Raw genomic sequence first — 288358 nt, 5'->3', positions numbered from 1 at the left:
AGGTACACACACACACACACATACATGTATCTACACAGGTATAGTTTGTAGACTCTACAGCATTTTTTCTTGTCCATATTATTTCATCTCTGATAGTCCTGGAGAGAAGATGGCCCCCACCTTGGAGATTAGGAGGTAGCAGTGCAGAGTGTGGTCCACTGGCTTGCCCAGAGTCACATGGCTGTACAGCTGCCCCTGGGGCTGGGCACTGTGACTTCCATCTCCTTCCACACCGTCCAGGTGGTCTCCCCTCCTTTGTTCTGGTCTCCCACGATTGTTCCCTCTCTGTTATGATTTCATGGGGAGACTGGCAGGCACTCTGACAATTTCCTCCTGCCTTGGGAGCGTCTGTCTGGGTTCTTCCTAAACCCCTCTTCTCTTTGCCACCCAGCAGGGTCCTCTCCCCTGGGAATGGGGCGGAGTATCAACGCTCCTTGCATGGTAAATCTGGGTGCCCCCTAACGTGATTTTTGGTCAAGAAGCAGGAAAATGCATCAAAGTTTAGTAATCCCCTTCAAAAATGTTTCAACCTGGGCAAAATTTTCCCTGAGAGTAGTCCGACCGACTTGTGAGTAAAAATGTGTAATGTCCCTTTAGAAGACAAAGTGTGTTTCGTAAAAAGAGGAAACATTTTCTATGGCATTGAAGATAAAGGCTGCTTTTTGAAGCAGTGCTTTATACTCTGTGTAGGTTTAATTAGGAAGTAGCACTTTGTTGTGGGAACATAATCACAGAAGGGCCTTTGTTTTACGCAAACCTTTAGACAAGAGCTGCTTGTGTGCTGGGTTTTATAAAACCTCATTAATTTGGATGTCTGCTGTTGTTTTTTTCCCCCCAAATTTCTGAAAAATTGGCAAGAGCTGGATTGAGGTCTATCATTGTATCATCCAAATGTAAAGTGTTTGCTAAGCACATTGACAGGTAAACAAGAAAAGAATAGGCAAATTTCGCATTCTTAAGGCAGAAAACCTTGAAAGACTTTTAGAACAAGAGTTGCATGTAAATTGGAGCTTCTCATTACAAATGAGTCTTGGGTGTTTGTTAAAACAGGTCAGGCAGAAATTCTTCCTGGAGATCCTGGTCGAAATGACCGATGGCTGTGTATTTGCATCTATTCAAAATGATTTTATTTCAATTTTGTATAATTTGTATACTTCACATGGGTCTCAACTGATTTCAAATACTAAGTTTTTCTTGAGTTTGTTTGGCAAAATGAATAGATTGGAAGAAACCAAGTCCCTCATTATGAGTTGGAAGTAAGCCACAAGAAATTCTTGTCCTTCAGACGTTTTTATCTCTTTGGTCCCGTTCTCCGTGAAGCTGCTAGTCTCAGAGATATGTCTGTCTCTTGTTTTCACATTTTTATTATATCACTTTGTTTTCTCCTTCGCAGTGTCTCTTCCGGTTATCTACTGTTGTGTAAGAGACCACATGAAACGTTATGGCTTGAAGCAACATTCATTTTTTGTCTTTCTGGGATTGTTTCTGGGGGTCAGGGTTTCAGGAAGACTGAGTGGGTGTGCCTCAGGCTGCAGTCCATTGCCAGGGGAGCAGCTGGAGCAGGTGGTCCGGAGGAGGGGCCCCTGGGCAGTTGCGGGTAGGGTCTGGGCAGCTAAGGGAAGGGTGCTAGGGTAGCTGGGGAGGGGTCTGCGCTTCTGGAGTAGAGGCCCTGGGGCAGTTGAGGGGGGGTGTCTGAGAGGCTAGGGAGAGGTCTGGGCAGCTGGGGAGGTGGCATGGGGGCAGCTGGGGGGAGGGCTGGCCAAGACTCTCCCTCCATGTGGTCTCAGGACTCCTCCTTGTGAACTCTCCTTGTGGGCTAGGGGCTTCCTCACAGCATGGCGGCCCTAGGCAGGTTTTAAGCGGGCAGTTCAGGGCTCCAGCACAGGTGTTCCAGAGAAAGCGACAGAAGTTGCGTCCCTTTAGGACCTGGCCTCAGTGCCACTCAGAATTTCCCTCTTTGCTCTGTGGACCTCCCAGTCCCTGAAGTTGGCTGAGATTCAAGTGGAGGAAACACAGGGCAACCCCAGCCTTTCACAGGAAGAGGGGTAACCACTCTGAGATGTCTCTGAACCCCCACTGCCTCACACTTCTGAAAAGAGGCTTCTCTCTGCTGATCTCCCATAGCTTACCTTTTAGGGGCTATGCCTTTATATTTAGGCGACATGAAGAGCTGTAGGACCAAGTGGAGATACAGACGATGCACCTTAAATTGTTCAATGTTAATGATGAGTGAGCTGAATTTGTTGTTGTTCAGTTGCTAAGTCGAGTTTGATTCTTTGTGATCCCATGGACTGCAGTACCTCAGGCTCCTCTGTCCTCCAGTATCTGAGTTTATTCCAACTCATGTCCATTGGGTTGGTGATGCCATCCAACCATCTCGTGCTCTGCTGCCATCTTCTCCTTTTGCCTTCAGTCTTTCCCAGCATCAGGGTGTTTTCCAGTGAGTCAGCTCTTTGCACCAGGTGGCCAAAGAATTGGACCTTCAGTTTCAGCATCAGTCCTTTCCATGAATATTCAGGGTTGATTTCATTTATGATTGGTTTGATCTCCTTGCTGTCCAAGGGATTCTCAAGAATTTTCTCCAGCACTACAGTTCAAAAGCATCAATTCTTCAGTGCTCAGCTTTCTTTATGGTCCAACTCCCACATCTGTACATGACTCCTGGAAAAACCATAGCTTTGACTATCTGGACCGTTGTTGACAAAGTGATGTCTCTGCTTTTTAATATATGAACATAATTGAGGGCATATGTGGATTTTCCTTTCCTGACAAGATTTATTTTTAAGCTTTATCCAATGTGTGTCATCAATGATGGTTTGCCAAATAGTCAAGCGTAACCATTTTTCCAGTTAGCACAACTTAGTTTACCAAAGCTCCCCCCTTTTTCTTTTCCTGATTTAAATGGCAGAATGTTGGCTGTACTGTTAGTCTTGCTTGCTCTACGGGGCTTCTTAGATCAGCCTTGGGAGGATTTTAGAAAGTGAGTGAAGAGAATTTTGCAGGACTCTGTCAAAATATACTTTCCTATCTCCAACTGTTTTGGCTTCAAAATAAAGCTTTTTGTATATTTATGGAAAGAAAGGGAGGTCTGTTCTGGAATTATTTCTTCCTGTGATAGTAAAGCCAAAAAAAAAAAAAGATGTTTTAATTTCTGAAGAAATTTTTCTTTGAAAAATATATTTTGGAATCCATTCTTGTGTTTGCTTTTAGCTTTTCTCCCCCTGCTTTTTACTTAGCAATGTATTCAAATGGTAACATCTAACATCTTCATCTTTAAAAGGAAAGCTGTAGCAAAGTGAAAAAAAAGTAGCTCATGAATACCTCTGCTGTATTTCAAAATATCTCACATGCTTTTAATGCCTTCAATGGACCTCTCTATGCAGAACTTCCTTTATTCTGATATAGAAGCAGAAAATATTTAACATGAGAAAAAACTTTTAAAAAAATCACTTGTGATGCTAACAGCCAGGAATTATCTTCTGATCCATTCCATCATATCTGAGAACACTGTCTATGTTTAATAATTCATGACATCTGCTTCTGAAGGGCTGACATCTCAGGATTCCTTGATGAATCCTGGGATTCAATGGCCACATCCCAGGAAAGTAATCAGCAAACAATTGGTTTATATTGGTTCCATATAAATGTAGATATGGTCACTGTATCTTAAATTGTCGTTTAAGGTTGATCTTGGCCTTCAGGGGCTTCTGGGCTAGCAGGGGAGAGAGGCAAGGAAGCAGATGAGTGGTTTGGGGGATGTGAGGGTTGAGCAGGCTTGGGGTATAGGTAGAATCCACCTGCAATGTGGGAGACCGGGGTTCGATCCCTGGGTCTGGAAGATCCCCTGTAGAAGGAAATGGCAATCTAGTCCAGTATTCTTGCCTGGAGAATTCCATGGACACGCGGTTTATGTACAGTGAGCTGCACATTCACAAATACTGCTCAGTTTATACACTCACTAGCAGTGAATGAAAGGTGTGTCTCATAGCCCCTTAGTAGCACAGATGCTAACAGTTTCTTTTTTTGTTCTTTGTTTATTGAATAGCAGGGAATTTTCATTCATTTGGATATAATGTATATTCATTTATTTGCATTTTGTTACTTTACTGAACACATATTTGGGAGCACTGTGCTGAATTCAGGTGCTTAACAATGTTTGTCTGATATTGTTGATCACCTTCACAGATATAAATTATGCCATGATTATTCATCTCTGTCCAGGCAAATGTTTTGTCAAATGGTGGTGACAGTTTTAATCTTTGACTATGGTTGTAAGAGGCAGGAAAGAATTTTCAAGTCATTACAAAAGAGAACAAAATTGAATGAACTCTAAATACTATCCTTTTGAGAGGTGCCAGTTGTCAGGAGAATAGCTATGGTACTTAAGGAAGGTGATCAAAAGTCCGATAGTGATACCTAACATCCCTACTTTGCATTTTATAAAATGTTTTCCTATTTATTGTTTCACACCTATGATGGGAGAAATCTAAAGAACGTGTAGATTCATAGTTATATTACTTATTGTGAATAATGCATTGTGGTGTAGAGAATACAAGTGGATCGATCATTTTAAGCCTGAATCCTGGAAAACATATTTTTAAAACAAACTTCTATTTTATATTGGAGTATAGCTGCTTAACAATGCTGTAATAATTTCAGGTGCACAGCAGAGCGACTCAGCCATATATGTATGTACGTGCACCCATTCTCCCCAGACTCCCCTCCCGTCCAGGCTGCCACTTAATATTGAGCAGAGTTCTCTGTGCTCTACAGTAAGTCTTTGTTGGTTATTCATTTTAAATACAGCAGTGTGTGCATGTCCATCCCAAACTCCCAAACTCTCCTTTCCCCACATCCTTCCCTCTGGCAACGAAAAGTTCCATCTCTAAGTCTGTGAGTCTCTTTCTCTGGATTGTAAGAAATTGAAATCTATTAATCACCAGTCAGAGTTCCTTGGACACCAAGATCAAAGCAGTCAATCCTAAAGGAAATCAACCCTGAATATTCATTGGAAGTATTGATGCGGAAGCTGAAGCTCCAAGACTTTGGCCACCTGATGCAAAGAGACAACTCATTGGAAAAGACCCTGATGCTGAGAAAGATTGAGGGCAGGAGGAGAAGGGGTCGACAGAGGATGAGATGGTTGGATGGCATCACCAACTCGATGGATATGAGTTTAAGCAAACTCCGGGAGATGGTGGAGGACAGGAAAGTCTGGCATGCTATAGTCCATGGAGTCACAAGGAGTCGGATGTGACTTGGCGACTGAACAGCAATAAATCACAAAGCGTTACCTTTTTTAGTGCACGGGTGGGGATTAATCCTAGAAGTCTGACTCTGCGAGCGTTGGTCTTAGTGAGATGATGACGCTGCGGAAGTCATGACAAAGATGGAAACTCTTAGGGACTGAGGCGGCCGCCTGCTTGTGCCAAGGCAGGCAGACCTGTGCTCCTTTGAAATCTGTACTCAGGTACGTGGAGGCACTGGCTTGCCCTGGCCTGGTGGCCGCCATGCCCCATAAGGTATGGAAATGAAGCCTGGGAAAGCTGGGAGATGAGATTAAAAGCTGCAGGTAATTAGCTGGGATGCCCACACGCCTGAGAAGCTTGGTGAGGCCTGAGGGCCACTCATCAGTTTCTGTGAACCAACTGCAGTGGCTTATGCTTTCTTAAGAGCAGATGGTAACCGCTGCGATGTGGGCAGATAGCTCTGTCTTTGTTGTGTGTGTGTGTGTGTTTAATTAGTAGACTTTCTTTTGTAGCAAAGTTTTAGATTTGCAGAAAAATTGAGTGGAAAGTATGAGTTCCCATATACCCCCACATAAGAGTTTTTTTTTTTTTTTTAAATCAAATTTGGGTTATTCTTCATCATTGTTTTTAAAGTGAAATCATAAAGTGACTGAGCTAATGTAGTTTTTTTTTTTTAATTTATTTTATTTTATTTTATTTTTAAACTTGAAACACTGTATTAGTTTTGCCAAACATCAAAACGATGTAGTTTTAATAGTTTCCAAGACCTTTCCTCCAACAAGTAGGTGACTGTTGGGAATTTCCAGTCTTATAACTTAAAAATTTCTCTTTTCTCTACTATTTTATGACATGTAATCAGAAGATATTTATCTTTGTGCTTCATGTGCTAGAAGCATGAGAAAGCCCATGAAATAACCGTTTCTTAGGTTTCCACTGAGGTGGCGACCATTTACAACCTCGAACCAGACTCTAGGACCAGGCAAGGAGCCCAAAGGTCAGCCCAGCATGTAGGAAACATCACCAGGAGGAGAGCCCACCTCTGAGCTGTGGGTCTCCAGTCACGTCATGCAGAAGCCTCCTTTCACACTCAAACCCTAACGTTTGTCCTCCGATTCTGTATTTTGTGAAGCCATCAGGCCTTGCCAGAGCTTAGTAAGAGCCTGACAGAACTAGGGCTGGGAGAAAGACAGGACTTCATCATCCCCTCTGAGCTGCTGGCCTGCCCTCCAGACTGCTCGGTGGGCTGCTCCAGACTTGGTTCCTGTTACTTTGGTTCAGTCGCTCGGTCATATCCGATTCTTTGCCACCCCATGGACTACAACACTCCAGGCTTCCCTGTCCTCCACTATCTCCCAGAGTTTGCTCAAACTCATGTCTATTGAATCAGTGATGCCATCCAACCATCTCATCCTCTGTCTTCCCCTTATTCTCCTGCCTTCAGTCTTTCCCAGCATCAGGGTCTTTCCCAATTTCTAAACAAGAGTTGATTCCTAATCACTCTCTATTTAGAAATCTCCATTTTCCCCCAAACAATTGAGTCTGTGTATCATTCACTTTTCTCTCCCTAGTTTCACATCTTTTTTTCTCTTGTGGTAAAACATACATAACCTAAAATTAGCGTTTTACCCATTTCTGGCTCACTGGCATTCACACTGTTGTGTAACCATTACCACCATCTACCTCTGGAGCTTTCCATCTTGTAACTGAAACGCTGTCCTCATTAAACACTAATCCCCATCCTTCGTCCCCTCCCCAGCCCCAGTTTTCCACAGTTCTAACTTTCATCTCCATGAGTTTGATTGTTCTCCACAACTCGTATGAGTGGAATCATATAGTATTTGTCCTTTTGTGTCCAGCTGACTTCATTTAACATAATGTCCTCCAGTTTTATCCATGTTGTAGTGGGTATCAGAATTTCATTCCCTTTTCAGGCTCAATAATATTCCACTGTATCCCAGAGCTTGTTTAGCCATTTATTTTATTGCTTTGACAATTTCATTTATTATTTATTTATTTATGGCTGTGCAGGGTCTTCACTGCTGTGTGGGCAGCTCTCCAGTTGTGGTCTGCAGGCCCTTCCCATGCTGGCCTTCCTTGTTCTGGAGCACAGGCTCTAGGCTGTGCAGGCTTCATAGTCGTGGCACCTGGACTCCAGGGCACAGGCTCAGCAGTTGTGGCACACCGGCTTAGTTGCTCTGTGTGGCATGTGGAATCTTCCCAGAGCAGGGATCGAACCCGTGTCCCCTGCATTGGCAGGCAGACTCTCCACCACTGAGCCACCAGGGAAGCCCCTGTTGAGCCATTTAGCCATGATTTTTGGAGGAATCGCCGTATTGTTTTCCATAATGGTTACATCAATTTACATTCCCACCACATTTTTTAAATAAACAAAAGCCTTCCTGCATAAGACATTTATTTAGCAGTTTTTAAGTGTAACGGTTTGTCAAGTTGACGCCTGAGAAATTCTAGATGTTCCGTGAAGTTAGAGGTTCCTAAAGAAAGATGGGAATCTTCAAATAGGATGTGGATCAAGGTTCCACGTACTGAGTGAAATCTTGCAGAAACAAAAAAATGCTTTCTAATCTCTCTCGGGCTGATACTATAAGCGATTCAGCTAGATTTAGTGACCAACAGAAAGAAGCACATAATCACTGTGTCCAGGGGCTGTCAATGTGTAACTCAAAGGTTAATGTTTAATGGACCCGGTCAGGTGCAGATTCGCACGGTTTCTCTAGACGATGTTGCCAGTTGGATTTGTGAGGCTTAATGATTAGGGGCCCCTTTTACTTTTAGGGAGCGATGGGACTGTTTTCTCACGATGAGGGCTGAGCAGAGGGCTGTGGGGCCATCTGCTTCTAACTTGTTGAATCTCCTGGGCACCATAGGTCAGCCTGAGGACCAGGAGAGGAAGTGAAAGGAAGTTTTCAAGTGCTTTCAGCCAGAAATTCTCCGGGACTGAGGACAGAAGAGGGGAGTGGTGGCTTTGAGGCCACACGAGGGAGACTTGTCCTGTCTTCCTGAGGTGTCTGGCCAAAGCTGGAAAACCTTGCTGGGCCTCCACGTTTTTCTTTCTCACTCACATTAGACCTTTAGGAAAACTCTCTAAGACTCACTGGCTTTTTCACCGCTTTAGTCTTGGTCTTTGCTTTGTCACCACCACCATCGCTCACGACTTCCTGGCACCAGCATCCAATTCCGTCTTCTTCTCATCCCTGGTGACCTGGGAACTCTCCTTGGTTCAGGGTCCTCAAATGGTCAAGAACTTTGAACGTTCTGCAAAGAGCCCTGTCCTGTCTGTTCCCCTCCCATCTCAATGCTCAAGCCAGCTGGGCCTCCCATTGTGTCCCACCTCCGTGCTCTGGCCCTGTAGGGTCCCAGCTTCCTGTCCCCCAGCAGCTTTCTCTCCTCCCCTAGATGTCTCCCTCTCTTTCCCGAGATGCTTCAGAGAAACCTTCCCTGACCCTACCGCTTCTCCAGACGAGGATGCCCCCCAGACATCGTGATCACCTTCTGTCCTTCTTCCGGGGCCCTGGCCCACCTGTCTGCCCATCAGGGCATCCAGGCCACACTGATGACCGTGTCCCCCACTTCAGCGCTGTCTTCACGGCCCCTGACACAGTCCTGTTACTAATACGGAGCAGACGTTCAATCAGTGGCTACAGAATGAGTCTCAGTGAAAGGGTGTTAGAAGCATCCTTTGCTCTCAGCCTCCTGTGTCCTGGGGAGGGTGTTGGTGGCGAGGGGTGGGGACATGTCTGGCAGCAGCAGCTCTGCCTTCCCACCCCTTCCCAGGAGAGGGGCTGTTGTTTTTCTAACAGGGAGCCGAGCTGACCCATCCCTCTGGGCTCCACCTGGCTCTGCACTTCTCCACCCGGGCAGGCTGTTCTCAGTAGGCACAGGTCCTGACGCCAGGACAAGGCCACCAAGCGGGCGGGCGTGTGTCTCTTAGCCTGTGACGCCAGAGGCTGAGCGTTGGGCTGGCCTCTGCAGCCACCTTCTAGGCCACCACCTCCAGCTCTGCTTTTTCCTGGATCATCCCTGACTTCCTCCAGTCTCCATGATAGATTCCCGAGCCTGCTTCCATGGTCGGGAGGGAAGGATGGACTCTTCCACTCTTTTCCACTCGCCACTCTGTTCCAACATGAACAAGTGGCACTGCGTCTGGGGGAGAAAGTCCAGTGTAATTTCAAAGGCTGAGATGTTCCTGGGTGAAAACCTGTGTCCCTGGGTTATGGGTAGTCAGGAGTCTGGGGACAGGAAAGGTGCTTTATAGGTTTCTCAGGTCCTTGAAGGGTTGGTACCTGCATTTCCCATGTGGGTTTATCTCATTCTTGGGCTCAGCTGTCACCTGGCACCTCCAGGTGGGGAAAAGTAGTGAAGATCTCCACAAAGAGCATTCGGGGACCTTCCTGGCTGTGCTTTTGAGGTTGTTTCAGTTCATCGCCCACAAAACTTAGCCAGATCTTTCCAGAATGCTTGGAGAAATTAAGTGCTACGAGCATTTCTACAGAGAGATCCATGAGACAAGGGATGGAGACCAGCCTAGTACTTCCAGTTTTGATTCTTCATGGGGCTCAACACGTATCCTTAGAAATAATCCCCTGAGTCATCCTGAGATGGAACCAAGGGGTCATGAACCCTGGAACTCCTTACCTGTGGGCTCTTTTAGAAAGAGCTTTCCTATTTGATGAAAAACAGAACTTCTCCTGCAGGGGTTTAATTACCCCTTTCCCATCCCCAGGTAACTGGTCCCGGTTCCCTTTTAATTCTGCAATGGGCCCCTCTCTCTGCCCTTCCTTCCTTGCTCCTCAACTTTCTCACCCTGGATCTGAACTTGGTTCCAGAATGAGCCAACCTTGATTTTCTGAGACAGGAAGCTTAAGAATTTTCAGAAAAGAAACCTATTTGATCTACATTTGCCACTATAAGTAGCTAGTCCCTCCTCACCTCCATAAAAAGAAAAAACAAGAAGACAAGAAAGATGGGAAAAGACAGTGGATTCTGACCTGTTTACCCTGCACTTCTAATGACAGCAGCAGATTTAAAGAGCAACACACTTCTCTTCTCATTCATGAAGTCAAGTCCTTTTGTCTGTTCATTTTGAGTACTGGTCCTAAAATGAGGCAATAATCGTATAATAGTCATTATCATCAAATAGAAATGATATTTTAAGATCACTGTCCATTAGAGATTTACCTAAAATGTGAATCCCGTGGATCCTACATACCAAGTAAAGGTCCAAGACCCAAACTCCTCTCGTTCTGCCGAGTGTTTGATGCTGTTTCACGTCATTATCAACTGACAAGCTACTTCGGGATACATACGCTGTAAAACCAGAAGGGAATCATAGCTGTATTAGTAATTAGCCTTCTGGTAAGTAATTGCTTCTTTATTCTTAAGTAATAAATATTAGCTCAAATGATCACTCTGAATTTTATTTTCTAATAATATCCAAAGAAATACACTTTTACAAAGCACAGATTCACCAGTTTTATAAGAATAGTTGAGAAATTGTCATACTCAGTCACTCAGTTGCTCAGTCGTGGCCGACTCTTGCAACTCCATGGACTATAGCCTGCCAGGCTCATCTGTCCTTGGGATTCTCCAGGGCAAGAATACTGGAGTGGGTTGCCATTTCCTTCTCTGGGGAATCTTCCCAACCCAAAGATTGAACCCGTGTGTCCTGCATTGGCCACTGGATTCTTTACCACTGTGCCACCAGGGAAGTCCCAAATGAACAGTATGATTTATCAAAGAGACTGAACTATCTCTTTTCTAAAATGTAATTTGACTACAAAATGAAATCTCTTTTGGACTTCACTGGTGGTCCAGTGGTTAAGAATGCACGTGGCAATGAAGACCCAGCGCAGCCAAAAATAAATAAAATGAATGAAAATTTACAAAACAAACAAACAAAAAACTTAAAAAATCTAAATCTCTTTTGCCTATGAAAAGGTCATTCCCACTGGGTAAGAGAAAGCAATCCTCCATCCACTGTTTCACTATGGCCTGGGAGGCAGGTATGTGCTTGTGGGCAGAATTTCCAGCCAGGGTCCCGTGTGGCATCTGGGCCCCTGCAGTTACACAGCTGAGCTTTCCCGGGAGCAGAGACACTTGGCCTCCCCAGCACATGTGAAGCTGAACCCTGATGCTGGAGAATTAGGCTCCGTGTATTGTTCTTATCTCTGCGCCTGAGGTGGATTTAATACATTAAAGATTGAGGCCCACATGAAAGTTCCTGTCTGGATTCCTGTGTCGAAAGCGGTGTTGGGTGTGCGTGCACTTTATTTATGCGGCACAGTTTATGTGCATTCCAGCGATCATTAACAAAGGCCCCTCGGTGGAAAACCCTGATGAAAGTGGATTTGAAAGTGGCTGTATCAGCTACAGGTTTTGGCAAGACCTCAGTGACGCTGAATGTAGTGAAAGCCCTGTGTCATCAATTTGTGTTCAGCCAACCTTATATGGAGAGACAAGGCAGTTCAGTCAACCATGCTAAAGAGCGGCAACAGAAATGTCATGGATTTCATTTGGGCAAAGGTTCTATATATAACAAAGAAGCCCTCACTTTTTTTTATATTAGGTGCTAAGACCTGTTTGTCAGCTTACAACGGGTGAATTTGACAAGCTTGTGTTCATTTGCTTAGGGCTGCTATAGCCCATACGGAAGACCTGGGGGTTTAAACAGCAGAAATGTGTTAGCAGAGTTCTGGGAACTGGAAGTTCAAGATCAAGGTGCTGGCAGGGTCAGTTCCGTCTGAGACCTCTGCTCTAGGCTTGCAGATGGCCGTCTTTTCACTGTGTTCTCACAGGGTTGACCCTCCATGTGTGTGTATGGGTCCTAATCTTCTCTTCCTAAAAGCACACCAGTCAGACAGGCTTATGACCTCCCTTGACCTTGATTAACTCTTTAACCTCTTTAACCTCTATCCGGATACAGTCCCATTCTGAGGTACTAGGGGTTAGGACTTCAGCATTTGGATTTTAGGGAGACGTTTCTGCCAGTAATGTGATTTAACATATTGCATCTAGATGCTTCATAGCCCCCTCTTCCGCTTTTGCAGATTTACATCTCATAATCCCTTCTTTGGTTTGTTTCCCAGTCTCCAGTTGGGGAAATACTCAGAGATTGTGAGAACAATGCCCAGCGTCATATCTGAAGGCCTTGATCAAGATACTTAAACCATTTGTCCTAAAGTTTTCCCAGTATGTTTGCTCTTCCACTGGATATCATTCTGTGACACGTGACTGACCTCTGTCTAAAAGCCAACAAGGGTTTGATGAAAGTACAAGAACATGGTATTGAAACAATTGCTGCTGGTTGAGGTCAGAGATTTGGAAAACTGGGTTGGTGCTCACTTGTTGCTCAGCTCAGGGTTTCATGCTTTTCCCTTGCAACCTGCAGAAGCGTGGTTTACATTTTAGTACCTGTGAGATCCTGGGACGATTACTTAATCTTTCTATGCCTCGGTTTCTTCATCTGTAAAGTAGCGGGAGTAACAGTACATATTTCATGAGAAGAATGCAGTTAGAAAGGCTTGAAGTGCTAGTATTTCTAATAAAGCACTTAACTTGTTCTCAGGCACAGCAAGTGCTGTGACTCAGCACGTAAAGAATCTGCCTGCAATGCAGGAGACACAGGAGGCTCGGGTTTGATTCCTAGGTCAGGAAAATCCCCTGAAGAAGAAATGGCAACCCACTGCAGTATTCTTCCCTGGAGAATTTCATGGACAGAGGAGCCTGACAGGCTATATAGTCCATGGTTCTCAAAGAGTCAGGCACAACTAAGCAACCGAGCAAACAAAATATAGTAAATCAAAAAGCATATAAATGATAGAATATATGATTTACAAAATTGGGGAAATGTTTAAAAAAAAACTCCCCCAAAGAAAAAGCCATGTAATTATGTTCATAGGAGAATTTTCTTGAGATGTTTATGCTCCAGCAGAATAGTGTTTGCCTTATTTTAATTACTGTAAGTGATTTAAATTGACGAAGATGGTTCTAGATTTTTAAACACGGACATTCAGTTCTGGATACAAGCAGTTCCTGATTTTCCTCATTACTGAAATCCAATAACATTATTTTGCTTTTAATATGCTTTAGAAACAGGGGGTATGCTTTATTGGGGGGCGTTTCTTGTAGGTGAACAAAGTTATTATAATGAGATAGAACTGTCCTTCCCAGGGAATAGTTCAGTAGATGAAAGTAAAATATTTTGGTTTATGGTGGGTTAATTTTGAGGAATTGTGTTCCTGGAATTGGTGAGGGCTAAGATGGAGAGAGGCTTAAGACAAAAAACAGAAAACCAACAAGCCCAGAGGTCATATATGGTTGGACTCATCCAGCACATAGCCTTTTCAGACTGGCTTCTTGTACTTAGCAATATTCATTTAAGGTTCCTCTATGTCTTTTTGTGGCATTAGAGGTCAATTTTTAAAATTATTATTACTGAATAATATTCTGTTGTATGGACATCACACTTCCTTTATCCATTCACCTGTGTAAGTTTTCAAGTCCTTTGGGTAAATACCAAGGAGCATGATTGTTAGATTGTATGGTTCAGTTCAGTTCAGTTCAGTTGCTCAGTCATGTCCGACTCTTTGCGACTCCATGAATCGCAGCACGCCAGGACTCCCTGTCCATCACCAACTCCCGGAGTTCACTCAGACTCACGTCCATCGAGTCAGTGATGCCATCCAGCCATCTCATCTTCTGTCGTCCCCTTCTCCTCCTGCCCCCAATCCCTCCCAGCATCAGGGTCTTTTCCAATGAGTCAACTCTTCCCATGAGGTTGCCAAAGTATTGGAGTTTCAGCCTCAACATCAGTCCTTCCAAAGAACACCCAGGACTGGTCTCCTTTAGGATGGACTGGTTGGATCTCTTTGCAGTCCAAGGGACTCTCAAGAGTCTTCTCCAACACCACAATTCAAAAGCATCAATTCTTTGGCGCTCAGCTTTCTTCACAGTCCAACTCTCACATCCATACATGACCACAGGAAAAACCATAGCCTTGACTAGATGGACCTTTGTTGGCAAAGTAATGTCTCTGCTTTTGAATATGCTATCTAGGTTGGTCATAACTTTCCTTCCAAGGAGTAAGTGTCTTTTAATTTCATGGCTGCAATCACCATCTTCAGTGATTTTGGAGCCCCCCAAAATAAAGTGTGACACTGTTTCCACTGTTTCCCCATCTATTTCTCATGAAGTGATGGGACCAGATGCCATGATCTTTGTTTTCTGAATGTTGAGCTTTAAGCCAACTTTTTCACTCTCCACTTTCACTTTCATCAAGAGGCTTTTTAGTTCCTCTTCACTTTCTGCCATAAGGGTGGTGTCATCTGCATATCTGAGGTGATTGATATTTCTCCCAGCAATCTTGATTCCAGCTTGTGTTTCTTCCAGCCCAGCGTTTCTCATGATGTGCTCTGCATATAAGTTAAATAAGCAGGGTGACAATATACAGCCTTGACATACTCCTTTTCCTATTTGGAACCAGTCTGTTGTTCTATGTCCAGTTCTAATTGTTGCTTCCTGACCTGCATATAGGTTTCTCAAGAGGCAGGTCAGGTGGTCTGGAATTCCCATGTCTTTCAGAATTTTCCACAGTTTATTGTGATCCACACAGTCAAAGGCTTTGGCATAATGAATAAGGCAGAAATAGATGTTTTTCTGGAACTCTCTTGCTTTTTTGATGATCCAGCAGATGTTGGCAATTTGATCTCTGGTTCCTCTGCCTTTTCTCAAACCAGCTTGAACACTGGAAGTTCACGGTTCATGTATTGCTGAAGCCTGGCTTGGAGAATTTTGAGCATTACTTTACTAGCATGTGAGATGAATACAATTGTGTGGTAGTTTGAGCATTCTTTGGCATTGCCTTTCTTTGGGATTGGAATGAAAACTGACCTTTTCCAGTCCCATGACCACTGCTGAGTTTTCCAAATTTGCTGGCATATTGAGTGCAGCATTTTCACAGCATCATCTTTCAGGATTTGAAATAGCTCAACTGGAATTCCATCACCTCTACTAGCTTTGTTCGTAGTGATGCTGTCTAAGGCCCACTTGACTTCACATTCCAGGATGTGAATGATCACTCTAGGTTAGTGATCACACCATTGTATGGTTAGATCATATTTAATTTCGTAAGAAATCACCAAACTATCTTCTGAAGTAGCTGCAGCATTTTGCATTTCCACTAGCTCTGAATGAGAGTTCCTGTCACTCCACAACCTCACCAACATTCTGTGTTGTTAGTGGTCTGGATTTTAACCATTATGATAGGTGTGTAGTAAGTTGACTTTTTTTCTCATGTTCAGATGTGTTATCTCCAAATCAATGTATGAGAAATACATTTAACACTACTATTAATGAAATATATTGCAACTACAATCATTAAGAATCCTGCTGGAAAAAGACATTGAAAACAAGAAAACAGGCACTTATTAACATTATTGGGACTTCCCTAGTGGTCCAGTGATTAAGACTTCATACTGCCATGTAGGGGGCACAGGTTCCACGCCTGATGGGGGAACTAGATCCCACATGGTACATAGCACACTCAAAATATATTAAAAAAAAATTACACTTCTAATAACAATAATAATAATACATTCGTTTGTGAACAGTTTGAGTATATTTTGAAAGCAAATGCCACCAGCAAAACATTTACAAGATGCATCTCTGATGAACACTTATGAGCACTTATCTTCAAAAGCAGTAAAAGACACTGGAAGTCATCATATGGCAGTGCTCTCAAGAGGCACTTTGGTTTCCGAGCACTTGTTGCTGATTATTGATTGAGACTTTTCAATGGCTTTGTTCCAGGTCTTCCAGGTCGCTTATGTCATCATCAAGGCAGCTAATGCCCCTCGACCTGGAAACTGGATCTTGGAACGTTCTGTGGATGGTGTCAAGTTCAGCCCCTGGCAGTACTATGCGGTCAGTGACACGGAATGTTTGACGCATTACAACATCACTCCGAGACGGGGGCCGCCCACCTACAGGGCGGATGACGAAGTCATCTGCACCTCCTATTACTCCAGACTGGTGCCGCTTGAGCACGGAGAGGTAACGCGCCCCCTACCGGCTGGGAGGTCTGTTTTTCCCCACCTCCAATGACAACACAGCTGTCGTAGGAGCCAAAGCGGAGGACTCAAAATAAATCTCTCCTGGTGCAGATCACAGAGATCTTTAACTATTGAGATTCTGGAGCTGAGGTATCATTGCCTGCTGTCTACTGAAGCTTCATGTTGCCCCGGGCACATGTTATTTATTGGTTTCTTCCCTTCAAGGTCCCTCAACTTCACTCTGCTGTGATTTAATAATTCATCACGTCCTCCCTGGAGGATCCTTCCCATGACCCCAGGGCAACAACATTTGTTGATAGAGCTCCCAGTTTTCTCCAGGAAGTTCTCACTCTCCCTGGGGGTGTTGTGGGTTGGATATGGTTGATGAAGTGTTCCAGCTCCCTGCTCTACATGCCCAGACTGCACACACATCATTAAATCAGACTGTGATCAAAACTTAGTCGTGCCTTGATAGAATGCCTTAATGAGCTAAAACCACAAAAACCCTCCAAAAAAAGTGCTTTTTCACACAGGAACTCTGCAGCAGGCCCTGCATTGTTTCAAGAGCAGAGATGAGTTGAGAGAGTGGGAGTTACAAAGCTCCCAGGCACCTTTTCCCACTCTCCTCAGTCTATCCTTGACATTTAGACTCTGGTTCACAGATGCCTGCACATCCATGTTAAAATGCTCTCATCACACCAGGAGAAGTGTTTTGTTTAAAGGTTTCCTACAATCCCTGAGACAGTAGAATGAATGACTTTAATAAACTGAACTTGGGTTGTGATCATTGCTGTTCACAAGTGTCAATGAACATTAGATTTCTATAAGAACCTAGTTATTTGTTTTGATTTTAGATAATATCTGTAAAGATTATGTCCTGAATTTGAACCATCAGATTTTTTGGAATGCTTAAAATGGATATTTCTTTATTTTAATGTTTTATCTTTAGATTCATACATCGTTAATCAATGGCAGACCAAGCTCTGACGATCTTTCACCCAAGTTGCTGGATTTCACTTCTGCACGATACATCCGCCTGCGTTTACAGCGCATCCGAACTCTCAACGCAGATCTTATGACCCTCAGCCACCGGGACCCTAAAGACCTGGACCCTATTGTCACCAGACGAGTAAGTCAGGCCGGGCTCCTGACCTATGGAAAAACTTCATGTCATTTAAGGGAAATAGACATTTCTTCCCTGGTTGGCCTTTTTTCTTATTTTTGTTGACAACATTAAATGCCAACTTTAAATGAGGTAGAAGTTCTGATGTCCTCAGGCCCCCTTGTCTCCACTCATCCGATGACATCGTCTTGCAGGGGATGTAGTGGCCATTTCTTCATTCTGATCTGGCTCCACGACTGACCAAGCAAGTGAGAGTTGTTGGGTTTTTTTTTTTTTTTTCACTTTAAAGTTTAAACTTTGAGATATATGTATAGTAAATGTATAGTAAAGGTTCATAGGGACAGACGTTTTCAAACCCCTTGGATAAAGTAGGAATGGGACAACCAAGTTACAGGATAGCTGTATGTTTAGTTTTGGGGAATTTACTGAGACATCAAAAGCAGCTCTGCCATTCTGCAGCAGTGTGTGAGGGCTCCGGGTACACCACACATGTCCACACTGGGGTGTCGGTCACTGTCACCTCAGCAGTGCCGAAGTGCATGGAGGAGCATCTCCTTGGGTATTAATTTGTATCTCCTTGAGAATTATGTTGAGTTTGTGCTTATTTGTATCTGATCACATTTTTATCCATCTTTAAATTGGGTTAGCTGTCTTTTTATTCCTGAGTTATAAATATCTTTATATATCTTGTGTACAAATCCTTTGTCGGATGTGTCTCTACTGAAAATCCATTCTCCGTCCTCTGTCTCTTGCTTATCCACTTTCTTAACTATGACTTTCGATGAGTAGAAGTTTTAATTTTGATAAAATGCAATTTATCATTTTTTCCTCAGAATTAATCTTTCTATTCCTCTCTGAAAAATACTTGTTTACCCCAAGTTTACAAAAATATTTTCTGATGCTTTTTTGTAATAGTTTTATAGTTTTAGTTTTCACCCCTATTATCCATTCTTGTTCATTTTTTATCTGGTGTAAGGTAGAAGTTACATGGATGTTTTCTCCATGTGCACATACAATTGTCCCACATGACTTGTTGAAAATATATACATTCTTTTTTTCTTTAAATTATTTTGTGGCCTGTTGAAAATTACTTGACCTTATTATTGTGGCTGCATTTCTGGACACTGTACTGTTCTGATGATCTGTTTGTCTGTCTTTATGCCAATAAGGGTCTTTCTCCATTACTGTAGAAGTCTTGAAGTCAGGTACTGTAACAGTCCACTTCAGTTCTTTTCCAGGATTGGTTAGGCTGCTCCAAGTTCATTGCGTTTCCTTATGAGTTTTAGAATCAGTTTGTACATTTCTGCTGAAAGAAAGAAAGCCTGCTGAGACCTTCACCGGGAGTCCATTGATTCCATAGATCAAATAGATCAATTTAGGAGGAATTTTGGAAGACATTTTGATAGTATTGGATCATCCAGTTCACAAAGGTGCTATACGTCTCCACTTACGTCTGACTTCTTTCACCCCTCTTGGCATTGATCTATTGTTTATCGTCCATCTTTTGTTCAGTTTATATTTAAGTATTTCATGTTTTTGAATGTTAGTGTTAATGGCTTGCTTTCTAAAATTTGTTTTCCATTTGTTCATTCTAGTATATAGAAGTGTAATTCATTTTTGTTCATCCTGATTTACAAATTCTTGTAGCTTTTGATAGATTTTCTATGTACACAATCATTTTATCTACAAATGAAGACAGTTCAGTCTTACTGTGCCCTCTATTTGCCTTTGACTCCCTTTTTCTTGCATTATTGAACTGTATGGGTGACTAAAATGTTGACTAGAAATGGTGAGAGCTGATTTTAGGAGGAAACTGTTTAACTTTCCACAGTTAGATCCAGGTTTTCCATAGACACACCTTTATTAGACTGAAGAAGCTTGCTTCTGCTTCTGGTTTGCTGAGTTTTTTGAATGATGGTGTTGCCTTCTTTAAAATGCTTTTTCTGCATTTAATGAAAGGATCTTAGTTTTTCTCCTTTATTCTGTTAATATGGTGATTCACATTTATTGATTTTTACATGTTAAATTAACTCTGCACCCCTGGGATAAGGCCTATTTGGTCATGAGTTATCCTTTTTATATAGTGAAAAAGTGAAAGTTGCTCAGTCATGTATGACTCTTTGCAACTCCATGGACTTCTCTAGTCCATGGAATTCTCTAGGCCAGAATACTGGAGTGGGTAGTTTATATAGGGCTGTATTCAAATTAGGAATATTTTTAGAGTTTTCAGTAGCCTAGGTTTCGAATATGACTGCCTCAGTTTATGATGGAGCCAAGTTGGGAAATTCTTTTTCAACTCCTTTGGTTTCTATTGATGAGCTAATTTGAACATTATTTACTTTAATTGAACATAAATATTTTATTTATATTTATTTGTGCATGAAATATGATTTAAAAGGTATATGTGTGTTTTTGATTACCGATAGCAACTGAGGTATTTGTGTGGATGTCATTTTCTTTGCACTGAAATAGAAGAGCTTTTAATTTTTTTTTTAACTTTCTTTTTCCTTAGTATTATTATTCAATAAAAGACATTTCTGTTGGAGGAATGTGTATCTGTTATGGCCATGCTAGTAGCTGCCCATGGGATGAAGGTACAAAGGTGAGTAGTAGTATTTCACATTTTACTAAAACTTCAGAAGTTGTAGCTGTAATGTTGGCATTGTACTTTTTATTTAAGGCAAGTGTTGAAAGTTTTAAAATCATGCCACAAAAAGAGAACTTTTCAGATAATTTAACTGGTTTAATTTTTTAAAGACAGTTTAATTTTGCTTTGGTTGAAGAATACGTTTTAATTAAATCTTTCTAGGAATTATTTTTGTTGCAAAACAAGATATAACATAATATTTGCCATTTTAACCTTTAACTGTAAAAGTGTTCAATCCAGTGGCCTTTTGAATTTTAAAGCTCTTTTCTGTAAGATAGTAAGTGAAAATCATGTGCAGTTAGAAATTATGCTTATGTTTTTAAGAGTCCCTTCCTCTTTCCTTTCTGTGGTGCTAAATCAAGATAAAACAAAGTTTTCCTGTTTTAGCATCATATTAAGTGAAGAAGAGGACATTCTCTTTTCTTCTTCTCTTAAATAACTTACATGGAATTACTTTTTATTTTTTCCAAATCTTTGTTATAATTTAGCTCCTGAATAAGATTATTCTCTTATTAATGCTGAAAAATACAGAGATGAGTATCAAGAAAGTTATTCAGGAACTTCTCTGGTGGTCCAGTGGGTAAGAGTCTATGCTCCCAATGTAGGGGGCCCAGGTTTGATCCCTGGTCAGGGAACTAGATACCGAATTCTACAACTAAGAACTGATGCAGCCAAAATAAATTTTTTTTTTTAAAAGAAAGTTGCTCATAGGAGTTTCCAAACCTTTCAAGTCAATATATCTCTTTTGAAAAGTTTTTGTTAGTTAACCCATGTTAGTTTGTTTTATTTCTTCTCAATTCTGCATGTAACCAGGTTCTATGTTTATTTTTATCTTTAAAAATGAAATACCAATTTGCTTATATGTCACCATATATCCTCAACTGCAAACCCTTGCTATGTATTTGACTGTGATGAATTTTTCTTGAAATAAACTTAAGAAAAGCATGCAGGTCAATTTTCAGATGCAGTTTTATGTTCCTTATTGTCTAGAAATTCCAGTGTCAGTGTGAACATAACACGTGTGGGGACAGATGCAATCGATGCTGCCCTGGGTACCACCAGCAGCCTTGGAGACCTGGCACTGTTTCTTCCGGGAACACGTGTGAAGGTGAGGCCGCTCAGAGGTGCAGGGATGTGAAGTCTTCCGCCTTCATCTGCTTCAGTTCCCAGTGACTTCATATTTATAGTGTGTAATGGTTTGGAAAAGACCTTGCTGCTGGGAAAAATTGAGGGCAGGAGGAGAAGAGGGTGACAGAGGATGAGATAGTTGAATTGTATCACCGACTCAGTGGACATGAACAAACCCAGGGAGATGGTGAAGGACAGGGCAGCCTGACATACTGCAGTCTGGAGGGTTGCAAAGAGTCAGACACGACTTAGCAACTGAACAACAATAAAATGGTTTTCTTAGATATTCAAGTAACTCCCAAAGCTGCAGACTACTGTCATAAGACGTGAAGGATTGAGACCTGATATATCATTATGATTTACTGTTCATTTGATTTCCCTTACCATGTATTCATTTATTCTGTATTAATTTGGATTTAGATTTTAAATAGACAGTATATTCACAAGGTTCCAATATCTACACTATATTAAGGCATATTTATATATTTCTATCTCTACCTTTCTCACTTTGTATTATTTCCTAGTAGGTTCTTCCTGAAATGTTTATGCAAGCAAAGCATGTTAACACCTTACACAATTTGTGCATAGAATCTAATGTAATGTGCCTGTCGATCTGTGCATTGCTTTTATATTTAACAATATATCTTAAAGAAAATCTTTCCATGTTAACGGTATGAAATGCTGCTTTAAAAATAGTTGCACTGGGGAATTTCCCTGCTGGTCCAGTGGCAAAGACTCTGCATTCCCAATTCAGGGGACTCAGGTTCGATCCCTGATCAGGGAAATAGATCCCACATGCTGCAATGAAGACCTGGTGCAGCCAAATTAATTAATTAATTTTAAAAAATAGTTGTATTGAACTCCATTATATAGATGTAACATTATCAAAACATATACCTACCTATAGTATTTTGTTTGTTATCAGAGATGGTTAGATAGCATCACCCACTCAATGGACAATTTGAGCAAACCCCAGGAGATAGCGAAGGACAGAGGAACCTGGCGTGCTGCAGTCCATGGGGGTCACAATGAGTCACACACAACTTAGCAACTGAACAACAACAGCAAGTGTTCTGTTAGGCAGTGGTACAGTGGTTCACCTTCATCACTGACAAGTGAGCAGGTGCTTCTGCAGAGTGTGATCCCAGGAAAGAGGTTGATGGATCCAGTGGGTGTGCAAACTCATAAATCAGAGAGCTATTCCCCAGCGCCTCCAGAAGCTGGTCCATGCCCTACAAAATGACTTACTCTATAGTTTTAATTTATAGCCAGGCTTGCCTGGTAGCTCAGCTGGTAAAAAATCCGCCTGCAATGCAAGAGACCCTGGTTCGATTCCTGGGTTGGGAAGATTCACTGGAGAAGGGACAGGCTACTCACTCCAGTATTCTTGGGCTTCCCTGGTGGCTCAGCTGGTAAAGAATCCACTTGCAATGCAGGAGACCTGGGTTCGATCCCTGGGTTGGGAAGATCCCCTGGAGAAGGGAAAGGCTACCCACTCCGGTATTCTGGCCTGGAGAACTCCATGGGCTGTATAATCCATAGGGTCGCAAAGAGTCAAACACAACTGAGCAACTTTCACTTTTTGCAAAACTTAGGGAGGGAACGCTTGTGTTTATCTAGACCATGACGTCTATATTAACTGAGATATGAAAATATTCTCCTAGAATGCAATTGCCACAATAAAGCCAAAGACTGTTACTATGATGAAGATGTGGCCAATCAGAGGAGAAGCCTGAATATTGCTGGACAGTTCAGAGGAGGAGGGGTTTGCATTGGCTGCCTGCAGAACACCATGGGTGTTAACTGTGAAACCTGTGTGGATGGATATTACAGACCCCACGGGGTAAGAGTGCGGATGGATATTACAGACCCCACGGGATAAGAGTGTGGGTGGATATTACAGACCCCACGGGGTGAGAGTGTGGATGGATATTACAGACCCCACGGGGTGAGAGTGTGGATGGATATTACAGACCCCGTGGGGTAAGAGTTGGCTGTCACCCAACTTTGTGGTAGGAAAGAGCCTCAGACCACCACACAGAACCACAGCACTGGAGACATTTTCTTCTATAACATTTGTCTGTATTCTTTTTTTGACTGAATATTTATTAGGGAGTCTTTTATAATCCAAGCAATTGAAGGCATACAAAGGTGAAAAACCATTTGTTTTCGAGGAACTTAAAACTTGATTGGGGAGACAGATGTGCCCAATGGTTAACTATAAAATCAATCACCAATTAAAGGGCTGAAATAGAGGTACAGGCAGCCAGCTGTGAAGATAAGGAAGGTTTTGAGTCCTGACCATTTCTCACTTGTTTTGTTTTCTGGTTCAGAATCCCTTTATTGGAATGCTAGTAAAGGGTATGTGCATGTAATTATAAGGATTCCGGTTCTTAGGACCTTTCTTAGACTATGACTCATGATTTTTCTTCTGTCCTTCTACTGGCAATTGCCCTGGGAATACCTGCCACTTAATCTTTGTTTTTTAGCTTATAGTGTTCTTCAATATAGATATCCTGCTCTATTGTCCTCTATTCTGGCTCAGACTAGGATGTTTGGTCACTGCTACTTAATTTGAATTCAGAGCCCCCTGGCTGCATCCTTTTGGAGTTTTGTGATACTCAATGTTTACGCGGAGGGTCAGCCAATAACTGAAGCAGCTGTCTCCTGCTCAAAGGAAGTGCTCACTTCTCACTTGACATGTAGCTGACATGGGAATCCCGTGGTGGCTGGGTTATAGGAGATGCTTCTAAATAACTCAGGGTCACAGCAGAGCTAGGGGGCCTGAGAGCTGTGATAATGGGAAAGGAGGACACTTCGCTAATGATGCCAGCGGCTGTCACCATCAAAAGGATGTTTGGTCTTTTCTGGCTTGACCTACATACCCTGGGTACACAAAATCATGGTGATAGTCACATCTGGGATGAAAAATTAACACTTTGTCATTGATGTTATTGTCAGTGTTAATGCTAAGATTGCTGTTATTTCTAGCAAGATAATCTAGGACAACCTCTGCCTTTCAGGTGTCTCCTTATGAGGACCACCCTTGTCGCCCCTGTGACTGTGACCCTCTGGGGTCCCTCAGTTCTGTCTGTATTAAGGATGACCTTCACTCTGACTTACACAGAGGTACTTGATTCATTTCTGTGCTCGTAATCCGTGTGTGTGTGTGTGTGTGTGTGTAAGATTGCACCTAGCAAGACTGTTACCATTGTGTAATAATTTGGTGATGATTCTCTATTGATGTTTTGCTTATCAAATATTTATGAAGCACCTACTACTATGTGCCAGGCAGTTTTTTAGGACCTGGGAACATATATATATACAGTTGAACAGATGACCAAGGTCTCTGCTCACAGGCAGACACTAAATGAACAAGTCCATGAATAATATAAAGCCAAGTCTCGGTGCCCTGGGCATAAAGCAAAATTACTAATTGTGATGAATTTGAGGAAGGGAGGGGTGGAGATGGTGATGTCAAGGTGACGAAATGACATTTGAGAGGTTAATTGAGCTTTTGATGAAAGAAGAAATGAGGCTCTGTTTCAAGTCATATGTGGAACAGTAAATATCAATCACTGCATTTAGCTCTCAGAAGACAGGCAGAGGCTTAAGCATACATCCCCCTACAACACAAGCAAATCCTCCAGGTAACCTTGTAAATGTCAGTGTTCTTTCCGTTTCCCAAATTGGCAAATGGGCGTGCAAATGCCAGAGTCCCCTGAATAGGCTGTATCTGCTCAGAGACCCCTGCGGCCCCCTCCGGTGCTCAGTCGCTGGCAGTGGAAGTGGATATTGATCACCTGAGAAGGGTGTGCTCACTGTGGGGCCCGCTGGTTGAGGGGGGAACTAGTGATTCATATGGAGAAGGCAATGGCACCCCACTCCAGTACTCTTGCCTGGAAAATCCCATGGATGGAGGAGCCTGGTAGGCTGCAGTCCATGGAGTCACTAAGAGTCAGACATGACTGAGTGACTTCACTTTCACTTTCTACTTTCATGCATTGGATAAGGAAATGGCAACCCACTCCAATGTTCTTGCCTGGAGAATCCCATGGACGGAGAAGCCTGGTAGGCTGCAGTCCATGGGGTCGCACAGAGTCGGACACGAATGAAGCGACTTGGCAGCAGCAGCAGCAGTGATTCATATCTGCAACACACGATAAGATGATGCTGATGATGACAGTTACCTTTGATTGGGTTCACTAAAAAATATACATGATTTTAATTTTTAATCATAGCAAGTAAAAGTTATTTTACCCACTCCACAGGCAAGGAAACTGTAGCTCAGAGCACTTGAGAAACTTGGCCAAGAGTCTGCAACTTTCGAAGCTGGCATTAAAGCAAAAGACAGTGCTTATCACCCTCCACCACTGGCTTCTGTGCTTTTTCCCTAAAAAAGAATTTTCTGATATAATTGCATACAGTATACCCATTTAAAGTGTACAGTCCATTGTTTCACCACAATCCAGTACTGGAATATTTCCATCACCCTGTAAAGAAGCCCCCCGACCCATTGGCAGCTTCACTGCCTGCTTCCCTTCACCCCTCCCCTGCCCCGCCCCAGCTCTAGGCAACCACTGAGCTACTTTCTTTCTAGAGATTTGCTTATTCTGGCCATTTCATAGAAATAAAAGCATAGAACATGTGGTCTTTAGTGACTGGCTTCTTTCAGAAATCATACTATTTTCAAATTTCATCCCTGTTGTAGCAGATCGCAGCATTTCGTTCTTTTTTTCTTGCTGTATAATAGTCCATTGTGTGTGTGTTTAGTTTACTCATTCATCAGTAGATGAATATTTGAGTTGTTTTGACTATTGTGAATAATGCTGCTATGAGCCTTTGTGTTAAAGTTTTGGGGAAGACATATGTTTCCATTTTTCTTGGGTAGATACTTCAGAGTGGCATCTCTAGATCTTATGGCTACACTATGCTTAGCCTTTCAGGGAGGAACTGAATGGTTTTCAAAAGCTACTGCATCATTTTACAGTTACATGTGTTTTCCATCTTTTCTTTCTTTAAACCAGGGGTGGTTGTCAACTATGTTCTATGGGCCATATCTGGCACCACTGTCTTTATAAATAAAGTTTTATTGGAACAGAGCTGTTTCCATCTGTTTATGTACCATCTGTGGCTGCCTTCAAGCCATATGGGCTGAGTTGAATAGTTGCAGCAGAGACTGGCCAAAAAGCCTACAGTATGTACTCTCTGGCCTTTTATAGAATAGTTGGCTGGCCCCTGCTTTAAACCCCTTTTACTTTCCTGTTGGATCATTTTGCCACTTTTCCTTGCAGGGAAGTGGCCAGGTCAGTGTCCATGCAAGGAAGGTTATGCGGGAGAGAAATGTGATCGCTGCCAATTCGGCTATAAGGGTTACCCGGAGTGTGTGTCCTGTGACTGCAACCCAGCTGGCAGCGTGAATGAGGAACCCTGCTCTGAGTCTTGTCTCTGTAAGGTATGTATGACAGTAAATAATCTTGAGCATTCATTTACAAGATGAATAAAGTCCTCTTCAGATTTTAAAATGCTTGAAAGTTTGGAAAACATAGAAGATTTAAGACAAAACGATACGAAAAAGCCATTTCAGTATAACAACCAAGCTCTAGATCCTTAGCTTCAGTCTTGAGTACAAAATCAGATGATAATATTTCAGACTATCTGGAAATTGTGACATCATGAGGCTTTGCATTTGTCTTTTTGTTTACCTATGTATGGGTCACCAGACATGTTTCCCGCTAATGTCATGTCGTTCAGTTGTTCAGTTGTGTTCGACTCTTTGTGACCCCACGAGGCACATCAGGCTCCCCTGTCCTCCTCTATCTCCTGGAGTTTGCCCAAATTCATGTCTATCGAGTCAGTGATGCTACCTAACCAGCTCATCCTCTGCCACCGTCTTCTCCTTTTGCCTTCAGTCTTTCCCAGCATCAGGGTCTCTTCCAATGAGATGGGTTTTCGTATTAGGTGGCCAAAGTATTGGAGCTTCAGCTTCAGCATTAGCCCTTCCAATGAATATTCAGACTTGATTTCCTTTAGGATTGACTTGTTTGATCTCCTTACTGTCCAAGAGACTCTCCAGCACTGTGTCATGTTCATGCCATTTTATTCTGTCCATTATTGGTTTCAAAAGCTAATTGCTTGCTTCACTTGCAGGAAAATGTTGAGGGGAGTTACTGTGATCGCTGCAAGCCAGGATTCTATAACTTGGAGGAAAGGAATCCCCAGGGCTGCTCCGAGTGCTTCTGCTTCGGCGTCTCCGACGTTTGTGAAAGCCTCTCCTGGCCCGTCAGCCAGGTGGGGGCACCTTCCGAAAGCTGGGAGGTGGGAGTGTGGCAGGTGGCATGGAGATTACGAGGACAGTCAGGGTGTCCTAGCTGTTTGGGGAACAGAGAGTCTGGGGGGTTGGTTTCTAGAGGGACAGCATGCTGGCTCGAGCTTTGGGCTCTTCCTTGACCTCCCTTCTCCTTCCTTGCTAGTGCCTGGGGAGGGGGGATTCTGGTCAATACTTGAGCAGGGCTAAGTGTTCCTGCGGGTGGTCTCCTGTCATCTCTACATAGGTGACAGATTAGGAGGATAGGATCTGGAGGCTTTATATAGGTTTTGGCATTTGGCTAAGAAGTAGGGTACAGCAATGAAGAAGTCAGCATTAGCCAGAGATGTTTTATTCAGTGCATTTATTGAGTTCTTTGCTATTGCTTTAATCTGAGATATATATCCATGGCCTGTACAGTTTTGCTTATCTATTTGCTTCTAATTGACCTGGGTTTGGGGGAGTGTGACTCATTCTTAGGTTTTCTGGGTTCTTTGATGAGTAGAAGCCATGGTGTGTGAACTCCATCCTGCTTGAGCTCTCTGGCTCTGCCCCTTCACTGTGAAGATGCTAGTGCTGGGCTGAGGGAAACCCAAAGGGATCCACACATCGGAAATTCTTGGATCTTTTTTGAAGGTGAAAGATATGTCCGGGTGGCTGGTCACTGACTTGGTCAGTTCCAACCAGATCCGGTCCCAGCAGGATGCGCTGGGTGGACGTCACCAGATCAGTATCAACAACTCAGCGGTGGAGCAGCGGCTGACCTCCCAGTACTACTGGGCGGCCCCGGAGGCCTACCTAGGAAACAAGGTATCTGTGGTGATGGTGTCTGGGGCAGGGATCTTGAGCACATTTGCAAAGAACTTTGGTTGGCCTTTCACGTAGTCTCGTTGTTCTCTTGGGCATTTGGCAGAATATCACATAGTGTTTACTCCCACCTGACTCCCACGGTCTTTTTATCCCTGCTTGACTTTACTACATCATTAAAATACGAACTTGTGTCCTTCCTGGCACCATGGTAAGCCCCTGGTAGGTAGGGGAAGCCTGTCCCCTTCTCCCATACAGACTTTCTGCCTTGCTCTGGGTTCCTGGGTCACCCGGGCCTTTGTGAAGGTCCCTTGTGTCCCTGTTCTGTGGAGTTAGCCATGTACCAGTTTTGTGCTCAGTCCTGTCTGCTTCTTTGCGACTCCATGGCTTGTAGCCTGCTAGGCTCCTCTGTCCATGGGGTTTCCCAGGCAAGAATACCCGAGTGGGTTGCCATTTCCTTCTCCAGAGGATCTTCCCAACTCAGGGATCGGACCCGTGTCTCCTGCATTTCCTGCTTTGGCAGGCGGGTTCTTTACTTTAGTACTGAGCCATCTGGGAAGCTCATACCTCTCTCACCGGGAGTATAGAACATTCCTAGAAAGGGTGTGCAGGGGCCCCCCTGCTTCTTTCTCATGATTGTTGCTCACGTGAAGTTCATGTTTAAGAACAGATAGGATCCTTTCCATTGTAAGAAAATGCTCAAAGGGGATTCTACAAAGTGGGAAGTTGATTGATATGATTTAACTTCTCCCTTCTATGACATGGTCCCGTCCCTCCTCACCAATCATGCACCTTCTCCAGATTCTGATCTGAAAATATATTCAGTGGAATATCCCTCAATGGCTCTGGCTCCCTGTTTGCCTTAGCCTTGCCTTTGGTTTAAGTCATGGTGTAGGTCTCATACCATAGTCCATTTCTAGTTAATTTGATGGTTACATTTTAAATTTTATAGCTGTTTTGTGTATGTTTAATTGGTATTTACTTTTTTAAAAAGATTGCTTTTCCGCACTAAATTGCAATCTTAGAAGTCATTTTCTGTTTAGAATGAGGTCTTATCACCAAAATTCAGTAGTTTGTGTGTCTGGGGATCACCGCTCCAATTTTTTTATGGTGCAGAAATTGGCTTCTGAACATTGTGTTGTTGTACCATAGCTGGCAGGAAAAAAAAAAGTCTCTCTTTTACATTAAAGGATATGGGGTCAGGGAGAGAACCCTTAGTCCTTCCTCTGGCTGATCACTCATGTGTCTGTCGTCCTCCCACAAGCATGTTGATGAGACCCAATGTTGAGACTATAGTTCTGGGGCAAACTCCCCACCCGCTGCAGTTCTTCCATGAAATAAAGGTCTGTTTTTGGACTAGCATAAGTTCATAGTAATTTATCTCATTAGCTCTAAGAAGGAGTGCATTTTCTGTGCATTTAAAAAATATCCTGCATTTGGTGATGTCAGTTAAACAGAAGATTTGTATAACATGCTTCCTGTCCACTGCCTTAAATGTGAAGTCCTTACGCGCTGGGGCCTCGGGGGCCTTGTAGCCCAGCAGTTTCCAGATGAGTCCTAGCCACCGTGTCCTCTGACTGCGGGCTATGCTCCCTCCTCTCGGTGCTCACTGTCCCTTCATGGTTCCAGCTGACGGCCTTTGGTGGATTCCTGAAGTACACAGTGTCCTACGAGGTCCCAGTGGAAGCAGTGGACGGTGACCCTCTGTCTCACGCCGACGTCATCATTAAGGTAACTGCTTTCTTGTCACTGTGCTAGAGCCGAGGGCTTCGTGGGGGGTCAGTTTTATGACTAAAAGTGTCTAAGAGGGGGTGCGACGTAGCGAGGAGCTCAGGGCCAGGAGGGCTTTCAGCAGTGGTCTGCCTCTCAGGTCCCCTGAGACTAGAATTTCCAGAACTGCCCTGGGGCCGCAATGTAGCTCTTCCCTTTATCCTGTAGTGGAGTTGTCTATTCACACTCGAAAGGGAGAAGGTTTTCCTCCATGTGGGGACTTCCTGATCGGCCTTGGAGCCCCTCCGCCCCTCCGGTCGTGTCCTCCCCACTGAGTGACCAGAGTCTGGCTGGTCACAGAGGCTGGCAGCACAGAGTCTGGCTGTGAGGGGACAGGAGATGTGTCATTGTTTTTATCTCACCTCTGTCCCCTCCATCCCTGTCCTCACTCCCATCACAAAAAGAAACATAACTAATGAGAACCTACTGTATAGCACAGGGAATTCTACTCAGTGCTCTGTGGTGACCTGAAGGAAATCAAAAAAGAGGGGATATATGCATGCATATAGCTGACTCACTTTGCTGGGCAGCAGAAACTAACACCACATTGTAAAGCAACTGTGCGCTTAGTCGTTCAGTCGTGTCCGATTCTTTGGGACTCCATGGACTGTAGCCCCCCAGGCCCCTCTGTCCATGGGGATTCTCCAGGCAAGAAGACCGGAGTGGGTTGCCATGCCCTCCAGGGGGTCTTGCCAACCCTGGTGTCCTGCTTTGGGGGTAGATTCTTTACCATCTGAGTCACCATGGGGTTTCCTAAAAGAAATGCTAATTGTCACGTCGGTCCTTGAAATTAATTTTACAAGAATTAAATTTTCTAATTAAAATAGGTATTCTCCTAATTGTTATTTGACAGACTAGGTTAACAAACACTCCATATAAACAAAACCTAAGGTTGTGAAAAAATGAAAAATGGACATTACCTTTGGGGGTACACACATAGGTCAGAAAGCACATGATGATAAATGGGCTCCTATCTGATTACTTTTATGGCTTTTAAGAAGTGAGCATGACAATGAAATCTTTATTTTCAGTTATTACCCACCAGTAAGAGGAAGTTAGGTTCACAGTTTTAGCTCGTGACATAAAGTGAACTAGGAGACAAATCTACATTCATCAGATACAACTAATGGACTGACTTTTAAAATCCAGGCTATCTTGAAAGCTTGCAACATAGCAGGTATTGGTGTGTATTCTCTAGTGACAGAATGCCAGCAAAGGCTGACAATGAGTAGAACTTGTGGGTTTTTAATAGGTATTTTCTTACATTGCTAGAAATCAGGAGGTTTATTACATGTTTGTGTCCAGAAATGAGTTAAGATACTATATTCCAATAAAAATTGCAACAAAACCAAACAAAAAACTCAGCAAGGCCTTGGCCTTTGCTATACCCCTAAAACATTGTAAATCAACTGTACTTCATTTAAAAAAAGATGAGGGGTATCAGATTGGTTGCTTTGAGGAAAACTTGGTCTAGGGCTTGCCTGTGTTTCTTTTCTGAGATTAGCAGAGGCACAGTCTTTAGACTTATTATCCAAATTCCTCTGAGAGGAACACAGTGAAATATCTCTGATCCTTCTGGACCAAGGGCTACATGGATATCATTACACGTTTGGCCAAGACATGAAAAGCCAGGTGGCTGAATACAAAATTTGCTTTACGTGTTTCATCATGAAAATGAATCATGAATGTATTTCCTCCTTGTTTTAAAAATGTTAGGGAAATGGAATCACTTTAAGCACCCAGGCTGAGGGCCTGCTGTTGCAGCCATACGAAGAGTACTTGAACGTGGTTAGACTGCTGCCAGAGAACTTCCGAGATTTCAAGAGCAAGAAAGAGATAGATCGCGACCGGCTGATGACCGTCCTCGCCAATGTGACCCATCTCTTGATCAGAGCCAACTACAACTCTGCCAAGACAGCTCTTTACAGGTGTGTACTGGAACGGAGGGAAAACTTACGGTGGTCTTGCCTTTTGTAGTGTATAGTTTATGAATTGTCTATTTTATGCATTATGTGTTTTAAGTTGAATACACTTGATTACTTTCAGGACACAGCTAATGGAACTGTCTGTCTTGGAGTTATTTTTTATCACTATAATTTTATCAAAAGTGTAAGAAGAGTTGTCCATGACTGCTGTATCTAGTAGGAAATAGACTTGGTGTCAGGATCAGAAACTTTCAGGGTGGTTTTCTGAGAAATGAGGGGACAGTTGCCAGCAATATCACACCTAGTTTTCACCCTCTTGATGTTAATGGACTTAGATTTTTCACAGCTCATGAATTCAGCCTTAGTCATTTTGTCACTTCAAGAAGGTCTGTTTCTGGCAACTCCAGTCAGAGCGTGCACAAAGAATACGGCTAAAGCAAACCAAAGGGCACACCCTGTGACAGTCTCTCTGCACCAGAGAGAGTTCAGCTGCCTGGGCTTGTTCTTCTGAAGTTCATTCTTCCGAAGGGGCCCCACGGAGCCTTGCCTCAGCTGTGTTGGGCAGTAGCTCATCTTTTTCTAAATTTTGAAGGCATTTCCAGGGACTAATGACAGCTCCCAGAAAATGTTCTGTTGTGAAAATCTCTCGTTACTTACAACACACTCACCTTTTTAATTAAAAAAAAAATCATTTTGTTTGAATTAAACCTTTTTTAGGAATTCGTCTTCTTTGAGGTTCTAGATGCTGCGTGCAAGCGTGTTAAGTTGTGTAACGGGCCCTGTCTGTTTGTCTGTTGGTAGGTTGGATTCTGTCTCTCTGGACGTGGCCAGCCCTAACGTCATAGACCTGTCCCTGGCCACGGAGGTGGAGCACTGCGAGTGTCCTCAGGGCTATGCGGGCATCTCCTGCGAGGTAACCCTCCTCCTCCTTCCTGTCTGCTTCCTCTGCTCCTTCCTATGGGGGAAAAATGCGTTGAAGGTGATGTCAGGATGTATGTTTGAATTTTAGTTTTGGAAACCCAGTGTTTCTAAGTTTCAGACTTTTGAGGGATCTTGGAATATAGGAAGCACATTGCTTAAAGAAATCTAGGGACTTTCTTGGCCGTCCACTGGTTAAGACTTTGTCTGTCAACACAGCAGGTGTAGGTTCGACCCCTGGTCAGGGAGCTAAGATTCTGTGTGCTTCACAGCCAAAAAAAAGAAAAAACCAAACAGAAGCAACATTGTAACAAATTCAATAAAGACTTTAAAAATGGCCCACATCAAAAAATCTTAAAAAAAATAAATCCGATTTCTCTGAAGCCCCTGGGAATACTCTCATAGGTGTCACTGTCTGGCTTAGTCAATAGGAAAGTTGCAGCACCCAAGCCATGTTTTGCATTCCTAAGGAGGATCGAACTTAGATCATATTTGAATATTTACCAGTTACCAACACTTGACCTGGAAAGCTTTGGCCAAGCCAGCCCTGTGTGGAGACCTTTGATGGCACCCAGCTGTGTTACTTACATGGGCTCCACATCATATAGTCAGTGTATGAACCTACTCTTACATTCATTGCTAAAAGTAATCTGTTGCTTAAAAATGTTGAGGTATGTTTTGAATTATTTGGACATCCATATTGATAATAACTCTCTCTTACTGAGAAATTTGTATGTATCTGGCACTGTTCTGAGCCCTTTCCACATATTACCCCCATTTAATCCTTACAACAGCCTTGTCAGGTAGGCCCTTCATATGCTTTCTGTTCCACAGATGAGGAAACAGAGACAGAGAGAGGTTAAGTACCTTGACCGAGGTCACACAGCTAGCAAGCGGTCATATTAAGATTTGAACTTCACCCCTGGCTACTGCTATGAGGTCTTCTCACGTGTCCATGACTGACTGTAATTGTGAACATTTGTCATTGGCTGTGATTTCTTGGCTTGCACTTTTACAAAGTGAGAACATTTAACTTATAATCTGTTTTTACCTTTACTAACTTTATAGTTAATAAGGTTGGCCTGAAGCCTCCTGGTGCAGATATTTAATTAAATATTTTTATCTCTATTTTAAATATTTAGAAAAGTATTTTTGGTATGGGGTGGGGACCAAAGAACTTTTTTTTTTTAAACATCTCATTTATTTTTAGGACCAACAAGAGTTCATAGGTCCTAATCCCTGTGGGTCTTGTGCTTAACGGAAAAATGACCCTCAGACCACCTCATAGTATGTGGATGTGAGCTTGGGGAGCCACAGGTAGCGCAGAGATAACTGTGCAAGTGGGAGCCTTGCCAGCTAGACTGGAAGGAGGAGTTACTGCTGGAGGGCAAGTGGGCGGGGCTTTGGAAGGCAATGGTGTGGGCGGGGCTTTGGAGGGTAAGTGCTCTTGTGGGCGGAGCTTTGGAGGGCAAGTGCGGATGTGGTGGACCTTTGAGGGGAAAGTGCTAGTGTGGGCAGGGCTTTGGAGGGCAAGTGCTGGTGTGGGTGTGGCTTTGGAGCAAAACTGTGGGTGTGTGTGGGATGATGCTCAGGCAGGAACAGGAAGCTCAAGTCTTCTTTGTCAGGGTTTGTGTCAAGTAGAACTCATTCTGTAATCCAGCTCTTGCTCAGAAGCTGACTTAAAGAATCAGGCAGCTGTTCACTGAGAATGGAATTTGGGGGAGCCCTGTAGCTGCCACACAGACCCCCAGGCGGCTGCCTGCTCAATGCCCATCTGTAGAGAGGCCTGCTGTACCCAGGGGAGCATGGCTGTGGGAGGTGATAGGGGACATTCCCAAGATTAGTGTGAATGAAGGCATTATACATAATTACTATAATGAAATGCTCTCTAAGAATCCTTAGAACAATAGAAAACAAGCCCACACCCCCTCGTGCCATGGCCCCAAGGGAGTGTGCCAGCCTCAAATGAATCATTCCCCAGTCTGCACTCTGGAAGCGTTTCTTGCCTGCTGTCGCCCTGGGCGGCCCATGGACAGGGGTCTTGGAGGTGTGCACACCTGGCGTTGAGTCATTGTATGAGCGCCGAGGACCAGAGCTAATGCTTCATGTTTCAGATTGCGTGTCTGTCAAATGGAGAGTCAATTGCTCAGGGTCACCAGGAGGATGACATGAAGTACAGTGTCTAGGGGACTTCTTGTCCCCGAACCTCCACGTTGTCAGACCAGCAGGAAGACCAAGGGAAGCTCACCTGTAACACTTGTTTTATTAAACTGATGCTATTTGACACAGATGTGCGTTTAACACTATGATAGCAACATTTTATAAATTTTAAGCAAAAGAAAAAATAGTAGAGGGAAAAATATCCTCTCCATTTACATTGAAATGTAAATGACTATTACATGATTTCTAAGAATGTTGCAGTGGAAAACTCCTATGATGTACGCTGGCTTATTGAATAGCTATTAAGTTGTTGTGTGCATGTTCTGCCTTTAAAACATATAAGGAACTGGATTCTGGTGGTAGTTGTACCACTCAGTAAATTTACTGAAAAAAAAAAAATCATTGAATCGTATGCATCATATGGGTGCATTTTATGGCATGTTTGGGCAAAAAAATAAGTTTTCTGTTCCCGGAAGACTGAGTGGTTTTTGTTTCTAACATATTTGGAAAAGGATGATTTGCATTTTGCTTAAGAAGTTACTTTCACCTGCATGGTCACCTGTCCTTCTTTTGCAGTCCTGTCTTCCCGGCTATTACCGCGTGGACGGAATACTTTTCGGAGGAATCTGTCAGCCCTGTGAATGCCACGGCCATGCAGCTGAGTGTGATGTTCATGGTGTTTGCTTTGTGAGTCTGAGACCTCATGTGCCCCTCCCCCACCCTGAAGCCCTGGCTCTGCTCAGAAGTGATTTTTTAAAAAATGCTTCCTCCACAGGGAACATCCCTGCCTTTGTGAACCCCAAAGGAAATCTGGAGGTTTAAGTTTAAGACATAGACTATCTCCTGCTTTTTATTTCTTGTTTTTTTGAAGAAAAGTTGCTTTGGTAATAATAGAAAAGGGAGGTATCATTTCACTGCAGGTTTTTTCTTGGGACAATAAGTAATGATTTACTTCACAAGACTAAAAAGTAACATAAAGGTAGAAAACGTCCACTGATTAAGCAAAAAAGATCAGATCTTTTAAAAGCAAATGCTAGATTTTAACATTATATCATATAGTATATCATAAGAGGAATAATAAGATATCTGATAATCTCACTCATTTCTGCAATATATAATGCTTCATCACTGTTAGCAGATGAACTCTGCGAACAAGTCCCTCTTTCATGCAGTAGAAGTTGAAACAGGGCTTAACAAATGTGTGGTTAATCTTGAGAATGAACTTTGGGGCAGATACAGGGCAAGACTTGTATTTTAACTTCAGTCAGGAATTCTTTTAGGCTCTTGTGCCCCCACACTCCTGGGCTCTAATGGATTCACGGCTCAGAGACAGAATGAATGTGTATGGTAATCAGCCGAACCCTATTCACCGGCACAGCACAGAGGGAGGTTCATGCTTTTTCCCTAAGAGATTGATTGAGTAGCAGGGCAGGGAAAATTTAATGATCATGGGGAAGACCTTGGCGTGGTGCCGCCCATTGCTTATTCTCTCTGGAGCCTCATTTTTCTGTTTCTCTGGAAGGACAGCTTTCATTTAGCTCTTTGTCTGTGTCTTTGTTCTCTGTAAGTGAAGTGTCTGTAGGGTGGCGTGGAAGGATGGCTTGCACACAGACTCAGTCTTTCCATGATAAGTTCCTCAAGCTCAGCTTCCCATTGCTTGATGAGGTTGTTGTTCCTTTAAAAGCTCTCTCCCTCTTCCTTTCGGGTTTGGGGGCCTCTGCCCACACTTGGGCTGGGGGGGGTCCACATTCTGCACCCTCTGCCGTCTAGGATCCTAGAGCAGCTCTTTGATCCATTTTGTTACTGCAGAGGAGACCGAATATAGTGGTTGGAAGTGAAAGGTCTCTTGCTTCCTGTTTTCACAAATTAAAAGATTTTATCAGCCAGTGTAGAAACAGGCAGCCGCTCCTCGTATAGGAGTGTTTAGTGACTTTTTAGTCTTTTGCCTTTTTTTTCTGCTTGGACCGCAAGTTGTTTGTGGGTAACTGAGGCTCGCTCAGCAGGCCAGAGCCAAGCCTCTCCACACGTGTTTCCTAGGCATGCCAGCACAACACCACTGGGGACCACTGTGAGCGCTGCCTGCCTGGCTTCTTCGGGCTGCCTTCCCGAGGGACCCCCGGGGACTGCCAGCCCTGCGCTTGCCCACTCTCCACGGCCTCCAACAAGTAAGCCCGGCACCTCCACCAGCCAGCCCTGCCCCGAGGGGCCAGGGTCCCCATCCAGACCCGCACTGATGTCCTCAGAGCAAGACCTGTGTGCAATGAGAGTGTGAATTTGCCCCATGGTAATTAATTGGGACTCGAGATGGAGGAAAAGACTCTGTCTTTTAAAAAAAGCTTGACGTGTTGAAGTATAAAAGGCAAGTTGTGTAGTGGCAAGGACATTTGCCTGCCTTTTTCCCTCTTGGTCTCATGTCGATCATCACTTCCTTCAGTGTTGTGTGCCTACCAGTGGGCTAGGAAGTAGAGGGGGACATGGATATGAGTAAAACTTGTTCCTGGGCTTCAGGAGTATTTGAGCTAATGACCAAAATATGTAAATATGAGGCTCATTGTGAATGAACTGAATTCATTAAGTTGATTCAACAAATCTTTATTGAGTGCCTGGTATGTGCTGGGTATCATGGTAGGTGTCTTGAGTATCACACTGTTCAGCCGTGGCTGCCGGTGCCATGGCATCCACTGTGTGATCATGAGGACAGGGGAAGTATGTCCACTCTGCAGGGGGCATCTACCAGGGGCGATGCCCTGAGGAACCAAATTGTAAGTGAACTTGCTCTTGGCCAGTGTGGGCAGTTCTGAGGCAGGCAGCCCAGCCCCAGGGACTGGAGAGGAACTTGGCTTTGAGCATCAGAGCCGGCCTCCTGGAGGAGACCGCTGAGGAGGACATTGAGGGTGAGCCAGTGAGCCCAGACAGTGGGGAGAATCGCAGCCCAGGCCAAGGGACAAACAGGGAGTGTCTGGTGCCCACTGGGTGAGCTGTGTGATGGGGGGGCCTTCGTTTCTGGGCTAAAGAGTGAGGATCCAGTGAAGGTGTGTAAGGATAGGAGTGGTGGAAGCCAAGCATTTCAATATTTAGGAGTTCTGCACCATCCGCTGGTGAACTGCATGCATCTCTGCTGTTTTGTCAGTTTCAGCCCCACCTGCCACCTGGATGATGGGGACGAAGTGGCGTGTGACCAGTGTGACCCAGGATACACGGGGGTTTGGTGCGAGAGGTACTCCTTCACGCAACCAGTTTCCGAAAACATTGACAGTGAATTTTGTGTTTGTTTTTAAATGTGTAGTTACATGTGGCTTTAGAGTTTTTGATATGTAATTATTTTATAGACTCAGAGAGAGAAGCCAGTCGATCAATTAAAAAATTAATGTTGAAAATCCATGGGCATACTTTGATCTCTCTGAGCTAACTTGAGTTCTCGTCGGTAGCAATGTGAAACAGCCACGAGTTCGTATGTCTGTTCACACATTTGAATGTCCTTTTACTCTGGATAATCCCACAAGTGAGAGCTAGTTTGATATAAGTGTCTCCTGGTGCCAGGAGGCCAGGGGCTGTCTTTCCCGTGTGAGTCTTGGTGCCAAGTCTGGCTGGTCTCCATGGGAGGTGGCCTCCCTGAGTGGTGGGATGCGGGCCGAGTTGCCCGGGTCTGGAGCCTGTCCCAGGAGATTGTTGGCTTATTTGGACGCACTTCCCATGCCTCACAATGAGTGATGGGATCTGTGAATGCCTGAACTGGGAGCCACATTCCTCTCACAGTAAATCTTAGGTGAAGAGTCAGTCTGATTGATTAACCACTCAGAGAGTCCCTGGATGGTGGGGGACCATCTACAGTAATTGCATTTGTGCGCATCTCTGTCTCCATCTTTTATACAGATGTGCAGACGGTTACTATGGAAACCCAACAGTGCCCGGAGACTCCTGCGTCCCATGTAACTGCAGTGGCAACGTTGACCTCTTGGAGCCTGGGAGCTGTGATTCCGTCACTGGAGAATGCCTGCGATGCCTTGGGAACACCGACGGCCCCCACTGTGAGAGGTGTGCTGACGGTTTCTACGGGGACGCAGTGACTGCGAAGAACTGCCGTGGTGAGTGTGTGGGCTGTTGCAGCTGGGTCCACTACTTGCCACCTTGTGAAGACTCCACTCATCTTGTGCTCATGCTGAGTTGCTAAATCATTTTGGACTCTTTTTTGACCCCATGGACTGTAGCCCACCAGGCTCCTCTGTCCATGGGATTTCTCAGGCAAGAATACTGGAGTGGGTTGCCAGTTCCTCCTTCAGGGAATCTTCTTGACCCAGGGATTGAACTTGAGTCTCCTGTGTTGGCAAGTGGAGTCTTTACCCCTGAGCCACTGGGGAAACTCATCCATCCATCTACCTACCATCAAACAGTGCTCGGCCCAGGAGGTCACTTGACCCCATCTGCACTGGGTTAGCTCCATCAGTTACTAAAATGGAGGTCAAGTGGCCTAGAAAACACGCAGCCTCCCATTTCAGGAGGAAGTGGTACTCCAGAGAGTGCTGGCACTGCTCCCAGGGACTGAGGAGGTAAAGGAAGCCTGTCCTGTTTGTCAGGTAGATGCTAAGGGCTTCTTGAGGCAGATGGGATTTCAAGATGTGGAGTGGGAAATGGGGAGACCCTAGCCCTCAAATTGGCACATCTCAGCAGTCTTTGCCTGAACTGCTGACTCCACGTTGCTCTGCAGGGCTCAGCTCAGACCCTTGAAATGATAGACCATGCAGAATCAGTTACTGAGAAAAGCAAATTCCCAGGATGACAAACGTATAGCCTTAGGGCTGATACAGCTCTCGGTTTTATTTTTTGCACGGTTCTTGAAAAAGGAATGAAAAAGTAAAAATTGCAGTGATCCGTTGTTCTGATGCATGCGTCTAAGTTGCTTCAGTCGTGTCTGACTTTGTGACCTGTAGACTGTAGTCCTCCAGGCTCCGTCTGTCCATGGGATTCTCCAGGCAAGAATACTGGAGTGGGTTGCCATGCCCTCCTGCAGGGATCCTCCCCACACAGGGATGGAACCCGTGTCTCTTATGTCACCTGCATTGGCAGGCAGGTTCTTCACCACCATCACTACCTTTTTGATAATGAAGTTGCTCAGTCGTGTCTGACTGTTTGCGACCCCATGGACTGTAGTCTGTCAGGCTTCTCCGTCCATGGGATTTTCCAGGCGAGAATACTGGGAGTGGGTTGCCATTTCCTTCTCCAGGGGATCTTCCCGAACCAGGGATTGAACCCGGGTCTCCCGCAGACAGACTGTTTACCATCTGAGCCACCAGGAAAGCCCCTTTTGATGATTTCACCGTTTTGATGATTTCCTATAAATACTGAAGCCCTACTATGCTATTACAATGTAGAGACACAAGAGGGAGCCAGTGATACAGAAAAGATGCTGCCTAGGAGGACAAGGGATGAACCTGGGCTTAGGAGCCTGACGTTCAGCATCTTGATTGACTATCATAGGAGACGATAATTATCATAATTATGATAACCTGTGATTGTGTAAAGCTTCAAAGTTTACAGAATGCCTTCACCATTCTCATGGCTTTTCTTTTCACGTTTATTGCAAACCTCGATGATAGTTCATTTGTCACTTACTGCATGTCTGTTACTTCCCAGGCACTATGCTAAGTATTGTGATGGGAGTTGGAACTTTATCAGACTTGAAAAATCCCAAGTCTAGTGGGGAGCTATATAGGATGGTGTACCAGGGAAGCACATGTGTGTTCAGGGCGTTAGGGTCTGAATAACACAGGGTAGCATCCAGGGTTACATGGTCACCAAGCAGCCATGTGATATTAGGCAAATTTATTAACCTCGCCTAGCTGCTATTTCCTCATGCGTAAAATGGACATAAGTATATGTGTACACTAGGCCTTTCTGAAAAATAAATGGGATAACAAATTTAAAGTTCTAGACAGTAAAGAAATGGTAGCAAGTATAATTGCTAGCAATAAGAGCAGTAATTTATATTATTTTTCTGTATCAATACTGTCCGATATAAATGCAAGCCATGCATGTAATTGAAAATTTTTAGTAGCCACCTTTTAAAAATTATAAAGAAATGGATGCTGCTGCTGCTAAGTCACTTCACTCATGTCCGACTCTGTGTGACCCCATAGACGGCAGCCCACCAGGCTCCCCCGTCCCTGGGATTCTCCAAGCAAGAACACTGGAGTGGGTTGCCATTTCCTTCTCCAATGCATGGAAGTGAAAAGTGAAAAGTGAAAGTGAAGTCACTCAGTCCTTTCCGACTCTTAGCGACCCCATAGACTGCAGCCTACCAGGCTCCTCTGTCCATGGGATTTTCCAGGCAAGAGTACTGGAGTGGGATGCCATTGCCTTCTCCGAGAAATGGATGAAGTACATGTTAATAACACATTGTATTTAACTCAATATATAGAAAGTGTTATTTTATCATGTAATCAAATTTTCAAAGTGTTAATGAGATGATGGCTTTCTTTTTTTAATAATGAGTCTTCAAAATTCAGTGCATCTTTTATCAGATCAGATCAGTCGCTCAGTCGTGTCCGACTCTTTACGACCCCATGAATCACAGCACGCCAGGACTCCCTGTCCATCACCAACTCCCGGAGTTCACTCAGACTCACGTCCATCCAGTCAGTGATGCCATCCAGCCATCTCATCCTCTGTCGTCCCCTTCTCCTCTTGCCCGCAATCCCTCCCAGCATCAGAGTCTTTTCCAATGAGTCAACTCTTGGCATGAGGTGGCCAAAGTACTGGAGTTTCAGCTTTAGCATCATTCCTTCCAAAGAAATCCCAGGGCTGATCTCCTTCAGAATGGACTGGTTGGATCTCCTTGCAGTCCAAGGGATTCTCAAGAGTCTTCTCCAACACCACAGTTCAAAAGCATCAATTCTTCGGTGCTCAGCCTTCTTCACAGTCCAACTCTCACATCCATACATGACCACAGGAAAAACCATAGCCTTGACTAGACGAACCTTTGTTGGCAATGTAATGTCTCTGCTTTTGAATATGCTATCTAGGTTGGTCATAACTTTCCTTCCAAGGAGTAAGCGTCTTTTAATTTCATGGCTGCAGTCACCATCTGCAGTGATTTTGGAGCCCAGAAAAATAAAGTCTGACACTGTTTCCACTGTTTCCCCATCTATCTCCCATGAAGTGATGGGACCGGATGCCATGATCTTCATTTTCTGAAGGCATCTTTTATAGCCTATCCTAATCAGTATGGGCTTCCTAAGTGACTCAGTGGTAAAGAATCGGCCTGCAATGCAGAAGGCACAAGAGACCCAGGTTCAATCCCTTGGTAGGGAAGATCCCCTGGAGAAGGAAATGACAGCCCACTCCAGTATTCTTGCCTGGGAAATCCCATGGACAGAGGAGCCTGGTGGGCTACAGTCCATGGGGTTGCTGAAGAGTCTGACACAACTTAGTTACTAAACAACAACAATAATAAGGATGCTAAATTTTCATCAGAAATACTTGATCTACATTTAGGTTACATAAAATTTAGTGTTGAAGAAGTGGATTCATACACCCAAGTTTTTCAAACACATTTACAAGTCTTCCTTTATGTACATCCAGCCTGACATAGCTGTGTGATTTATGGTAAATTATATCATCTTTCTAAGTCTTAGATTGCTCAGCAAATAGAAAAATAGATTTTTCACCAAATAGAAGAATGTTAGTGCTGTCCTTCTGTGTTTGTTGTGAAGGTTAATTCATTTATTCCACATTTTGACTGTAATGTGACAGACACAAGCCGACGGGTATGTGCCCTGCAAAGCGTGCCACGCACAGTGTGCTTGGGGCTGAGATATTTCGTGACGTTTTTCTTACATGATTATGCCATCGGACAGAGAGTGTGCATTTTCTAAGCCCAAGCATTCCTAAATAGTACACATCCTGGGATATCTTATCAGTGAACACATTACAAATTTTAAATGAAGTGCATGTTGACAGCTGTGATATGAATATCAATTCAGCCTTTCTTGGACTCATTAAATTGCATCATTTTGAGAAGGTGGGGGACTTTGTAGCTTTAAACATCAATATTATGGCTGGAGATGAAACTGAAACCTCAGGCCTGAAGGCCTGAGTCAAAGGACTCTGGTCTTAGAATAAGAAATATTCCATTAAATCAAGAACCATAATATTAATTATCTACATGGCTATAATTCAACTTAAAATATTTATATATGATTGGAATGAGCAAATGGCTAAATCGATTTTGAAATCTTCTTTGCATGTTTTTTATGAAGATTGGTTGATTTACATTGGCAGCTCATTTTAAAAATTTCAAGGGATTCATGAAATTGGTTAAGCTCATTTGCAGATTATTACCTTAATAGTTTCAGTACATTTTTTTCTCTATGATGGTTCCTTCCACCAACCTTATGTTGACTCACTCAAAAAAGAGTAAATTTTTAAAGTTATTGCAAAGCAATCATTTTGTTTTCATTTTCCGATTTGAAACATGAATGTGTAAGATTTCTCCTTTGGGGATTAAGGGATTATATATGAGCCATATCCATAAATAGGCACAAATATGTCTCCTGTGTGTGTTAGCCTGTGAATGTCATGGCCAAGGCTCCCTTTCTGCCATCTGCCACCCGGAAACTGGACTCTGTGAGTGCAAACCACACGTGACCGGACAGCGGTGTGACCAGTGCTTGGTAAGATGCCTCCACGTCCTTGCATACAATTCATGTGTGCATCAGTGTTGACGTCTGGAACTGGTTCAGATGAAATGGGATCACGACAGCCAGAAAGAGTGGGTGCCAGCAGCCCGGTGGTGGGAGCTGCTGTGCACCCACGTCTGGAGAGTGTGTATCAGTTCTCAGGGTGGTGGGATGATGTCACGAGTCCTTTGTGAGCTTGTGACACATGCAGGTGCTGATTTGGGAAATGTTCTAGTAGATACTTTTGTTTTTGTCATTCAGTCTCTAAGTCATGTCCGACTCTTTGCCACCCCACGGACAGCAGCATGCCAGGCTCCTCTGTCCTCTGCTATCTCCCAGAGTTTGCTCAAACTCATGTCCATCAAGTCGGTGGTTAGTAGGTTGCTGCTACTGCTAAGTTGCTTCAGTCGTGTCTGACTTTGTGCAGCCCCATGGATAGCAGCCCACCAGGCTCCTCTGTCCCTGGGATTCTTCAGGCAAGAATATTGGAGTGGGTTGCCGTTTCCTTCTCCATTAGTACTTACTGCTGCTGCTGCTGCTGCTAAGTCACGTCAGTCGTGTCCGACTCTGTGCGACCCCATAGATGGCAGCCTACCAGGCTCCGCCGTCCCTGGGATTCTCCAGGCAAGAATACTGGAGTTAGTAGTTACTAGTCACTGACTAAAATCTGTTCTGCCCCCATGAAACAGTACGGCTACTATGGGCTAGAGACGGGGCTCGGGTGCCTGCCCTGTAACTGCAGTGCCGGATCCCTGTCGGATGACTGCACACTGGAAGGCCAATGTCTCTGCGTCCCGGGTGTGGCCGGGGAGAAGTGCGACAGGTGTGCCCGTGGCTTCTATTCCTACCAGGACGGCGGCTGTACACGTAAGCGCTGGGATTCAGCGTTTCAGACTTCCCTGTAGTGCCTAAACTTTTCTTGGAACTCTCCTTCAACTTCGGACTAATTCTTTTAAATTCCTTTACGTTTTTTCTTCACGTGTAGGAATTCATTCCTTTTTTTCTGTTTCCTGATCTCTGTTCTGGGAAGTCCATAAGCCTTGGTCAGGCTGTACTAACTGTGTGAGCTTAGGCTAATGACTTGCCTTAGCTTTGGTCTCCTCATCCGTAAAGTGGAGGAGCCGATTAGACTCCATCCAGGAGTTACTGTTAAGGTGGTACTTAGAGTCCTTGGCACAGTGACTGGCACACAGAGGCTCAGTAAGCCTTAGCAGTCTGCTTTCCTCACCTGTGGAGGCCTTGCCTGGCCTTCTCTCTGTTTCTCCGCTGCCTCCTGATCATCTCTCATGCAACAGCCTCTCTTCAACAAGGAGAAGCCTCCGCCTCTCATGAGACACGGTGGGGTCCTGGGGATCATGAGGTCTCTTTAGGAGCTACAGGAGTGGTTGAGATTATTAACACAGGCAGACACTGCAGCAGCAGCATCTCTGACTCCTTTGGTTGACCCGACAGTCCTGATCCCTAACAAGACCCCGTATCTCTCTTTTAGCCTGCGACTGCGCTCACACCCAGAACACCTGTGACCCGGAGACCGGGGAGTGTGTGTGCCCGCCTCACACTCGGGGTGCAGCGTGCGAGGAGTGTGCAGACGGACACTGGGGCCACAACCTAGAGCTCGGATGCCAGGTGTGAGCTGCCACCGCATGTTTTCCCGACTGAGACCTACTTTGCTGTGTCCGGTTTCGTTCTGTTTCTTTTATCTGTGTGCTTAATTTTACCCTGTTGAGTAGCTTCATGGTTTCTAGTCATAAGTCAGCACCCATGGTGGGAATCAAAGTGGAAGAAGTGACATCCTTAAAATACAATATTCTAAACTTTCTTCAGCAGCCTACCTTTGAGAAATTGATAGCTTAGTAGATCAAAATTTTATTTTACTGCCTTTTAAATATATTCTGCAATATACACTATCTTCCAGGAGAAGGACATAAAGTGCTTTCCTGGGGCAGGGTACATATTGTCCCGTCTTCCACGGTTCTATTTTTCTGTGTTACTTTTGTCTGTTAAATATAGAGTTTGCATTTTGAAAACAGAGGGGACGTTACTCATCTTCTAACATGATTTTGCTGGACTGCTTTGACATACTAAGTAGATTGAATTTCAGTCCACAACTGTGGCCCAGCATGAGGGGTTCGACAATGTCCAGCAATGTGGGTCCTGTCTCTTGATGGCTTATGTCATGAGTCCAAAAAGCAGCAGTGAGAGAGGTCCGTTTGCTTGTATGGTTTCTCCAAGTTTCCTGTCGTCCCCGTCTGTACACATTGTGAAAATGTAAAAGCTACCTCTTGATTTATTTCCCTGTTTTCTCTTCCAGGCCTGTAATTGCAGTAGTGTGGGGTCGGCCAGCCAGCAGTGTGATGTAGTCACTGGCCACTGCTGGTGTTGGCCTGCATTCGGTGGACGGACCTGCGACCAGTGCTCCCCAGGGTACAGAGGCTTCCCCGACTGCGTGGCCTGTGACTGTGACCCCAGGGGGACCCTGGCCGACACCTGCGACCAGGAGCAGGGTCTCTGCAGCTGTGCCCGGGAAACCGGAGCCTGCTCTTGCAAGGTACTGGCCTCAACCCCACTTCCTTTCCACCCTCTCACTCGTCATCATGACTTCGGGGCTTTCACTATTTAAATAAGCACCTGGCTTCTAGATGCTTCTCTTAATGAGTTTGCACCGCCTTCTGGGTCTGAGGTTAAATTCTGTGTGTGCTCTTCTAGAGTGATGGATGATGCTTTAGATGGAATTCGTACAGTTTATTACAAGTGTCAGATGATGGAACTGATTTGAAAAACACGCCGAGTTTTCTATCATGTGTCCCGGTTGGCTGAGTAGCCAGTCTGGAATATACAGATAAAATAGATAACAGGGCTTCAGGAGAATGTGTGGTTGTACAGCTGGTAAGTAACTCTTCTCCTGCGCCTGCTGGGCAGACTGGAGGAAATTTGCATCGATTATTTTCCCAGGAGGTTAGATTTCAACATCGTACCTAGCTCTGTGAATTTTCATTCATTTTCCCATTGTGCTTTGTTACCAGAAGGTCCTTGACCACTTTCTCTGGTTCTTTCCTTGGGCCCAGGAGATGAAAGCCTGGTCCTGGGCTGATTGGTGGTGGGGGATGAGGGAGGGGAAACTCTAGTGGGTCGGGGGTGATGGGATTCTCAGTGGATGTGTGCTTGGTTCCCCGCGTCTGTGGTCTCAGTTCTCACCACAGACGGCCAGTGCAGGACAACCGGCCCAAGGCTCTTCGCCTGACTGCTCAACCAGTCCCATGGGGACTCACTCCAGGAGGATCCAGGCCCCCTCCTGGAGACTCACTAGGGTGTCTACATTTTCCTGAAGCTTCTGAGATGATTCAGATGATTAGCTGAGCTTGGCAATCACTGATTCTGAGAGAACCGATGCTTAGAGCGGTTGAGGAGCCAGCCTAAGAAGCAGCTGGTTCATCCATCCATGCCTGTTCATCCAAAACGGTTTCTGTGTTTGGTTCCATTTCCGTTTGTTCAGAAACTGTGTCTTCTTTTCTCAAGTAGAAGTGAGTCTATCGCTTTGTCCCCTTTAGGAAAACGTCGCTGGGCCTCAGTGCGGTGAGTGCCGAGCTGGCACCTTTGCTCTGGACGAGGCGGACCCTCGGGGATGCACGCCCTGCTTCTGCTTCGGGCTGTCACAGCTGTGCTCAGAGGCCGAGGGCTACGTGAGGACGCCGGTGAGTCACACGCGCATTAAGCGTTCTGTTTTTAACCCTCTACCCTTGGGAGCTGGGTCCAGGTGGGAGAGACAGTTAAGTACTTGTGTTGCATTTTCCTCTTCCTGCGTCAGAAATTCTAGGAAGCTAATTTGAGATCATTAAGAATTAGAACTCTAGGATTTCCCTGGTGGTCCAGTGGCTAAAGACTCTGAGCGCCCAATGCAGGGGGACCAGGTTTGATCCCTGGTCAGGGAACTAAACCCCGCATGCCACAGTAAAGATTTCGAGAGCTGCAATTAAGACCTGCGAGGCCTAAAAAATAAAAGCCTCAGAGCCCTGCCTCTGCTGTACAGGAAGTAAACGGAGCAGGAATGAAGACGTTGGTGTCGCTCTGTGTTAACCTGCCCATAGCTTTAGTCGGAAGATGAAGTTGCAGTATCTCAGTGGTCTCCTTCATGTCGCTCAACATTGCCCAGTATAGCACTTTCAGTTCATTTTAGTCCAGCTGTTTAAGTTTAAAAGAAAAGCCTTTCTTATTCTTGTTTGAGTAATGAAGCCATCTCACCTGAAACAGCGAAGCCTCTGACGGTCTGAGGTGCAGAGTTCATTCACGTTCTGTGTCCTCCCCTCCCTGACTAGGTGACGCTGGGCTCAGATCAGCCTCTGCTGCGTGTGGTTTCTCAGAGTAACCTCAAGGGCACAACCGAGGGGGTGTACTACCAGGCCCCCGATGTCCTGCTGGACGCCGTAACCGTCAGGCAGCAGGTCCACGCGGAGCCATTTTACTGGCGGCTGCCCGGGCAGTTTCAGGGAGACCAGGTAAGACAAGCACCCAGCCTAGAGCCCCATCCACCTTTCCTGGGGGCAGAGGTGCTGGTGGAAGTCACAAGGGCCTGGGTTGGCCTATTCCTAACTGGAGTGGGTATTAGTCTCCTCTTCTTTGAGGGGATGGAGTGATTAACACTTAGAAAAAGTCTTCCAGGTGAATGGTTCTTTTAATATTTTCATTAATTTTAAGGGGTTTCCCTGGTGGCTCAGATGGTAAAGAATCTGCCTGTGATTCAGGAGACCCAGGTTCAATCCCTGCATCAGAAAGATCCCCTGGAGAAGGGAATGGCTACCCAGTCTAGTATTCTTGCCTGGAGAATCTCCATGGACAGAGGAGTCTGGCAGGCTATAGTCCATAGGGTCACAAACGACTTAGCACACACACACATCAATTTTTAAAAGTCTTTTCAAGTGAAAGTCATATTCTTTTTCTCCCTTTTAAAGCAATCACTCCACAAACATTTATTTATTTATTTTTTTACTAATAGAGGCTCAATACAAGCCTGGGTGCTATGGCCTAGGAGGGTCTTCTCAAGAATTTGTCACCTATTTGGGGGAAAGAAAAGAAACTTGAAGACATTGTTTGCATTTTTGCTTATATAAATACATGAGTCAATGTGTGAATTCATCCTGATTTTTGAAACTTGGAAATATGTTCTCCAATGGTTATAGATCATGTTTATTTCAAAGGAGCTTGAAAATCATTAGAATGATTATCACATTGCTTTGTTACTTTGGAGCTCATCTTTGTTGGCATCATTAAGAGAAAACACTGGGGGGTGATGGGTTTGACTGTGACTTTGATGGTGGTGGTGGTGGTTTCAAAGGTGTACTTATCCCCAACTTATCAACTTGTATTCAATACATAAATGCAGCTTTTTGCAGCCAAACACACCTTTATAAAGTGGTTATAATATCATATATGAAACGAGTTGCCAGCCCAGGTTCAATGCACAATACTGGATGCTTGGGGCTGGTGCACTGGGACGACCCAGAGGGATGGTACGGGGAGGGAGGAGGGAGGAGGGTTCAGGATGGGGAACACGTGTATACCTGTGGCGGACTCATGTTGATATATGGCAAAACCAATACAATATTGTAAAGTTAAAAAATAAAATTAAAAAAAGGAAAAAAAAAATAAAGTGGTTTGTAAAACTTTTAAAGGATTGAGTACTTAACTACAGCTTGGATCAACTTAAGAATCCGGAACTAAGTAGAATTAGAAGGAAGCACGTGTCAAACAACATATTACACTCACGTGATGTATTTTTAAAGATTTCCTTCAAATGGCAGCAGGCTTATGCTGAAATATCTTTAAACCAAGGCTATGTCAGAGACGTAAACAGCACTTCTCTCCGACAGCTCCTGGCCTACGGCGGCACACTGCGCTACAGCGTGGCCTTCTATGCTTCCGATGGGATCGGCACCTCCAACCTGGAACCTCAGGTGCTCATCAAAGGAGGCCGGATCAGGAAGCAGGTCATCTACGTGGACGCGCCAGCCCCCGAGAACGGAGTGAGACAGGAGCAGGAAGTGGGGATGAAAGAGGTGACTGAGTGCTCTTTCCACATACACTCCTTGGGCTGGGAACTCTGCATGTAATGAAATCATGAAGCTGCTATAAATAAGAGAGAGTGAAGAAGGCTTTGGGTCAGAATTCCATTGGGTTTAGCAAGGTTTCTAAAAGGATTCAAATTTCTATTCTCAAGAAAGGCATATGAGGCTCATGTTCATTTAGTGCGAATGCAGCTTAAATCCTTTACCTGAATACAGGAGTCTCAGCCTACGGAGTCTCAGCCTATGAATGTAATGGTTCTGGGTTTTTGGATGCCCTTGAATTTGGGACGTGTGTGTTCCTTCCTCCAGGAGAGGTTTACTGATTGTTCTCTGTGTGGCTGGCCCCAGCGGAGGTGTTACGAGGTTGTTGATAAATGAGGTGGTGGGACTACTGCGCCCAGCAAGTGACAGGAGAGCTTCCATAGTTAAATTTAAGGTCACGCACAGAGCTGGGCTTACCGCTGGAGAAATCTCTAAAGGAATTAAGTTCATGTGCCTCTGATGATCTGTACCCTAACTTTAGTTGAATGTGCTTCTCATCCGCAGAGTTTTTGGAAATATTTTAACTCTGTTTCTGAAGAACCTGTCACACGTTCAGATTTTATGTCTGTTCTTAGCAACATTGAGTACATTCTTATCAAAGCCTCTTATGGCCAAGGATTACAGCAAAGCAGGTACTTGGAAATTTCTAGAATTTTTAATGTATCTTTCTTATTTGAAAGCAAACCTTAAGGATTTGGTTCACTTCATCTCCCATTACCCCATGTTGTTAATATATATATCTCTGTTCCTCACCAAAATCTTATTAAATATTAATGTTATTATGAAGTATGTGAAAATGACATGGATTATCCATCTCCTATAGTAATGTGGATATAGCTTGTAAGTACATGAGGATGATACCTTCCATATAAACAGCAAAGCAGTTCTACGTTTTCTGCCCTTCAACTGCAAGGCCCATTCTTTGTCACAGTGCATCAGGAATGCCATCCCTTGCTCATTTAGTATCACGATACTATCCCCTAAAGAGAGCCACCCAAGTTATGGCCAGACTAGTCCTTCGAGTTCTTGCAGGTATGCTTTCTCTAACATTGTTCTTAAGTTCTGAAAATCTGGCCGAGGACTTTCCCTGCGGAATGCACTAATGTGCATTTTGTGTGTTTTCACCCATTTCCTTTATAACTGTGAATGGCAACAACCCTCCACCTGGCAGGAAAGTTCTGGTTCTCTAGGTGCGCCAACATGATTGTGTAATGTGCTGTTTCTGAAAACTCTCTTTGTAAATATTAGTGCCTGCTTTCACACTTCTTAACCCAACGGTTTCACAGGATCTCAAATATTTCAATGGAGGTCGGCAGAAAGGTGGAAGAGTTACACGCAGGCAGGGAGGTGGCCCTCCTGTTAGAGAAGTGCGTCTGTCCTCCTGGCACGGCTGGACTCTCGTGTCAGGTAGGAGATGGTGGTTGAAGCCTGGCTCCTGGTTTGGGGTTGAAATATGCTTGTTAGAGCAGCTCTGAGAGATGACTAGCGTGTGCATTTCTGTTATGTCATTTTTTCCCCCTTTTAAAAATTACTTGTGGTAGGATAGGCATTTATCATCTTGACTATTTCTAAAGCATGCAGTTCAGTAGCAGGTGGGTCAGTTCACTCATGCTGCTGTGCAACCAACCTTCAGAATTCTTCATCTTATAAAACTGAAACTGTACCCATTAAACACTTACCCCTATGCCCACCCCCGGACTCACCCTTCTACTTTCTGTCTTATGAAACTGCTACTCTAGGCCCTTCATATAAGTGGAGTCATGCAGTATGTATCTTTTGGTGACCGGTCAGTTTCACAGGGCATGGTGCCCTCAAGATTCATCTATGTTGTAGGCCGTGTCAGAACCTGCTTCCTTCTTAAGGTTGAATCACATTCCACTGGCAGGATGGACCACATTGTGTTTATCCATCCATCCATTAGTGGACATTTGAGTTGCTTTCACCTTTGGCTATTGTCAATAATGCTGCTACAAACACAGGTGTAAAAATATGGCCAAGACCCCGGATTCAGTTCTTTGGGGTTTATACCCAGAAGCAGAATTGCTGGATCATGCGATAACTCTTTAGCTTTTTGATGACCCACCATACTAACCATCATACTGCTTTCCATAGTGACACACTTTTCTTTGTTCCCACCAGCAAAGCAGCAGCGTTCCAGTTTTTCCACCTTCCTGCCAACACTTACTATTTTCTGTTTTTTTTTGTTTGTTTTTTTGATAGTAACCGTGGGAGCTGGCATCTCATGGTGGTTTTGATTTGCACTTCCATGATGATTAGTGATGCTGAGCATCTTTTCATGTGCCAGTTATCTAGGCATCTTCTCTGGAGAAATGTGTATTCAAATCCTCTGCCCATTTCTTAATCGGATTTTTTCTTTGTTCACTTCCTTCCCTTTTGCCTCCCTCCAGGACTGCGCTCCTGGTTACCACAGAGGGAAGCTTCCGGAAGGTGATGGCGGGCGACCACGCCCTCTGCTGGCCCCGTGTGTGCCCTGCAATTGCAGTAACCACAGTGACGCCTGCGACCCGGAAACCGGGAAGTGTCTGGTGCGCTGCTTTGTGTGGGTGCTTGTCTGACATTCAAAATTGCAGCGGACTCTGAGTGTCTACTTTTCTGGTTTGAGATCACACCAGTTCCTTGATTTAGAGTATTTAAATTTAGCTAAATGTAAGGTATGCAAATATTTCCTTCAGAAAGGTCTAGCTAAGTGGCCTGACATGTTTGGTGGAAATTCTTTTATAAATTCTTTGAATTTGTTTATGGGTATCAATTTGGAAATGAGTTAAGTGTCTCTTGTTTTTACCTGCAGTAGAGGTGGTACATGAGAACTTTCTGTCATAGACTTTGAAGGGTCACCTGGACGTTTTTAGATGAGTTAAGGCCAAAGTTGAAAATGTATTTCTCTATGTAAGGTATTGCTTTCTCCTTGCCTTTGTTAAAAAGTACATGTTTTCCTGGAGGTCTTAGTGTGCATTTGCTTCCTGGCTCTCTCCCCCCAAACCATTAGTGACACAAGGAGAGCTCTGACCGCTGAAAAGGACCAAGAGCCTCAGACAGAAGGCTTGTGACCTTGACTGAAGACAAACTCTTGTGTCCAGGGTTTTGCTTTAGCCAACAAGATCTTATTGATAACACAGAATAATCTTATATTTTTTCCTTACTCCTGAAATCTCATTCTTTATGATAACTCATGTGGGAACATTGGTTCCCTGTCTAAATTGTGCTAAGACTGACTTGATGCAGGCAAAATAGCTCATTCAAGGAAAATGAGCTGCCCACCAAGACACACCAAAGCCTCCTAGATCCTGGCTGTAGCCTCATCACAGGAACCAGGGCTCCCACAGCAGATCTGTCTTCTTCTTTTATTCGGAAGCATCTTTCATATGTGGAATTTAAAGGCAGTCTTCCCTGGGAAAACTGTTAAACCATAGCCATGCACAGGTGAATTTAAAAGCTGAAATGCTGCATGGATTTCCTCAGTTAAAAAGATGTGTGTTCACCTTTGCTGACTCCATTAGATATCTGGGATTAAATAATTGTTCCAGTCATTCACGGTAAAAATGAAGATGCAGATAGCTACAACACTATTAAAAAATTTATTCATTCTAATCAGTTCATGCCCCAGGCAAAAGTAAAGTCCTAATACTGAAAACGAGAAAATCTCATTTAAGGATTTAAGGAGAATTGATTTCAGGTAACTTCGGGCAAGATGTAATTAGCTAGGAAGGTCCCTTGGCCCATCACAGAGACAAAGGTCATGTGGATAGTTGGGGAAATTCATGGTTCTTTCGAGATGCATCTTTCCTTGGGGAACTAATCATTTAACAAGATTAGGTACTCCTAGGGGCACTGAATCAGAGAAGGCAATGGCAACCCACTCCAGTACTCTTGCCTGGGAAATCCCATGGACAGAGGAGCCTGGTAGGCTACAGTCTATGGGGTCGCGAAGAGTCGGACACGACTGAGTGGCTTCACTTTCACTTTTCACTTTCATGCACTGGAGGAGGAAATGGCAACCCACTCCAGTGTTCTTGCCTGGAGAATCCCAGGGACGGGAGTCTGGTGGGCTACCGTCTATGGGGTCGCACAGAGTCGGACACGACTGACATGACTTAGCAGTGGCAGCAGTAGGGGGACTGAATGGGCTTCCCAGGTGGTGCTAGTGGTAAAGAACCCGCTGCCAGTGCAAGAGATGTGGGTTCGATCCCTGGGTCAGGAAGATCCCCTGCAGGAGGGCATAGCAACCCACTCCAATATTCTTGCCTGGAGAATCCCATGGATAGAGGAGTCTGGCAGGCTACAGTATATAAGGTCACAAAGAGTCAGACATGATTCAGTGACTCAGCGTGCACACACACATTGGATGAATCCAGTCTTATAATGAATGAAGGCCACAGAGCTGCCAGTGTTGAGGAATTTTAAAATATGACAAAAAATGCTCACGCTCCCTTGAGAATAAAAAACTGTCAACTGATATGAATTGGGGTGTTGCTGGGCTGTCCCCAGCTGAGAAGCTGTTCTAACAGTTTCCTATTGTTTTCTTCTCCTTTTGAAACGTGGGGTCCCAGAACTGTGGCCACAACACCACTGGCGACCACTGTGACACGTGTGCCCCTGGGTACTATGGGAAGGTGACCGGCTCGGCCAGTGACTGCTCTCCGTGCACCTGTCCTCACAGCCTGCCTGCCAGGTGAGCACACAGGTGTGCTGGCATGCCTCTGCCGCCCACCGCCGAAGCCGGATTGCTTCCACTGTCAGCTTCACTTTCCAGGGTTTCCATGGGATCCATCTTAGCGGATACTCTTCGTGTGTCCAGAAAAGCTAATTTTAAGAAAAAAGTGTTCATTCTCCCAGTATTCAAAAAGAATCTTTGCAAAAACAAAGTATCTGTGTGTTAGTACTGAGTGTTAGAATGAAATTAATAAAAGAAAGGAGATTCAGGTTTGATTTCTTTAAGACTAATTTTAGCCTCCAACCTCCATGTACAGTGTGCCCAGAGATGAATTATTATTAATTTTATGAAGAATGTTATGCAGAATTCAGTTCCTATTTAATGTAAGGTGGTTGGGATTAGAATGTATATATGCTGATGACTGATGAAGTTCAGAAAGGTTGCGTGGCGGTGAAATTTGGGCCAGGTTCCATCTTGTACACACGATGCTTGTACAGAATTATCTGAACACGTTAAAAAAACCCAGAGATTTTTAGTGGAAATTGGAATATCTGGGGGTCCTTTTGGTTTTGATGAAAATTGTAATTCATAAATAACATTTCATTCTTGCTTAGAGTATTTGGTAAGGCATTGAACGTGTGTAGATCAGATACCAACTTTTGGTTTACCAAAATGAAGTTTTCCTTTTAATTTGTTTGAATTTTGTCTCTTTTGTTGTCTCCAAGTAAGTGTTGCTTGACGTTGAATGCCTAATGAGAGGCATTGTGTAAACTTCTCTTGCAAACTGTCAGGCATCTTAAAATTTAGTGCTTGCTATTGTTTACTATTATTTAACTTTTTGTATTAAATCTGTATGTAAATGTTGAATCATTAATTCCAACCCTGTCATCTGAGCTATAGGAATACTTGCAAATGTGCATAAAGAGGAGCACTACTTATGTTGTTGTTCTTTAGTTGCTCAGTCATGTTCGACTCTTTGTGACCCCCTGGACTATAGCCTACTAGGCCTCTCTGTCCATGGAATTCTCCAGGCAAGAATACTGCAGTGGGGTGGCATTTCCCTCTCCAGGGTATCTTTCTGACCCAGGAATGGAACCTGTGTTTCCTGCTTCACAGGTGGATTCTTTACTACTGAGCTACCTGGGAAGCCTGGCATTGTTTGCACTCACAAGAAATTGGAGGTGTGGAGCTGAAATATACCTACAGGGGATTGATTAAATGCCTCAAGTATCTTTTGGAAGACACCTAGAGTGAAATATTATACTAACACTGAGAAAAGAATAAGGCATATCTGTGTGTACAGACAGAGAAGGCAATGGCACCCCATTCCAGTACTCTTGCCTGGAAAATCCCATGGATGGAGGAGCCTGGTAGGCTGCAGTCCATGGGGTTGCAAAGAGTTGTACACGACTGAGCAACTTCACTTTCACTTTTCACTTTCATGCATTGGAGAAGGAAATGGCAACCCACTCCAGTGTTCTTGCCTGGAGAATCCCAGGGACGGGGGAGCCTGGTAGGCTGCCATCTATGGGGTCGCACAGAGTCAGACACGACTGAAGCGACTTAGCAGCAGCAGCAGCAGCAGTGTGTACAGAATTGGAGAAATGCCAGTCAAATTATGAAATTGAATATATGATGTGATGCCCTTTGGGGAACCATTCAAATCCATATGTGTCTCCACATCCACAGCTCCATGGCTATACGTGCCTGGAATGTCAGGATGGGTATTTCACCTTTCTACTTTGCACAGTTCTGTACTGTTTGTGTATTTTACTTCTTCAATCACAGAAGGTCCACACCATCCCCACAACCTCCTTCACATTGGTAAACTAATAGGTACACAATTAGGAAGTGGCTGTGAGATTGTGAACATGCTGTGTGTGCTGTGCATCTGAGAGGCCCCCAGAGATGTTTTTTTTCTATTAATACACATTTTGTGTTTCCACTGAAGTCTGTCTATTTAGTGCCGAAGGAGGAAAAAGGTCAGAAGTGAAGTGGGGCTCATAGCAACCAACTGACTCATGCTGGGAACTTCTCTTACCGGCCAGATACCCTGGCATTTTTTAGTGGCTTGCAGGTACCCAGCTGAGCCTCCAGTTGGTGACTTAAAATGTGGAGACTAAAGTGGTTAGAAAAAAGGAATATACCAGAAGCTGAAGTCCCAGAGTGAGGGCTCAGCATCCGAATGGATTGTTCAGTTTTGAGAGGCTCCATCTTATTGCTACTAAAGCTCCTCACCTGACTCCCTACTTAGGTCCAGTGACCTCGAGCCCACCTTCACTCTCTGCTCTTTCCAGACTTCTCCCCCTGGCCTTCCACTGCAGTCGGGTGAATCCCCAGCACTCTTCCGGCTCACTTCTCCCTGCTGGGCCCACGTTTGCTCATAGTCAGCTATGGTTCTCCAGCCACCCTTTCATCTAATCAGTCAGATAATTCACGCAAGTCTCAAACAAGCCCCTTTCCACTTGAGAAGCTTTCTCGTTCGATGACTAATTGGTCGTCCTCTGTAAATGGGTCTCCATCCCCTCAACACTCATGTGGTTGTCACTGGATAGGCATCTGTGAATGTCTTCTGGACCCACTTGTATTGACTACATGGTTGTTTTGTTTCTGCCCAATAGAGTTTAAGCCCTAAAAAGCTTGCCCAGGTGTCCAGTTTGTAATTACTTATTTTTTAGAACAGTATCATGTACTCTTAAGAGTAATGAATACCCTAAGAAAGATCTGAAGTTGTATGTCTGAAAATTCAAAAAAATTCTTCTCTTCCAGCTACAGTCCCACTTGCGTCTTGGAAGGCGATCATGATTTCCGCTGCGATGCCTGTTTTGTGGGTTATGAAGGACAGTATTGTGAAAGGTGTGTTGCCTGCTCCTTTTATATGCACAGGACATATTTACAGAAGTGATGGGGAGTCGTTACCAGTTTGATAATGCAAAACCAGACCCCCTGGGTAATAAGGCAGGTAAAGGCACTTCCTTGTGACCATCTTGTCCTCCTTTGAAGGAATAGAGTGCAGAGGGAGGTGAGCGGACCTGTGTGCTCCGCGATTCATGGGGCAGAAGTGATGACTGTCCCTGGGTGGCTGCTCTGTGTGTTCACTCACTCACTGGTGTGGACCCTGCCTTCTGTCCTCCCGTCTCCTTCTGCAGGTGCTCATCCGGTTACTATGGGAACCCTCGGATGCCAGGCGGCACCTGCCAGAGGTGTGACTGCAGCCCACACGGCTCTGTCCACGGCGACTGTGACCGTGGGTCCGGGCAGTGCATCTGCCGGCCGGGGGCCGCGGGGCTCCGCTGCGGGGACTGTGAACCGAGGCACATTTTGGTGGAAAGCGACTGTGTGTGTGAGTGTCACCCCTCCGAAGGGCTAAGGAGGGTTTCTTTTCTTGGATGGTTTCCTGGTACCAAGTGGTGTCTGCAGGCTAAGCTCAAGGGCTAAGTTGCTCTGCGGCATGTGAGATCTTAGTTTCCTGCCCAGGGATTGAACCTGCATCTCCTGCATTGCAAGGTGGATTCTTAACCACTGGAGCCCCAGAGAAGTCCCTAGATGTTATTACAGGAAGGATGGGCACCCATCCCAACCCGGGCAGACTCTTTGCTGTAACTTGAACATCCTCTTTCTTGTAGCCTGTGATGATGACTGTGTGGGTGTCCTGCTGAATGACTTGGCCCACGTTGGGGATGCCATCCTGTCTGTGAACCTCACCAGCACCATCCCTCTCCCATATGGGGTTTTGTCAGACCTGGAAAATAGAACAAAGTCTCTCTGGGTAGGTACTGCAAATACAGAGATGGATAGAAGTGTGTGTCACAGGAAGTTGAAGAGTTGGTTGGGACCCTAGGGGTCATTCTGTCTGTCCTCCGCCAGTGCAGGAGTCTCAGTCCCAGTGTCTGGGGCTGGGAGCTGCCCAGCCTTCTCCCTCTGAACCTGACCGAGAACTGCATTGTCCACATGATTACTGGTTTCACTGTGCAACAGCCCTGATTGTTCAAGACTTGATCCACAGATGCCTCCTGTGTATAAATTCTTCCTCTGTGCTCCTCCTGCTGCCTGTGGAAGAAGCCAAGGTCCACTCGCCCCTGTTGATAACAGGTCTTTGGACAGAAAGCAGCTGTCTTAATACAAACACAGAAAATGAATTGAGATGGCATTGTCTTTAATGTGCTGAATGAAGAGGAATTGTTTTCTTTCCATCAATGTATTATTCTTAACTAGAGTTGCAGGGCACAAAGGTTCCTCCTCCCTTGAAGACTATATAAAAATCTCTGGGGATAAATCATAGTTTTTATGTTTAGTTAAAATCTGTGTTTTTGATCTGGGTCCAAAAGATGATGGGAAGGTAAGAAATTGACTTGCTAGACAGCATTTTTTATTCTAATTGGGGGGAAAAAATTGAATCTAAATTTGGCTCGAAGCCTATGCTTTAGAATTTGAGGTATTTAATTCACCGTGTCATGCCATAATGCTGATGTGTGTTTGTGTGTGCAATCCAGCTGCTTCAATGATCCGCTGTTGTTAATATTGGTCCTTTCTCTATAGATTTAATGGAGTTAAGAAAGGTTAGGAAACTGTAAGAGATGTTTCTATGTTATTTTTCCTGAAATAGAACAAAATGTTTTCAAACATAAGGGGGAAAAAAAGAAACAAGTGTTGAAATTTCTTTTCCACTCACCAGAGATACAATCAATAAATACTACCTTCCATCAGTTTGGTTTCCAACTGTACAACTATATTTTTTACCACGTGAGATGAATACTTGATTTCAACTTTAATTCTTAAGTGATTTGCTCCCATTTAAAGCACTTTGTCAGCTCCTTTGTATGACCTTTTTATGTTTATATAAAGGACTCAGGAGCTTGAGATTGTGAACCCTCAACTATTTCTTGTTTCCACTGTTGACCTACATAGCAATGTGGGCAGGTTAATAACTGTCCTGACCATAGACAGTAATCTCGCCCCTTCACGGGTTGTTATAAGGTTTGAGTAGCGTCACACAAATAAAGAAATTAGAGGACTGTTGGCATAAATTAAATACTTAATTGTTGTAATTATAAAGGCTTTTCTTTGCTTAATACTTTTGTATTTTAGCTTAGTAAGCGTTTTTTTTTAGGTGTTAGCAATTACAATTAAAATTTATGTGACTCTGCTGTTGAAATTCTGCCAGAGCCACCCAGGAACTGCAGCATTGTCAATTCCACACAGCACACCAGGCTTTACGTTTATATCTACATGGGAAATATAATGCACAAGACCGCAGTCTGGAAATGTGTTCTGTAATCCAAACTTCAGTGAATGTGGTTCATTTTATGTTTTAATGCAATGTCAGGGAAAAGAGAATTTCTTTCCGTGAACAAAAAAGGTAATGACAGGTGATTCTTAGTTAAGAACCAGAAGATTTTTTTTGAAGCATTATAATTTGTTTTCTTCATTCTTTTAGGACTCTTTATTAAAAGAAAATACGCAAAAAGAACTGGTGAAAATTCAACTTGAAGGCGTCTCAGAACAAACGGAGGACCTGCAAAGAGAAGTAAGTTCTTCATATAAAGGGTCCGCTCTGCCTGCACCCCCACCCCCAGCCCTTGTGAGCACTGGCATGGGGACCTCTTGGAAGGTCATGAACAGATCAGGGCAGCCCCCTACTCCCAGGAGCTGTGTTCCAGCTCCTGTAAAGTCAGATTGAGTAGGTTCTGATGGAGCCAGTCTCTGTGCTTTGGTGGGAAGGGGCCCCTGACTTAAGCTGTCCCCTCTGCTGAAGGAGGAGTCGGTCTGTCAGTTAACATCACCGCTTACTTTCTCCTGTGAATCAAGGTTGGGCAGGATGAAAAGATGGGGGTCTTTTCCCCATCCCGTATTCACTGCACATGGTGAGCACTGTTTTCTCCCCCCCGCCTGCCCCCAGCACCAGCACAGGCAGCTCCTCCTGGGGTGTCTGCAACACTTAGACTTCGGCCCCTACTTCTGATGGTCTCACTTTGAATGGCAGGACAGTTCACTTTGATGCCAGCAGGGGGTTATTCATTCTGTTCAGCCCAGGCCAGATGAATGGTTTTTAGTGACCAAAAAAATAATCTGCTTATTTGCAGATGGTGAGGGAGGCCTATTGTCAAATTTATGATTTTCACTTTAAAATTGTGTGCCTATGTGTGTGTGAGTACATAGATGTGTGTCTTTTGAAAGTGAAAGTGTTAGTCACTTTTGACCCCATGGATTATAGCCCTCTGGGCTCCTCTGTCCATGGGATTCTCCAGGCAAGAATACTGGGGTGGGTTGCCATTCCCTTCTCCAGGGGATCTTCCCACCCAGGGATCAAACTCAGGTCTCCCGCTTTGCAGGCAGATTCTTCCCCTTCCGAGCCACCAGGAAAGTCCCATCTCTGTATATATACGTCTTGTCTCTGTCTCTCAACGTTCACACGCGTACACAATCATGCACCGTAAAATGCAGTAGCTTGGCTTCTGTTAATTTAGAATTAGTGACCATTTGGGAAGAGTTGAAGGGTTTCTGTGTGGGCTTTTAAAGTACCCGAGCAAGCAAACGTTTGGTAGGAGTGATAAGCCAATTAAAATAAATTGTTTCTATCCATTAAAGAAGATTCTCTTTGGATTTTGACTAGAAAACACTTTTAGAACCATTCTGAGTTACTTACTTTGGGCTTCCCTTGTGGATCAGCTAGTAAAGAATCCGCCTGCAGTGAAGGAGACCTGGATTCAATCACTGGGTTGGGAAGATCCCCTGGAGAAGTGAAAGGCTACCCACTCCAGTATTCTGGCCTAGAGAATTCCACGGACTGTACAGTCCATGGGTTCGCAAAGAGTTGGACACTATTGAGCGACTTTCAGTTCTGGGAGTTACTTTACGTTCTTAGAAATTACAGACAACCTTCCTTCCCACAAATTGTTGTTGTTTAGTCTCACCAAGTCATGTCTGACTCTTTTGCGATCCCATGAACTGTAAGCTCATCAGGCTCCTCTGTCCATGAGATTTCCCTGGCAAGAATACTGGAGTGGGTTGCCATTTCCTGCTCCAGGAGATCTTCCCGGATCAGGAAATGAACTTGGGTTTCCTGCATTGGCAGGTGGATTCTTTACTGCTGAGCCACCAGGGAAGCCCTTCACAAATTAGAATACCCTTAATAAAAACAACAGCTGAGAGTAACTAACAGGCGTGAAGTCCTGTGATTCAAGTGTTATAATTACTCCAAGTTATGGATGAGGCTGTCCAGCCTGGCAAAAGCAGGTCTATTTGCCTAACTCTGTGTCTTAACTGCTTGACTAAGTTCTCATGGTCAATACAAATTAGTAAGATTTTACTTTCTAGATTCTGCAAATTTGGGTCCTAACATGAACATGAGGTCTCCACAGTGGCAACACCTGGGAGATTCTGTGGTTTGATAGCCGATTAGGCTGCTTTTTAAAATGTACCATCTTTTTTCACCAAGAGTGAGCAGTCCATCATTTCATAAACCACGTAGTTCATTTCCAACCCTGCACTGTTGACCTTGGCATCCATGATGGTGAACCTTTTCTGTGTTCTAGAATATGTTTTGTTGCTTAAAAGAGACAACATCTGGCATACTGAAGCTTGCATTTTATTCAGAGCGAAACTCACCCGAGGCCTTTATTTTCCATCAGCTTGACAGAGTGTTGACACGTAGTGAGCAGGTGACCAGGGCCACTGAAAGAATCCTGGACAAGAGTGTGGACCTTATTAAGTTGACCGAGAAGCTGCAGACAGACATCGAAGGTAGTGTCCTCAGAACTTTGCTTGATGAGTCTGGCTTATTTGGTAGGGAAAGCCTACTCTCTTCACTCAGCACTTGAATAGCCATGACTTGCACTGGACTCTTGGGGCCTTCCACTGTCCACACCCAATGTGCTAAGTCACTTCAGTTGTGTCCAACTCTTTGAGACCCCATGAACTGTAGCCCCTCAGGCTCCTCTGTCCATGGGATTTCCAAGGCAAGAATACTGGAGTGGGTAGCCATTCCCCTCTCCAGGGGATCTTCCCAACACAGGGGTTGAAACCCAGATCTCTTGCCTTGGCAGGTGGATTCTTTACAGCTGAGCCAATACAAATCAGACTTTATAAGGCAGAAAGTAAAGACATTATTAGCACGAAAGACATTTTTTAAAAAGGAGTAGTATCAAGTATTGGTGGTTGTTCAAAGAGTAAACGTTACTGAGAGCTTCTACATGCAGATGTTCCTGGCAGGGGCAGGGAATGCTGCAGTGATCGTGATGCCTCAGCCCTGCCTGGACAGGGTTCATGGGTACCGGGGAAGCAGACAGGAAATAAAACAAGATCCCAGGTTCCTGAATGTTTTTTTAAATACTTTTTAAAAATATTTATTTTTGGCTGTGCTGGGTCTTTACTGCTGTGTGGTTTTTTCTCTATTGCTGCGAGCGGGGGCTACTCTGCAGTTGTGGTGTGAGGGCTTCTCATTGCAGTGACATCTTTTATTGCAGAGCACGGGCTCTAGGGTGCACGGGCTTTGGTAGTCATGATGTGAGCTCAGCAGTTGCAGCTCCTGGGCTCTAGAGCACAGGCTCGGTAGTTGTGCCATACGGGCTTAGTTGCTCCTTGGCTTGTGGGATCTTCCCAGACCAGGGATCGAACCCGAGTCTCCTGTATTGGCAGGCAGGTTTTTTACCACTGAGCCACCAGGGAAGCCCCTCTCAAGTGTGTTGACAGGGCATGTCCAGAGCGCACTGGATACACGGCCTAACCTGGCCTGGTTAGAGGGTCAGCCCAGTGTAGGTGGGCAGAGCAGCCTCACTGGAGAAGGTTCTAAGTTCTCCCATCCTAGGACTGTCTACTTTTGAGAGAGTTATTCAGTGATTGATGAACTTTCTCCATAGAAATGATCAAAAAGGCTATGACTATAAATCAGACGCTGGATGATGATGTCCAGCTGCCCAGCTCTACTCTTCAGGACATGCAGGAGAACATCACGGCTTTGTTGGAAGTCCTACGGAAAAGGCAGTTCCTGCCGCTGCACCAAAATGCCACCCTGGAACTCAAGTAAGTTCCTGAACGGCGCTCATCACACGACCAGTTAGAGGGAAGAATGTGACAGTGGAGGAGGAGGGAGGCAGGTGGAAGGAGGGGAAGGGAAGTAAGTTCTCAGAGGGACAGAGTGCCACAGGAGAAGAGAGGGGTACGACTCCCCCACCGACAGACTACAGTGTGATCAATGGCAGTGCTTCTGCCTGTGCTATTATGTCTAGATTTGGTTTTTCTCCGTGACCCTGAAACACCTTTTCGACTTAGCGTGAACAAACAAACCTCCTGATCCTGTCTTTATTGAAGATTAAGTATAATGCAGGAAACTCTCACGGGAAGCAAACACAGGCAGTGGCCACCGCCAAAGCTGTGAACTCTATGACAGACTGACATCATGCCAGAATAATTTTGCTCAGTTATGCAAACTGTCATCGAAACCTGGGCTTTGAAAAACAGGTCGCAAAGAACTGTTAGACGTGGTCACGAGAAACTTTCAGTTTGCTTTCAGGCTCTTTTTTTCTTCGTGTTTTCACAAAATTATTACTTGATGCAATAGCAAAGCTGTCTTTCTGCCGGGTTGTGATAAATATCTGATTAAGTACTGGCTTCAGTGGTCACACCACACTCCATCAAAACTCCAGTCTCTGTAATGAGATATTTAAGCTATTTTAATACATTATGCTATTTTAAATAACATTTTATAGAATAACTTAGATCAAAATCTTTTTCTGAATTTCACATTATTATCTTATCAGGGTGAATGTTAAGAAGTGAAGTCATTTAACCAGAGTTTGCATTTTGAGGATTCCCGACTTGCATTGCCACATTATTTTCTACATGGGTTTTAATTACTTTGAAAGTTATCTTTTATTCAGTGGGAATTTTTAGGACTTAAGCCTGGGAGGCAGTATCTCGAGTAACCACAAGAGAACTGCTCCAAGGAGGCGAGGTGCGAGCCTAGTTATATAGAAGTTTTGCAACAATGGACAGCCAGCCTGAACACTGAAAGATTATTGTTAATTAAAGAAAACAGATAGCCCAAGTTTAGGAATTTAAAACAACATCCACTTCTACCAGCAGGATCCTGGAGAGCTGAGTTTATATATATTTTCATCATTGAGTGGGATTTTTGACATTGTTGTTGATACGGTAGGTGAAAAACAAAAGGTGGAACATACTGTCACATAGGCTTTGAAGAAAAGGACTAGTAATTTAATTAAGGGATGTTTGTTAGGGCCCAAGAAGGGCCCTGAGAGGACTCTGGACTGGACAAGGGGAGCTCAGAGTTGGGCGAGGACTCAGGAGATGGGAAGGGGGCTGTTGTCTATGGAGCACTCCTCTGTGCTGGGTGATGGGGAGCTGTAGATATCCCCCCTCACTTCTGCATGTGCTCATCCTCACCTCCTTGTGAGGTGGGAAGGATGCAGCTGAAGTAACTGAGGCCCAGAGAATATTTGCAACTCCATCAATGTGGAGCTGCCAGGACAATATGAAACCTGCTGTGTTCTGCATGCTACGTCACTTCAGTTGTGTCCGACTCTTTGCAACGCTATGGACTGTCGCCCACCAGGCTCCTCTGTCCATGGGATTTTCCAGGCAGGAATACTGGTGGGGGTTGCCAGTTCCTTCTCCAGGTAATCTTCTCAACCCAGGGATCAAACCTGTGTCTCCTGTATCTCCTACGTTGGCAGGCGGGTTCTTTACTGCTGAGCCACCAGGGAAGCCCATCTTTCCCTTTACGGCGCCCTGCAAGTGATCCTTTGTAGCTGTGTTTCCTGACTGTTTTCCAGTTTCTTAAGGAGAGGCCGAGTCTTTACCACAAGTCTTCAGGCTGAGTACTTAATCTTGAATCTCCACAGTGAGCCTGGATAAGACAGCTGACTACGTGGCACCACGCAACCCTTTCTCATGGAACTTGCTTACCTGCTCACGGCACTAGTATGGTGGAGAAATGCCACTCGAGAAACTGTGTTTTACCGTATTAACTGAATTTTAAAGGAAGAAGCTGATAAGAAGTGCTGAGGGGTTTTGTGATTTTTCTTTGTAGTCTTTCAAGTCATTGTCAACTATGTCATTTCATTTGATGGTGGTTTAGATGGTAAAGTCATTTTGTAGATGAAAATTTGATCTCTATTTTCAATTTCTTAGAGCAATACTTTCTTTAATGATATGAACTGAAGGATTAATGGCTAGATATTAGAAATATATTGGACTTTTTTGTGTGTCTCCCATGTACTATTTTTAGTTCTCTTTGTAACTATCATAATACAGCATCTTACTATCTTTTTTATAATTCTTAAAATCACAAGAATGTTCAAATAATTCCTGATGATGCTCTAATGATGTCAGAGTTCAAATATATACCTTTGGAAAATTTGTTTGTGGTGTTTTAGCCCAGCAATCTGATAATCTGAAAATTAAGGGGGATTTACAAGGCATTTTCCACAAAAATATTCAAAGTTCTCCTGATAAATTGAAGGAAGAAGTTAATAGGATATATTCAACCACTGCAAAGTTAGGTAATGTGAAAATTGTATTATCCTATATAGCTTTAAGTTCAAATTTGATAGCACATTTATAAAAGAATAGAGGGAAATGTCTTTTGATTTCTTGAAGCTTGCTTTTATCAAAGTGGTAGAAATTATATCTTTCTGGCAATTTAAATTTGCAAGTTTTTATAAAATTTGTTTCTTTACTAGCTGCAGGAAAAATCTTTGTATTGTATGGATACATTGGTGACTTTGGAGCAAATCACTGAAGCGTCTCCTTTTTTCAATATCTGACCGTATTATAATGAAGATTTCAGTTGCCATCATTCACAGGCTATGACCCCAGTTTCCTGAATCCAAATCCACTGAGATGGTTTTTTTAATTCCACTAAATATGTTAGGAAGTTTGTTAAATCAAGAAAGATCGTTAAGGATAAAGTGTAAACCTGCCATACATATAGCGGCCTTAGGAAAATTTTTTCCCTTTTTAAGGGATTGCGATGTACCACTTAGGACTTAAAGATGAGCCTGAGAAGGGATATGTAAAAGTTCCTTTCGCTATACATCAATGCTGTGAGCTTTGTTGTTCACTTCTTACCATCTTTTATGTTCCCAGGGCTGCCGAAGATTTATTGTCACAAATTCAGGAAAATTACGAGAAGCCACAGGAAGAGTTGGCGGTGTTAAAAGAAGCAGTAAGCAGCCTCGTCTCAACACACAACAGTGACGTGTGGGCTGCAGAAGAGCTCCTGAGAGAAGCAGAGACGAAGACCCAGGAGAGCAGTCGCCTGCTGCTCTTCATCGGGGCCAACCTGCGAGAGTTCAACGTGAGTCCTGCCAGCTCTTGCCCCCTTAGAGCTGGTCCCAAATTCTCCCACGTAAATGACGTCATCCTTTGCTTCTTAAAAAAATGAGCCCCCGGGCTGACTTCAGCACACAGTGTCAGGCACCTGAGGTTCAGAGGCCGACTTGCTTTTATGAAGCATCCTTAGAGGTGATGTTTGCTGCAGGAGAAGAAGCTGCGTATTCAGGAAGAACAGAACTTGACGTCAGCGCTGATCACCGAAGGAAGAGGACTGCTGGATGCGGCCGCTGCTCCTGCAAACGCATCGGGGGAGGCTCTCGCGGTAAGTCCCAACTCAGCACAGCCCAGGGTTTCCAGGGAAGCCTCCCCGGCCCCAGACAGGCTGTTAAACAGACGGGCACGTGGTCACAGTATTAATCTCTGTGTAGCAACTAGAGCAACACCAGGACGAGCTGCTACTGTGGACTGCCCAAATCAGGCGCCACGTGGATGACCTGGTCATGCAGATGTCTGAAAAGAGAGCGCTGGCACTTGTGTACAGGGCGGAGGATCACGCCGCTGAGCTGCAGAGACTGGCAGGTGTTCTGGACAGGTGAGGCATATCTGGCAGGAACCCCACAAGTTGTGATCCACCGATCAGAGAGAATAATAAGCCTGCCTGTTTCATTCACAGTGTCGAGTCACATTCTTTTTTGTGTGTAAAAACAAAGACTTCTCTTAGTTGCACGGCAAGGAGGGTTTCCTCCCAAGTCTGGTGGTGTATTTGACCATTGGCAGGAAGGTATGATGGAAAAATGTGAACTGAAGCAGATAGGAATGAAAACAAATATGCTACGATATCAAAGCCTTCAGTATCTACCTGGTACTCAGGACTTTATGAGTTTGCCCATGGACAGAACCAGATATTGATTTCCATATGCATCTTGCCTTCTTGGGACTTGTGATCCAGCCGGCTTTCTGCATGGATGCAGGTTGTGAACTGTGTGTTGAGGATCTATTTGCCAATTCCTGAAAGATACCATCTCCATTATTTTTTACTGCTTCAAAGGCTACCATTGTACTCATTACTTTAACATATATTTTTGGATATTTGTCAAGTATATCCTCAGTTTGTTAGATGTGCCTTTAAATGAGAAGCGAGACTTTAGGCCAGTGGTTCCTGAATTGTTGCGGGAGGAGCCTGGGGAACTTCAGAGTGCTGATGGCTCTGTCCCCTGACCTCTCCCCTGTCCCCCAGACTGTGGGATATGGCCTGTACTTTAAATTTTTTGTTAAGTCCCCAGGTGATCTGATGGCAGCAGATGAGGGAATTGGGGTTTAAGGCCTTACACAATACAGAGTTAGTACATTTATTTCTTTAGAATCTGCTATTAATTATGAGTGGAAAAAGTCTGGACACACTGGGAATACATGTGTTTCTGTGTGTTGGGTGTGTTTTATGGAAGGAGAAAAATGAGTATTCTTTCTAATTTGAGGAGTGCTGCCATAAAAGACGAGCTCACACAACAAAAGCAATTAAAAATGACTATTGTATAAGTCTGGTGCTTCAGTGAGCTCTACTGCCTCCGTCTGCTGTTGGAATCAGTAACAGAAAATGGAGTTAGGTACTCAGTTAGTTTTTCTCCTTTCCTCATCTTTCCTCATTTTCCAAAAAGGAAAAGGATGTTCTGACTACATCTGTAGCTACAACGAAATCTTTATTACTCAGTATGAGTCATAAAAACAGCTTGGTGTGATGCATAAAATTAAATAACTTTGTCTTTTATTTGTAAGTCACTGAATTTTGCCAATCAAGTAGTAGCAAGAAATACCTACTGGTCTCTGCTTTGGAAAGCACCCAACTCAATAACCTAGGGGAGAAAATGAAGTGGCCTACTCAGCAGGCAAAGACGTGTCTATTGTCAGGTTTCATTTTGAAGCGAGAGTGAGGTGGATGAAACTGCACCATTACCAGCTGGCAAGTTCCTGAGTGATCAGTCCCCTTACAGGAGTGAAGTTCAGATGACTGAAGTATTATCTCATCCTCCTCCCAAACCTCTGGTGAACTTCATCAAACTGGTGTATATTGTTTGAGGAATAAGCTTCAGCATCCTCACATATGCTTAGCTAAGAAAGCCTTTTAAAAATGAACACGTGTGTAGCAGGAGAGATTACAACCAGCGCAAACAGGCAGGGGATTTGAACAGAGATGAAAGACTGGGTGGTCTAAAAGGTGAGACACAGTGATCACCTTTTCTTCGGGTGTTAATTAAGCAGCAGTTCTTAGTATTACCGAGACAAGGTGACCACAGCTTCTTAAGACAGCGTTTGGAATTAGAGGGGAATCCACATGTTGACACAGACTCCTGTCTTCCTCGTTGATGGTGTTTCTCTAAGTGGGAGGCTTTTAGGAACAGTGGGCAAATTCAGTTCCGTTGATCATAACATCTCTAAATATGCCGATTGCACAGTGGCCTTGGGAATGTCAGACATGTGTCCCTGAATGCCACCAGCGCAGCCCACGTCCACTCCAACATCTGGAGCCTGATTGAGGAATCGGAGAGGTTGGCGACAGACGCACTCGGAACTGTGAAAGAGGCGAGCGTGGTAAGGAAGGCCCTCGGGTTTCCCTGTGTGCCTGCTTTTCTCGGCGCTGTGGTCAAGTGAGCCTTCCGTGAGATGCTCAAGCAGAGAGGCAGTGGCTTAAGTTTACACTTGTCAAGGTTCTTTTCTGGTGGGATTCTGTCATCACCTGCATTTTCTTTTCCTGCATGCTTAGTCACTCAGTCATGTTAGACTCTTTGCGACCTTGTGGGCTGTAGCCCACCAGGCTCCTCAGTCCATGGGATTTCTTAGTCAAGAATGCTGGAATGGGTTGCCATTTCTTTCTCCGTAATATATTCTAATTAGTCAAGAATGCTGGAGTGGGTTGCCATTTCTTTCTCCGTAATATATTCTAATGCATTAAAAATATTGTCTTTTCCTATGGGAGTAAATAGTGGGCCTTAAACAAGCTCATATACCCCTTAGACTACTTCCGTGTCCAATCCTGCATTCAGGGATTGAACCCACGTCTCCTGCATTGGCGGGCAGATTCTTTACCTGCTGAGCCATCCAAGTCATAAATAATTCTTAGAACAAAAATGATAATATTAATTGAAATCTACCTTGGACCTCTCTTCTTACCCGTGGTGAACATCTTCATTTAAGGGCTGATTTTTGTGTTTATAGATTTAAAAATGACTGTGTTCCTTCTCTTCAGCCACAAATTAGCACATGTTAATAGGCCTTCTTCAGTTGTCCCTGCCTGTTGTCTGCTTGACTTCCTTCTTCGGAAGGACCCTGGGGGATATTCTGACAAGACAGAGTTGTTCTCTCCACCTTCAGCAAGAGCCCACCCTGCCCTGCAGGTCCACGTTTAAACTGTTCCATTTTACAGGCTTCCGAATCTCTTGTTTCTAATGGGAGAGCAGCCCTCCGGCGCAGTTCCGAGTTTCTCAAAGAAGGCAACCGCCTGAGCAGAAAGCATCGAGGTCAGTTCCCAGCTCGGGCTTGTGCTGATGCCAGAGTGATTGTGGACACACCTATGAACATACTTCCAGAACATTCTTCTTTCCTGGAGCAAGTTGAATCTTAACATTTCTTTGTCACAATAATATTCCAATTTCCTATCGTAGATACATCATGTAATTTTTATTGTGCAGTCCCCTCCAATCTTCCATAGACTCAACAAGCCTCCCCTGAGAACGAAACCCTCTGCTCACTGCTCTAGTTCCTGAGCTCAGGCTGGTCCTTATGGCGTTTGTCAGGATACCTGTGACGTCACGTGCTTCTCTGTCCATCTCAGGGTTTCACCATTTCTTGAAGAGTTGTATTATATTTGACTCTTGTCTTCTGCACAGGGCTAATGCAATGTTAGAGCCATGGTAGGTTCTCATAAAGTTATTGAATTAAATCAATATTGATTTATCTATTAAAAATACCTATACAAAAAAATACCAATGTGGTTTCATTTTTCCTAAGACTTTCAGTAAGCAATTTTTGGCATATGTAAGAATTAGTAAGCATAATGCAGAATGGCAGCCGACTCTGTTGTGTAAGAGAAACAAACAAGTTTTATAACATATAATTGTATATATAGATCTGTATATAGTTATTATCTATAGAGAGATAGATATCTATCACCTTAATATACTCTGCCGCCGCTCAGTCACTCAGTCGTGTCCAACTCTTTGCAACCCTATGGACTGCAGCCCGCCAGGCTCTTCCATCCCTGGGATTCTCCAGGCAAGAATACTGGAGTGGGTTGCCTTGCCCTCCTCCAGGGGATCTTTCTGACCCAGGGATTGAAGCCATATCTTTTATGTCCTCTGCACTGGCAGGTGGATTCTTTAACACTAGCACCACCTGGGAAGCCCTTTTTGCCCTAGAGCTCTAATTGAATCAAACATGAATTTAAGAAGTATTAGTGAGAAGGAAAACAAAGTAAAAAAAAAAAATTATCAAGTAAGCCCCCAAGCACACAATTTGAGTGTGGGTTGAGTGGTGCTAAGTCTTGTTAGACAAACTTTCAATATTTGGGCTCTCTGTAGAAAGCTGCTGATTTTATAGATGGGTCAGGAATGATAAAACTGTCATCCAGGCAGCTTTTCAGGGTCAGCTTAAAAGGAAACACTTTTTCCCCTTTGAATAGGTACCACATTGGAACTGAGTAGATTGAAAGATACTGCAAAGAGATTTCAAGAGGATGCTGATAAAATTACCAGGCAGACCAACGAATCACTCTTGATACTTAGAGCAATTCCTGAAGGTAAGTGGAAAGGGGGGTTCTTGATTTAAATTAATATCGTCTCATTGCAAAACACTTGCACACGAGCAGAAGACCTGCCGCAAGTCCGATGGAGACCCCTCACCCGAAACCAAACCAAGATTGACAGAATTTTCCCTTGCAGAGGGATATGGTTTGGAAGGAAGAGCACTGTGTTTTTTATAGCTTCAGAACACCTGCATTGAAGTAGTAGAATTATACTCTGAAAAAACAAAGCTTTAAATTCTTTATGCTATCATATTAATTGCTAACTATTAAAATAGGCCTGAGATGAAAGAAGCTAGCAAGTAAAGAAGCTGAAATATTCCTGCTTTAAGGCAAAATGCTAAATTCATTATAAATGTGATAATTTAGAGAATTCTTGTTTGGAAATTAAGGAAATCTTCTTTTGTGAGACAATAAGCATTCTAAAATAGATCACTTTAATATTGATGGCTTGAAAATGCACTGTTCCTTAAAATTTTAAGTAGGGTAACTTTTTAACACAAGCAAGTTGTGCTGTGGTGCATTATTTATCTTACATTCCTTCAGCCTTTTCTTTTTCCTTAAGTCTTGCAAGATACTGAAAACATCTCCCAAGTTCCTCTGTCTGCTGGTTCACCTTATTGTTGTTCTGTCACCCAGTCGTGTCCGACTCTTTTCGGCTCCATGGACTGCAGCACACCAGACCTCCCTGTCCCTCAACATCTCCCAGAGTTTGCCCAAGTTTCACATTCACTGTATTGGTCACTTTATAAGCATGAAAATTACCCTGGGAAGCTGGACTTTAGAAGAGTGGAGCATTTCTGATCTGAAATTTTCTTTTTCTTTTATTTATCTGTTTTTAAGGATACATGATGTATGTTGATCAAACATTCAAAAATAATTTTTTATTTGGAACCAATTTCACATTTGCAGAAAAGTTACAGAAGATTGAAAAGAAAACCTGTATACCCTGCATCCACCTTCTTCTAGTGTTAATCTTTGTCCCTTTTGTGTTAAACCCTTTAAAAATGAATAAAAGTGCCTTAAAAAAAAACTGTCACCCAGATTTTCTAGAGTAATTGAACTGCAGTTTATCTTTAGTGACCATTTAGTTTTTACTGTGCTATTATTTCCAGCAGCCACTTGTGGGCAAATACACTTCCTCTGGCCTAGGGTACTTCTGTGGCACCTTCAGGTTTAAATTCCTAAACCTTCTTATCCAGACATGGAATGATTTGGAGAAGCTGTTAGTGACTGTAAGAAAGGAATGATCGGAAAGGGAGCAAATGAGTTTAGATTGTTAACATATAAGATGCTGAGCAAATGGCGACTAGTGGTTGCTTTTGTAATCTCTTTGTGTATTGAAATCATACTTCAATATAGAGTGTTGTCATCAAAAACATTTCAGTTCAGTTCAGTTCAGTCACTCAGTCATGTCCGACTCTGCAACCCCATGGACTGCAACACACCAGGCTTCCCTGTCCATCGCCAACTCCTGGACCTTGCTCAAATTCATGTCCATTGATTTGGTGATGCCATCCAACCATCTCATCCTCGTTCATCCCCTTCTCCTCCTGCCTTCAATCTTTCCCAGCATCAGGGTCTTTTCTAATGAGTCAGTCCTTCACATCAGGTGGCCAAAGTATTGGGGCTTCAGCTTCAACATCAGTTCTTCCAATAACTATTCAGGATTGATTTCCTTGAGAATTGACTGGTTTGCTGTCCTTGCAGTCCAAGGGACTCTCAAGAGCCTTCTCCACCGCAGTTCTAAAGCATCAATTCTTTGGCGCTCATGAATGAAAAACATTTCATTCATCCAAAAAAGGAAGTGGTAGCACATATGTGTGTGTGTGCTCTGTCACTTCAGTTGTGTCTGACTCTTTGCGACCCCATGGACTGTAGCCCCTGAGCCTCCTCTGTCCATGGGATTCTCCAGGCAAGAATACTGGAGTGGGTTGCCATTTCCTACTCCAGGGGACCTTCCCAACCCAGGGATCCAACCCAAGTCTCCTGTGTCTCCCGCATTGCAGGTGGATTCTTTACCACCGAGCCACCAGGAAAACCCCAGCACATGTGACAGGCAGCCTTAATACTGTCATTAGAAACAGAAGCCCCCTTTTGTGTTCAAGGACCAGAAAGGAATTCTGTAACATTTTTCTGTGTAAAATTACATTCGTTGTGGCCTTATGGTTTTCTGCATGTTATAACCATCTGTATAACCACCAGAGTATATACTTGAGTATAAATTTATTTCAGGTGTCAGAGACAGGGGAGCCAAAGTCACAGACCTGGCCATGTCTGCAAACCAGAGCGCCACCAGCACACTCAAGAATGTCATGGGGCTGAGCCAGAAGCTGTTGAACACATCCACTGACCTGTCCAGGGTTAACGCCACGTTACAGGAAACAGACGAACTCCTACGAGACTCCTCGATGACCAGTAGGTCGTGGTCTCCTGTCCCGTTAGGAAAGTTTTCATCATGCCACGTGAGCTGGCCCAGGGCACATGGGTGTTCGCAGACAGCAATCCTAAATTATAAAAATGTGGCAACATCTGGATTTGCATTTATAAAGGAAGAGAAGAGCCTCGGGTACTGCCTTGGGCTGGTGCATTTTTTATATATTTACCAAGATATCAGGGATTTGATGATTTGGATATTCTAGTATATCCAGCACATATTCTAGTAATGACCAGCTAATTTCTCTTGTTTCCTCCCTGCCTCCCCCCGCCCCACCCCTGCCAACTTTTTGTCCCCTTCATATATTAGCTTTGTTAGCTGGAAGAAAAGTCAAAGATGTGGAAACACAGGCCAACCTCTTGTTGGATCGGTTGAAGCCTCTGAAGATGTTAGAAGAGAACCTGAGCAGAAACCTGTCAGAAATCAAACTGCTGATCAGCCAGGCCCGGAAACAAGCCGCATCTGTGAGTGTGGGGCCCACGGGTCTCGGGAGCCCTGCACCACCCTGCTAGCTGAAGCTCCTGAAACCACACATCCCAGGGTCTCCTATGCAGAGGGCTTCGGTCACACTTTCTACTGACAAGTTCTCAGAAATGCCCGATTTCTCACAGCCTTGTCTCCAGGTGTATTTAAAGCCTTGTCTTACATATTTTACTTTGTTGTTGTTCAGTCGCTAAGTCATGTCCAACATTTTGTGACCCCATGGACTGCAGCACACCAGGCTTCCCTGTCCTTCACTATCTCCCTGAGCCTGCTCAAACTCATGTCCATTGAGTCAGTGATGCCATCCAACCATCTCATCCTCGGTCACCCCCTTGTCCTCCTGCCCTCAGTCTTTCCCATCATCAGGGTCTTTTCCAGTGAGTCAGCTCTTGGCATCAGGTGGCCAAAGGAAGGGAGCTTCAGCTTCAGCATCCAATGAAGCTTCAGTCCTTCCAATGAATTTTCAGTGTTGATATTTACATTAAGTGTATTTAATGAGTCCCATTTTCCTTGATTCCTGCTTTTGTTCTGTGTGTTTCAGAATGTTGTTAGCAAAGAGATCTCCGTGTCCTTATGGAGATTTATAACCATGGCCTAGATTTCTAGGTCCCCACCGATACGCTGGATAGTACAAACACATTGGTCCACGTGTTAGCGTTGCTGGAAGTCCCACTGGTTGCCTACAGTGTTCTTTCCATCATTTTCCCAACTCGGTGTTATCATAATCCAAGGATTCTGCAGAATGCGTGTGCAGTGTGGGCTGCATCTCTAGACTTCTGACAAAACAGCTAGCATCCCATGAATGTTGCTCAAATCCAGGTCACTACCTGCGTAAAACACACAGCTTGAGAGAGTGTTTCCTGGCCATCCTTTGCCATGGCCCTGGCCGTGTGCTAAAGGAGAGGCGTTTCAGGGAAATAAGATTGAGAGCATATCATTTGCCGTGCTCCTGGGGACCTGTAGACAGTAAAGGTGACTTCTGGTCTAATGTTTACCTTCCTGAAGCTTCTAGCCAAGAAAAAGGAGCTCTAGATTCTTTGATCCCTGAGTGATTTCACTTTGGGAAAAGAGCTGAAGGTTTATAAGAGCTCTGGTTTCCATCTGCCTTAGTTCCAGTTGCCAAATAAAAAACCTGACGGATGGCTCCAAGTGCTCTGGTTAATATAAACTTATAGTCTTGAGGGTTAATGTAAAGATTATGTGCAAGTAATTATTTACCAGAGTGATATATGAGTGAAATAACTGGTCTATAAATATTTGCTGAGTGATAGATCAACCCTCCATTTACTACATATTATGCATGCTCAGTTGCATCCAACTTTCTTGCAACTCTGCAGACTGTAGCCCGCCAGGCTCCTCTGTCCATGGGATTTCCCAGGTAAATGATCATCAAATAGCCTTTCTGTGTCAGGTGTAAGATTCCAAAGTGATTTAGAAAAACTCCTTATCTTTAAGGAATCAAGTCTCATAAAATAGAGTTCCTTGTGTAAAATTCTTCTTTAAAACCTCACGACTGGCTTTTTCCATAGTAAAATATTTTACCAAATGGAGTAAGTTTCAGCCCCATCTGATTTTCACCTTTTGAGACACATAGCACTATTATCTGGAGAGGAATCCTGCCTAGCAGCGAAGAGTCAGACCAGCACAGCACTTCTGAACCCTAGGCCTGCTGCCAGTGTGTGTCCTGGATGACTCTAAGGCACTTGGGGACACGTCTCTTCTTCTCCAGATCAAAGTTGCTGTGTCTGCAGACCGAGACTGCATCCGGGCCTACCAGCCCCAGATTTCTTCTACCAACTACAACAGCCTGACGGTCAACGTGAAGACAAGTGAACCCGACAACCTTCTCTTCTACCTGGGCAGCAGCACTAGCGTGAGTATGACCTGCGGAAGCCGCGCCGAGTCTCTTAGGCCAGAGGATATTTTCTCAATTGGTACATTTTTGGCTAAAAAAAAAAAATAAGGCCTTCATGAAATCACTAGTGCTTCTAATCTTTTGCTAAGCTGGTAATGTTAGATGGAAAACAAACTGTGAAACTGCGTGCCTGTAAAGAGGAGAGTGGCGTTGATGAGCGGTGCCTCCCTCTGCCCCTTTAACTGTGAGCTGTGGGGACAGAGCTTTCCGTAATGTCTCCCGTGACCTCTGAAGCCACGGAGCTTCACTTCGAGTCTGTGAAGTCGACCTTGGCAGTTGTCACCAGGCGTGGAGGCATGCACCCCGAGGGACACGTCAGAATCGTCAAGCTTCCCCCAGACTCTTCCACCCACTGAGATTCTTGCAGTTCTCCCAGAGGGCAAGTCCCCTGGGGAAGACTGTTGCTTCTTTAGGCTGTGTCGGTGGGGACGGGTCAGACCCTTGGGCAGAAGATACTAGCAAGCACAAATGCCATCTGAAATGTATTCTTAAGACCCAAGGTGCAAAGCACAGGTCAGTTGGTGCTGTAGGGCTTCATGGCTTCTGTCTTGTTGCATGATTCACGTTCACACGTTGCCTTTTCAGGCTGGGCAGGCAGACAAGTGCCGCGCCTTCCTTATGACCCCTGTAGAGGCTGCTGACCCCCAGCGAGTTTTCTTGGAGAACTTCATGGGAGGCTCCATGGAGGGCCATGCCGGGGAAGGGTGGTGGGCACTGACGGCCAGTGGTGGCCACTGTCTCCAATACGATCCTTCGGGCCATGCTCCAGCTCCAGGGGAGGAGCTGGACAATAGAAGACAATTTAGACAATATTGTCTACAGACAATAGAAGGTCTTTCTTGGTGTTCATTTTTTTACTTTTTAAGAATAGAGAAATGTAAGAACTCCTTTAAAGTGTGACAGTGGTCATGCCCACAGTCTGGCCTGTGGACTAACCCCAGCTCATGCCTTGCACCCAAGGCTGATTTCCTGGCAGTGGAGATGCGGCGAGGAAAAGTGGCCTTCCTCTGGGATTTGGGCTCTGGATCCACACGCTTGGAATTTCCAGACTTCCCAATTGATGACAACAAGTGGCACAGCATCTATGTGACCAGGTAGCAGACAAAGTTCTGTCTGAGCATCTCTCATTTCTCTAATGCATCTTTTAAGTAACTACGTGTTTACCCTCATGCGGGAAAGATTGAAGGCAGGAGGAGAAGGGGGCAACAGAGGATGAGATGGTTGGATGGCATCACTGACACAATGGACATGAGTTTAAGCAAACTCTGGGAGATGGTGAAGGACAGGGAACCCTGGTGTCTGCAGTCCATGGGGTCACAAAAAGTCGGACACGACTTAGTGACTGAACAACAGCGTGTTTGTAATATCATGTAACAGACCTTGAAATTTCTGGGGAATAGGATTATAGTGAAAGAATACTTGGTTTAGATTTACTGTAGGAATTTTTTTCATTATTACAAGAGAAATGAACTTTGTTGCCAAAATCAACCATCAAATGAAGAAAAAAGTTTAAAGTTTGTATTACCTTCAGAATGTCAGGTCTAAGTCTGGGCAGCCAACCCAGAAGAGGGCAGTAACGTGCCTTATAGTGGAGACGCCACGTGGCTGGCAGGGGGACAAGCAGAGAGCAGGCCAGGAGGGAACCAGTGGGGGGTGTGTTTTCTTAGAATTCAGGAAGGACGTGAAATTCTTTTACAGCCCCTCCCCAGGGACTTCCCTGCAGGGACTTCCCTGCAGGGACTTCCCTGGTGGTCCAGTGGTTAGGACTCTGTGCTTCCAACTCTAGGGGGCAAGGGTTTGATCCCTGGTCAGGGAACTAAGATCCTGCCTGTCATGTGGTTCTGCCAAAAAATAATAAAAAGTTATAAAAAGTAATAAAAGTTATAAAAAATAAAGCCCCTCCCCAGAGACAACTACTGTTAAGCAGCTTTATGTGTATCTTTCTCTTCACTTTTCTGTAATATCACATTTTGTTGTTATGGTGGTGTTGTTGGGAATTTGCGATTTTTACTTTGTTATTTGAGAAAACAGGGATATAATAACGGCAGTGGGCTGTTGAAACATATTTAGTCCATTATCTGTAACTATTGTAAGCAAAGAGATAACAGGATGGAATTGATGCTTTAGAAGAAATACTCCACAAGATTCTAGAGGGCACACTAGGGCTGGGCTGGGCAAACCTAGAAGCAGAGAGGCCAGTGGAGACGTGGGCAGAAGCCGGTGGAGGCTGTGTGTAGAACAGATGTGTGTGTGTGCACGCGCCCGTGCGTGTGTGCACACGTGTGGACCGATTTGTTGTTCTGAAAGTGCTCTTTTTGCAACTGTCTGTGACCCCCAGGTTTGGGAACATTGGTTCGTTGAGCGTAAAGGAAATGAGTGCAGCTCAAAAGCCTCCACCAAGAACAAGTAAATCCCCTGGAACAGCCAAAGTTCTGGATGTAAACAACTCAACCATGATGTTTGTTGGAGGGCTTGGCGGACAGATCAAGGTAACATTGTGAAGGCTCATCTGAACAGGCTGATTTTACCAATAGATGAAATGAATATGCTTACATTTTTTAAAATATTCTAGGCAGAGAACAATTTTCCTGCTTCTATTATTTTGTTTAACGACAGTTCATCTGCAGAGTTGGGTTGGTTTTGTAAAGGATCATGTTTCATAAATGGTATAAAGGGAAAAGCAGCCAACGGTTCGTTTTACTGTTTTTTCCCCCTCAATAATAAAATAAGAAATTCAGTATTCCACATTAATTTTTGTGAACTCCCTTATCTCCATTCTGACTCTAAAGGTGTATTAGTCATTTGGCCATGTCCAACTCTTTGTGACCCCAGGGACTGTATAGCCTGTTAGGCTTCTCTGTCCATGGAATTCTCCAGGCAAGATTACCGGGGTGGGGTGCCATGCCCTTCTCCAGGGGATCTTCCAACCCAGGGATTAAACCTGGGTCCCCTGCACTGCAGGCAGATTCTTTATCGTCTGAGCCTAACTGAGGTAGTAGACTAACCCTAACCCTAGTGTTTAGCAAAAGAGTTCATGGTATATTTTATTACATCAGTTATCCTCCCACCGAATAAAGCTGGGGTTACCTGGACCTGGTTCAGTGTAACCAGGTCTGAAATTCTGAAATGAGAGTGAGGCGTCATCACTGACCGCATCCTCTGGGTCTTTTCTCATCTGATGAAGGGCCTTCTCTCCAGCGACCCTAGTAATTGATGTGCCCTGAGTTCTCATCCTGCTGTCTGTCATTCATTCTAGGATCCCAATTCATGATTGGAAGGAAGTCCAGCGATTACAAACTGGCCATTTTCCTGGATGTTGTTTTCTCAAAATTTGGATCTGTGAAATTTGAAGCTCCCAAGGAAGAGCTTTGGACACTTAAAGAATGCATTTCTTTTCACTCATTGTGTGTTTGTTTACATTAGAAGTCTCCTGCCGTGAAGGTTACTCATTTTAAAGGCTGCATGGGCGAGGCCTTCCTGAATGGACAGTCAATCGGCCTGTGGAACTATATTGAGAGGGAGGGGGAGTGCCACGGCTGCTTCGGAAGGTAACTCGCCCCACAGGTGACACCTCAGATGCTAATATGTACAGTGACCTGGTCCAGGGAAAAGGTTCGAGTTGTGGCATTTCTCAAATGCATTTGACCCTGCTTGCATGCTTAGTTGCTCAGTCATGTCCTTTGAGACCCCATGGACTGTAGCCCACCAGGCTCCTCTGTCCATGGGATTTTCCGGGCAAGAATACTAGGGATTGCCATTTCCTCCTTCAGGGGATCTTCCCAATCTGGGGATCAAACTTGAGTCTCCTGTGTCTCCTGAATTGTCAGGCAGATTCTTTACCACTGAGCCACCCTGAACTCTTGCTAATAATGAGTTTTCTTAATGTTCCATAGAACACACTTTGTAAATGCTGATACAGACACAAACTGGTGCTTTATGTCTGCATTTGTCACTGGATTAAACTGTCTTCATTTTAGATAAGTGTCCCTACCTAGACAAAAACTTTAGCTCCGTGAGTTAATAAACTACTTCTGGTAACTGAATCCATTTGAGCAGGCCAGTGATTAGAATTCATTGTGCTTTTCACCTTTGTGTGTAATTTTCCATTATTAAATCATTAATATGGTCCAGTGATGCCCTTTAGATTTAAAAAAATTTTTTTTCTCAATGTGATCATGTACCTTTAACTTTGGCTTATATTATCAAGGAAGCTAACTGGTTTTTTTTGTTCATTTGTTTGTTTTGAATTCCTCTTTGAATATATTTGTACTCCTTTAGTGTGGTGTCAGCATACATTTATAATTATGAAAAATCTCTTAGATCCTTAACGGATAATATAAAATCATTGATTTTAACAGTTCACATCTAAATATGGGGGGATAAAATCTTTAATCGGCAGGCCTTTATTCCTGTGTAAGTTCTGAGTGGCTGGTGCAGCAGCGCAGTGGTTGCTTAGCTGAACTTTGATAGGGCAGTCTTCTTTTCTTTGCATATATTAAATCATGTATCACCCTTCCAGAGAGGTTCTCTCATGATCCCTGTTTTACAGATAGAGGGAATGAGACACAGAGAGGTTAGGTAACTTTTCTGAGGTCACACAGCTAGTAAGTTGGGGAGTTGAAATTTGAACCCCAGCAATCTGCTGCTAGAATCTGTGTGCTTCCCTACATGAATCCAGTCTTCCGAAGGTAAAGCAATGGGACTGGCTTCTAGGAGGTGATTGAGAATTAGACCATAGTTGATTTATGCACAGTGTATTTCTTATACTTCTTTATGGGAGATCTCAAGACAGAAATTTTCAGAAAGAATAGGACTACAGAAAGCTATCAATTTGAAGCCTTGGGTTTTACAGAGTACCGCTACGTTTGACTTTGTTAACAGAAACGCTGTCATTGTTGCGTCTTCTGTCTCTGCTTGGAGTTGTGACTCAGAGTTTGGTTATTACACCTTTACCAGGAGAAAGTGCAAATTCATACCCCCGGCCCAGACACTCTAATCTAAATTTCACTCTCAAGCCCTATGACATTCCAGAAAAGTACCTTTTGAACATAATAATGACATGTTCCAAGTACTTTGCATTTGAAGAGTAAATCAAGTCAGCTTTTTGAGGCATGGGGAAAACTGCAAAACACTTATCTAAGATATGCTGGAGTCCACAGTGTGTGACTGAGTTGTAAGCTCATCTTGCAGATTTTTGAGACTCTGTTTGGTCAATGATATTTTTGTAAGCTGATCCTTCTGGCACATTGGTACGGATTTGTTTTCCATTATTAGTCCAGTTTAACTGATGCATTTAGTTAAAACCAGCACCAGGTAATAAATGCCAATATAAAATTTATTCCAGAAGCACTGAAGTTAAGACAGGACATTAAAGGAAATGAGATATTAAAGGACATCAAAGTCACATTAAGGAAATTAGAGCAAATGAAAATCTAGTTGCTAAGTAGAACTATTTATAGCCACAGTTCATCCTTTGAGGGAATTTCTTTTTACTACAGTGAATGCTGCCTACGTTAACTCGCTTTTCTTTATAAAGCAACTGGGTGCTTGTCTCACATAATCTCATGGGGGGCATCTTTTAAGTTATTATGACTTAAGACTTGCTATCAAATTACGGAAATACATGCTCTATGACAGTTTTTTGAGGAAGAACTCATGAGTGTCGTGTGTCCTTGTGAACTACCTTCCTGAGAACAGGTTATATTTCACCCTCTCTCTGTACAGCCCCCAGGATGAAGATGCCTCTTTCCATTTTGCTGGGAGTGGGTATTCTGTCGTGGAGAAGACTCTCCGGGCTACTGTGACTCAGATAATTATGCTTTTTAGTACCTATTCACCTAACGGGCTGCTTCTGTACCTGGCTTCAAATGGCACCGTAAGAGTCTTTAAGGGTTCTATGCCCTGCTGTGCATATACAGTTGGATTGCTATGAGGATATTTATTAAATGATTGTTTTATGAACACATACAAGGATAATATATACACATGTATGCCATACTAGTTTGTCATTTTAAATTATTTATCAGTACAAACTCACTGACAAACATTTGAAAAGCATGTCAAATAGAAAATAGCTTCCCATCATTATGTGCATTTAGCCATGTCCAACTCTTTGCAACCCTACGGACTATAGCCCACCAGGCTGTTGTGTCTATGGGATTCTCCAGGCAAGAGTACTGAAGTGGGTTGCCATGCCTTCCTCCAGGGGAATATTCCCAACCCGTGGATCCAACCTGAGTCTCCTGTGTCTCCTGTACTGCAGGTGGACTCTACCCACTGAGCCACCTGGGAAGCCCTCCCCTCATTATAAATGTCACTTAAACATTTATTATTAGATTTTGAGCCTAAATAAGAGGTCTTGTTTTATTCACTGTGACTTCCTAATCTTATTTGAATTCCATCAGAGGAGTTCATGTTCTTATTTTTATCTTGAGTGCGGGTGATCTTTCTGTTTTGTGGTTGTATTTTTAGGACTGGCTCATTTGTCAATCTAAGTGAACAAGATGCAGAGAGTCCACTTCTCTTATTGTGTTGTGGACTTTGACGTTCATGAGTTTATTTCACACGTCTGTATATTAATCTAGAAAGCTTTGTGGACACTTTTAATGTCCAACTATTAGGCCAGATCCTGTTCTCTCAGTTTGACTGTAGGAGATTTCCACCCTCCCTGACTTGGAGGGGAAAGAAATCTTGTGATAATAATGTAACCATGGGTAAGTGTTTTCTCTTGTTTTTTACAGAAAGACTTTTTATCCATTGACCTGGTCGATGGCAGAGTCAGGGTGACAGTTGACCTGGGTTCTGGGCCCCTTGCTCTGATTACCGACCGACGCTATAATAATGGAACGTGGTACAAAATTGTCTTCCAGCGAAATAAAAAGCAAGGTAAGTATGAGGACAGACAGACAAAATGCCCTGGTAGGAATGGAAATCTTTCCAAAGTTAGCAGTCTTTGTTTTTTCTTTAGCTTTCTGAGTCTTCTTGAATGACATTCTATTCAAAAGCCCTTGTTTTCTTTGGAATTCTGAGCACTGGGATTCACAGCTTGGTGAAGGAATATTCTATTTGTCTGTGGTTTCCAAATGCATTGGGCTTCCCTGGTAGCTCAGTTGGTAAAGAATTGCCCTGCAATTCAGGAGATCCCGGTTTGATTCCTGGGTCTGGAAGATCCGCTGGAGAAGGGATACGCTACTCACTCCAATATTCTTGGGCTTCCCTGGTGGCTCAGCTGAAAAAGAATCCCCCTGCAATGTGGGAGACCTGGATTCGATCCCTGGGTTGGGAAGATCCCCTGGAGATGGGAAAGACTATCCACTCCAGTATTCTGGCCTGGAGAATTCCATGGACTGTATAGTCCATGGGGTTGCAAAGAGTCGGACACGAATGAATGACTTTCACTTTTGCAAATGCATTATTTAACATTAAAGGCTAAATTGGAATCAAAGGTCAAATTGATTCCATTTTCTTTCACACATTGTGGTGCCATTTAGCATGTGCATTCTGGATTTATTGACTTGTAAAGAGGGTTTTCATTTGCCCTTTAACAGTCAAGAACATTCCTTGGTCAAATTTGCAGGATGAAAAAGAATATGTCTTTGTTAATGAACTTTGTGAGATGTCTGTGTTTTGTTTTACTGTAGAAAATGATTTTCTTATCCCCTTGATCTCCTCTAGGGCTCCTAGCAGTTATTGATGCTTATAACACCACCTACAAAGAAACCAAGCAAGGGGAGACTCCAGGGGCATCTTCTGACCTCAATCGTCTGGATAAGGATCCAATTTATGTGGGTGGATTACCAAGGTCGAGGGTGGTGAGGTATGATACCACACTGCAGAATTGTCGTGTCCCTAATTACTATTTTCGTTTCCATAACAAAATCCCACAAACCGGCCAGCTTAAACAACAGAAGTGATTAACAAATGTATAAGAAATGTCTCTTACGGTATCTGGAGGCTGCGATTCTGAAATCAGGTGTCCACAGAGCTGCTTCCATCTGAGGATCATGAGAAAGAATCTGTTCCATGCTGTCTCTGGGCTTCTGGTAGCTTCAGGCATTCCTCAGCTTGTAGGTGGCATTCTTCATCTGTGTGAACACATTATCTTCCCTCTGTGTCTCTCTGTGACCAAATTTCCCCTTTTTATAAGCACACCACTCATACTGGATTAGAACCTATCCTAATGACCTCATCCTAACTTGATTACAACCACAAAGACCTATTTCCAAGTATGGTTACATTCAGTACCTTATGAATACTACGTCAAAGTAGAATGTTAGAAAGTCAAAATCTTTTTTGAGAGGAGGTAGAGAACATAATTGAGCCCATAGCACTCTGTTTTGATTAGTATGCCATATTTGTTGTTGTCGTTTAGTCTCCAAGTTGTGTCCAACTCTTTGCAACCCCCTGGACTGTAGCATACCAGGCCTCTCTGTCCTTCACTATCTCCTGGATTTTGCTCAGATTCATATCCATTGAATTGGCGATGCTATTTAACCATCTCATCTTCTGCCGCCCTCTTCTCCTATTGCCCTCAATCTTTCCCAGCATCAGGGTCTTTTCCAGAGAGTCGGCTCTTCACATCAGGTGGCCCACGTATTGGAGCTTTAGCTTCAGCATTAGTCCTTCCAGTGAACATTCAGGATTTATTTCCAAGTATGCCATATACTTGAGAAATAAAGAAAGCCTCTTGTAGTAAAATTTATGGTGTTCTACTTACTGCCTGTAGAACATCTAAAAATGGTAACTGTGTAATATTTGGAGACCTCACTTCCCATCACACGTCATTCTCCTGTCCAGACTTTCTACTAGAAAAATCTCTTTGGAGACAAAAAAAAAAAAAAAAAAGATTGTGCTTTCTGCAGACTTATCTGGATTCCCCGTTTATGTGATTAGAGTGAATAATGTATGTGAAAGCTAAAAGACCAGCATCAGCAAGTTGGATTAAAGATAGCAGAGAAGAGGTGCACTGATTCTGATTCTTGTTTAGCTTTGCGACTTTAATAATTCACATAAACTTTCTGTAGTTTGCTGTTCTCAGTTTTGTAATTTTGAACTGGGGACAAATTAAGTGAGACGTTTCTTTCACACCATTAAAGAAAAAGAATGCATCCACAGCTGGCAGTGAAGGCAGCCGAGCTCCCAGAGACTGAACCGTAAACCATGAGCCGTAACTTCCTTACGACAGTGCGCTGCCTTTCTTATAACCGACCCCTGTTTTGGTGAGTGCGTCCAAATGCTAATGACTGTAATAGTTTCCCTGAAAAATATAAAGCAGGGTTTGTCTAGGTAGCCACCTAGGTGGTTGCTGTTCAGTTGCTCAGTTCTGACCGACTCTTTATGACCCCATGACCTGCAGCCCTCCAGGCTTCCCTGTCCTTCATTATCTCTGGAGTTTGCTCAGACTCATGTCCATGGAGGCAGTGATGCCATCCAACCATCTCATCCTCTATCGCCCCCTTTTCTTGCCCTCAATCTTTCCCAGCATCAGGGTCTTTTCCAATGAGTCAGCTCTTGGCATCAGGTGGCCAAAGACAGGGAGCTTCAACTTCAGCATCAGTCCTTCCAATGAATATTCAGGGTTAATTTCCTTTAGGATTGACTGGTTTGATCTTCTTGTGTCCAGTGGACTCTCAAGAGTCTTCTCCAGCATCACAGTTTGAAAGCATCAACTCTTCGGTGCTCAGCCTTCTTTGTGGCCATCTGGGTAGTTGTGCTCACTAAATTTGATCCTTTTCTTTAGTCCTGAGGTGGGCACATGTTTGACCTGAATTCTCACCATCTCACGGTCAGTAACCTTTTTACAGGGAGACCTAGACATTTTTACAGGGAGACCATGACACCTGAAAGGAGATCTTCCTTGTTTTTATTTCTTCTTTTAAACCTGGAGTTATAAGATCCAAACTTTGTTGCTGCTGCTCTCCTGTCCTTCCCTATAGGAAAGGTGTCTCCAGCAAAAGCTACGTGGGCTGCATCAAAAACCTGGAAATATCCAGATCGACCTTTGATTTACTCAGAAATTCCTATGGCGTGAGGAAAGGCTGTATACTGGAGGTGGGGAGCATTTTATGAATATTGAAACAAGTGTAATAATATTAGGGCGAGTAAATCAAATGCACATTGATGAACTAATGTCCTAAGCAACAGGATCTAAACCAGGGGACTGAATAGAAAAGAGGGGGTGGGGTAAACAGCAGCAGCCCCTGGGTGATGGTTGGGTGGGGGAGGTTCCACACACGGTGGACCTGATGGGCTTTCTTCTCTCCTCTCTGACCAGCCTGTCCGAAGCGTCAGCTTCTTGAGAGGTGGCTATGTTGAATTGCCCCCCAAGTCTCTGTCACCAGACACGGAGTTGTTGGCAACATTTGCCACCAGGAACAACAGTGGCATCATCCTGGCTGCCCTGAGCCAGAGCAGTGAGAAGCCAGGTGATCGGCAGGCCCATAGGGTGAGTGACCCAGAGGCTCTCAAGCCAGGAGCTCAGGGAGGAAATGACTTCAGGAAACATTGGATGGAAGATGACTTAGTCCTAACGTGTATTCTAGCCGTGTGCCTGGTGGTTTATGGGGGCGCATTTTTACTAAGGAAACGTGTTCGTTGCTGAATGTGTTTTCCTTCATGAATCAGTGGTGTCTTTGTGTTGCAAAGTCCATCTTCCTTGTCCAGCCACTGAGAAGAAAGACAGTGTCTACCTTGGATCGTAATAAAATAGATGATATTTACCCTTTCCTCTCCTCAGACTTTATATATTATGTAATTTGAAGAGACTCAGAGAATGCTAAGGTATTGTATTAATGAAAGAGAAGTCACAGAGCTACAATTTAGAGTATGGCTCTCTACTGTGCAAGATATTTTATGGATACTGTGTGTGTGTGTGTGTCTGTGTGTTTATTCAGTGAAATTTTATTCAGCCATAAAATAGGAGGAAATCCTATGATGAACACGTATGAACCTCGAGGACATTATGTTAAGTGAAATAAGTTAAATGGAGAAAGACAAGTACTGTATGATCTCACTTATATGGGGAAACTTAAAAAAAAAAACTCATAGAAACAGAACAGACTGGTGGTCAGCAGAGTTTTGTAAGGGCAGGAGGGAATTGGGTGGAGAGGGCCAAAAGGCGCAAACGCGCAGCTGTAGGAAGATCAGGGGGCGATGTACAGCGCGCTGACTATAGTCACCACACCATATTACATTTGAAAGTTGCTAAGAGAGTGGATCTTAAAAGCTGTCCCCATAAGAAAAAGATGTTGCAACTATATGAGGTGATCGATGTTAACTAAGCTTATTGTCGTGATCATTTTGTGATATGTTCAAATATCCAATGGTTGTGTTGTATACTTAAGGCTAATACAGCGGTATATGCCAATCATGTCTCAGTAAACCTGGGGAAAGAGAGAAATAGATCAGTGACTTACGACGTGACTATTTGTTAGTACATAACGTAGCAATAAGTAAGTGTGAAGACTGTGTAGAAATGGAAATCTTTGGTGTGGTTAGTGATAACAGCCTAATGCAGAAAGTAAATTAAGTGAGCAGAGATTAGAAAGTAGCATACGAAGTAGAAAGCAGGTGTGTCACATGGTGATGTTTTTAAGGAGCTGCTTCCTTGGCACTAATATAGCCACACTGCCTTCATCAGATGATAATTCTTTAAATCCTATAGTAATGTCTTTTCTATGGGAATTCGCTGTGTCTCCTTCCTAGCCCTTCTGGTCCATCATGCTAATCAAAGGCCATGTTGAAGTGCATGTTAACCCTGGGGACGGAACCAGCCTGAGAAGAGCTCTCCTGCAGGCTCCCACGGGCACCTACGGTGACGGTCAAGAGCATTCCATCTCCATGATAAGGAGCGGAAGGTATTTGCCTGACCTTACGAAGGTTCCCCAGTAGGATGCCTGTATGGGGCTCTTTGCAGTGAAATGATTGGGATAATTAGTATGATGTCATTAGCATTCAGTTTTTAGAGTTCCAAAATAATTCTAGAAGCTTGCTGGAAGACCTCCTTGGAAATCAATTTCATTTGCTTTGTAATAAGACATTTGCATATTTTTCATAATTGAACAACCTCAACCCCGCCCTTTCGTGGGGCCCAGCATAAATTGTCTTTAGTTGGAAGAATTCTGTGTCAAATACCATTCATTACAGTGTTAGTAAATTCTCATAGTGAGTGGGAAAATGGTAAATAACTGTAGTGTGTCAGTTGTGTCTGACTGACCCTTTGCGACTGAACCCAGTCTGTAGCCTGTGAGGCTCCTCTGTCCCTGGGACTTTCCAAGCAAGAATATTGGAGTGGGTTGCCATTTCCTCCTTCAGGGGATCTTCCTGTCCCAGGGGTTGAACCTGCCTCTCCTGTATGGCAGGCAGATTTTTTACCGCTGAGCCACCCAGGAAGCAAATTTTAATAGTGAATGGTATAATAGTAAATAGCAACAATGCAAATAGTAAAATGTAAATAGTAGTAAGTAGTGTTAGAGTAACACTTCTGTATTAATCTCCCTCAAAAACTATGGACCAAATGTTTTAAAAACACACTGGACATTTTGTCACAGATAAAGAAGTAGAGGATATGCTCCAAAAAGCACTCGAACTGAATAATGTTTAATCACATTACATTCATTTTGGGAAAATGTTCAGCTGTCTCTTTTCATGTTCAAGAGTTGCCTTTTTTTAATTCACACGTTAAATTTCATGTTAAAAAATTTCTTTCAGGGAAAACTTTTATTAGTAAGAACTTGCTGGAATAAAATGGACAGTGATGTTTCATTGTATTTAAAAACCTTTATATTCTCCTTTGACTCTTTAGAGTTGTTACTGTTCAAGTGGATGAGACAACTCCTGTGGAAATGAAGTTGGGCCCGTCAGCAGAAAGCAGGACTATAAATGTGTCCAGCCTGTACGTTGGGGGCATTCCAGAGGGTGAGGGGACACCCATGCTCAAGATGAGAAGCTCGTTCCACGGCTGTATCCGAAACCTGGTCTTTAACATGGAGTAAGTATGACTGTACTCAGCCTGACTATGCCCATCCTGATCTTTCAATGCCCAGTACCGACACTAATCTACAGTCTAATTTTGCCACTGGAGCTGGCCTCAAATTCTGCAAGTTCCCAAATAATAAGTGGATCCCGTGTTTTATCATGAAAGTCCCCCCAGACGGCCTTTATTGAACTAGAATGGTGGACAGTCTGTCATCATGCATGAGAAAGAAAAGAACCGCTAGGCATTGCTTCCACAGGTGGGGCTAGTGGTAAAGAACCTTCCTGCCAATGCAGGAGACTTAAGAGATGTGGGTTCTATCCTTGGGTCAGGAAGATCCCCTAAAGGAGGGCATAGCCACCCACTCCAATATCCTTGCCTGGAGAATTCTATGGACAGAAAAGCCTGGGTGGGCTACAGTCCATGGGGTCACAGAGTCGGACACGACTGAAGAGACTGAGCATGCATACGGGCTTCTAGTCATTGTGGGAGATGGTCGATTCGGTTACTTTTAAGAGTATTGTATTAGTATTTTTTAATGGATTTTAAGTGTTCAGTAATCGTGTTGGCTTGTATTATCATCATTGATTCTGAAACGCTTTGTTTGTATCTAGACTTCTGGATTTCACGAGTGCCACTGACTATGAACATGCAGACCTGGACTCCTGCTCACTTTCAGAGAGGCCGAAGCTAGCTGTCTACCGAGAGGATGGAGAACTCCCGCCAGAGCCCCAGCCTTTACCAAGTGCAGTAAGAAGGCCCTTCTTTAATTATGCAGTTTAGTATTAGTCGTGTCTGACTCTTTGTGACCCCCATGGACTGTAGCCTGCCAGGCTCCTCTATCCATGGGATTCTCCAGGCAAGAATACTGGAGTGGGTGGGTTGCAATTCCTTTCTCCGAGGGATCTTACCTACCCAGGTATCGAACTTGTGTCTCCTGAATTGTAGGCAGACTCTTTACCATCTGAGCCACCAGGGAAGCCCTTGTTAGCTTTCACTTTTCTTTCTGTTTGATGATTTCTCTGTTTCCTTGGTTGAGAGCTCATGCTGTGATGATGCAGATGGCTCAGTTGTATAGAGCAAGGCCCATCTCTGAGTTCAGGGCGGTGGTATTGGTAGCCTCCATCCACTGACCTGGGAAACTGAGTCTATGGCCTTACTCGGCCTGGACCCAGGGCACCTGCCCTCCAGCCCGGCTCCTCCTGGCTACACCTCGCTCCTGTCGAGGAGGAACCACCTTGGCCTGTCCCCTGTGGGCACGTACCATCCCCTGCTGCCCATGTGCCAGCTGTTCCTGCAGCCGCTGACCCTTCAGGCCTTCCCCAGAGCAGGTTTTTTTTTTTTGAGGGGGAGTGGTTGCCGGCACAAGCAAGGCCTTTGCCTCTTGGACCTGATGAAAATTCATGGGAATATGGTGAACTTGAGTGGGATTGAGGTAAAAAACAGAGGCTCTAATTGCCTTCTCAGAGAGACAGAGGGGTGTGGAACAAATAGGCAGGAAGGTAAAGGCAGTGCTGGTGTGTTTGTGTTGCTGGTGTGTTTGTGTTGCTGGTGTGTTTGTGTTGCTGGTGCTCTGACACCCTCGCTTCTGAGATGTTTCCTTCATGGAAAGACATGTTTGTGTTGCAGGGTGTGGGGAAGGGCGGGGGTGGTGGGCCTGGCCTTGCATGGCTGTGAGCTGTGTGCATCTCTTACAGGAACTGTGCACCACGGAAAGGGCCCCAGAATACATCCCCAATGCCCACCAGTTTGGCCTCTCAGAAGGCAGCCAGTTGGTGCTGCCCTTTAACCAGCTGGCTGTCCGAAAGAGGTAGGTGATGCTCTAATGTCCTCACGAGATGTCTCATTGCTAGAAGAATCCAGGGCATATTCTTCAGCAGTGAGTCTTTTCCGGAAGAAGCTTCTCGAGTTTCATGAGAAGTGAACACTTTGGTGTGTTCAGCTTGCCACCACGTGGCGGCAGTGAGAGGCAAAGAGGAACGCAGCTCCTGTGCAGCTCAGATGCGCCAGCGTGGCTCGGCCGGGTTCCGTGGTTTGTCTGGACCCCGTCTTGATGATGGTGGGTGGCTGCCTCTCTGGCAGTGTGGAGGAGAGCCCTGGCTACCTATACCCCTCTTCCTTCTGGAATCCCAAGTCCCCTGAAGCTGTCTTCTGGACGCTGAACCCAATTCTACAAGAAGCATTCACTAATCTGCAGAAACAGCCCCCCCATCTCTATCATCATGACCCCAAATTCCTGGAGCCACACGCACGCCAGCCTGCACGTTCCCTCTGCCCTTCACACCTGGCTGTCCCAGGCAGCCTTCTCCAGCCGGGGAAGCCGGCTCACATCCCAGAGAGCTTGTGGCCAAGGCTCCTCAGGACCTGCACGCCTCCTTGTCCTGCTGTGGGTCTCAGCCCCGCAGTCCACACCCTCGGCTCTGCAGTGCTCTACGCCTCTGTCGCCGCCATCTGGGGTCACTGCCCCTTGTCTCCTGCCTTCAGTCCCCATGAGCTTGGCAGCTGCCCAGCCCCTGATCTTTGAGGTCCTCTGGCTCCGATCTGTCAGAGGTCTTTTCCCTCGTTCCTCCCTGGCTGCCTTCTCCCCGTGGTCACACCACTGAGCACTTCCTAAGTACCCACCCCACTTGCACAATCTCGCTTTAAGCATCCTGCTAACCACCTCTCTCTCCTCCTTACTTCTCTCTCCAGCAGCTGCTCACCCCCATCAAGACCTCTGAGCCCTCTGGCTTTCTCACCATCATCACCATTTTTTGCCACAGCTCATTAGCCCCCTTCCCCACTGGCCTCCACATGACCCAGTTTTAACTCTGTGGTATATTTCTGGTGTTAGTTTTGGGGAGAAAGGGACCCTCCTCTGTTCACTGCTTGATCCTCTGCTCCTAGGAAGATTCCTGGCAGATGGAGGTAGGCAGTTACCACGAGTGAATGAATGGATAGGTCAATGAAAGGATGGATGACCTGAGATGTTCAAAACAGATGTTGAAACACTTACTGGGGTCTTTGAATTTAAAGAGTGACTTTAATTGAAATTAATTTGATTGAAGAAATTTAATTGAAATTAAAGAGTGAATTCAAAGAATTAAAGAGTGAGAGCGTGTTCCTTCCTGAGAGCCCTCGCCTCCCTCCAGGCTCTCAGTTCAGCTGAGCATCCGCACGTTCGCCTCCAGCGGCCTGGTGTACTACATGGCTCACCAGAACCAGGTGGACTATGCTGCGCTCCAGCTGCACGCGGGCCGCCTCCACTTCACCTTCGACCTTGGGAAGGGCAGGACCAAGGTCTCACACCCTGCGCTGCTCAGTGACGGCCAGTGGCACACGGTAGGCTCTCGGGAAGGTGGGATCACTAGTGCCAAGCTCTGTTCCACAGCCCCTCGTGTGCACTCCGTTTCACAGTAGTGGCATCAACCCCTTTGATTTCCAGCTTGCTCTGTGTCTGATATCTGCCCCATAGAATGTAGGCTCCTGAAATACCCTCAAGGGATCACTCAGTGCGTGACACTTAGTAGGCACTCAGCAAACACTGGTAGAATGAACGAAATGTTCATTCACCAGGTATGTTCTTGGTTTGACGAGAAGTCAACCAAGCCCATGGGTGGCGTGAATGGGCCCAACCTGATGTCCCGGCCTGCGTGTTGCTGTGACGGGGACTCTCCAGCAGGTCCTGTGCTAACCTGCTCCAGGCTCAGCCTCCTCTCAACCCCGGAGGTGCGAACACCTGAGCCGTCCTTGAGGGTTCCATTCGGGTTATTACTCCAGCAGTGAACAGATGCTGCAAACAGCTGTTGTTTTCTCAGATTCCTTAGAAATGACTCATGTCTTTGGATCGCTCTAGGTCAAGACAGAGTACTTTAAAAGGAGGGGCTTCATGACGGTCGACGGCCAGGAATCGCCCATGGTGACCACGGTGGGAGATGCCACCACGCTAGACGTGGAAGGAAAGCTGTACCTCGGAGGCCTCCCCTCCGAGTACAGGGCCAGGAACATTGGAAACGTAAGCAGCGTTTTCTCTGTAGGCCCATTTTTACCTTTATTGTGGTGGTTGTTTGTCTTGTGGAGGAATGTATTGATGTTTAAATTACCGTGTTTGGGCCTGGAGCTTGCCCGCAAAATGGAAACATTTGGAACCACATCCCTCGACTGTGTGTTGGGGCTTCTCCTTGAAGCCCAGCCTGCCTTCCTGTTGGTTAGTGAACAAACAATTCCCTTCCCACAGGCGTTTAGCCCCAGTGCAACTCAGGAAAAGTCCAGCAAATTTGTATTTGCAGGTTAGAACACGCCACAGTCTTTTCTTTTTTCCTGATTTTTCATTTATCATTTTTGACCGTGCTGGGTCTTTGTTGCTGCGCCTGGGCTTTTCTCTAGTTGTAGCAAGAGGGGGCCGCTCTCTGGTTGTGGAGCACGGGCCTCATTGCAGTGCCTTCTCCCGTTGCGGAGCACAGGCTCTAGGGTGCACGGGCTTCAGCAGTTGCAGCCCCCGGTTCTAGGGCACTGGCTCAATAGTTGTGTGACACACGGGCTTAGCTGCTCCATGGCATGTGGGATCTTCCCAACCGGGGATCCAACCTGTGTCTCCTTCACTGGCACGTGGATTCTCTACCCCTGAACCCCCAGGGAAGCCCCACTCCACAGTCTTGATTTCCACAACGTTTACTCAATAGAAAACCCTTTTTACTCTGTTATAGTAGCTTTAAGTTAGACCTTCATGTGAAGTATGGTGGCCACTGGATTTTTAAAACCGAAAGACAGTGTTTTACTGTGTTGTGTTGAAGGGTGGGAACAGCGTGTGCTTGTCCTTCTCATGTCCTCACCGTCGCCTACTCCTGCATCATTTCACTTAGATCACCCACAGCATCCCTGCCTGCCTCGGGCAGGTGACAGTGAACAGCCAGCGGCTGCACGCGGACAGCCCCGTGTCTGCGTTGGCAGTGACCAGGTGCTATGCCGTGGCCCAGGAAGGAACTTTCTTTGAAGGCAGTGGATACGCAGCCCTCGGTATGTACGACCATCCATCTCACAGGCAGTCTCTGGGATGCCCTGCAGTCTAAGATGATGAGGATCCAGGAATCGTCCGATAGGACAGGACCCGCTGCACAAGCTGCAGTGAGAACACGAATTCTGGATTCTCAGCATCTTGTGTAAAAACCTGCTCACCCGTCATGGTACCCAGATGGCCTCCTCTCGTCAGGAGAGGTGACCCTCCAGACGGCAACATGTGGTCCTGGTGTCATCTGTACTGGCCCCAGATTTACATAAGGCAAAAGCTGTCACTGTTCAGGTTAATAAAGACCTTTGAATTCAAAACCAGCACCATAAAATGTCTGGACCAGCCAGCCAAGTGAGACTCAGTTTTGATGAAGAAATTAACTCTGTTTAGACTGTTGAAATATTCATGAGTAGTAAGTAGAGGAATTTAAATCTCTAAAATGCTTTAGGATGGAAATTCCTCAAGGCTTAGAAGTAGCCCTTGTTAAATATCTTACGTGTTTTCCCACTTCAGATGCTTAATTGGCCGGCTAAACCTGGTGATTCAGTGGTAAAGAATTCGCCTGCCAAGCAGGAGATGTGGGTTTGATCTCTGGGTTGGGAAGATCCCCTGGGGGAGGGCATGGCAACCCATTCCAGTATTCTTGCCTGGAGAAGCCCATGGACAGAGGAGCCTGGCAGGCTACAGTCCATGAAATCGAAAAGAATCTGACACGACTTAGGGACTGAACAACAGCAGCTTGCCGGCTAACTTCCTGTTTGCACTCAAACAGTGCTCCCCTGGCTCCTGTTCTATTTCCTATCACAGGGAACTAATTTCTGGGCTCCTTTGCCTGGGGCTTTCGGGGAGGCTCTGGTGGAAGGTGGAGGTTGGGAGGGAGGAGAGGAAAAGCCAGCAGGCTTCTCTCTTGCACTCTGTGCTTCTAGTAACACCACCATCTCCCACTTTTCCTTCAGCCCTGGGCCCCATAGGTAACAACTGCCTGCTATTGCTAATATCCCTAACTTAGTCCAGCTTCTTTATCACCTGAATGGAAAATTCATTCAATTAAAACCCCACTTAAAAAAAAAAAAGCATAGTGTGGAGTCTAACACACTTAACACACTCAGCAAATAATGACACACCGGTTAGTGGATACTGGGAAAGTAAAGTGCTCTATTTTTTGGATGGATGATGAGCCAATTACATGGATCAAATCCCTTCTGACTTTTACCTACGTGGCTCTGGATAAAAGCATGTGCCCATGTCAGCTCTAGTCAGGTTTAGCCCAGCTGGTTGTGTGTTTTCTTTAAAAGCATCACTTCATCCTACGGAGGTGCAAGCTGAGGCTCAGGGGTGGAAGAGACTTGCTGGTGGGGGTGGAGCTGGATCCAGAGAAGGAGCTGGAGCTAGGTCTTGTGACCCTCATCAGGAGCCCGACAGCACAGCCAGCCAGCCAGCCCAGCCCCTAGCCTCTCTGAGCCTGTGCCTTCGTGCACCAGGCAGGCCCCATCACTGAGTGTCTTCCTTGTGTGTTTCAGTCAGAGAAGGCTACAAAGTGCGATCCGACGTGAACATCACGCTGGAGTTCCGTACCTCATCGGAGAACGGTGTCCTCCTGGGGATCAGCAGCGCCAAAGTGGATGCCATTGGACTGGAGATTGTAGATGGAAAGGTGAACGCTTAATCTGGATGGGCACCCCCCACCTCCCCCGCACATCTCATCCCAGTGTCAGAGACAGCAGTTAAGAAACAGTAGAAATATCTAGATCCAAATTTCTAATTATTCACTTTCATGGAATGGAGAAAAGATTCATTTAATATTTAAAAATAGATAATCCTAAAAAAGGGCTTCCCGAGTGACTCAGTGGTCAAGAATCTGCCTGCAATGCAGGAGACACAGGTTCAATCCCTGAGTCAGGAAGATCCTCTGGAGTAGGAAATAGCAACCCACTCCACTGTTCTTGCCTGGGAAATCCCATGGACAGAAGAGCCTGGTGGGCTACAGTCCAGGGGATCACTAAGAGTCAGACACGACTGAAGTGACTAAACAACAATAGCAAAGCTTCACATACAGCATAAGAAATTGACAATAGGATACGTAGTGTTTCCCTCCCATCTTCTGCAGGTCTCAGATTTTTTGTGCTACCACCTGGGGTGGTAGAGCATCCGTGGTTTTTCAGGAGGGAGTTAGTAAATGTTCCTTCACAGGTGCTATTGCAACAGCTGTGAACCAACTTTCTTAGTAGGCCCGTGGGCTTCTGTCATGCTGAAAATATGACACTGATTTGAGGATGCATCAAAGATTGTGGCTCAGGCTTGCTCCCATGGAGGTGGCCGTTTTCCCTTCCGAAGCCTTGGGAATAGGCTAGCATCAGAATCCTTAGGACACTGTTTTACACCACTGTTTGTTTTTCATAGGTTCAGTTCAGTTGCTCAGTCATATCTGACTCTTTGCAACCCCATGGACTGCAGCACACCAGGCCTCCCTGTCCATCACCAACTCCCAGAATTTACTCAAACTCATGTCCATTGAGCTGGTGATGCCATCCAACCATTTCATCCTCTGTCGTCCCCTTCTGCTCCCACCTTCAGTCTTTCCCAGTTTCAGGGTCTTTTCAGATGAGTCAGTTCTTCACATCAGGTGGCCAGAGTATTGGAATTTCAGCTTCAACATCAGTCCTTCCAATGAATATTCAGGACTGATTTCCTTTAGGATGGACTGGTTGGATCTCCTTGCAGTCCAAGGGACTCTCAAGAGTCTTCTCCAACACCACAGTTCAAAAGCAGCAATTCTTCGGCACTCAGCTTTCTTTATAGTCCAACTTTCACATCCATACATGACTACTGGAAAAACCATACCCTTGACTAGATGGACCTTTATTGGCAAAGTAATGTCTTTGCTTTTTAATATGCTGTCTAGGTTGGTCATAACTTTCCTTCCAAGGAGTAAGCATCTTTTAATTTCATGGCTGCAGTCACCATCTGCAGTGATTTTGGAGCCCCAAAAAATAAAGTCTGCCACTGTTTGCCCACCTATTTGCCATGAAGTGATGGGAATAGATGCCATAATCTTTGGTTTCTGAATGTTGAGCTTTAAGTCAACATTTTCATAGGTAGCCCTCCCTTTTAGCAGAATGCTCTGATTTTATGCACTCTAAGAACATCGTGTGAATGGACTGTGTTCCTTGAATAAGGAAGAATTCACCGAGGTATTGGCTTGTGTCTCGTTTGTTTAGCTCTTGTTTCACGTTAACAACGGTGCTGGGAGGATAACAGCCACATACGAGCCCAAAGCTCCCAGTAGGCTCTGCGATGGGAGATGGCACACCCTTCAGGCAAACAAGAGCAAGCATCGCGTGGTTTTGACTGTCGACGGGAACGTGGTTCGAGCGGAAAGTCTGCACGCCCAGTCCACCTCCGCTGATACCAACGATCCCATTTATGTCGGCGGCTATCCTGGTGCGTGTGATGTCTACTCTGCTCACTTTTCGAAGGGCACTGCCTCTGGGGGAAGTCTTATTCAGGGGGATAAAGAATAGGGGTGAAGAAAGATACATGGTTTGGGTAACAAATCCTTTACCATTTTAGCTCTATTCCAAATGCCTAGGAATTCTTGGAAAAATCAGAATAATCTACATATATAAGTTGATCAGGGCTTCCCAGGTGGCACTAGTGGTTAAAAAACAAAACAAACAAAAAAACCTACCTGCTGATGCAGGAGATAAAAGAGACACGGGTTCAATCCCTGGGTTGGGAAGATCCCTTGGAGAAGGAAATGGCAGCCCACTCCAGTATTCTTCCCTGGAGAATCCCATGGACAGAGGAGCCTGGTGGGCTACAGTCCATGGGGTCTCACAGAGTCAGACACGACTGAAGCCACTTCGTATTCGTGCATGCGAAAGTTGATCATTGGGTAAGTCTGAGAACATCGGGTATGGTGTACGGTAAGCTGGGTGACTTTACTGACAGAAATCTTAAATGATGCCCAGAAGTGGGAATCAATTTATGGGTTGGTAATCATTTTAGAGGACAAGCTTGTGTCTTACCCTCTCACATCGCTTTTCAGATTCTCCAAGTAATTAATACAAATGTTAATAAGATAAAAATCCCTTTTATGACAAGTCACAACTATGCCTTAAAATTATTGCTTATTAATAGTTTTCTATAAATTACGCTGTCACTGAAGCCACGTATATGGAAAAATATTCTTCTAATCTTGATGCAGAAACCACAAGCGGTTAGTTTTGTTTCTACTGCTCTTCTCACATCATTTAATACAACAAGATTTATTTTCTCTTCTTTCCTAAACAGCTGATGTGAAGCAGAACTGCCTGAGCAGCCGGACCTCCTTCCGGGGCTGTGTGCGGAGGCTCACTCTGACTAAGGGCCCTCAAGTGCAGTCCTTCGACTTCAGCACAGCTTTCGACCTGCAAGGAGTTTTCCCTCATTCCTGCCCTGGGACTGAGTCCTGAACTTTGGGGAATCCTTCGGTTGGGAACCATCGTTTATATTTTGAGGACTATTTTATATTTTGTGAACTAAAATCTTTACAGTTCAGATTTCATTTCCAACTCAGGTTCAGTATTTCCAGAGAGAACGTTTTTGTTTATGTTTAACTAAAACCATGTGTACAACAAATACCTCTATTAAATAGTTTAAAATGTAAATTGAAATCACTGGCTCTTTTAAGTTTTTTTAATGAAACTTTTGAAATGTTCTGTTGATCGCCTGATAATACTTCATGTTTTGCATTTTAAACTTTTAAAAAATATCATTATAGACTATCATAGATTAGAGTGGTGTATGAATACTTTCATGGGCTTTCCCTGTGGCTCAGTGGTAAAGAACCTACCTGCCAATGCAGGAAAAGAGTTCGATCTCTGGGTCGGGAAGATCCCCTGGAGAAGGGAATGGCAACCTACTCCAGTATTCTTGCCTGGGCAATCCCAGGGACAGAGGAGCCTGGCTGGCTACAGTCGATGGGGTTGAAAAAAGAGTCGGACATGACTTAGCAACTAAACAACAACAACACGAATACTTTCATTTCTTTATCAAGAATTTAAGCTCCAATTTCTACAATGAACAAGTAACACTATTGGTTCTATTCCAGCAGAGGGCACCAACTGTTTGCCACGTAATAAGCACATTAAATAGACTTCAGCAAGTCAAAAAGCAAAGGGAACACAGGAAGACAGAGCCTGGTCTAAACAAAGCTTTGTTCTGAGAGGACCTAACCTAACAGAGCATTTTGCAAGATTAAAAAAAGAAGTGGCATCATAACTAGACAGCTAGTTAGCCCTTTTACTATTGTAACCGTTTTTCAGTGTACAGTTCCCTGCCTGAGGTACATTCACACTGTTGTACAACCATCACCACCAGCCAGTTCCAAGACTCACTCCGTCTTGCAAAACAAGCTCTGTACCTATTAAATACTAATTCCCAGCTGCCCTCTCCCCAGCTCCTGGCATCCACCATTTTTCTTCCTGTGTGCATGGGTCTGGCGACTCGAGTCACCGGAATCATTCAGCATTAGTCGGTCTGTGACTGACTTATGTTTCAGGGCATAAGGTCCTGTAGGATCATCCATGATGGAGTATGTGTTAGTGTCTTTCCTTTCTTAAGGCTGAGTAATATTCCATCGTGTGTATATACCATATTTTTAAATTTATTTTTTATTGAAGGATAATTGCTTTACAGAACTTCATTGTTTTCTGTCAAACCTCAACATGAATCAGCCATAGGTATACATAAATCCCCTCCCTTTTCAATCTCCCTCCCATCTCCCTCCCCACCCCACCCCTCTCGGTTGATACAGAGACCCTGTTTGAGTTTCCTGAGCCATACAGCAAATTCTTGTTGGCTATCTATTTTACATATGGTAATGTAAGTTTCCATGTTACTCTCTCCATGCATTTCACCCTCTCCTCCCCTCTCCCCGTGTCCACAAGTCTGTTCTCTATGTCTGTTTCTCAATTGCTGCCCTGAAAATAAATTCTTCAGAACCATTTTTCTAGATTCCATATATGTGCATTGGAATATGATATTTATCTTTCTCTTTCTGACTCACTTCACTCTGTATAATAGGTTCTAGGTTCATCCACCTCATTAGAACTGACTCAAATGCATTCCTTTTTATGGCTGAGTAATATTCCATTGTGTATACGTACCACAACTTCTTTATCCATTCACCTGTCAATGGGCGTCTAGATTGCTTCCATGTTCTAGCTATTGTAAATAGTGCTGCAATGAACAATGGGATCGATGTGTCTTTCTCAACCCTGTTTTCTTCAGGGTATATGCCTAAGTGAAAGAAAGAAAGTAAAGTCACTCAGTCATGTCTGACTCTTTGCGACCCCATGGACTGTAGCCTACCAGGTTCCTCTATCCATGGGATTTTCCAGGCAATAGTACTGGAGTGGGTTGCCATTTCCTTCTCCAGGGGATCTTCCCAACCCAGGGATCGAACCCAGGTCCCTCGCATTGTAGATAGATGCTTTACCGTCTGAGCCACCAGGGTATATGCCTAGGAGTGGGATTGATTGCTGGGTCATATGGTGGTTTTATTCTTAGTTTTTTAAGGACTCTCCATACCATCTTCCATAGTGGCTATATCAATTTACATTCCTACCAACAATGCAAGAGCATTCCCTTTTCTCCACACTCTCTTCAGCATTTATTGTTTGTTGATTTACATGCCATATTTTTGTTTATTCATTTATCCATCAATGGGCATGGGGTTCCTGCTACCTTTTGGCTATTGTGAATAATGCTGCTGCGAATATGAGCATACAAATAGTTCTTTGAGTCCCTACTTTCACCGTTTTAGGGTAGAGACCCAAAAGTGGAATTACTGGATCATACAGTAAGTCAATTGTTAATTTTTTGAGGAAACTCCATACATTTTCCCCCATAGTATCCAGTGCAATTTTTAAGCTTAGGTTTTCCACCTGTAAAATGTAGTTATGCCAACAACCACAAAAAGGTCTATATTTGGAAATATCATTAAAATTGACTCAGAGAACATCTGGATAAACCAATAACTTCGACCTTAGTGAAATTTAATCTTCAGTCACATTTGCTGGCAGAATGTACAAAAATTAGTTGGTTTAAAGACATGCCTTATTAAACACCAGGAACAAGAAAAAGAAAACTAACCAATGCATTTAACACAGCTGGTATAACCTTTATGAGAGGCCTGATTTATATAACACCTTATTCATTTTCCTGTTTTTCCTGTCTGTGCCACCACCTCTAAAAGGATGCATCGTAATTAGGAATGATACACTCGTGGCTGGATATGGGACAACCACATCCAACACAGGCTTAAGAATTAAGGGCCAATTTAGTGTCCAAATCAGAAATTGTGATGAAAATGATTAAATGCTCTGTTAGAAATGCTGGACCAGAAGGCACATGTATTCTCACCTTAGAACACTATAAATCAAGGGCTAAATTGTGGTACCAAGTGAAAGACAGATCTGGGAAGGTTGACAGAGGCAGCTGGAACTAGGCTTTGCAGAATAAACAGTAGTAGTAGCCAACATACAAAGTGCTTTCCTAGGCATGGGCTTCCCTGGTGGCTCAGACAGTAAAGAAGCTGCCTGCAATGTGAGAGACCCAGGTTCGATCCCTGCATCAGGAAGATCCCTTGGAGAACAGAATGGCTACTCACTCCAGTATTCTTGCCTGGAGAATCCCCATAGACAGAGGAGCCTGGCAGGCTAAAGAATGGGACATGACAGCAATGAACACTTCTATGCAAGGTGGTGTTCAGGGCTAGAGAGGCAGTATGGAAGCATGACACATGGGTACAAGCCGCCCAGCTGAAAGAAAGTGGACTGATGGGACTATTAGGAGGTGGGTGGGGGGATGGGCAGGTGGAGAGAGAACAGAGTGGATTGGGTCTAACCTTGGAGAGCACAACATTTAAGCTGGTAGGCAGGAGACTGGATGCCATGCCTTATGAAGCATCTGGGCTTTCCATTAGGAGAGTGTTGTGATGAAATGGTGCATTTGAAATCATAAACTAGCTGGAAAGGGCAGCCCGAGTCTGCCAGTTGAGCAGCACTGAGTGGCAACTGATACCACGGCAGGGATAAAGACAAGAGAATTGTATAGGAATGTTGGAGGCTCCAGCAACGCGTTAGCTTTAGGCAGTAAAAGATTATGAGACTCAAGCAGGGAGCTTGGACAATGACAATGGCAGTTCCACAGACAGGAGGTAAACAGAAAAATGATGAACTCAAGCTCTGAATGTATTGAATTTGAGAGACTGGTAAGACAATCCGAAGGGAGGTTTTTCAACTGGCTGGCTGGATTATGGACTGGCCTGGGACTCTTCTCACAATGCAAGCTATGTTGTTTATCTATCAAACAGTATTTGTCTTTCTCTGTCTGACTTATAGTGAAATAAGCATAATACCCTCCAATCCCACTCATGCTGTGTGAAGGGCAAGTTTTCATTCTTTTTTAACAGCTGAATAGTTTTCCACTGGGGCTTCCCTGGTGGCTCAGATGGTAAAGAATCCACCTGTAATGTGGGAGACCTGGGTTCGATCCCTGGGTTGGGAAGATCCCCTGGAGAAGGGCATGGCAACCCACTCTAGTATTCTTGCCTGGAGAATCCCATGGACAGAGGAGCCTGGCGGGCTATGGTCCATGGGGTGACAAAGAATTGGGTATGATGATGACTAAGCACACCACAGTATTGCATTGTTTATATATATCAGTTCAGTTCTGTTCAGTCACTCAGTTGTGTCTGACTCTTTGCGATCCCATGGACTGCAGCACTCCAGGCCTCCCTGTCCATCACCAACTCCCGGAGCCTACCCAAACTCATGTCCATTGAGTCGGTGATGCCATCCAACCATCTCATCCTCTATTGTCCCCTTCTCCTCCTGCCCTCAATCTTTCCCAGCATCAGGATCTTTTCCAATGAGTCAGATCTTCTCATCATGTGGCCAAAGTATTGGAGTTTCAGCTTCAACATCAGTCCTTCCAATGAACACCAAGGACTGATCTCCTTTAGGATGGACTGGTTGGATCTCCTTGCAGTCCAGGGGACTCTCAAGAGTTTTCTCCAACACCACAGTTCAAAAGCATCAATTCTCCAGCACTCAGCTTTCTTTATAGTCCAACTTTCACATCCATACATGATTACTGGAAAAACCATAGCCTTGACGAGACGGACCTTTGCTGGCAAAGCAATGTCTCTGCTTTTTAATATGCTGTCTAGGTTGGTCATAACTTTCCTTCCAAGGAGTAAGTGTCTTTTAATTTCATGGCTGCAATCACCATCTGCAGTGATTTTGGAGCCCCCCAAAATAAAGTCAGCCTCTATTTCCACTGTTTCCCCATCTATTTCCCATGAAGTGATTGGACCAGATGACTTGATCTTAGTTTTCTGAATGTTGAGCTTTAAGCCAACTTTTTCAATCTCCTCTTTCACTTTCATCAAGAGGCTCTTTAGTTCTTCTTCATTTTCTGCCATAAGGGTGGTGTCATCTGCATATCTGAGGTTATTGATATTTCTCCTGGCAATCTTGATTCTGGCTTGTGCTTCATCCAGCCCAGCGTTTCTCATGATGTACTCTGCATAGAAGTTAAATAAGCAGAGTCACAATATACAGCCGTGACGTACTCCTTTTCCTATTTGGAACCAGTCTGTTGTTCCATGTCCAGTTAAAACTGTTGCTTCCTGACTTGCATACAGAGTTCTCAAGAAGCAGGTCAGGTGGTCTGGTATTCTCATCTCTTTCAGAATTTCCCACAGTTTATTGTGATCCACACACTCAAAGGCTTTGGCATAGTCAATAAAGCAGAAATAGATGATTTCTGGAACTCTCTTTTTCAATGATCCAGCAGATGTTGGCAATTTGATCTCTGGTTCCTCTGCCTTTTTAAATCCAGCTTGAGCATCAAGAAGTTCATGGTTCACCTATTGCTGAAGCCTGGCTTGGAGAATTTTGAGCATTACTTTACTAGAGCGTGAGATGAGTGCAATTGTGCGGTAGTTTGAGCATTCTTTGGCATTGCCTTTCTTAGGGATTGGAGTGAAAACTGATTTGTTCCAGTCCTGCGACCACTGCTGAGTTTTCCAAATTTGCTGGCATATTGAGTGCAGCACTTTCACAGAATCCTCTTTTAGGATTTGAAATAGCTCAACTGGGATTCCATCACCTCCACTAACTTTGTTTGTAGTGATGCTTTCTAAGGCCCACTTGACTTCACATTCCAGGATGTCTGGCTTTAGGTGAATGATCACACCAACATCATTATCTGGGTTGTGAAGATCTTTTTTGTATAGTTCTTCTGTGTATTCTTGCTGCCTCTTCTTAATATCTTCTGCTTCTGTTAGGTGCATACCATTTCTGTCCTTTATTGAGCCCATCTTTGCATGAAATATTCCCTTGGTATCTCTAATTTTCTTGAAGAGATCTCTAGTCTTTCCCATTCTATTGTTTTCCTCTATTTCTTTGTAGTGATCACTGAGGAAGGCTTTCTTATCTCTCCTTGCTATTCTTTGGAACTCTGCACTCAAGTGGGTATATCTTTTCTTTTCTCCCTTGCTTTTCGCTTGTCTTGTGTTCACAGCTATTTGTAAGGCCTCCTCAGACAGCCATTTTGCTTTTTTGCATTTCTTTTTCTTGGGGATAGTCTCGATCCCTGTCTCCTGTACAATGTCATGAATCTCCGTCCATAGTTCATCAGGCACTCTGTCTATCAGATCTAGTCCCTTAAATCTATTTCTCACTTCCACTGTACAATTGTTAGGGACTTGATTTAGGTCATACTTGAATGGTCTAGTGGTTTTCCCTACTTTCTTCAATTTAAGTCTGAATTTGGCAATAAGGAATTCATGATCTGAGTCACAGTCAGCTCCGGGTCTTGTTTTTGCTGACTGTATAGAGTTTCTCCATCTTTGGCTGCAAAGAATATAATCAATCTGATTTTGGTGTTGACCATCTGGTGATGTCCATGTGTAGAGTCTTTTCTTGTGTTGGTGGAAGAGGGTGTTTGCTATGACCAGTGTGTTCTCTTGGCAAAACTCTATTAGCCTTTGCCCTGCTTCATTCTGTACTCCAAGGCCTAATTTGCCTGTTACTCCAGTGTTTCTTGACTTCCTACTTTTTACTTTTTTTTACTTTCCTACTTTTTACTTTTTCTGTATCTTGGATATTGTAAATGATGCTGCTACATCGCTATATTGCAATGCTGTAGAGGAGTGCATATATATCTTTTCAAATTAGTGTTTTTGGTTTTAGTGGTTCTTATTTATGCTCATTTCCGCCCTCAGATAGCATGTGCATCTCAACAATCTAATTGGTCCACAACTCCTGTAAGGGCTATATTGTGTCAGATATTTCTTGGGCATTTCTCTCAAAGCTAACATAATTAGGACCTATGGGAGATTATTAGTAGATAATTGTTGAGTTGAATATTAGTTTATCATTTTTTCTAAAAATACCTCAGCAGGGTAGCTCTTCATATAAATTTCAAAAGTTCTTTGCAAACGTCATTCCTCTGAGCCATCTAATAAGCATAAAACAAATGGCAGCGTAAGCCTCTTTTGCAAGATATTCCCAAAAGTAGTTCTATAGGCTTAACAGTTTTCATAATATGTAGTGAAATGTTCAGCATAATATACTCTGAAATGCAAAAACTATCAGGATTTTTTTTTCAGTGACAAAGGCATAGCTCATGTTTCTTTCAAACTCTTTCAGTGTCCAGCCAAGGGACCCATTGCGGCTGTCTGAAGCAAGGACTTGGGTAAAAACATAATGGAGAGATTTTTTTTTCTGAGTAACAAAATTTAGAAATTGTACTTTCTTCTCAGATTATATGGAGTGTATAATAATTATAAAGTATTACAATACAAACTCCATCTTCAATATTGAAAAGCTGTGGTTTCTGTTTACATAATTAGAAGAATTTCATAAACATGAAAGAATAAAGTTTATGGTAGTTTGTTTTAGCCAGAACCGTTATAAGCATCCAGCATTTCATCAATAATTTACTTTTTAGCATGTGTTGAAAATCCAAATGTGATTGTCTGTTATGAATAAAAAGACAGTAAAAGCTTTGATAAATATGGAAGAGCATTGCTCTGTGTCCCCATTAGGTGGTCAGAAGAGGACATTTAGGGAAAGAACGTCGGTCAATGGAGCAGATGGGAGCTTGTGAAGTACAGACACAGCAGAGGTTACAACGGGGGCTTTGCAACCAGACTAGAAAGGTAAACAGGATTTAGGTGTGGTGAGGAAGTCAGTGGGGCTTCCCCAGTGGCTCAGTGGGTAAAGAGTCTGCCTGCAATGCAGGTGATGTAGGAGACTTGGGTTCCATCCCTGGGTTGGGAAAATTCCCCTGGAGAAGGAAATGGCAACCCACTCCGGTATTCTTGCCTGGAGAATCCCATGGAGAGAGGAGCCTGTGTGTGATTTAAATGTAATTGTGTATTCTTGAAGTTTGATTAAATGGATCATGGAGTTTAAGAAGAAATATGAGTGAGAAGGGCAAAAAGTAGAAAATCATCTGGCATGTTATGCTCACTGAGTCTGGCTGGGAAGAAATGTTCAAACTTGGATAACTGTGAAAGTCTTTCAAGCCTTCTAGGTGAGATCAGAAGTGAACTGAAGAAAGCACTTCTTAACAGGCTAACCTAAGAGATAATACTTTTTTCCTCCTTTCACTGTTATATTAGAATTAAGTAAGGTTGGGAGTGGGGAGAAAGGAGAGGAATCCTGAACTGATAACGTGACAAGGCAAATCAATGAATTATTGCCGAGTATTATAGCAGTTCCCAAAGTCAACTGAAAGGTATGCATCCATGTGTGTGTTTTAATTGATATAACCAACAGAAAATGGGAGAGAACTTATGGTCTGAACACAACCTAGTCAATTTCTTACCAAAATCCAAAACATCAACAATTCCTCAGTGACTTATAATAGGACCCAGAATTTATATAGCACATAACATTCACAATATCCAGGATACGATTCAAAATCTTTCTACACACATCCAACCAGGAAAACAGGACCAATTCTCAAGGGGAAAAGATGCCAACCTCAAAATGGAATTATGAGACAAAGATCTCAAAGCAGTGATTATATCTATGCTACATAAGGTCAGAGTAAGCACATGGGAAATGAATGTAATGACAAAAAAAATTCTCAGCAGATAAATGGAAAATAGAAAAGGGAACCAACTGAAAATTACTGAACTGAAAAATACAATATCGGAAGTGAAAAAAAAAAATCACTGGATGGACTCAAGATCAGAGCGTAGATGATAAAGGAAAGAGTGAGTAAACTTGAAAATAGAATAATGAAAATTATTCAACAAATTAAATAGAGAGATGAAAGACTGAAAAATAAAAACAAAAACAAAACACCAGTGTCAGGCAGATAACTTCTAAAGATCTAACATAGAGTAATAGGAGCCCCATATGGAGAAGAGAGAGAGACTGGAACAAAAAAAATTTTTTTTGCATTAAGATGTGGTTGCAGATGCCCCTGGCATGCTGGGCCATCTCCCAAGAGGGAGGCCAAGACTATGTCTAGCAGCTCTATCCAAGGTGACATGTAGGAGAACACAAAATGGGGAAACCTCCCTTGCCCGCTCCCCACCACCACGCCCCCACAACCTACTTTTAGACTTTTTTAAAAGTATGAATGCTGATTTTTGTCTGGGAAACATTGTTGAGAAATTAGCCTTCTTGGGGCCTGAAGTTTGTCAGGGTGGCTCAAGTTCTCCAGCAAGCCATCCTGGCGGGTGGGGGCCATTATCTGCAGAGACCATGTTGAACCCTGAGTCACTTTGCAACGAGACTGTGATTTTGCTGTTATTTCCTGAAGGTTGCAAGACACCTGTCCAGCGACCTTACCTAACTGGGTGATTTCTCAAGAATTGTAGCAATAATCAAAAGCCCTCTCTAGGCATCAAATGTAACAGGAATTTCCTCTCCTTTGATGCCTCCATCGCTGCAGGCAGATCAGACTAGGGTTCTTTCTCTCTGGCATTTCATCCCCACTTTATATTACTGAAGCTGCTTTGAAAATTCGTCTTATAGAAACTGGGGCTTGTTACTTCAGATCGTTAGTGCTCCAGAAAGGAACCCTGGCCCAGGGGTTCCATTCTTCTGGGACCCCAGGGAAGACTTAAGTAAAACTTCTTTTTCCCTATCATGTCCCAACAGGCTGTGGGGCCAAGGACTCCAGAAGCCTCTGTGAACCATTTCTGTTACTGCTACTGTCCCATGTTGGCTGTGAGGCGGCCCCTGGAATCCCAGCCATGGCCCACTCAAGAGACGAGGTGGTGTACGCCCCTTCACACCAACCTTGGGGTCATTGACTGGGGAACCGTGGGGGCTCTGGCCTCCTGGGAAGTTTCACGTGAAGACCCAGTCTCTTTCTGGGAATTTTTCCAGTGAAAATCATCATTTTTGCACAGGAGATATTCTTGACTGTCCTTCTGGGCAGCCTCACAATTTAAATGTCGTCCCCAAGTTTGCTGCTGGGTACCACTTTCCAGGCATGGGCAGTGGGGGTGAGGCCTAGTTGTCTCCCAGCGTCCAGTCCCAGGGAATCTGGGGCACACGTGTGGGAACCCGAGCTCAAAGCCCAGGCCTGAGTGTGTGTCGCTGTTTTTTTTTTTTTTTTTTTAACAGGTTCACTGAGGTGTCACTGACATATGATAAACTTGATGCACATATTAATATTTAAAGTGTACAGCCTGATGACTTTGATTGTATGTATCCATCCTCGCAATCATCACCTCATTCAGGAAAAAGAACACACCCACTACCCCCAAAGTTTCCTCCTGTCCCTTTGCAGCCCCTCCCGCCCACCCCTCCCTGAAACACCTCACACACTGTTACAAAGTTGAAGACAAAAACAGGAAACAGGAAAGCGACTCTACCCATTGGACAAGTCGGCTATAACCCCGGCTCCAAAACAAGGTAAGGAAATTATAAGACAATTACGGGCCAATTTTTATTTTGGACCTAGATGTGAAAATCTTCAATAAAATGCTGGTTAGTTGATTTCCTCAATTAGGGAAAAAAATATGACCAATTACAATTGCACCCCAGACTTTTTTTTTTAATTCTCCTGTGTGTTATATATTTTTCACCGAATCTTTGTTCATTTTCCAGTTTTCCTTCCAATTTCCTTGCAGTATTCAATTTGGCTGATACTCTCATTTTATCCTGACATTGCCCGAGCAGCTTGGCTGTTTTCTTATAAGCTCCTGGAGGGGAAATGTGTCCTGGAGGAAGAAAGGATGCTGGTGGGTGGCAATCACCCAGATTTCAAAATGAAAGGAGCAGAGGAGAAGGGAGGTTGTGTTCAATTCCAGTTTTCTTAGATCCTTTTATTGCTTGTCAGTCTTGTGAATGTGTCTCAAGAAATACCACTAAAGGACCTGGTAAAACTTTGCGTCAAAGCTCCGGAATACAAAGGCTGCTTCTTTGATCTGGAGGTTAGGGCCCAACAATTCGGGTTTCTAGGGTAAGGCATTCGTTTTCTATTCCCTCAGTCTGGGCAGCTGTCTTTAACACGACTCATGGTATTGAGGATGTGACACGTGGTGAAATGTCGAACATCCATTTATCAACAAATATTTATCACTTAAGTGTGAACTCAATTAAGTGTGAACAGTTTGTGAAGATGAAGACAATGCTCTATTGTTTGCATCAAGAAGCACACGTGTACCTGGTTTTCTGTGTGTGTGCTCAGTCGTGTCCAAGTCTTTGTGACCCCATGGACCGTAGCCCACCAGGCTCCTCTGTCCATGGGATTTCCCAGGCAGGAATACTGGAGTGGGTTGCCATTTCCTTCTCCAGTTAAAACACTATAAAAGCAAGGGCTACGTTGGGGTTCAGTGGGGTAGAAAGGGATGGGAAGGCTTTAAGATCTTTGCAGGATCTGCCATGGCAGCACTTGAGGAATGACTGCCCAGCTTGCAAAATGCTTTCACTGTGGTAATGGGAAGGTTGGGGATGGGGTGGGTGGGGCATGGAGACAGCTGTCCAATGGAGACAAAGGGCCCCCAGTGTGGAGTACCGAGAAAGGCTGCAAAGTGGGCTGGGCCTTCTCATGGAGAACCCAGAAAGCTACCTCATGCCCGTCTCCAGCCAATCCCACCACAAAGCCCACCACTCTGATGTCTGTGGCCACATAAGGTAGGTGTGTGATTAACCTTGTACTATTCTACCAGTTCCGCAAAGTGGTTCTCCCATTTCACACGTCTACCAGCAATGTGAATGCCAGTTATTAACGGGGATATTCTGTGTTTACATAGTGCTATTACATTGTAGTTTAATTATCATTTTCCTAAGGGCTGATTGGAGAAGGCAATGGCACCCCACTACAGTACTCTTGCTTGGAAAATCCCATGGACGGAGGAGCCTGGTAGGCTGCAGTCCATGGGGTCACTAAGAGTCAGACATGACTGAATGACTTCACTTTCACTTTTCACTTTCATGCATTGGAGAAGGAAATAGCAACCCACTTGTGTTCTTGCCTGGAGAATCCCAGGGACGGGGAGCCTAGTGGGCTGCCGTCTATGGGGTCGCAGAGTCGGACACGACTGAAGCGACTTAGTAGTAGTAGTAAGGGCTGGTAGTGTTGAGTACCCTGCCGTGTATAGCAACCATTTCTATACTTTGGCAGAACGTTAGTTCAAGTCTTTTGGCCATTTAAAAACATAAGTAGTCTTTTATTTTTAATATTTAAGTATTTGCTGCGTCAGGTCTTAGTTGCAGCACATGGGGTCTTCCTTGTGTCATGCAGGGTCTTTCCTTGCAGTGCACACACTCTTCAGTTGTGGCGCTCTAGCTTAGTTGCTCTGTAGCATGTGGGATCTTAGTTCTCCAACCAGGGATCGAACCTGCGTCCCTTGCAATGTGGATTTCTAACCACTGGGGAAGTACCCGCCTCCCCCCCTTTTTTTTTTCTCTTGAGCTTTGGCAGAGTATGTAAAGAGTTCTTTACATAGCCTGGGTGTAACATGTGCATTTGACATACACACACACACAATCTTCTCTCAATATGCCTTTTCGTTAATGATTGTTGTCGTTCAGTCACTCAGTTGTGTCCAACTCTTTGCGACCCCATGGACTGCAGCACGCCAAGCTTCCCTTTTGTTCATTCTCTCCTTAGAGTTTGCTCAAACTCATGTTCATTGAGTTGATGATGCATTCCAACCATCTCATTCTGTCTCCCCCTTCTCCTCCTGCCCTCAATCTTTCCCCGCATCAGGGTCTTTTCTAATGAGTCGGCTCTTCGCATCAGGTGGCCAAAATAATGATATATTTGCTTAAAATCTTGTGGATCCAGATTGTCAATTATTTCCTTTTACAGCTAAGTGTTTGCTATCCCATTGTACTGTGATGTGCTGAGGGTTACGTGGGAGAAAAGCCTGTTCCCAGTTTGTCATCTGAGGACATGGAGCCAAGAACCGCAAAGCCCACTGCTGTGCCGTAATAAACACGTTGTACAAATGCAGAGCAACTGCTGAGAATGAACTGTTACGGCATTAAAGTTCATGAATAAGATGACAATGTGTAGAGTCCACATGTGATTATTAGTTGATAAAACTCAGATGAACCTTTGGAGATGGTCTCCCCTCCCCCAAGATCTGTCTGGCCTGTCAGGAAAGGTGTCATTTCCTGCTGGGAAGATGAGACAAGCAGATCTGGGGGCCCCCCAGCACCCCAGGAACTCCAGATTCTTTTCCATCTGCTCGTGTGCTCTGCTGTCAAAGCCCATTTGGCAGAGATCTTTGGAACTGAGCTAATGTACTTCGTCACTTGTTACAGCCAGCCAGATTCCAAATTGATCTAGTGGAAGAGATGGCAGCTGGGCTCAGGCAGGGTGAGAACCTTCCAGGATGGCCAGCAGAGAAAGCACACACTCCCCAGTCGAGAGCCATGGGAAGGGAGAGTCCTCGGAGCAACTAACCGGGGGCCTGGGATGACAGCTTCATCAACCATGGAGCAGGAAATGTGGATTTAATTTGCATCCCCCTAGTGGCACACGATGCTGAGCATTTTGAACACGTGGTTACTGGCGATTTGTAAATTTTCTTTCGTGAAGGATCTATTCAAGTCTTCCCCCATTTAAAGAAGTTAGGTTGCCTGCCTTTTTTTTTTTTAATGAGTTCTTAATATAGCCTGAATATCAGTCCTTTGTTAAATATATGCTTTACAATTATATTTTTCCCAACCTGATTTTTATATAATAATCTTGTACGCCATGACCTTGCTAAATCATCTTATTAGTTCTAATAGTTGAAGATACCTTAGGCTTTTGTATATAAATGATCATATTATTTGCAGATGGAGACTATTGCAGATGGAGACTATTTTATCTCTTCTAATCTTTATGCCTTTTTATTAGCTATTGTTCTTGCCTTTGGTATATGGTAAAATGTTGAGTGTAAAAAAAATCATGAATGAGTCAAATATTCTGTTCTGTATCTATTGAAACTATATATATTTTTTCAAAAGCACATATTAAAAGGCACTAACTCAAACAAGTTTAGTAAATAGCTTTGCACAAACATCCACCATTACCCCAGTGCCTAGAACATCACCATTTATGACAGATGGCAAAGACTGGGCTCAAAACACAAACCTTCTGACTGTAAGGCTCCTTTTCTTTCACCAGCGCACCATGGTGTCTTCGGACTAGTTGAACATAAGAAATCTCATGATAATGCTTTTGGTTTTTTCCTCTTTATTTTTATGAATAAAATGCAACATACATATTATACTTGGCAATGAAACTGACGGGATGAAAGAACATTAACTCTTGAGATGGGAGACAACATAAAAAATTGGCACCCTAGGGACAACATGACTTTTCAATCAAATCACATCATTTCCAAGAACAGCTGGAAAATACCTGAAAGAAAAGATGTCATTTTTAAATTAAGGGTGTGTGTGTGTGTACAACTGTTGAAAAATGTTTGAAACATTTTAATCCATGTCGTATTATTTTTTATTAAGTGACATGTTTATGAAAAAAAAAAACAAAACAAAACAGCTGAAAGTGCCAGACAGAAAATAGAAAACTACAGAGTCCCAGAATATATATTCCTTTCAGATGTGTAATACATTTATGAAAAACAGTTGAAATATGTTTGACAGAAAGAAGGGGCACTTTAATCTCACGTGACTTTCAGTCAAGGGCAGTGTGGGGAAAACAGCTGAAAATGCGTGAAATTTGATGAAGTGAATTCCTACATTTGAAAACCTGTGACTCCACAGGGTTAAACGCACAAGACGACAAGTAAAGGACAGACTCTCTCGGCCTCTACAACACACCTCACAATTACAGAGTATTTTTGGTTTTAAAGCTTTTGCTAAAAATATTTTATATCATTAAATGCATATTATTAAATGTACATTGAAAGCTAAGTGAAGTGACTTAAATAATAAGATCAGGGACCATTTGTAACAAAAATTGTTAACGTCCGTCATTTATCCCCCCAAGGAAAGACAAGTGAGGTAGTTTATACTGTATATACATTGTAAAGAGATTAATATTCCAGTTTGTTCAAAGATCTCCCCTTGAACTCACTGAACTCATTGTTCAGTGACCTGAAGACTCATATCATCAAGGGAGCTGTTTAGCAAAGGGATCTTCTTTTGTAGACTGGAGGCAAGAAGGAGCGCGTTCTAGTGTTTTTTTCTGAATAAGTCTTCCTAAAACGATAACTTTCTCTAGCGCTCTCCTAGATGTCCTTTTCCTAACTGCACACAAAGAGCGCATGGGACAAGGTGAGGGGGAAGCTACCAAGAACAGAATTTAGAAGCCCAGGGTCTGACTTGTCTTTTGTTTGCAGATACACTATTCATGTTTGCCTTTACACTATTCATTTTTATAGATGACTGTAACTATTGCAAAAACAACTCTTCATAAGGCAAGTATAGTTTTTTCAACACTTAGGTGACTGCCATTTTTGAGTTTTAGTTGTACGGGTTTGTTTATTCATTAAGAATAAACTCAAGTTTTAAAAAAAGTAATAAAATCAGTAAAAAGAACTTTTTTAACCTCACAAAAATTAGTTTATGTGTCTACTGGAAATTCTTCTCTGATCAGCTAACTGTATGACTAAGAATTCAAGTTACATCCAATATATTGGTATTGACATGGGCTTCCATATTATATAGTTATTTTAAAGTTGTCACACATCCTTGAAGGCAGTGATTAATTTAAGATTATTGACTGGGCTGAGCCTTTGACATCTAAACGATGTCACATCTTATCCACATCAAATGTGGATAAGAAATTCAGAAACTTAATTTTTTTTAACTGTCATTTTTTAGCCATTTATTTAAAACTAATGACTAATGGGGTAAATCTTAAAACTTTTAGAAGTCTTCCATCAGTGCTAATGTGTTTTCAGTCAAAAGAAATAAAAATTCCGAAATAAAAAATTGGCTAGGTTGGTGAATTTTCTAAGCACAACAGAATTTACTCTAAATGAGAGGAAATTCAGTTAGAGAAATCAGTCATTGTTTTAATATATACACAGAAGTGTAAGGCACCTAATTTGAAGAACTTCCTTGTATGTGGGCATCAGTTACAGCCATCTTAGGTCTTGGAACTTAGCAACTAATACACGGACTAAAATGCTTACTCCTGTTGTTTGAATTGCAAGAATGATAACTGCATTTTCTCAGACCCTCAAAGTTCATTATGCAAACTCACATGCTGTCAATTAGCCATACATTGAAAACTGATGAAATATAGGAATAAATATAAACCAACAGAATGCATGTTTTTCTTCCACTGGGTTTTCAAGCAAAGGAAATAAAAACTCTCAAATAAACAAAATGAATGGATATTAGCTTTCCACAAAAATGTAACACAGCTCCAATGGGCAGGAACGTTGAATATAAATCAAGGTTTCATAGATATCAAGGCATAATGAGCATGGAAAAGATTTCTTCTATAATACAGGCTTAAATTATCATCACATTATGTTCTGAGACTTGGTAAGTAGATAAAGGGCTTCCCAGGTGGCACTAGTGGTAAAGAACCCACCTACCAATGCAAGTAGATAAAATGTTTTCTGCATTTGTAAGCAACTTTGTCTATTGTTTGAACTGCAAGGGAGAGTCATTTGGATGTTAAATTTCATTAAAACTCACATAAGCTTGTCAAAATCTCAAGCTGTAGATCTAATCCAAAGCACACATGTGGGATAAGTGAGACCTCTATCCCTGTTTCTATATGCTGCAGTCCCCAGAGGAAAGGCAGGGCTCCCTGACCTCTCAGCACATGTCAGATCTGCTCTCAGAATCGTGGAGAACTGTGCTTTCTCACCAACTGCAGGCCTGGAAAAATGGCTCTGTGGGCTTCTGGGAGCGAGGCAGTTTTCAGGTCACCCAACATGCATCATGATTCTAAAGCCTGATGCTAATCCATGGGGCCTGGCCAAGTCTATGATGGATGAACACAAACAAAATCTGTTTTTATAGCATAGGAAGTCTGGATAGAATGGTATTTTTCAGCACTCTTGGATAAAGAGCAGTTGGATAAAGGCAGTTCTGCATTTGAACACTGGGGCTGCAGAAGTGATTATCTACAGTCATGAAACTTAAAAAATGATGTGTTTGGGGAGGAAAGACAATCTGGGCCTGGCACATGGAGAGCTATTCACTGAGCACCATCATCATGATGAGAAACAGAAGCTCCAGGACTGCTGACTGCACCGAAGGTTATGGAAGCACAAGAAAATCCTTTGTAAACCTGACCTTAACTATGTGTTCATAACAGAGTAAGCTTTAAAAGTATCCGTTTTCAATAGTCCATGATAGGGAGATGTTCACTTGCACCAGAAAGCAGTCACAACACGGTACAGCATACAGAACAGTACAGTGGGCTGTACACACAAGTTCCTCCTCCTCCAATTCAGGAGCAAGTCAGAGCGTAAATATTGTTATGTGTGACTTTGGAAGCAGATTCTCTTTGGAAAGGAGATCTAAATTACTGTTCAGAGAAGAAATTTTTGTTTTTTTTCTTGCATCCTAATTCAAAAAGGTCTCTCTCTCTCTATATATATAAAACATAGGTATAAAAAAGTCTCTTCTACCTCTTGTGTTTGGCAGCATTTGCTACGTCGAGAAGTGCCTCTTATCCCCAGGTATAAAGACCAAGCTCATTTCTGTTGTGAGTCAAAGTATCAGAAATGATGAGAGCTCCATATTTTATGCTGGCCTTTCTTCTGGAAGGAGCACACCCTCTTTCCTTCACTCTTACCAAGGAACCACCATGAGACGGCTTCAACTCAGATGGTCAACCAGCTCCTCATCCACGATTCATGCTGACAATTCCGGGAGACACCAGTTGGGCTGAGAAACACTGAGAGGGTCTAGGGAAAGACATGTCAGAAGCTTGTTTTTTCCCTACTGAATGTAGGACTCCTTGGCATGTAATATATGATAGCTGCCATCTTGGGGGGTGATTTCAAACACTCTGTTGGGGTTTAATCACCCATTCTGCCTGGGGATTCACATGATAAACATCCAATATATAAGCATCCGGATCCAAGCAGTGCTGTCCTAAAAGAAATGAAAATCGGAGAATGTTTTCAAAAGGCCACACTTCTATGCATGGGCATATTTTTGTGTATGGGTGTTGCAAGTCTCAAATAAGGCCAATATCATTCTCTCAGCTAAAAGCAGATTCAGTTTAAAGTTTCCAGGACAGCCAACCTACCTTCCTTCCCTCTTTCCTTTATTTCTTTCTGACTGTGAAGTACTCCAAATAAACCCCATGTGGGAAAAAACAGACTAACCCCAGGAAAATTGCTCCCCAGATCACCACACCAATTAGAAAAACATGGCAAGAACCTGTTTCAGGCATCAACTCATTTATATGATGATGATCACTGATGATCATCTATGTGATAATACATGTCCTCTAATTTTTTTTTTTTTTTTACAGATAGTAACTTGACCAGGACTAAAGATGAGCATGAAGTTTTATTTTAGGAGTGGTCGTTTCATTTCTCCTGTGGGCAGAAGATCTGGAATAACAACAGAAAGGGGAAAATGCATTTGAAAATTCTTATGTACAGTGTGTTTGAAATGTGAACTAAAGTCTCAAACAAAATACCAAGATTTCATTGCTTGCTTGACTCATTCCTTCAGTTCTCAAGTATTTCTCGAGCCATTATGGTGTTGAGCATTATTCTTAGGGCTGAGGCCACAGCAATGCATCAGACAGGTAAAAATATCTGCCCTCTTGCTTATGTTCTAAAAGTGGTAAAAGGCAACTAGCAAATAAGAAAGTAGATGGGAAGTAAGCCCGATGATGATTAGAACGTGAGAGAACGAGAAAGCCGGGAAGGAAGAAAGGATCCCGTCCAGGAAGCTCTCACTGAGAAGCTGATACGGCGGCAAACCTGCCAGGTGAGGGAGTGAGGAGAGGGCCATCCGAGGGAGGGCGCTCTGGGCCCGAGTCAGCAGAGGCGAAGGCCCAGGACAAGATGGCTGGTGACCGGATGTGAAGGTGGGTGTCGAGGTGGGTCTGGACGTAAACCTGAGAGAAGGCGGCACCCAGATGCCTCCAGAGCAGGCATCGAGCTCACCACGGAGACAAGTGCAGAGAGAATCGTCCCCCGCGCTCAGAGAGTGAGAGGATGAGGAGTAACAGGCAGAAGACGCTCAGAAGGAGCGGCCTGGGAAGTGGGGATGGAGGGCGGGGGAGCCAGGCGCCCGGGGTCCTGGACACCAGGGGAAGAGGGCGCTGTTTTCAAAGGAGGGAAGGATCAACTCGGGTGATTATGAAGACAGAAGGAAGCCCTGGATCTCACACCTGAGAGTCCTCTGCTGACCTGGACGAAAGAGCAATTCTGGTGAAATGCTGAGGTGTAAAGCCTGACTGGAGTGGCTTCAGGGGAGAAGGGGGAGGAGAGACTGGAGCACAGAGGACCGGAGGAGGAGAGACTGGAGCACAGACGACCGCAGGAGGAGAGACTGGAGCACAGACGACCGGTTCAAGGAGCTGTTGTCACAAGTGGAGCAGAGAAATGGGAGTCGACTGGAAGGGGTCCAGAGAGTTGTGTGGAGATGAGCGGAGTTCCGGAAATGTTTATACAGAGAGAAATGGTGGGGTTGGGAGGGGAGAGCTGACGACAGAGGGGACGATGACCACAGTCCTCATCAGCAGCAGGGACGCGCCAGCCGCAAACAGGAGCACGAGGATTTCATCCCAACCGTGAGGGGCAAGAGGGAGCTAAGGGCACACGCGCGGGGATGGAATTTTCTTTTTATTCCTTCCTGTCCCCTCAGGGGAAGAGGATGAACCTGGACTGAGAGCTGAACAGTGAAGTTCAACCAAAAGGATGTCAAGACTCTGAAAGTGCCACAGTTTCTCCTTTCATTTGCATGACTCTCCAGAGATGCTCTAACTTTGAGAGTCATCCTTAAAAGACTCAGAAATCTACTCCACATCAACTACAGTATTTACATGCAAAATTTGAGAATATTTTAGGAACACTTTTTAGGAAAATTACACTATTCTTAGGTGAGATTAAAAAAAAAACAGACACTTTGATTTTATATCTAAGAAACTTGTAAAATATGTTTTTATTAACACAATTGTTGTTCAGTGGCTCAGTTGTCTCTGACACTTTGCAACCCCGTGGACTGCAGCACGCCAGGCTTCCCTGTCCTTCACTATCTCCCAGAATTTGCCCAAACTCATGTCCATTGAGTCAATGATGCCATCCTACCATCTCTTATTAACACAATAATAGCATCCTGTTTCCTTTAGAGCATTACTTAGAGTAATCAGCAGATTACTCAGTTTCTCTGCTCCAGGAGATGGTGAAGGACAGGGAAGCCTGGCGTGCTGCAGTCTATGGGGTCACAAAGAGTGGGACCTGACTTAGTGACTGAACAACAACAGAGTAATCAGAGCCTGTAGGAGTAAAAATTATTGACAAATGCTTACCTATATTACCTCCAATTTCATATAACCTTTGGTTCTGGATCTTAATGCATTCCGATGAACCATGACTGAGAAAAGAACAAAGCGATATAATTTTAACCCTCTTCAGAGATTCTGAGGTAAACCTGTGGATTAAGTAACCATAGCAGCAAACAATTCATTCTGCTTTGAGTGGAATACACCCCACAAATCATGATGATGACTGAAGGGAGGATAAAAGCTTTTTTTGGTCTGTTTGACACAGCGAAGCATCTGAGGCAGACAGGAAGACGGATGCAGCCGGGCTCCACAGCCACACCAGCCTTTCCGTCCACGACTGTCACACTGTCAGCTCCACTCGAGAGGGGACACGGTTGCTGACACATCAAGGCTGGCCAAGGAGCAGCTGGGTGCTCCGCACTGCCTTGTCACAGGCCGCATCACTCTCAGTTCAAAAGCAGTCCAGCCTCACTTCTGCAGTTGTCAAAAATCGAATGGAGCTCTCTTCTTCGCCCATGCCACATTTCTAAGCTTGCCCAGTGCTTTGCAAACTAACGCTGACTTTGTTGTATGTCTCTGCCTGATAATGAAAGCAAGTCGGAGCAAATAATTGGCCAATTTTAATTTTCTACCCTGGACTAGGTTGCCAGGATAGAAGAGTCTGGAAAGGCTATTCTGAGCTCTGGTTCCTTGAACTGTCAGCCTGGTTACTTACAGACATGGTTACAGACTATCCTCTCTCTCCACTGTGAGGGAGAAGGATATGCACCCTCTTTGTTTAAGTAAACATTTTATTTCAGATAGTTGTAGATCTGTATGTAGATATAAGAAAATATACAGACACATCCTGTGTACTTCTTTCCAGGTTTCCCTGATAGTAAAATCTTGCAATATCTGAGTGTGATGTCACAACAGAAGGGCCCCATGGATTCAGTCAAGCTACAGTGTTTCCTGCTCCACATGGTCCCCCTAGTTCCTACTGATAGCCCCACACCCCGCCCTTGTCCTTATCCTCCATCATTTACCATGACTTAATGTTCTTTAGGGTGACTTAAGGCAGACATGGCTCAGACAGTAAAGAATCTGCCTGCAATGCAGGAGACCTGAGTTTGATCCCTGGGTCAGGAAGATCCCCTGGAGAAGGGAATGGCAACCCATTCCAGTATTCTTACCTGGAGAATTCCATGGACAGAGGAGCCTGCCAGGCTACAGTCCATGGGGTCACAAAGAGTTGGACACGACTGAGCAACTAACATCTTCACACTTTGAAGGCGGACATGCAAAAATATTTTGTCAACATCACTCTGATCCTAAGGTTCATTGATAGTAGGTTTTATGACGTTCACTCCACTACATAAACTGTACTTGTTACAGTCATGTAAAGCCCAGTGGAGCCTGGAATAACAATATTCCTGGAAATCTATCAAGATATATAAAAACTAACTTGCTAAAATTTTTATCCAAAAAAAAAGTAAAACTCCATGAGTAAATGAAGCCACCAAGACAGAAAATCTACCTATTTAAGAATCTCAATTGTAGAAGTTCCTTGGGAAAAAAAAGCTTTTGTTATTGATAATTCTACGGTATACTTCTTTCTCTACTTTTGATTCTTCAGTTACTGGTGAAGTCCTTAAAGTAACAGGTTCTAATTTTTCAAAAAGGTCAAATTTTCAAATAAAAGATTTGCTCATCAGATAAAAGCCCATCTGCCTTACAGAGACTCTTACGTCTACTCACCTGTTCTCACACTGAAATTTTGCCAGGATGTCTTTGACTTTGGTTTGACTGTTGAGTTGAATGGCCATGGACACCTTGGAGAGAAGGGGCGCGTGGACCCTTATGACGCCCTCTGGCACGTCGGACTGCCAAGGAGGAAAAAGGCAGCACGTTTTGTCAAACTCAGTGATTGCACTTAAGACACACAGAAATCAGTGGCATTCCAAATGAGGGAAACGTGGAAACATGACGGGGATTCAGCCAGAACAGAACACTGCTTCCTTTCTTACAGGAGATTCGCTAATAACTAAACTTAACCTGGGGTTTTACTTCTGTTACAGGCTTTGGTCTCACTATAATGCCTTAAAATCACGAGAGGGGACTTCCCTGGTGGTCCGGTGGCCAAGACTCTGTGCTCCCAATGCTGAGGGCCCACATTCGATCCTTGGTCAGGGAACTAGATCCCACTTGCTGCAACTAAAGATCCTGTGTGCTCCAACGAAGACTGAAGAACCTGTGTGCCACAGCTGAGACCCGGTGCAGCCAGATAAACAAATATTTTTTATAAGTCATGAGGGAAGTGAAACTGGGTTGTGACAGAAATCTAATGTTTCTATCCATGCATTTTCTTGAACAATGTCCTAAATAGGCCTATTTGAAGCAGGATTCTGTATTTCAATTTTTTTAAGAAAGTCAACCTTCTGAAAATTTAAGGATCTATTTGAAATGTGCCTTTCAAATATACCTGTGTCTTTAGTCAGCAGCAGTGAATGGTCATCCCAAATTGCATTCCAGATGGACACCGAACTCGACCCTCAAAGTGTGCTAGGAGCACTGCGAAGTGTGGGTGGCTGGGAGGGGTGTGCTGCTCTCGTGTGCTCTGATGGGCCCTGGGACCTCAGAGCTCCCGTCTGCATGAAACAGTCAAAGAATGGTGCTGTCTAATGGACAGTAAAGTCTGTTCTGTTCTAACTGGATGGAAACTTCCCATTGTTTCAAAATTTTGAGTGTTTTAAATATTAATTATCTATTTAGAGATGGACAGAAAGAAATAAATTTCTATCTGAGGATCTGGCTATACCTCAGGTAATTATTTTAAATAATCTGTGTGTTATCAAAGGATGGTATTGTTGATGTAGAAGGTTCATGTGAATTGACTCACTATATCCCCTAGAAGAAATATGGGTTGAATTGTGTAGAAGTCCTAAGCCCCAGGACCTCAGAATATGACCTTGTGGAAACAGGAGTACAATGTGCCCTTAATCCAAGGACCAGTGTACTCCAGTGACTGGCCACTGTACTCTGGTGACCGCTGTCCTTATAAGAGGAGAAGACACACACACGCACACACACTCACACGCACGCGGGGTGAATGCCATGTGAAGACGGAAGCAGAGACTGGATGATGCCTCATCCACAGCTAAGGAAGGCCCAGGACTGCCGGCATCGCCAAAAGCTAAGAATGCTGTCAGAATCACACACTTCTTTCACAGCCTTCAGAAGGAATCAACCAAACAACACCTTGGTTTCGGAGCTTCAGCCTCCAGAACTGTGGGAAAGTAAATTCTATCACGTCAGTCCACCCTGTTTGTGGCACTAGGCAGCGCTAGGAAACTATTTTTAAAGGATCAGTTCTTACAATACATTTCTACTATTACCAGCGAGAACCAGGAGAGCATGCAGGAATGGCCAATGCCAGGGGTCGGGAGCTGGGAGGGAGCAGGGAGCTAAGAGCACCCTCCTAAAACACTCTTTGGGGCATCTCACATCCCTCCTCTACCAGCGCCCCCCAGAAGCCTCTGAAGATGAATTCCACACTCCTGACATTATTGAGACTGTTAAAATGATCACAGGCTCCCTCTAACTTTGCAGAGTATTCGCTCTTGTGAACAGAACCCCTAGCCACAAATTCCAAGTCATCAGTTAGTTGAGTCCCTATACCATTCCTTCACATGCTACACTGAAAATGTCAAGTGTGCAGGGATATCATGACCAAAATTAGACACAGATAAGGTAGATACAGCCAAAGAATATTATGTAAGGAGTTAATAATTAGGGAGGAGAGGGAATAATTTGTTTCCTTACCATTCTTCTTGTAGAGGGTGATTTTTGCAGTACCTTTGATGTCTTGGGGCTTGTAACCTAAACACACACACACACACACACAAAACACATTTAATCTTTAGAATTGATACAGAGAAAACAAGCACGTACTGCTGCTAGAAGTGTAGACTGGTACAACCTTTATGGAAAACATTTTGGCAATATTTACCAATTATAAAATATATTCACTCTGACCCAACAATTCCACATCTATAACTTCATCCTACAAATAGTTTTCATTTGTGAGAAATGACATATGTCTAAGTTTATTCACTGATGCATAAACTTTAATAGCAAAAGGTTGGACACAATCTAACTATTCAACAATCTGGGAATATTTAAATAAGTTAGTGTGTCTTTGGAATATCATGCAAAAGAAGCAAAGAGGAAGGCTTTGTGGACTGACTTGGAATAACCACTATGATTCCATAAGTCATTAAAGATGATGCAGCACAGAGTTTCACCTACATTACCATTCGTGTGAAAAAGGTGAAGACCATGTCCTCACATTTGCTTGTATGTCACAGCTCCTCTCTACAAGTAAATATACCTGTGTGTTCCCGTGTACACACGCTGTCACTGGTTGTATTCCTTGTCCTCAGGAGGGGAGGTCAGAGCTGACCAACTTTTTTCTACAGTTTCTCCCCTTCCAATCTTTTGAATTTTATAAACTGTTAATGAACTATCAGTCTAAGTCAAGAAGTAAAAATACAATATAGTACAAGAGAACCAAAGAAAGACTATTTCTTCATCTTTAAGTGCTTGCTTCCATGGTATTTATAACCTTTTAAAATTCTACTTAGTTCTATTTATAATTAAAACACTAAAGCAACTGACATGCATAAAGCATCACACAGTTCTTTACACCCACATTATGTGAGTTGGTGCTGAAGACAACTTGGTGAAATAGGAAGGTATCATGACTTTTCCCCCCAAAGTGAAAATGTAAGAAAACTGAGGCTCAGAGATAGACTTAAATTTGCCTGGGCTCGCAAAGCCTGACCTGACCTCAGATTCAGCTCCACACACATCATACTAACACCATTAAAATTTTCCAGAATGAAAATGGCAAAGAATAAGAAATCTAGAAGTCTGTCCCTCCATAAAAGCAATGAACAAACTGGAAAAACCTGTCACTGTCATCTTCAGAACTCCAGAAACTAACCCCAAAGTGGCAGCCAGGGAAGTGCTTAAGTAAGAAAAACGACTGAGTCTTGATAAGAATGGTGAACTCAGTGGCATTTTAGCTTACACTTTCCCATCTCTGCTCCACAGCTCAGCGACAGCCTTGAAAATAACCGCCTACATTCCTGGTGTAGGTTCTGAAGGGCGTGGAAGGGACCTCATTCACAAGGAATTCTAGTTATTTGTTCCCTGGAAGACTGGCTGGCCTTTATCTTGTCTGACTTGGAACCTGACCAGTGCTAAAGCGGTGTGATGTTGAAAACATTTATAGGCAAATGTTGTAATCGCTGCTGCCTAATGCAGTGCCTAAGAGCAGGGGAAAATATAAACTAATTAAAAATCTTGGAAGGCAAGCCAAGGGAACTAGATGCTTTGGGGAGTAAGGTCTTTGAAAAGCCTCAACATATTCCTGAGAACCTAGAAGGTCATGTGCATGCTCAGGGCTGTGCACATATTCAGGAAAGACCTGAAAAGAACCTAAGTGCTCACCTCTGGCTGACCTTTAAGTACTGTCCAAACAGGAACTGAAGTTCAGGCCAAGTTGTAAGCCGCCTGGCTGAACGCTGAAGGTGTGTCAAGCACACAACACACAGAGCTCATCTGCAAAGACTGGGAGATATTTTTGGCTCCAGGTATCTAAGAAAATCTCTGTGCAAACACCAGCAAACCACTAGGCTAACAGAACAGAGATTTCAGCAGCCACACAAAACATAGAGACATAAGAAAATTAGTTCAGCGGCAAAGTCATTAACAAATATATAACAGCTATAACAAACAGCAACCCTGGGGAGGGGGAAGAATCTGAAGTTGACCTAGGAGACATCTGTAGGACAGTGACAGCAGAATCCATTCTTAAGCACATATACAACACTGTCCAGGATAGACAGTATGTTAGACCACAAAACAGGTCTCAGTCAAGTGTAAAATATCAAAATAATACAACACATGCTACATAGCCACCATGGAATAAAATTAGAAATCAATAACAAAAGGAAATTTAGAAAATTTATGCCTAAATAACCAATGGGTCAAAGGGAAATTAGAAAATACCTTGAAATGAACAATAATGAAACACAGTACACCAAAACTTACTGGATGGAGCAAAAAGTACCCAGAGGAAAATTTACAGAAGTAAATGCTTACTTTAAAAAAAGACCTCAAATTAGTAGCCTAACTTTCCATCTTATGAAACTAAAAAAAGCCAGCCAAACTCAAAACAAGCATAAAGAAGGAAAAAATAAAGATCTGAGTTTTAATAAGGGCTAGAGAAAAACAAAAAATAGAGAAAATCAATGAAACAAAAGCTGGCTCTTCAAAAAGACCAAAGAAATTGACAACCCTTTGGCTAGATTCACCAAGAAAAAAGAAAAGATTCAAATTATTAATCAAAAGTATGAGAAGGAACATTAATACAAACCCTAGAGAAATAAAAAAGATTATAATACTATTTATATGAACAATTAGTATTTCAACAAATTAGATAACCTAGATGATATCAAGTCCTAGAAACACACTGACTATCAATACTGACTCAAAAAGAAACAGAAAATCTTGAATGGAGCTATCACAAGAACTTGAGTTAGTAATAAAAAAAATTCTTACAGAGAAAAGTCCAGGACCAGGTGACTTCACTGGTGAATTTTACCTCATGTTTAAAGAAATAACACTAATCTTTCTCAAACTCTTTCAAAAAATAGAAGGAGGAACCACTTTCTAACTCATTCTGTAAGGCTGTTATTTCCCTTATACCAAATCCAGACAAAGACATAACAAGAACAAAGAACTAAAGGCCAATATCCCTTATAAAAGTTGGTGCAAAATCTTCATCAAAGTACTTACAACTGAACATAGGGTTGCCATATGACCCAAGAGATGCCCAAGAAAAATGCAAAACAAACAAACAAAGTGAAGTAGTGATACATGCCACAACAGGGTGAACCCTGAGCATTATGCTGAGTGACAGAAGTCATGTACACAATAGGCCACATATTGTATGATTCCAGTTACACGAAATGTCCAGCTAGGTAAATTCATAGAGATAGAAAGTAGATGAGAGTTTGTCAGGGATTGTGGGGAAGGGAGTAGTGAGGAGTGAATGCCTAACTGGTATGGGGTTTCTTTTGGGGATGGTAAAGATATTCTGAAGTTAGACAGTGGTGATGTTGTACAACACTGTGAATTATACTAGAAATAGATACTAAAAATTACACTTTTTGAAATAGTTAAAATGGCAAATTTTATGTGTGAATTTTTTCTCAATTAAAACAAAAAATTTTCCCCAACTTTAGTATGTTGGTTCTACTTGATCTGAAATCACTTTGCCTGTATATAGTGAGGAAATGCAGCCATCCATCCTGACTGTGATAGATCGATTAGCAATACCTCTACCTTACTGCCTCGGGATTCACTATTTCTTTCCTTGAATGAACTCTCCTCTCTTTGTTCCCTTTAGAATGCTATCCATCCTTCAAGATGCAGTTCAAATGCCACTTTCTCCACGAAGCCTCCACATTGGACACACTTCTTTCTCCTCTATGTGAGCCCCAGCCCGCTATCTGCACAACACGCCTGACATGGAATGCATATTCATGGTTCTTGTGTACACTTCTCTATCAGGTTATCTCTCTGCTGGATACACATTCCTTTAAGGACAAAGTGAGTTTCCTGTACCTCTGCATCCTCCTCAAGGCCAAATGCTATGCCTGACACTCGCGATCGTCCTCAGAGATCTTTAAAGCAGTAAAGATAATTCTTCTAAAGCCTGTTCCCATTATGCATCTCCATACAAGCAACTGTGCTAAGGCAAAAATTCTTTGAAGTGCAACAAATTTACACTAAATGACTTGAGGATTAGATATCCTTTCAGCATCCAATCACCATGGAAATCTCGGTCTCTAGCTATTAGATACACTGACAGCTGGACCACCCTTAAATCCAGTTCACAGGGATTAAAATGTTGACTCTCAGCATCTGTAAGAACCATTTGCCCTTAAGTACTTGAGAGAATATTAACGGAATTATCTTTATTAATATTAATGAATTATCTCTCATGATGATAGACGGAATTCAAAAACTTCAAGCAAAAAGCACCTAATTCAACGAAATGGAAACACCACAGCACTCTGTCGTGAATGCAATTTCCACAGTGTTTACAGTCACAAGAGTGACACTTTGTGAGAACATAACAATTCTGCTTCTAAATTACAAGCTACTTTGTGCATCACTTTGAGACAGAAGAGCCTGGCGGTCAGGATATTCGTGCATTTATTTATTGTCTCATTACCCCTCGTTCTATGGTCTTCCTCCTTAGCAGCTTTTTGACACTTGGGAGCGGCTTCTTTAACAACATGGTGGCTTCATTCATTCTTCTGACTTGAGAGATTAAGAAAGAAGGAACCTGGAGAAGAAACAGAGCCTGAATAGAAGGAAAACATGTGGATTGACCCTCCCTGGTAGAGTCTGTCTTCAGTTTTGTTTACTCCTTCTGGCCACTCAGTATCCAGGAACCAGGAACTGTGGTTCTGTCCTCATAAAGATTAGGAAAATCTACTAGGATTCCTGTTTCAAGGAAAATATGTTTGGGAGCGAGCAGCCCTGTGGAATGCAAAAGACACCACCAGGAACCCGGGATCATGTCTCCCATCTCCCCCTGTGACTGAGGGCACTGCTCGCTCACCAGCCTTTATGTTTCCTGGGTGGGTGCCGGTGGACATAAGAGGAACATCCAGGTCGTCACAGTGGTACTCACCGTCCACAACATCTCCTGGTACTTGAGCATCAGACGGATGATGTGGGCAGCAGTGTTTGCTAAGAGTAATTCTTCACAGTCAGAATGTTTGCTTCTACTGAAGAAAAGATTTGGTGCCATGACGGTAGAAATGTTCCATATACTCATGCGGTTTTTTGACTCATTGGCAATGACTTTATTGAAGAATGTCATGAGGGCCTAATAAGAAGCAGCACGGGGTCACACTAGTTGCAAATCATAAAAAGGCATCGCTGACTACTGTCGTTCATTTCTATACCCACTCACGAGGCCTCTAGAAAATGGTCAGGACTAAAGAATGGCTAAACATGTCACGTTTCTTCTTTAATTGTTTGAAAGTGTGGATGAGAAATGTGAAGAATTTACTCATTTCTCTGCTTCATAAAAGTAGCTTCATTTTTTATCGAATTTGTTATATTGGGATCACTATAAATAATAGTTTGCATTTTCTTATTTTCTTTTATCTTAAGCAAGTTTGACAGATATTAAAATTAAACAATAAACAAGGGAGAAAAAACACTACAGCTCAAATAAACATGAAATGCAGTTTTGTTGTGAAGGAGGAAAAGTAACTCACTCTTAATTTAAGGCAATATTGTTAAAAATATTTTCTGTTTCCTTGGGAAAGAAAAACACATTTTAAAAAACTGAGCTTTAAAATAAATAAGTTATGAAGTAAATAAGTTATGGGGATATAGCACATAGCATGATGACAATAGTCAATAATATTGTATTGCATATTTGAAAATTACTAAGAGAGTAAATCTTAATAGTTCTCTCAAGAAAAAAAGATTTTCTGTATTGGTAGTGGAGGGTAACAAGACTTACTATGGTGATTGCTCTGCAGTGCATACTAATATCAAAACATCATGCTGTATATTTGAAATCAATGTTATATGTCAAAAGTGAAAGTCACTCAGTCATGTCCAACTCTATGCAAACCCATGGACTGTATAGGGGTCCAGACTGTATAGATTCTCCAGGCCAGAACACCGGAGTGGGTAGCCATTCCTTTCTCCAAAGGATCTTCCCAACCCAAGGATGGAACTCATGTCTCCCTCGTGGCAGGCGGATTCTTTACCATCTGAGCCACCAGGGAAGTCCCAGAATACTGGAGTGAGGAGCCAATCCCTTCTCCAGAGGATTGTATGCCAATAACTCAATAAAAAATTTAAAAACAAAGAGATTAAAAAATAAAACAATTTAAAGAATAGCAACAACAAAATGAGTATCTAATTTCTCAGTTCACAAATATGTCAGTTGAAAAGCAGAAAACTTTTATTTTGGGGGTGTCATTTTTCTGCTGCTTTTTCAATTTTGGAGTCTTTAGCAGACCAAAGGGAAAGGCTTATATGCAGTTGCTCTCCCTATTGGAAAAAAAAAGCAAGCTTGATAAAAGTTTGGCTGGGCCACCAACATATAACAGCCTATCAGAACTTTCTGAAATTCACCAAGAGGGCTGAAATCCTAAAAGGAGATGCTCTTCGGTTTTCCATGTTTGATTTCTGTACAGTATATGTAACATACGCACATACTAGTGATCACAGCTACTGTTTATTTGTGGGTTAACTGAGAGCCAGGTATTAGTTTTAGTACTTTACATACATCCACTCATTTCATCATCACCCCAAACCCTAAGAGGTAGGTACTATTATTTAATATTGTTTTACAGTTACAGAAAGTAAGGTAGGGAGCGACTGAGTAGCTTTGTCCAATGTTACGTAAGTAAATGGCAGAGCCAGGACTTGCCCAAAGAAGCCTAACTCCTCAGCCAGAGCTCTTGATTTGCACAACGCACTAGCTTCGTCTTCATTCCAGTCACAATTTACAGTGGAAGAGAGAGAGTGAAGAGGACGTTCTATTAGAAATGGGCTGAATTCTTTAGTCATTGCTACATCCTTGGTGATACGAAAGAGGAGATGACATTTTGACCCAGATATCTGATACCAAATTAATTTTTTTGGAAAGAAAAAAATTGTTCAGATAAAGGAAAGAAAACAAAGCTACTAAATTTCTAGCTTTTGGAAAATTACCAAATTGTACTAGAAACAGACATTTGCATGCCTCCGCCTATTCCTCGTCTTGGCTGGAGGATGTAATACAATTGGCAGATGGTTTCACTGGAGGAGAAAAGGTCCTCACCAAGCTGAAACGTCTGACAGGAGGCAGCACGAAGATCAGCTTTGTTTTCAGCATCGTGTTTACTGGCCCCCAAATGACGGGCTCTTTCCAATTCATCCTCACCTCAGTTCACTTAAAAGAACCTGGCACCTGCTGTACTTATAACTGATTTCCTACTGTATGCAAAATCAGGATCAAAACAGCAACAGAAACCCTGATCTTTGCAAACATAAAGAAATGAATCTGAAAGAAAAGGAAGAATTTTGGATGGAGACCTATGGAATATAATTCTATGAAATGTTCTAATGTTCTAATAAAGGAGAAAGAACTTTTCTCAGCTTAATTTTCTTAATCTGGAAAAGGTCAAGGTCCAATCAGGAGATCTCTAAAAACCTGATTCTATCATTCTTTAAGTTGAATTATGGTAAGACATGAACATTCTAGAAACTTCATTTAAATCAGGGTTTCATTTACTTCTGATGTTATTCCATTTAAGCCTTCCATCTTGGCTTCTTCCTACTCTTAACCCTAGCCCAGTGCCTGGCACATCATAGACACTCAGTTTCTCTTAACAGATTGAATGAATGAATGAAACAGAAATGTTCAAAGATTCTGGGACGCTTCTTTCCTGGCTTCTTCCAGAGAACAGGAGTGGGGTCAGGAAAGGCAAAAGGCTTGCTGCAGGCTCGACTGGTTGATAAAAGTTTGGGTGGGCCACCAGTGTATAAATGCCTATCAGAACTTTCTGAAATTCACCAAGAAGGTTGAACTCCTAAAAGGGGATGCTCTTTGGTTTTCCAAGTTTGAATTGTGTACGGTATATGTGACATACACACAGTTTTCATTTTTCCACCTGGGCCGTGTCTTCTGACCAGTAAGAGTTGACGGCAGACCGTGAGGTTGATACAACCTACCTGGGCTGTGTCCCTGTTAGCATCAGGCAGCGCCATGACCATGAGGTGTAAGGCTTGAAACTGTACTCGGATGTGAGGCCCTCCTGACAAGAAAACAGAAATACCCATGTGTTGAATTACGCTAACGCATCCTGACAGCGTCTCTTGCTAACTAACACCGAGGGGCACAGGAGGGCCCTGACAGCTTTCAGTGCTAAAGACTTGGGTTTTGTGACCAAGAACGTGAGTCTGTTCCCTTGGACAGGAGACGGACTCTATCAACTCCTTTTTAGCATCCCAGAACGCCAGTGCTGGGGCAGGTGGCCAATGAGACCCTCAAAATAATTTTGGATCCGTGTGACACTTCCCTTTTCAAAGCACTTGCACAGACCTTGCTTTTACTTTGAGGCTATAAACAGTTGGCCTAAGGCTCGATTCAAGACAACTTATTTCCACATAATGAGGCAGCCAGGCACAATTATTAGGAACACAAATTCTAGAATCAGATTCAAACTCTGCATCGACTACTAAGTCCCTAAGTGACCTTGGGCAAGCTATTCAACCCCTATGCTTCTAGCTTATCACCTGTAGAATGGGGACTATCATCATTCCTACCTCACTGGGCCCTTACCAAGGTTAAACAAGTTAATGTGTAGAATGTTTACATCAGTGCCTGCACAGTTACCTCTGTACGTGTCATTATGATCAGCGACACTGACTTCAGATCTTAAAGGGATGTGGATGGAAAGCGAAGTGAAAGTCGCTCAGTCGTGCCCTACTCTTTGCGACCCCATGGACTATACAGGCCAGAATACTGGAGTTGGCAGCCTTTCCCTTCTTCAGGGGATCTTCCCAACCCAGGGATCGAACCCAGGTCTCCCGCATTGCGGGCAAGTTCTTTACCAGCTGAGCCACAAGGGAAGGTGACCACAGCTGGATCACTGGAGATTCTTGACTATTTTATTCCTCGGCAGTGACAGAAGGTGTCGCCAGAGGGTTGGCATCCTACTCCTGTGTGCTCTCAATACTGGCTCTTTCCCTGTTTTGGGGAAAGGATTTTAGGAAAATCCATCCAACAACGGAATAATCCACAACCCGCTGTGCTGAAAATGGAGGGTAAGCTGGAGCATCCGGCTTTGCCCGGTTCTCTCTGTTTTCTCCCCAAAGTGGTCTCTTGGTTGGGAGGCCCTGGAGGGAAGCATGCAGTTCTGTAATCCCTGGGGAGCTCTCAAGTTGCAGGAAAATCTATCAATTTACGGCTCAGTGGATAAAGGCAGTCAGCTGCCTACAGTTACTTGGCTTTACAGTAGTGGAAACACTCTTGTGACAAGTTCCTAGGTCACAGGAGGTCATGGGCACCCGAGTTAAGAGTGGATGACTGATGTGAGTAACCACGAAATGAAGGAACAGTTGGCAGGAGTATTTATAGGCTCATGTCATATTGCCCAGCAAATCCTCATGTGGATTTTTAAAAATTTATGTCAGATTTGTAAACAAAAATGACACAGGTCCAGGTTGCTTTTAAAAATGGCTAATGCATGCTGATGTGAGTTTGTCTGAATCACAGGCACCATCGGGAGCATGTCTCAGCATAAATGTTTGGGGACAGAGAAGACATGATTTTAATGCGTATCTTCCAGGCTATAGGCTGTCTATAATTTTCTAATGCAACCCAGAAAACCTCTGGAGGAAAACAATAGATGCAGATGCAGGCTCTGTATTTCCATCAATTCCAGATAAATTACGAAATCCCCTTTAAGATTAAAAATCTAAACTGGCAAATAATCCATTTTCATTTCCATTAGGAAACCTGGCCCTGCACAGTTTTGTGGTTAATCGCTTTACAGTTAATTCATTTATGGCATCCTAGTTGAGTCTTTTCTCCCCCGCCCTGCCCTGAGGTCATTATTTTCCCAGAAAGTTATTAAAGTTTTCAGGAAAGTATCTAAGGTTTGATTGATCAACTATTAGTCTTCTAATTTTATGGGAAATTTTTGGACCAAGTTTGAAAAGAGAAAATACAAAGTGGAAAACACTATATTTTAGAGTAAAACTAGGGGTGGCTTAAACACACAGATGTCCACTGTTCTTCCCTTCAGAAATCTCATTAAAACTAGAGCTTACCCCAGGTGGGAAAAAGGCCATTTTCCCTGCTGGTCACAGCCCATAACTCTGGGTTCCCTGCAGGGTTGGCTGGTATCAAATTAATCACTGCAATCTAGTATTTTCCACTTTCAAAGTCACAAAGAGAAACCTGGACCCTCCTGTGAACCTTCTCAGGATCTTTTCCAGATTCTCTCCCTTCCCTGAAGCACACTGGCTTCAACATCTGAATAGAGGTATGAAGAAGAACTAAATATGATTTCCTTCTTAAACACAATTCTCTGAACAGGTCTTATATGGGAGACTGATTCCTCCTTGCATAATTTCCTGAGACCAAAAGAAAAAAAAAAACAAAACTAGAACAAAAAATCCCTCAGTGGCACCCTTTGTTTTGATGAACTGTTCAGTATATAAGCTGCAGATAAAGGTGAAGCTAAGACTTCGGCAGCCCATCTTCCAGGACAGCAAACTTTACAGAAGCTCGGGTGTTTCTGACTTACAAACAAAGAGGTTCTGCTTCTGCCATGGCTGAGTAAGCTCCTTGCCAATCAACTCTCCTTAAGATAACCATAAACTCTGGGCAAAGTACAAAAAGCAGCCACACAAGGCAGTGGAGAATGAACAAAAGCAGGCAGATTCAGGACAGGACCGGACACTCAGAATTAGGGAACAGTGGAGGGAGAGTGTCTCATCGCCTGGCTTTTAGTCTGAAGTCAGGCCATAGAGAGCACGGCATAAGGTGGCTAAAATTCCAAAAGAAAGCCCCAGTCTTTCTGGCCTGAACAATGAGAGGGCGGGGTTCAGGATGACCACACTGGGGAGTTATGGGGAATCCCAGAAAGGTCAAAAGGTAGAAGGCCCCGGTTCTGGTTTAAAATCCACCCAAATCTTGGCTCACCCCATTAAATCATGCATATGTGGAGTAGCACAGGTAAAGATTAATAAACTGTCTGCTTAAATACAAACAAAAAGCAAAACCAACCAAAAAATCCCATTCTCTGGAGAAATATTACAGAGTACAGGGTCTCCAAAAAAAAAAGCCACCATGTTACAGATACAGTTTAAAGTTACTTGATATAAACAATGGCCCATTTTCAAGAGAAGAGATAAATCAACAGAGACCAACCCTCAGATGCTGCTAAGTCATGTCAGTTGTGTCCGATTCTGTGTGACCCCATAGACGGCAGTCCACCAGACTCCCCAGTCCCTGGGATTCTCCAGGCAAGAACACTGGAGTGGGTTGCCATTTATGACCCAGATATTAAAACTAGTTATGAAGTAGCTATCATACTGACAGAACTAGTAAAGTAGTTATCATATTGATAACTATGCTCAAGGATGTGAAGGAAAATATACTTACAGTGAATGAAAGGACAGGCAAGGTCAGTAAATAGAAAATAGGTATAAAGTAGCCACTGGAAATTCTACAACTGGGAATATATTGGGTTGGCCAAAAACTTTGTTCAGATTTTCTATAAGATGTTATGGAAAAAACCTGAACTAACTTTTTGGCCAAGTCAATACAATATCTGAAATTAAAAAAAAAAAAAAAAGAAAGAATAAGAGAAATAGTTCTCTCTGTCATAAAACAAAAATGCTACATCTTACAAAGAACAGAGACACTGGTTACAGCATGTCAATTAAAGCTTAGAAAAGTCTCTAATCATAATCTCTTCTCTGAAGACATAAAGGATTGTTTTATGAATCTGGTTTAGTTAAACATTTTAAAGATTGAGAACCAACTAATTTTCAGGACAAGTTTTGTCAAAAAACTTCGGATGTTGTTATTATTTTCTTTCATTGTGGTTTTAAGGATTTGATGGTTCTGGCCAACCTGCTAAAGGTTGTAAACTGGCAGATACCGATAATACTTGTTATGTTCATGTAGTGTTTTAAAATGTCAATTTTTGGCTCACATTCTCAAATTACTAATAAGACTTTCATCATTAAAGCCTGGATTTTGGCTTTCACTCCTGCGTGATAACCTCTTCGAGAACTGAGCAGTGGCCAACCCCTTTACATGGATATATCTTCTCAATTGGGCCATGGTCTCTTTCTGTTCATACAGAATCACCATTTACTTAGCAAGCTTATACATATGTAGGCTGTGAACCCTGAATTCCTCAGGTTAGTAGTCAAAGCCCACACTATGTAACACCTTTCCACTTTTCTAAATTTCTCTCGTCACACCTTCTTGAATACTCAACCCTTAGGAGGAAATTACTTTCTTACTGCCAAATACAAGACATGCTGACCAGTTTCTATGCTTTTTTTAATCCAAGTACCTTAGCTAAGGGCTTCCCAGGTGGTGCTAATGGTAAAGAACCCACTTGCCAATGCAGGAGACCTAAGAGACACAGGTTCAGATCCCTGGGTCAGAAAGATTCTCTAGCGGAGGGCACGGCAACCCATTCTAGTATTTTTGCCTGGGAAATTCCATGGACAGAGGAGCCTGTTGGGCTACAGTCCATGGGGTTGCAATGGGGTTGCAAAGAGTTGGACATAACTGAAGCAACTCAGCATGCACGCACGCATGGATCTCAGCTAAGGCCTCATCTATGTGACTTCATAAGCTTCAGAAACACTATGCAATATAGTAATTTTCAGAGACAAAACTCTTTCTTGTTTCATGCTACATCATCGGATCTAGGACACTGGACTTAAAGAAGGGAGAGATCTTCTATTTTTGAAGGACTATTATATACCAGTCACTGTCTTAGATGTCTTCATTCAATATTCACAGCAACTTTGACAAGTAGTTATTATCTGTAATCTACAGGGACAGCCATAAAGCTCAGAAAGGCTGACTGCATGGTTAACAGATGTTTGAGCAGGAATTCATATCTCAAGACCTTGGTCCTTCTACATCCCTCTCTGCCTTTTAATGATTATGAAAAGTCACTCAGTCATATCCAACTCTTTGCAATCCCGTGGACTGTAGCCCACCAGTCTCCTCTGTCCATGAAATTCTCCAGGCAAGAATACTGGAGAGGGTGGCCATTCCCTTCTTCAGGGGATCTTCCTGACCCAGGGATCGAACCAGGGTTTCCTGCACTGCAGGCAGATTCTTTATCATCTGAGCCACCATTATAAAACCCTCTAAATCCTAATGACCAGACTTTAAATATATACATGCAAAGAGATGACAGTTTACCATCAAACTTAATACTTGGCCAAGCATTACCAGGAAACAGCAAATGTATACACTTATGATCACATCTGATTATGCATCTTTATTCTGCTCTGTGCCACTTCATTGACCTTGTATTTTATCCATTCGTATGTAACTTCTTCCACCTACTTTCCATTAGAGTGATGAAGGCAGGTATATATTCCACGGGAAAGAGAGAGGTGGGCAGTTCTCTGAAAAAGGCTTTCAGCATTACTGCAGCTTCTCTATGGCACATTTTCTCCCATTTAAACTTGTCAGCATTAAACTTGGCATCCAGTTCTTCACGGTATTGCTGAAAATCAAGGAAAACAGTGAGTTTACAACCTGATCCCCCTCTCTTCCCCTTTAAAAACTGTCATTACACAAACTATTTTTGTAATTAGATTGAAATGCCAGTATCTACTAAGCTCCTCTTTTTCAACATGATTGAAGAACTGAAATAGCTCTTTCTGAATGTATTTTTTTAAAAAAACATTCTCTAAAATCCTTTTAGAATAATGCTAATCTTAAAGTAATTTGCCATCTGTACAAATACAAAAGTTCTTTACTCAGACCACAGCTTCATTTATATCGTTTTGGCAGAATACTGACTATCCCCACATGACAAATGTACTGCTGGATTTTGACAAAGCCTCTATTTCTTTTTTTTCCCCCAATGATTCCTTCCTTCTGCCACCTCATCTTGTACTAATATTTCTAAATTCAATGAAGGATGTATGCCTCTTGGCTGGTTTACATACAGAATGAAAACTAACCCAACAAAGGAACTCTGACCTCACTGCAACATGCATACCCATGACATCTTCCTGGAGCAAATACAGAAGTTTCATGCCAAGATGGACACATGTCTTCCACATGCCTGCATGCTTGCCCGGTCCTTTGTAAGGTTTGGAACACTGTGTTAATACTTTTTAAAAAAATCACTAAATGTCCTTAAGTTGATTTGGGTTATCCATTTTAGATTATTAACTCATTTGATGGCCAGTACCCCCCGGGCATTCTATTGCTCCCTGAACTACAGGGTTTACCAATAACACCAGGCAGTTATAGTCAGTTCCCCAACTGACAATAACTGCTTCAAAAAGGATACTTTAAAAAAAGAAAACTGTGAAAAATCCTTAAGGCCTTTGCTTTATTCTCAAGAGAAACCTAAGTCCTCCAGCCTTGAATGTGCAAGAGAAGGAGAGGACGACAAGATGAGATTTATCTTCTCTGGTGGCCAGGTGGAAAAGTGATCTGGCGGTGGGGGGGCAGGGGTGGGCAGGTGAGGGGCTCGGCGCTGGTGGGCATAAGGCTGGGGAAACGGAAAGCAGCCACTGGCATTTCTGGTGACGGATAATCGGCAACTAACCTGGGTGACCAGTTGCAGGACAGGAAGAAGAGGCGGCATTTAAGCAACACCCAGGAGGGAAAATTCTCAAGGAGAGGCGATGGGTTGAATATGAGACTCAGAGGGAGAAATAAAAGTCCAGGATGAAAAAAAAAAAAAAAAAAAAGTCCAGGATGGCTCTCAGATTGCAGGCTGGGATAATGGGCAGAAGGAGGTGCTGTTGACAAGAAGTGGAGGGGGAGGAGCCAACGTTTCCCTGTCCCACTGCCCGAGAGCCAAGGGGAAGCTGGTTTTCAGGAAGCACTGGCAAGAGCAGGATAATTCAGATCCATTTCCACAGACCTATGCCACAAGAGGCTGGCTGAAACACTAGGTGACTGTTGTTGAAACCTGCCATTGCTTCCCTGTCACCTATGGGGAAACATGGCCCCACGATCAAGGGCAGGCTCTAGAAACACACTCTTTAAAAAAAATTTTTTTTTTTTACTGTGGTAAGAGTCACATAATATAAAAACACTATTTTAACCACGTTTAACTGTGCAGTTCTGTGGCACTAACTACATTCACATCGTTGTCCAACTCTCACCATCATCCATCTCCCTAATATTTCATCTTCCTAAACTGAAACTCTGTCCCCAGTAGACACTAAGTCCCCTGCTCCCTGCCCCATCTTCCAACCGCCCCTCCCCCAAGCCCGGCATCCACCAAGGTACTTTCTGACTCTAGGAATCTGACTCTTAGGTACCTCGTATAAGTGGAATCAAGCAGCATTTGTCTGCACCTACTGTATACTGGAATGCATTCTTAAGGTATAACCACATTCTTTAGGTGTTTATCCTAGTTCCACAATGGTCTAGTTGAAGGCCTGTGAAGTTTCCCACTGCATAACAGGGATATTCAAACAACCTTGCAGAGATTAAACTGGATAACACAGAGCTCAGGGGGCGGGGCACGCCCACAGAGAGCGCTCAGTAAGTGCTGGCTGCATTTACCCTCCCTCGTCTCTGCTACAACCTCTAGTGTTATTACTATGGGAAACCTATGTGTATGTGGAGTGCTATTCGGGGAATAATAGCACCTCGTTCTGTCTAGAGGGCCAACAGAAAAGAGGGGAAGGACGCCCTCCCTGAGTTTGGAGCAGAGCACATCGGAAGCTGGTGCAGAGCTCCACGGTGTCCTAAACAACGGACCGGATGAACCAGGGGCGGACTCTTCCTCACCAGAGACCGGTGGATGTTTAAACTGCTAATGAGGACGCTAGGCAAGGATCCGGAGAAGGCAATGGCACTCGACTCCAGTACTCTTGCCTGGAAAATCCCATGGACGGAGGGGCCTGGTGGGCTGCAGTCCATGGGGTCGCTAGGAGTTGGACATGACTGAGCGACTTCACTTTCACTTTTCACTTTCATGCATTGGAGAAGGAAATGGCAACCCACTCCAGTGTTCTTGCCTGGAGAATCCCAGGGACGGGGGAGCCTGGTGGGCTGCCGTCTATGGGGTCGTACAGAGTCGGACACGACTGAAGCGACTTAGCAGCAGCAGCAGAAGGCAAGGATCAGGAGTCAGGGCCTTAAACCCCGTCTGAGCAAATATCCAACCTGCTTCTCCTCCTGAGGTAATTTTTCAAAAATACAAAAAACCCACCTTCAGCCTCAAAAAACCAGTTCAGAGTGGGAAACCAGCAGACCAGGTAACATTCTCACAAAGCATTTAGAGCAGCCTCTGAATAAGTGAAACGAGTCAAAAAAAGAAAGCCATGCACGTCAAAGCAGTCTGCTTTCTTCCATAAAATATATTCCCTGGTGTTTGGCTCAAATTTCTGTCATTTGTGGAAAAGAAAATTACTGGAAACACCGAGCCATTAAATTGGTTCCAAATGACCCAAGGCCTCACGTCCAGGATGGGCTCGGCGGTTGGTGCCCTGAGAGGTTAAATCCGCAGCTTCCCCCAGGGATGCTTCCCTGTAAGTCTAACCAGGCTCTGAAAGTACAATCCACAGTGATACCTGAGGGTTAGAGTCAGCTACTTGGCACAACTTGACGATAATTATGAGGGAGATTTTTTTTTTTTAAAACTTTCTTTCCCCAAGCACATTTGTAGAAAAAAATAGTCTAACTGATGAAAACATTTTTTTAAGTTTCAAGTTTGAACAAAGGGAAGAAATAAAGACCCCTTGGCTGTATCAAGTTGCAATGCCTTTCTAACTGCAGTATTCCCTTGTTTCTGTTCACTGACCCAGCGTTCTTCCACACTGGCTTTCCTGGAGCTCAAACCACGAAAACATCTGGAATACATTTTTCGGACGGACAAGAAATGGAATAAATAGGCTGAAACTACATAAAACCGATTAAGGGCCAAAAGGGACTTTTACCTAATGTGGTTCAGGAATGCATGCGTCTATTAGAGCACGTTAAAGGAATTACTGGCCTTTGATAAGTGCTTTTCAGTCAAAGATTAGCTAGAGAAAAGCAACGTGTGCTATGATGTTAAACTTCATACACACAAGAAACATTGTGTAATGTTTTCTCCTTTGAATTATTTTCAAAAATAGAAATTTTAAATCATATCCATTATGCTCCCACTCTTCCCTACTAATGCGTGCACACACACACACACACACACACAGAATAAGTCAGTAAGAACATGTACAAATACAGCTTCCCTATTATGGAGGGAAGTTTAGAGGGATGGAGTCTGATTCGGTTTAGGAAACTTGTTCTCCTAACTTCATTTTGGTTCTCTGACTCTACAGATATAACCACAAAGACTTAACCAAGAAGTGATAGCTTTTGTTCTCGGATTTAGGACACATTTATTTAGAAGTATATGTAAAAACTGTTCCTGTGAGAAGCTGAAACAAAAACCAGATCCCATTTAGCAAGTATGAACCTTAAGAAGCCATTAGGAATTTTCCTGCATTTTAAGTGAACCTGTGCCAGGATTTAGTAATCTCTACTCCCAAGGAAGTCACGGGTCCCAGAGACATGCAGTGACAAAGTGTGGACCACCACTCAGGTCTCCCTTCAAAACAGAACTGGCTGTTCATCTGCAAAAACTCCAGGTGGATGACTCCCCAGCTGCTGGCACCTTCTGCTCAGCCTCAGGCCCTTCCCCAGGGTTGGGGCTGACAGGCACAGGGTGATGGTCCCGCCTGCACCTGGTCTGAGGCTCAACACCTCCAAGTCCGCCTCCCCCGACCCTCGATCCTTGAGAAGCGAGGTCCCCCTGTAACCCTCTTCTCCTCCTAACTTGGTCCAGCACCTGCCTTCTGGAGCTTCCAAAGATATAGCCTATTGATTCTCAGTTTCCACCTTGAAAAATATCTCCTCATACTTCTATATAAGACTGAAATTGCTGATACAAATATAATCTCCCAAAGCATGTGCCAAAATGAATTCGGGAAGAGATGCTTTCCCGCCCCTACACAATTCCTTTTAATAGTTCTGAACACAGTCAAGTTCCCTTTTCCCTCTCCCTGAGGTTTTTTTCCTTCAAGGATTCATTATTGACAACTGCTCATGTCTCCAGGTCCACCCACCAGGGGGTGACCCAGGGCAGAGAGGGACTCTTCATCTGTGTACCGGCAGAGCAAGTGGGATGTCTTGCTGGCAACTGATGAGCAAAGCTTCCCTTTAATTCTTTTCTTTGCTGAACTGAAGACTTAGCCTCCATACAGAGGGAAGAAAGTAAAGGAATTCCCACTGCACGGTGGTTTTAGATGTAGACGCTAACATTACCTTCAATGGAACTGGGTTTCAGAACTGCTGAGGGAGTATTTTAGTGGTTACAGCCATTCCTACAAATTCCTATAAGGATGTCCATTAAAAGGAAAGCCAGAGAACGTTTCTAAGTTTAAAACAACTGACAATAGATACCAGGGGTCATCTAATACTGGCTCAGTGAATTCTACGACAAAGAGTAACATAAAAAAACTGAAGTGTTTAACCCCCAAAATAATGATGGGACAAGACAAGCGGTGGTTTCTGAGAATGAATTGATGTGTTCTTTCACTGTTGTTTGCTTTTATTGTTGTTATTTTAATTTAAAAGAATGCACAGCTCAGGATCATGGAATAACATTTAGTCATAGGTGTTGAGGAGTGCTCTACAGTGCCGAGTGAGAGAATCAGAAATGATGACACCACCACAGAGGATGCCTGCGTGAACTGATCCAGCTAGCTGAGATCTCTAACGAGGAAGAGAGACAATGTTTGGTACCTTGACTTTGGCAGTACATCCTGAAAGTCGAAAGATCCCTTCGGATTCCAGACCCGATTCCTCAACTTTCTCAAAGAACTAGAAAGCAATGATACAAGACAGAAATAAATATCTCCGTATGATTATGAGCATTTAAAATAACAACGATGATGAAAACGATACATTACCAAGCATACAGACATGCCGGGTACTTGAATGCCTAGTTAAACATTCACATGCTCCCAGGAGGTCAACACTAGCCTCCGATTGGCAAATGAGGAAATAGAGACTTAGGGTTGTTTTTCACTTTCCCAGGGTCATCCTTAAAAGTGACGCACCAACTCTGTTCTTAACCATGAAAGCACATTGCCCCGTAAATATTTTAACATCTGATTACTGTATCTTTCTGCAGGTCAACCAGTAAGCCAGTTCAGTTGCTCAGTCGTGTCTGACTCTTTGTGATACCATGGACTGTGGCACAACAGGCTTCCCTGTCCATTACCAACTCCCAGAGCTTGCTCAAACTCATGTCCATTGAGTCAGCATCACCAACCAGTAAGAAAAGACCCTAAATTACTATCATTAGTTACACTATCCTAGCTAAGACACTGTGCATGCCTGCAGGCCCAGTTGTGTCCAACTCTTTGCGACCCCTGTCCATGGAATTTTCCCAGGCAGTAACACTGGAATGGGCTATCATTTCCTTCTCCAGGGGATCTTCCTGACCCAGGGATCGAGCCTGTGTCTCTTGCATCTAACCTGCACTGGCAGGGGAGTTCTTTACCACTGCACCACCAGGGAAGCCCAAGACACTGTAGGGCTTCTCAAAATCTGACCAAGGAATTAGAAATTGTAAAGGCTTATCTGTCTCATGGTAATGGTGATGCTTTACTACTAAATAATAAACACTAACACTGATTGTACACTTAGGGTGTGTCAGACAACATTCTCAGCACTTTACATATATTAATGCACGTGACCCTCATGATAATTCTGTGGTGTCCCCATTCTACAGCTGAAGAGACTGAGGCATGGGAGGGGTAAAGATTTGCCCATGTTCACACAGCAAGAGCAGGATTCCGAGTCTCTGCTATTTTCCCTTCGAGAAATGATGATGCCTGGAACTAAGGCAGCTCCTGCAGGTATGAGGAGATGTAAGTATTTAGGGAGAAGAGACTTCTTCCTGAGAAAAGCCTCTATACCCAGGAGTGGAAGAACACCACCTCCAGTGTCTTACAAGAGCACCGCTAACCTCAGCAGTACCCAGAGTGAGCCTCTATTGAGGAGCTGGTATGAGAGGAACCAGGCAGTATACGGTGCACCTTCTGTGAGCTAGGCTTCTGTACCTACGTAATAAGACAAACGTGTGTTGAATCTTCTCAGTCAGATTTTTATGCAATTTCTTTAGACTGTGTCCTCTTCCTAGAGGATAAAGGGCACAATAATGGTTCAACACAAGGATGGAAAGGAAATCTTAGAGTCACCATGGACTTGCTCCCCTTTGCATCTATCTCTTGCTGGCTGTGTTTCTGGGCGTGTTATCTCACCCTATGATGCCTCAGTTGCCTCACCAGTAGAAAGGAGATGACCATAGCGACCTCCTGGGGCTCAGTGATGGTCAGATGTGACAGGACACAGAGATCACACATGGCTCAGTGAAGGGAGGTGCCCTGGGGATGCACACACTGGGGGGCCTTGGCATCCTCTGGACCCCGTTTGCTATCCTCCCTGTGCCTATGGGCGGCCGTCACCCGACTGGAGGAGTAGCTCAGTTTGAGGTATTGGTAGCCAAACTGAGGAAGACAGGAAAGAGAAGTGCTGTTGTGAATAAAGTATGTGTCCTCTGTCAGTATTTTCCCATATCATTTAAAACCTGAATTTAAGGGACTTCCTTGAAGGTCCAGTGGTTAAGACTCCATGCTTCCAATGCAGAGGGCGCAGGTTTGATCCCTGGTCAGGGAACTAAGATCCCACATGCCACAGGGTGCAGTCAAAAAAACCCCAAAAAAACTGAATTTAAAATTCAACAAGATTTATATTTAGGGCTTGGAATTTTACTTGTACCACTGGATATCCCTATTGAATAAACCAATGTAAACTGTCGGCTATAAAAGGTGGGGCTTAAAAGCAAATGAGCCATCCACCAGTGAGGGTCACTGAGACAACTGTATTGTTCAGACATCATTTTCACAACTTCCTAAACCAGAAATCTTCTTTGTCGCAACGTATACCTACCCAGGCACTCTGAAAACACCACCAGAATAAGCTGATTTCTAGACTTTATTTAGCTTTGTCTGTAAAATTCATTTAAATAGTAATACACAAACATCATAAAACACCCAACCTGTGATATATCTCAGCAAATACTTGTATGATTAATAAATGGACTATTAGTAATTAGTAGTCATCTTCTATTCAGGAGAGAATAATCATATATACACACACAAACACATACATACACACAAATAACATTTTAAAAATATTGGAACAAATGTAACAGAAGGACGCCACGTGACAGCATCTGTGTCTATAGCCTGACGCTTTCTGGCTGGACAATGCAACAGAGGTTCTTAGCAAGGCAAACACACCCAGGCGCCTTAGATGTCACATGGATGAGAGGAGGGAAGCCGAGAGTCACAGAAACCCAAGTCCTAAAGGGGCCTTCGTGTCTTTAGATCTAAGAATATTCATCGGTGGGTTTCCGAATAGCATGCTACAAGCACAGAGCTCTATGAACTCCCCAGTTATGTACACCGAACTCACCTTTTGTAACACAAGGGGAACTTTGACCCCAGAGTCTTTCCTTCGGTCATTTTCTAGCAGGACTGTGAGGGGAACTCCAAAAATCCCACTGTCTTCATTGTAAAACAGCAGGGAGAGAAAAAAAGAGTCAGAAAAGAAAGCACTGTCTTATTCCCGTGTGTCAAAATGTTAGAGTCAGAGTAAGTCTCAGTACCTCGTCCTTTGACTTTCTCTGTTTTGTTTCTTTTCAGCTGAATTCGAAAGGCATCAAAAAAGGCCGTCAATTCAATCAGAGAGAGATGGCGGATTTTCTTCATGTCTTCTGCAGACAGATCTTCTGCTTTGGTTAGGCCAAATCTGGTTTTCTGAACAACAAATTTCTAAAATACATATTGAGGATATTTATTTTTTTATGGCAAAGGAAAATTATTATACCTTCATTCAAAGGAGACCTGGATCTTCCAAATCTGTACAGCCTGACATGCTTGCTATTCACAACAAAAGATATCTGAGGCGCGTGCTGTGCCACAGAAAGGTTATGAATATGACTGTTAGAACCTCTGATGATCACAACTACACTAAACCAAACGCAAAACAGTCACCTGAAGTATATTATAATATCATCATCACAAATGTGATGTACAGAGTGCAGGTAATTCCCCTATTGAAACTGACGGCACGTGCTTCCTGAGACAATAGCCATTCTATCTTAAATGTCAAATTTAGGTAATTAAAAATTTCCTTAAAAAACCAAAATGCACAGGAAGTGCCAAATAATCCTACTCTCATTTTGAAGACAATGCCATTGCTATATTCTCCATTTCCACGTTTTACTTACAGGTAAAACATAGTCTTCTTTCTTAAAATCTAACTTCTTAAATCTGTTCCTTTTTGGAGCCTGTGTTAGCTTTTCTGAATATGATACTTCAAAGGACAGCTCTTCAGCTTCTACCGGAATGCTTTTTTCCAGATATTCATCATCTAAAGAACAAAGGATGTGGAATATTTAATATGCCATTTAATTGATCAATAGCATTGACTGTAAAATAAGCATAAAATATTGATGAGTTAATCCACAAGCATATTAAAATGTTTACATCCCTGGAAAAGCAACAGACTCACTTAGAATGATCTCGGTTAAACAATTAATGCAGTATCATCAGACTTCCATATGAACAAGCTTCTACAATCGTTATGCCAACTTCCTATTTAATCTGATTTTTTTAATTTTAGAGGTTAATGTCTCATGAAAAGCACTGAAGATTATTAGATTATTAGAAAGTCCATAACAGAATGTTTCTATGTACTCTTATGCAATGACGTCTATCCATACTCAATACTGCTGCTACTGGGGAAGCAAAAGCTTAAAGCAGGAGGAGGAAGGGTGGAGGCCCCACAGAAAAGTTCTGCCTGCTTTCACTCCTCTTGGGTTTTTATCCCAAACTGTGGGACTATGCCGCTTCAGATTTGTTCCAATCCAGTTTGCCCTTCACTGTGAGATTTGTTCAGGTGAATTAATCCTGATTCCTGTGACTCTGTCCTGGTTTTCTGGTCTTGGATGGAGATGAATGGGTGACAAATCCTGTCCCCTATACCTGTTTCTCTCAAGTTTGAAATTAAGACAATAGATTCCTTACCAAAAGCAAAGGAAATCACTTGAGGAATCCTAAATCTGATTTTTGACTGAGAGTCTGGCTTGCCATCTTGTTTTATTGCCTGGCAAAATTGTTCCTATGTCATGAAAAGAATTATTTGACGACAAAAAAAGAACTCATCAGCTTTACCCTCTTCTATATTAAATCGTTGTCCAACTCTTTGCAATCTCATGGACTGCAGCCCACTAGGCTCCTCTGTCCATGGGATTTTCCAGCCAGAATACTGGAGTGGGTTGCCATTTCCTTCTCCAGAGGATCTTCCTGACCTGGGGATCGAACCTGCATCTCCTCCATTGGCAGGTAGATTCTTTACCACTGACCTGGGAAGCCCACCCCCTTCTATAAACAGTAACTAAAAGAAAGCCCAATAGAACAAAAGAAGCAACAGACAGAAATAATAGAAGACCTAGTTTATCTCAATTAAAAGTTTAGTGGAGAAATTTGTAAAGCAACAGATCTAAAATTCTAAAAAATAATATTGATTTAAAACACAATAAATGGATCCAGTAAGAATTCAGAAAATAACAAGGCAAAGTTATGATTTTCACACATTATACAGAGGCTTGCATTCAAATCAGAGTAATAGTTAATTGTTAGATAAGACTCTAACTACTTGTTCTTCTTTTTAAAATATTTATTTGGCTGTGTCGACTCAACTTGTGGCATGCAGGATCTTTCATTGCGGAGTCCGAGTGCAGTAGCTACGGTACGTGGCATGTGGGATCTTAGTTTCTAGACCAGGGGTCAAACCTGCGTCCACTGCATTGCAAGGTGGATTCTTAACCACTGGACCACCAGGGAAGTCCCAAGACTCTAAATTCTTAAGGATCTATGGGCAGATTCTTTGGACAGTGGTGATTATACAGGCTGAGGCGTCAAATCACTGGACTACTCCAAGAGGACTTTTACCTCTCAGTGGTACGATTCGAACTGAATAACAACACGGCAGCAAACAGAATGATGTGGAATAATTTATGGTAAATCCATTATCTTTAATTTGTTTTGATAACGGTTTTATTAAAACGTAATCCACATGCCCAACAATTACTTATTTGAAGTGCATAGTCAATGATTTTTAGCATATTTGCAGCATTGGGTAACCATTGATCGATGTTAGAACATTTCAGCACCTCAACTTATTTGAATTTTGAAGCAAACACTCAAAGTATGGAGCTCTGTTGTGCCTGAGAGGAGCGTGTATCTTTAGGGGGACCTTTGGGGAACCACAAAACTGTGGCCTAAAGGGGACCTATTTCCTACAAGGAGGATTTGAGATTCCACTCTGAACCCACGGAGAGTACCCAGCTCTCAAGTGGAGGAGGCCCCATTAAACGTTCACCCTGTTATTTTGTAAGGAAACATCACAAGTGTCTCTGGTGCTGCATATACTTGAGCATAACTAGAGATTTTCAGAAGGCGGTTCTTTCCGGCCTGCTTGATGCTGTTCAGCAGATCCAGGTTACCTATAAAAGAGACCCCAAACTAAAGGCACTGCCTGAGTGAGTAGTTTCTAAATGATACAGTGGTCGTCAAGGTGGAAACGATTCTGCTTGCAATGTGACTACTGGGTGTGACAGGATGGGGTGTTCGGAGGTAGAGGGAGCAGAGGTCCGGGGTGATGGAAATCAGAAAGGGGAGAAAAAGACACATATACTTTGCTTCAGAAACCCACTGCTCACCGAAGTGAGCGTTGGCACAAAAGCAAAACCTCACACAGGCTGAGAAGGCTGTGTCACTCACCACTTGCCGCGTTCCGCGCCGACCGTCCAGGGTCTGCCGCGCCGTTGGAATGAACTGGCACGTCTGGAATGGCCTCCAGGATGGACTGTGGACCAAGGGAAGACGGACACAGAGCAGTTCACCAGGAATGCAGGCCACCCTGCACTTCAACCTGACTCATGTTGGGCGGTGTGTTAGAACGACCTCACCAAAAAGCAATTCTTGATTCCATGAAGGGCTGGCATCTGCTTTCCTGTTTTCTCACTCACTTCAGACCTGTACAGCCCACACAGTTTTCTCAAGAGAACTAAGCCAAGGTCAGAATAACCACGCCTCCTCAAGTGTTTACTGGCGTATGTTTCCTAACATGCAGAAATGACAAAACTTGCAATCACATTGTTTGACGATTATGTTATCATTCTGGCTTTTTAAAGAATTTTTGATGTGGACCATTTTTAAAGCCTTTATTGAATTTGTTACAACATTGCTTCTGTTTTTATGTTTTTATTTTTATTTTTGACTGAAAGGCACATGGGATCTCAGTTCCCTGATCAGGGATCGAACCTGCACTCCCTGCATTGGAAGGCAAAGTCTCAACTACTGGACCACCAGGGAGTCCCTGTACTTGTTATTCTTGATGCAGCTGGTCATACATTTTGGTCATAAACCCTAAGTCATGCCATAACTAGATGGTTAACAGAAGGGATGCGGGAGCCAGGCTGCCTGGATTCTAATCCTGGCTCTTCCACTTCACATGACTTCAAGTTACAGAACTCTCTATTAGTCTCCCTGGTCTGTAAAATGAAAATGATAAAAGAACATATTTCCACAAGTTTTTATGAATTTTAAATGACTATAAATCACATGGGACAACATCTGATGCACAGAGACTACTGTATGAGGGTTAGCTACTATTAATATACTAATACGTTAAGTTCTTCATGACAAAATACAGAGGGATAATTACTACCAAAGGGTTCAGCATGTTTTCTAGTTGTGTCCTCTCCTAATTAATTTGCTATTTTCTTCACTGTGATCCTGCCACACTGCTGCACTCCCCTGCAATGTTATCAGAAGCTGGGTATGTATCTTCCTAGAGTTTGGCGTTACTATTCAGATTGGATGTTGGTGGCGGTTTACTTGCTAAGTCATATCCAACTCTTGCAACGCCAAGGAATATAGCCCGTCAGGCTCCTTGAGGTGGGTACTAGTAAAAACTTTACACAAATTCCACTATTTCTACGAATATGAATTTTACTGTGGAAGTTATCAACCATGAGTACGTTGGGGGTGAAAATTGGCTACTCCATCAAGAATCCTTTATATGCTCTTTATACATAAGTCTGTTCTTTTTTCCCCAGAACCTGGTGGTGTTTCTTTTATTCTCATATTTATTCAGCAATATGATGTGAACTGGAGAAGGAAATGGCAACCCACTCCAGTGTTCTAGCCTGGGAAATCCCATGGACAGAGGAGCCTGGTGGGCTACAGTCCATGGGGTCGCAAGAGTCAGAAAGGACTTAGCGGCTAAACCATCACCACTACAAACTGCACAAAGGAATGGCGAATGCTGAACTTCGTTTCTCTTTTCCCTACTTTATGCCAAAGAGATGACATATCTTATTATGTAAACAGAATGCGAAGGCATACCCAATTATTTTAACACTGATGCCCAAGTATATATTTGGTGGCTCTAAAAACTAACACCACAGAATAAAGATTACCCCACAACAAAATCTTCAAAAACGATGTGGAACACCTTTCAGTGGTTTCCTTAAGTTTTCCTACAGAGCAATACTTCATTAAACTTTGAAATAACTCATCTATAGTAGAGAATGCTCCTGAAAAATCGACATTCATGCTGGGCTTGGGCAGCTTAAACGACTAAATGTCAATTTAAAGATCTGTAGAGTGGAGGTGCCATCTGCTCCTTAGGTTTAAATGGCCTCCAGCCAGCCTACAGTATTGAACAAGGGCCCGCTCTTTGCAATGTAAATGACTCTGCGACTTTCCTGGGGGAAGAAGAAATTTAAATTGTGACCCTTGCTCTTCAGCTATTTATAATGAGAAGAGAGTAACATTTATGGAACATTATTAAAACACAGTCCACTGCTAAGAGTGAATTTCTACACTAAAATACAAGTGTTTGCTGGAGAGTAATGGAAAGCAAGGAGGTGCTGCCCAAAAGGTCTCTCTGAAGAGGTTGTTGATCCTGTGCTGGAACTCAAGGAATGATGAAAAGGACTTAAAAGGCAGGGAGGTGGGCAAAGCATTCAGGCCAGGCATGGAATTATAAATTCCAGGTGTGGAAATCTGAAGCATTTCGGCTTCATGAGAGGATCAATGGAGAGCCTGATTTGCCAGGAGTTAAAGCCAGGTAAAGGTGCTTAGACTCAGACTCATAAGGGTTAAAACACAGCAGAACAAAACAAACAGAAGAGCATTCTTTTCTTATGTATTAAAGCAGGAGAATGACTTGGTGAAAATGAAAAGGAAGATCTCACTGCCAACAAAGGGACCAGGAGTTTTGAAACACATTGAAGGGAAAGGCTCAGTGCTTGGTATTCATGTTTTGTTTTGTTTTTTTTCATTCATAGTTTTAAAACATCCCTTTACTCATTAAACATATTAGTATTAGAATCTTAAAAAATTTTTTTAGTGATTTTAAAGTATTTCAAACATATATGCCACTCCCACTTAAAACAAACTTCTCTGGCTTGTCCATAATGGATCCTGCCATCTCCCTACAATCCCAGCCATGAGACTTTTCCACTGGGGCCTCAGCTGGTTTAAGAGTGGCAAAGACACGCAGCCATCAGGGCTCGCCCTGCTGCCCAAATCCTACTACACTGGGACATCACAGTCAAGGCTGCAGGATTAGTATTTTAAATTCCAAGATGTAGAAGGTTAGCTCTATCTGCTTGGTGGTTTGGTTGCTAAATCATGTCCGACTCTTATGATCCCATGAACTGTGGCCTGCCGGGTTCCTCTGTCCATGAGATTCTCCAGGCAAGACTACTGGAGTGGGGTGCCATTTTCTTCTCCAGGAGGATCTTCCCGACCCAGGAATCGAAATCAGGTCTCCTGCATTGCAGGCAAATTCTTTATCAACTGAGCTATGTGAGTTCCCTTAAAACTAGACTTTGACTATGGCTTATTTCCTTCACATTGAAGAATCACCATACCAAATATTTCTCATGTTACTTACTTAAAGGAGAAATTTATCAACTAATATGTTCCTCACTGTCCTGACTGGTAGCTGGGTGTTTTCTCATGGTGTGAATCTACGTTTTGTAATTCGAGATACTAAAGCTGCCTGTGTTGGAGTCATTACAGAAAACATGGCTACCATATTCCTATTCTGCACCTGAGATCAGAACGGAGAAATCCACCTCTTGTAACCACTTTGTGCCAAATTCCCCAGAGATGAACTTAAATAACTCACATTCATGGACGAATATGCAACCAGCTTTGAAATTAAAAAACAACTACAACATCTATCCAAACGTGAATTTAAAGGCAATTCGATGACATCGCAGATTAAATACTGAATCACATCTGAAATTATAAACTAAATATTAAAGACAGTGAGAGTAATAAATTCCAAAAACCATGAGAATAGCCAAAGTATTCAGATTACTTCTTAACCTTAAATGCAAGTAAGAAAGTTGAAAAAGAAATGAAATAGGTCTATAATCTAAGAGACTAGAAAAACTTGTCCAAGTCGACCCAAGAATGAATGAAAAAAATAATTAAGATTAAATAAATTAATATGATTTATATTATATTATTTTAATAGAAAAAGTAGGCTTAATTAAGTAAAGGTAGTGACTTTAAAAAAAATATTGCCCACACAGGCAAGTATTTACATTCTGATTGACATAAAAGACATAAATCTTAGGAAGAAAAAGAATAGCACACTGCATAGAAAATGCTAAAATTATGCACCTAAATAAATAAATATATTATATATAACTATATATTTATGTACACACACACACACCAACATATACTGAACTGGATGTTTTGCTAGAACAAATACACATTATCAAATTCATACAAGATGGTCGAAGAAAGGAATATAACCCCCAGACCCTACCCACTGAAAAATTAATCAAAGCATTATGGCTACAATAATGCTAGGCCTTGACATAAAACTATACCTAACAGTTTTTACAGATTATATATTTACATCAGAGAATAACAAATTTCTCCATGTTTGATCCTCGTAAAGAACATCGCATTGGCATTAATTCATGGAGTCCTCTTTCAAAATGAGATCTAGTCATTCCCCAGTGTTTTGATTTGCCTTCTTCCTAATCATTCCACGTTGGTGGGTCCACTGGCAGCTGTGGTTTCCTTACAACGCTAGCTGAAGTTCATTTCATCTGTTTGAAGAAATTGCTTCTTATTGCCTTGAACCTGCAATTTTTCCCTGACACGCAACTGTCTGGGCAGGTGATGACTTACCATGGAGCCACTCCTGGGAACAGTAAAACTCCATTCTTCATCCTGGGACCCATCTGACAGGGTACTACTGTTGAGAGAAGCACCATCTGGCTAAATGGAGAAATGAGAGCACAGTTCTTATTTAGGCAAATGCTTTCTATCATGTTTGTGTGTATTCCACCACGTGTATGCATGTAGATACATGTGGCAATACACAAAGCTGTGACTGCGGGGGGGAGGGGGTGGGGAACTGCAGCAGCCCCTCAGGGATCATCACTGTGAGCCACCGGAAGGCCGGGCCTTCTGGCAGACCCCGGCCCCTTCAGCAGACCCTGCTATCATCTGCCACAAACTCCGTCTTCCTGAACAATATCTTAGTTTTGTTCCAGGGAGCTAGATGTTAAACCAAAGAACTTGATTTCCAGGCTTCTTTGCAGCTAAAAGTGACCATGTGACAAATGCGGTCAATGAGGTGTAATTTCAGTGTAATTTTACCAAGAGTGTTTTCAGAAAAGGTAAGTGTTTCCTGACTGAAAAGAGGAGGGTCAGCTGCTACATGCTTCACAGGGTCTGCAGGTGTCTGGCTCCAGAGAGGATGCTGGAGGCCATATATGGGTAGGTCTGTGCTGAGAGCATCACGTGGCTGCCTTGTCAGTCCTGGACCATCCCTCATAATCATCTCCACGTGAAACAAAGCAACTCCTACTTTCCTATTACATGCAGCTAAACACAAACTTGTCTAATCTTATTATTTTTTTTTACTATATTCTAAGACTTCTTTTTGCAATGATTAGAATTCAGTAGCAATAGTACCAAAATGCTTTTTCATTTATAAACTTCGAAGATTTTTGCTTTAATGTACAGTGGTGTTACTGAAATTTAAGACATGAATATTCTTTTCTTTCACTGCAAAATCAAATATACTTGATACTTATGAAAAGACATGATATTTTGTCTTTTAAAAAACTGTCACTCATCTTGATTGACCATATTTTCTGAATTTTCTGGATGGTATGTGTTATTTTAAAAAATGAACAAAGGGCTATTTTTTTTTCTTCAAAGGAACAAATAAAACACAAGAACTAGTGCAAGAAATTTAAGTCATGATGGCAAACTCACCATCATCCAGCTCCCCTCTCACCCCAAATTACTAAAAATGATGGGAAAAAAACACAAATTTTTAAAGGAACAGGTTTTTAACAGCATTGGAAACCAGCAAAGAATTCCAGAACTGATAGACATTTCTAGATGAAAAGCAAACAGAACTGGTTGGTAAAACAAAACCTCTAACTGAAAGCAGCATAAAAGAAAATTTTTCAGACAGGGAAGATAAAAACAACATGATGTACAAAGAGTAGGAAAGAGCCGCCAGCAGATAGTCAAGAGTTGTTTACAAACCAGGGATGAAGCAGTCAATCATTCCTTAAAATATAGACAGCCCCTAAATATAATCTGAGGGAAAAAACCCAAATTCAGTCTAAATAAAATGAACTGCTTTGGGGTGGGTGGGTTCCTGGTTTGGGTACACTTGACCCCCTGTCTCCACAGGTTTTCCATTGGCAGATTCATCCAATCCAGATGGATAGATAACGTTTGAAATATCTGAAAAAACAAAAAACCCAGAAAGCTCCCAAAAGCTAAAGCTTGAGTTTTGCACATGCCAGTAACCATTTATATAGCATGTACATTGTAATAAGGATTACAAGTGATCTAGAGATGGTTTAGGGAAGGTGTGTATAGGTCATATGCTAGTACCACATCATTTTATATAAGGGATTTGAGCACCACTGGATTTTGGTATTCTAGGGAGTCCTGGAACCCATCCCTCATGGATACTGAGGAAGGAGGGGTCTAAGAGAGAGGCAACTCGGGAGACCACACAAGACATGGAGGGGAGATGGAGAAATGAAATCAGCTTTGACCTTCATTAGTTTTGCATCTGGGGAGTGTTTACTAACCTACCTGAACCCTATATGCACTTTTACCTCTTTAAAGTTAAGTACACCCCAATCACTCTCAAAAACACACAATCAACAATTTTGGCCTTTTAAAAAAATCAATCTACATGGCTGCAGAGGAAACATACAGCAATTTCCTACAGTAATCAGTCAAAAATCAATAAAGACTTGCACAATGACTGCAAAGAACTTTACGGACCCAGGGGCTGTGGTCCCCTGCGGGTGTGCTGGCATCTTCTACTTTGTTGAACACTTTCTGCTCTGTTTCCCTTTGTTGGGTCCTCCTACCCTCCTGCTGTGACAGGATTCTGATAGACAGGGATGGTGTGAGGGAGGGGCTGGGGATCTGGACAGGAAGAAACACCCAGGACGCACAGTCTTGGGGAGAAGCTCTCCCTGCACTGTAAACCGGGGGACACTTGCTGTCCCTCCCTCCCCACCGCAGGGCCCCCCTGGAGGCGTGCGCTTCCCTCCTCAGATGGTCCTCTCGCTTGGGCAAGACTCCGCTGCTTGTGTCACTTACTGCTACACGTTCCAGAAACTAGCATGTTCTCCACACAAGATGTTTACATTTGGGAAATACCTGGGAAAAACTAAACATCTGTTTCTTAGTTGATACTGAAGATACTGAAAAGAAATCTACATAGTCGTCTTAATTTTCTGTATAAGCTCACCCACAAGGCCCAAGCTTTAGTTGACAACATCCTTGCTTTAAAATACACATTTATTTAGTTTTTTAGTAAAAAAGCTATTTATTCCAATTTATTTTCTCAGGATAACTTGCTTAAAATACACATTTAGATATTAGTTCCTTGTAAAGCAACTATATGCCAATAAAAAATTAAGAAATGAGTTTATGTTGCTGGTGTTTCTGCCTATAGAAGCTTTCTCCAAAAGACAGAATTCAGTTATTTTTGATTTATTGAATTATTCCTTGCTGAATTTAAGAGTTAAGGGTGATGGGGCTGAGGGTGGCTTGTTGGCCAACAACCTGAATTATGTTGTGTGTTTAGCAAAGAGAAATGAGAGTACATATCCTTTCTACTGTTACAAATGAATGTTCATGGAGGCATTATTCACAATGGATCAAAAGTGTAACTAATCCAAATGTCCATCATCAGGTGAAAAGATACACCAACAGCAGTATATCTACACCATGGATTACTGTTAGTGATAAAGGGACTACATTTCTAACGCATGCAACAAGTGGATGAATCTTAAAATTATTTTGTGTGCAAGAAGCCAGACACAAGAGTGTGTACTAATCCCAACAGAGTTGGCCTCTGCCGGAGAAAGAGGACAGTGGGTGGGAAAGGGTCTGAGAGAAACATCTAGGGTGACTGGAATGTTCTCTGTTTTGACTGGCTGTGATTACACAGGTAAAAACACTTCTCAAAATGAACTGAATTATATACCTAAAATGCAGGCACTTGTTTTAAATATATATAACAGTAAAAAACAGGCAGAAATAATCCCATTCCTTACAAATAATATAATTATCTTCAAGAGTCTATAGCTGCTATGAATCAAGAACCTACAGCTACCATGATGGGTAAAGCACAGAGAAAAAAGTTGTTCTTGGGAAATAAGAATATGTTTGCTGAAATTTATAAGGAGTAAGAGAAGCTAAACAAGATAACAGAATCATGACCAAGAAAAAAATTACTAACCCGGAGCATAAAGATGAAGAAATCTGAGCAAAAGAGAGTAATGTGAGAGAAAGTTTAGGATACTGAAATTCAATGCAAGCAAAGCAAGAGCCATCTAATACGGGTTTGCTAACCATCTTGTGAATTTAAGGATTAAATCCACATGCTATGGTGGTAGCATGGAAGAAAAAAGTCAGAAGCTCACTCCAAGGTTGGCACTGCCCTGTACTGTAGGTGTACCAGCTTGATTTGCCCACCGTTAGTCGCTTGTGATTAAAACAAACTCCTACTTGTTTAAATCAAGGTTTCTTAGATTTTCTTTTCTATAAAGCAAACACAGATGTAAATGATCATTTTTAACAGATGGTATGATTGTATTTTGCAGTGAATTATAAATCAATAGCAAATGTAGCTATTTGATTTTTACTTAAGGCACTGGAAATAAACCAGCCCGACTACTTTGCCTTCTGAATTAACTAACACCTCAAATGACTAATTCATTTATGTCAACTACACATAAGGAAAATGTTTTCTCTTATCTACACGAATGATTTGTAGTTTGTGAGGATTGTAGAGTGGGTTCTAAGCCTTTTTGTAAATAAATCTTTTGTAAAGGCCTGGATTTAGTGGCATTTATGATTTAGAGTCAAGACTCAACCTCATATAATTTATAGACAATAGGCAATTATATATATATTATAAAAGACAATTCCTTTATTGTAAGTAGTTTATTGCAAAACCAACACGCTGGACATAAACAAAATCATAAAATATTATATGGACTCTTCAGATGACCAAACCTTTCTTTCCTAAAACCTAGTAGCATCAACAAACATAACGGAAAAAAAAAAAGTCACACTACCAATAGCGTCTCAGCAGGGAGGAGGGAACCTTCTGGGATTCAGCATTCCCTCCCCTAAGGAATATGAGGATGGAAACAGTAAAGAAAAGATGAAGTATATACATTTCACCAAGGGAGAGAAAAGATAGCTCAGGATAGAACTGCACGTAAAAACAGATGTGAGAGAAGGCTCTGTCTGGCTCAACCATGAATAAAGCAACCTTCCTTGTCTATAAACTGACAGATGCTGGATCCTTCTCCCAGGGCTTGCCTGATGTCTGCTCCAGGTAAGTGGGGAGTGGAGTGTCGGGGGTGGGGAGTGGCTCTGGGGACATGCAGGTGGTGGGGGAGGGAAGGGAGCCCTGGACGCCTGGGGTGAAGATTGCACTCAGAAGTAAGGTGCAGGGTGGCAACACGTGCTGCTGTCCCATGACGTGACACCCGTATCCAGTGGACCTGGGACCCAGTGGAACCGACACTCACAGGAGAATATTTTAAAATTGAGAAAAATGTAAAGGGACTAAATCCGTCATGAAGAAATGCCTACCCTCACTGGTTTTGGTTTTGTGTCTGTTTTAATAGAGCATGTAGTTATTTGTGGCTATAACTATTAAACTTGGCTCACTTCATGGCTTCCTGCGAATACAGGCAGGCCGGCAGCTGACAGCTGTGCTCGTCCAGCTGCCTTTCTTATGCTGCCCCTGCTGAGGTTTCGTGCGGTTGTCTTGAAGGCCCGGCTGCCGTCTCCCCGCCGCCCCGTCCTCCCCATCACTTACCAAGGGGCCGCTGGCTTTGATGATTCCTGGCAGCGCTTTCCCCTCCCGGGCGCCATCCAGCTCGCTAGCATGGCTGTCACAGGTATCACCTGGCTAAGGAGAGAAGTGAAGTCACTTTTATCCAGGCACGTCTTTCCCAATAAGGGCTTCCCAGGTGGGGCAAGTGATAAAGAAGCTGCCTGCCAATGGAGGAGACTTAACAGAAGTGGGTTCGATCCCTGGGTTGAGAAGATCCTCTGGAGGAAGGCATGGCAACCCACTCCAGTATTCTTGCCCGGAGAATCCCCATGGACAGAGGAGCCTGGAGGGCTACAGTCCATAGGGTCGCAAAGAGGTGGACACGACTGAAGTGACTTGGCACGCATGCACATCTTTCCCAGTGTGATGGTTTACTCAATTACACATTACACTGGAATCGGTTTAAAGGCACAGCCCTGTGGAGATGCAGAGTTAAGGACTCAAATGTAACGGTAAGAGCATTCACCAGTTCTTCCAAAAGGATGCTGATCCTCATAAGTGTCGTGCACTGGGACAGAAATGAGTCTCAAAAGCAGACATCACTACCTGCCTGCCAAAACTCGCTTTTCTTTTCTCCTCTAACATACGAACATCACGACCTTGCTGTAGGATGCTGTGTGTCTGTCTACGAGGACTAAGTGTGATCCTGTGATGGTTCGGTCCAGTGCGATTTTGCTTAAAATGCTACTAGGGAGAACAGCTGGGAAGGCTAGTGTTCTCTTGCTGACGTGGACGGAATCAAGCTGACTGATGCTTCTTCCAGGACGTGGACATGACACGTGTGATGCCCAGAATTCCCTCAGCATTAAATATTAGCCTGCATGGAGCACAATGGAAAGATTAAAAAACTGGTAGGTCCATGAGAGAGGTATTAGTCATACCAGCCTCAGAGTCCTTATTTTGTAAGGAAAACAAACCTCTAATTGTCTAAGTCAGGAAGCTTACTGATAAAACTACGCTACTTAAAAGTCAGACGTTATGACTATATTTTGGAATGATTTACAAATCAAAAGCAAGAGCATTCAGTGCTCTTTCAATTATGAAACTAGAAAAACATTAGACCGATTATCTCACAAACACACATGACTGAGCCAAATATTTCATTCCCATTCTCTGAGACTTGGAAAGGCTCTGGTTTTTTACTATGCAACTATGCAGCAAATGTATTTGAGACTATTCCAACTGTAATGCACTGCTCTGTAGGCCTTGTGTATATGCCCTAAGATTTTTTAGCAGCATTTGTGATATAACGGCAAATTTCCCAAAATAAGATGCAAATATCCTATCCATGATTAAAACAATGCTTTGCAAAATTAAACATGCTGGGTATTAATGAAATAAACTTTCACATGAGCCCTTAGAAACTTCTTTTTCCATATTTTCTAACTCTCCCTCAGTGTGTATGTATGCTATTCACGTGAAGAATACACATCTCTTTGGAAGTGTAAACAATGCTAAAAAGCGGTACAAGAAAACTTAGGTCAGCATGGAAAACAGAGAGTGAACCACTCCCAATAGAGAAAGGGCGTATTTTTGTAAGTACAGCTCCAAAGCGCACTGAAAACCAACAAAGTACTCTCCTAACAGATGAACAATTGTTAAAAATTCCTGGAAAGTAAAAGATAATTTGCTTCATAATCATAGAGAAATTCTCAGCCCAAGAAGAGCATAAGACAGCACTGCTGGCAAGGAAAGGGCAAATCCACAAAAAACAGACAAATGAACAACCAAACTTAGACTGATAATTACACAGGACACGAGGCTGCAGGGTGACAGCTAGGAAAATTCAGTGTGAGGTGTTTCCTCAGTGAAGGGGCCAAAGACCTCCCGACAGCCCCCTTTACACTGAGCAGCAGACAGAAGCCAGGCATAAACCCGAGGAAAGCCTTCTGGATGCCGAGCGTTGGGACCATGATAGACCTCAATATCAGGTCACTCTGGACCTTCATGAAAGATATGGGTGGGAAAGTAAAAGGAAAACATGAATTTTATCTGGGAATGATGTCATCTGTTACTTTCCCTTTGACACTGAAGGTATGCGCATGCATGTATTTATCTGTGTATGTTTACACGTCTACACATACACACATGCACAGACTCATCCATGTATGCTGTTAAAATAACATCCCTTCGCAGACTGTTCACACACCTTACTGACTTACAAAGGAGCCAAAGTCAGCCCTCTTAGTCAATAAAGAGCTCTTTGGGAAAACATCTATATAATGGTAGAGAAAGCATACAGCAAAGACATGTCCTAAAAGTCACTAAGTAGGCAATCCAGCCAATCACCAAGGATCATCAGTCACTGGAGAAAAATCAACAGTATAAAAAAGTTAGCCATGGAGAAAAACCAAGATTTTGGGAAAAAAAGGAAGTATACAGATAATGATAAACTTTATGGGAGAAAGAGATAATCGAGGGAAGAGAAAAAGGCTTATGATGATGTAACAGTTTCAGAGAGATTTGAGAGATTACTTCAATCATCAGTCAGGACTACCTATAACAAGAAAGGGTAAATCAGTGCAAAAAGCAGGAGTTCTTCTGAATTACGAGGATGATTGCTGAGTTTAAAAATCAACAGGGACCCAATTATAACCACTCTTTACAAAAATTATAAATAGGTTTCCACAGGATGATGTGGACAAAATCTGCTACCATACAGAACAAATGGACAAAAAGACACGGGAAATGTGAGAGACAACTTAAAAGCTTTGTGAATTTAATGCAAGAAATGAAAAGAAGATAAGGGAAAATGGAGAAGGAAAATGGAAGGGACAAGGGGCTGGTCTGTAAAGTGCGGACAGAGTGCCCCACATAAGACACATGTAAGGGCAAAGGAAACTGCAGAGAATCTAAACATCATCGTCACCATCATCTTCATCAGATCAAGAATGGTACACGTGCCACTCCTCGACCGACACCGAACCCCTCCCCCTTTGCTGGGGAGGAAAATAAAGGGCTAAGGAGAAGGAGACATAGAAGCATCAGAGAAGCAAGTCTCTCCCTGTAGATTTTTGCTGCCAGGAGGCCACGTGGAGACAGATGTCAGTAACCCATGTCCTTCTCAGGGTGAAGGGTGTACTCGGTAAGAGGATCCAGCCTCACGCCAGGAGGTACAGACCACAGCTTGAGAGTCTTCTCTTTTGCTAAAATAGCCTCAGTGGCAGTTCTGAACTTCAATCAGCACTCTGAAACTCTGTACTAACCTGGGCGAGGTGGGCTCTAGTGAAGCGCATTTACCTCCTGTGCAAGATTGTGTGTTTTTCCCCCTTACTGTGACACATTCCAGAGGCTGCAGTGCCGTGTCCCCATGACAGATTTACATTTAGAAAATAACTGAAATGTCAAAATATTTCTTACGGTAAGAATTAAATTAATTCTGAAGGATTCAAAGAAGGTAGTCTAAAATTTTCCAGTGTGCACTCAGCAGAGAGGACAATGGCTCAGCTGACGGCCTCCCCCAGTCCTGACTCCCGGCAGCCGCAGCTGTGGTTGTTTTTCTCACTGTAGGTACAAGGAGGCCACGTCGTTGTTTGTGAGTTTAACTATCTAATTATTCATTCCTGAGTCTGAGACCCTTTTTTCTTTCTTGTTACAAGTTTGTTTGTTTTTTTTCCCCTTAAAATTTTCCAGGTTGCCTTGAAGTAACCACTTCTGACCTCCAGGCACTCGCACCCCTCTCTGTCTTACCAGCTGACCATTTCTGCAGGGGAGCACCCCTCTCTTTGTCTTACCAGCTGACCATTTCTGCAGGGGACCGTTGGCATCCTTTCTTCATCCGGGCTCACATCCAGAAGAGGAGCTGGGACACAGCAAAACTCATCTGGCTATTGAGAAAAACAGAGTGCTTTTTTACTCAGGCATGTTCTCCCAGGGGTCACTGTGCATTCAATCATGTGTTATGCGTACAGTGTGCACGTTTATCCAGACATGGTGAGACACCCAGATACGACTGCCTGTGCACCCAGCACTGCATGGTGGCCACTTGGCAGCCAGTCCTGGGACCTCACCACACACCAGGTGCAGCGAAAGACACTGGTCTCTGCGGAAGACACTGTAAATCAACCGCCGGCCCCAAACCCAGTTGCCTGTCTTCCTTAATAGGGTCTTATTTTTTTCTTCAGGAATGTTTGTGTACAATTAGAAAGTATTAATTTCCCAGGCTCTCTAGTAGCTAAGAGTGATGATATAACGTTTCCAGACCATGAGAGGTAACTGGAATTCTACCAAGTTAGATTTCTGGGAAATTGAAGTCAGAGACAGTCAGGAGGTACAAGTACCAGGAGCTGCCAGGAACATGGATGTGGTTGTCAGGAGTGGCCCTGCCCCCTTGGTAAGCAGAAGGATGAAGGCCATTCATGAAAGACACAATACAAAGACGGAAGGAAGCTGAATCTATGCTAAAGCAAAGGAACACCTTTCAGTTTCCTCATTTGTACTTGTATAACTCTTGGGTTTTCTGTGCCATGCAGTCAAGCGTATATATGTGATATAATCATGTTTGTTTTTAAAAAAGGACTGTATGCCTATATTTATACAGTTAATTGTGAGTTAGTCCCACCTTTAACTGTTTATCAATTATGAAATTGAAAATAGATTCAGTTGACTATTTTGCTCAGTGAAATGTATTACTGGACATAATATCTGATTCACAGCTTCTGAATATTAGAAAAATTCTGTTTGGGCTCATGATGAAATGGATTTGAGATCTTGCACTATGTATCCAAAGGCTGACTTTATATCTGTGATTTAGTGTATAAGAGTTCTACTAAAACAAGGCTTAAATAGTCTTTTAGAATAGAATTTCACTGAAAATTATATTTATTGACTAGTCAATTAAATCACAAAATTTTATTTGGGCCCATAGAAATACTCCTGTTTTTCCTTGCTTGTCCATATTTTCTAAATTTCCATTAAAGACTGTGTATTACTTTTATAATAAGGAAAAAAACCACATTTTTTGGAACAAACACATACTACTGAGAAATTGACATAAGAAACTTGGATCAAGATGACATATTCTCCTGCTCTTGCAAATTACTCAACATGTCAGAGATACTTTTCTCAAAGAGTAGATCTAGAAACCACGAAACATTTCCATTAGCAGAACAGAAATTGCTGGATGTTCCTGGAAGATAAAAAGCAAGCAAGAATGGTTTGATAAGGGTAGAGAAAAACCTGGGCCTGAAAAAAAAGGTACATGAGAAAAATGTGTGGAAGGTCAATGCTGATCGAGAAAAAGCACATCTCCAGGATGAAAATTTAATGAGCAGGAGGGCATCACCTAATTCAGAAGACAACAGCTGTTTAGGAGAAGAGCAAGCAGCAGCTAAATGTATTCAGGATTCAACTTAACTGTCCCCGTGGTGACAGACTGACCATCTTCTTCCACCTGCAACCACTCGGCCTGCCTCACTCCCCACCGTCTCTAAAGCTGGACCTCCAGCAGTAAGACTGGGTGGAGAGAAGAGGGAGGTGCGCAGGACAAAGGCCCCGGGCCACTCCCCTGACCCACCAGGAATGTGGTCATCTCTCTGCCTTTGCTGGAGTTAAATATTGAACAGTTTTACTGCACTTACATGCTATAGAAAAATAAGAAAAATAAGACTGTTCATAACACTTAAGCCCTAGTGGGAAAGTGCCCACGTTATACTTTCCTTCAGGGTCCAAGTGAAAGGAGAAGCACTGTTTCTATGTGGCTATAGTGAAAAGTTTTAGGAAACCTAGAAAGGCTAGTTATGCATTTTTCTTGAGTAGCTGGGGGATTCAAGAGAAGCTACAGACACTTCTATATTTTGCAGTTTGCCAGGGAAGACGAATTGGTGCTTTTGAACTCCGATGCTGCAGAAGACTCTTGAGAGTCCCTTGGACTGCATGATCAAACCAGTCAATCCTGAAGGAAATCAACCCTGAATATTCACTGGAAGGACTGATGCTGAAACTCCAATACTTTGGCCACCTGATGCGAACAGCCAACTCACTGGAAAAGACCCTGATGCTGGGAAAGGCTGAAGGCAAAAGGAGAAGGGGGCAGCAGAAGATGAGATGGTCAGATACCACAACCAACTCAAGGGACATGAATTGGAGCAAACTCTGGGAGACGGTGAAGGACAGGGGAGTCTGGCGAGCTGCAGTCCATGGGGTCACAAACAGACACGACTGAACAATAACAGCAAGGGAAAACAAAAAATCTTAGTCTGAAGTAGCCAGAAACAGAAATGGGGAAAGAATGCATGTAGGCCAAGTTCTTAGTACTCGCTCAAGATGATCTGGGCGATAATTGGAAAATGACGCTGGAAATTTAAACCCGAAGGGCACACCTTTCCTTTGATAGGCATCTAGTCCAGGACTTGTGTGTATGGAGCCTGGCCTCAAGTTGTAGGCATTGCCTGTACCCAGTTCCAGCTGAGGACAATCTCACCTTCCAGGGAGACACAGGTTTCAACCAGGCTGAAAGTTCAAACAGCACAGAACTCAGAATGCTATAACTCATTATACATGGCAGAAGATTCTAGAACTTATCTAGAACTTACACATATGGCTATAAGCCATATGTGACAATTTAGGTTTAAATCAATTATGATTAAACAGTTAAAATTTTCATTCCTTACTTACACTAGCTATGTTTCAAGTGCTGATGCCACATGTGGCTGGGGCTATCACGCTGGAGAGCACAGAAGTGGGTCATTTCCACTACTTTAGACAGTTCTAAGAGTTGGATAAAGAAGGCTGAGTGCCAAAGAACTGATGCTTTCAAACTGTGGTGCTGGAGAAGATTCTTGAGGTTTCCTTGGACAGCAAGGAGATCAAACCATTCAATCCTAAAGGAAATCAACCTTGAATATTCATTGGAAGGACTGATGCTGAAGCTCCAATACTTTGGCCACCTGATGCAAAGAGCTAACTCATTGGAAAAGACCCTGATGCTGGGAAAGATTGACGGCTGGAGCAAAAGGGGATGACAGAAGATGAGATGGTTGGATGGCCTCACCAACTCAATGGACATAAGTTTGAACAAACTCCAGGAGATAATGAAGGACAGGGAAGCCTGGTATGTTGCAGTCCATGGGGTTGCAAAGAGTTGGACGTGACTGAGAGACTCAACAACAACAACAAGACAGGTCTAAAGCCCAGGATTCTTCTGGGATGTTGTAAACACACAGGCAAAGCTTAACTGTAGACGTGAGCTGCTCTGGCAACACCCCACTCTGGTTAATGTATCTAAGAGAAGACCTGATTGACACACAACCTAAAGTAACTCAAATTAGAGACTGTTTTCATTTACGTCAGCTACCAAATATCCGTGCAGAAGGGCACCAGCTGTGACGGACTGCGCAGAAGCGTGTCTGAGAGGAGCTACCCCTCACCCAAGGTCAGGGGCAGCGGCCGAGAGTGCCTGGCTGCAACAGCGCAGGAACGGCTGAGAGGAGCTACCACACACCCGAGATCAGGGGCAGCGGCCGAGAGGAGCAACCCCACGCCCAAGGAGCGGTGGCTGCGTGGAGGGTAGAGAGGAGCTACTCCACGTTCAAGGTCAGGAGGGGCGGCGGTGAGGAGATACCCCTTGTCCAAGGTAAGGAGCAGCGGCTGCGCTTTGCTGGAGCAGCCGTGAAGAGATACCCCACGTCCAAGGTAAGAGAAACCCAAGTAAGATGGTAGGTGTTGTGAGAGAGCATCAAAGGGCAGACATACTGAAACCATAATCACAGAAAACTAGCCAATCTAATCACACAGACCACAGCCTTGTCTAACTCAATGAAACTAAGCCATGCCCGTGGAGCCACCCAAGACGGGTGGGTCGTGGTGGAGAGGTCTGACAGAATGTGGTCCACTGGAGAAGGCAATGGCAAACCATTTCAGTATTCTTGCCTTGAGAACCCCATGAACACTATGAACAGGCAAAATGATAGGATACTGAAAGGGAAACTCCCCAGGTCGGTAGGTGCCCAATATGCTACTGGAGATCAGTGGAGAGACAACTCCAGAAAGAATGAAGGGATGGAGCCAAAGCAAAAACAATACCCAGTTGTGGATAGAAGCAAGACTGGTGATAGAAGCAAGGTCTGACGCTGTAAAGAGCAATATTACATAGGAACCTGGAATGTTAGGTCCATGAATCAAGGCAAATTGCAAGTGGTCAAACAAGAGATGGTAAGAGTGAACGTCGACATTCTAGGAACCAGCGAACTCAAACGGACTGGAATGGGTGAATCTAACTGAGATGACCATTATATCTACTACTGTGGGCAGGAATCCCTTAGAAGAAATGGAGTAGCCATCATGGTCAACAAAAGAGTCTGAATGCAGTACTTGGATGCAATCTCAAAAATGACAGAATGATCTCTGTTCGTTTCCAAGACAAACCATTCAGTATCACAGTAATCCAAGTCTACGCCCCAATCAGTAATGCTGAATAAGCTGAAGTTGAACAGTTCTATGAAGACCTACAAGACCTTTTAGAACTAACACCCAAAAAAGATGTCCTTTTCATTATAGGGGACTGGAATGCAAAAGCCAGAAGTCAAGAAACACCTGGGGTAACAGGCAAATTTGGCCTTGGAATACGGAATGAAGCAGGGCAAAGACTAATAGAGTCTTTGCCAAGAGAACATACTGGTCATAGCAACACCCTCTTCCAACAACACAAGAGAAGACTCTACACTTGGACATCACCAGATGGTCAACATTGAAATTAGATTGACTATATTCTTTGCAGTCAAAGATGGAGAAGCTCTATACAGTCAACGAAAACAAGACCGGGAGATGACTGTGGCTCAGATCATGAACTCCTTATTGCCAAATTCAGACTTAAATTGAAGAAAGTAGGGAAAACCTCTAGACCATTCAGGTATGACCTAAATCAAATCCCTTATGATTATACAGTGGAAGTGAGAAATAGATTTAAGGGACTAGATCTAATAGAGTGCCTGATGAACTATGGACAGAGGTTTGTGACATTGTACAAGAGACAGGGATCAAGACCATCCCCATGGAAAAGAAATGCAAAAAAGCAAAACAGCTGTCTGGGGAGGCCTTACAAGTAGCTGTGAAAAGAAGAGAAGCAAAAAGCAAAGGACAAAAGGAAAGATATAAGCATCTGAATGCAGAGTTCCAAAGAATAGCAAGGAGAGATAAGAAAGCCTTCCTCAGCAATCAATGCAAAAAAATAGAAGAAAACAACAGAATGGGAAAGACTAGAGATCTCTTCAAGAAAATTAGAGATACCAAGGGAACATTTCATGCAAAGATGGGCTCAAGAAAGGACAGAAATGGTATGGACCTAACAGAAGCAGAGGATATTAAGAAGAGGTGGCACGAATACACAGAAGAACTGTACAAAAAAGATCTTCACGACCAAGATAATCACAATGGTGTGATCACTCACCTAGAGCCAAACATCCTTGAATGTGAAGTCATGTGGGCCTTAGAAAGCATCACTACAAACAAAGCTAGTGGAGGTGATGGAATTCCAGTTGAGCTATTTCAAATCCTGAAAGATGATGCTGTGAAAGTGCTGCACTCAATATGTTAGCAAATTTGGAAAACTCAGTAGTGGCCACAGGACTGGAAAAGGTCAGTTTTCATTCCAATCCCAAAGAAAGGCAATGCCAAAGAATGCTCATACTACCGCACAATTGCACTCATCTCACATGCTAGTAAAGTAATGCTCAGAATTGTCCAAGCCAGGCTTCAGCAATACGTGGACCGCGAACTTCCAGATGTTCAAGCTGGTTTTAGAAAAGGCACAGGAACCAGAGATCAAATTGCCAACATCCACTGGATCATGGAAAAAGCAAGAGAGTTCCAGAAAAACATCTATTTCTGCTTTATTGACTATGCCAAAGCCTTTGACTGTGTGGATCACAATAAACTGTGGACAATTCTGAAAGAGATGGGAATACCAGACCACCTGACCTGACTCTTGAGAAACCTGTATGCAGGTCAGAAAGCAACAGTTAGAACTGGACATGGAACAACAGACTGGTTCCAAATAGGAAAAGGAGTAGGTCAAGGCTGTATATTGTCACCCTGCTTATTTAACTTAAGTGCAGAGTACATCATGAGAAATGCTGGGCTGGAAGAAGCACAAGCTGGAATCAAGATTGCCGGGAGAAATATCAATAACCTCAGATATGCAGATGACACCACCCTTATGGCAGAAAGTGAAGAGGAACTCAAAAGCCTCTTGATGAAAGTGAAAGAGGAGAGTGAAAAAGTTGGCTTAAAGCTCAACATTCAGAAAACGAAGATCATGGCATCCGGTCCCATCACTTCATGGCAAATAGATGGGGAAACAGTGTCAGACTTTATTTTTTGGGGCTCCAACATCACTGCACATGGTGATATCAGCCATGAAATTAAAAGACACTTACTCCTTGGAAGGAAAGTTATGACCAACCTAAATAGCATATTCAAAAGCAAAGACATTACTTTGCCAACAAAGGTCTCTCTAGTTAAGGCTATGGTTTTTCCAGTGGTCATGCATGGATGTGAGAGTTGGACTGTGAAGAAAGCTGAGTGCCGAAGAATTGATGGTTTTGAACTGTGGTGTTGGAGAAGACTCTTGAGAGTCCCTTGGACTACAAGGAGATCCAACCAGTCCATTCTGAAGGAGATCAGTCCTGGGTGTTCTTTGGAAGGACTGATACTAAAGCTGAAACTCCAGTACTTTGGACACCTCAGGCGAAGAGTTGACTCATTGGAAAAGACTCTGATGCTGGGAGGGATTGGGGGCAGGAGGAGAAGGGGAAGACAGAGGATGAGATGGCTGGATGGCATTGCTGACCCGATGCACATGAGTTTGAGTGAACTCCAGGAGCTGGTAATGAACAGGGAGGCCTGGCGTGCTGTGATTCATGCAGTTGCAAAGAGTTGGACACGACTGAGTGACCGAACTGAACTGAACTGAACTGACCCAATATCCTTGAAGTTTTAATTTATGTCATTATTGATATCACAATTAAGCAGAAAAGAAACCTAAATCAAAGTGATTAACTAACTGGCTTTAGCCAACTTTATCTGTGCCTGCAGCAGAGTATCAAGTTCCCCTTTTCCTATATATGAGTCTTAGGTCCATGAATCCTATCTGCATAGAACCTGATATAATAATTGCACAGAGGGACTTCCCTAGTGGTCCAGGGGTTAAGAATCCACCTTCCAAAGCAGGGAAGCTGGGTTCGATCCCTGGGTGGGAAACTAAAATCCCACATACTGTGGGGCAATTAAGCCCATGAGCCGCAACTACTGAGTCCGTGTGCCTCAGCTAGAGAAAAAGGCCATGCATTGCAACTCAGAGTTACATGCTGTGACTCAGACCCAACACAGCCAAAAATAAATAACAAAGAAATATTTAAAAAAAAAAGAATTGCACAGAGGACGTATCCAATAATTATCTGTTTCATCAATGATGCAATAATTGGATGAATGAAGTAGATCAGAGCTAGCACTGAAACGACCGCAGAAATAGGAGGATGTGACTCACAGCCTTGCAAGTAAAACTGTGGCCAGGAACTGCCAAGGGTGAGGTGGAATTTCAACCAGCCATGGCTCAGAAAACATGTGAGGCTCCCCTGATTTTTTTTGAATCATTCTCTGGCTCACTTGATTAAGGCTGTATCTCACTTTTTACCATTTTAATTTCTTTGAACATAAAGGGTACCCTAACCACTCTCCCATTCCCACCCCAGTTAAAGCAAACCACCCAGACATGCTCATGAGACTTGGGCCCACTTCTTCAGGAGTGCATTGCCTGTCCACAGAGCTTCCAGTCAGCACTCAGATTTAAGTAAGGCTCCCTGGAACCCATCCACAAAGATGTGCTCCATTACCAAAGAAGTTATCCTCCAGCTTCAAAAGAAAGGAATAAATTTTGTGTGCAGGGAGCCTGCTGCATGGGGAATAAGAAATAGTCACTTAAGTTTATAAAATCTTGCATGGTGCTGTCTGCTTCAGTTTTCTCTTTTAAAGCTAGAGGGTGACTATGAACTTTCCTGATATTTTTTCCATATACTCCTCTGCTCCCCTAATCATACCTTTCGAGCCCTGTCCATTACTTACAGGAGATTCGCTGGCTCCAAAGATGTCTCTGACATCCCTGACAGATTGCTTGTTCTTTTTCCTCAAGGTTTGTGTGTAAGTATTGTATCTCTTCTTCACTGCAGCTGCCTGGGTTCGAGTCAAAGTAGAGAGCAAGGCTTTGCCATCTTCCTCCTCATCACCCGAGATCAGGGTTGATAAACCGACATCTTGCAACCACTCTGCTTCAAGTTCTCCTTCTGTAAAATGAAGTTGCCAAAAGAAGGTGAGAATATTCTGTGACTGGATGACTTGTATATCTGTATGTCTGTACACATCAGTGAGTAAGAAATATCAGTAAACAATATTAATAAGACCATCTTGGACCCTGAGAACATTATGCCAAATGAAGTAAGTGAGACTGAGAAAGACAAACACCAAACACCATATGATCTCATTACATGTGGAGTTTAAGAACAAAATGAAGCAAAAAGCCCAAGTGCATAAATGCAGAGAATAGACTGGTGTGCTTAGCAGAGGCAAGGGGTCGGGGTGGGCAAGATGAGAAAGGTGGTCAAAAGGTACACACTTCCAGTTATAAAATAAGTAAGTCATGAGGATGTAATGCACAGCATGGTGACTTTATTTAATAACATTCTATTGCTTATTTGAAAATTGTTAGGAGAGTAGGACCTTGAAAGTTCTTACCACAAGAAAAACAATTTTGAACGATGTGTGACAATAGATATTAACTACACTTACTTTGGTGACTGTTTCACAACCGTATATGTATTCAAATATCTAATCATTATGTTGTATACCTGAAACTAATATAATGGGAATAGAATGCTATTGATAAAGAATGTCTATAAAAACTTAACAGTTACAACCATTTTTTGTGGTGAATATTGAACCCTTCACCTGAAAAACTGGGATCACAGCAAGGATATAAACTGTCATTACTTACTTTCATTCAACTTATATGGAGGCCTTACCGGTATGATACGGCAAGATTAAAAAAATAAAAACATAGAAGTCAGAAAGGAAAGAGTAAAACTGTCTCTATTCCCAAAAAAATCTCTTTGTTTATTTATAAAATCCTAAGACATTTAGCAGTAGACAACTACTGGTAAGTGAATTTAGAAAGATAATGAAATATAAGGTCAGGTTACAAAAACCAATTGTACTTTTACACAAGGAGCAAACAATAGAAAAATGAGAGAGGAGCGAGAACAAAAGAGAGACACCCATTTACAAGACCCCACAAGGACTTTCCTGGTGATCCTGTGGTTAAGAATCCACCTGCCAATGCAGGGGACACAGGTTTGATCCTTAATCTGAGACGATCCCACAAGCGGTGGAGCAACTAAGCCCGCGCACCCCAACTACTGAGCCTGTGCTCTAGAGCCCAGGAGCTCGAACCACTGAGCTCACGCACCCCAGAGCCTGTGCTCTGTCACAAGAGAAGCTGCTGCAACAAGAAAAGACCCCCAGTTACGGAAACTAGAGAAAGCCTATGCACAGCAATGATAATCCAGGGCAGCCAAAAATCAATCAATCAATACTTGCACTTTCAAAAAACAAAAGGTGAAAGATTTATATGATATTAAGAGAAACCAAAGTATAAGCAGAAATAAAATTGCTTCTACCAATAAAAAATAAATAAACAAAAATAAAAAACCCCACTAAGAATATGAATAAAAAAGCCACAGATGGTGAGAAAGTATTTGCAATACATATATTTGACAAAAGATGAATCCAGAATATATGATGAATTCATAGAAGGCAATAATAGAAAGATAATGTTTAAAAATAGTCAAAAGATTTTACAAAAGCCAGATATAGGAATGGAGGAGAATAAGCACTAGAAAAAGTGTTTGACATCATTCAGTTCAGTTCAGTCGCTCAGTTGTGTCTGACTCTTTGCGACCCCATGAATCGCAGCACGCCAGGCCTCCCTGTCCATCACCAACTCCCGGAGTTCACTCAGACTCACGTCCATTGAGTCAGTGATGCCATTTGGCCATCTCATCCTCTGTCGTCCCCTTAGTGAAATGTAATTACAACCACAGTGAGATACCTCCACATGTCGCTAGAACCATTCATGTCAACAAGTCTTAAAGCATCAAAATGTTCAAGGACTGAAGCAACTAGACTTGTCAGACACTGAAGGGAGGAATGTGAAACAGTACAGCTACATTGGAAAAAGAGTGGCAGTTTCTTATGTACATAATTACACATATTCTATGAAAAATGTATACATCCAAGAGAAATAATACATCTCCACCCAAAGACTTTCACAAAACTGTTCACAGCAGCCTTATTCACAATGGCCAAAGCTGTTAACAACCCACAAGTTCACTAACAGTTAAATGGACAGACAAATTGTGGCATATTCATACAACAGAATATTGCCATTATGGGTTGAACTGGGTCCCTGGAAGATACATGGAAGTTCTAACCACCAATTCGGGTGAATGTAAACTTCTTTGGAAATAGAGTCTTTGCAGGTGTAATGAGGATCTGAGATGAAATGAGGTCATACTGGAGTAGAGTGGGTCCTTTATCCGATATCTCTCTTTAGTTGCTCGGTCAACTCTTTGCGACCCCATGGGCTGTAGCCTGCCAAGCTCCTCTATCCATGGGATTCTCCAAGCAAGAATACCGGAGTGGGGAGCAATTCCCTTCTCCAGGGGATCTTCTCGACCCAAGGATCAAACCTGCATCTCCTGCATTGCAGGCAAATTCTTTACCATCTAAGCCCCAGGGAAGCCCTTATCTAATATAGCTAGTGTCTTTATAAGAAAAAGAGAAGAAACATGGTCAACAACACAGAGAATAGGCTATGTGACAACAGAGGCAGAATGGCATGTACTGTCGGCAAGCCAAGGAACAGCAAGGATTGCTGGGAACACCAGAAACTAGGAGAAAGACATGGAACAGGCTCATCCCTACAATCTTCGGAGAGCGGAGGGCCCTGCTGACCCCTTGATGTTGGACTTCTAGTCTCCAGACCCCAAGAGAACAAATTTCTTTTGTTTTAAATCACCTAGCTTTGTGGTACTTTGTTACAGCAGGCCTTGGAGACTGATGCAAACTATCCCATGATAATAAGCAGTGAAACATTAATACACAGAAGGAATCTCAAAAATACAATATTTGGCAAAAGAAGCCAAACCCCAAACTGATCTATGCCGCAGAAACATCAGAACTGTAGTTGTCTCTGGCCAGGGACAGCAAGTCACGAGAATGATGAGACTGGGAAAAACCACGAGGAAATTTTCTGAGTTGACTGGAATGTTATTTCGATTAGTGTGCGGTTACAAGGTAGCATTTGTCAAACCTCATTGAACTGCACACTTAAGATCTGGACATATGCTTCAAGAGACAAAATATTAGTAAAATAAAATTTACACTCTAGTTAGCTTTTTGTAGACGTTTCTGTTGGTAAACCTTGAAGATGTTTTTTGCATGCTCTAGGCTGGAGCAAATGAAAAAATATATATACTGAAGAAAGAACGAACCAGGTTTCTCACTCTTGGAGAAGGGAGTTATAAATACAGAGAAAGGGGAGACAACAACAAATTTTGTTGGATTGGAATCGGAAGTTATCAGTAAGAGCTCACGATTTTTAATACGGATAGCGAGCTAGCTGCTGCTGCTGCTGCTGCTGCAAAGTCATGTCAGTTGTGTCTGACTCTGTGCGACCCCATAGATGGCAGCCCACCAGGCTCCCCTGTCCCTGGGATTCTCCAGGCAAGAACACTGGAGTGGGTTGCCATTTCCTTCTCCGATGCATGAAAGTGAAAAGTGAAAGTGAAGTCGCTCAGTCGTGTCTGACTCCTAGGGACCCCATGGACTGCAGCGCACCAGGCTCCTCTGTCCATGGGAGAGTACTGGAGGCAAGAGTACTGGAGTGGAGTGCCCTTACCTTCTACCAGCGAGCTAGCTAGTGAGATGGAAGAAGTGGGGAACAAGAGGCACTTTTCTTTATGTGTCTTTCTGAATCTGAAAAGGCAAAACGTAAGGACATAAGCAAATGCATTAAAATAGCCTTCTCTGAAGGAGGATGGTTCCCTTAACTAGATTCTCATTAAATGTGTGGTGGGCTTTTTTATTTCTAATCCTAAGTGAACTATTCTAATTGTGGTAAACCCAAACTATTTTTCTTCAGATCTAAGAAGGATAGACTAGGAAAAAAGAACAATAAATTTTTTTAACATTTTAGTTTATCTTGATAGTTGTTTTGAGCTTAGTCACTGGCTAATGGAAACATTCATAGATAGCTACTTACTCAACTACCTTCAATTTTTCTTGCTTTTTTTTCCTGTTTCTTTTGGCCACGCTGCAGGGCATTCAGGATCTTAGTTTCCCAACTAGGGATCAAACCCAAGACCCCTAAAGAGGAGTCTTGACCAGTGGACTACCAGGGAAGTCCCAAACTACCTTCAGTTTTTCTTACACATTTACTTGTGGATAGGTAGTACCTGAAGAAGATAACCCATGCTTTTTTTTAACTTTTTATTTTGTACTGTGAAAGTCACTTAGTCGTGTCTGACTCTTTGTGACCCCATGGACTATAGCCTGCCAGGCTCCTCTGTCTATAGAATTCTCCAGGCAAGAATATTGGAGTGGGTAGCCTATCCCTTCTCTAAGGGATCTGCCCAACACAGGGATCAAACCCAGGTCTCCCGCATAACAGGATTCTTTTCCAGCCGAGTCACCAGGGAAGCCAATTTTGTACTGGAATATAGCCAATTCGGAGAAGGCAATGGCACCCAACTCCAGCACTCTTGCCTGGAAAATCTCATGGATGGAGGAGCCTGGTGGGCTGCAGTCCATGGGGTCGCAAAGAGTCGGACACGACTGAGAGACTTCCCTTTCACTTTTCACTTTCCTGCATCGGATAAGGAAATGGCAACCCACTCCAGTGTTCTTGCCTGGAGAATCCCAGGGGCGGTGGAGCCTGGTGGGCTGCTGTCTATGGGGTCACACAAGAGTCGGACACAACTGAAGCAACTTAGCAGCAATAGCAGCAGCATAGCCAATTAACAATGTTGTAACAGTTTAAGGTAGATAGCGAAGGGACTCAGTCATGCACATCCATGTATTCATTCTTCCTCAAACCCCCCTCCCATCCAGGCTGCCACATAACATTGAGCAGAGTTCCCTGTGCTATAAAGTAGGTCCTCCTTGTCCCATGCTTTTAAGCTCAGGTGAGTAATTTTGCTCTTTTAGAAAATTTAGGGCAATAAAGATTGAGGGCAGGAGGAGAAGAGGGTAACAGAGGACAAGATGGTTGTGTGGCCTCATGGATTCAATGGACATGAGTTTGAGCAAATTCCAGGAGATAGGGAAGGACAGAGAAGCCTGGCATGCTGCAGTCCATGGGTCGCAAAGAGTCGGACATGACTAAGAGACTAAACAACAACAACAAATACTTTTTTGGTTCCTCAATCTTCTTGTTTAATTTCACTGGAAACTAGTATAACCGACCTATCTGACATGGCATTTATCTTGTGAAGTGCGGATTATCCATTCTCTAAATACATTAATACTAGTTAAGTGCTTCAAAGTCAAATATTTTTTTCCTCCAGAATTATGCTGGCAATTTTTTTTCTGTATCTTTCTTTGGTAATTAATAGTCAAGTATGCAGATGTAAAAACCTCAAAATTAGAATACTCAATCTGCTAGACGATCATGATTCTAATCCACAGCCAGGTACAGCCTCCCTAAATGGTGATATGTTAGGGATCAATCTGGATGGTTGACAGCCCCCCTTCAGGTTGTGTCACCTGCCGAGAAGCCACCCTGAGCCAGACCAGCAGATAGAAACCAGCGGGAGCAGGAAGCTGGTACGCCAAAGTCTATCGATTCACTAGTTAGGCTACTCATGGAATGACGTCTACCTGCCAACAGAACAAGAGAGTATGTAAAAGGCTGCACAGTGGGGACCAATCTGGCATCTCACCGTCCAGGGGCTTGGCCTCGGCAGGCGTCTGTTCCTCCTGAGCCCCCAGGCTGGTCTCTTTGATGCTTTCTATTTCCCGCCAGAAATCCTCCATGGAGGCACTGTCTACGGAGGCTTGAGAGTTGGAGCGGCTGAACGCCGGGGACTGAAGGGACTCATTGGAGAGCATCCTGTTGATTCTTCGGCAGCGAGGGATGGACTTTCTGAGGAAAGAAAAATATTAAATATTGGTCAATGGAAATCAGTGTTTCATGTTATGAATCACACAAAAGTTTGAAACTAATGGAGAGAAGGAGTTAGTGTGATGGAGAGAGGTTTGAGGGAGTAACCTCCAGTCAGGTGGCCCCATCCTTTCATCCTCTCTAATTCACAACGACTTTGTGGCCATGTGGGAATTATCACAAAAATACTTTCTATGACTTTTACACACATAAAGAAGTTGCCTATATTAATCAAAACACATATAGTAAAAGTTAGCTTCTATAAATGTCAGAAGAGTGGAAAAAAAAAAAAGCCGGCTGTGCTTGGAATCCTAGATTTCTCAATCACCTTTAGGAGAAATTTCCAGAATTTGATCACTGATTCTGAGACTGTACCTGACTAGAAGCAGTTCTAGGTTTACACTGAGTTAGCCAACTTATTTTCAAAACTCAGAGCATTTCAGAAAAATGTAAGATATCCACTTTTTTTATTCTGTGCTGTGTAAGAAAAATAATTTGAGGTAGTTTTGTTTGATAACTAGGTCATAAGAGTTCTTCACTGAGTTCTTTATAAGCTTGACAAGACAGACACATTCTAGTGATTGAAATGCATATGAAATCAACACAGGTTATCAAGACAGCTATTGCTTCCTATATTATTTTTACGCTGTTAAGTCTTTCCCTTTTGCATCAAGACCAATACTGAAAACCATTAGCAAATTCATAGAATTATAAGACATCTACTTCTTGAAACCATAATCGATTACCACTGCTCACAAAGCCTACTTCCCTCTATACATTGTTCAGAAAAGATATATAGATGCCTGAAACTTTCTCTAGTTACAGATTTTTTGGGGGGAGAAGGAAATGGCAACCCACTCCAGTATTCTTACCTGGAAAATCCCATGGACAGAGGACCCTGACGGGCTACCAAAACTAAGAGATTTTTTTAGGTTTATTCTTTAAAAATGAGTATGACTGACATAAAAAATTTACAGTCTTAACAGAAGACACAGACTAAGTTTTTAAAATTTATAAGATGGTGTATTATAAGGATAAAAGTTTAAGTAATACACAATTTATAAAGCAGAAACTGAAGGTCTTTCCCATCTGTATCACATCATATTGTTCTACGAGATGCTTTGTTTTTGCGCCACTCAAAATCATGTCATAGATATCTTTTCCATGCCAACACAGACATACCATCTCAATGGCTGCATGGAACAGAATAATTTATCTTAGAAATTAAGCAAACATGCAGATATACCTCAGCACTGCAAATATGTGAAGAAGTGAGAAATCTGGGAACTATTAAGTAAATCTTAGAAGATAAGGAACATATGTATTTAGGATTAACAAGGACTGTTTTCATTTACTACAGTTTCTTACTCATGCAAAGGGAATACTGGTGGAATCTCAAAGAGATCATCATAAACTGCTGAGAGCAGGGCGATTAGATGTGCAATGCAGGTCATGAACATCTGCGTAACACACTGGTCTCATCTGAGACAACCCACCCCAAAAATCCTTTAATTGCAACGGTCAACTGTTTTTTTTGGCAAAGAAGTCAGACAGCATTTTTGGGATAAGCACATTTGGAAGGGTTCTTGCTTGTTTGGTGAGGGATCCGAATACTTCCCCTTCACCCCAGGGTAGAGTAGGGACCGTGACCTTCCAGTCCTGAAGTATTACATAACTGCAACGTTCCGGCTCATCCAACACTTTGAGGAGACTTACAGCTTCATACCTCACCATATTAGGATAAACAGAGCTTCAGCTTCATCAGCTGTTTGTAATTTTTTACTCCAAAACAATACCAGGAAAACATTATATGGAAAACAGAATGAGACCGTTACACAGCGTTATATAGCAACTTATGTTGGGAAAACACCATGAGGTTTAAAATTAGATTTTCAGTGGATGGTTAATTACCATAAAGTCAAAGTGCCATTAATAAAAAAAAAAAATTATTCCATTTCTCCTCCATTATCTTTTAAGAAATACCTTATATAACTATCTGCCTTGAGTTAGTATTTTACATCAGAACGTAACTAACATGTGAGTGTAATTCTCCCTTCATTCCTTATCATACCACTATTGCCATATATGTTAGTTCTTCACGTTTATATCCCACAATAGTTATTATAAAATCCTTCTAGTATTTGTCAATCATTTATGAAAATGGTAAGTGAAAATAACTTTTTGTCATCTTTTAAAAACACTGACTTAAAAAATGCTGAACTTTATCAAGCTCACATAAATCAAAAAAAGTCAACAATTTTTAAAAAGTTAAACAAGTAGACTTTTACGTTTATCCTTTCTGATTTGCTCCATCCTTCCTACAAGGCAATGTAGCTATAACAGATCACTCTAATCGGTTTTGCCAACCTCCTCTGGTATTTCTTCAACATTTCTTGTACTATGGATATGCTGGCAACAAATTCCCTCATGTTTCTTTCTGATTGTGTCTTTCATTCACTTTCATCTTGGATTAATACGTTTGCTGGGCACAGGACTCTAGGCTGGCAGTTTTTATTGTCTTTATAATCCTTTTAAAGCTGTCATTTCATGTTATCTGTATTCTTGATTCTGATGAAAAATCATTTATAATCCTTATTGATATTCTTCTAAGTATAATGTTTTTCCTCTCTAACTGCTTTTAATACATTTTTTTTCCTTTAGCTTTTGTTTTTAGAAGCTTAATTATGAAATGCCTAGATTGTGATTTTATTTCTATTTATTCTGTATTGTGGCTCAGTTGGTAAAGAATCCACCTGCAATGCGGGAGACCTGGGTTCAGTCCCTGGGTTGGGAGGATCCCCTGGAGATGGGAAAGGCTTCCCACTCCAGTATTCTGGCCTGGAGAATTCCACGGACTATACAGTCCATGGGGTCGCAAAGAGTCGGACATGACTGAGCGACTTTCACTATTTTGCTTGAGGTTTGCTGAGCTTCTTGAATCTATGGGTAGATGTGTTTCATCAGTTTTGGGGTAGTCCTATCCATTTTTTCTTCAAATATGTTTTCTGTCCAAATTTCTCTCTCTTCTTCTGGAACTCCAATAACAACCATCTGACGTTGTCCCAAGTGTCCTTCACAACATGCTTCACTTCTCCCCAGCCCTCGCGCTTTGTGCTTCAGTTTAGAGAATCTCTACTACCCTGTCTTCACTTTTTCTTCTACGTGTCTGGTCCTTATTACGTCCACCCAGTGAACACTTCAATTCTGATACTGCATTTTTTCATATCAAGAATGTCCAATTGGTTCTTTTTAAAGGTTCTATTTCTCTGTTGACATTATTCACCCTTTACCCATTTTGTCTCTCTTCTGTAACATATTTATTGTTGTCATTTAAAAGTTGTCTCAGCGCCAACATCGCTGCTGTCAGTGCATCTGCTAATATTGATCAAAAAACAGTCAATTGCTTATGGGTTATGTCCTCCGGTTCGTTTACAAATCTCACAATTATTTTGTCGTATGGCACACATTATGTTTTATAGAACTCTAGGACACAGGAATAAATAGTAAGATCCCCAAGAAGAGCAAGCCTTCTGTCTGGTGGCTGAAATGAGGTACAGATCACTCCAATCCATTAAGGAGCTGAAGTGGGTCTGAGCTGAGTTGCAATTTTAACCAGTTTTAGGTTACCGCTGGTTCCAAATGCTTTGAGGAGGAGATTTGTCCTGTGTGTATTACAGGTCCCTCTCTCAAGAGGGCTTTAGGATAAACACCACAGGATTACAGGAATTGCTGTCTACTTTAGAGCCTTTATGAGCAAAAACCCAAGGGAGAGAGTTGTCAGACGTGGAGAACCAGCTCTGCAATTTAGGCTTCGACAGATTCCGGCCTCCATGGTGTCTCCTCTCCCCGTAAAGCCCCTCTGTTGGGCAGATGTCATCGTCTGCTCAGCAGTGCAGAGACTCAGGGCGAGACACACACAAAGGAAGGAAGTGACTTCTGGGCTTTGCTCACTAGGAAGATCTCTTCCCTCCTGGAACTGAGCTCCCTTAGACTTCTTTGTGTTCAGAGCTCTCTCCACTATAGCTCTTAAAACATATGATTTTACATGCATCCTCTCTTCTGTCCTTGCAACAGTGAGAAAGATAATCAGCCATAACCTAGTGTTCATTCTAACTGGAAGCAGCACTCCCACAGAACACTGCAAAACACATCAGGGATTTTTCAAATGTTGCATTTGTTAATGAACCGCTTGTTCTGTCCAGTCACAACTTCAGTTGTTTTTAGTGTAGTCCACAGAGCATTTATAAGACATACTTCTTGCTAAGAAATCCTTACTCTGTGGCTTTTACTATTTCTAATTTTATAAAGAATTTCACACAGAACAATTTACTGTCACACACATTCCATCATTTGACCCTTATCTGAACTCCATGAAGTAGTCAAAGCAAGTATTACATGTCTCATCAAACAACAGGGACAGGTTATGGAGAGTAAAGTGAAGACACAGTAACTTCCCACCACAAATACCACAAAATGCAAATTCTTGCCTCTGACTTTGAGGCCAGCATTTCTGTCCCCAGCTGTCTGATCCATCTCACCTTCTATCGCTCTCCCCTGGCATTAGCACCAGGCCTGTCATCTCTTCTCAGTTCCTCTAAAACAGTCAAGGTGTTCCTGCTCTTAGGGAATTTTCTCTTACTGTTTTTTTCTGCCAGGAACATTCTGTGTCTTTCCACGGCAAGATGCTTCTCGTCACTCAGCTCCTAATGTAAATGTTACCTCCTCAGGACGATTTAGAGAAAAACTCTAAAGCCTAGTGAGTTCAGGTTTGAATGTGGACTCTGCCACTTCCTAGAGCAAGCTCTCAACCTTGAGCAAGCTGCTGAGCCTCTGAGCCTCCATTTCCTAATCTGTAAAATGGAATATGAATCACATACATGCTCTGCATTATTATGAGGATTAACTGAGTACATATATGTAAATACATGGCACATAGTAATCCCACATGTTATTACTATAATTTAGCTAACTTATTAGCATTCCTATGGCTAGGTATATGGTCAGGCTATAAAAGGCACTAAAATGTTACTAAGAATACAATTAAATAAATAAAACTGCACTTAATCAGAACTCATCTCTGATCCAACCCCATTCCCAAGCCTGGTTTCTCCAACTCCCTTAGGTCAGAGTGACCACCTGACACAATTCTGGCCAAGTCACATAAGAAAAGTCTCTTTCCACGGTTTCAGCGTAATCTTTTGTTTTCCTGATTTCACTGCTATCCTTTTCTCTTCCTTCTTCTTTACTGGAATGTAGACAAGATGACTAGTGCTTCAGCAGCCATCTTGCAACCATGAGAAAAAGGTTATGAAATTGCACTAATCAGCCTTGATATTACTGAATCTCAGAAATAACCCCAGAGGCTGCCTATTCTCTAGACTTCCAACAATGTGAGAAAAAATAAACTATTTTGAAAAACTACTCTATGTTGTTGTCATTACTATTTGCAGTCCAAATGATTCCTAACTGATATAAGTAGAAGAAATACTTTAATGAGTAATTTGGGGTGGGGTGAGATGAGACACCACCTCCACCCCACTCAGGGGAATATTCAAGTAAGATTAGTCAGTCAGTAATGTGCCTCCTAAAGGAAAGTGGGATCTAATATAATGATTTTCCACTTTCAGTTCAGATCAGTTCAGTTCAGTCACTCAGTCGTGCCCGACTCTTTGCGACCCCATGAACTGCAGCAAGCCAGGCCTCCCTGTCCATCACCAACTTCCGGAACCTACCCAAACTCATGTCCATTGAGTCGGTGATGCCATCCAGCCATCTCACCCTCTGTCATCCCCTTCTCCTCCTGCCTCAATCTTTCTCAGCGTCAGGGTCTTTTCAAATGAGTCAGCTCTTCACATCAGGTGGCCAAAGTATTAGAGTTTCAGCATCAACCTCAGTCCTTCCAATGAACACCCAGGACTGATCTCCTTTAGGATGGACTGGTTGGATCTCCTTGCAGTCCAAAGGACTCTTAAGAGTCTTCTCCAACATCACAGTTCAAAACCATTAATTCTTCAGCACTCAGCTTTCTTTATAGTCCAACTGTCACATCCATACATGACTACTGGAAAAACCATAACTTTGACTAGACAAACCTTTGTTGGCAAAGTAATGTCTCTGCTTTTTTATATGCTGTCTAGGTTGGTCATAACTTTCATTCCAAGGAGTAAGCATCTTCTAATTCCATGGCTACAATCACCATCTGCAGTGATTTTGGAGCCCAGAAAAATAAAGTCTGACACTGTTTTCACTGTTTCCCCATCAATTTGCCATGAAGTGATGGGACTGGATGCCATGATCTTCGTTTTCTGAATGTTGAGCTTTAAGCCAACTTTTTCACTCTCCTCTTTCACTTTCATCAAGAGGCTTTTGAGTTCCTCTTCACTTTCTGCCATAAGGATGGTGTCATCTGCATATCTGAGGTTATTGATATTTCTCCTGGCAATCTTGATTCCGGCTTGTGCTTCATCCAGCCCAGCGTTTCTCATGATGTACTCTGCACTTAAGTTAAATAAGCAGGGTGACAATATACAGCCTTGACGAACTCCTTTTCCTATTTGGACCCGGTCTGTTTTCCACTTTAAGGGTAGCCAAATTATAAGCCTAACCTCATGTCTTGGTCTGGTCTTGATCAGTGCAGTCAGTCACGTACGACTTTCTGTGACCCTATGGACTATAGCCCACCAGCTTCCTCTGTCCATGGGATTCTCCAGGCAAGAAGACTGGAGTGGGTAGCCATTCCCTTCTCCAAGGGATCTGCCCAACCCAGGGGTCAAACCCATGTCTCTTGTGTCTCCTGCATTGGCAGGTGGATTCTTTATCACTAGCCACACCTGGAAAGCCCCAGTACACGGTAGAGTTAAACTTCAATCTTGCTGTAGATATCCCTGCCTAGATATACAGGGAATATGTCTATGTTGCTCTCAATTCAAACATAATCCAAGAGATTTTAGGCAGAATGTCTCAAAAGCAAAGATTTCCCCTTCTCTCTCTGAAAGAAGAGGACTGAATTCCCCTTCATCACGGTCACTGAGTGATGCTGGTGTGGCACAGCCTGGCCATCTTGAGAAATCATCTTGGATGCTGACCATGCCGGGGCCTGTGCAGCAGGGCTCCTGCAAGAGAAACCTCTCACTCTCTGGGACAGACGCTGGGCACAGCCAGGGTCATGCAGCTGTCTGCCCTCTCAGCTTCCTGGGGAGGCCACCCAGGATGATAAAGACAGAGGATAAATACCTTGTTTTCAGGCTCTGGCTTCTCAATATCCTTGGATTCTAACATGCTTATAAACAAGCTCAACTTGGATGCCTTGGAGAAAGCACTTGAAAGGCAATGGTGATAAGAAGCTATGGTTTCAGATTAACAGGAGCGAGAGCACAGAGGAGATGCCCGCTCTTTCTCTGGCCCCCAACTCGGTCTCTCACTATCATTCTGGCAGCCTCTCCTTCGCCGCCTGCCAGCCCCGTTTTCTGTTCTGTTCCCACCTTCCTCTGCTCTCTGAGAGGAGTGAGGAGAAAGCTGATGAAGCCTTTCCCTCAGAAGGTAAACAGGTCTGCCTGAACCTCCCTGTTGGCAGTACGAGATACAGAAAAATGTGTTTGTAGATTAGGGGAGGCTTAAAACAGCAAACAAATCTCAGTCACTCAGCATGGAATATTTGAAATGGTTTTGCAAGCTAGAATTCTTTTTTAACCAACTGAGGTGCAGAGCAGCAATTAAATTCTTATGCAGCTATATATCACTTTTGAGCACAGGCACTGGGCTAGAAATGGGAAAAGTGACAATGAGGAAATAACTTCCAACGATTACACGCTGCACCCCAGTGTTTATGAAGCAAGGGACTCAAATGGGGCCACAGTAGGGAATGGGGGGTGGGAAAGGAGGAATGAACACATGGAATACAGAGGGTCTGCGGGCAAGGAAACTGTTTCGTATGATACTGTGTTGTTGTAGTTGGTGTTCGGTAGATAAATCGTGTCCGACTCTTTGCGACCCCATGGGCTGTAGCCCACCAGGCTCCTCTGTCCACAGAATTCTCCAGGCAAGGATACTAAAGTGGGCTGCCATTTCCTTTTACAGGGGATCTTCCCAACCTAGGGATCGAACCTGTGTCTCCAGCATTGGCAGGTGGATTCTCTACCACTGACCCACCAGGAAAGCCCATACACTTGTCCAAACCCAGAGAATGTAAACTATGGACTTTGGGTGATTATGATGGGTCAATATTGGTTTATCAATTGTGACAGATGAGCCACTCTGGTGGCGGTGCTGTTCACGGGGGAGGCTGGGCATGTGAGGGGGGCAAGAAGTGTATGGGAAATCTCTGGTACTTCCCCATAATTTTGCTGTAAAACTAAAACTGCTCTAAAAAGATAACATCCTTTTTTAAAGTACTTGGGAATTTCAAAGTAAAGGCAAACTTCAGAAAAAGCAAAAAGAATCAAATTTTCAAAAAGGTCCACGGGTTTAGAAAGAAGGAAAGCTATTTCTATGAAAAGTCACTGGTTGTTCTGAGCAAAGGATAACAATCACAGATGGGAACTGTCATATCTGCTCAAACAATAATCATCTAAACAAGAGACAGGCTGAAATGTGTGCTGTGCAGGCAGAGGAAACCACCGCAGGTGAGTGTTCTACTTTGTTTTAAAACTAATACGCAGTTTATGAGTTTGAGGTATATATTGATGTTGAGGTATATACTGATTTTGGTGAAGCTCACTCAATCACACAAGTGACTTCTATCATATTATCTATGAGGATAAGCTACAATTATGAGTGAATAGTTTGGTGATACCTAATCATCCCTCAGAGGCTCTTTTTTTTTTATTATTAAATTAGGAGATGTTCAGGAAAGACTGTAAAACAGAATGCAAGCAGAAAGCAGCTCTCCCACGTTCTCTAATAGAAATCTATCCTTTATCCATTCAGCGACGTGCCACCACAAGTCTCCTTTGTGCTTCTCAGATTACTATTCTTCATGTAACCTGGGTAAATAAACTTTAAAGGCTGTATTTTTACATCAAGAGTAAGCTACATACATGCAGATGGTACCGCTCTAATGGCAGAAAATGAAGAGGAACCCTCTTGATGAGGGTGAAAGAGAAGAGTGAAAAAGCTATCTTGAAATGCAACATGAAAAAAATACTAAGATAATGGCATCTGGTCCCATCATTTCATGGCAAATAGATGGGGAAAAAGTGGAAGCAATGACAGATTTTATTTTCTTGGGCTCCAAAATCACTGCAGACAGTGACTGCAGCCCTGAAATTAAAAAACACTTGCTTCTTGGCAGGAAAGCAATGACAAATCTAGACAGGGTATTAAAAAACAGAGACATCACTTTGCTGACAAAGGTCCGGCTGAGGCTGAAGCTCCAATACTTCGGCCATCTGATACGAAGAGCCAACTCATTGGAAAAGACCCTGCGTGGGGGAAATTATGTCCTTAGTCAAAGTTTTCATTAAAGAACAAGAGGAGAAGAGGGCAACAGAGGATAAGATGGTTGGGTAGCATCACAGACTCAATGGACATGAATTTGAGCAAACTTTGGAGACAGAAGAAGACAGAGGAGCCTGGCATGCTGCAGTCCATGGGGTCACAAAGAGTTGGACACAACTTAGCAACCGAACAATAACAACAAAGCTACAGAAACCCTGTATCTTTTAGTACCAAACTGCAGAACTGCAGTGTACACTTTATTACATACTTTTGAGGAGCCTGCTGTGGCTGTATTGCTATGTCTGACTTTCAAAGTGATTAAACAGATGAGCCCCCCATTCTGGTGTCCTCTGAGGGTCTGCCTTTGTTTTCCAGCTCCCTGTGTGCCTCTCTGTGCTGTGATGATTTGCTGGAACACAACTGGCGACCTCTGTTTCCCCCACATCTCTGGTCTCTGTTTACTGTCATTATTACCCAGCCACTGACACTCAGCCATGAAAGGAGAAAATTATTCTACAGCCTCCTTGTGCTGTTTTCCAATTTCTTTTGTCCGTTGCCTCTCTCTAGCGCCAAAAGTTCAATAATACCAGGACAGAGGCACACACAGGATCTCTGGGATTATCAGGCAGTCTCTCTGGCTGGTGTCCCACCCAGTCATTCTCCACGTGGATGGGCCTTAAAGAGCTCTATGGTTCCTCCTGACAAGGCTTTCCTTGAAGTGGAACTGGCCTTCTTTCTCGTGGGGCCCTGGAACCAGCTCAGCTTTAACCTGTTTGGTATAGAATGGAAAGCAGAACAGAAATCCAATGCATTACATTCTGATGGGAGTGACTGGCCTCTGGATAAATAATTACTCACATTCTTAGATTTCTCTCCTTTCACAGTATACTTTTCTACACTCAGACTCACATCATGATGGCTTTCATGCCACAAGGTCCATTTGAACAACTACTGTTTTGTGTTCCACTTGTTTTCACTGTCTAACTTTAAGACGACTCTTTTCTAACTTCCCTACAAACAGCTTTGAATTGGAGAGGCGTTAGTAGGGTTTCCAATGAAACAGAGGATCCAAGGATTTGAGAGCTGAGAGGAATCTGAGAAATGCCAATAAAACACCACATTTTATAGATAAGAAAAATGAAGCTCAGTGAGCTCAAGTAACTTCTCCAAAATCACACAGCTAATTACTGAGAACTACAAGGACAGGGAAGCACGGTGTGCTTCATGGGGTTGCAAAGAGCCAGACACGACTTTGCGACAAAACAACAAGAACTACACACCTGGCCTCCTGATGCCTCATTTCATGCTCCTTCCCCCCTGACCATCAGTCTACTAATTCATTTACACTTTATTCTTTACTCACTCACCAAACAAATTAAAACAAAATAAAGCTGCACACTTTCACACTGGAGATTATCCTCTGTGTCCCCTTAATGTATTCCTGAAACAGCACATGATAAAATAGGTGGATTATATTTTTATCATAAAAATGTTGGAAATTATGTCCCTAGTCAAAGTTTTCATTAAAGAACAAATAGACCTATATGCAAAAGTGTCCCACAAAATAAAGATTAAAAAAAAAAAGGGCAAGTTTCTCTAAAAGTTCACTAATAATATTGACAAGTATAGCAGACCAAATACACTAAGATGTATATAAAATATCGACAGTTAACACACATTAAATACATCTGCTATATAGCCAATAGAAAAGGGATATATTAGCAGTATTAAACATAAGTCACATTTTAAATCATCTATTGGTTGGTATATTAGAATACATTAGACTTTATTGAAGAGAGTCAATAATTTATTCTATTTTAAAAGTATCCAAGGAAGTAGAAGCTAAGACTCCCATTTAACTCAGATTTCCTCATGGCATGTAGAGACAATTTCCGAGTACCCTAGCCAGGTTGAGCTACAATAAATTCTACAGTCACACTTTTATCATGATCACCATTAGCAATCATCACCACTGTCATCCAGCTGAAGGCATTTTGGATTAGCTGTCTACCTCATCCTGTCCAATTTACTCAAGACACTGTTCATCATCAGATAAATTCCTTGAGCAGATCCAAGAGCCAGCAGTCAGAGCACTTCACACTCTCTAAACGCTGTAAAAACAGCTGTCAGGACAAGGGTCCTCAGAGCCCTCTCACAGGATGACAGGCACAGGCCTGTAACCTGAATGCCCACGTTAAACATGAGCTCTGGAAACACAAGAGCTGTTGTCGTCTCACTTCCATACTGGCTGGCTTGTGGTGAGCTTCATGTGGTGGGGCTCTCGTAGCCAATATCTCTGAAGCTCCCCCGGCACTGGCGATGAAGGCCCTCAGCAGTTCAGTATCTAATCCCTGACAGCAGACAAGGCAACTACACGTCCTCGATCAATACTTCAGGCCACTGGGGTTGGACAGGGATTTCAACATCCGTCATCTTAACCAGGTGAAGCTTTTCCCTTCCAAGAGGAGTACACCAGCCAGGAAGCTTTCCCTCCTTGAAGGCTTACTATTCACTCACTTTCTAAGAACATTACCTTCTTTCTTTACCACTGACTGGGATTAATTATGATAGTCAATAATCTCCTGAACAGACTCTGTTATGAGCAAATCCACCGAGCTTTCATCCCCTTAAAAAAAATTACAAATGACACAAAGGAATTAGGTCTTGCATTTCACTGTATCTACTTTCATTTCTTTTAAAAAGAAGCTGCCACTTAATATTTTGGCTTTTATTTTCTTTGTTGAATGGGCAAGAGAGTTTTCATTTCTGCTTCCAATTTCCATGCAAAAGCTCTTGTGTGTGTGTGCGTGCGTGTGTGTGTGTGTGTAGTCTCTCAGTTGCGTCCAACTCTTCACAACCCCATGGACTATACTTGTAACCCACTAGGCTCCTCCGTCCATGAGATTCTCCAGGCAAGAATACTGGAGTGGGTAGTCATTCCCTTCTCCAGAGGATCTTTCTGACTCAGGGATGGAACCCAGGTCTCCTGCATTGCAGGTGGATTTTTTACTGAGCCACCAGGGAAGCCCTGCAAAACTCTTACAATAAAGCAAAAATTACTCAGCTTTTGCTTAATAGGTTATTTGTATTTCAGAAGAGCTATAAAATTGAAGTCTACCAGGGTACCTCCTGTCCCATAAAGCATCTATGTATGGACTCAAAAAAGGCTATCTTCTCAGGGGAAAGTGGTTTGCCTAACGGAGGAAGGCTGAACCCCCGCCTCACTTGATCCCTAAACTTTCTTATTCAATAAACAACTGATACAACTCTATTTATTATCTGAAGTCTATTTAATCTCTGAAGTCTATTAAATGACTCACACTTTCCCATTTGTTTCCAGTATAGAATTCTTTGAGGAAAATGCCTGTGTCCACTCAAACTTTTAAAATCATAAATTCAACAAAAATATTAGCTTTCTTAAGAGTTTCTAAATGTGGACTTACATTAATTCATTGAGGAAAAATGAATTAATTATGGGTACGGTTGTGAGTATTAGTTATAGTTAATAGGACTTGGACATGGATTTGAAGCTTCAATACTTTAAGATGTCAATTCTCCTCAAATTGATCTATAGACTTACTGCAATCTCAATCAAAATTAAAGTCAGATTTCTCTGTAGAAATTGACAGGCTTTCTAAAGTTCACATGGAAATACAGAAAACCTAAAATAGCCAAAAGAACTATGGGAAAAGGGAAATCAGAACACTTGTTACCTAAATTCAAGATCTGTAGAACTACAGTGAAAGCAACATAGCATTATCATCAAATAGGCACACAGATCAATGAAACAGAACAGAGTCCAAAAATAAACCCACAAACATAATGTCCATCCATTTTCAGCAAAGGTGCAGAGGGATTCAACAGGGAGAGAATAATTTTTTCAACAAATAGTGCTGGAACAAACAAGAACCATAATCAAAACAAAATATAAATAAAAACAAAAACAGAAACAACTTTTACGCTATATACAAAAAATTAACTTAAAATGGGTCATAGAGCTAAATGGAAACCCCAAAGTTTTAGAAACCTTTATGCTTCTAGAAGAAAACATAAGAGAAAACCTTTGTGACTTGGGTTAGATGAAGATTTCAAAGAGGTCACAAAAAGCATGATTCATAAAATAAAACTGGAGTTAAAATGTGCTCTTCAACTATACCACTAAAAAAAGAGAATAAAAAGATATACACAACAAGAAAATATTTGCAAATCACATGTCTGATAAGGTACTTGCATCAAGAATATTTAAAGATTTTCAAAATTCATTAATAATAATAAACAACTGAATTTTTCAACTAGGGTAAAGATTTGAACACTTTACCAAAAAAGGAAATTTTACACAACATTAAGAGAAAAATGAGATTTTATTTTCTCCCCCAAATATCCTCTCCCATCCAGGCTGCCACATCACAATAGGCTGAGTTCCATATGCTATACAATAGGTCCTTGTTGGTGATCCATTTTAAATATAGTAGTGTGTACATGACCCATCCCAAACTCCCTAATTTTCCCCGGCAACCATAAGTTCATTCTCTAAGTCTGTGAGTCTCTGTTTTGTAAGTTCATTTGTATCACTTCTTTTTCCACATACAAGAGATGTCATATATTTCTCCTTCTCTGTCGGACTTACTTCACCCAGTGTGACACTCTCTAGGTCCATCTATGTTGCTGCAAAGGGAAAATGAGATGTTTTACAGACTGACTGACATAATACTATCTCTGATAGTGTCTGATATTGTCCCTGATCTTACCAGATGAAAACTATCTGCCAACATATGCCACTTCCTTTCTTGGGTTACACGGACTTGAAGATAGGACTCACTTCAACTATTAGATTTTAAACTTGAAATCAAAAATTATATCAGATTTATCTTGACATCCCTCAGTCTTTCATCCATCACAGGTCCTGGCATGATGCCTGCTTCACTGATGGAAACAGTAAATGCATCTAGGCAGATGAATGGTGGGCATGCATGGAAATCTTTTTGTAAGCGAATGTTTTATTAAACACATTGCAGAAAATTATTTCATAAGTATCATTTTATAATTTATGTGTTCTAGAAAATTTTGAATTTCATTAAGGAAAATAAGTACCTGTCTTCTTCTTCCTTCCAAATTTAAAGCTTTTCCTTTGAACTCAAGGTTGCATTAAAAAAAAAAAAAGTTTTTTAAAAACCATTATCTGAAGTGAATCACTATTTTCTAATTTCCTTTCTCTCGCAGACCTCCAGGTTGTAGAAATCGGTTCCAGGCAGTGCCAGCTACTGAGAGATAACAAAGCTATGCTATTATGGAAGCAAAGAGGAAACAGAAGGCTTGGGAGAGGGAGGGGAGGAAAGACCACATGAACTTCATGGAAATCCCGAGTCCCTGCATGGCATGTATCGTCCCAGAGACCGGTGCCAGGAGGGTTCTGGCCTCAGCTGACATCCTGAAGAAAGGCAGACGCCTGGGCCACGAAAACCTCCGGAAGGCAGGCATCTGTGTCGACGGCCATCTTTTCTCTCCCAGTCTCAAAGCAACAGAGAACAAACTCCAAAAGCATCAGAGTGATCTGGGTTTTCCCACGTCTAAAGTGTTGCTTCAGGTGGGCCACAGTGATGCCAAAGGAAAATTAAAGGCTGTCTTCCACAAAGCAGGATGGATTTTGAAAGTGGATATAGGTGACCTCAGAATGCCAGGCTTACTTGACGCCGGAACAGTAACGAGCAGGCAAGGACCAACTGAGCCCTAGAGTCTGTTCACCTCCAGTGAATATTAACCAGACACAGACATATAGATACTACCCCACTCTGGTAAACTCTGAAGTCTGCCTCAATAAACCTTATTTTATTACCATCATCAGTTTCCGGAGCTCCGCACCAAACAGACACCCTGGCTAATGCTCGGTTTTCATTTTCCATTTGTTATTTGTTAAACTTGTAACTCTGAATGAAGCATGAAATCACAGAAGTGTGTGTGTGTGTGTGCATATGTGAAAAGGAGAAGCACAAAGTGGCAATTTTAGACTAACTTTCCTAGGGCTTTGCTTCTTTAAATCACTAAAAGTCTGATAGGGCTTCATTAAAAAGGTTAACTTGCCCATCTCATTTGTTAAGACCTACAGGATATTGTGATGAGGTGTTTTGCAAAGTGACAACAAAGTTGAAATAAATAGAATTCAGAGGGGAAAAAGAGACAAATTAATTATTTTAAAAGTGCAGAGAACTGACTGCTACTGAATTTCTTAGCCTGTGTGACCACCTAACTTTTCTAAAGAAAATGACTAACATGTTGTTATGAGGAAATGTTGTACTCAAATAAGTGGCTATTGATTTAGAATGAGGATAATGTGAGCATCTTTGAAGGAAATAGCAGGAATCTTTTAGAAAAGGAGAGATTCACCCATAAAAAAGAAAAAAATAATGCCATTTGCACCACCATGGATGGACCTAGAGATTATCATACTAAGAAAGTCAGAGAATGACAAATATCATATGACATCACTTATAAGTGAAACCTAAAATATGACACAGAAATGGACTCACAGACATAGAAACCAACTGTTACCAAAGTGGAAAGGGAGGGGGATACACTGGGAGACTACATTTAGCAGATATACACTACTATATATAAAATAGATAAATAATAAGATCCTACTGTGTAGCACAGAGAACTATATTCAATATCCTGTGATAAACCATAATGAAAGAGAATATGAAAATGAATATATGTATATATAATTGAATCATTTTGCTATAACAAAAAACTAACACATTGTAATCAACTATACTTCAATTAAAAAAAAAGAAAAAAGTAAAGAAGAGACTGATCTTTAAGAGAGGGGCCAAGGAGACTAAGCAAAACTGCCAATGAGGCAGGAAGGTGGGGTTCAGTTCAGTTCAGTCGCTCAGTCGTGCCCGACTCTTTGCGACCCCATGGACTGTAGCACGCCAGGCCTCCCAGTCCATCACTGACTCCCAGAGTTTATTCAAACTCATGTCCATCGAGTCAGTGATGCCATCCAACCATCTCATCCTCTGTTGTCCTCTTCTCCTCCTGCCTTCAGTCTTTCCCAGCATCAAGGTCTTTTCCAATGAGTCAGCTCTTCGCATCAGTGGCCAAAGTATTGGAGTTTCAGCTTCAGCATCAGTCCTTCCAATGAATATTCAGGACTGATTTCCTTTATGATTGACTGATTGGATCTGCTTGCAGTCCAAGGGACTCTCAAGAGTCTTCTCCAACACCACAGTTCAAAAGCATCAATTCTTCAGCGCTCAGCTTTCTTTATAGTCCAACTCTCACATCCATACATGACCACTGGAAAAACCATAGCCTTGACGAGACGGACCTTTGTTGGCAAAGTAATGTCTCTGCTTTTTAATATGCTGTCTAGGTTGGTCATAATTTTTCTTCGAAGAAGCAAGCGTCTTTTAATTTCATGGCTGCAGTCACCATCTGCACTGATTTTGGAGCCCCCTAAAAAATAAAGTCTGTCACTGTTTCCCCATCTATTTGCCATGAAGTGATGGGACCGGATGCCATGATCTTCGTTTTCTGAATGTTGAGTTTTAAGCCAACTTTTTCACTCTCCTCTTTCACTTTCATCAAGAGGCTCTTTAGTTCTTCTTCACTTTCTGCCATAAGGATGGTACCATCCTTTGCATATCTGAGGTCATTGATATTTCTCCCAGCAATCTTGAGCTTGAGGCGGGGTTCAAGCTCAGCAGAATTCCGTTTTTCTCCATCAGGAATAGAACAGGAAGGTGAAGAGCTGTAATGGAGAAAGGCAATCCCACACAGTCCCGACAGTCTCTGAACAAACGCATGCGTACGTGTGCGTCTCTATATGTACATAGATACGTGCGTGTGTGTGTGTGTACATGCATATGTTCAGACTGCTTCCATTTAATGAGAACTTCTTTCCAATGAGCTCCAGCCAGTAGATCTTGGCTGGCTACCACCAGGGCACGCTGCTCTTGGTATATGCGCTTCAGACTCAATAAATACTGGGAATCTCACCCTTGCATGTTCCATACATTTTGTTAAGCACTTCTACCCACCCGTTTACCTGACTGTCCCCAAACACAGGACAAGTCCGCAGGCCTTACCTGTGATAGTCCGCCTTGCACCACGAGCTATAGTGTGAATCTAGTCTTCCAATGTCACATGCGAAATGTAAGGGTGTAACTTACTTGGCTATGGTTTAAGACTTTCCCTGGAAATCCCCAAGCTGTGGCCTGTAAACCACAAGTGCTTTGGGAGGCCCAGTCTCTAAGTGTTGGGTCACCCTTCATGTAGATGGGAACCCCCCAGATGTTCCCTCTCGCCTTAAGGCTCAGGCTACACCCAGGTCACCCAGTAAGAAGGAGGTTCATTAAACCACATGTGGACAAAGGACCGCTCTACTGACACCCAGCCTCTGCCATTGTCAAGTACAGCCTGCAGTTGCATCCGTGTGGCAGTGACAGTGAATACTTGGCACAGAGGTGCTGCTATTGACCACAAAGCTGAAAGCATATACATCTGACTTTTTACAGGAAATGCGCTGCTGACCCCTGGCCAACAGCAAAAGAACACGTGCTGCGTGCAGGCTGCAGCTGTGTGCCACCTTAGACAGTGGAGAGATACCCCTCCCTCCCCCAGCTTAAGAGAGCAGACCGCTTCCTGGGGAACCGGGGCTGTGGATGCATCCCCACCCCCCGACTTCTCCCCACAGGCATCAGCTGTGCCCTCCTGACATACTGAGATGCTCTAACGCCTGACTCTCCTCGCTGGACCTCAGGAAGAATGGGAGGCCCCGCTAAAACTCGCCTGTGCTTTTTTCATACTCTGAATTGGAATCTTTGTATAAAGGTCCACTCATCTAGAAAGAAAAGTGCTCTAAGTTCCAGTCTTGGATTTAGAAAATTAGTTTTTAATAACCCAAATGTGCAGGAAAATACTCCAATGGCAATCTGGGAAAATAAAATATCAATGCTTCAGTTGATTTCTCCAGAAAGCCTGTTTAAACCTGTTTAATCTTCCTTGATATATCCAGGAAAAGCCATAATTGAAAAATTCAGTCATGTGACATCAGAATTCAGAGGCTTGAATTCTTCTGTTGAATGAGCAAAAAGCAAGGTCTATAAAGAAAGACTTTAGCCCTTAAAGTGAACCTAAAGAATGTACAAGAAAACTGAAAACCGTGAATTTTCAATATCACAAGTTAAGGAAGACAATGACTCTAAAACAAAAGCAGAGGATCAAGCTCTTCCTGGCAGGGCTGGTTAGTTCCAAGACCTTTCCGCAATTCACAGGACTGCTGCCTCATTTTCCTATTACAGCTGAAGGCCGATGAGTCAGTTTTTAAGAGTGACATTTTTTTCTCGTGTTTGAAGACAGGCAAAAACATCAAGCAAAAACCCCTGCAATTTACTTACCACATTACAAAGCAAAAAAGATGGATTCTAACAAAACTTGCTGGTCTATTATGATACTTAGTTTGTGGGGAGGGTCCAAGGGGTTGGGAGAGAAGTAGTGATGATGTGCAGTGAGATAAACTTTAGAAAATATAGACCCAACCCGGCAGTTATCTGAACACAGTCCATCTTCTGTGCATCTGTTCTGCAACATCTTAAGCTTAGGACTACATACCATTGCACATTCTCTTAAAGAGAAACATTGTTAAAGTGGAAAAACAGCTTAACAGTGTTTGCTATTCAATATTTTTATTTTTCTTAACTAAATGAATAAAGAATTCATATAATTCAACATTGAAATCTACAATGGATAACTCCGCTCTCCCCTTCATACCCACTGCAGGAATGATTTAATCGAAACTTGAATCCAGGATAAACTCATAGCTGATGGGTGAGTTCAGGTGTCAAATTTGCTTTTTTTATTTGGAGGATAATTGCTTTACAATGTTGTGTTGGTTTCTGTTGTACAACAATGTGAATCAGCTATACATATACATATACCCCCTCCCTCTTGAGTCTGCCTCCCATGCCGGGCATCCATCCCATCCCTCTAGGTCATCACAGACCATTCTGTTGAGCTTCCTGTGCTATGCAGCAGCTTCCCACTAGCTTCTGCTTTACGCATGGTCGTGTCTATACGCCACTGCTACTCTCCCAATTCACCCCACCCTCTCCTGTCCCTGCTGCGTCCCCGCTGTCTGTCTCTCTACTACTGCTCTACAAATAGGTTCATTGGTAACATTTTTCCAGATTCCATATCAAAACTATAGTGAGGTATCATCACCAAACAGTCAGAATAACCATCAACCAAAAATCTACAAACAATAAATGCTAAAGAGGGTTGTGGAGAAAAGGGAATCCTCCTACACTGTTGGTGGGAATGCAAATTGATACAGCCACTACAGAGAACAGTATGGAGGTTCCTTAAAACAATGAAACACCTAACTACACCATACGACCCAGCAATCCCACTACTGGGCATATATCCTGAGAAAACCATAACTCAAACAGACACATGTACCCTAAAGTTCATCACTTAGACTGTGAATTATATTTTCTGAGCCATTCTGGATTACTCTTAACCTTCATGGATCTCCCTGAACAAACTGGAAGCCAACTTACAACCTCTACTGATGAAAGCCAACAGAGGATAACTTGCTGTCTTTTCCGTATCCTGCCCAGAAACACATGCAGGGTTTTACAAGTCACAGCGCGGCTTCACATGCAGTTGAATGAGTGAAAAAGGAGAGGACGAAAAGACACTGAAACGGTTCCCTGAAGATTGACTGCCATTCTTTATTCTCCTGCCACTCAGAACATAACCACCAGGGCCCTATGTCTAATTCTTTTTTTTTTTTTTATTTTTAAACTTTACATAATTGTATTTGTTTTGCCAAATATCAAAATGAATCCGCCACAGGTATACATGTGTTCCTAATTCTTTTCTTCCACAATGTTCCTATCCATCCTAAACTTACCCATTCCCCTTGGGCATGAAAAGATAGAAGAGGAAAAACTAAACATGAAATAGAGTTAAATGTAAGAGGACCTGTGGTCTGAATAGTTAAAATAACACTTCAAAGAAATACTAGAGGAGTAAGTTTCTTCAAGTGCCCTTACTTTGAGCATAAGAAAACCTTATTATTCCCAAATGCAAATGTCTTCTATAGTCCGCCATAGTCCCATGCCAACTACGGACCTTACACTTTACAGTATTTTAGAGTTTCACATTTATCATGTCTCATATGTGTTCTAATCATGAAGAAATGGAACCTGCCAATGTTAAGTGACTTGCCCAGGGTCACAGAGCAAAGGAGACTAGTCCCCTGGGAAGAAACAAGGAAAGCTTTGGCACCCAAATGATCACTATAAAGGCCACACAGATCATCCAGAATAACTGAGGTGTTTCTTTCGGGATCCTCATTGTGTTCTGCTTAATGTTTAAAATACAAATCTGAACCAAGTGATTATAAGCATTGGTCTGGAAGCAGCTTTAAGGAACAGATTTAGTTTGTATGTGGGCTGGATACTGCTCAATCAATCTTTGCTAAGAGGAACTGCAGTACCTGTACGTCTAATGAATTAACCCAAGAACTTACACTTCAGTGAAGAAAGAAGGAATTGGGGAAATTTATGTAGAAAGGGCAGGGGAAAACTCGATAATCATTTAAGGAGGGAAGAACCAAGAATTCTATGGAGGTCACACATCATGTTAATTCCCCTCCATCTCTTGCTTAGCCCGAACTCTTAAAGCTAAAGAATTCTAAAGTTGAAGGAGGGGCGTGTGACACCGGGAACCCGTGCTTCTCGCTTGGACTCTGTCACTCCGCAGGGAGTGCCCTGGAATGCTGTGGGAGAGCTTTTTATTGTCAAAACAACTAGGGGCCTTCTGGTATTTAATCAGCAAGGCCAGGAATGCTAGGAGTCTTACGATCCAGTGGACAGTCCTGCACCAAGAAAGAACTGTCCTGCGTCACATTTGACTTTCAAATGCCCTGCTAGACAGTGATCACAGGTGAGACACCCGTTTGTAATCACTGCAACTGAATCAGTGATTCAGAGCCTGATTCAGTTTCAGACTTAATACAAAGTATTTTGCATATACAGAATTTTCCAGGAACACAACCATAATGTAAGTGGAGGGAAAACTGTACTTTGTTTTGTTCAAATATTCACCGTTCTGAAAATTCAAGTCCTATGCAGCAAGGCAGCAGGAAGCCCAGGCAGCCTGATTTCCACATGCAGGGTCCCCATCCATCCTGACTCTGCCCATCAGAGCAGCCGTCCAACTCCTTCACAGTCCCATCTGCTTGAGTCGTGTCCCAACGTTTATGCACTGAAATACTTGTTATATAAAATATACTTTATTTTTTAATCTCACAGTTGGAGCATTATGTTGATGTTTAACATTATGTGCACAAGTTCCCTGGTGGCTCAGATGGTAAAGAATCTGCCTGCAACACAAGAGACCAGGGTTCAATCCTTGGGTCGGGAAGATTCCCCTGTAGAAAGGAATGGTGACCCACTCCAGTATTCTTGCCTGGAGAAGTCCATGGACTGAGGAGCCTGGTGGGCGACAAGAGTCCATGGAGTCACAGACAGACACACCTGAGTGACTCATGCTTGGTACTGCTTGCACAAGCAGAGCATGTTATAGGTAAGTTTCATCAGGGATGATAAATGGAACAAATCTGTCTGATGAAGTTGAAAGCCAGGGTTGTAGCCATTGTTTTTTCTCTGGAAAATCTCATTTCTGGCTTCTTGGACAAGCTATTTCCCGACCCTCCTGAGCCCCTTTCTTACTCTATTTTACTGATTCCTTTATACCCAACTCCAAGCTGCAGTGCTCTCGAGTCATCTGCACACCCCCCCTTTTAACTGATGTATGTCCCCTGCTTACTTTGACAGCTGTGACTAACACTTATTTGCCAAATGGCTGTATGTCTAAAATTTAAAGCACACGTTTTTGCACTTTTTCTAAAATACAGGAAACAGCATTAAAGACTTAACGTTAAGTGTTGCTTAACTCATTAATTTTACTTACGTTATATAGCCTATAAAAATGGTTAATTTATACAACTTTATGCACAAAGTTGCTAAATAGAAGGTTGTTTAAGAAAATTTGGAAGTAATCAGTTTAGGGAATGGTTTGGTATTTTTATTGTGCAACCATCCAAAAGTGATTTTTCAGCCATTAAAGTTATGCTAATGGATGTCTTTATTATAATAAGACGGCTTTTCATAGTGTTAAATGAAATATCAAGCTCTAAAATTATCTTAACTGTATAAATTATGCAGGGAAAAATGACTGGAACGAGTCCACTAATAGTGGTTATCTCTGGGCAAAGAAGTATAGATGATTTGTATTTTCCCCTTCATGGTTTTTTTTTTCCCATTATCTTCATGATTTTCCACCATGCTCAGGTTTTTCCTATAAGGAATTACTTTAAATCCTTTTCAAGCCTTGTCAACAGTGTCTGGACCATCGTCCCGTTATTTGTGACAGCCTTCCTTCCTGGGTATTTTCCCCTCTGTCCATCTTCCATGCTGCATTGAGATGAAGGTTTTCAAAGCATAGATTTGTCCCTTCCCACTAGCTCCCTAGCAGGGCAAAGGTCGAGGAGCAAATGCATAGGCATGTCATGAAAAGATCAGAGAACTGCTCTCCCAAGTCTGTTTTTTCAGCCTTGTCCCCTGCAATTCCACATCAACAAACAGAAACCTGCAAATTTTGCTTGAACACGCTGTGGACCATGGCATTTTCTGGAAGGCTGTTTTTCTCTAACAAGAATGTCTTTTTTCTCTTTCGCTGCCAGGTCAAATAGCACATTTATCCTTTAAGACTCTATTGAAATGCCATTACAGCCTGGAGCTTTTGCCCACAGAGTTAGCAGCCACTCAAACTCTCTTCCCAAATATCGTTGTGGATGCTCAGTGTTAGCACTTATCTCTTGGTATAAGAGAGAAATGACTGCAAGAATTCCTCTTCCTGGGGAAACACTGTGTTTTAGTCATCTTTGTGTTCTAAGCCCTGATGCTGTTTGCGTGCAAGAGGTACTTGATGAGTGACCAAATTAATGTAAGTTGCCAAAAGCTGCAGGAAGAAAATCTTCAAGCACCTCACATACCCAGCTGGCTTGCAGGAGCTGAAGCCTAGTTTCTGACAAGACAAAAGGTAGAAGGAACCAGAATGTGTCAAAAGAAGAAAACTAAGTCAAGTTAGTTAGGAGGAAATGGCAGCTGGATCAATCAATGATTGATATAACTGGTAGAGAGTGTTAGAAAAGATGAACTAAGCTTTTACGTTAAAATAATACTTTGTGCCTATGTATTTACAATAGATGAGTCTTTGAGAGTTGTGCTTAACACTTTGGTTAAATCTGTATCTCTGAGTAGTAAAGTAAAGCACTTACAGGAAGCACTAGGGTATCACTTTGCAAATTCAGCTTTTACAATCTTAAAGCCCAGACCACATTCCAGATCAACTGAATCGTCAAAGGGGTGCGGCCCAGATGTCAGTATCATTATTTTTTAAAAGTTCCCACTGTTGAGGATCACTTGCATACATGAAAACATCTTTCCTCAGCTGCAGATCAGACTCACAGAAGGAAGTGAATACCTTCATAATTATTTTCACTGTTAACTCATTCCTAAAAAGTGACATGCGTGCATGCTAAGTTGCTTCAGTTATGTCCACCTCTGTGCGACACTATGGACTGTAGCCTGCCAGGCTCCTCTATCCATGAGATTCTCCAGGCAAGAAATCAAGTGGGTTGCCACTTCCTTCTCCAGGGGATCTCCCCGACCCAGAATCAAACCCGGGTCTCTTATATCTCCTGCATTGGCAGGCAGGTTCTTTATGACGAGGGCCACCTGGGAAGCCTGCAAATGGTAATTTTGTTTTCAGTTTTTTTAAGGAACTTCCATACTGTTCTCCACAGTGGCTGTTTCAGTTTACATTCCCACCAACAGCGTAGGAGGGTTTCCTTTTCTCCACACCCTCTCTAGCATTTACTGTTTGTAGATTTTTGGATGATGCTCACTCTGGCGTAAGGTAATATACTTCACTGTAGTTTTGATTTGCATTTCTCTAACAATCAGTGATGTTGAGCACCCTTTCATGTGTTTGTTGGCCATCTGTGTGACTTTGAAGAAATGTCTATTTAGGTCTTCTGTCCAGTTTTTGATTGGATTTTGTGTGTGTGTGTGTGTGTGAGCTTCACGAGCTGTTTGTATATTTTGGAGATTAATTCTTTGTCAGGTGCTTCGTTTGGAAATATTTTCTCCCATTTTGAGGCCCGTCTTTTCTTCTTGTTTATGGTTTCCTTTGCTTTGCAAAAGCTTTAAAGTTCAGGTCCCATCTGTTTATGTTTGTTTTCATTTTCATTACTCTAAGAAATGGGTCGAAAAAGATCTTGCTGAAATTTGTAGCATGTAACCCAGCAATTGCATTCCTGGGCATGTACCTGGAGAAAACCATAAAACAAAAACATCCATGCATCCCAATGTTCACTACAGCACTGTTTACAAAGCCAGGACATGGAAGCCGCGTAAACATCCATCGAAAGACGAATGATAAAAGAGATGTGGTACTTATATACAATGAAATATTACTGAGCCATGAAAGGGAACAAAATTATGCCATCTGCAGATACACAGATGGAAACAGAGACTGTCATACAGAGTGAAGTAAGCCAGAAACAGAAAACAAATACCATTTAATATTGCTTATATATGTGGAATCTAGAAAAATGAGAAAGATGAATTTATTAACAAGTAATGAGTATGTGTTGAGTGACACACCTGGTCCTCTTAAAAGAAAGGATAAATGAATGAATGGTTAAATCAATATTCATTGTCCAAAGCCGGTATTTCTTATTTTGAAAAATCATAATGGTATAAAAATCGCCCCCTCCCCATTCTGCTTGGAAAATTTGGCATCTGTGTTATTTACATGAATTATGCAGTCATGAGTGGGAGAGGTGCTTACAGGTGACAAAGGATGAGGGCCTCATTAGGAACTCCAGGGAGAACCTTATGAAAGGAGATTTAGATTCTTTAACAAGCACTGAAATTAATTCCAAAGACAGCTTACGAGGTAATCAGTTGGTTTTTCCTTGGTGCATTTCCTTTCAGAAAAAAATCGTCTCCTTCATGTCCTTAGGGATCTGGCTGGCCATGGGCATTTGCTGCTCAGCAGCCACCTCAGTACAAACAAGACTGACTCGGCAGACTGCTGGCTGGTCCTGGGAGAGACGCTGCTATTTGTCAAAAGTGACATTAGAAGGAAGTCTGAGGACAGGGGATTACAACCGGGTACCTGTCCTCAAGACTTTCAAATGTGACTAACATTGGAAAACACGAGGCTTTTCATAGAATTTTATAGACAGACTTCCTCACATTCAGCAGTTTTGATACTTTGGCCTTTTTACCACCACATTTTGTTCCTGTCTCTGTTACAAGCATGTACCTTTTACTGTCTTCACACTGACTGTGAACAAGTCTTCATTCCATCACTAAATCCAGTTCAGAGCAAGGAGATGTCATCTTATTCTTTGTATTCTCCACACCTAGACAGTACCTAAGGTTGACAATGTGTCCAATGGCGGTGGTGGTTTAGTCGCTAAGTTGTGACCCCACGGGCAGCAGTCCACCAGGCTCCTCTGTCCATGTTATTTCCCACTGACATTCCATGGGCTGAGAGTGGACCAAAGAATGCTGGGTGGGTAGCCATTTTCTTCTCCAGGGGATCTTCCTGACACAGGGATTGAACCTGCCTCTCTTGCACTGCAAGCAGATTCTTTACCAACTGAGCATTAGGGAAGCCCTATGTGTACAACACCCATAAACAAGTACAAAGAGGCTAAGAGGGATGTGAGCTTTGCTCAGGATGAGGAGGTTGGAAGCAGGACAAGAAGGGCCAGGAGAGTTGTAGACTGTCCCTATAATGAAATGGAAGAGACTACATTCAGAGTAACAAGCCTCAACTCAACGGGAGTCCTGGCCACTTACTTCCTGAGAAGGAACTTACCTTTAGAGCAAGGCTCCCCAGTTTCTAAGGTACACATAAATCACCTGGGAATCTTGCTAGAACGAAGCTTCTGATTCAGGAAGTCTGAGTCAGAATCCTAGAGCCTGGTCTTCTAACAAGCTCCCAGGAGGTTACAGATGCGCTGGTCCACAGTTCAGATACACCTCAAGCACCAAGGCTGCCTCAGGACCTGTGCTCTGAATGTCTGTAACTCACGAATTCAACTGGGGTTGTGGAAAGAAGTAGAAAAAGTGAACTCAAACAGGTAAACTGAGCAGCCCTAATGTGAGTAGCATTTAGGGACGTCAACAAGAGAAGATTAAGGACCTTAGGACTTGGAACCAAGAGGATGCGCCGACACAAGCCCCAGACCAAAAGGGGCAAAGGGAGGGAGAGGCAATTTACTAGGACCGAAGAACTTCGAGGCTGGAATAGGAACAATAGCCCAGGGTCATGAAAACCGCCATGTTCCTGCGTATCTTGCAAGGAGGAGCAAAGGCATCTCCCAGGGACAAGGACAGAGAATGGAGGTCCCAGCCTCACTTCCTTCCCATCGTCTGATCCCCTCCCTTGCCTCCTACTCGTTGGATGCAACTGGAGGACCAGGGGGCCAAGGGATGAGCCTCTAGAGCCACCCAGAATGAAGAACAGAGGACAGAGTGACCAGCACAGGGAGCCAGCGAACACAGGAACTTCAACCAATTTAGCAAGTCACTATTTCCTGTGGTTCAAAGTAAACACTCTTAAAACAGGAGTCCGGACTTGTCTAAGTGGGCTACATGAGAAAAGACTGTGAGAGTCTGTGCTGATTCTGTAGGCAGTCTTTAAGAGGAGAAGATTCTCAAGGGGCTTAGAAACAGGGGCAGCTTTAAAGATAAAAGAAAAACAAGCTGACTGCCTGAGGCAAGGGCAGAAATGAAGTCCTGGAAGACCAGCCCAGGGAGTTAAGAACAGAGGGACCCCAGGATCTCTCAGAGAAACAGGACCAGCAGGTTGGGGCTGGGGGCAGGCAAGCGGACCAGCCTTCACTCTAGTCTTAAGAGACACTTTGTCTAAAACCCTCTAACTCCTTTTTAAAAGTTAGATGCAATATCACGGAATTTCCAATATCATGGAATATCAAGATCTGGGGAAGAAAGCAAACCTGAGGAAAATCAGAAACAATAAGCATAGTAAATGCTAGCTCCTAAAAAAATCCAACCAGAAGTTTGTTAGAGACATATGATAAAAATTATATGTGTGTGTGTATACATCTATACTTACACACAAAGAATACACACATGGTTCCTCATGAGAGCTCTAATCAAGGCTCTCAGGAAAACACTAAAAAATGGGAAAAACTACATCCTCATTAATTGGATTTTTTAACATGCTAAAAACCAGCATCTTTCACACTAAAAGACAGTGTCACCTCACAACCCTGGGGAATGTGACGTAGTCCTGGTCAGTGCTAAGCAGAGCAGTCCTTCTGGAGTGTGGAGGGCAATCAGAGATGGCTGGGCTCCCAAGGAAGTGAAAACCCAGTTTGGACCTCGATTGATGAGTCAGATCTGGTTGCCCTTTGCCAGGATGTTATGATAAACTGTTGATGAATGCATCCCCTCTTCGCCACTTCCACCTCCTTCCCTAAATCCATATTCCAAGAGATACAGGGTGGCTAGTTCACCACTTGCCCCAGGGGGAATTGTCAGAAGGAAAAAAAAAAAAAAAATAGAAAACCAGTAAATAAAGATTCCAAATTCTTGGCTTTAGTTCAAATGAGAGACAGAAATAGTTTTGAAAAGAAATATGAACTGGCAGAACGAGTTTTGTTTGTTTGTTTTACCACCCCACTCCAAACTGGGGGAAAGGGAAGACTTAAGAGAGGAAAAAAGCGCAGTTACAGGCTGCACACTGTGTCCCATCCTCAGAATAAAGCCCCTGCATACCAGATGAGAGTTGGGATCACAGGCTTCCCACCAAATCTGGGAGGCTCTAGGAAGATTCTGTTCCTTACTTCCCGTCTTTAATCATTAAAGAAGGCAGATGCAGAGACTGAGACAGGGCAAGAAGAATCTGGATAGCCGAGCCTGGGGGGCTAAGGTGGATGGGCTCAGGGGTTCCCTGCCTTGCTGAACAGTGTCAATTTTAGCTGAGAGACGGAAAGAGGAGACTGACTGATTCTATGTCTAACAAGACACTCCTGGCTTGAGGTACAGGTACTAATGGCAGGCGATGCCCAGCAGGTAGTTTAGACCAGGAAGCCAGGTTGGGAGCTGCCACAGATCCACACCTGTATCCCAGAAGCACTGCCTCCGAGTCCACTGGGGTCAGGGCTCAGCTCCGGGCCCCAAGAAGTCAGGGGAGGGGAAGCGGAGTCCTGAACCAAGGTCCCTGACGCCCCTACAGAGGTGGTGCTACAGGAAGGGGAAGGAGGGTCATGGAGGGGAAGGATCCCAAATATTCCTGACTCTTAACCAGGAGCAATTTGGCCTGAAATCAGATGGGGCGGATGGGCTGTGGCCGTGACTCGATTCATTTCTTCTGCTCTCTGTCAGAAAATTAGAATACAAACTGTGTTGCCAGAAATAATGAACGCTATGTCCTGTGACTGTGAAGTTCATATGCATTATAAGTGGTTGATTTTTCTTAGCCTCCACTGCTTAGATGTTCTATGTGAATATTCAGTGAAGGTCAAATCCTATCCAGAAAGAGCAGCCCCATGTCTGACCTGCGCCAGCAATGGACAAGCAGATCCTGGCTGGCCCTCTGGCCTTCATCTCAGTCCCACCTGAGCTCTGACTCAGAGCTGGGAGGGTCTTGGAGGTCCAGCCCACGTGTTGTGAGCAGCAACACTGCCTGGAACCACCTGCCTTTCCAGCTGCCAGGTCCTGCCTGAGAGGTGACACACACGGTCATGTCCCATGACACAGGCTGCACGGCCAGAAGCTCCTGGCTTCCCGGCTGGACTGGGCCATTTTGCTCGCCTTTTCTTCATGATGTCTTTCAGCGCAGCTTCATGTTCCCGCGGCAGCTTCCTGAACTGTCCCAGTTCTTAAGGATCTCTTCTACATAAGCTGGAGAAGGAAATGGCAACCCACTCCAGTACTCTTGCCTGGAAAATCCCATGGATGGAGGAGCCTGGCAGACTACAGTCCATGGGGTCGCAAAGAGTCAGACACGACTGAGCGACTTCACTCACTTTTGAGTTCCCTGAGAGTGACACCCTGGCTTTTCTCTTGTAGAGGGATGGTTGCACTTCTGCCAGAGAGTTGTTAGAAAGACACACACCGGCCAGAGTAATTATGAAGCAATAAATAATTGTCAGAGGCACTACTAATGGATTTTCATCACTAACTAAACATCTTTCCTGATAAGGACTTGTTCCGTTGCTAAATTGCATCCTGTGTCTGACTCTTTGTGACCCCGTGGACTACAGCATGCCAGGCTTCCCTGTCCTTCACTATCTCCCAGAGTTTGCTCAAACTCTTGTCCATTGAGTCAGTGATCAAACATCTCATCCTGATAAGGAGGATAATGGTCAAAATGCTTCATGAGAGCAAGAAAACATTTCTGTGACTGAATGTGACCTTTGCTCTAGCACCATAGCAGACCTCGCTCATAAATCAGCTGTCTGGGGATCCTGGCATAACTGTACCCTGGGAGCCACATGCTGAAGCTTTGTGGAATTCTAGTAAGAACAGCATGGAGAGCTCTGAACATAAACATAGTATTGATACTCGGTTGGCAAAAACCAACTTGTGCAATGGTACAGATCCTCGCAATCTTGCTCTATCCAAGAAAATGTGATAAATGGTTTCCATTCCTAAAAATGCCCAGTTTGCCAGCACTATTATTCATTTTCTATCAAGGAAATTCCACAGCGCTGATTAGCAGCCCTAGGAGGACACTTCTGCTTGCTTTGTAGAGCTTCCATGTCTATCTGAAGACTGCAATTTGGGGGAATTTCCCAGATAACGTGATATATGATTGGCTCAGCTGGTAAAGAATCTGCCTCCAATGTGGAAGACCTGGGTTTGATCCCTGGGTTGGGAAGATCCCCTGGAGAAGGGAAAGGTTGCCCACTTCAGTATTCTGGCCTGGAGAATTCCATGGACTCAGAGTTGGACATGACTGAGTGACTTTCACTCACTCACTTATATGAATACACAGTGCATCCTTCAATAATACCTGCATCCAAACGGCATTTGATTTTTTAACAGCCTACTAACAGGATAAAGAAATTCAAGAGGCAAAATGGATGTCCCCCCCAAGGAAAAGAAATGCAAAAAGACAAAATGGTTGTCTGAGAAGGCCTTACAAATAGCTGAGAAAAGAAAAGAAGCGAAAGGCAAAGGAGAAAAAGAAAGATAAACCCATCTGAATGCAGAGTTCTAAAGAATAGCAAGGAGAGATAAGAAAGCCTTCCTCAGTGATCAGTGCAAAGAAATAGAGGAACACAACAGAAAGGGAAAGACTAGAGATCTCTTCAAGAAATTAAGAGATACCAAGGGAACATTTCATGTAAAGATGGGCACAGTAAAGGACAGAAATGGTATGGACCTAACAGAAGCAGAAGATATTGAGAAAAGGTGGCAAGAATACACAGAAGAACCATACAAAAAACTATCTTTATGACCCAGATAACCACGATGATGTGATCACTCACCTCGAGCCAGACATGCTGGAATGCAAAGTCAAGTGGGCCTTAGGAAGCAACACTATGAACAAAGCTAGTGGAGATGATGGAATTCCAGTTGAGCTATTTCAAATCCTAAAAGATGATACTATTAAAGTGCTACACTCCATATGCTAGCAAATTTGGAAAACTCAGCAGTGGCCACAGGACTGGAAAAGGTCAGTTTTCATTCCAATCCCAAAGAAAGGCAATGACACAGAATGCTCAAACTACCACACAATTGCACTCATCTCACACGCTAGTAAAGTAATGTTCAAAATTCTCCAAGCCAGGCTTCTACAGTACGTGAACCGTGAACTTCCAGATACTCAAGCTAGATTTAGGAAGGGAAGAGGAACCAGAAATCAAATTACCAACATCTGTTGGGTCATCAAAAAAGCAAGCCAGTTCCAGAAAAACATCTACTTCTACTTTATTGACTTTGCCAAAGCCTCTGACTGTGTGGATCCCAACAAACGGTGGAAAATTCTTCAAGAGATGGGTATACCAGACCATCTGACCTGCCTCCTGAGACATCTGTATGCAGGTCAGGGAGCAACAGTTAGAACTGGACATGGGACAACAGACTGGTTTCAAATTGGGAAAGAAGTAGGACAAGGCTGTATATTGTCACCCTGCTAATTTAACTTATATGCAGAGTACATCATGTGAAATGTAGGGCTGGATGAAGCACAAGCTGGAATCAAGATTGCCTGGAGAAATATCAATAATCTTAGATATGCAGATGACACCACCCTTATGGCAGAAAGTGAAGAACTAAAAAGCCTCTTGATGAAAGTAAAAGAGGACAGTGAAAAAGTTGGCTTAAAGCTCAACACTCAAAAAACTAAGATCATGGCATCTGGTCCCATCACTTCATGGGAAATAGATGAGGAAACAGTGACAGACTATTTTGGGGGCCTCCAAAATCACTGCAGATGATTACTGCAGCTGTGAAATTAAAAGACGCTTGTGCCTTGGAAGAAAAGCTATGCCCAATCTAGACAGCATTTAATAAAACGCAGAGACATTACTTTGCCAACAAAGTTCCGTCTGGTCAAAGCTATGGTTTTTCCAGTGGTCATGAATGGATGTGAGAGGTGGTCTATAAAGAAAGCTGAGGGCCTAAGAATTGATGCTTTTGAACTGTGGTGTTGGAGAAGACTCTTGAGAGTCCTTTGGACTGCAAGGAGATCCAACCAGTCCACCCTAAAGGAGACCAGTCCTGAGTGTTCATTCAAAGGACTGATGCTGAAGCTGAAACCCCAATACTTTGGCCACTGATACGAAGAACTGACTCATTGGAAAAGACCCTGATGCTGGGAAAGATTGAGGGCAGGAGGAAAAGGGGATGACAGAGGATGAGATGGTTGGAAGACATCACTGACTCAATGGACTTGAGTTTGAGTAGGCTCCAGGAGCTGGTGATAGACAGGGAAGCTTGGAGTGCTGCAGTCCATGGGGTGGCAAAGCGTTGGACATGACTGACCGACTGAACTGAAGTGAACTGAACTAAAAGGATGGACCCTTTATGTCTGCATGATTCTAAGTCACGGACATTAAAGGAAACACTTCTACTGGAACATTTGGGCAAGCATGCTTTGGACCTGGACTGGAAAAAAAAGGACCATAACAGAGTTTCAGCCCAGCACCTCAGAGCTTCTGACCCCTGCTTAAGCTGCAGTTAGGCCAGCACTGTGCTTACAGATGTGAAGTGGTAATTCTGTAAGAGGAAGGGAGGGATGCCCTGAAAAAGTATAGTCTACCAAACCTGTGAGAATGAACTGCTGTGACTGTCTAGTGTCCCCTAACACCAGAGAATCTATTACTTACAGGACATCCAGGTAGGAGCAATACTACACTCAGGAAACTTAGAGGAGCCCCAGATAGTACAAAACTCATAAATATACTAAAACAGAATAAAAGAGAGAAACTAACTGTAGTCATCGTGCACTTACACCCAGTAATTATACACAATACTCTCTTGCCCAAAGTGGGTAAAATACGTATCCTCAATAAGCCCATGAAAAATATTACAGGAACTGTCGCAATTCCTTTACAAAGGTTTAAGGAGAGTTCATTGCTGGCCTGAGGATTCCGAGCTGGTAAGGGGAAGGTCTGGGATTTCGAACCTGGGCAGTAGGACCTCGCAGCCAGAAGGCTTTGCCCTGTCCCATGGGCATTTCCCCGCAGGCTACCTGCAGCACTGATGCTTCTCAGGCAGTGGCCATTGCTAAGCAGTGGTCTATGAAGGGACGATATGACCAAAGTTTAGGTCAGTTACCGCTCATTACTGGAAGGGCATGCCACACTGCAATCAAGCATTCTTACATTTTTAGGACCTGGAAGCTGTCAGTAAAGTTTCCAGGACATTTGAGAAGGAACGTGGAACTCATTAAGGAATCATCCATCATTTCATGTGGATTCCATTACCACGCTAACTTATTTTAAAACTAGATCATGCAAACTTTATTTTCGATTGTCCTACAGAAAAGCTGGGACATCTAACAACCAATTTGTGAGTGAGTTACACATATCTCCAGATGATCCCAATCCTTAGTCAATTTACAGAGAGCAAACTGTTTCTCAAGTTCAGAGTCAGTTCCCTGAGAGTGGAACTAGTATAGATCAAAGGCCGAAGGCTTGGCACTGTCTAAGGAAGCCCCCCTGAAGGATGCTTACAATACTTGTAATCACGATGACTGAGGTTTGGGAAATACCTACATCTAATCTGAGTCCTCAGTGTAGCCATCAGATCAGCACACTGCTGAGGACAGTCTTACCTTCAACAGTGGTGTCTTTCCTGGGTTGTATCCTTAATCCTCTTTCAGCATCTCTCTATTCATAGCATCCCCAGCTCCTCCCCGTAACCTTATCCACTGTCATGGCAACACGCACAGGCTGAGGACTACTAATGTCCGGCCTGGTTGCTCTTGAGCCCTGGCCTTTCAGGATGCCAAGTTTTTCTTCGGTTTGTTCTCCTTTGGTATGCTTCCCTGGTGGCTCAAGATGGTTAAAGAATCTGCCTGCAATGCAGGAGACTCCGGTTTGATTCCTGGGTTGGGATGATCCCCTGGAGGAGGGCATGGCAACCCACTCCAATATTCTGGCCTGGAGAATCCCCATGGACAGAGGAGATCGGTGGGCTACAGTCCATAGAGTTGCAAAGAGTTGGACACGACTGAGCAACTAAGCACACACATGTTCTCCTTCACCTGCAACTCATGTCCAGAACTCAGCCCCTCCCAACTGTAGTCACTCATTTTTCCCCAACTTCAGGAATGACATCACCACATACCCTACCATTTTTACTATATTCCCTTTCTTTGCCCTCCATTCTGGACGGGTCCATAAGTCAGGGCAAGTCTACTTCAGACACATCTCTCAATCCATCTTCTTCAATGCTGATGCATGTCCAGTGCACACATTTAGACTACCTCTTGGCTACTGTACCACCTATCTTAATGCCCAAGATCTTTTCTCCCCCCATTTTTCTGGCCACACCACACAGCTTATGGGATCTTGATCCCCCAACCAGGGATTGAATCCAGGCCCCCCTGCAGTGAGAGCTCAGGGTCCTAACCACTGGACCACCAGGGAATTTTCATGTTTTCCTCTTAGTTTAGTATCCTTTACATACACTTGCAACAGTTAAGTTGCTAAAACAAAAGTTCAGTTCAGTTCAGTCGCTCAGTCGTGTCCGACTCTTTGCGACCCCATGAATCACAGCACGCCAGGCCTCCCTGTCCATCACCAACTCTCGGAGTTCACTCAGACTCACGTCCATCCAGTCAGTGATGCCATCCAGCCATTTCATCCTCTGTCATCCCCTTCTCCTCCTGCCCCCAATCCCTCCCAGCATCAGAGTCTTTTCCAATGAGTCAAATCTTCGCATGAGGTAGCCAAGGTACTGGAGTTTCAGCTTTAGCATCATTCCTTCCAAAGGAATCCCAGGGGTGATCTCCTTCAGAATGGACTGGTTGAATCTCCTTGCAGTCTAAGGGACTCTCAAGAGTCTTCTCCAACACCACAGTTCAAAAGCATCAGTTCTTCTGCACTCAGCTTTCTTCACAACTCATTAGTTTTTCATAAAAGTTTCTTTACCACCTGCCTTAGCTTAAGTTTCAGACTTAACTCTGTGCCCTACTCCAATCACATGCACTAAGGTTTGGCCATAACCATCTGCTCTTAGGTTCCCTTGAATAGGCATCAATAGAGACAGGAGAATACAGTGGTTAAGAAAGAGGGCTTTTCATTTGGACTGACATACACTGAATCACGGATTTACCTCTTACTCATATAATATACTATGCATCTATTCTGAGACTCAATTTTTCCTCCTCTCAAAAAAATGGAACAATATTGCAAGGTTACCATCAGAATTAAGAAAATGTGTCAGCTATAACAATCCTCCTCATCATCAGATATATCCATATCTATTATTTAACGTTTAGCAAATTTTCAAAGAAACACTTTGTATAACTATATTAGTGTTAGCTGGTTAATGATGTCCTCAAGGCTTGTATTCTTTAGTCTATAGAATGTCTTGATAGTTTGAGGAAAAAATTGAAACAGATTTGTAGCAATGAATAACTACCCAGTTAAAGCTCTTATAATGTCCACTTGTCTATACCACAGACTTAATAATTCACTGAGTACAGAACTTTCATATAATATGCTGTACATTATTATTTTACTTACTATGTGCTATATCTCCAAATAAATCTGAATATAGAGAGTTCATCTTCTAATTCTTAACATTGCCACACTACCTAACCCAACACAAGATTCTTGGGAGTCCTTCAATAAATACCGAGGTCAGAGTGAGTTATCCGCCTAAAGACTGCTGCTCCTGATATTGTTCAACCACGATGTTTTTTTCCCAAGGGAATAAAGGAAAACAATGTTTTGCAATTTCTTTTTTATCACACTATATAAAGCGAAATGCAAACTGGCATGATCCTACAGGCACACAGATTAAAATTAGGCTTTGAGTAATTAAGTATTTTAATTACAAAGTTGATAAGCAGTTCATAACAGTGAGGCTATGTTTCTCCAGACTACCTGCACTCCCTGATACCCGTAAGCATGCACAGTGCTTGTAAAAATGGTGGCTGATATCTGACTGCAAGCAGGAAAAAAATCTGTGTGCTGGCTCGAGTTGGAGACCGTCTCACAATGGCTCTGTGGGAAAAATGCTGTTCCTTGCCAATATTCTGTCTCCACAGATTCACACCTATTTCCTCTGATATTCATGGTTTGAAAAAAATTTTTTAAATCGTGTTCACGAGTTATTCTGAGCTTCTTCAGTAAAATTCGCTGTCATGAAGTTAAAAGACGCTGGCTCCTTGGAAGGAAAGCTGGGACAAACCTGGATGACGTGAAAGTGACAGTGTGAGTTGTTCAGCCCCGTCTGACTCTGCAACCCACAGGCTGCAGCCTGGCCTGCCAGGCCCCTCTGTCCATGGGATTCTCCAGGCAAGAATACTGGAGTAGGTAGCCATTCCTTTCTCCAGGGTATCTTCTCGACCCAGGGACTGAACCCAGATCTTCCTCCTTGCAGGCAGATTCTTTATCATCTGAGCCACAAAGGAGAAGCATCCCTTTGCTGACAAAGGTCTGTATAATCAAAGCTATGGTTTCTCCAGTAGTCATGTATGGATGTGAAAGCTGAACCATAAAGAAGGCTGAGCATCGAAGAACTGATGGTTTCAAATTGTGGTGCTGGAGAAGACTGTTGAGAGTCCCTTGGACAGCAAGGAGATCCAACCAGTCAATCCTAAAAGAAAATGACCCTGAATATTCATTGGAAGGACTGATGCTGAAGCTGAAGCTCCAATACTTTGGCCACCTGATGGGAAGAGCCAACTTCTTGGAAAAGACCCTGATGCTGGGAAAGACTGAAGGTAGGAGGAGAAGAGGGCGACAGAGGGTAAGATGGTTGGATGGCATCACGGACTCAGTGGACATGAGTTTGAGCAAACTCCAGGAGATAGTGGAGGACAGAGGAACCTGGCATGCTGCAGTCCATGGGGCCACAAAGAGTCAGACATGACTTAGCGACTGAAGAAACAACAATGACAGAGATAGCTAGCAGTTATCAGCAGTTACTGTGCAGCAGGCACCACTGAAAGTGCTTTAAAAGGTACTAACTGTTTCAATTCTCCTGACAACCCTATAAGGTAGGTACTACTGTCTGCATTCTACAGATGCGACAGCCAGAGGTTAGGGAGAAACGCCCCTGTGCCCATGATTATATCACTGCCGAGGGGTTCAGTCTGGACAGCACTTAGACGGTCCATACTCAGGGCCTCTGCTCTCCACTACCACGCCACTCTGCTCTCATCAAGTAGAATTCAGTAAGTGCTACGAGTTTTAGACAACTCTTCAGGAACTCAAAGGAAGGAGAAATGACTCCCTGTTTAAGTTCAGGGACGACCTCAAGGAGAACACATGCAGGATTCAGACAGGCAGATAGAGGCATGTGTGAATTCTGGGCTCCAGGTGAACAAAGCCAAAGAGCCAGGGAGGTGCAGAAACAGGACGGGATGGACAAGGACTCCACTGTGGTGAGTGGTGCACCAGAAGGCACAGTGGGAAGACCCTTCAGGTACCCCAGAAAGACACTCTGGGCCTTTAACCACTGGCCATGGAAAGCCTCTAAAGTTTCCCTCAACAAGGTGACATGAGCAGAGACAGTCTTTGGGAAGAGTTATTAGAATTTTTTAAAAGATTAAACCTTTCTTTTTTTTCCTCAGAAAATCATTTTCCTTACTTCTACAAAAGGTTATTTGGGGATAATAATCCCAAAGTCAAGACATTCTCCACTGGGAAGACTGAAGCTCCATTGGGACAAAGGCTAACAGGATGAAACTTAATAGGGATGAGAACGAAGTTCTGCAACTTCAGCTGCACATGTTTAGGATGACTGCTTTCTGGCATGAGTAGATCTCATGCGAAAAAGACAAAGAGATGTTGGCCAAATGGAAGGTCAGTACAAGCCAAGACCATTACATGGACGCCAAGAAAACTACATAATTGAGTCTTGAGTCCCATAGATGTACAGAAAGAAAGGGGAGACAGTTGTCCTGAATGCAGCAGAACTGGAATTCTGCTCTGGGCACCACATGGGAGAAGGATGCTGATGTCCAGGACTAAATTCAGAGCAGGGTGGATGAACAGAGATCATCAAGAAGCCACACCACATGTGGAAATGCTGTGGAAGCACTGGAGACAGGGAGAAAGCTCCAAGGACGCATGTGGTTTTGAATTATGGTGCTGGAGAAGACTCTGGAAAGTCCCTTGGCGACTCCAGTCAATCAAACTCCAGGAGATCCAACCAGTCAATCCTAAAAGAAATCAACCCTGAATATTCATCGGATGGACTGATGCTGAAATTGAAGCTCCCATTCAGACCCTTCTGATACTCTGGAAATTATACTACTTCCTGAAAAAGTTTAGGATGGGATTGTCTAATATTGATGTCTGGGTTCTATTTCACAGATTAGAATGCACTTCGAAGGGACTACAACCTCTTACTGGTAAGGGGTCTCCACAGACTTGCCTAATTTCAAAAGGAGGCTGTGCTTTAGGCCTTTTGTTTTGTCAGAAGGACAAAGAAGAGGAAAGCACAAGCAACAGCAGCAGCAAACAGAGATGGATCAAGTGATAAATCCTGGAATATTTGAACTAAAATACACTTAAATATTCATGCGTGTGTGCGGGCTACGTCACTTCAGTCGTGTCTGACTCCTTGCGACCCTATGGACCATAGTCCGCCAGGCTCCTCTGTCCACGGGATTCTCTAGGAAGAATACTGGAGTGGGTTGCCATTCCTCCTCCAGGGAATCTTCCCATCCCAGAGATCGAACCCAAGTCTCTTAGGTCTCCTGGATTGGCAGGCGGGTTCTTTACCACTAGTGCCACCTGGGAAGCGCAAAATATCCACACCTACTGAATCATTTGAGGTTGTCAAAGAATGAGAGACAACGGATGCATACCATGCTACTACACAGGAAGAATCTTCTGAAGTGCGCACACGCTCTGCTGGCCTCATGACAGTTACAGTTATACTGCTACGAAGCCCCTGGCTGACTATTCCTGTCACTCCCGGGGCTGCCTGACACCAGGCTCTCTAACTACCTTCAGCAGGCAGGGCTGGCATGTGGCTCCTGTCTCCATAACTCCAAGACTCCTTTCCAAGTTTACCGAAGCACTATTTGGGATTAGCATTGCAACTCATGGAACAAGAAGAAAAGCAGGGTGAAAATAACTCTACTATCACCTACTTATTCCAGAAGTTTCAGATAGTTAAATACCATTTCAGTACACAAATAACAGATACTGAACCTTCTGTCCTTTAAAGCAAAATAATGGACTTTTCTTGTCCCAACTAGTGATTGCTGGACTCCTGGAAAGTCTAAAAGAGAACTGCATTTAAGCAGGAGATGTTTTTTACATATCTGATCCCAATTTTACTGCCTATTTTCATAAGAGAAGGAAAAACAGTTGAAGTCTTGTGTTCATTTACTTGTCTATATCTAACAAACGGACAGTGCGTAACAGGGAGCCTCATAGCTCACAGAAACAAGACCTGTTTACCCTGCTCACTTACAAGACCTGAGTCTGTCTGGGACCTGACCTTTGTAAGCTTATTATTAATTTATCACTCCATTGCCTAGCAATGGAAGTCCACCTCAGCACTCACATGGTCTCCATAGTTTTTCCCCCTTCGATGATCCACAGGCTTCTCTAGCACTAAGAAACGAGTCCCTTTCTCGCGATCCTCCGTCCTTCTGTTTAGACAAGCACTTGGGGGCCAGGGTTAGTGCTATTGTCTCTGTCAGTGGTCTCGCCTCCAGGTTGTACGACACCCTCAGAGCGAGCTGAAAGGCTGTTGCGCTCTGTCTCCCAAGACGGCAGTACTCTGCTTCCCCTGTCTTTACTGCAACAATAGTGCGCATCTCGACTGAGCTGCCTTCTCTCCCTGCTTCTGGAAGATTTCCAGGCAGGGTCTGTGTTTACGTCAGCAAGGCTGATTCAGAACACTACCTCTGGGGCTTTAACCAGGCTTTGAAACACATTCCTGCACTCAGCTCAGCTGGGGTCAGTAGGAGGCCTTCCAGTAAATCTGGTACTTCACTTTTTCATTCTGCTTATTGCAGAGGGGCACTGATTTCCTTTTAGCTCATCCTCTAAGCTATGTTATTACCTTTCAGATGATTTCTGCTGGGACATTAGCTGTTAGAGCCTTGCATTATTATGCCCACTGCCTTTAGAATTCCTTATCTGCAAAAACTGTGCTTTCTTGGTAAGCTAAGCGCTGTTGTTGTTCTGTTTTCCATCTGATTTATTTTAAACCTTAGGATCATAAAAATTAAGTCCTTTGTTTATATATTTTCAAATCTAAACAGAAGTCGTATCTTGTTAAATTTGCCTTTGATTAGCACAGTTGCTCTTCAATTCATCCCTGGGCTTAGAGTTTAACCAGGGCCTTACCAAATTTGTAAAGATAGAACACGTATATAGAGGGCAGGGTTGTGATTAGATACAGAACTACAGGGGTTATCACAGAGAAACCATAGAATGTGAAACTGAAAATTATTTATAAATATAAAGCAAATTCCTTATTGCTTCCAAGATTCAAAATTACATAATCCTTATTTAGTAATAGTCATCAAAGCACAAAAATGTAACTTTATTTTCACAAATAAATGAGTGCATCAAGCTATTTCCACAATCCTAGATATCACACTGAAGACTTATCTCCTGTCATGAACCTTGGTTATGCTTACTACCCCCTGAAATCTATGATAAAACTAAAAAGAAATAAACAAAAAACCAGTATTTCAGTTAAGCAGGCTTTCTCACCACATTCTAATCTAAAAAGAAGTCTCAATGAGGCCAAAGTAGACTTTACCTTTGATGACAAAATACACTAGTAAAACAATTTAAAAACAACAAAAAAAACAGACTTGCAAAATATAAAGATGATGCTACTTAAATAAAAAGAACCCAGAACACACTGAAGCAAATGATTCTAATCCGATTCAAAGGAAATGAATTTCAAATAAACAACAAAACCATTGTTCCTGATTCTTCACTTCCCCCCAAAAGACCACACAGAGGACAAGAAAAGGCAGAAAAAGAAAACAGAAGTGCGGTAAGTAGCCTTGACAAGTGGCTGTATGGACAGCAGTGCTCTGCGAGTTAAACAGGAAACGAGGTAAAGAGACCATGGAAATCTTCCTGGGGAGAGCATGCACTCCTGTTTCTTGAAGTAGACCCTCTGCTTGCGTTTAATCAGATGAATTTTTGGTGTTGCGTGTACCCTCTAACTCAGGCATCAATGTCTCAAAGAAGGTGCCTAAGAGAAGAGCAGATGGAGGGTAGGAAAAGATCAGAGGAAATGGACAGAGGCAGTCACACAAACCCCACGCCAGATCAGGGCAGGCACGAAAACGAGAACCCCTTTCTCACCCACATGTCTTCTCTATGGACCAGGCCAAGAGACTCAGCCATTTCCCCTTGGCGTCATTTGCCCCAGCACTGAAATCAGAGGAAAGACTGGTAGCCCTACCAAAGAAATATTTTAATTCCATTAAAGGGTGGAAGAGCTTGCTTGGGTAATGGAGTCTCCCTCAGCAGATGTTTCTAAGATTAGATAAATCATCTGGAAAGATTAGATCAGTTTAAATGCTCCCGCGAAAAAACAGGAACTGGAAGCAAAACCCTCCAAGTCATTCATTTAAGCATCTTTTTCTAAGATCCCATTTTAACTAGTCTTCTCAAATTAGTAACAGGGCGTACCTACTTCCCTTCTATATTTGGGCTTTAGAAACTTACATTCACACCACAACAAAAATTGTGAAAGGTTAAAAAGTTAACAGTTTACTATCACTTAATATTATGCATCATAATCTAATGAAAAAAAAAACTATAAGCCCCACCCATGCATTCACCAAAAAATGGATTTAAAACAAACAAAAAAGTTACAGCAACTGTCTGCTTTCTCCTTGTCTGTTATAAGTGAAAGGGAAAAAAAACAAAAACAAAAACCCAGTCAGCAGAAGGAAGCCTATAGCCCAAAATATTAATTGAGGAAGTGCTCTGAAACTTACCTCTTAGCAGGTTAAGAGGGTCACGAATGCTATCAAGGGAGACGGACGCTCAAAACATCTCTGTGGCCCGGTGTCCTCATGGCCCAGGGGTGAGGAGGCCATCCTTTGGCCCACTGCACCCCGCCACCTACAGAGTTCTGTCTCCCCCTCCACGTGGGAGCCAGGACCTGTCCCGCAGCTGCCTCCAGCTCTGCGGGCCCGAGAAACAAAGGGCTGTGAGGCAGCTTCTCCTCGGAGTGGAGAACAATTCCCAGCGCATGGGAGCTATTTAAAGAGGTGGTGCCTGCGAGACCAATGCTGCCTCGGAGCCTTCCTGTTTGTGTCCCGGCTCACATTTTCATCCATTTCCGAATGAAGACTGCAGAGTGTAATCAGCCCCGAGAAGGCTGAGATTTATGCAAACCCGTGCGGTGTGCAAGGGTGATTTTTAGAAATGGTTTTTCCCTTTCCTTCTCTTCTCCACTAAGTAGACAGGAGGCTTTATTAAAAGCACTTTGAAAGTCAAAAGCAAAACCTGTACCTGTTGTGATCTGGTAAAAGTTGTTCCAACTCCTGAAAGCCTCTTAACCTGAAGTGTAGAAAGGAAAGACTGTGTGGATGATTGATCCAATGTCTATCAAGTAAGAACGCAGAGAAAAACCAAGAGATTCATGGTCAGAAAGCAAGGGTTTGATTCAAAAAACCTTCACCGATTACTAGCTAGCCTTTAGTAAAGAAATGCACCCAATCTTTCTGGGCTTCAGTTTCTTTGTCTGAAGAAACAGGACCGATAACACATGCTTTGTATGTCTGCTTGTGAGAACTGCCTAAGATGACTGGAAAAGACCCCACGCTGGGCTTCGATAAAGTAAGAGCACGTAGTCATTACATCATGGCGCCCAGATGCCCAGTGGCTGTTACAGACATTAGTAGCTGGGTAAAAACAAATAAGCCTGGCAGGCTACAGTCCACGGGGTTGCAAAAGAGTCTGACACACCTCGGTGACTAAACAACAACAACAAAAAGAGTGAATACCTCTCCTCACTTCTCTCCAAAATTATACAAAATATAAACTATACAAAATTATAGAAAATACTGTTTGCCTGTGGGCTGGCTGCCTCCCCACTGGCACCCAGGCTGCCAGAGAGTCAAAGGCTTCACTAGGAATGCTGGTTTTTAACAATAGCCCCAGTACCCAGAACACTTTCCAGATAGTAACATACAATAAATAATTGCTAAATAAACGAATAGATAAATGCAACATTTCAGGCAAAATCAAGCACAAAGCTCTACACATGGTAAGCCTGTAACAAATACATATCACATTAATGAATGTACAGCCACTTTTTTTTTTTTTTAATAGAAAAACATCCCAGGAAAAATGCAGTGTGATAGAATTTTAAGACAAGTTGGAACTCTGAAAAACATTTTAGATAAATGTGACTGTACGTTTTGTTAGATCACCCAGTTCTAAATACATTATTAAGATGGTTCTTGAAGTGAAGTGAAGTTAAAGTGTTAATCGCTCAGTCATGTTGGACTCTACAACTCCATGGACTGTAGCCTGCCAGGTTTCTCTGTCCATGGAATTCTCCAGGCAAGAATACTGGAGTGGGTTGCCATGCCCTTCTCCAGGGGATCTTCTCCACCCAGGGATCAAAGCTGGGTCTCCTGCATCGCAGGCAGATTCTTTACCATCTGAGCCATCAGGGAAACCCACAAACTTCTTACTCATGGAGAAAGGATTTCAAGAATAAACTCAGCTAAACGTTTTCAGCGAATTAATTCATATTGGATACTGTACCTAATATCCACAAACTTCTTATCTCATGGATACTAGTTACAATATCCAACGTGAATTAATTCGCTGAAAAAGTTTAGCTTAATTTGTTCCTAAAATCCTTTCTTGGGCCTGTTTTTGTTCAAAGTGGAAACTTGCTTTCTTTTGTTGCCCTTTAAGTTGGAGCTTGGTGCTGATGGGATTTGAGGAGAACTCATTGATTTTTTTTAAGAGCATTACCCAGACGAGAAGGCTAGAGATGCATGGTCCCTTGTGGCTCTTATGATCTGACTGCTGATGTTTAATATAACATAACAACGTGCCTGGAGACAGGAGAGTCATGGGGACCTGGAACAATAGATTTAGTTTTGAGCCTTAACATTGCTTGAATCCAGGTCAGGCTAGTTCAGGTCACTAGAGACTAAAAATCAATTCTTTGATGGCTGCTCATTAATCCATTATGTGTAAGGAAGAAAGCAACTGGAGTGGATATTTGTTCATTCTATAAAATTACCAGCAGAGGCAAGATCCTGAATCTTAAAAAGATCCTATGAAACGTAATCCCCTCTTTGAAGGGTTTCTCTTGCTTTGCTTAAGAAATAGGACCCCACTTTCAAGTTTCTCTTTCCTTCTCTGCACTCTTTCTGGCTCCTGCTTTATAGAAAGAATAAGAGCTGTCCTACCACAGGTCTTTCCACAAACATTCAAAGCGGAATATCAAGATTTAAAGTTGCTCGCTTTGAATGAAGTCATTTTAGTTCCAAAATATGAGGAAGCATCTCGTGATCACTGATCCTGAAAGTTCTACAGGTTTTGGCCAGCGAAGAAGAATCTCTGAAGAACAGAGAGTCACAACCAAATAAAGACAGAGTTTATTACCTTTAATAACTGTCTGTTCTGTTTTCCTAAGTTAGAATTTTAGACACTGATGATAAGGCTTTCTACATCCCTCCTCCTTCTGCTCTCATGGCGTCCCCCATGCTAGAGGCATTTTTAATTGAGTAATTAAAGATTTAAAGAAAGAAAGAAAGAAAGAAAGCGAAGTCGCTCAGTCGTGCCCAACTCTTTGCAACCCTGTGGATAGTAGCCTGCTCCAATCTCCTCCGTCCATGGGATTTTCAAGGCAAGAGTACTGGAGTGGGTTGCCATTTCCTTCTCCAGGGAATCTTTCCAACCCAGGGATCGAACCCAGGTCTCTCACATTGTAGACAGACGCTTTACCATCTGAGCCACCAAGAAGTTTCTAAATTGACTTTTGACAGCTTCCAGCGACAAGGATTTCTCACCTTACCTGTAGCTTCCAGTCTAATAAATATCAGTCTACGTGGAGCTTGTGAGTTCAACCCCGAGGGTTATCAAGTGAGGCTTAAATGCCTCCAGAAACATGCATGATTGTGGGGAATGGGGGGTGAACTGTGGAAACTACCATCCAGTCCTCAAGTTTCTTCTTCATCTAATGAAGAAAGAACCTCTTTAAGCAACTCTTCGAGAAGTTCTAATACCCTCCCCCTTCCCTGGGGAAGCAGATGTACCCTGCTAGCTGTTTTCTATGAAACAGTTTTATTGTCCTAGTTATTAATACTAACAGACTTAGTCAGGATATCATTGTGTATGGTTAACGAATAAAAAGAAAACTTCAAGTTACTGATTACAGGGTCTCCTTATGCTTATTTCTATCATTATTTGAGACTATATATCTCATTTGAATAAATATTTATCTAATGTTACAGAAAGCACAAAAATCAATCTGGTAATGGACAAGAATTTATAGGCATGACTAACAGGAGCAAATATCTCAGAACACATTATCTCAAAGAATAGCATTACTAGGTATAATAAACTGGACAACAGAACAATAATGAATATTTCCTTTCTGCCATCTGTTGTTTTATAGGATAGCACATCTCCTGCCAGCTGACTCAAATGAGTAAAACAAAGTCACATTGAAAGATTAATCTTATTGATAAGGATGCATTTTGATGGCAATTAATTCTAAGAGGTTAGGGCTACTTCTTTTCCAAAATGAGGAACGAAGAAGATAGTATTTCTCCCTCTTTTCCTCCCTCTCAACTGGCTGTGGGGTAAGAGCTCCGTTAAACGCTTTGAAGACATGAGGTTCTTATCCTCTATCAATTCACGAACTGGTGAGACAGGTACAGAAACTTCAAGTACAAGGTACTAGGTAGTAAAAGAGAAAGGATCACCAAAGGTCAAGAGTGCAAGGCAGGAGACCAGAAGGACACAGGGTCAAGGGCTTTGTCATTTCCAAGCTGCTTGATCTTCCAGAAACTTCATCCCTCTAAGCCTCACTTTCCTCATGGGTAAAACAGAGATCATACTAGTATCTGCTTCCCAGGGCTCTGATGAAAATTAAATGAATTTATGAATTCATTTCACAGCCTATGTGGCAGCTGAGCCTGTGGACTGAGTGTACGACTTTGGGGGAAGGATGTCTGAACAGTACAGTTCTATGACTTCCACATTTTAGGACAAAGGGCATGCCCAAGGACAAAGAGAGAGATTTTTTGAAGATAAAAAGCTAAATAAATTCATAAGAAGACCCTGACAATCTTAAATGTGCATTCAATGAAACAAAAGGCTTCAAAATATTTGAAGTAAAAACTCTTAGAACGGAAATCCCAGTAACAGTTGAAGAGTTCAATACTCAACACTCAGCAACAACACACAGAATAAGACAGAAAATCAAGAAAAAGAGAAGACTTAAATAGCATCAACCAAATCAACTTAATGGATATTTTTAGAATACTCTTACCCAAAAGAGCAGAATATATAGTCTCTTTAAGTTCACAGGGAGTATCACTGAGATAAATCATATGCCAAATCACAAAACAAAGCTTTATAAATTCTGAAGGATTGAACTCATACAAAGTATGTTTTCTGATGACAAAGGAAGTCATTTAGAAATCAGAAAATAAAAATATCTAGAAAATTCCTGAATATTGAAAGTTAAAGGACACACTTTTTTAAAACCCATATATCAAAGAAGAAATCCCAAGGGAAATCAGAAAATATTTTTAACTGAATAATAAGAAAACTATGACATATCAATATTAGTAGGATACTGCTAAAGCAATCCTTAGAGGGTATTTTATAGCATTAAATGGTTATTAAAATGGAAGAAAGGTCTATAATGAATGACCTAAACTTCTATCTTAGTAAGCTAGTAAAAGAAGAACAAATTAAGCCCAAAATAAATCAAAGAAATAATTGAGATAAGAACTAACAAAAATTAATGCAAGAAAGATTAAACAGATGAAAGATAGAAAAAAATTATTTAAAAGCTAGGTTTGGGAAAAGATGAACAGAAATGGTAAATCTGTAGCTATTTTATCAAGAAGAGAGAAGAAAAAAATTAGCAGTGTTAGGAAAGAAAAAGAGGATGGCCCTAAAAATCCTCAAGATAGAAAATGGATATTAATGGCATACTATAAACAACTATGGGTTTCCACAGTGGCTCAGTACTAAAGAAACCTCCTGCAAGGCAGGAGACACAAGTTTGATCCCTGGGTCAGAAAGAGCCCCTGGAGGAAGGCATAGCAACCCACTCCAGTATTCTTGCCTGGAAAAATCCCATTGACAGACGAGCCTGGTGGGGTCACAAAAGAGTCAGACACAACTGAGAGACTAAACAACAACAACAATAAGCAACTATAACCCAAGAGATTCAACAACTTACATGCAATGGACAAATTCCTTGAAAGACACAAACTACGAAAATTGTCAGCAGAAGAAATGGAACCTACCTATATTCATGCTGAATACTGACTGATGATTTCATTGTACTTTTCACGCAGCACTAATTTATTCACAGATAAATGAAAACTAGCCTCACCAGTGTGATAACCTCAGCTTCAAAAGTTCTTATGCCAATGAAAATTAAAAACCTGAAATAGACTGCATGGTTACAGATACAGCAGGAAGGGAAAATGAAGGGTGAATGAATACAGCCAAAGTCATAGCACTTGCATAATTAGAGCAAAATTATTATTATTTAATACTCTTTATTACAAGTAGGTTTTAAAATAAGTTTTAGTGTGTGTCTAGATCTCAACCCATCTCTTTTTCGGAATTAAAAAGCTTGGAAGTGAAAGTATAGCTTCTGTCACAACACAAATGGTCCTGAGTAGATGCCTAGGAAGGAAAGAAGCAAGGTGACTGACAGGAGGAAGTGTGTTTTGAGTCCAGGAGAGCAAACAGTTCTTGTTTGCTGCAAACCGTGAACAGCCAGCTTTGACTATTAGGAGCTATGTGCCAATGATTACTAACTCAACTGCATAGTGAGGGCAGGAAGTCACAGGATGACTGTTGCTTTTATGCTGTACTTCTATTAAAACTTGATTTTATTGCCCATTTCCAATAGCTCTTGGGCTTGGGTGGTAAACGACAGCCTTTTAGTAATTCTGCAAAGGATGCAGCTGGTGAGAAAAATGTAATCACATATGTATCCAACACGGAAGAACAAATAAAAACAAAACACGATTCTCTACTTACAAGTCAAACAAGTTATGTGCCTTACCTAAGAGGTTGTCTTTAAATTCTAATCATTGGTGATCATTAATAAATGAAACACTTTAGTTTTCTCAAGTGTTTATATTTCTTATATTGAGAAGTCAAACAATAGGCTAGACTTTTCATAGGAGATATGTACAATCAAGATGTCATGCAGGCTTATACATACATTGTGTCATAAACTACTGTGATTAAAATAAAAATATTATTATTGTGTATGATATAAAGACAAAAAAAAAAAAAAAAAGATGTCATGCAGGCTTAAAATACTGATAACAATAATAAAACGCTTTAGGTGTTTGCTAGGATCTGATTAGGTATTTTAAGTGCTTTACATGTACTAGCTAATCTCATCCTCTGTACCACCCAATGAGACTGAACTACTACTTCCATCATTTTATAGATCAAAAAATAGAACCGCAGAGAGGTTATGTAACCTGCCCAGGACTGCACAGCTAGGCTCTGATGCTGCAAAAACTGAAGGATAATTTTCCAATGCACCAGTTACTACCTCTGCTTTCACATTACAGGGATTAACATTTTTACAAGTTTGTTTTTTTTTTACTTCTGGGAATGACAATTTTTGCCTGTATGGTTTTACCTTGAATCAGGAAAAATACGGTATGAGGAAACAGTACTACCATACAGGTCTGTGAGCTTCTCATTAGCAGGCCATTTGCTGGGATGAAGAGCATTTTCAATAACACAGCAGCACACTCCCAAGGCAGCAAGCCCATCTGTGAACAGTGCAGGGAGGAGGTGTTAACATTAAAAGGCAAGCAAGGTGGAGCTGAGACCAGCGCAGCTCCCTGTCTTCCCTGACCCAGAGGACAAAGAAACCAATTCAGTCTCAAAAGCAAAACTTAATGAACCCCCACATCTTGGAATGAGCAAAGGATGTGACATCTGTCTACAGAAACTTGTCTTGGAAACTCGATCTGTAAGACAAGAAAAATCGTACTTGCTCAAGTATTCTCTTTGAGTAGAAGACCTACAAGGAAGATGCAATCACTAGCTGATGTTTACATGACTTCCGGAAGGGAAAGGGAAAACACTGAACATTTATCGAGCCCCCAGGTTGAGCCAAACACTGTTATGTCATTCCCATTTCACCTGATTAAATCTTGACAGTTGTATCCAGAAGGTATTATTCTCCCCATTCCTAAGGTCTAGAAAAACTGAGGACAAAAGAGGTTATATGAAGTGCAAGCAATAGACGTTAGAGAAAATTCTGTACCTCAAACCAGAGACTAGAGTATAGTTCAGCAGGTAAAGAATCTGCCTGCAATACAGGAGACACAGGTTCCATCTCTTGGTTGGGAAAATCCCCTGGAGTAGGAAATAGCAACCCACCCCAGTATTCCTGCCTGGAGAATTCCATGGACAGAGGAGCCTGGCAGGCTATGGTCCATTGTGTTGCAAAGAGTTGGACATGACTGAAGCAATTTAGCACACGATTTAGCAAGATTAAGAAATTAACTCATATATAAATCTTACTGTGTGGCATTGTTCTAAGGTCTTTGCTTACAGTGATGTCTTTAATCCTCATGATAAGTCTATGAGATTAATTCTGCTATTAATATTATCCCCAGTGAGGAAACTGAGCAACTGAACAGCTAAATAACTGGCCAAAGTCAGTAGCAGAGCTAGAAAAACGCTCTTCAACACTAATTTGGTTCTTTTAAAGCTAACAGAGGGGAATTCCCTGAAGGTCTAGTGGTCTAGAGGTCTCCATGCTCTCTCTTTCAGGGCTTATGGGTTTGCTTGCAGATCAGGGACCTAAGATCGAGCAATATGGGATAAATAAAAACCTGGACCTCTCTAGGTTCAGGATGCCTCAGCCCTCTTCAGGATGAGAGTCACTTCATCACTGGGACTTCAGTTTAAAAATTAACCTTTTGGTGTCTTTCTGCATTCTTGCCTACAAAAATAAAGTCTGCTCAGCAGATTAATTGAATAAATAAAATGAAAGAAGTCCACTTTAAAAAAAAAAAAAACACTAACAGAGTTGATCATTTCAATACTGGAGAGGCTGAAAGTGAAACTGGCATAGGACCAAAATGGCCCAATTCCTTTGTAACCAATATATGAACCCCAATAATTGAGATATATAGTAATTTAACTGATTTTTGTGTTTCTTGATAATACAGGCAAACTACTTAAATGTTATCCCAGAATGATATTCATCTTAGAAAACACAGGATGCATTTCAGAGCATCTGGGCTCAGGCATAGGATGACCATATGTGCTGGCTTGTTTAGAAAAATCCCAGTTTATACATGTTGTAAACAGTGAAAGACTTTATTTTTCTTGTGCTCCAAATTCACCGCGGACAGTGAGTGCAGCCATGAAATTAAAAGACGCTTGCTCCTTGGAAGAAAAGCTATGACAAACCTAGACAGCGTATTAAAAAGCAGAGACGTCACTTTGCTGACAAAGGTCCGTATGGTTGAAGCTGGTACTGGTTTTTCCTGTAGTCGTGTATAGATGTGAGAGTTGGCCCATAAAGAAGGTTAAGCACCAAAAGAATTGATGCTTTCAAACTGTGGTGCTGGAGAAGACTCTTGAGAATCCCTTGGACTGCAACAAGATCAAACCAGTCAATCCTAAAGGAAATCAACCCTGATTATTCATTAGAAGGACTTATGACCAACCTAGATAGCATATTAAAAAGAAGAGACATTACTTTGCCAACAAAGGTCCATCTAGTCAAGGCTATCGTTTTTCCAGTGGTCATGTACGGATGTCAGAGGTGGTCTATAAAGAAAGCTGAGGGCCTAAGAATTGATGCTTTTGAACTGTGGTGTTGGAGAAGACTCTTGAGAGTCCCTTGAACTGCAAGGAGATCCAACCAGTCCATCGTAAAGGAGATCAGTCCTGGGTGTTCATTGGAAGGACTGATATTGAAGCTGAAACTCCAATACTTTGGCCACCTGATGCGAAGAGCTGACTCATTTGAAAAGACCCTGATGCTGGGAAAGATTGAGGGCAGGAGGAGAAGGGGACGACAGAGGATGAGATGGTTGGATGGCATCACCGACTCGATGGACATGGGTTTGGGTGAACTCTGGGAGTTGGTGATGGACAGGGAGGCCTGGCATGCTGCAGTTGGTGGGGTTGCAAAGAGTCGGACATGACTGAGTGACTGAACTGAACTGAACTGATGCTGAAGATGAAGCTCCAATACTTTGGCCACCTGATGCGAAGAGCCAGCTCATTGGAAAAGACCCTGATACTGGGAAAGATAGTAGGCAGGAAGAGAAGGAGATGACAAAGGATGAGATGGCTGGATGGCATTATGGACTCAATGGACAGGAGTTTGAGCAAGCTCAGGGAGATGGTGAAGGACAGGGAAGCCTGGAGTGGCACAGTCCATGGGTTCGCAAAGGGTCGGACACGACTGAGCAACTGCTTTTCAGACATGATCGGAGAGCACTTGCTTTCACTTTCAAAAGTGTCCCATTGTCAAAAGTGACAATAAAGCGTATAAGTCATCTCACTTAGGCACAACCAGTGCAAATGGCACAAGTCAAACTGCACAAGATTCAGAGCCAATCTTCTTTTCATATAATTTTCAAGTCATTTTTTTTAGCAACTCCAGAAGCTATTGGTCTAGGCCAACAACAACCAGCCCTTGGTTCAGTGTTCACTGTTAGTACTGACTCTTTTATCTTTATGTACATTTTTGTTTGTTTCTTTTATGGTCCCATCTCCATGCTTTCTATTTAACAATAATTTTCCACTTAGTTTTTCCTACCAATAAAATTAATTAGGATTACTGATTAACTCTAAAACTTCTAAAAGGCAAAACCAATACAAAACAAACACCCTCCTTCCCCAATTCAAAACATACATAATTTTAGAACTTTCTGGGCACCTAAAGCCACGTAGCATTGTCTCTATAAACGCTAGTTTAACATCATATATGCTCGCAAAAGAGAGAGTTCTACTGACCTTTCTGTCTCAAGCATTTTATAGAGTTGGTACATCACCACAGGAATTTCAAATGATCTCACATTCACCTTCTGAGAATCAGAATCTGTATGAAAACTGTTCTGTGTTGCACCTGCTTTAAACAATTCTGATTCTTTCATCTCCTCATCTGAAAACCTGTCATTTTTTACCATCATCAGCTCAGTAGTCCTCTTCCCCATTTCTCTTTTTTTCTGCTTTTCCTACCTTCAAACACTTCATTTCCCTCTGGCCCTTTGGCCAAGTCGCTGTCTTTCCTCCTCCAATACTTTCCAGTCTATGACAACCACTCAAATGACACTTGTGTCCTTAAGGATTCCATTGTCACTTTTAAGAAACAAGTAGCTCTTCAGTTTCACTCTCTGACACTGTGCTTCCAGTAACACCCCCAACTCGGCAATTGCCTTAGTAGGCCTATGCTGTCTCCTTATCACTTTATAATTCTTCTGAAAAATTACTTACCTTTGGACTCCTGGCCTCTCTATATTTGGATCAAAATTATCCACTCAGATAGAGCCTCCTTGGGAAACAGCTGACAATAAAGCTTCCCAGCTCCTGGCCTTCACTCACCTTATTGTTTATGAAGATCCTTGGGCAACTGGGATCTTCAGAAAGAAGGGAGAAGATCCCTGCCCTCCATTCATAGAAGATCGGTTTACGTGTCCTGAAGCACTGGACGGCACTGCTTTACTCTAACCTCGGTCCACACAGTCACTGATGCTGGAAGGTACAGTCACAACTAGTCACCATGGAGCCAATGGAAAGTTGCTCTATGCCAGCGTGAATCAGGATGACGGAGACAACAGCCTACCATGCCCTGCTTAGGGACTTACACATCTTGACGGTATTCTCTCTTTCTGAGCCAGCACGGGTTCTTTAGATCTTAGCATTTAAATTCACCTTGATTATGATACCCAATACTGAAACATATTCATCTTAATTTCCACTAAATGGCCTCAAATATCCAAAGAGGTTTAATCTCACCATGATGATGTATCATTAGAGGTTTCCCTATAAAAGTTGGATGTGTGGTATCTTTTGGGGAGAAATTGCTGTAAGGTTTGAAGATCACATTTAATAGAAGTGAATTTCATTAAAGATGTAAGGAAAGTAATTACAGCTTCAGAGTCACATGGTCAAAGACAAATTATACATTCCATTCTATAATAATGTTTTAAACAGACATTTCTTCCTAACTATCTGTTACCTTGCTCCTTCACGACAATGGTCTTATTTGTGATAAGTAGATATCCAGAACAGAGCTGGAGTCCTTGCAAACAGAGAATCAATTGTATGGCGTATTTTAGAGCTACTGAGGTGATACTTAAGCACCTGTTCACTAACATGTAAACCAGAATTTGACCAAATCTTGATCATGAAAAACGAGTACGTCTCTGTGTGTCAGCTTTACTATTAACACTCCTACAGGAATTTCAGCAAACTCTTGGTCTTTTATGGACAGAGATAGTATTCACCAAGACAAAAATCGGTATGCTTGGGGTGAAATGTTTCTGACTAGACTCAGAAACATGCAGAAGACACAGCTCCAGGAAGACCATCAGAATTCAAGCTTTAAAACAACAACAAAAAGAAGACACCTCAAATCATTCCACTTCATTTCTCCAAATGTTATCCTTTCAATTGTCTTAAAAACATTCCTTTTACTAAAAGTAATTTTTAAAGATCACTCTCTAACTAAACCACATACTATTGCACATATTCTATTCTTCCAACTAGGGGCTGCATTTACTGAATAAGCTGAAAATTCACAGTGTGATCCAGAGTGAATCGTAGGACTGCGTTACCCGTAAGAATCACAAATAAACACAAGGGACAGAGAAGAAAAAAAGGAACTCGACTTCAATTTGGTCTCACTGAAAACACGATACTTGCTCTTCCTGTCACTTTACATTAGATAGAACAGAAATGTCCAAACAAAATTTTTGAAAGGCTAATCTGAAGATTTATTTTTAATTAGACACAAGCAGTGACTCTCACATCAAATTGATTTCTTACTTTAACCTTTTACAACTGCGATACTGTATTGAAAGTATGCAGAAACATTTAATAATTTCTTTCAAGGACACTTTCCTTTAAAAAAAAAAAAAAACTACGACATCAGCCCTCAGGTACCATTTCACACTGGGCACTTGGGTGGCCACAAAACTCTTATTTCTCTGCGCCCTCCCAAATTACAGCCTCGATGCAGAATCGCTTGACTAATTCTGTAAGATACAAAAGCTACTGATTTATTAAGAGAGGCCTGAGGCTCTATTTTTACTTCACCCAACACTCCTATGCATACTGCTTATCACAACAATAGAAAAAATCATCCTCTGTCAGTGAGTCAAAGACAAAGCAGACAGAATGATTATGCGCATATAAAGAGGGAAAAATAAATGCTCATCCTGGTAGGATGCTATTGAGGCACCTCGCAGGAGCCTGCCCTCTGCGTGCCTGAATTGTGGCCAAGATGATCAAGACGTGCTGGGAGGAAGAAGCCAAGGCGTGGTCGCCTGTCCATGCTCCTCCACTGAGGAGGCAGAGCCTGGGAGTCACCATGCTGCAATTCCAGCTAAGAACTGGCCTGACACTGGGTGAGGAGTTTCCAGAGCCCACCACACAGGGTCCCTTCTGTTTAGACAACATCCTCATGGTGCAGGAGCTGGAGGGGGCTCGGTAACTGGCCCTACTGAGCCGGGAATCTGTGTTACACTGCACGAAGTCTGTGTTCACTGAAGACACGAATGGTCTCAGACGCAGAGAGAAAAGACTGTGAGAGACACAGGATCAGTGGGCATGCGTGCTAAGTCATCAGTAGCGTCTGAATCTTTGTGACCCCATAGACTGTAGCCCGCCAGGCTCCTCTGTCCATGGGATTCTCCAGGCAAGAATACTAGAGTGGGTTGCCACGCCCTCCTCCAGGGGATCTTCCCGACCCAACGATTGAACCGGAGTCTCTTAAGTCGCCTGCGTTGGTAGGCAGTCTTTACCACTCGTGCCCTCTAGGAAGCTCAGAGACAGGATCAGAAGCAAGCTCAAATTTGAAAGTTAAGCTCTAAGCCTTGGTTCACCTGTGATACCAGTGATGCAACCAGAACAAATAAGAAGGTCTGTTTCACTTCACTGTCTGATTTTGGGTCTGGGCTGTGCTGTGCTTAGTCGCTCAGTCCTGTCCAACTCTTTGTGATCTCACACACTGTAGCTGCTTGGCTCCTCTGTCCATGATGATACTCCAGGCAAGAATACTGGAGTGGGTGCCATGCCCTGCTCCAGTGGATCTTTCCAACCCAGGGATCGAACCCATGTCTCCCACATTGCAGGTGGATTCTTCAGTCTGAGCCACCAGGGAAGCTTGAATTTGGGTCTAAGGACCTGATAATTTATAAAACTCACATTCTTTTGAGACAGTTTCAGAAACTGTGGTTATTCAATTCAGTAGGGGAAAGAATTCCATTTGGCCCCACTCACGTTTTCCTCTCAGAACAGAAATGAGGATTAGTAAAAAGCACGGCTGCGTAGAATGCTCATCAGTCTACCAAGGGAGAATGGGCACTGGCCAGTTTGTAAAGGGAGTTAAAATTAAATTCTTAATACAATTTAACATCAATTAAATGCGTGTAATGAGAATGACCACCCTGAAAATTAATCTATTTAACAGTTAAAGTACAATCAAATTAGTCTGTTCTACAAATGTAGTGCTCCTTCCTTTCTAATTAATCACTATTTTATGAAGTTGGACTTCCCAGACGCCTGGAATTCTTTAAAAGATTTGTAGGCATGTCTTCAAAATGGGGTGGGGGGGCGGGGGTGGAATTTCCATGGTGGTCCAGCGCCTTCCAATCAGGGGGTGCAGGTTCGATCCCTGGTAGGGGTTGCTGAAATCCCCCATGCCTTGTGGCCAAAAATCTAAAACTTAAAGAACAGAAGCAATATTGCAGCAAATTCAATAAAGACTTTAAAAATGGTCCACATTAAAAAAAAAAAAATGAGCTTTGCTATTTGCTATTTGTTATAGTAGAAAAATTGGTTTCTTGTCTTAGTAACTGCCAATTAACTTCATAACTCTAGATAATTCCAAGGAAAGGAAAGCCATCTGAAATCAGAAAGGAAAACGACATGCCAGGTATCTCGGTTTACACCATCGCAGAGACAGCTCTATTGTTTTCTCTGTACTTTGGCCACCACTGCCCCTGCAGGGTCTGGCAGGGCCATCTCCAGGCGGGCACACCAGGAGAGAACCAGGAGATCCTTTAGACACCCCAGTAAAGTATGTGTGAACCCATCGATTCGAAGTTTTCTTGTTGACTCAGCTGGCAGGGCTCATTTTGCTTTCAACATCCCAGCGCCAACAATCTCAATTTTTGTGTATGTTCCTCATGGCCATCATTTCCCAGTGTTTAAAATTATATCCTCTAATATCCTGTGAATCATCCCTGGTTATGGGTCCTATATTAGACGCTGCATTTTCACTAAAGGAGACACGTTATGTCCAAGAACGACTGCCTCAAATGAGGTCATGGACACTCTCGTTTTACAGTATGAAAAACAAAAGGCACTTCCTTTTTCTTTCGCGTCCCAGGGATTTTTTTTTTTTTCCCTTTACAAGAGAGAAAACCTAACAAAGTGAAAGCATAAGCAACTGGTCATGTGGAACCTGACCCTGATTAGCATTTCTTGGTGCGTCTTCAGTGTTTCATTTTCTCTTTCTCATTGTGAGAAACTGCCTTCTGTGTAAAATTTAAAACTAGAGTTGATTATCTTACTTTCTAGTTTGGGGAGAAAAAAAATCATATATGGCCCCATCCACTCCACTTCATAGGCGTCTATGGGGCATGCTGCTGGGCAGTGAGAAGGCAGGGACGCGCGGGGGCTCCAGCGCGCAGGGGGCGGCACACACTGGGGGCAGCTACAGAGCAGTCACGGCATCTTTATCATCGGGAATAATGACTGGAGGGCAGCACAGGCCCCGCATTCACCAGGAGCACGACGGATAGAAACTGGATACAGACTGGAGGGGAAGGAAGAGGAAAAGGCATTAGTGCAGATTTTTCTAGACAACACAAGCTGTGGCCCAGCCCCCAGGGATGGCAGGACTGAAGCCGCTGAGATGGGGAGGAGGCTCTTCAGGTAAGGGAACGAGGGTGTGTAGAAAGCAGGCAGAGAATGCAGGTGAAGAAGCACAGGCTTTGCTATATTTATTGTGTGTGTGTGTGTGTATGTGTGTGCACACGCATACGTGTGCTCAGTCACCCAATCGTGTCCGACTCTTTGTGACCCCATAGATTGTAGCCCACCAGGCTCCTCTGTCCATGGGGTTCTCCAGGCAAGAAGACTGGAATGGGCATATTCCAGGGGATCTTCCCCAGCCAGGGATTGAACCCACGTCTCTTGTATCTCCTGCACTGACAGGTGGGGTTTTTTTGCCACTGCGCCACCCAGGAAGTCCAGGATATGTGTATTTTACCACAATTAAAAAAAAAGCAGCAGCAGCATGGGTTTTGGAGTGAGGCTGCTCTACTTCACTGGGGCAAATTACTTACCTTCTGCATCTGTTTCTAAACCTACAAAATGAGAGGCAAAACAGTACCTACTTCCTGGGTGTAAACCCCCCAGGGTTTAAACCCTGGGAGTGAAACCTTTCACTGGGACAAATTACTTACCTTCTGCATCCGTTTCTAAACCTGCAAAATGAGAGCCGAAACAGTACCTACTTCCTGGGAGTGAAACCCCCAGGGTTTCTGCCAGTGCCAGAAAGCACTGGCAGCCGAGCTGGCTTTATAGGAAGTGCCCAGAGATGGGTGAGGGCATGGTATCTTCATGGGCTGGAGAGTTTAAGCTGTCTCCTCCTACAGAGAAGTCCAGGAGACAGAAGAAGAAAGCCAGGAAAGAGAATTGAGCCGAAGGCCATTGTTTTGAAAATACATTTTTTCTTTTTCTTATTGTGTATATACATGAGGCCATGGTTATTAACTAATTATAATCATTTCACAATGTATGTAATCATTTCACACAGTCAGATAACTATGCTGACACTCTCTCTATATACAGAGCTATATGTTGATAATATCTCAAAAGAACTAGAAAAAAAGTTATTTAAAATTTTTTAAAGAAACCACATTTTGAAGGTAGCACTTTTTCCTTTCTGAGGTCCTCACTGAACTTTAAATGAGCACCAAGGGTATATCCGTGAAGCTACCTAAACTTGACAATATGAGAAAATCTGTTGGTGCAAAATAATTACATCTTCCGGTGTTAAAATACTTTTTTTCGAAGGACACACTAACCACACTGCATTAAATGTGCCTTCTGTCCCACAACCTGAGAAGGGCTGCAGTCCTAAATCAGCGGATGCCACACATCCCACCAACACCAGTGTCTGGTTACACACACGTCATCTGACAGTCTGTGGACAGAGGAGTGTCCTGTTGGAATACCGCATGTTCTATGGAAAGGAACAACAAGACAATATGAGAAGATGTAACGAGTCCTTCCCATAAAAAATGGCAGAGAAACGTTAGAATATGGGGGACTTGAGCTGCTTAATATCTGTTTCCTCACTGGAAAAATAAGGTTAGATGTTTTCTAAGGACTCTTGGGACCTCAAATATGATATAAACTGCTTGATGAAATCAAACTGATTACATACAATCAGGCTGTATGTAATCAAGGCACAATATAAAACCCTGTATAAGGAGAAATATCTGTCCAGTCCAGAATTCTGTCAGACAGCACCGCCAGGGAATCATTGTAGGCGAGAGCAGTATCTGTTTGGCTCCTTCATTTCTAACTACCCTATAAAGACATGTTACTAATTTGCAACTCCTAACTTCAGCTCACCTTTCCTGAATCTATTTCCACTGTGGTACAGCTACTGAATAGATAATGTGCAAACAGATCAGGTCAGTTGTTTGCTCTAATTAGCTTTCAGCTCAAACTTTTTCTCCTTGTGGTTACAATTATATTGGCCAGAGATGGACCAGAAGCTTTAACTCCAATCTCAGAAATGCTTCATTGGCATAAGCAAACATCTTCCTGTCTGTCTTGGCACACAAGACTAGGGACCAGCAGTCTCAAGTGCAGAGCACACACCTGCACAGGGATCCAAGAAAAGCACTAGAAACACCCAGAAAACTCCCATTCAGGACACGGGGCTTGGACTGTGGGAATGAGGGTCCAAAAAAAGCCCAAACAACAATTTCCCTCATCTTGCTATTAGAAAACAGTTATAAATCCCCGCCCCCCACATGTGCAATACTGAAAGATTTCTGCTCCCTCTAAACCTTCCTTGAGAAGTGGCTAAAACGCAGTACTTTTGTTAGATGCTGCCTGCCAACGTTTTCAGCCCTGAGAACAGAAACACCCTTTTCATACAGGGATTATTCCATAAGCTCAAGAACTCCCAGCTTCTGCCCCACCGACTTTCTCACACCAGCCGGAAATGCCCAAGTCCAGATACTGGCCATCGTGACCAGGCCACCTGGAAGTGTCCTGCCTGGGGGGACACACACAGAACAGCAGGCATTCTAGCTGTTTTTATACTGAACTTGTCTGCACTTGTTCAGAGTTCATCTCTAGGTCCTGGGAAACACACTTGCTATCATGAGTGCTCTCTCCAGGTATATGAGGTCTCTCCAGGTCGTGCTAGCTACATGTGTAAAGATATCCTGGATGGAAGCAGAGAGGAAATTTTGAATAATCTGACCAACATCTTCTTAACTTGTGGTCCATGAACCATCTGAAAAATGCATGCAAACTTGCACAGCATACACATGTGTACTTTTCATAGAGGTCACTGGTTTTTATTAGCATCTCAAAGAGCTCTAGGACTTGAAAAAGCTAAGAATTACATGATAAAAAAAGAACCCTTCTTGTTTTGATATGTAAAAATATCACTCAGGTCCCCATGCTAGAGATATCAAGAAAACATAAAGTACAGCACCTTTGGTTCTCATTTGTATATCTTTGAGCAATTAATTTTAAATTAAAAGATAGCATCTGCCATGCATGCTGTTTGTGAAGTTATCTTCTTTCAGTACTTCATCAAATAATTTTGACAATACAATTTGTAATTTGGCTTTAAATAAATTCATCCTCTCACACACACACACATACACACAAAGATAGCCTATACATAAAATAGTTCCCCAAAATAGGTATTGATGCAGTAAATGGTTCATTTAATTGGATACTTGCTAAAACTGAGGTCTAATCCCACTTGGGTATGTGGAGAATTCTATTCTAGGGGTAGCATAATTCCAGGAAGATGGAAAACCTGTAACTGGATCTCATCTACCACCTTCCGAAAACAAATAGGGGTGCATTCCATTGGCCCAGCAGCCGCAGGCTTAACTGCAGCTGACCAAGTTTGAGACGACCTACAAAATCTGCTCTGTTATTAGCAACATTCTTGCCTTCATGGAATTACCAGAATGCATGTGATAGTCAGGGTTTCATTAGTGTTGAGCTAGTCTTCTCCCCACCTGCCTGTATCCCTCTGGTGCACAATGCTAGGAAAATTCTGTCATCCACAACACCCAGCTGTGTCATCCAACCACAAGCCAAGCTAATGGGGGTAAGAGCTACGCTAAATGTGAAGCCTGAGGATGGGACTCTGGCTGAAGCACTTGGATTCCAGCATATGCTTATGATTACCATTAAGCCATCGACTCCCACGGGATAAGCTATTTTATATGGGTTATTTTTGTTGTGAGGGGGTGGGGTTGAGTAGGGGGTGGGTAATAAACTCTCTTACAGTTCTAAAACAGTTAAGTTTATGCTCTGGTCTGATTTTCGCAAAACTAGTTTTCATTCATTTTGAAAGAAATCTAAACAGAGTTGAAGACACCCATGGTGAGGTACTCTCCTTAATTTACTTTCATTGGTTTGGCCGTAACAACTGACACATCTTCGACCACTCGTTGAGCCAATCCCATCCTGCAAATAAAACCTTGCAAATATTTGTAGAGACGTTTCCACTACTTCCCTCACCAATTCCACAGGACATCCAAGCTAGAGTATGAGACCCCTTGTACATCCTCTCTACCCCACACCCTACCCATACACCAATAAACCTACATTACCCAGTATACCCACGCGCCCAACTTAAACACCATTCCTCTAGGAATTAAAGCTTGTGTCCTCGCCAGGAGGCATAAAGCTGAATAAGACATGGTTCCAAAGCCCTCAGGCTCCCTTAAAAGCCCCTCAAGCACAGAAACTCCATCCTGTTTCGCTGTGATTCTTCACAGTGCCCTCAGGAGAAGACTCTCAGAAGACAAGTGCTAAGAAAGAAATTCAAAGAAACAATAAATGGATGAATGAACTGAACGACAGACACTCTAGAAGTCTATTTTCTTAGTTAATTTTCTTACTTATTTTTCTCACACACATCATTAAAACAATTATTTGGACAAAAGTGTTTATTATACTCACTGTTTAAAACCAATTAATGTGTTGCTAAATGTAAAACTCTCATTCTTTATTAGCCAACCCTTGGTTTGATTTCCAGAAGTCCAAGCAAATTGAGCAGGAACCAAAAACAAATGTGCTTACTTCCCAATTTTGCCTGGGTCTACAACAGGGCTTCCCTGGTGGCTCAGAGGGTAAAGCGTCTGCCTGCAATGCAGGAGACCCGGGTTTGATCCCTGGGTCAGGAAGATCCACTGGAGAAGGAAATGGCAACCCACTCCAGTACTCTTGCCTGGAAAATCCCATGGATGGAGAAGCCTGATAGGCTACAGTCCATGGTGTCACAAAGAGTCGGACATGACTGAGCAACTTCACTTTCACTTTCACAACAGAGCTGAGGCTCCAGATTCTAATCCTGTGACGGGTTTTCATCTAAACCTGCTCCCTCACCTGAGCCTCTCCTTTATGCAACAGCCAATGTCTGTGGACAGCTGGATGACAAACACTTATAACAATAAAATGAACCCACCAAAAGGCCTACATACACTTTTTACCATTTTCAAGCTCTAATGAAATGATGTGTTTGAATTTCAAAAACTATTATTCTGAGTAAAGGAATGCAGACACAAAACAGTATCTACTGTAATGTTCGGTTTATACGACTTCCAAGAATAGGCAATACTGATGTATGGTGGTAGAAGTCAGAAACTGGCAGGATATAAACGGGGTGTGAAGGAGATTCTTAGAGTGATGGAAGTGTTCTGTATCTTACTTTGGATGGTAGTTACGTGGGTTAAAAGTCAACTAGCTGAATCAACTGTGAATTTTACTGTATATTGAGCATATCTCAACTTTTAAATGTATTAAGTACATTTAATACATTAATACCTTTAATATGTAAGTACATTTAATACTGAAGTGGCTACCCACTTCAGCATTTTTGCCTAGAGAATTCTATGGACAGAGAAGCCTGGTGAGCTACAGTCCATGGAGTTGCAAAGAGTCAGACACGATTGAGTGACTAACACTTTCACTTTTTCAAGTGACTATTATCACTAAATAAAAGCTTTTTTGAGGCTGTGTTTTCAAAAATCTTGAAGATCTTCAAGATCATTGCCATTATATTAATTTCTTGCCATAGGAGTGGTTGAGGTGACGAGAGACAGGAGAAGACAGGGGTGGGTGGTTCTTGGCCTCCATGCCCATCTCTCTCACAGGCATGTGCCAGCAGTAAGTCCTCAGATATCTCAACTGGGGGACTTGGTCTTTCACAAAAGCTCAAAAGCAGAAAATGAGGAAATAGTTGAACCATATTTTCCTCCTTAAATTGCGTGTACGTGTGCTGGACTATTGAAAAACACAGAGAAAACATAGAATATGTTCACATATTTCTTGGAAATCTCTGCTTTATTTAAATCATATTAAATTTATTCTAATTTTGTGCCAATATAACTAGAAGTATGACATTAAGAAAATTTATCTTTCAAAAATTAAGTTATGAATAAATACTGTTTTAAATGTGAACAAAAAACCATAAAAGGCCATGGCACTCTTCAACAGTACCTAACACCCCTATTAACTGGGCTGTGTGTGTCTTAGTCGTTTAGTTGTGTCCGACTCTTTGTGACCCCATGGACTGTAGCCCGCCAGGCTCCTCTGTCCATGGGGTTTTCCAGGCAAGAATACTGGAGAGGGTTGCCATTTCTTTCTCCAGGGGATCGTCCCAACCCAGGGACTGAACCCAGGTCTCCTGCATTTCAGGCAGATTCTTTACTGTCTGAGCCACCAGGGAAGCTATTACCTGGGCTACCAACTTACAATCATATGAAAAACAAAAATCAGTTCTGCTTATTGGACTGGCTGTATTTTTCAAAGAAAATATGAAAGACACAGGCCTTACTGACAAGTCATTCTAACTTTGGTAGCTTCTTTGAAATGAATCAGATTTTGGTTAAGAGTAATCAAAGGTACTACATGAGATAATACATGCTTCCTGCACAGACCACAGAAGTACCCAAGAGATCATCTACATAAGCAGAGTTAATGGAGAAGGGGAAAGATGTTATTACAAAATGAGGACAGGTAGGAATCCATGTTTTGGTTAAAAATCCAGGATTATCTGATTGCCTTCTTTACCAAATTAACTGTAGAGAATAAGAGAATTTCTATGTTAGGAGGGATCCTAGAGGTCAGCCTGTAGAAGCCCTTCATTACCCTAATGAGAAAATTGGACATGTAACCAAGCTCAGTCTGCCTCCATCATTTTCCCCAGACTGCACAGTGAGTGGTCCCTCCCCTTTGGCTGGTCTCCTGTTACCCAGCCTCAGCACACAGCAACCATGGCTACGTGTGCTGTTCCTTTTCCTCAGACTGGTGCTCCTGATAAAACACTCTTCCCAGTCTCCTTCCTCCTGTTAATCCAGGCTCATTCTTTAAGACTTAATCTAGCTATGACCCCTCCCAGATGCCTTCCTTAACCACTTCTTATCCTCAACAATGTAGCCCTAAGTGTTAGTTACACCTTCTCTGCTTTCCCAGAGCATCTCATGAGATTTTCCTCCATCATTCTTCCCACCATTCAGATACTGAATGTCCACTCTGGGCCTGGGGGCTAATGCTGGGACACACAGAGAGAGAGAGACATCACTTCTACCCTCAACGAGCTGTACTTCAGATGCCACTGAAATGCCTGATGACAGTCCATCTATTCTCACTGAAAGGCGAGTTACCATTTTTGCAGCCCCAGAACCTGATAGGGTATATGGCATACAGAGGCTCAGTAGAAGGTTGCTCAATTTCGCTTTTATTGTAAAAATCAGTTTAAATTCTTCTTGTTTTAATAAGCGAAGTGACCCTTGAGCAAAATTTAATCTTTAAAACAATGGAGGCTATATTTACCTTCTTTTCATTATCCATGCTGCTCTCATTTTATGTGTCAAGGCATGTTCATTTACAATTGTTGCCAGCTTTGATTTCTATCTTTACTTCACAGCATATCATCAAAGAGTTTATGTTATCCTATGACCAAAGGCTAGTTTGGTAGATTCTGGGAAAGCAGGTAGTATGCAAAATCAGGATGGTATATTCTCCAACACAACACCAGTCCAACATTTCTAATACTTCTAGGCTCAACATTATAGCCAATTATGAAAATATGATCATATATTTAAAATACCTTCACTATTATTTAGTGAATTAATTGTTCACTTACTCGATAAGCATGTATATGCCAGGGACCCGAGATGAATAAGACATGGTCCAGGGCATCAACAACCTCCTCATCTTTAGAAAGGTCAGCCACATAAGTCTTACTATTAAGTAGCGGATAAGCGTAATAAGAGGAGTATAGAGGCAGAGAAGGCGCAGAGGTGGAGTGAGCAGTGTGGCTTGGGGAGGAGGAAGCCCTCACAGAGGAAGCGACGCTGAGATTTTGAAAGACTTCCCTAACAGCTCCTTGGCCGAAGGAGAGGCCACATTTACACAGATCAGCCCCCGCAGGGTTTACTCAGCAGCAATTTGTTAAGACTCTTACTGAGTGTCAGGCTCTTTAACGGGGGAGGGGGAAGGCAGTGAAAGAGTCAGCCATGAAGTAAACAGTGTTCCCTTCCCAGAAGCGCTGACACACCACTGTGGGCCTAGTGATAAAGGCTCATCCTACACGCAGAAATGTTATCACGGGATTATAAGCAGGAGCTCAAGTGTGTTCAAGTCTTACATTTTAGAAGTGCTAGGTTTCTTTCTTGACTTTTGGCCAATATTCAGTTCATTTTAAAAGCTCCGCTCTTGGTCCTGCCTTCCTCTTTCCACCTTCCCACAGCTAAGCTTTGACAATAGGTTCCCCTGGCCGCCTCTGCTTCCTGACCTCAGTCACTCTCCAACCTGCAGCAAACAGGCTTCTCCCTCTCACTTCCATCAGACCCAGGCTAGCAAAGGTCTCCATTGTTATCTACACTACAAAGCCTGTGGACAATGTTTAGTTTTGACCTTACTGGTCATTTAGATACCTGATACAGCTGTCCACTCATTCTAAGTCTGATGCCTGAGCTTCCAGAAAGTTCCCAAATAGTCTCCATCAGAGGTCCCCAAAGCTCTACCTCACTCCACCTGGCGCTGCTCCTTGGGTTCCACCTTCGCTCCACTGCTGTCTCTACAGAGACACTATAATCTCCTGCCAGATCTCATCCAGTCCCAGTTTTAGCCATCTCTCAAATGCTGAAGTCTCCCGCGAGTAAATAGTTTAGAACTCTCAGCCTTGATCTCCTGCCCGAGTTTCCAACTTGTATAGCCAACTATCAGCTGGGTACCGGACGCAAAGAGCCAACTCATTGGAAAAGACCCTGATGCTGGGAAAGATTAAAGGCAGGAGGAGACGGAAACAACAGAGGACAATATGGTTGGATGGCATCACTGACTCAATGGACATGAATTTGAAGAAACTGGGAAATGGTGAGGAATAAGGAAGCCTGGTGTGCTACAGTCCATGGGGTCAAAAAGAGTGGGACATGACTTAGTGACTGAACCGAACTGAACTGAGCTGGGTACATCAGCTGAGTTCCAAATTTCACAGGCTAAATTTCTCCTGTTCACTTTCTGCTCATCCATCAGAATTCTCAATTTCAGTTCTTTCTGACCCCATGGACTGTATAATTCTCCAGGCCAGAATACTGGAGTGGGTAGCCATTCCCTTCTCCAAGGGATCTTCCCAACTCAGGGATGGAACCCAGGTTTCTCGCACTGCAGGCAGATTCTTTACCAGCTGAGCCACCAGGGAAGCCCAAGAATACTGGAGTGTGTAGCCTATCCCTTCTCTAGCGGATCTTCCCAACCCAGGAGTTGAACCAGGGTCTGTGCATTGCAGGCGGACTTTTTACCAGCTGAGCTACGAGGGAAGTCTCAGTTCATAACACTTCAAAACAAAAACTCAAAAGAGTTTTTCCTGGTCCCCTGTATGCATTAATCACCAAATCACACCAACTTCATTGCTGTTTTCCCCACAGGCTTCCCTTATTATTCCCTTGTATCTGTATCTTCGTCTAGACTCTCATTGTCTTTACTTGGATCAGTGCATTAGCTTTCCAAAGAGTTTCTCTGCCCCACAATCATGGTGCACCTTAAAGCTATCCGTTCCTCTCCAGAGAAATAAAGACACAGGGGGATCTTGGAACAGAAGCAGCAAACAGTTACAAGACAACAACTGCGAATTTATAGATTTTAACCCAACAGCTCTGAAACCAGATTAAAACTGCAATGATCTGAACTGGGTATGAGCAGACAGGTGGGGGTGGGGAGTGGAAGAGACAGAAGAAGAAATAAGTGTAAAATTTAGATTAACTGAAGAGAGTTCCTTCTTAAGACCCCTTCAAAAGTCCTCTGAGTAGCTAAGTATTGTATTAATACTTCCATGAACTCTAAAGAGAATGGGTGCTAATGTTCCTTAACTTCCACAATAAAACTTTTTTAGAGTATAGATAAGAGTAGTATCGTGTCTATTTAGGACTGTATAATTGAAACCAGCTTCTCCTAGGCTTCTTCTAAACAATGACTCATGTTGTTTTAGCTGGTGTTGACTCACTGCCCCACAAAGGATGACACAGCTTTAAACAAGCAGAGCGTGGCCTGCTTTTTCCAATTACCAGCTTCCAGCAACTGAAGAGGGGGGAGTCCTCTGGCATGGGGCTTTCTGCAACTAAGCACAATTTTGATTTTACCAAAATAGTTGCCAAGTGGACCTTGTAATCACTGAGCTTTCTAAGTGAGGAGGAGAGAAGTGAAGTCGTGGTATGTTAAAAATCACAGGGGCCAGGCATCATCTGTTCTTTCAAAACAGAATCTGCGGAAACTTAACAGTCAGCGCTTTTCCCATTTAATTGCCTGCTCGACTGAGGTCAGCAAATGTTTTTCTTTAAGATGCCAATGAAAAGTCACAGCGAGTGTGTTTTCGAGGCTCTCCAAGTTAAGTCTGGTGAGATAACGAGCATGGGGAGTCGTAATAGTGTTTGAAAGGAAGCTAAGGAAATGTCATTCTCATAACGGTCACCACCTTTTCTCCAGTTCTGGACATTTAATGGTCTCCCATCAAGTCTCCGGTTTCCCCCACCTCCATGTTTTCCTTGTTGTTGGCTTGACTGCTCCCAGAACACATTTGTCCATGCCTTGGGCCAGCGTAGGTGCCGCGGTAATGTGAGCAGGTGACCAGGGGTCGGCAGGACAAACTCAGAGCCCTGACGCATTCCACAAGGCCCTTTTCCATTCTTTGCTCCCCAGCTGAACCACAGAGATTAGTCCTCACTCATTACTTTTTTTTCAGGATGCTCAGTTCCTATTAGTAATATACTCTGAACAACTCGGCTGGTTAAAAATAGAGAACACTTCTAAAGACATGGCAGTTGGCAGAGAAGCCCAGACCACACTGTTTATGTTTAACTAAAATGACCGTCCAGTCTTTAATAGTTCCAGTGTTCTGAAAAACAAAGCTGATCAAAATGAATCCCCTGGAAAATGAACACAAGTGCCTGGAGGCCACTCTGTGGACTCTGACCTCTCCAGAAGATTCAAGTCCAGACTGCAATGAGCCCTGGGTTTGTTTTCTAAACAGAAATCCTTGAAGCCCAATTTTGGTTCAGCATCATCCATGGCTCCAGGGTCACTGAGGGACAAGGACTGTGCTCAGGCAGACAGGAGACCAGGGATGGCCCAGAGTCCAGACTGGACTGTACAATCTAGCTCAACTTATCCTACGTTTTCGAGCAACATTTAGAACAGACCTGGTCTGCACAAAGGCAAGGTCCAGGAGCTGCTTATCCCTTGGTTGGTTTCAGAGTCAAGATAAAGTGAAAACCTGACTGAATATTAGGAGAGACAAAAGGAAAACCCCGATAATTCTCATGGAGCCTGTTTCTTGACCTGCATTAAGAACTACTATGTTATAGATCACATGGAAAGAACAAAATGAAACATATGTTTTTAGCCATAGAAATCTGTCTTAGTAGTTAGAGAAAACAATTGATAAAACTAAAATGAAAAAATTCTAAGAACATGAACCTACAGGTTAAAGGATTAAAAAAATGCCTTCCCTTCCTTCTGCCTAAAAAAGAGACCTGGGAATATTTCCTATAACTCAAAATTGCTTGGATCTCACTTCCATGTTCAAGCTAAATGACTTATATAATACATTTTGTCCATTTTTAAAATACTGTTACCTAAATAAGACTGCAAGAGAGCAAGAATGCAACTTTTACATTAAAAAAAAATCTCATTATTTCCCTTCAAGGGGTAACAAAATTTCTCAAACTATATCCATTCACAATTAACTCACTCCATGCTTATTCCATTTAAACAGAATAGTCAGGCTTGCAAAAAAAATTATTAAATCAATACTAAGCATACACATGCTAGTAAAGTAATGCTCAAAATTCTCCAAGCCAGGCTTCAGCAATACGTGAACAGTGAACTTCCTGATGTTCAAGCTGGTTTTAGAAAAGGCAGAGGAACCAGAGATCAAATTGCCAACATCTGCTGGATCATGGAAAAAGCAAGAGAGTTCCAGAAAAACATCTATTTCTGCCTTATTGACTATGCCAAAGCCTTTGACTGTGTGGATCACAATAAACTGTGGACAATTCTGAAAGAGATGGGAATACCAGACCACCTGACCTGCCTCTTGAGAAACCTATATGCAAGTCAGGAAGCAGCAGTTAGAACTGGACATGGAACAACAGACTGGTTCCAAATAGGAAAAGGAGTATGTCAAGGCTGTATATTGTCACCCTGCTTATTTAACTTCTATGCAGAGTACATCATGAGAAATGCTGGACTGGAAGAAACACAAGCTGGAATCAAGACTGCCAGGAGAAATATCAATAACCTCAGATATGCAGATGACACCACCCTTATGGCAGAAAGTGAAGAGGAACTAAAAAGCCTCTTGATGAAAGTGAAAGAGGAGAGTGAAAAAGCTGGCTTAAAGCTCAACATTCAGAAAACGAAGATCATGGCATCCAGTCCCATCACTTCATGGCAAATTGATGGGGAAACAGTGGAAACAGTGTCAGACTTTATTTTTTGGTGCTCCAAAATCACTGCAGATGGTGACTGCAGCCATGAGATTAAAAGATGCTTACTCCTTGGAAGGAAAGTTATAACCAACCTAGATAGCATATTGAAAAGCAGAGACATTACTTTGCCAACAAAGGTCCGTTTAGTCAAGGCTATGGTTTTTCCTGTGGTCATGTATGGATGTGAGAGTTGGACTGTGAAGAAGGCTGAGCGCCGAAGAATTGATGCTTTTGAACTGTGGTGTCGGAGAAGACTCTTGAGAGTCCCTTAGACTGCAAGGAGATCCAACCAGTCCATTCTGAAAGAGATCAGCCCTGGGATTTCTTTGGAAGGAATGATGCTAAAGCTGAAACTCCAGTACTTTGGCCACCTCATGTGAAGAGTTGACTCACTGGAAAAGACTCTGATGCTGGGAGGGATTGGGGGCAGGAGAAGGGGATGACAGAGGATGAGATGGCTGGATGGCATCACTGACTGGGTGGACGTGAGTCTGAGTGAACTCCAGGAGTTGGTGATGGACAGGGAGGCCTGGAGTGCTGCGATTCATGGGGTCGCAAAGAGTCGGACATGACTGAGCGACTGAACTGAACTGAACTGAAGCATAATATCTACTGTGGGAGAGTTACTATTGCTGGTTGCTAAGTGGGGATATGATAATGCTGTCCCTGCTCTCAATAAACCTATAACCAAATTGCAGCAGAAAAACACTAAATCCATAATATACGAAATAATGTTTCAAGATTTAAATAACAGGTTCTAAGCACCAGTTTCTGAAAGACAGTCATCACCTTGCTATGTGATCTCAGGCTGATTCTCTGTGCCTCAGTTTCCTCCTACGTCACTGGATTGTGGGAAGGATTAAATGAGACAGTGCATGCCAAGCACCGTAAGCTATCAATAAATTGAGGACTTTTTGGGGAAAAAAAAAACCAGAATTGACACCACAGGACAGCATGTGATGAATTAGCAAATGATAATTATTGTTATGGTAGGTGACAACTTCTGGCTACGACTGTCAAGGAAATCTTCAGAAAGGAAGCTTAGTCCTTTCTTCTTTAACAACATTTATCCTCTTCTGTTTTGCTTTATATCCCCAGCCACTTAAATATGGGTTCAGTCCCAACCACTGACCTGTTAACTTTGGCGACTCTGTTGGTTTTTTTCAGTATGGTAATGAAGGCGGGGAAAAGTGGGAAGGAAAGAGATCAAACATCATATTATTAGTTAAAATGGCATTTTAGTAAGTTTAACCTTTTTGTTCTAAACACCTGTCAGGTTTCTCTATAGCTCTAAAAAATATAAATCTGTTGATAGGTCTTTGTATAAAGACAAACGCATGTCCATTGTTTTCTAAACACTGAACAGGAAACTTCGAAGGAATTCTTTTCCTTATACATTACAGAGTTACAAAAGCAAATCTGGTCCACTGGCCAGAAAATTTAACATAGGAATAAAGATTTCTCTCTTATACATAAAAGATATACAACTTAGAATGACTAAGATGGTACACATAGATCTCAGATGTTGGACAATTTAAAACTACTACATACTCCTCTCTTTGGTTTCCAGTTCCTCCTTCTGCTTCCTGTCCTTGGTATTATGTGTCTGTGTGCAGTCACCATCTATCTGTCAAAGGGATCAGAAATGGAATGCACAGGTTTAATCAGTTATTAAGAGCAACACGAGACACCACAGCTGGTTCTCAACTTGACATTAGTAGATGTCCTCCCACGCCTGGAATTACTTGGCACTGAATGTCTGTCAAATGGACAGTTTTATCTGTAATATTCATTTATTGAAGACTGATGTAAAACATCTGATACTCAAAGAATATGTCATGAACTGTGAATATTTAGGAAGATGATATATAATAAAAACAATCCACTACTTTTAGTTTCCACTCTAAGTTTTCCCACACAACCTTAACATTTTGCTGCACATCCTCTAATATTCTCAGAACAATGGACGCATGGAATTCCATGTTATAAAAGACAGAACATTATACAAAACCCACTAACTCAAGTAACCAGACCACAGCAAAACATGAATGCAAACAAGAAAACCAAAAAATTCTCAAAGAAATGGAAATAAATGCTATCAAAATTTCTCCTGAGATTATATATTTTAGTCGTTTGAACAGCATCTTCTTTACACAGTTCTAACCAGCTTGACTATCTAATCAAAAGTAAATCACGAAGCATGTTAAAAATAGCAGTATTAGAAAGAACAAAAGTACCACTAATGGCTTTAAGATCTGCCTGAAAATAAAGAAAAAAATAGCAACAATAAATAATATTTACATTAAATTACATAAGCAATAAAACAATACACCAACATACGCTATTTACTTTTTTTATCCTTTAACTTTATATTGGAGTGCAGTCAGTTAACAATGTTGTGCCAGTTTCAAGCGCACAGCAAAGCAACTAACTCTAAGCTACTCACTTGTAAAGCAAACAACTTCACATCAGTCAGTGCCTATACTATAGCGCTGCAATTCTCCTCTTAATGATGACAGTCATTTAGGTTCTGCACTATTTGTAGATACATTTGACTTAATATTTTCATCCAAAGAGACTTAAAAACAAAACAAAGTCTATCGTTTAAATAAACTTTATTGCCAAAATTTTCTTCTGAGAAACATTTTATTCTCTTCCATTGCTTTTCTATAGACCATTTTACTTCTATTCTTGGCTAGAACTGGTATCAGGAGACCACAGATTGAGAAAACAGAGAATGGGAATGATTTTGGAAGTGAAATAACTTGGTTTAGGGATGAAATGAGAAGAAATTTTGACTATATGCAAACTAGAATGTTTATTTCATGTGACACATCTGCAAACCATTCAAGTAACATCTCGGGACACTGCTAAGGGGAGAAGAGTCCCACCAGAGCATCCTCGGTAGCCAATCAGACAAAGTGGACGCTAATACCCACCGTCCCCGAACACAGCATTTAATTCAGCAACTTTGCTTCAGTCGTGTCTGACTCTTTGTGACCCCGTGGACTGAAGCCTGCTCCTCGTCCATTGGATTCTCCAGGCAAGAATACTGGAGTGGGCTGCCATGCCCTCCTCCAGGGGATCTTCCTGACCCAGGAATCAAATCCACATCTCACGTCTCCTGCATTGGCAGGCAGGTTCTTTACCACCAGCACCACCTGGGAAGCCTCTTTCATACTAACCTTTAACTTTATATTGGAGTACCTTCAGTTAACAATGTTGTGATTGTGGAATAAAATTTTGCTTCCAAAAAACAATGTACTTTGAAAATTAGGAATTTTATCATTATAGGTTTCACAAACTCAGACCGGGTAAAACTAACCCTTTTTGTTGTATGCTGTGGCAAAGCTGAAAAAAAAAAGTAGGTTAAAATATATTGGTTGACTTTTTAAGGGCAAAAACGGCACATATAATAAAACTAGACGGAATACTGAATGTAGATTTTATAGTTTGTAAAATAAATTAAATGTAGAAGGAATGAGTAAAATAGAAAATCATTAGAACATCACTGTAATAAATGTTATTGGCAAGATCGATATATGGACAAGAAAATCAGAGGAAGAAAGTTTGAGGAGTTAACAGGATGTTAGCACCATCAAAAATTCTCCCAAGATACTGATGAATTTACATAGGGAAACCTGTAACAACCTGCAAACAACACCTTAACCAGGTGATGAGAGCTAACATCAACAAGACCGTGACATTGTGAACCCCCAAAATGATGTACTGAGAAAGGCCTGACATCATTCAGTGAAATTCTTGCCCCAAATGCGTAACTTCTATCCAATCAAGAGAAGACATAAGACCAATCCAAAGTGAGGGACTGCCTACAACAACCAACTGGTCCTTCTAAAGTGGCAAGGTCACAAAAGACAACAGACCGTCGTGGATTATGCAGGAGGTTCGGGCACCATGACCAAGCGCAATACGGAATCCCAGATGCAATCCTACAACAGAAAAATCCCAATCCTAGTGAAAAAAACTTGTGAAATCAGAATAAAGTCTATAGTTTCGTTACTAGTACTGTTATTGTTTAGTCACTCAGTCATGTCCAGCTTTTTTCGACTCCATGGACTGTAGCCCGCCAAGTTCCTCTGTCCATGGGATTTCGCAGGCAAGAATACTGGAGTGGGTTGCCATTTCCTTCTCCAGGGAATCTGAAGCAGGGCACTCAAAGCCGGTGCTCTGGGACAATCCAGAGGGATGGAGTGGGGAGGGAGGTGGGAGGTGGGTTCACGATGAGGGGACACATGTACACGTGTGGTGGATTCGTGTCTATGTATGGCAAAAACCACCACAATATTGTAATTATCCTCCAATTAAAATAAATTAATTTTTTAAAAATTAAAAAAAAGAGTTAAGGGAAAGTTAATGATTCTACAACACTCTAAGTTCCCTGAATTTGTTTGGAAACATTAAGGATTAATGATCAGGGAGAACAGCGCAAGATAAAAATGGACAGAGCAAATGGCAAAATATTTAGCCAAAGGACACAATCAAAGAAAATGTGCCAGATGTTTTCCAACAGCTCTACACATGGAGCCACCTACAATCAGCAAGGACCCCGCTGTAAAAAGAAACCAGAGACACCTACTCCAGTTTCAACTATCATATGAGGAATGATCTCTAAATACCTTATTCTCTCCAAAGAATTCTAGTTCCATTACTCTTTCTGAATCCTCTAGAAAGTATACCTACTAGGCCCCAGAATTTGGTGTACCTGTGTATATGTTTGTAAGCTCACATGGACCTACATTAATACTTAACTGAATGAGAGTTGGCACCTTGAAATAAATGTCTTTTTATAATTAATTAATTTTTTTCCAGGAAAGTACCCATAAATACGTCACTAAAAGTTGTTAATTTTAGTCTTCTCCACAAATAAAATATTCACTTTCTATTCATCACTAATTCTAGTTTAATCAAATCATCCCCATTAGGATGAATAGTTATGCTATTAGGAAACAATATGGCCTGGATGAAAGTTTTAAAATTGCCGTAGAGTTAGAATTCCTAGGATAACCTTGGGGAGCTTCTCTATTTGTTTTTGAGGAACAGCTGGCTCTTTTTCCTACTCTATTTTTGTCCTCTTTCAGGAAGTTTATGGTATCTTTGGAAAAACATCAGAAATACTCATGGTCATTTAAACTGTACCTTCACCAAAAAATGTTGTATATGTTATTTGCATATAATTTAGGAAACCTTTAAAAAACAAAATATCTATCTTCATCTTCAGCTACTTTTCATTTTCTAAGTGAAATCATTTTGAACATATATTTCACTCTCAATTCTGAATAAAGGTCTAGGAACTGAGCTTCCTAAAAATCACATGATTCTAAGCTAAGGACAACTCCAACCATCTGTTTTAACAGAACTGAGAATTTATAATCCTTCATTCTCTTTTATCCTTACAACAGAATGTAAATATAGATGTTTGTGAAATAAGGAATTGCTTTTTCACTCCCAACAAATGCTTAGTACTTGAGTATCTTTCCTGCATGAGTAAGTATGGAAAATAGGTATCAAAAACATTTTACTCCTCTTGACATCAACAACTGTGATTAAAAGCAGTAATAGTGTCTTCCTTGGTGTCAGACACTAGTCTAAGTAGCTGAAGCAGGCTCCCCAAGGTCACATGGTAGGAAACGGTATAAGTGATGAACAGAGTCTGGCAGTCTGACCTCAAGCCTGAGTAACTGGCAAGTGTACTTTATACTGGATACTTTAATAAAATAAAATGGGCAGGCCCCCCAAAAAATTACAACGGACACCCATCTTCAGTGTTGAAGAGTAACAGGGAGAGGTGTGAAATGGAGAAGCCACTATGAAGCTTCAGCCTGTGCAGGCCTGAGTTGTTGGATCCTTTGTTTTTTTTTTTTTTAATGGGAAACTGAAGTTCATATCTGAAGCCTCTTGATTTTGAAATGTACCACTTATTTCCAGCTTTTTTCTAAAAATCCTACTGGTCTGAAAGGTACAAGGCTACGTTCTCAAGGCAGGCTCTTTCATTTCATTCATCGTTGTATCACTAATGCCTACTGTGTTTCTGGGACATAGTAGGTGCAAATAGGTTGACTCATGCTGTTAAAAATGCTTCCATTTTACCTTGGCCATTTGGTAGGAATTCATTAACTTATTGATCTCCTGCAGTGGCTGGACACTGATCTGGGCACTCAGGATACAACAGTGAAGAAAAGAGAATAGAAGAGAGGGCGAGAGAGAAAGAGAAAGGGAGAGAAACTATATTTTAGTGGGAAAAAAAATAGGCCAAAAGAAAAAAAAATCAAAAGCACATAAAGTTAGATGAAGTATAGGCTTGGAGAATAAGCAGATGACTTGCTCTGAAATAAACTACGCTACCCAGAGCTAAAGAATGTTGATACTCAGGAAATCAGATACAATAGCCCATGCTTCCTAGTGCCACCCTGGTCACTACTCCACAAATATGCTACACATATGTAAGCAATTTCAAGGAGAGGGTACTCTTGAAAGAGAGAGTGCTCTCTTCATAAGTGGAACAATACATTCTTGCTCCTTGGCTTGAAAGGGAGTATTGATCAGTAGTTAGTGAGTCAAAGGTTAATAATTCAGGCCTGATTATTTCTGTTATCAGACGCATGATTGATGGTGTCCTCGGGCTCCCTGTAAGAACAGGGACCTCCTTTGGATTGCTGTTACTGAGAACCGAGGAACAGAGCTATTCTCTCACAATTCGGTTGCAGGGGGCAGGGGTCATCTATCTCTTGCATCAGAGGGTGAGGGGCACAAAGGTTCCCCCACAGGGGGTGCAGGGCAGTCACCAAAGATGCAAAGTTGAGGCAACATAGGTCTAATTGGCAACTGTACGGTAAAGCACCAGCTGGGATAGGCAACTCCTGCTCTCATGTATTATTATCCCAGAAGACCACATGCTGAGCAGATGGAACTTCTCCAGCCTGCTTTGGAAAGGGATGTAATTTCGGATAGCCCAAAGGGCATGATCTGGCTCCACTCTTAGACAGCTGCAGAGGGCTACAGACGGGGGCAGCCACACCAGGACCAGCTAGCAATGTGCAAACCCGGCCCCCACCTCTCACCAGTATGTCTATTTAGTTCCTCATAATCTGAGTGATTAGAGTCGACCATCATGCTTAGAAAAGAAAATACCCGAAAGACAAACACATGTTTGTACCTTCAATTAGCCTTTAAAATACTGTGCACGGCTCTTAAAACTGGAAGGAAAAAATGTTATTTTCTCATTGTCCTTATATAAAAATTAGATTTCACTCAACCTGCTCTTTTTGAAAGAAATGATATTTTCTTTGTTAGCCAAGCCCAGCCCAGGTCTCATGCCAATGCAGGTTGTTCTTCTCATGGATGCTAGCCAAGAGGATACTTCTTGAAATAAAGTAACAATCTGCAAAAAGCCTTGCAAGTCCATTAAATTAGGGAACAAGTAATCCTTATCACAACTAAAGATAAAAACAAGAGAAAAAAATTACTGAAAATAAACATGCAGAAAAGCACACCACTCAAACTCCCCACTGGTAAAGAAAACCATTGCTCAATGGATGCATGGCAGATAGTCACATTTAAACAAATACTATTTCCCCTAAATATGTGTCCGAGACATCAAACCATCTCACTTACTAGTGTAATATATCTGAACATCCAAGATAACTTTTTAAGGGTCTTACATTCGTTTACTTAACAGAAGTCTTGCCAGCCTTGATCTTGCGTCAAATAGATGAACACCAATAACGTAATTAAGCTAGATCCCTGATTTATGAAATCTAAAATGCACATAGTGAAAAGCTTTCAGACCTCTTCTGACCTAAAGGAAAATTAGAATTGCATTTATAAACAGTCAACATTAGCAATAAAACAACAGTGACACCAATGTATGTATACATTCAAAAGTTTTTTTTTTTTTTTAATCTATAAGTAAAATCGTTTTTAAAGGTCTACGGAGATTTCCTTTTTGGAGAATCTCTCCATCTGTGTTTTAGCTAATGTGAAATGTTACTAAAAAGTTCTCGATAGTGTTTGCAGGTTTAAGATAATACATTTTACTTTCTTTTCTATTTTCTGCTGCTGCTTCATTTTTTTTTAATTCTCCAATAGTTCAATAGATGAATCTGGCAGAAACCAGTCATATGCCTATTACCAGCAAGTTGTATCAGAACACAACTCTGCTAACCTCTCCTGGCCAACGTCTTCAGAGGACAATACAAAGAACCACAGGCTCACTCACCGCGTCCACTAAAACTTGAAATCGGACGATGGTGGTCCTCTGATCTGGCAGAAAACCCAGCTGCCTGTGAAACCACCACCCCCCACCTCCCAGCCCAGGAGACTCGTGCCCGGTGGGCGATGTGGGTACCTGCTGCCGGGGAGGCTGGCGGTCGCCCGGGGCGCGCAGCGCGGCTCGGGGCTGGGCGGCGGGGGGCGCGCGTACGAGTGGTAGGCGGTGAGCACCACGCCGCCCGAGTCCTCCACTTCCATCGTCAGCCGCGCATGGCTCCACTCCGGCCGGAGAACAAAGGCGGGGACCAGCATGGGCCAGCGCACCGGCCCGGTCCCCGGCGGGGCGGGGAGGCGCAGCCGTCGGGCTCCCGCGGCCGGGGCTCCTCCCGCGGCCGGGCTGTCAGGGGCGCGGGATCGCCGCCCCGCCCGCCGCGCGGCTCATTAGCATGGATTCGAGTCCACGCCCACCAGCCCCGGGGGCTGGGGCGGGGAGGGAGAGGCGGGGGGCCGGGGGTGGCGTTGGGGTGGCTGGGGTGTGGGATCCCCGCTTCTGGGAAACCCGAAGCCCGCCGCGGTCGTCGGAGGCTCGCGCTGGCCGCTCGGGTCAAGTTTTTGTTTCTCGCCTTTGTTTCTCGCTTTTGTTTTTAGTTTCTCGCTTTTGTTTCTTTCCCTTTTTCCCTTTCTTGCCCCCGCCCCCACCCCTTCCAGCGGGAGGCTTATCCCGCGGCCGGGAGCGTTTCCTGCTAGGCAGCTTGGAGCCGAGAAAAAACCGCGCCTGGGAGCCCGTGCTGAGCGGCCGAAGGGCCGCCTCCAACGTGGGGAGGAGAGGGAGAAGATGGGACTCTCTCATTTAAAGCATCCACATCAAAAATTGAAGAAGCGGATTACGTTGCTCTTTACTTAGTCCGGTTACAGTGGACTTGATTGCCTCTGGGGCAGGAACTGCCCTCCTGCGACAGGCCGAGCACCTCCCTCACCCTGGGTGCCACAACCACCAAACTCGGCCTGGCCCCGCGTCCCTGCCCTCCTCCCCATCCCCATCAAATTCAGATACTGCCTTTGGAATGTCAGAAAACTAGACTTGATCCTTAGGCGAAGAGAGCATGTTCTTCCCAGAGGTGGTTATTGCAGAGGGGTCCAGGGACCCGGCAGGGAGGCGGGTAAAGGTAGCATATTCAGAAATTTGGGGTCTGAAATGCATCTTTAAAGAACACTCTTTCTAATCGATGAAAAAGAGAAGCAAAACATCTCACCCTATAAAAAGGCCCGCCCTGTCCAGGCGCTTGACTTGCTGGCACTTACTCTCCCCTGGGAACCTAGGTTACCCCTTACTGAGGGGCGACCTGGGTCCTGCTAAGACTTAATCTCTCAGGGTCTGTTTCTGTATCCCTGAACCAGAGAGTAATCTCACCAAGTACATGCTGGTTCTCTCTGTTGCTTCCTTCACTTTCACGGAGAAGGGAGACATTTGTTTTCATTGCCCTTTCAGAAACTGGGAAGACAAAAACAAACGATAATCCAAAATGGCTTTTTAGAAAATGTTTGGTTGATTAAAAGGTGGGATAATAATGACTAACATTTACTGATCCTATACATTAGCTCTTTGAACAATCCTGTAAGGTAGGTAGTGGGGCTTCCCCGTGTGGCTTAGAGGTAAAGCAGGAAACACGGATTCAATTCCTGGGTTTAGAAGATTCCCTGGAGGAGGAAATGGCAACCCACTCCAGTATTCTTGCCTGGAGAATCTCATGGACAGAGGAACCTGGCCGGCTACAGTCCATGGGGTCCAAAGAGTGGAACATGACTTAATGTCTAAAACAACAACAACAAAAACCCATTTTATTTAGAAACCTGTCTAGTGCAGTTTGAGACAGCACCGCTGTATTCAAATATTTTATTTCTTCAGCAAATAAATGACCCTAAGAGGGATAAATAAGGTCTACCAATAGTCTTATGTTTATCAAGGTCAAGTTTGTCATCAAATAACTTTTGACACTAAACTTTTTTAAAAATGTGTGACTTTTACAACTTTTTGATTTTTGGAATTACCCTAAGCAATTAGAATAGCGGAAACTTTCCCAGGCATGGGATTTCTCCTTGGCACTTTTTGCTTGTTTCTGAACAACAGACTCACAATTTTAAATACCTGCAGTGTATTTCCTTGGAAATATTTTGGCCATGACTCAGGTCCAACATGGCAGAGAGCTCCCTGATGCTAATTTCAGGGGCCTCCTCTGCTTTCTCTTAAATATTCGTATTTTAGACACTCTGGAGTCACTTTGGCCCCTCCCTCTAAACAGTGATCCCAGCTGTCATTTCTTTCTCAAACTATCTGCCAGCCCTTCTTTCTATCGTCATCACTGCTGTCCTTGTTCTCACGTCAGCATCTCTTTCCTGGGTGACAGTGATCCTCCCTCCCTTCAGCCCTCCCCCACATTCAAAGTGCTGGAAGAGAGATTTTCCCTAAACACAAGACCCGCCCCCCTCCCCCCCACTAAAAACCCTCAGTTGTAACCCACTTGCTGCAGAATTAAGTCCAAGTCCCTTAGAACAGGTTCTTTCTTCTGTTTTGGTCACCTACTACTTTTGCACTCCCAAGTCCTCACGGCCCACTTACACCAACCTTTCTCAAGTTCTTACCTTGCCTTTGCTCTTCCCTGTCCTTTTCCAGTCTGGAAATCCTTAAAACCACCCACCCACCCCCAAGAAGTCTTCTCAGGTGTTCCAAATTCAAAGGAACCCCTCCTCCTGCCCTCCTGAGGACGCTTCTCCTGCTCCTGTGGTGGGAACCGCCCCATCTTGCCATGCACTGAAAGCACAGTCAGCCAGAATTGTGTGTGCGCTAAGCACATGCCTGGTTCCTGGACCCTCATCACACGGAGCCAATAGAGCAGAGGAGTGCTCCCCACTGAGTCCAGACATGGCCACGAAATCGTCTCAGAGGGAAGCCCACAGCAACGACGTAGGTTTGAGATGAAACTTTGCTAACCCGTAGGTTTGAGACGAGACTTGCTAACCCAGAGTGGTATTACTATTCTGCAACAAATCACGTCTTCTCCTAAGCTGTAAGCTGTTAGAAATGCTAATGTCACATTTTTGTTGCTACGTCCCAGAGCCCATGTTTTGCAGAGTTCTGACTCAGTAGTGAATACTGCTGAGTGAACACAGAAATCGATGAATCAGTGAATGAGATAGCACTCTTGAATGCAACAGTTCCAATTTTCAGGGTAGCTAAGGGATTATTATAAGTGGTTCATAAGTCTCTATGGGACTTCCCTCGTAGCTCAGATGGTCAAGAATCTGCCTGCAATGCAGGGGACCTGGGTTTGATCCTTGGGTCAGGAAGATCCCCTGGAGAAGCAAATGGCTACCCACTCCAGTATTCTCACCTGGAGAACAGGCACTGAAAACTGGAAAAAAAAAAGTTTCACTTGTATGTATTAATATTTTTTGAATGTGGATGTGTGCTGTTGATTTAATAAATGATGGCTCTATAAGCATTTTTGAGTTTTGGGGTTTCATAAAGCTGGTGGGGCACATGTATTAGATATTATAGGATATGTGTGCGCATGCACAGTCATCAGTCGTGTCTGACTCTTTGTGACCCCATGGACTGTAGCTTGCCAGGCTCCTCTGTCCATGGGATTCTCCAGGTGGGAAGACTGGGGTGGGTTGTCATATCCTTCTCCAGGGGATCTTCCCGACACAGGGAGCGAACCCTCATCTCCTGCGTCCCCTGCATTGGCAGGTGGGTTCTTTACTGCTGCGCCACCAGGGAAGCCCCATTACAGGATACGCTGTACAAGATACTCACCTTTTGGCTGTTTAGATCTACTCGCCGCCCTCGCACCCTTCCTGGTGCTGGCGGCTCACTTTCTGGTCTGCCTCAATGAGCTCTCTTGCCTTTGGCTTTAGGTAGGCTGCGATCAGGGCTTCCCTGGTGGTTCAGAGGATAAAGCATCTGCCTGCAATGCAGGAGACCTGGGTTCAATCCCTGGGTTGGGAAGATCCCCTGGAGAAGGAAATGGCAATCCACTCCAGTATTCTTGCCTGGAGAATCCCATGGAGAGAGGAGCCTGGCTGGTTACAGTCCACGGGGTTGCAAAGAGTTGGACACGACTGAGCGACTTCACACACACACAGGGTGCAATCAGAGAGGCGCCAGCAGATCTTGAGTTCAGTTCAGTTCAGTCGCTTAGTCGTGTCTGACTTTTTGTGGCCCCATGAACCGCAACACACCAGCCCTCCCTATCCATCACCAACTGTCGGGGTCTACCCAAACCCATGTCCATTGAGTCGAGGGAGAGAGGAAAACCAGGGTGAGTGTATTTCCCAGGCTCTTTTCTGCGGTTCAGCTGCCGGCCAGAACGCTTGACTGTGACCTCCCCTGCTCTCTCCCTGGATTCCTGAACTCTGCCTCTGTCTGGCCCTTCACACCTGGGGCGGTACCAGAGCCTGCTTCATCACATAATCCCTCCCTCCTGCCCTCATGCATCTCTGCTGGTCCTTCACCCACCCACACACTGTTAGACAGTCCTTTATCAAACTCTGCTCATCCACCGGGGCTGAGTACCCCAGATCCTGCCTGATAAGCAGCCCCACAAGATCTGAGCGGTGCCCTGTGAGCAGAAGCAGCAGCGCGTCTACTGGCGTGTGCGAGGACTCCCCCACGAGGGAGAAGGACACACGATAAATAAAGTCCTGTCAGATCAGATGCTCTGTCGCCAGCTAAGTCCAGGTCTCAACAGGGTTTTACACTCAAAATGAGTTACGGAAAAGCTTCCAGACCTGAGGGTTTTTTGGATTTCGGAATGACAGATACGGGATTGTGGAACTAGTAGAGTCTGGATTGTGGACCGAGCAGTCACGTGTTTGACTTGCTGGAACCACTGGGCTGGGGATGACCGCACAAGAATGTGACCGTTGATTTGCCCTTGGAGCGACCAGGGACCCTGGGAAAGATTCTCTATCTGGGAACTGGGTTGATATATTGCCCTTGTGGTAGACAGCGGCCATTCAGCGCACAGGAGTAGCATTTCCAGTTTACTTAGACTAGGGACCACAGTAGAGGGAAAATGCTTGTTTGCTACACAACCCACTCCAGTATTCTTGCCTGGGAAATCTCATGGACAGAGGAGCCTGGTGGACTACGGTTCATGGGGTGGTAGAGTCGCACACGACTGAGGATGCATGTGTGCACGCACATATATATAATACATAGTTTACTAACTGCTCTTAGAATTCACTGTTTTGTGCTGCCTTGTAAATCTGTCAGTGGGATCACATGTATGAGGCGTTAGAGTGACATACGTGATCTACAGTTGCACAAAGAGTCTGCACTTTCCAGATACACAGAGGTGGAAGATTGGTCGACCAAAGAGGGTCAGAGTTGAGACCGAATCTGAATTATGGATTTGCTACTCACTCTCTGTGTTAATTTTTCCCTGTTTAAATTTCTTAATTTGAAAAGCAGGGAATCTCCTCCAAGAGTTAACAGACAGTCAGATACATGAAACAGCATCTGCCAAACACCAATCCTGCCTGGTACTGAGCTTGTCACAAATGCTCAGCAGATGTGGGGTCCCTTCTCTCTCCTACCCCATCCCAGCTCAGCCTTTCTAGAAGCATCATTTGTGTTCTACCTTCAAGACTAAATAGCCTCCTCTTCAGAATTCCAAAGGTATTTCATAACCTATACTGAGGGATGAGTCAGATTTAATTCACATTAATTAAGCTTATCTGGAAAATCTTCATGAACTCTGGGTGCCGAGTATGTGACAGGGAAGTAGATTATGAAGCATGTACGCAGCCCTACATAGCCGACCTCACCAGGAAGGGCAATAACACAGGGCCTTTATGCAGGAGTTCGTCATGGACAAAAGGAAAGTGTCTCTTGTGGCTGCTTATCTGGCAAAACTGCTGCTGGGATGGTCGTTTAGCACCAGAACAGGAAGACAGCTGTGGCTACAGGAGTCCCTGCAATGCTGACTGCTGGTCTCCCGGCAAGAGGGTCTGAGGTTTCAGAGCCAACAGAGCTGACTGCCGGAAACGAAGGCACAGTTCTTACCTACCTAGAGAGAGACACATGCTACTTCTGTCAAAACTCCACCTTACACACACATTCACCACTTCCTCAAAATCCTCTAGAAAAATTGAATAAAAGTAGGGGGAATTAATGCAAAATAATGGAAATCAGTCCTGAATATTCATTGGAAGGCCTGATGCTAAAGCTGCAACTCCAATACTCTGGCCACCTGATGCGAAGAACTGACTCACTGGAAAAGACCCTGATGCTGGGTAGGATTGAAGGCAGAAGAAGGGGACGACAGAGGGATGAGATGGTTGGATGGCATCACCGACTCAATGGACATGAGTTTGAGCAAGCTCTGAGAGTTGGTGATGGACAGGGAAGTCTGGTGTGCTGCAATCCATGGGGTCACAAAGAGTTGGACACGACTGAGCAACTGAACTGAACTGAACTGAATGCAAAATTTCATTTATGTAAAGAGGAAATACTTAAATGAAACAAGTATTTTAGAAGTATTTGAAAGTAATGAGTAATCCTTTGTCACTAAGTCAGCTGATAATTCTTAAATTTCTTACCCTGAAATATTTTTTAAAACTTATTGGCACTAATTATACAGATTTATTTTCTGAATGCTTTCAAGAGGACACACAATTTTTAGATTACTCTGAATTTCCTATTGTTTTCTTAGCATCTATTTTTAAAAAGACATCAGGACCTATTTTCCTTCAGCAATTGTTCTGTATTCTCTGATTAGTTTTGTGATCACATGAAGCAGACTGTGTCACTAAGAGAGCCTGTCAGCCAGGCCAAGACTTGTGTTATTTATGGGATGGACATAACTGAGCCGCTGGGAATGACTTAACTGAGTGGCTTAAGTGACTTCAACAAATAAACTGAATCATTATTGATTGGAAATGAATCACTACTAATAGAGCCAGGCAGGGTGGGAGAAGCAAAAAGACATGAAGCTTTGGTCTAAAAAGATTTGCACTATGAAATATTTTCCACAGCACCATGTTTTGCAATTATACAAAGGCTTTATTTATCTATCCATCCATCCATCCATCGTAAGAACCTACAACCTCATTGGTACCTACAATGCTAAGCACTAAGAATATAAAAATGATGAAGAATTTGAAAGCACAGTCCCTGCAGGGGGTAGAGTGGGGCTTGAAGAAGTAGGTCTTCACAGAACCCAGACGAGGGAGGTAATGCTAGAGATGGGTCTTAAAAGATAAATAACTGGTCAGCTCAGGAGTAGGTCACTGGAGTTGCAGGGGATGAGAAGAAGGGCAATTCCAGAGAGAGAGATTAGACTGAAAAAAAAGCACAGAGAAAAGAAACAAGTTGGCACATTCAGGGAAAAGTGTTAGTTGCTCAGTCCTGTCCAACTCTTTGGACCTTGTTGACTGTAGCCTACCAGGCTCCTCTGTCCATGGGATTCTCCAGGAGAGAATACTCAAATGGGTTGCCATGCCCTTCTCCAGGGGATCTTCCCGACCCAGGGATCGAATCTGGGTCTCCTTCGTTTCAAGCAGATTCTTTACCACCTGAGCCATCAGGGAAGCCTGCTTTAGTTTAGCTCTGCTGGAGAATAAAGAGTAAAGGAGAGAATGCTAGAGATGAAGCTGAATACAGTGGCCAGGCCCTGGGGGGATCTGAATGCCCAATGAGGAGTTCAGATGGGAAATCCATGGCAGGTTCTTAATGGGTAGAACCAGGATGTATTAATACGTGTGCTTGTAGATGGTCCTTCCTGGCTTCTCCATAGTGTGTTCTTCTCTCAACTCTCCTGGGCTACATCTCCTGTGCTTTTTGGCCTCCTTTAGAGAAGAGTATACACTGTGGTCTGGGAAAGAAGGAAGCCGATTATATCTGTCCAGATGCTAAGCTCCAAACAGAGTTCTAAGTCCAAGAAGCATTTTAAACAGCTGTTGAGAAGTTTAGTTTAATAAACTGTGTAAGTGCCTCAGAGGGGATGCTGAGGAAAGACTCCATCTGCCACTAGCTCATCCTTACAGGTAAGTTACCTGCCTCATGGGCTTCCCTTATGGCTCAGCTGGTAAAGAATCCGCCTGCAGTGCAGAAGATCTGGGTTCAATCCCTGGGTTGGGAAGACTCCCTGGAGAAGGGAAAGGCTACCCACTCTAGTATTCTGGCCTGGAGATTTCCATGGACTGTGTAATCCCTGGGGTTGCAAAGAGTCGGACACGACTGAGTGACTTTCACTTTCACTTTCCCTAACTCGTTAGCAGGCACCGTGGGCAGTACAGACCACCCGATCTGGAAAGTGATGGAGTAAGGATACTAGGCTGTCACTGAGCTGGTGACAGACGAGCACAACAGTGAGATGCTTGGGGAGAGATGTGGCCTGTGGGACTACCAACAGGGAGGGAAGATTTATTACAAGAGTTCTCTGGTTGCAAACCACAAAAATATTTGATTCTGAAACAAGGAAGAATGTTTTAGAACGGTCGTGGGAATGTCACAGGATTATGACGGTCAAGCTTAAGAACAAGACTTGGGGCAGGAATGAGAACACAGACTTGCCTCAGTCGGTGTTTCTTGTAAAATGAACCGATTTTAACCTTTCTCCCATCCTGGCTTCCTTCTTCTCAGAATACGGAGTTTCAGAATATTGCATCAGATTGCCTTAGGCTGCACACTTACCTTCAGGAAGCATGGAAATGAGGGGGTGGGGTCTTAGTCCCTGAAGTTAACAAACAAATGGACCTGTGATTTTGTGATGAGAACAGGAAGGTCCAAATTCATATCGATGAGTCCATCCTCAAATAGATCTCAGACTACATCGTTCATTAAGACTTACATGACCTGAAGTGAGCCACTTGGGTCTGGAGAAGAATCATTGAAAGTGTAACCTTAATTACAAGATTTGAATTGTAGGTTTGAATTACAAGGTTTGAAGCAAGGCAGGCATGCCAGTAAACCCTATTTTTTCCATTTAGTGCCATAGGACTAGGAGCCTTTATTTAATCTCTTTGGTATCTGATTTTTCTTATCTGTAAAATGAGATGACAATGTTCAACACACAGGGTTGTTGGCCAGGATTTAGAGAGGATATCATGCAGAATCACTGCACACATCATGTTCAATAAACATACGCTCCTTTTATTATGCACTGATTGCAAGACGGTCCTTTGAAACTGAGCAGGCATAGGCAGAGAGCAAGAAATTGATGTTTATTAGCTGAAACGTTATTCAGTGATGTCCCTAGTTATTATTATCATCTAGTTCAGAAAACTCACAGACAGCCCACTGCCTTGGCATCACTAGGCCAGAATCCTGGCATGGTCTCTGAAGAGGAAGTCTTGACTCACGACACTGGCATTCTGGACTGGTCATTTCTGGTTGGGTTCTCAGAAGCCTGCTAGCAGACTTAGTACAGCATCTGGCACAAAGTAGGCTCAAACGGCTACTTAATGAATAAGACGCCCTTGTCCATTCCATCCTCACTTTCTATACAGCAAATATAAGAAGAAATTACAGGGTCGCTACCTTCCTGTGCCTTTCTCAGAAAAGTAGGAAAACTCCAAAGCCATATGAGAGCAGTTCAATAGCCACAAAAATAGAGACTTAAATGCTGTGTAACATATGCACCTACAGTTGTGGGATACAGCCCTGTTAGAATGCCTTTGAAAAAAGGAGGGTCAGGATGAATTAAGTAATAGCTGTAGTAATAAAAGTTGTGTTGGACGGAGAGGACAGTGCTGATCTCTGCCCTGGCATCTGCTGGCCATGAGACAATATGAATACATAATATTTATTCATCTTTCTTCTTGATCCTGGGAACCACTCTAAGTGTCTTCACGTAGGAGCCCTCCTCAGGCCCTGGGTTTGGATGGGGCACACGTGGGTTCCTCAGTGTGTGTCACATGACACAGGCCTGGGGGCGGGACAGGAATAGGATCAAAGCTGGGTCACTCCCCTGGGACCTCTGCCAGATCTTCGAAACAAGAATTTTTCCATTCTCTGTGAGGATAATACAGCCCTGAGGCTGCACACAGCCCTCTCGCTTCCACAAATCTGATCTGGTCTATCCTCAAGCCAAGGAGAAGCAAAGATCCTGGGGGAGGTTTTGAACCTCTTTTCTAAGGCACGTCTGAAGCAAATGCTGCCGCCTTTTCTTTTGCAGCTTCAGCTAGCGTGAGCTGGGCTCTTATTACTTGCAACCACAGGATAATGACAACAGCCGGCATTCAAAGGGTGTTCAGCAGGTTCCATGTGTTGCGCTAGGATCTGGACTCACTCAGTGCTTACAGCAACCCCATGTGGCGGCACCAGGGTTATCGTCTCCTCTTTGCAGAGGGGAAATGGGAGTCCAGGGAGGTGAACTTATCTGAGGTCACAGACCTAGAAAGAGCTGTACTGAAGATTCAACCTGGGTCTAGGAACTTAGCAACACCACCATGCTGCCTCTTAAGTGCCCAGACAAACACTGTGAACTTGTGCCAGGAATGCACCACCTCTACACCTCCAACATGAGGAGGAAATACACAACATTTTCTCAGAGTGGGCTCTCAGTAAGCAGTAATGATTGCAGTATTTATAATTATCCACTACTTCATCCATTTCCATCATTCCATCCATTCCTTCATGAGTGGTGTTTGGTGAGTGGGAGTAAATAAATTCATGTTTATAAACAGCTTTGAGGACTGGGGATAAAAGTTGGGTTCTAAGAATCATGGGGCTTCCCGGGTGGCACTGGTAGTAAAGAACCAGCCTGCCAGTGCAGGAGACATAAGAGACATGGGTTCTATCCGTGGATCGGGACGATCCCCTGGAGGAGGGCATGGCCACACGCTCCCAGGGATTTCCTGGGAAATCCCATGGACAGAAGGGCCTGGTGGGCTACAATCCATGGGGTCACAAAAAGTCAGGCAGGACTGAAATGACTTAGCATGCAGCATACAAGAATCATGAGAGTCTGGCTCCCTAAAAACAAGTAACAGTTTTGTTCATTGCTACAGAGGAAGAATGGAACATCAGTTTGGACCTGATGACTTGATTGTATCCGTCCGTGTTGCCATCACATGTAGAAATAAATGGTCACTTGAAGCTTGGCTATTTTTAAAAATCCTCTCAGAGTGACTGAAAAGAGACTGAAGATGATGAGATACTTGAGAAAGAATTATTATACCCTTAACTGCAGTGCTTCAAAGATCTAGCAACCCTTTGTTCTGAATTCATTTCAACGGTTAATGGTGAAAAGGGGTGTATTTCCTAAAGTAGATGAATTTCTGTTCTCTACGAATCACAAATCTGATCCAAATGAAATACAATTCTGAAAGTAATTTGATGAGTGGCAATTTACCTTCAGGTAACTGCAGGCACTGAGATTCTGCCTCTTTTATGATTTTTCTTCCCTGCAGCTTCCCCGTTCTTATTGGAATCTGTTCTCGGCAGACAAAGGACAAACTAGCCACTGCCCTTTTCTTGGCTGGTTTGCTCCTCCAGGTCCCCCTGGAGAAGAGGACTGTGGTCATTGCTGGGTGGAGTCACCTGGCTCTGGGTTTTGAATGGAAAAGACACCCTAATGTATCTTGTTACATATAAACTAAACATAAGTTTATAAATGTATACCTTTCTTGATAGGATACATGCCAGATAGCATTCTGGGTTCTGAGGATACAAATATAGTAAAACAACACTATGAAATTTATTCATGTTTTATTTTCTGTATTTCCTAATATAATGTTCTTCCTATTTAGCCAGAGGTTATAATTGCTTTAGTGTGGATTCTCCGTGGGTGAATCAGGAACAGACAGAAGTGCAAGGTGGTCTCAAGGCGAGTGGATGGCCCACAGAGGCGTAGGTTTCAGGGGCTGGACTCTCAAGATAAACAGGACTAAAGGTGCCTGGGGGTCCCCACACAAGCTCCCGTCCTAATTACACCTGAGGAACCCCAGATATTAATAACTGTGGGGTGCCAATCAATTTCCTTTTAGATACTGAGGCAACTTACTCCGTGCTTACTGAAGCCCCTGGCCCACTTTCTTCCCAATCCGCTTCCATAATGGGACTGTCTGGATGAGCCAAAAGATGGGCCTGATAATCTATGTGAGCCTACCTCTGCTGACTCCAAAAATCCTGAGTCTGCCATTTGATCCTCAAGACAATGCCTTCCTGTCCTGGGCTCAGTCCTACGCAGCATTTCACAATCAGTCTAACTGCTGGGTTTGTGGAGCGCTCCCCTCTCCATCAGTGGAAGGCTTCCCGTGGTGGACATCTCTACTGCAAGGAAAAGACTTTCTCCAAGTCTGCAAATACCTTCAACAACAATCGCATGCGATGCCTCTTCTTAAACTGATGACATCTAACAATCCTAAGATGGACTGATGTAATAACTGTGGACATAATATGACTTTTCATTTTGATTTTAACTTGGTTTAATTTTGGACTTCCCTGGTGGCTCAGACGATAAAGCGTCTGCCTACAATGCGGGAGACCCAGATTCAATCCCTGGGTCGGCAAGGTCACCTGGAGAAGGAAATGGCAACCCGCTCCAGTATTCTTGCTTGGAAAATCCCATGGGCAGAGGAACTTGGTAAGCTACAGTCCATGGGGTAGCAAAGAGTCGGACACGACTGAGTGACTTCACAATGAGTGTTTAATTGAGCCACATGCCCGTGTCTTCAAAGCTGTTCTAACAGAGCTGCATCACACACACAACTCTAGGGATACACATTATACAGCACCCTGTCCTCTGCTTCTGAGGCCCAGCGGCGCTGCTCTCCTTTGACTCTTGGGTTCCCCTACTTCTTAACGGAAGTCACAGTAAGATAACAGCTCTGTGTTGCATTTTACATTTGCAGGTGTAGAAACTGATAAGAGGTTGTTACAGCTGGAAGAGAGAAATGGCTAAAGTTTTGCAGTTCAGACTGTGTCTTGAGATTGGCTCTTGAAGGACATTCCAGATAAGATTAAGCAAGAGAACCAGGCTTCCATGACTAGAACTTGGCACCTGAGTTTCCTAAATCCTAAAAACTCGCTATTAACCTCAGAAACCAAAGTTTGGGAGACTGAATGTGGAGACTATAAAGTTGCAGACAGTGATGTAAAGAGAAGAGCAGCACTGCTTCCACACAGGGTGGTCTCCATCATCTCATCTTCAGAGGTAGCATAGAAAGAAGAGAATTATACTCAAGAGGGGCTACCTGATCGGCCCCTTCCCGAGTTAAATCCTGGGGTGGAGGTAGCATGAGCAACAGGCTTGAATCCTGGAGGATGGAGAGGCTTCTTTGCCATCGCCACCTGAAAGTGTGGGATGAGGCAGTCCAGAGAGAACCCGAGACCACCCACACCTTCCAGAAACCATCGTAGAGGGCACGGCAGAGATCAGTCATCTCCCATGTTCCCCAGCGAGAACAGACTGGCAAGCTCTCAGAGGACTCACTATAGTTGAGATGAAAAGACCTTGTGACAGGGACTTCCCCACCAGTCCAGTGGTTAAGACTCCACACTTCCCCTGCAGAACATGAGTGTTTGAGCCCACATGTCACAGAGCCAGAAAAAGAAAAAAGAAAATTTCTTGAACTGAATAAAAATGAAAATGAAACATATCAACTTATAAAAGAGAGACCTTGTGGCAGAGGACCTCCGGGTTGACAGACCTATCTAAGGGGTCAAATAGTAGATGCAGCCACAGGGGACCCCCAAGGCCAGTGAGATCTGAGTCGGAGTGCCAAGGAGCATGGGGACATGTCAGAGCTCATGACACACTGCGAGTGTGGAGAGAGTGACTATGAGGCTCCACCACCAGTGGGGGCAACATGGACAGCCACCTCGCTCCTCTACCAAAGAGTGAAGTAGATGAGCCATAGTCTGGGGGATAGCACACAGCCCCCTGCACCCAGACACCATCTCAGGATCAAGCGGGAGATGAAAAACCAGGATAGTTTCACCACAGAGAGGAACCATGATGGGAAGCTGCGATGTGAACTGACTGAGCTTCAATTCTGAATTTAGTAATTTCCTAAAAAAGACTTTCAATCAGAAGATACTGAGTGTCTTTGAAGTGGTAGAGAGCTCAGTTGATTTCAAGGACGGATGTACACTTCTTGTACATCTGACTTGGGACTGTATTTGAAGTATAAAACCTACTGCATGAAGATGAATGAGATAAAATCTCTGCCTCAAGAACCTTATAATCTCGAGGTATGTTATAAAAGGAGGCATCGAAGCCGGGATTTTTCTGCCCTACAATTCTGCCAATGATTGATCTTGAAATTTTATGAATAAATACATTTCATGTTCATAAATTGGGCCTGTGGGGGTTAAAGTGAGAATCAATCAGCAAAGCCTAGGGACAGAAGAGCTACTGCTCAACTGCAGAAATACAATGCCAATTGAGGAAAAACAATTGGTAAAGGACAATGTAAGTGATCAATAGGTTGAGGAAAATGCTTTATGAAAAGAAATAGTAATATGATAAACTAGTTAAGAAATGCAAAGAAGGAACAGAAATAAAGTCTATCAGATTTTTAAAAAATATTAAAACCATCACAAACCATTATTCAATCTTACTCCAACAAAATTTAAAAATGATAGCACCAAGGATGGTCTGGTTCACAGCGGTGATTTTCTTGACTCCATAAACCCCACATGCTATCAGAAGTGACACAATCCCAGGTACTTTGTATTTTATGTGTTAGGGAGGTGGGCAAGGTTCATATGGTATGTTTACTTGTGTTGCCCAGAAATGCCCCAGCAACGGAGGATCTGTTTTCAGGAAAGACAAGAAGGGATTTTCTTCCCAAACACCTTACAGTTAGACACTGAGAAAACCCAGATGCAATGCAGAAGAATGCTCATTCCCCAGTGAAATTCCGGCACAGAGACACTGCCCACGTGGAGGACCTCGGAAAAGGCTCAAAGAGCTGCAGCCTTGCACACACTCCTAGGGCAGACAAGTCAAGTCTCACAATTCAGGGTAGGGTTTGGGCAAAAAGGCACAAGCAATGGCCTTGCTTTGTACCCAGGACTTTGAAGCAAGAAGTGGACATCTTCAAGACAGAACAGATTTTGAATTGTGGCAACAATTGGGGCAGCCAACAGAAGGCGTGGCGGGAGCAGCAAAGCCACTCAGTCACGAGAGATAGAGCACTGCCAGCGATTTCTCAGCAAAGAAGAAACAGACACCTGTATAGACACACATTCTGCCTCCTTCAGAGTACCTTTTGCATGTTCTAAATTGTAAGAGGTCTTATTACAGAGCATGCATGGGTTTAGTCATTCTCAACAAACGCTTTTGATGTTGCCAAAAAATCTAAGTTAAATATGCCCCTCTACACGGAGTCTGACTGGTTATTAAAGGCGAGATTCTGGTAAAGAGAGGCAGAGACTTTTACTTTTTGATGAGTATGCTAAATGGGCTACCCTTATTTATGCTGCTACAGCTCCTTTTCCCTATCATCTTTCCATGCTGTACAATCTCGAGGTTTTGAATCTCCTGTGTGTCTTGGCTGGGGGAAGTGATTTCCCCCACACGCTCCTTTCTAAGTCAGCATATGAAGTCCCATTCTCGTGTCAGTGGTGTGCTGGAGCCGATTTGTACCAGTTCATAAAAGACGATTATTAAATTTTTAGGAATTTCGTGAATCAGTTGTTAGAACTGTTATTAAAATTGAGTTATATAAACTTACAGTTAAATAAATCATAAAGGTAGGAAATACTTTCAAATTATTTTATTATATTTTACTATTTTTTCCGCCTTTGAGGCTATTAACATGTAATGTTCCTGTATAGTGGAAATATAATATAATGATGTGCAACTGACAATCTCTTTCCAGTTCTCCTTTCAGGACATTATGTCTGCTGCTTGAAAGTGGCCTTGATGGGGGGTATTTATACCAAGGGAATCAGCAAACTACTATCAAAGAGGGCTTGATTATTTTGTTGATTGCCTAAAATTTTAAAGATGAAGGAAAAAGTCTTCATGATATAGTTTAATCCTAAAACTATGCTTAGTATCCATAGCCATTACACTGCAAATAACACAAATAATATGAGGAAATATTCTTCCATCAGATTCAGCAAAGTGACTCACATCATCTACAAAAGAGATGCTCCACTCTGTCTTGCCTCACTGCTGTCTTTCAGGTTAACATAAATGCAAATATCAGTCAAGGGCACAGTTATATTTATTATCATTTATAAATCACATATAAAATTTACATATAGAACTTATACATTCTTTTCCAGAGAGACAGTCATCAGATATTTATCAGTATATCACTACTTGTGTCTCACTTTCATCTAGGAAAAGTGAACGATTGGTCCAATTTTTATTGTTTTGTTAGTTCTGTTTTTACTCTTAGGACAGTTATCTCTATTGAGAAATGTCCAATTTTGTATTTCTACCTACTGGCCCTTTATTGTTTTTTATGGTGTCAAAAGGAGCTTGCTTTAAGGTCTACTACAAGGAAAGAGAAGGTAATAATTACCTTTCTATTTTCTTTACAATTAAAACTGGCCTTTAAGGATAAATATGGACATAGCACATTATTTGTGCTATTCAAGCTGACCTGAAACATATTAGTGTGGGCTCTGAAACTATTTTTTATGAGTTGGAAAAGGATTTAAGTTTGAAATAAAATAACAGCCTTTGTATGTATGTACTGCTTTTTAAGAAAATGGTATGTGCAATGCTTAAAGGCAGGGCCTGAGAGCCAGAATACATGCATTTCAAACCCAAATTTGCAAACTGCCAACTCTACTATCTCTTTAGATAACCTCTCTGATCTTTAGTTTCCCTATCTATGGAATAAACATGAGAGTACAATCTACTTCATAGGGTTGTGTGGTGATTAGAGGAACTGACATGTGTGAAGTCTTCTGACGCAGAGCCTGGCACACAGGTGAAGGTCTGCCGTTTTCATTACCACCACTATTATGGGAATCACAGCTGCAGCACGAAGCAGCCAATGCCCTGACTTAGATACTGAAGTAAACTGTGCAGAAGGTACCTGATCTTAGATCGACTCTGGTGCAGAAAAACTGACTTACCTAAGATCACACAACTTTTAGTATTAGAACTCAAAGTAGATGCCACATCTGATAATCTGTTCTCTTGTTAAGCTAAATGGCTTCTTTCTGAGCTATACTGTACTTATCTTGACTAGTTAATTAGTCAATTTCCAAGAACTATATTGTTCTTCATGAAAAAGAATGCTTTCATCGAATCATACTGGGATGCTTTACAGCTGCACTGCCCAGTGTGGTAGCCACGTGTGACCACTGACCATCTGATGTGTGACGAGGTGTTTGAGAAGTGCTCTAAGTATAAAGCACACATCGGATTTTGAAGATTTCATATGAAAATAAAGTGTAAAAGTATCATTAACAATGTTTATACTGGTTAAAAGTTTAAATTAGTAATACAATATTTTTAATACATTGGGTTAAATAAATGATTAAAAATAATTTCACCTGTTTAATTTTACTTAAGGTGGCTTCTATAAAACTTAAAATTATATACGTGCCTCACAAGTATGACCTGTATTATATTTATATTGGACAGTTCTATCTAAGATTAATCTTCATGCCTAAATCTGAAAGCTGAAAATACTTTTTAGTTTAATAAGTCAGAAGTGTCCTCTGCCTTCGTTGAAGGCATTATCATCTGCCTGGTCCTCCACACCAGAAATCTAAGAGACATGTTAACTTCTCCCCTCTTCCTCGAGTCCACATGTAATAATGGTTGACTCGTTCTCAAATCCATGCCAATGTCATCATCCCTTCTACCAGGCAGTCCTCACTATTCTTTATGTGGGCATTATAAGAGTCTTCACACCAGTCTCCCTATTAACCAGTCTAAGCTCCCCAAACTCACCTCCTACATTGTCAAATCTGGCCACTCCTGAGCAAGGTCCTTCCACGGGGCCTATTACTGTGTTCACAGACACAGCACGTCCACCACCATCATCACCCCTTGCCCTCAGACCCATTCGGATTTATCTCATCTCCTTTGAAGTGCTGTATTTGAAATGATGCAAAGAACTTCTTACGTATGTACATTTTGTTAGGTTGTGGTGGAGGTGTACGTTGAGTTGTGGTGGGAGTATGGGGAATGGAAGAGAAGGGAGAGGAAAATGTGGGCAGTGGTATGAAATAATCACTTATTATAAACAGATTAATTTTTGAACGAAATATAGAACACGGATTCAGCATCTTACTAGATGTCCTGGTCAATGCATTGAAACATCATACAGTTTGATCAGACACAACAATGATAATTTCTCCGATTTCCTCAGGACTATGACCTCCTCAGATGAAATCATGTATGCAAAGAGTTTAACAGTGATTGGGACACAGTATTCATAATCATTTTCTATCCCTTTGCTCAAATCTTGCCTCCACCAAGCCTACCTTCCCCCGCCCCCACCCCAATCTTTAGGTGAAAGCCCAGGAGCTGAAATTCAAACTTTCAAAAATATTGGATAGTTTGAGCAAGAGATCACGTTCCAGGTCACAGGCCAGTGATTACTGAAGAGCTTAAATATGTTACTGCATAAGATAATCTTATTTGTTGAGAATAGTGAAGTGATAAAAAGAAAAGGGCCCAGGAGGCAAACTGAGTAAAAATTGGTGAACAAGGGAAAACATGTTTCATGTCTGCTTCTTTCCTGAAAAATTAAACTAACAAGAAACAAAAGAAAAACTGTGGAAGACCAAGTTATTTATCTCTGTATTTCAAACAGCATATACCACAATGTATGGAGCTACCTAAGAGAATTTCATTTAGAATTATCATGAAGCTTGCATCTTGTTGACAGGCGATTTGCTTCCTACTGACATTCTCAATAAGTATCCTGCTCAATAACTAATCTTTGTTTTTTCTCTCTGGTGGATTCTAAAAATTAAAAAGTAATTATATAAATGACTTAAACACTTCTGTAAAACAATAACTATGGAAACATCATTGGCTCCATGATGAAAGTTGCCATCTTCACTTTAATAATTCTTAGATTTTTTTTCCTTCAAAGACATACAGTCACTTTTTTAAAATTATAAGAATTTTTTATAGTCATTACCCTTGTGACTCAAAAAGATTTGTATTCAGACTGATGGATTATGTGAAGTACATAATAATTATCTGTACTGTTACCAAAATGAAGACGCATCTAGACAACTGAATTTCTCTATTATTTAGCAGTTGGTCAAAGCCAAACATTCTGATAAGTTGTTATGAAGCTGCCTTTATTTGTAGAATCTGCACGTCTGAAGAATATTTAGAATCCATTTAATCCACCTTCAGACCCAATTTAGGCATCCTGTTCAATTTATTGAGAGGTTTACCCTTTTGCTCTCAGATCTATTCAATAATTCTCCAGACTTTTACGTAATGCTTGAGGAGCCTTTAAGCTTTCTATAACTTTAACCATCAAAATGACAAGCCTGGCTAATTACCACACTAAGAGGCTGACTTCCAATATCAAAATTCCCCCTTTGCAAGAGTTCCAGCACAGGGTGGTGCCTGCTTGTAACTGGGTTAAGATTACCCAAGTTTCTGGAAGACTTAGCTTTTCCTGCTCCCGCTTGGGCAAGGCAAAATGAGATCAGCATTCTTTTCTGATTCCTACAACTCATGTTTTTCAATAGAAAAGGTCAGAAGGATTCTGATCTAAGATTTACATACTATTTCTGTAAAGTTACATAGTGGGGACCACCACGCTAGAAGTGTTTGCTCTTTGAGGATGCTAAAATAGAGACTGTGTTGCTTTGACTTTCCCCCTATACTTCCTAGACTCTTCTGTGTTTCTAACATCCCATCTTCCTTCCAATCCCAATCTTTTAGTTCAGGGAGAGGCAAACCATGGCACATGGGCCAAATCCAGATTGCCACCTGTTTTTGTAGATAAGATTCTTGGAACAGAGGCGTGCTCATTTGTTTCCATATCGTCTATGGCTGCCCTCCTGCTGTAACAGGAGAACTGAATAACTGTGAAACAGATCATACACACAGTCTCTGCAAGCCTGAAACATTACAATCCGGCCCTCTGAAAATGTTTCCTGACCTTTGGTCTGGCAAGATCACCGAGTCCTCTTATACCTTCCTTTTCACAACACATATGTGGTAGATGAACAAGTTAAGGGTCACTTTTTCATGAACATGTAATTTCATGTCATGTCTTTGTCTGACTTACTTCACTTAGCATCATGCCCTCCTAGTCCATCCATGTTGCTGCAAATGGCAAAATTTCATTCTTTTTTACGACTGAGTGGTAGTCCATTGTCTATATAATACCACTACTTCTTTATCCATAGGTTGCTTCCATATCTTGGCAATTGTCAATAATGCTGCTGCAATCTTTGGGTGCAAATACCTTTTTGAATTAGTGTGATTTTTTTTTTCAGCTATATACCCAGGAGTAGAATTGCTGGGTGATATGGTAGTTCTCGCTCGGAGAAGGCAATGGCCACCCATTCCAGTACCTTGCCTAGAAAATCCCATGGACAGAGGAGCCTGGTAGGCTATAGTCCATGGGGTTGCTGAGGGTCGGACAAGACTGAGCAACTTCCCTTTCACTTTTCACTTTCATACATTGGAGAAGGAAATGGCAACCCACTCACTCCAGTGTTCTTGCCTGGAGAATCCCAGGGACGGGGGAGCTGGGTGGGCTGCCGTCTATGGGGTCACATAGAGTCGGACCCGACTGAAGTGACTTAGCAGCAGCAGCATGGTAGTTCTAATTTTAGTTTTTGAGAAACCACCATACTGTTTTCCACAGTGGCTGTACCAATTTACATTCCCACTAACAGTGTACAAGGGTTCCTTTTTCTCCACATCCTTGTCAACATTTGTTATTTGTATTCTTTTTCGATGATAGCCATTCTGACAGGTATGAGGTGATATCTCATTTGTGGTTTTGATTTGCATTTTCTTTATAATTAATGATGTTGAGTATCTTTTCCTATTGCCTGTTGACCATCTGCATTTCCTTTTTGGAAAAATGTCTATTCAGCTCCTCTGCTCATTTTAAAATTGTGTTGTTTTGTATGATTCCACTTATATAAAATTCTAGAAAAGACAAATTATAGTGACAGAAAGCACATCAATGGTCACCATGGACCAGAAGCAGGAAAAATGGAATAACTGCAAAGAGGCACAAACAAACTTTTTGAGGTGAAGGAAAATAGTATGTATCACGGGCATGGTGGTGTTTACATGTGATACAACATGTAGTGTTACCCTCTTCAGAAGTCATCAAGTGATACAAATAAACTTAGCTACTCTTATTGTTTACCATGAAAGCTAATTTTTAAATTAAAAATTATTTTACAATATAAATAGTTATATATAGGAAGAGGAATTAGAAGGTACAGAGGAGGAAGCTAGACTCAACTGCATACACCTTATTTGGTATTTATACACATTTCACATAGTTATAAAAGAAAATTAAGCATTATAAAATCAACCCCTTAAAATTTAATGCACAATAAAACAAGCTAACGTAATGTGCACTCACTCCAAAGCCTGATTCTTTTTGAGGAGCTATTCCATGTGACCCTATGGCCCAATAATTTGACTATACATTCTGAGTGGGTATGCTATAGGACAAAAAAATGGCCAAAAAATTATTTTTAGTACTCATATTGTTGATGGCAGTGTTATCACACTAGAAGCTACCAGTAACTACTGAGTGTTACTAATGGACTCAGGAACCAACAAGTGATAATCCCTCACTTGTCAAAGACGAAACAATATCAATATTATCTTTATTATCAATAAGGATAATACCTGCAATACACTGAAACATGTCAAATATCTTTAAATCAATGAATTCCAAAAAATTCACAATTCTTTATTATTAAAAGTGCTACATTTTTAAAAATGAATATTTATCCTGCCTTTATTTTAGGAACTTTACCTCAGGGAAATAAAAAAGTTGATGAGGGAATCTTTTCTTATAAAAGCAGTTCGACGAGTAACTGAGGAAGGAGTAATATAATTAAAATTCTGTAGAGCACAAACACAACATTGTAAAGACACTAAGCCCCAATAAAAATTAATAAAAAATCCAACTTCTTTACAACTTCTAGTGAAATAGTGAATCTAAGACATTGATCATCAGTAGCTACTAATATTCAACAAAGAAAAACACTAAATACTACATGTTTAGGTATTTACCTAAATAAACAATACTGCCTGTGAAACAGTCTTGCCAAAAATAAATAAATAAATAACCTATATCCGATCAATCTAGATCTAACTACCAATGCAACAAATAGAAGAGTATGTTAAATGACACCATGTGGATGCAATCAATGATACACTGACCAAGGGAGACCCTATAGGACTACAGGACAAACTTGATTTCTTTAAAAAGTAAGAAGTTTTCATTTAAAAAAGACATGGCAATATAGGAATTATTGTAAACTTGAAGGGTTATGGTATTGTGATAACATTTAAGAAGTAGTGTTTGTTTTAGAGAAACATATAGAAATATTTAGAGACGTATTTACATGGTATCTGGGATTTCCATCAAAATAATATGGAGGTAAAAGGGATATAGGTAAGTCATTAGAGGAAGCAAAATTAGTAACGGATTGATAATTGTTGAAAGGTAGATGAAATTCTTCATTATATGATTCTATTTAGTGCATCTTTGAGATTTTCCATAATTAAAAAAAGCTAGAAGATACTTGCTGTCATAATATAGTAGATTAACAGTTAAATACAAAGAAGATACCTGAGAATAACTTTCAAATGCTTTTTGGAAGTCATCTTATAACTAGGATTTAGAGAATGAATCCTTTAAATAGTGTTGTAAGTAGCAAATCATACTTTCAGATTCAGGTTATTTCGAGGATAATATTTAAATGACAGATTCCCAGTTGTTTATGAAACTAAAATGGCAGGTAGAATGAAATAGGATTTTTAACTTAATAGGAAATATTTTTTAAATGCCAGTCATTAATCATTATTTCCAAAAAAAGCCTTATTTTTTTATAGTACTGTAGAGAAGAAAGGGCTTATCAGGTTGCAGTTACAAGTGAGGCAAAGTATCAATGCTGAGACTAATAAGTATTATTGTGCTCTGATGAGGTGCTCCATTGTTACAAGAATATGTGCTAGAATGAGTGTATTAAACTGAGTTTTGCTAAGGAAAATAAACTGAAGTGAATTCACATAGCCCACCAGGTCTATCTTACTGTCATGGGTAGCTGATGCTATCCGTGCCCCATCCCCCGCCCCCCGAGTGGTCATCATGGACTGTGGGGCTGCGTATTCCCAAACGGTCAGCCCTACTAGCCCATTAAATCCAGTGGAGTGAGAGATTTTGCTAATATTATCCGAGAATAGAACTACCAATTTAACATCAAAACTAATACTAATTCTTTGTTAAACCTATCATGCTTCTCAAACTTGCTGATTATCCTTACAGCTGAATGTATAGTACTGTACTGTGTTGTCTTGCTATTTTTCAGAAGTAGCTGTTTTTCTCATATCCAGCTTCCTACCACATATTCACACATACCAAAAACATCACAGGACTTCAGGGGAAGTACTGCTTGATGCCCTGATTCACTCCTGAGTCACAAAAGCAGAACTGAAATCTCCTCCTCCAACTGCACCTCATTCAGAGTCTCCCCCCACCATTCAGAGCAATACCCGGAAACCTCAAGCAGCAAGAGTTGGCAGCAGCTGGCCCCTGTCTGAGACCTGATGTGGGGAATGTAAAGAGCTCTTCAGAATAAATGGGTTTAGTTATTTTCGTAATCTCCTACTGACCAGACTCCGGAGCAAGATTCAGAGTTCTTCATAAGGATCCACATAAATGTAACACTTACGCAAAGAAGTGCACAGCTGAAATTTCATCAAAAATATTTTGCTAGTTATGAGAAGATTTTTACTTAATGCTTATTTTAACCTACTACAATCTAGGCTGTTGAAGTTGTTTAGTTGCTAAGTCATGTCTGAATCCTTTGTGACCGCACCAAGCCCCTCTATCCGTGGAATTCTTCAGGCAAGAATACTGGAGTGGGTTGCCAGGTCCTTCTCCAGGGGATCTTCCTGACCCACAGATTGAACCTGCCCCTCTTGTTTGGCGGGCAGATTCTTTACCACTGAGCCACCTGGGAAGCCCGTACTGTTCTCATTATTTTATAAACACTAATTTAACATCATAAACCTATAAGGTAATCAGTCACAAGCTATCACATAATGAAACACCACAGTTTCATTAAAGAAGAAACTGAAGTGCAGAGATTAAATAATTTATCCCAGGCCACAGCTAGTAAGTAGCAGAGGTGGGATTCGAACCCAGGCTTAAGTTGCTTAACCACTGTATTCTACCACCTCTCTGCTGAACTCCTCTGACACTTCAGCTATGCTATTTCTCAATACAAATTCCCTTTCCCTTTATAGCTAAAGGCCGTATTTTAAACATATCAATCAATTTAAGCTTATGGCAGTTTAAAAGATTATCTTTGAACATATTCTTAAAATCCACATAAAAGGAGACAGACTTCAGAGTAAGGGTCAAGGGGAATTTAAGAATAAGTAACTGAAGAGAATATACAACTCCTAATGGTTCACAGATGGATCCTTAACTGTTCACTTACCAAAAAAACAGGGGGCAACGAAAAATGTTCTCAATCTGCTATGTATTATAAAGGCAAAGATTCATCCGTTAAAAAAAAGTTGCAAGTTTACTGGCTTTTTTTCTTTCAGTAAGGTAAGTGCATCTCATTTTACATGCTAAAAGCTTACCAGCTCCTGGAAGATTAGGAAGCACTGCTTGTGGACAGAATTTTGGAGGTCCACACAGGAGGAAAGATAGCCCACTTCCAGAAGATGCACAATTGAGACACACGTGAAAGTCAGTGAATACACCATAGCAGAAATTTTGTAAAATGTAACCTATGTTCTACACACTTGAAGACATAATGTGAGAGATTATCACTCTAGAGTTATACTGCTAGATAATTATCTAGAGTTATACTGCTAGATCGGAGAAGGCAATGGCACCCCACTCCAGTACTTTGCCTGGAAAATCCCATGGACGGAGGAGCCTGGTAGGCTGCAGTCCATGGGGTCACGAAGAGTCGGACACGACTGAGCGACTTCCCTTTCACTTTTCACTTTCATGCATTGCAGAAGGAAATGGCAACCCACTCCAGTGTTCTTGCCTGGAGAATCCCAGGGATGGTGGAGCCTGGTGGGCTGCCGTCTATGGGGTCACACAGAGTCGGACACGACTGAAGTGACTTAGCAGCAGCAGCAGCATACTGCTAGATAATTTATTTTTGTGGTTAGCCTGTTTTACAATTAATTTGAGAAAATGGCCCAATTACTAGGACAATCTCTTGTACTTTGCAGCTGAACTATATACATTCTATCGCTGCATTCCCTACCCTTGATAATTTGTTGTTGTTCAGTTGCTAAGTCATGTCCAACTCTTTGTGACCGCATGGATCTGTAGCCCACCAGGCTCCTCTGTCCAGAGGATGCTACAAGCAAGAAATGGAGTGGGTTGCCATTTCCTCCTCCAGGGGATCTTCTGGACCCAAGGATCAAACCTGTGCCTCCTGCGCTGGCAGGTGGATTATTTACCACTGTACCAGCTGGGAATCTCCCTTGCTAACTAGCGTGTCTAAAAATATAAATATGTTGAAGTTAATTTAAACTTAAGGGATCAGTGATATGAATATTCTTGTGCTAAATGTAAGTATCCAATGAAAAAATGCCTTTGCAAGTCCAGTTCATATAGATGTTATAAGAACAATGGAAAAGATGAACAAAATTCCAAAAGCCTTTAAAAAAGATATAGGGTATCCCCAAGCAAAGGAGCAATACTCTTGGTCTTGTGAAATGAAAAAAAGGGAATTTAAATTTTCTTTTAAGGAGATCTTAGAGCAGGAGGGGAAATTTTAAGCAATGGGAGAAAAACTCCATTGAGGGCTATAGACAACCAATAATTTAATCAACATTTTAAGAAATAGAAAATCAATTCTCCTGCTCTTAAAGCAAAAATATAATAATCAAAATGTATTTCAGTTCACTATTCAGGCTAGACAAGGGGAAAAGATGACAAAAACTATAAGAAAGAAAAGACCATCATCTCAGACTTATTCTAATCATCATTTTTACAACCACAGAAACCACACATGGTACATCTTCCTGAATCAGTCCATTTTCAAATATTCTGCACTAATGTTCAGATACATTCATTTGTATTTATCACATGTGCTGACTTTTGAAAGATACTGTTATCAAACCCACTTGGACCCAGTGCTCAGGTTCACTTCTGCTGTAGTCCCAGTTCCAACTCCCACCAGTAGCTGGACACCCTTTGGTTCCCCTATCACTTCCCCCTCAACCTCCCCCATGCCCAGACAATCCCCAGCTCCAATCTGTCTGGGCTCCGTAACTTGACCTTCCTTCTCACTGTGGTAGCCAGGATTCCCACCTTGACCAGCCTTCAGACCTCCAGCCCTAAATTGTTCTCCCATCCTCTACCTCAACTGGACAACATTAGTTTTCTGGCCTCTGAGCCTTGAACTCCCTATTATTCCCCGGCAGCTTTTTGACCACCAGTTCCCTTTCCACAAACCTCAACAACAGAAAAGAGAATTTTAGGTACTTACCTTTGGTCATCCAACTAGGTCTAGTTCCTCCCTCTCTGAAAGGCTCTTTAACAGTGCAGTTAAGATGAAAAAGTAGTGATGGGAAAATCAGTTTGAGTTCTCAAATATTTACTGAGTATCCACTGTATGTCCCAGGCTAGCATGCATTCCTCATTAGCTGATAGGGGTGGATCTGACACAGCCCAGTGAATGAGACATCTTGGGCTCTCAAAACGCTCAGAATTGAATGGGTAAGGGACAGAGGTGAACACGTAACTAGGATATAAGGGTGATCTTAAGGGAGATAATCTAGCTTCACTGGCAGAATGAATTTTAAAGGGAAAGGGTGAATGAGGGACATATGCTTGCCTACACTGTGAGCACAAAAGGAGAAGCAATTATTTCCGAACAGAAGTCTTTGTGGTGGAAATGGCTTTTGGAGCAGCCTGGGAGGGCCAGCGGGTTTTCAGGGAGAGAAAGGAACAGGAGAATGTTCTTGGTATGCTTGCCTACGTAGTTGCCCCCTTGAATACGTCTGGCTGCTCTCACTCATTTTCCAGTGTGGATGTGTATTACTTTGCTAAGGCTGCTGTTAACAAAGTGTGACAAACCGGGTGACTTGAACAACAGAAATTTATTGTCTCAAGTTTCCGGAGGCCAGCAGTTCTAGGTGAAGAAGGGTCTTAGCAGGGTTGGTTCCCCCTGAAGACTGAGAGGGAAAATCTGTTCACCCTTCTTGCCTAGCTTCTGGAGGGCCGATGGCCAGCCTGTCATTCTTTGGCTTGTAGAACCATTACCCTGATCTCCACCTCCTCCCTGTATGTCATTCTTCAAATTTCCCCTTTTTATAAAGACACTGATCGCTGCACTAAGAATGGCATTAATATAGATGCACACCTAGAAAGGGACAGGTACAGTGAAATGGATTCTTCTGTATGGTTTGTGAAAATCACTCCATACTTACTATGCATATTGTATAGATAAATTAGGAAGATTTTTTATAGCACAAAGGCATTTTCAGATACACAGATTTTTGTTTGGGGGGAATACTGGTCTGTTGCAAATTCTTCACCTCAAAGCCCATAGCACATTGAAGAAACATCTCAAGTTTCATGTTTTTAGATTCTCTATATCTGAACAGACAAGAAAGGCATATTTTATGCTTGCAGATCCCAAGTCTACAAGTGACTTGTTTTCCTCCCGTGAGCGGTAAATGCACAAAGGGAAAAGATAATGCATTTCAGAACAAACAGGATCCAAACAAAAATATTAGAGCTTGGCTCCTGAACAAATGATAAAAGGTTTGATGCCATCTACTCTTACTGTAAGTTCTGTCAAGAGGATACTCAGTTCAAAAGGGAGGAAAGCAAGAGAGGATATTTTCATCCTTCCATTTCGGTAATAGGAGTTGGACAGAAAAGTGGTAATAATACTTTAGATTTTCATGGTGCTTTAGAATTTTCAAAGAGTTCTCACATACTCTTATTTCATTTGACTACTGTTTGGTGGGCAAAATAAGGGCAATGACCCCCATTTTACAGATAATGACATTCACAGAGTTTAAGGGGTCTCCCAACATGACCCAGATAATAAATAATAAGAAACACAAAGAGGGCATCCAAACGTTCAGAACAGCTTTTTGTTAGCCTTTGGGAACACTAGCCTTTAGGGACAGCACGTAGCTTCTCAATGTCAAAACTGAGTTGACTTACGAAGTTCTCACCAAGAATTTGTCACAAAAGATGTTCATGCCAAATGTTTATTAGCTGTTTCAGGTCTAACTGTTTATTAGCTGTTAATCAAAGTGTTCCTGATAAAGCTATTATTTCATTAATGGCTGCCATACATCACATGTAAACAATGAACTACAGAAAAAAAAAAAACACAACAGGTCCATATCACTCATCCAAAGTATTAAAAGATAATTTAATTTATTCATTGAGACAACAAACGAGTTGAAGGTTGAGCAACGACTCTGTGCTACAGATTGGGTTACATACTGGTGGTAAAATAAGTCCCCGAGTGCCCCATCTTCATGGAGCTCACTGTTTGGCATGTGTCTATGGGGGTTACTCATAACTGTAAAATTATTAAATGTGAAGGGCACTAGGGAAGAAAATTGTGACAGAAAGATCCCCTCTAAGCAGACAGACTGGGATAATCAGGAAAGCCCTTTCTGAGGAGGTGATGTAGGGGCCAAGATTTGAAGTATGTGGATGAGTTAAGAAGGACCAGGAGATTTCACTTTCACTTTTCACTTTCATGCATTGGAGAAGGAAATGGCAACCCACCCCAGTGTTCTTGCCTGGAGAATCCCAGGGACAGGGGAGCCTGGTGGGCTGCCATCTATGGGGTCACACAGAGTCGGACACGACTGAAGCGGCTTAGCAGCAGCAGCAGCAGCAGTGGTGTGGTAGGGGAGGGTGAATACAGAGCAAGGAGATACGAGGCAGAAGAAATGGAGTGCAAAGGCCTCAAATTGGGATACAGCATAGCACATCCTAGAATACAGAAGAACCGTCTATAACAGCCACCTCTATTTTCTCACCTGTTTCTCTCTTTAACACTCTTTAGCCGATTTCCCATCTCCACCACTCCACTCACCCTGTTAAGGTCAGCAATGACCACCATAATGTAAATCCAACCCACACTTCTCTGTCATGTTATTCAATCTCTCACTAGCATTCATGGCTGATCATCAGCCTTCCATTTTAAAAAAGCTAGTAACAATCTCTGGGCTCACCTTCTCGGTTTTCTTTGCTATCTTCTTTTGCTTCGCTTCTCAGTATTAGAGCTACAGGGTTGGGTCCTAAGTGCTGTGCTTTTTTCTGTCTACATCTTTAAGAGATGTCATCCAGTCCCATGGCCTTAATCCCGCTGTATTGTGAATCTCAAATACATACCTCTGGATCTGATCTGTCTACTGAGATGTGATTCATATATAATTGCCTATGTCTCTACCTGAATACCAAACGGGTCTCTCAAACATATGGAAATAAACATGGGTTCCCATCCCTTCAAACCTGCTCATCTTCTAGTCTTCTCCATCTAAGTAAATGAGGAACTACTTCTCACATTTCTCTTCCCCTTACTTAACTCCCACATATACATACTAACAAGTTTCTATCTCCAAAACACATCCTATAATCATTCACTTCTCTCTACCTTGGTTACCATCACCCTAATCTGACAAAACCTGCCCGGACAAGTTCACATATTCCTGCCAGTCTCCCTGTAGCCATTCCTTCCCTTTTGAAATCTAACTCCATTGTTATGGCTGAGTAATACTCCATGTATACATGTACCACAACTTCTTTATCCAGTCATCTGTTGATGGACATCTAGGCTGTTTCCATGTCCTAGCTATTGTAAATAGTGCTGCAGTGAACACTGGGGTGCATGTGTCCTTTCCAATTATGATTCCTTCAGTGTTCTTGCCTGGAGAATCCCAGGGACAGGGGAGCCTGGTGGGCTGCAGTCTATGGGGTCGCACAGAGTCGGACACGACTGAAGCGACTTAGCAGCAGCAGCAGCAGGGTATATGCCCAGCAGTGGCATTGCTTGGCAAATACAACGTTTCTTTTAACACGCAATTCAGATCACTTCACAGCTATTTCACTTGGAATAACAACCAAACTCCTTAATCTAGCCTACAAGCCTTTCATAACCTGGCCTAAGACCACTTCTCTAACCTCCTCTCCTTCAACCACTTTACATCTTTCTTCCACACTGTGGTAGGCAGGAAAGGCCTCTCTCCCCAAGATGTCCACATCAAAATTCCAGGAACCTGGAATTATGTTGCCTCACATGGCTAAGGGGAATCACGACTGCAGATGAAAGCAAGAAGACATAAGAAGGACAGAGAAGATGAATGCTGTTGGGTAGCCAAGGCAAAAAATGATGGTAAACTGGAGTAGGGAAGCAGCAGTGAAAAAGCTAATGTATTAGAGTGTAATTAGAGCTATAATTTGGAATTAAAATGAATAAGACAAAGTGACAGATTGGGATATAACAGGTCCAAATGAATAGAGCTCAATAATGAGTTTCAGACTGATATTCTAGGCAACTTAGAAGCCTGCCTGTGTGCTCAGTCACTCAGTCATGTCCGACTCTTTGTGACACCTTGGGCTGTAGCCTGCCAGGCTCCTCTGTCCGTGGCATTTTTCAGGCAAGAATACTGGAGTGGGTTGCCATGCCCTTCTCCAGGGGACCTTCCAGACCTAGGAATCAAACCAGAGTCTCTTGCATTTCCTGCACTGGCAGGCAGATTCTTTACCACTAGTGCCACCTTGGATGCAACTAGTTTCCCTATAACAAAATTATCTAAAAGGTGATTTGTCAAAGATCCCTTCTCTCCAGGTGGGCATTACAGGCCACAGCTAAACTCAAGTATCTTGATGGGTTTCACTGTGGAGGTCACATAGCACCTCCCAATTCTGTGATCCAGAGATTCCCAAAATGGGAACCCCAGGGTCCCCAAGATCCTTTCAGGCAGTTGGCAAAACCAAAACCATTTTCATCATCACAAGAACACATTATTTAAAGCCTAGATGACACGTGATATCACAACAGAAGGAATGTTGAAAGAGACAATGCAGTAAGGTAACTGGCAAAAATGTAAAAATAACGCCACTCTGTTTTGTAGAAATTATTTTTCACAAACATGTTAACATATAAGGAGTTCATTACTGAGTTTTAAGGAAACTGAAGTAAAAAACTTCCACGTTTTAATTTCTGACAGTAAACATTAACAAATAAAATCCCAGACAAACAGAAGCTCTTAAAGGTCCTCAGTAATCTTTCGTTGTGAGACAAGGTCCTGGACCAAGGTTTGAGAAGCAGTGTCTGAAAAGGCCACCAGAGGGTTCTGAAGATGGGGACAAGGGACAACAGGCTCCCATGTGCTCCCTCTGGCTGGCAGAGCCTCCTTTAGGCTGGCACTTGGGGATGCTGTCTACGGAAGCCCTGGATTTCATCCCCTGACCCCGGTCTCACCTGGAAGCCTCGAGGCCTTGAGCCCAGTTGGTCTGTGGTCCGCTGCCTGGGTCCAGAGCGCACAATGACCAGTCACTGTCGCGGGGTTGAGTGCCATCTACTTGCGTAAGGGCCAATGCTGACAAACGGGAAAAGGAATCACCGTGGGTGGAGAGGGGCACGGCCGGATGGCGGTGCAGGCACTGGGCCATGGTTGTCGAGGGCCCAGGTCCTCCCCCTGAGTCTGGGCCGCCCCCTTCGACAGGCTGCCCCCGATCTGAGGAGGTCTGAGGTCTGAGGAGTCCAGGAGCCCAAGTTCTCCGAGAGAGAGGGGGGCCCGGCCCTCACCCACCTGTTGCTCTTGATGGAATTTTCGGCCCCACCAGGTTGGGCAGTTTCGTGGTTCTCTGGGGCCCTTCCATCTCCTTAGACAGGAAAATACTAGGCAAAGTCCTCTGGGATCTTGTCATAGTCGTGTTGTCTTCAGGGTCAACGTGGTGAGACGTGTGAGGTGCCCTAAAGCACAGGAAGCGTCGTCTCTAGGTTCCCGCAGCTCAGCTGATAAACGTCGGACTCTGAGCCTGCGCAGTAGCGACCAAGAAATCTACCCCTCACACACTCCCCTTCTTGTGACCCGGAGCTGGAGTGGGGCATCTTCGGCGTGGGGCATCTTTGGCCTGGGGCGGGGCGTCCTCTAAAGAAGATGAGGTGTCCTCAAAAGAAGGCGGGGTTAGCAGGTTTGATTCTGTCTAGCGTTGATAAGCGTTAGTTGATAAGAACTGGGGTTATATGTTTGTTTTGCTTCTGTCTTTAGAAGGTGGAAATGTGTTTTAAGGATTAAAAACAAATACTCTAAGGAGCTGAGCATGGCACATGGCACATATGTGTAAATAATAGTTTGAAGGACAGTAGATTCAGCCTACTCCACCTAAGGAGGATTGTAAAGAAAGAGAACTAGATGCAGGGAAACGAAATTAATATCACATCAACCAGTTATGCATCTGAGGTTTCAACCAACCATCCATTAGAAATATTTAGAAAATTTTTTTCAGAAAATTCCCAAAAGCAAACTTTGAATTTGTGGAGCACCAATAATTACTTAAAGTATTTACAACCATTAGCATAGCATTTACATTGTATAGGACTTCCCTGGTGGCTCAGATGGTAAAGAATCAGCCTGCAATGCAGGAGACCCAGGTTTGATCAATTCCTTGAGTCAAGAAGATCCCATGGAGAAGGGAATGGCTTGTTGTTCAGTCCCTTAGTTTTGCCCGACTCTTCACAATGCCATGGGCTGCAGCACGCCAGGCTTCGCTGTCCTTTACCAACTCCTGGAGCTTGCTCAAACTCATGTCCATTGGGTTGGTGATCCCATCCAACCATCTCATCCTCTGTTGTCCCCTTCTCCTCTTGTCTTCCATCTTTCCCAGCATCAGGGTCTTTCCTAATGAGTCGGCTCTTCCCATCAGGTGGCCAAAGCATTGGAACTTCAGCTTCAGCATCAGTCCTTCCAATGAATATTCAAAATTGGTTTCCTTTAGGATTGACTGGTTTGATCTCTTTGCAGTCCATGTACTCTCAAGAGTCTTCTCCAACACCACAATTCAAAAGCATCAGTTCTTTGGTGCTCAGCTTTCTTTATGGTCCAACTCTCACATCCATACATGACTACTGGAAAAGCCATAGCTTTGACTATATGAACCTTTGTTGGCAAAATGATGTCTCTGCTTTTAAATACACTGTCTAGGTTTGTCATAGCTTTTCTTCCAAGGAGCAAGCATCTTTTAATTTCACAACTACAGTCATCATCTGCAGTGATTTTGCAGCCCAATAAAATAGTCTGTCACTGTTTCCATTGTTTCCACATCTATTTGCCATGAAGTGATGGGACCACATGCCATGATCTTCATTTTTTGAATGTTGAGTTTTATGCCTGGAGAATTTCAGGGACAGAGGAGCCTGGTGGACCACAGTCTATGGGGTGGCAAAGTCGGACATGACTGAGTGACTAACACTTTCATTTTCTACATTTGTAAGTATTATAAATGATCTAGAGATGATTTTAAATATATGGGAGGATGTGTATAGGTTATGTGGTTATGTGAAAATATTAAGCCATTTAACATAAGGGACTTCACTATCCAGTGATTTTGGTATCTGAGGGGGTCCTGGAACCAACCTGCAAGTTACAACTGTACTGAGTTCAACCTCCGCCAAGCAAACCCTGGGAATCACCTGAGAATATCTGGTGCCCAGATGTTGGTGTCTGTCAACATCTGAATGAGCACCTACCTGTTTGTGTCCTGAGAAGCCACAGAAAAGTGTGTGGTCCAGCAGGAAAGGTTCCTATCTGCACTTAGAGATGTCTCTCCAGCTATGGACTACCTTTGTTGGAACACTGGACACCCTCAGTGGCAGTGGTGGTGTGAAAGGGACATGGTTGGGAATTAAAGGACCAGCTCAAGATTTACACTCCTCTCGATCCAAGCCCAGGCCAGAATGGTGGTGAAACCTCCTCCCTCTTAGCGAACTTGAATCCAGAAGGTCGTGACCCAGAGAACGTGATTACAGGCCAAGGAATGACTTTTAAGTTCAAAGGAGCTAGTCAGGACCTGGTTGAGCAGAAGGCTTTGAGAGCTTGAGTTTAAAAGGAAATGGTGGGAATTC

General features: G+C 42.8%; 2 protein-coding genes across 8 annotated transcripts in view; one reads left to right on the top strand and one right to left on the bottom strand.

Annotated features, from left to right (window-relative positions):
- Window positions 1-99074, top strand: part of LAMA1 (laminin subunit alpha 1) — a 116829-nt gene extending 17755 nt beyond the window's left edge. The window contains exons 4-63 of the mRNA XM_055559307.1: window positions 16074-16316; window positions 17265-17444; window positions 19951-20040; window positions 21076-21193; window positions 22878-23056; window positions 24237-24342; window positions 26508-26668; window positions 27364-27504; window positions 28157-28330; window positions 29957-30058; window positions 31814-32025; window positions 32824-32935; window positions 35677-35787; window positions 37138-37265; window positions 38231-38317; window positions 38974-39185; window positions 43663-43769; window positions 44465-44642; window positions 45265-45401; window positions 46087-46323; window positions 47324-47467; window positions 48089-48268; window positions 49640-49825; window positions 50381-50508; window positions 51163-51283; window positions 52285-52422; window positions 54445-54566; window positions 57318-57404; window positions 57698-57891; window positions 58175-58317; window positions 59986-60075; window positions 62180-62291; window positions 63407-63569; window positions 66657-66867; window positions 67051-67167; window positions 67274-67437; window positions 69296-69431; window positions 70264-70357; window positions 71518-71634; window positions 73873-74055; window positions 74384-74538; window positions 76287-76430; window positions 77433-77566; window positions 78811-78961; window positions 79896-80020; window positions 82197-82347; window positions 83213-83357; window positions 84147-84288; window positions 86408-86522; window positions 86746-86916; window positions 88176-88327; window positions 89275-89460; window positions 90060-90195; window positions 91143-91255; window positions 92577-92766; window positions 93281-93439; window positions 94287-94440; window positions 95953-96086; window positions 97651-97873; window positions 98726-99074. Coding sequence (XP_055415282.1) covers window positions 16074-16316; window positions 17265-17444; window positions 19951-20040; window positions 21076-21193; window positions 22878-23056; window positions 24237-24342; window positions 26508-26668; window positions 27364-27504; window positions 28157-28330; window positions 29957-30058; window positions 31814-32025; window positions 32824-32935; window positions 35677-35787; window positions 37138-37265; window positions 38231-38317; window positions 38974-39185; window positions 43663-43769; window positions 44465-44642; window positions 45265-45401; window positions 46087-46323; window positions 47324-47467; window positions 48089-48268; window positions 49640-49825; window positions 50381-50508; window positions 51163-51283; window positions 52285-52422; window positions 54445-54566; window positions 57318-57404; window positions 57698-57891; window positions 58175-58317; window positions 59986-60075; window positions 62180-62291; window positions 63407-63569; window positions 66657-66867; window positions 67051-67167; window positions 67274-67437; window positions 69296-69431; window positions 70264-70357; window positions 71518-71634; window positions 73873-74055; window positions 74384-74538; window positions 76287-76430; window positions 77433-77566; window positions 78811-78961; window positions 79896-80020; window positions 82197-82347; window positions 83213-83357; window positions 84147-84288; window positions 86408-86522; window positions 86746-86916; window positions 88176-88327; window positions 89275-89460; window positions 90060-90195; window positions 91143-91255; window positions 92577-92766; window positions 93281-93439; window positions 94287-94440; window positions 95953-96086; window positions 97651-97873; window positions 98726-98886 — 8886 coding nt within the window. The 3' untranslated portion in view covers window positions 98887-99074. The remainder of the gene's footprint in view (window positions 1-16073; window positions 16317-17264; window positions 17445-19950; window positions 20041-21075; window positions 21194-22877; window positions 23057-24236; window positions 24343-26507; window positions 26669-27363; window positions 27505-28156; window positions 28331-29956; window positions 30059-31813; window positions 32026-32823; window positions 32936-35676; window positions 35788-37137; window positions 37266-38230; window positions 38318-38973; window positions 39186-43662; window positions 43770-44464; window positions 44643-45264; window positions 45402-46086; window positions 46324-47323; window positions 47468-48088; window positions 48269-49639; window positions 49826-50380; window positions 50509-51162; window positions 51284-52284; window positions 52423-54444; window positions 54567-57317; window positions 57405-57697; window positions 57892-58174; window positions 58318-59985; window positions 60076-62179; window positions 62292-63406; window positions 63570-66656; window positions 66868-67050; window positions 67168-67273; window positions 67438-69295; window positions 69432-70263; window positions 70358-71517; window positions 71635-73872; window positions 74056-74383; window positions 74539-76286; window positions 76431-77432; window positions 77567-78810; window positions 78962-79895; window positions 80021-82196; window positions 82348-83212; window positions 83358-84146; window positions 84289-86407; window positions 86523-86745; window positions 86917-88175; window positions 88328-89274; window positions 89461-90059; window positions 90196-91142; window positions 91256-92576; window positions 92767-93280; window positions 93440-94286; window positions 94441-95952; window positions 96087-97650; window positions 97874-98725) is intronic.
- A 14061-nt stretch (window positions 99075-113135) lies between these two features.
- Window positions 113136-254475, bottom strand: ARHGAP28 (Rho GTPase activating protein 28). 7 transcript variants are annotated; one of them, XM_055559009.1, is made up of 20 exons: window positions 218663-218702; window positions 218143-218332; window positions 175742-175944; window positions 169812-170029; window positions 161489-161581; window positions 157737-157829; window positions 152534-152623; window positions 148085-148169; window positions 145528-145670; window positions 144904-145069; window positions 144711-144802; window positions 141969-142046; window positions 136551-136713; window positions 131168-131250; window positions 128115-128312; window positions 127650-127763; window positions 123164-123220; window positions 121100-121224; window positions 119387-119451; window positions 113136-116988 (listed from the first exon to the last, which is right to left on the bottom strand). In XM_055559009.1, the coding sequence occupies exons 3-20, from the start codon at window positions 175908-175910 to the stop codon at window positions 116894-116896; spliced, it is 2127 nt and encodes a 708-aa protein (XP_055414984.1). In that variant the 5' UTR covers window positions 175911-175944; window positions 218143-218332; window positions 218663-218702; the 3' UTR covers window positions 113136-116893. The 7 variants fall into 7 exon arrangements, with proteins under 7 accessions (XP_055414984.1, XP_055414977.1, XP_055414978.1 ...); XM_055559002.1 differs by lacking the exons at window positions 218143-218332; window positions 218663-218702 and adding an exon at window positions 254234-254475; XM_055559003.1 differs by lacking the exons at window positions 218143-218332; window positions 218663-218702 and adding an exon at window positions 254234-254475 and having other exon boundaries at window positions 144904-145054.
- Between the last annotated feature and the right edge of the window lie 33883 nt (window positions 254476-288358).

This window comes from Bubalus kerabau, chromosome 21, assembly GCF_029407905.1.
Source record: "Bubalus kerabau isolate K-KA32 ecotype Philippines breed swamp buffalo chromosome 21, PCC_UOA_SB_1v2, whole genome shotgun sequence".
NCBI classification, from domain to species: Eukaryota; Metazoa; Chordata; class Mammalia; order Artiodactyla; family Bovidae; genus Bubalus; species Bubalus kerabau.
This window is presented reverse-complemented; position numbering and strand designations above follow the sequence as displayed.

Coding starts and splice junctions, on each gene's coding strand:
- ARHGAP28 (XM_055559002.1), bottom strand. CDS start 254,409: ATGCTGGTCCCCGCCTTTGTTCTCCGGCCGGAGTGGAGCCATGCGCGG. Junction 148,170..152,533: donor TTCCCAGGAGTGGCTCCATG/GTAAGTCATCAC, acceptor CTTGGTCCACAG/TCCATCCTGGAGGCCATTCC. Junction 145,671..148,084: donor GGCGCGGAACGCGGCAAGTG/GTGAGTGACACA, acceptor TTTGTTCTTTAG/ATGATGAATATCTGGAAAAA.